Consider the following 288,358-nt stretch of genomic DNA (forward strand, 5'->3'; position numbering starts at 1 on the left):
GAGACAGAGGGAGACACAAACTGTGTACTGCAACCATACAAGAGACACAGGGAAACACAGACTGTGTATTGTGTCTGTACAGGAGACACAGCAAGACAAAAACTGCGTACTGTATCTGTATAGGAGACACAGGACGGCACAAACGGTGAACTCTGTCTGTGCGGGAGACACAGGGAGACACAAACTGTATACTGTATAGGAGACACAGGAGGACACAAACGGTGTACTCTGTACAGGGGAAACATGGAGACACAAACAGTGTACTGTATCTGTACAGGAGACACAGTGAGACACAAACTGTACTGTATCTGTACATGGGACAAGGGAAAGACAAACTGTGAACAGTATCTGTACAGGTCAGACAGGCAGACACAAATGGTGTACTGTGTCTGTGCAGGAGAAATAGGGAGACACAAACTGACAACTGTATCTGTACAGGAGACATAGGGAGACACAAACTGTGTACTGTGTCTGTACAGGAGAAACAGGGAGACACAAATTGTATATTGTAATCGCACGGGAGACACAGGGAGACACAAGCGGTGTACTGTGACTGTACTGGAGACACAGGGAGGCACAAACGGTACTGTATTTGTACAGGAGACACAGGGAGACACAAACTCTGTACTTTATCTGTACATGGGACAAGGGAAAGACAAACTGTGAACAGTATCTGTACAGGTCAGACAGGCAGATACAAATGGTGTACTGTGTCTGTGCAGGAGAAACAGGGAGACACAAATTGTACACTGTAAACGTACGGGAGACACAGGGAGACACAAGCGGTGTACTGTGACTGTACTGGAGACACAGGGAGGCACAAACGGTGTACTGTAGCTGTACAGGAGACACGGGGAGATACAAGCAATGTACTAAAACTGTACAGGAGACACAGGGAGAAACAAACTGTGTACTGTATTTGTACAGGAGATACAGGCGACACAAACTGTGTACTTTATCTGTACAGGAGACAGGGAGACACAAATGGTGTACTCTATCTGTACAGGTGACACAGGGAGACACATATAATGTACTGTGTCTGTACAGGAGACACAGGGAGACAAACTGTGTACTGGATCTGTGCAGGAGACAGAGGGAGACACAAACTGTGTACTGCAACCATACAAGAGACACAGGGAAACACAGACTGTGTATTGTGTCTGTACAGGAGACACAGCAAGACAAAAACTGCGTACTGTATCTGTATAGGAGACACAGGACGGCACAAACGGTGAACTCTGTCTGTGCGGGAGACACAGGGAGACACAAACTGTATACTGTATAGGAGACACAGGAGGACACAAACGGTGTACTCTGTACAGGGGAAACATGGAGACACAAACAGTGTACTGTATCTGTACAGGAGACACAGTGAGACACAAACTGTACTGTATCTGTACATGGGATAAGGGAGACACAAACTGTGAACAGTATCTGTACAGGTCAGATAGGCAGACACAAATGGTGTACTGTGTCTGTGCAGGAGAAATAGGGAGACCCAAACTGAGAACTGTATCTGTACAGGAGAAACCGGGAGACACAACCTGTATACTACAATCCTACGGGAGACACAGGGAGACACGAGCGGTGTACTGTCACTGTACTGGAGACACAGGGAGGCACAAATTGTGTACTGTATCTGTACAGGAGACACAAGGAGATACAAACGGTGTACTGCATCTGTACAGGTGACACGGGGAGACACAACCAATGTACTAGAACTGTACAGGAGACACAGGGAGAAACAAACTGTGTACTGTATCTGTACAGGAGACAGAGGGACACAAATGGTGTACTCTATCTGTATAGGAGACACAGGGAGACACATATAATGTACTGTGTCTGTACAGGAGACACAGGGAGACAAACTGTGTACTGGATCTGTGCAGGAGACAGAGGGAGACACAAACTGTGTACTCTGTCTGTACAGGAGACACAGAGAGACACAAACTGTATTCTGTATCTGCAGAAGAGATAGAGGGAGGCACAAATTGTGCACTGTATCTGTACAGGAGACACAAGGATACACAGACGTTGTACTGTGTACAGGAGAAACAGGGAGTCACAAACTCTGTATTGTACTGGAGACACAGGGAGACACAGTGAACTGGAACTGTACAGGAGACATAGGGAGATACAAACTGATTATTGTACCTGTGCAGGAGACGGAGAGAAACAAACGGTGTACTGTGTCTATACAGGAGAAACAGGGAGACACAAACTGTGAATTGCATTTGAATAGGAGAAACAGGGAGACACAAACTGTGATCTGTGACTGGAGGGGAGAAACAGGGAGACACAGACTGTGTTCTGTATCTGCCAAGGAGACAGAGGGAGACATAAACTGCATGCTGTATCTGTACAGGAGACACAGAGAGACACAAACGTAGTACTGTATCTGTACAGGAGACACAGGGAGACACAAACATTGTACTGTGTTTGTACTGGAAAAATAGAGAGACACAAATAGTGCACTGTATCTGTACAGGAGACGCAGGGAGACACAAATGGTGTACTGTATCTGTACAGCAGACAGGGGAGACAGAAACTCTGTACTGCATCTGTACAGGAGACACAGGGAAACACAAGAGGGGGTATTCTCCCCTACTCGGCGGGGCGGGCTGTACTGGCGCCGAGAAGTAGCATCGGGCCGCCCGGAAGGGGCAGAATCCTCCGCACCTTCAGGGGCTAGGCTGGCGCCGGCAGGGTTGGCGCCACGCCAGCCGGCGCTAAAGGTCTTGGCGCCGCCCCAACCGGCGCCAATGGGCGGCCGGCGCAAGTTGGCGCATGCGTGGGAGCGCCAGCGTGTGCTGGCATCATCCCAGCACATGCGCAGGGGAGTTTGCCTCTGCGCTGGCCATGGCAGAGGTTGACAGCAGCCGGCGTGGAGGGAAAGAGTGCCCCCATGGCACAGGCCCGCCCGCAGATCGATGGGCCCTAATTCGGGCCAGGCCACCAGGGGGGCACCCCCCGGGGCCTCTGCAGGCCACCCGTAAAGCCAGGTCCCGCCGGTACGGACCTGGTTTGATTTACGCCGACGGGACCAGCCGAAAACGGGAAACCGTTCCGCCCATCGCGGGCCGGAGAATCTCAAAACAGAGAGACACAAACAATGTACTGTATCTGTACTGGAGACACAGGGAGACACAAACTGTGCACTGTATCTGTACTGGAGACACAGGGAGACACAGACTGTGTACTGTATCTGTACTGGAGACACAGGGAGACACAAACTGTGCACTGTATCTGTACTGGAGACACAGGGAGACACAGACTGTGTACTGTATCTGTACTGGAGACACAGGGAGACACAAACTGTGTACTGGATCTGTACAGGAGACACAGGGAGACACAGACTGTGTACTGTATCTGTACAGGAGACACAGGCAGACACAAACTGTGTACTGTATCTGTACAGGAGACACAGGGAGACACAAACTGTGTACTGTATCTGTACAGGAGACACAGGGAGACACAGACTGTGTACTGTATCTGTACAGGAGACACAGGGAGACACAAACTGTGTACTGTATCTGTACAGGAGACACAGGGAGACACAAACTGTGTACTGTATCTGTACAGGAGACACAGGGCGACACAGACTGTGTACTGTATCTGTACAGGAGACACAGGGAGACACAAACTGTGTACTGTACCTGTATGGGAAACACAGGGAGACACAGTGTACTGTGTTTATACAGGAGACACGGGGAGACACAAATTGTGCACTGTATCTGCACAGGAGACACAGGGAGACAGAAAAGGCATCTCTGTACAGGAGATATAGGGAGACAAACTGTATCTATACAGGAGACACAACCTGTGTCCTGTATCTGTACGGGAAACACGTGGAGATGCAAACTGTGTATTGTATCTGCACAGGAGAGAATGGGAGGCAAACTGTGTACTGTGCCATACACATTTCCACTTTCAATCCATCACACTATTGTCAACATAATGGGTAATAACGAAAATATAAGATTCTGGAACATTCTGTAATAATTCCCAGAATATTCTGTCCCTCATATAACTACCCTGTTGCATTCCTGCTATTTATTTTGGGATTAGGTATTGCCTGCCAAGTAAAAGTAGCTCAACAACTTCCAACAGGAGTCAGGAAACCATCCCGTGGCGAGAGACTGGAGGTCATTGCATGTTTGAGGAGGGACTGAGCTGGAGAGCCCTTATATTACATTTTTTAAATATTTCTCCCCCGCTCCCCCAACCTCAATTACAAGCTGGGTGGAGGCTTTGCAAACGGCAGGCAGCTCGCCCTCTGCACATTCTCACCCGCTCATCTTTGATACCTACCAACGCGCACAGTGAGCACACAGAGATAGAGGGAGCTGAGGAGGTTTCGGGACATCATTTTAATACGATCCTACCCCTTGCAGGCTCACCACTGCTGGCGAGCAAGCGGATTGAGAAGGGGGGTTGAAGTGGCAAGAGCGGAGGAGGAATGTTGAAACGAAATGTATGTGTGTGTGTGATTGAATCTGTTTCAAACAAAGCTGAAGGAACCTTCCAATTTATAGCACTTTAAAGAGGGAAAACAAGAGAAAATGAACTGGTATACACGCAGGAGAACGCGAAAGGGGCAGAATTGATTTGAAATCGACACGAAATTCACGCGGTGAAATCGACACGATATTCACACACACACACGCACACAAACACACAAGAGAGGTGTTTCATTTGCCTTCGCCGAAATCCTGGAACTGAATTGTGGAAACGACAGAAAGGCGCCCAATGCAACAACACAGCAACCGCGAGCCTTGGATTTAATTCGTTTCTTGCCAGTGGGGAAGATCCAAGGGAGTGAAGGAGTAGAGAGTTGGGGGAAGGGGCGGGGGGAGGGGGGGGGGGGCTTAAAGAGCAAGTAAATTCTGTCATATGGATGTGATTTTCTTTATTGCTCTGTAACCCAGCATGCACAGAAACCCAAGTATCAGCATTGGCTGACCCACACCCTGATCCTTGGACAACTGAAGAAAGGAAAGTTAGCGAGAGTTTCAATTAGATTGATTTTCTTGTGTGGGCGGGGCTTTTGACTGGGGGTCAGTGGTGGGTGGGTGTGGGGGGCGGGGGGTTGGAATGGACTCGTGGATTCGATGCTGGTGAAAGTGAGGGAAGAGGGGAAAGAGTTTGAAACAACCAATTTGAAAAGTGGACCAAGAGGAAGAAGGAGGTGGGCTGACATCGCCCGGGATCGGGACATGGGAGCCGGCATCGTCTCCAGCAGCCTGGGAGTCCTGTTTTACTGCTCGGTGCTCAGCTGTGTCTACGCTCTGGTGAGTGTGGCTTTAGAGGAGAGGGTGTTTTCATGACATGTGCACAGTACAGATTAATTTTGCTGGGTTATCCCGGATCGGAGATGTTTCTAATTTTAGCTTCTGGCATTATAGATGATGTATATACTAGAGGATCAATTTTATGAATGTATACCTGCGGCGAGGGATAATCTTACAAGTTGGTCGCCCTTATTTCCAAAATCAGCCGATCTCTCTCTCTCTATATATATATATTATGTGTTTCACGTATTTATGAGTGTGATATGTATGTACCATAGGCTTTGCTGCCAACTGAATTTGTATTTGTTTAATATACACATACGTTCTTTCTCGTCTTATATCAATGCATGCATGTGTGAACATAAGCTATATGCAACATTTATGTAAGCATATACTCCGAGGCAAAACTGCAAAGCTTTGATGCACTGTATCGATATAACACAGAGACACAGATGCATTCCTTATACTGTTTACAAACATACATGTGTATAATCATTCACTCCGTACAATATTTACATGCCCGTGTACTATAAAATAAAAGCAAAATACTGTGGAACCTGGAAATATTAAATAAAAACAGGAACATGCTGGAAAACTCAACGGGTCTGAAGCATCCGTGGGGAGAAAAACAAAGTTAGCGTTCAGAGTCCAATATGACCCTTCCTCAGAATAACAGATGGACAATGCACGGTTTCACTAGCATTCACTTGCAGGACCTTAGTGCAGAGTTCCAGGTCAGGAACCCTAGTCCTGTAGTCACGCTCGCATCAAGTGAAACCTAATGTCAGGTTCCATCATCTCTGATCCACATATGCGTGTGTATATTTGGATCTGTGTCACCTCCTCCGACTCTACAATCCTCCGAGATCCTCAAGTTCTGGTCTCCTACACATCCCCAATATTAAAGGCTCTGCCATTGGCAGTCATGTCTTCAGCTGTCTCAGCACTGGGATTCTCTTCTGAAATCTCGCCGGGCTCTGAAATTCCCTCTGCCGCTTTGCCCAAGCGTTCAGTTACCTGTCCCGTCTCTTTATATGGTTTAGTATCACATTTTGCCGAATAAATTCGAGTGATTTAGACTATGTCTCAGGAGCTATGTAAATATTGTATGAGTGTTGTGTGTGTGTGTATGAGTGTGTGTTTTGTGCACGTGTGTGTGTTTCCGTGTAGCTGTGTGGCTCTGTAAGCATTCCAGATCTTGCTCTTTTGCCAATTACTTTTAATCTGTGTGTTCTGGTTACTGACCTCTTGCCAGTCAAAATAATTTTCCCAAGTACTCCATCAAATCCATCTTTTCGAGCGCTTGACTAAACGTCCCTTCTCTAATCGACCAACCGACAAGGAGAACACTTTCGTCTTGGAAACATGAATATTTTGATAAATAAAGGGCAACACAATGCATTAATGGTTCAACAATTAATCTTCTCTTTGAGCTCGTTCCTCCCTTTATACCCTTCTCTAGGTGCTGACTGTGAGTTCCCCGGGAGCTCGAACCCCACCCATTACTTCGCCTCCTTGGCCATTCTTCATTTGAGAGTCGAGACTGAGTGTTTGAGCAATGGTGTTGGGGGGGGGGGGGGTTCATGATTTTGGCTCCTGCACTTCCCAGCCCAGAGGCATTCCAGGCAATCACATCGGCTAAAGTGGGATCTTCCCATCCCTGTCTCTCATAAAGAGAAAATCAACAAATGCACATTTATATAAAGGCCTGTCAAGACCCCAAGCTACTTCGCAGTCAATAAAGTGCTTTTGAAGTCCTGTCACTATCTGAATGTGGGAAACGCAGCAACCAATTTGTGCACAGACAGATCCCACAAACAGCAATGAGATTTAAAACAAAACCCACAGATAATCTATTTTCGTGATGTTGTTTGGGGATTGAATATAAACCAGAGCACGAAGGAGCACTTCCCTGCTTTTCTTTGAATAGCGCAATAGAATTTTTTACTCTCAGTCAGGGGGGCCGATGCGAGTCTAGGTTCAATTTATAATCTGGAAGACAGCACTTGCTACAGTGCAGAATTCCCTCAGAACAGTGTGGAGTGCGATGCGCGTTGAGTCGGACGTGAGAGAGTTACTGATTGGCCCATGGCTGACCCAAAATAGGTAGCCATTGAACAGCAAACCTGGGGCAAACAAGCTATTGAGATTGTCGATGCTGTGGGAAATGATATGAAGTGCTTTAAGTGACAACAGAAGGTGAGTGTGCAGAGTGAGGAACATTATTCGAAATCTGGCCTTATGTCTAACTTAAAGGAAATTATTTAAATAATCAATATCTCAACCCTGAAATAAAAACAGAAACTTCCAGAAGCATCCAGCAGGCACATCAGAAAATGCTATAAACAAAGATGACCATATGTTTAAGTGTACCACACTTATTTAGCAACTCCAAATCTGGTTCAGTAAAAATTATAAACTTGTAACAAAGATGACTCCCCAAACAACTGACAAATCGGACGTTAGCACATGAATCATTGACTGTGAACATTCTCAACACAGTTTATTCTACATCAGAGTACCCTTCTTGTTCTTCTTTGGAGAAAAAGTCGCATCTTATGCACTGAAAAATACGGCAGTCAGAAAATCAATCGATGCCGGTTCCATATGGAGCAATCCAGTTAGTACCACTCCCGCGATTGATCCCCATAACCCTATAAATCTAATCCTGTAAATTAAAAAAAAATCATTGGAATCATCCTGGTAAATCTCCTTTGCACCCTTTCAAGGACCTTCATAAAGTGTGGTGACCAGAACTGGATTCAATACTTAATTGGGTCTACACAAAACTTTATAAAAGTTCAGCATAACTTCCTTACTTTGTACTCAGTGCCTCGATTTACAAAGCCCAAAATGTCATGTGATTTGTGAACCACCCATTAAAGATTGATGCACATGAACCCCTAAGTTCCTCTGTTCCTGTACAATCTTTAGAATTGTGCCATTAAGTTTCTCCCTGTGCGATTAAGCTGCCTCTCCCTATCTCTTCTGTCAAAATGCATCACTTCACACTTCTCTGCATTAAATACCATCTGCCACTTGTCTGCCTATTCTGCTAACCTATCCATGCCCTGTTGCAGGCAATTTGTATCATCCTCGCTGTTAGCCACAAGTTTGATATCATTGGCAAATTTTGAAAGTTTGCTCCGTATTCCTAGATCCAAGGCACTTATATATAGCAAAAACATCAGTGGTCCTGCCTTGGGGAACACCACTGTTTACCAACCTCTAGTTTGAAAAACAATAATTTGCCATGACTCATGATTAGTATTTGAAATAGGGACTCCTTCGTCACCACCAACTTACAAAAGAAATTTGCCACACCAAAATAAAATATTGGCTGACCTTTCGTCCGGCTCATACTGGGATTTGATTCCAGGGAGCTCCAAGCCCTGTGCTATATTTTGAATTAAGTACACATTATGAGCTGATACTTTGGTGCAATACTGAGAGAATGCTGCATTGTTGGTAATGCCACCTCTTTAATGAGGTGTGAAGTTAAGCTGCTGACTGACCACTTCGAAGTATGTAAGATCCCACAACACTGCTGAAAAAAGAGCAGTGAGATAAACACTAACTACTGCAAATGTTGGAAATACTCAGCAGGTCTGGCAGCATCTGTGGTGGGAACTAATCTTGCCGCTTGATGACCTTTTCTCGGTTCTGACAAAACGGTCGTTGACCTGAAATGTCAACCCTGTTTCTCCCTCCACAGCCAAACCTTCTGAATATTCCCAGCATTTTCTGTCTTTATTTTAAAGCAGTGAGATCCCTGCCAAAATTCCTCATCAACACACACCACACACAGGCAGCAACACTCACCCAGGAATTTATTTTCTGTCAGAATTCATTGAGTTAGAGCCTTTCTGAAGCTGTCTCGTCCACCTTTGTTACTTGATGATTCCAACACACTCCTGGCCAGGCACGACCCTCTTTAAGCTGAAGCTCATGCAAAACTCTCTACCTGTATCCTAACTCACACCAGCACACATTCATCCATCATCCGTGTCCACGCTGAGCTACAATACCTCCTTCGACTTAAAGATTCACATCTTTGTTTCTGAATCCCTCCATGGTCTTGCTCACCCTTATCTCTGTAACCTCCGCAAGCTCAACAAACTGCTGAGAAATGTGCCCTCCCTGATCCTCAACTCGTACACATTCCTGACTTTAATCACTTTGCCATTGGTGAACTTCTGCTGTCTCGGTTCAAAGCTCTGGAATTGACTTACAAAACTTTTCTGCGCCTCTACCTCTCTTTCCAAGATGTTACTTTAAACCTGTTCCTTCGCCAAAATATTTGGTCATCTGCGCCTATTTCCCAATATGTGACTTCATAGAATCCCTACAGTGCAGAAGGAGGCCATTTGGCCCATCGAGTCTGCACCGACCCTCCGAAAGAACACCCTACATAGGCCCACTTCCCTGCCCAATCCCGTAACCCCATAACCCCACCTAACCTGCACATCTTTGGACTGTGGGAGGAAATCCCAACACCTGGAGGAAACCCACGCAGACACAGGAGGAAAGTCCAAACTCCACACAGTCACCCAAGGCTGGATTCAAACCTGAGTCCTTAGCACCTTGAGGCAGTAGTGCTAGCCACTGTGCCACCCTTGATTTCAGTTTGATTTTGATAAATCGTCTGTGAAGTGGCTTGCGTCATTTTACTATGTTATATTTGTGATATAAACAAAACTCCATTGTCCATTTCAGTGTCCACTCTGAAACTGAGCCACACGAGTGGGTTGTTTGCAGTTTACAACTCTTAGTTCGTAGAGAGTTAGTCAATCTTACTTGAACCAACAATTGGTCTAATTGTCTAATGCATCCCCTGGTGGAACAATAATTGATCAGCGCTATGTGTGTGTGTGCGTGTGTCTGTCTGGTAGTTTGTCCAGCACAGTTTAAAATGGGACATCCACCATCTCCGGAAATCCCACCTTCCCACCTCTGAGAGCTGCTGGATAATATAATGGCTGGCAGCAGTGCTGCTGGGAGCAGTGCCCACTGCTAGCGCTGCATCAATCCCCAACCAGGGCAGCCAGAGCTGGATTCAAAGTGGGAGTGACGGTTTTGTCAGGGGCAGTCTAGGAGGCACTGGTAAGGGGGGCCTGTGGTAGACAGGCCGGTGGGGTGTGGTGGGAAGTGGGGTGAGTGGTTGTGGTGGTGGAGGGGAACTAGGTGGGAGAAGAATGGGGAGGGCGGGAGGGTGCAAGTCCTGCAATGGGCCCATGGGAACGCTACTCCAGTTACTCACCACTAGCCCAAGAAACAAAAGCTGATGGCGAGCTGAATGATTGGCACGGGTCTCTCCTGCAGCTGGTTAAATTGCAACGGTGGTGGGATGGCAATTACTTAGTCAGATTGGTGGGGCAGGGTTGACATGTAGGCACACAAGGTGCCCATGGCATTTTACGAGCTCCCCCATCCTCCCACAAAACAGCCGATGTCCAAATGCAGCACGACCTGGACAAAATCTAGGCTTGGGCTCCAGGACATCACTGCAGGAATTCCTCATGGTAGTGTCCTAGACCCAACTATCTTCAGCTGCTTCACCAATGACCTCGCTTCCATCATAAGGTCAGAAGTGGGATTGTTTGCAGGTGACAGCACAATGTTCAGCACCATTCACGACTACTTAGATAACAAAACAGTCCATGTACAAATGCAGCAAGACCTGGACAATATCCAGGCTCGGGCTGACAAGTAGCATGTTAGGATTGTGCCACAGAAATTCCAGGCAATAACCATCCCCTACAAGAGAGGATCTAACCATCGCCCCTTGACATTCAATGGCATCACCACCGCTGAATCCCCCACAATCAATATCCTGGGGGTGACCATTGATCAAAAACTGAACTGGACTAGCCATATTAATACTGCGGCTACTAAAGAAGGTCAAAGGCCAGGAATCCTACGGCGAGTAACTCACCTCCTGACTCCGCAAAGCCTGTCCATCAGGCACAAGTCAGGAGTGTGATGAAATACTCTCCACTTGCCTGGATGAGTGCAGCTCCAACAACACTCAAGAAGCTTGACATCATCCAGCACAAAGCAGCCCACTTGATTGACACCCCATCCAAACATTCACTCCCTCTCCCACCGACGCACAGTAGCAGCAGTGTGTACCATCTACAAGATACACTGCAGTAACTCACAAAGGCTTCTTCGACAGCACCTTCCAAACCTATGACCACTACCATCTAGAAACACAAGGACAGCAAGGTACCTTGGAACACTGCCACTTTGAAGTTCCCCTCCAAGTCACATACCTCCTTGACTTGGGGCGGCACGTTGGCACGTTGGTTTAATTTCAGCCTTGAGTTACTGTCTGTGTGGAGTTTGCACCTTCTCCTTGTGTCTGCGTGGGTTTCCTCCAGGTGCTCCGATTTCTTCCCACTGTCCAAAGATGTGCAGGATCGGTGGATTGGCCATGCTAAATTGCCCCTTAGTGTCCGAAAAGGTTAGGTGGGCTTACTGGCTTATGGGGATAGGGTGGGGGCGTGGACCTAGGTAGGGTTCAGGGTTGGTGCAGACTCGATGGGCGAATGGCCTCCTCCTGCACTGTAGTGATTCTATGATTCGACTTGGAAATATATCGCCCTTCCTTCACTGTCACTGGGTCAAAATCTTGGAACCCCGCTCTCTAACAGCACTTACACTTCAGTGACTGCAGCGATTCAAAAATGCAGCTCACCACCACCTTCTCAAGGACCACTCGGGATGGGCAATAAGTGCTGGCCCACCACGCATGATTGATGAAAAAAACATGTGAATAAAACATCCAGACCTGTGTGTACATGTATGGGAGAGAGCAAGATTGGCGGTGATGCTGTTGTTGTAGAATAAGTTCACTCATTGTGCAGATGTCGACCCGAGGCTGTGAGATGCTGAAGAATTGGTGGAAGCCACAGAGTTAAACACCTGGCAAAGAAAGGAGGAGAGTTGCATGAGGAATGGTCGCACTGAGGATGGTGAGGGACTGCAAGCTGCGTGGGGGAGCTGCGGTTATGTACTCTCGGTCCATGAGAGCCCCTTCAGGGGAGGGGGAAAACAAACAGCGACGATGCAAAGATGAAGCAAATCTGACAGAAATGAAAAGAATTGACACTATTTTTAAGGGCCATAGTATTTGTCTGATGATGATTGTGGTGTGTCAGCTGTTTTGGTCTCTGGTTCAGATTTCCCTTTGCTGGTTTAATTACTTAGAAAAACGGCCCATTGTAATTTCTTCTCGATTCAACCCTGTTATATTTTTAGAACCCAAAGTTAGCCGTCTTTGAAGCCTGGTGCCATGGGTTTTTAATTCTGTAACTCCAGATGTCCTGTGGAATTCACATGCCTTTTAACTCTCCACTGACTGTTCAAGTGGTTTGTCGGGAGCTGGGGGCTGCTTAATTCGCTGGGAATTTTCTTCTGAAGTTCTCGCGGCCCAATGCTTGAGAAATCCATACCCATGAAACCACCCTGAACACCCACTGCTTTTTTTTTGCCATCTCGGAGGCCCCTAGCATTGCTGGCTAACAACGTACTAAGTACCCTCGCCCTTCCTCTGCCATTGTTTTTTTTTTATTCCTTCATGAGTCATGGGTGTCACAGGCTGTGCCAGCATTTATTGCCCATCCCTAATTGCCCTCGAAGGGCAGTTCAGAGTCAACCACATTGTTGCGGTTCTGGAGTCACATGTAGCCCAGACCAGGTAAGGACGGTCGATTTCCTTCCCTAAAGGACAATAGTGAACCAGATGGGATTTTACAACAATTAACAATGGTTTCATGGTCATCATTAGGCTTTGAATTCCGGATTTCGTTTTAATTGAATTCAAATTTCACCATCTGCAGTGGCAGAATTTGAACCTGGAACCCCAGAGTACCCTGGGTCTCTGGATTACTAGTCCAGTGACAATAGCACTAAGTCACCCTGGTGGGTGTGTCCTCAGCCTTTGACTCCAAATCTCTGGAATTCCCTAAACTTCTCCACCTCATTTTTGGGGTGGCACATTGGTTGGCACTGCTGCCTCACAGCACCAGGGACCTGGGTTAAATTCCAGCACTGGGTGATTGTCTGTGTAGAATTTGCACTTTGTCCCCGTGTCTGCGTGGGTTTCCTCCTGGTGCACCGGTTTCCTCCCACAGCCCAAAGATGTGCAGGTTAGGTGGATTGGCCATGATATAATTGTGAAAGGTGTTATATAAATGCATGTTGTTGTTACATGAACTCAGACCAAGCAAGTTTACTTGTAATATGGATTGGATAAGTGTATATGCAAAGATTAACCTGTATCAGTAGTCTTAGGAAGTGAATGAGAGAAATAAAATACACTCTCAACTCAAATGAACAAATCATCGGATGGTTTAATATATGGTTCTGTTACAATTGGTTCTGGAATAGGGCTATTTCTCCTGCCCCGCCCACTGTCAGAACGCCACGGACGAGCCGCATACAATGGAGAACTCCACTGATCTCGGGCAGGATTCTCTGGTCATCAGGCAGACGCGGCCGGAGAATCCCGCCTTAAGTCTATAACCATTGGGAACACAATCAAACTGTCACACACCAGTGTAATGACAAAGGGGAGTTTTTTATTTGGAAATAATGGCATCAGCTTGTTAATGAACAATTAGCAGATTCTCCACTGTACATGTTTGCAATTTGTTGGTGTGAGTTGTTGGACTAGATTTTTGTAAATTGGTGCAATCCAGTTCTAAGTGGTTCAGAACAGGTGTTAATCCAGGTGTTAATATATATTAGCACAGAACGAGCTCATTCACACAAATTATTTTGAATCTGGGCTCCAGGGGTGGGATTCTCTGAACCTCTGGGTCGGAGAATCCCCAGGGTATGCTGCGAATCCCATCCCGCCGCCCTGACGCCAGCTGCCGTATTCTCCAGCGCCGGTTTTCGGGCGGATGTGGGGATCACGCCACGCCGGTCGGGAGCCATCGGCAGCGGATCCCCCGGCAATTCTCCGGGCCCCGACGGGCCGAGCGGCCACCCGTTTCTGGCCAGTCCCGCCAGCGTGGATGAGACATGGTCCCACATGGCGGGACCTGGCGGGTAAGTCAGCTGGAGCGGTCCTCGGAGGGGAGGGGGGGGGGGTGCGGGGGGGATCCGATCCCGGGGGGGTGGGCCCATGGTGGCCTGGCCCGCGATCAGGCCCACCGATCTGCGGGCGGGCCTGTGCTGTGGGGGCATTCCTTCCTTCTGCGCCGGCCCCTGTAGGGCTCCACCATGGCCGGCGAGGAGAAGACAACCCCCTGCGTATGCACCAGAATACGATGGCGGTTCTGTGCATGCGTGAGATCATGCCGGCCCTTCGGCGCATGCGCTAATTCGCGCAGTCCCTTCGGCGCCTGCTGGCGCGGCGCCAACCCTCCAGCTTCCACCTAGCCCCTGGAAGTGCGGAGAATTCCACACTTTCGGGGGCTGTTGATGCTGGAGTGGTTTGCGCCGGTTTTCCCGCCAGCATGGGGTCTTGGTCCCCGCACAGGAGAATCCCACCTCTGATCTGAGTTGATGGTAATATTGATGCACAAGAAGTTTCCAGTTCCCAACCATGAGTGAATGCGATCGGAAAATTTTACATGAGTGGATGAGAACAATTGACAGGGAGGGATCAGCAAATCTCTGAAACTCATTAGACCGGATCAAAGGGAATCTCAAGCCGTTAAAGTCCATTTCTAGGGTTGAAGGGGCAAAAATTTAAGGTTTTCACTTGGAACCATCTACAACTGGTGACGTCTCTACATCCTGTCACCCTTCTCTCTCTCTCCGCCACCTCCCTACCCTACACTGCATGGCAGCTGAAATCAAGGGCACACAGATTGCTAATTCTGGTGGACATATTCCTGGAGGATTGATAACATGTCATAGAGTCATAAAGTTTTACAGCACAGAAAGAGGCTCTTCGTATCTGTGCCAGCTCTCAAGCACCTATCTATTCTAATCCCACTTTCCAGCACTTGGTCTTTGGCCTTGTATGCTATGGCATTTCAAGTGCTCATCTAAATGCTTCTTAATAGTAATAATAATAATCACATATTGTCACAAGTAGGCTTCAATGAAGTTACTGTGAAAAGCCCCTAGTCGCCACATTCCGGCGCCTGTTGTGAGGGTTCCGGCCTCTGCCACCCTTTCAAGCAGTGAATTCCAGATTCCCACCAACCTCTGGGTGAAAAAGTGTTTCCTCAAATCCCTCGAAATCTCCTGCCCCTTCCCTTAAATCTATGCCCCCCCGTTTATTGACTCCTCTACAAAGGGGGGAAGTTCCTTCCTATCTATCCTGTCTGTGTCCCTCATAATTCTGCACACATTGATCATGTATCCCCTCAGCCTTCTCTGCTTCAAGGAAAACGATCCCAGCCTAGCCAATCTCCCTTCATAGCTGAAACATTCCAGCCCAGGCAACATCCTGCTAATCTCCACTGCACCCTCTCTGGTGGTATCTGATCTGGATGAGAAATAATGTGGAGATGCCAGCGTTGAACTGGAGTGGGCACAGTAAGAAGTCTTACAACACCAGGTTAAAGTCCAACAGGTTTGTTTCGACCTGATGAAGGAGCTGCACTCCGAAAGCTAGTGATTTGAAACAAACCTGTTGGACTTTAACCTGGTGTTGTAAGACTTCTTACTGTGGATAAGAAGTGGCATTGCATTTACAGTGTTAAGGCTGTTTTCTCTGAAGTTGCATATCTTTGCTTGTGGATTTGTACCAGCTTCAGTTTTGTGAGATGTTTTGAGAAGCCAGAGTCCACCCTCAAACAGGGGAAGAAGGGTGATAGTAGAAAGCAAAGGTGGGAGGAGAGGGCAAACGGTATTTGGGGAGTGATTCACAAAGGGGGAAGCTAGTGGTTGAGAGGAAATTTGATTCCACTGGTAACTAATAACTTTCTGAAATTGCACTGACAGCAATACTTATAACACTCAGATCCCTCTCATAACCAACAGTAATACAATAACTTATTGATGGTCTATATTTGGTTATAGGTGCAACACCCCAATATGCTATCTGTAACTAGTAATAATCCCATATGTAGCTATTTGATAGTCATGTTGAAATTACAGTCAGAATCCTATTTCCCTGATGCCTATTTCCTTGGACTCTGGTTTGGACACTGATTCTGCGTGAAAGTGACTAATCTGAACAGGGAACCTCAGTATGAACCAATCTGTACTTGGATTTCACACATCAAAACCAGTCGGTATCGACCCACCTGACCAAACTGAGAGGTCATGCGAACAGGTGTGTTTTGAACACGCCTAACAGGGTACATCATCCTAAATTTAGCTCAGTACCAGATTTTCTAAAGCACTCTCTGGGCTCAGACTTAATATGGAGAGTTGTAATAGGAAACACAGTACAGGAGGAGGGCTTTAAACCCTATGACCCAATTCCCCCAGAACCAATGTTGTTCCTCTTTTTCAAATACTTAACCCATTCCCTTTGAAATGGTTTGCAAAATCTAGTTTATGCCTTAATAGCCATTTATGTTTAAGCTTCCCATAGTCTAAAAGCCTCAATGCAAAAAGCTTAATCTCCCTTCCCCTCAGATAGCTGAAGGCGCAGCCACGAATGGCTGAGGGACAGAGAGTCATTGGAGGGTTGTTGGGGCTCAGGACTTTGCAGAGGTAGGGAAAGGTGAAGGTGTAGAGGGACTTGAACATGAAGATAAATATTATATAAGTGTGGCTTCTGGACATCTGGAGCCAATGTAGATTAATGAGCTAATGGGCAATGGATGAATGGAACTTGTTGCAAGTTAGGATTTGGGGAGTAGCGCTTCAATGAGCTTAGGTTTATGGAGGAGATGAGAGACCAATCAGGACAGCATTGGAATTGTTGAGTCTTTGGGTGACAAAAGTATTTCCTAAATTCTGGGGGCGGGATTCTCCACTCCCACGCCGAAGTGGCCGCGCCGTCGTGAACGCCGTCGAGGTTCACGACGGCGCGGAACGGCCCCGGTCCCGACCGATTCAGGCCCTGACAATGGGCCAGTATCGGGGCCGCGTCATCTACCCGCGCCAGGCCTTGTCACCCGCGTAAAAGCGGTGCCGCATAGATGATGCGGCCGGCGCCGCATAACGGACGTCATCCGCGCATGCGTGGTTGCCGTCCTCTCTAAGGCCGCCCCGCAAGAAGATGGCAGACAGATCTTGCGGGGCCGCGGAAGGAAGGATGTCCTCCTTCAGAGAGGACGGCCCGATGATCGGTGGGCACCGATCGCGGGCCACCCCACATTCCAGGTGAAGCCCGGTGCAGGATCCCCGCTCGCCCCCCCATAAGCAGCCCCCCTCCCAGTGATCACGCACCGCCCACGATTGCAGCGACCAGGTGTGGACGCCGCCGGGGAGAACCCGCCGTTTTGGCCTGGCCGCTCGGCCCATCCGGGCCTCAGAATAGCGGGGGTGCCGGAAAATCGCCATTTTGGGTGTCTCCGGCGATTCTCCGGCCTGCGGCCCGCAAAACTTGACCGGGCCGTTCCCGCTGCTTGGGAGAATCGCGGGAGGGCGTCGGACCGGCGTCCCCGGAAAATTTGGCGGCCCAGGCGATTCTCCCAACCGGCATGGGAGTGGAGAATCGCGCCCCCCCTACCTTCCATTGACAAGCCACAATTCCTTGACGGCCAGTTCCCTGTTTCATTCTCTTCTGCTCTCCCCAAGCCTTTCCTCTATGTCACTCCCAATCCCTCGAGTCTGACACAGGGAAGGTCATGACGTTTAGGGAAGGAAATCTGCGGTCCTTATCTGGTTTGGCCTACATGTGCCTCGAGCTCCACAGATATGTGGTTGACTGTCACATTCCCTCTGAAAAGGAGGGCAGATGGGGACGGGCAATAAATGCTGGTCCAGCCAGAAACACTCACTTTCCGTAAAGTGGGGATGGCGTCAGGTCTTTTCTCAGGCAGAGATTGGCTGGAACGAGACTGGGGGAAGATTTAAAAGTAAAGTCTGACATTTGAAGTGTAATGTGTCAGGGGCATGAAGTGCTGGTGTAGGTCAGGGGAGGGGGCTGATGGGCGACCGGGTCTTATTGGGCACAGTAGGTCCCTTGTGTGTATCTGCTACACTTTCTCCACAGGCTCTGTTTACCAGTGGCTGCAATTGAAATATTTATAGAGACTAAGCTGTACTTCTTGGAAGGCACCCAAAAAGTATTTCTGTACTGTGAGGAGTTACCTGTGTGAAACTGTTGGGCCTCTACACACACAGCGAAGGATCTATTATTTTGGTCTGAATGCGAGTCACTTATTTTTTTCATGTAGTGTTAAGGAAATCCATGATGTTTTTGACATAGCCCTCTGTCATAACCAGAACTGAACTTATGGGGTAGCAACGATCAGACTCCCCATTAACCTCACAGAATACGAGCACCCCGTCAAGGAGGCGGGAACTCCAACGATTGAACAATCATCTGTGATATAAAGTCGGCCGGTTTTGGCACCGACAAACAGAGATCCGGCAGGGAGCTGCTGTGCAGTGTACATAATAATTCTTCTCAATAAATCTTTATTTCTTTTTGATCTACTTGGTGTGCACTCTTTCGTAACCTTCGAAACCCTCTCTCCAGCATTGGTATGGATTCCGATTTTACACTGTTTAATTTTACTTTTGGAGGCTTAGGTTAGAATTAACCTGATGTTCCATCGGAGAGGGAATTTGCCTGCCGACCTTTGATTCTAATTTACGCAGGACAGATCCATTCTCAGCCCTTTATAATTGGCCCACCTCCAATTAAGTATTTTCACTCGAAATTGCTCCTTGTCTTTATCCATAAATAACTTAAACTTTAATAATAATAATCTTTATTAGTGTCAAAAGTAGGCTTACATTAACACTGCAATGAAGTTACTGTGAAAATCCCCTAGTCGCCACATTCCGGCGCCTGTTCGGGTACAAGGAGGGAGAACTGAGAATGCCAATCCACCTGACAAGCACATCTTTCGGGACTTGTGGGAGGAAACCGGAGCACCCGTAGGAAACCGACGCAGACACGGGGAGAACGTGCAAACTCCACAACGACAGTCACCCAAGGCTGGAATTGAATCTGGGTCCCTGGTGCTGTGAGGCAGCAGTGATAACCATTGTGCCACCATGCTGCCATTTGGCTCTTTGAGCATGCTTTGTCATTCAATATGATTATGGCTTATCATCAACTTCAACTCCACCCTCCCACACTATCCCACATCCTTTAGTCTGCATAGTATCCACAATTCAATTGACCTCTGTCTTCAATGCATAGGTTTAGTTAGGATATACGTAGGAAAGAAATAGGTCATTGAGCCAAACCAGTCTATGCTCCACTCAAACTTCTCATTTAAATCTATCAGTGTCACCATCTATTCCCTTCTCCTTTGTATGCTTGTCTAGGTTTGCCTTAAATGCACTTATATAATTTTCTCCTGTGGTAGCGAGTTCCACATTCTCACCACTCTTTGAAGAGAGAGATTTCTTTTGAATTCCCTCTTGAGTTTATTGTTAAATATCTTATATATGTTCTTCCGCACAAGAGGAAACATTCTTGCTGTATTGACTATCAAAACCTTTCTTAATTTTAAATACCTTTGTTAAGTTAATCCGACTCAAAGACTGAGCATCCACAGCACTCCGCGGTAGAGAATTATAAAGATTCACAAACGCTTTGAGTGAAGAAATTTCTCCTCATCTCAGTGCTAAATGGCCAACCCTTTTTCTGAGTCTGCGACCCTGTGTTCTCGATTCCCAAGATAGGAAACATGTTTTCAGCACCTCTCCTGTCAAGCCCTTAAGAACATAAATGTTTCAATTAGGTCATTTCTCATTCTTCTCAACTCCAGGGAATACAACCCGAGTATATTCAATCTCTCCTCATAGGAAATTCATTCATCACAGGAATAGAATTCCTACAGTGTATAAGGAGAATATTCAGCCCTTCGAGTCTGCACTAACCCTCTGAAAGATCACACGACTCATGCCCACTCTCCTGCCCTACCTTCGTAATCCCACCTAACCTGCTAAGGGGCAATTTAGAATGGCCATCTCCCATCTTACCTAACCTGCACATCTTTGGGCAGTGGGAAGAAACTGGAGCACCCGGAGGAAATCCACGCAGACACAGGGAGAACGTGCAAACTCCTCACAGACAGTCACCCCAGGCCAAAATGAACCCGGGTCCCTGGCACTGTGAGGCAGCAGTGCTAATCACTGTGCCACCAGTGAATTGAGTGAATCTTCACTGCACTCCCACTAGGGCAAGTTTGTTATTCCTTAGGTTACATCGAAACATAGAACATTTATGAGCAGGAGGAGACCAGTCAGCCCTTCAAGCCTACTCCACTATACAAAGTGATCATAGCTGATCATCCAACTCAATAGCCTGATCCCGCTTTCCCCCACATCCTTTGATCCACTTAGCCCCAAGTGCTATATCTAACTGCTTCTTGAAAAAAGTACAAAGATTAAAAGTACACACAGTGCTCCAAATTTGATTTGCCACGCTAAATTGCCCTTAGAGTCCAAAAAGGTTAGGTGGGGTTACTGGGTTACGGGGATAGGTTACAGGTGTGGGCTTAAATGGGGTGCTCTTTCCAAGAGCCGATGCTGACCCGATGGGCCGAATGGCCTCCTTCTGTACTGTAAATTCTATGATTCTATAAATGTGGGCCCACCAATGTCCTGTATAACTGTAGTAAGACTTCTTCACTCTAACACTTTGTAACAAAAGCTAACATGCAGTTTGGCTTCCTAATTGCTTGCAGTACCTACATGTGAACAATCTGTAAGGACACCCAGGTCCTTCTGAATTCAACCATTTCCAATTCCTCAATATTCCAAATATAATTAGTTTTTTTTTTCCTCCCTAATTGGGTAATTTCACACTTCACCAAATTGTATTTAATCTATTGTGTTCATTCACCCAACTTGCCTATATTCCCCTGCAGCCTCTTTTCATCCACCTCATTGCTTACTTTCCTAACTAAATTTGTATCGGCAGCAAACATGGATACATTACAATCAGTCCACTCATCTAAGTCATTAATATAAATTGTAAAAAGCTAATACTCAAGCACTCAGCCTTGCGGTTCCGCACGAGTTACAGCCTGCCAACCTGAAAATGTCCCCTTTGTTGCTCTTGTTTTCTGTCCTTTAGCCAATCCTTAATCCACTCTAATGTAGACCTTGAATTCCATGACTCCTAATTTTGTGTAATAACTTCTGGTATGGCACCTTATTGAATGCTTTTTAAAATTCTAAATACACTACATTCACTGGTTCTGCATTATCTATCTTGATTGTTCCACCCTTAACAAACTCGAACTGATTTGTCTAACGTGATTTCCCTTTCCTAAGTCTGTGTTTTGACTCGTCTAATCATATGGCGATTTTCTAAGTGCCATGTTGCCAAGCCCCGAATGATAGATTTTAGCATTTTACCTTCTCCTGATTTTAAGCTAAGTAGACCAAGGTTCCCTGTTTCCTGCTTTCCTCCTTTCTTAAATACTAGGTGAATTTGATGAATTAACACAGTTGTTATTTAAAAAAAAAAATCTCAGTATCAAAGAGACTAAAGCGTTGTCAGAGATTAAAGATATACAGCATCTCAACATATCTCTTAACCCTTCACAATCTGTGCATATTAATATCATGATGTGGAGATGCCGGCGTTGGACTGGGGTGAGCACAGTACGAAGTCTTACAACGCCAGGTTAAAGTCCAACAGGTTTGTTTCGATGTCACTAGCTTTCGGAGCGCTGCTCCTTCCTCGGGTGAATCTGAGGAAGGAGCAGTGCTCCGAAAGCTACTGACATCGAAACAAACCTGTTGGACTTTAACCTGGTGTTGTAAGACTTTGTACTGTATTAATATCATGTTTATGTTACTGCACTTGTAGTCCAGAGACGCATGTTCAAATCAATAATCATAGAATCATTGAAGCAGTGAATCATAGAATCCTGACAGTGCAGAAATAGGCCATTCGGCCCATCGAGTCTGCACCAACCCTCTGAAAGATCACTCTACCCAGGCCCACTCCCCTGCCCCATTCCTGTAACCTCGCCTAACTGTTTTGGATATTAAGGGACAATTTAGCATGGCTGATCCACCTATCCAGCACATCTTTGGACGATGGGAGGAAACTGGAGCACCTGGAGAAAACCCACACAGACAAAGGGAGAACGTGCAAGCTCCATGCAGACAGTCACAATAGGCCAGAATCAAACTTGGGTTCCTGGCGCTGTGAGGAAGCAGTGCTAACCGCTGTGCCAGCGTGCCACCCTTATGGAAATAAAAAGCAAGTGTCAGTAAAGGTGACCATGAAGCTGTCAATGAAATTCAACTGATTCATTAATGTCCTTTAGAGCATGATGGTGTGATGGTTTATTACAATAGTTATGATAATAGGTGATGTAAACCACGATGTATAAGTGACACCAGCAGTCATGTACTAGACACTTGAGAGAGAGGATGGAACAGTCTGTGCTCATGAGAGACATAACTGCTCGGTAATCTATTTTATATGTTGTGAGGGCTTGAGGCAATAGGGAGACCTCCAGGTACAACTGAACAGGGGTTTACTGGTAACAAGTAAAGGTGAACTATACACATGCACATAGTCACAAAATAGATCTTCACTCTCTGGCATCACGGTCCACTCTGTCCAGGATCCCACCCCCAGGGCCTTGAGCTTTTCCCCATTGGTTGGGGTTCACCTACTCCCGTAGGGTAGGCCCTGAGCTGGTCTTGTGGACCGTGAGATCTTGCACCTTAAAGGGGCCACACTACCAGAACCCTCCTCCCTTAAGTCCCTCAATAACATATTTACAGAACAAGTTACTATACTGTACAGTTACTATATACAATAAAAGGTTGAGAAACACATGGGGAGAGAGTCCATGGCAGTTCATCGTAATGTCAGTCTGTCGAGTGATTTTCTGAGTCTCGTAGACCTCGTTATTTCCCCAACTGACTCCTCCAGCTCTGAGGTACCAATGTTGTCATTCATGGAAGATTGTCTCTGAGATTTGCCCACTACAGCAGAGGCATTCCCTTCTCCAGCTCCCTTCTGAGTCATTGACGGGGCCTCACAGAACTCCTAGTTTCCCTCTGTTTTGGCCCCAGCACAGGAGCACTGGTACTGACTGCTGGCTCCTACTGTTCTGAGATTGAGGTTGTGGTCCCTTGACTTCTTATGTGCTCAACGTACTTCCGCATGATCCTGCCGTTCAAATCCATCACGTACGAGACTGGGCCTGATTTTGATACAATTCTGCCTGGTAGCCGAAGTGGGTCTGAGGCAAACTTCCTTACGAGGACCAGGCCACCCACTTTAAATGACCTGTCTTCTTTGTGTGAAATGTGATGTTTCTTCTGGAAGGCATGTCGTGCCTTCACCCTCCCTGCCAACTTCAGGAAAACTAAGTCTAATCGTGTCTGGAGGCAGTGGTTATGAGTTATTCTGCTGGTGTGACGCCCATGGTGCCATGTGGGGTTGTGTTATATCGTAGGAGAAAGTTGGCCAACCTAAGGCATAGTGGTCGGCTGGACTCCTTCTTCAAGGCAGCTTTGAACATCTGTGCAGCTCCCTCCACTAAACTGTTTGAGGCGAGGGCAAAGGGGCTATTCTATTCTGGTGAATGCCATTTGTTTGAATAAAGTGGTGAAATTCTTCTTCAATGAACACAGTGCCATTGTCAGACACTACTACTTCGGGGAGCCCATGGGTAGCAAAAGTCTGCCCCAGGGCCTCTGTTTTGGCCGCCGAGGGTATCGCCCCCACCTCTTGGACATCCAACTACTTTGAGTGGATGTCAACCAAGACGAAGGACATTCTGGCCAAGAAAGTGCCTGCAAAGTCCACATGTACTCTCATCCACAGACGTTGGCCAAGAGCTGCTGGGAAATGGGATTAGAATAGTTAGGTGGTTGTTTTTGACTGGCGTAGACTTGATGGACTGAAGGGCCTTTTCTGTGCTGTATGACTCTCTGACTCTATGACCAGGCCATTTCTATGTGTGAAGGTTAGCTGTGGGTGGCAATGTTTGCTGTCTCTGGCAGGGGTCACACTGGCGTACATGCTATCTATGCTGGGTCACAAAATGTAGCTCCTAGCTAGCATTTTCAATTTAATAATAACAATAATAATCTTTATTATTGTCACAAGTAGGCTTACATTAACACTGCAATGAAGTTACTGTGAAAATCCCCTAATCGCCACATTACGGCACCTGTTCCGGTACATTGAATGTCCAATGCACCTAACAAGCAATCTTTCGGGACTATTGGGAGGAAACCGGAGCACCCGGAGGAAACCCACTCAAGCACGGGGAAAATGTGCAGACTCTGCACAGACAGTGACCCAAGGCGGGAATCGAACCCGGGTCCGTGGCGCTGTGAAGCAACACTGCTAGGCACTGTGCTACCGTGCTGCCTTTCATTTCGCCTTGATGGGCACCATGCAATTTGTGCAACAGTGATTCTCTCGCTGGGGGCCGTATCACCACCTAGGAACCCCAGAGGATGACTCCATTCTCGCAACTAAGTTTGTCTTTGCGAGTGAGGTGAGACCTTAATTGGTCAGGTTTCTCAAGTGCCACCCGGATAAGATCAGGCGCTTCACTTTTGACAGGACTGGGTCGTGTTGCGTCCAGTTCTTTATATGACCTGATGCTACTGACAAAGTGTTCAGAAAGTTTAGTGCCAGGATGATTCCTTGAGGCACCGGTGGTGGCGTCAGGTTCTTTGGAAGTAGGAGCCCATTCAGCGCATCAGTGTTTGAAATTTGTGTGCCTGGCCTATGCTGTAATCGTATGTCACCAGCAACAAGGCTCACCGCTGTACCCTGGCAAAGGCCATCGGCGGTATCAGCTTGTCTTCACGGAAGAACCCCAACAGAGGCTGGTGGTCAGTTATTATTGTGAAGAGTCGCCCATCGTCATACTGGTGAAATATCTTGATGCTGTGAAGTACGGCAAAGCCTTCTCGACCTAGAGTCATAGATGTTTACAGCATGGAAACAGGCCCTTCGGCCCAGGTTGTCCATGTCGCCCAGTTTCTATCACTAAGCTAGTCCCACTTGCCCGCATACGGCTCATATCCCTCTATACCCACCCTGCCCATGTAACTGTCTAACTGTTTTTTAAAGGAAAAAATTGTACCCCCCTCTACCACTGCCTCTGGCAGCTCGTTCCAGATGTTCACCACCCTCTGTGTGAACAAATTTCCCCTCTGGCCTTTTCTACCTCTCCTCTATCACCTTAAACCCATGCCCTCTAGTTCCAGACTCCTCTACCTTTGGGAAAAGAGCACAGTAAGAAGTCTTACAACACCAAGTTAAAGTCCAACAGGTTTGTTTCAAACACTAGCTTTCCTCAGGAAGGAGCAGTGCTCCGAAAGCTAGTGTTAGAAACAAACCTGTTGGACTTTAACTGGTGTTGTAAGACTTCTTACTGTGCTCACCCCAGTCCAACGCCGGCATCTCCACATTTTGGGAAAAGATGTTAACTATCTACCTTATTTATGCTTCTCATTATTTTATAGACCTCTATAAGGTCACCCCTAAGCCTCCGACACTCCAGGAAAAAAGTCCCAGCCTATCCAGCCTCTCCTTAAAACTCAGACCATCAAGTCCTGGCAGCAACCTCGGAAATCTCTTCTGCACTCTTTCTAGTTTAATAATATCCTTCCTATAATAGGGTGACCAGAACTGAACACAGCATTCCATGTGTGGTCTTGCCAATGTCTTGTACAACTTCAACAAGACGTCCCAATTCCTGTATTCAATATTCTGACCAATAAAATCTAGCATGCTAAGTGCCTTCTTCACCACTCTCTCCACCTGCGGCTCCATCTTCAAGGAGCTATGAACCTGTATCTACCTGTGTGTATTTTCACTCTGCATCGGAAAGTGTTCTGGAAGCAAAGGCAATTGGCCTCTCTTAGCCATCTTCTATTTTATGGGGCAAGATTGCTCCTATTCCATGTGGCGATGCATCACACGTTAAGATGATTGGCTTACCTGGGTCAAGGTGAACCAATAGACTTGATGACTATAAGGACTGCTTGACGTGCTAGAAGGCCTGTTCCTGTGGTTCCTTCCAATGAAAATGCTGGTGTCTTCAGAGCAAGTGTAGTGGCACCTATGTCGCTGCTGGGTTGGGGATAAAATGACCATAGTAGTTTACCATCTCCAGAAAGGACTCTCACCTTGTCTTTGAGTAGGTGCAGGCCTTTTGAGTCCATTTTAAACCCTAAGTAAGTGCCCTCACTAGTTTGAAAAGTGCACTTCTCATGCTTCAGTTGGATTCCCGCATCTTTAAATCTTCTCAGCATCTCTTCTAGGTTTGCTAGATGCGCTTCGTGTGATATTCCTGTTACTTGAATGTTAACCAGGTAAAACACAACCTACGGGATGCCCTGGAGCAGATTCTCCATTGTGTGTCGGAATGTCGTACAGACTGAGTAGATGTCAAAGGGTAATCTGGTGCATTGAACCAGGCCTTTACATGTGTTAATTGACACAAACCTTTGGGAAACTTCATCCAGTTGTAACTACAAATAGAAATGGCTAAGGTTGAGTTTTGTGTACTTGAGGCCCTCTGCCAAATTCACATGAAGGTCTTCATTTCGTGGAATTGGGTATTTGTCCACTTGGGCTGCCTGCTTTATCATAAAATCATAGAATTTATAGTGCAGAAGGAGGCTATTCGTCCCATCGAGTCTGCACCAGCCCTTGGAAAGAGCACCCTACCTTAGCCCACACCCCCACCCTATCCCAGTAACCCAACCCCACCTAATCTTTTTGGACACCAAGGGCAATTTAGCATGGCCGATCCATGTAACATGCACATTTTTGGACTCATAAACTTATAATCCCTACGTATTGTAACTGAGCGGTCTGATCAGAGACAATGGGGGCTGCCAATTGAGAAAACTGCAAGGGTCTGATAATTTCCAATTCTTCCAGGCATTTAAGTTCAGCTTCCACTTTTTGGTGTGAGGCATAAGGGATGGATCGCATCCTGAAGAACTTCGGTGTGGAATCAGGGTTGATATCAATTATTCTGGAATACATCTTTATGTTTGCATAAGACTTCCTGGAAAACTATCTGAGACTTTGAAGATCTCCAACCAGTTCAACTTGATTTGGCATAGCCAATCTCGTCCCAAATAACTTGGCTGATCTCCCTCGACAATGATCATAGATAGCTGGGCATCCTGTTGCTGATATGACTCTGGTGTGGTTGTCACCATAATTTTCAGGGTTAACCCCCGTATATAAGAATAACCTTTATTAGTGTCATATGTAGGCTTACATTAACACTGCAATGAAGTTACTGTGAAAATCCCCTAGTCACCACACTCCGGCGCCTGTTCGGGTACATGGAGAGAGAATTCAGAATGTCCAATTCACCCAAGTCTTTCGGGACTTGTGGGAGGAAACCGGAGCGCCCGGACCACGCAGACACGGGGAGAACGCGCACAATCTTGTGCTACCTAGGTTCAAAGACTGAACTCTCTCTCAAAGATATTTGAGTGTTTGTTCACCCACAACCATGGCTGATGCCCAGTGAAAACTTCCTTCTTTAGTGGTCTTCCATTTATTGTGAGGACTATGTCAATTGGGGCTATTTTGCTCAGTTTCACCATGTTTAATCTGTACTTTTCAGATTCTTCATCTTTCCCACAAACCTTTCAGGGAATAACCTATTTAGCCTCCTCCGCATTTTGTTTGATGGAAAAAAGTTACGGTGTGCTCAATATACTCGCTCCAGCCTTCAGCCTCCTGGTCAAATGGATCAACCTTCCCAATTGTGGGCATTTTTCACTCACTATTTTATGGTGCCATTGAGACTTTCTGATTTCTCTGTTTGTTTTGGAGGCTTCTTCCATCCCCTCCTCGAATTCTGAACTAATGAGGACCTGTGATTGATCCAGTTTACACTCATCGCCACCGTGGTGACTTGAGGCAACACTAGGGATAACTGAACAAGGGAAACTATACACAGGCACCGAGTCACTAAATAGGTCTTCACTCGCTGGCTCCAGGGCCTATTCTATCCTGGACCCTGCTCCCAGGGCCCCGGATTTTTTCCCCATCGTTACGTACCAGAGTAACACCATTGGCTGGTGTAATGTCACATGTGACACAATTACATCATTGGAGCGTTTCACGGGCTTTTGCAGAGTTCACCATTGTGCCCTGTTTGAACTAACTATCGGACAACTGTGAGTTTCTGGGGGCTTACTTCAAACGGAGGATTGAGGTTTTCAGTACAGTTACCATTGTAGTGGGTAGAGCTGTGGAGACCGCTTATGAGGCACTGAAATGAAAACCTACGCAGCTGCAACTCTGCAACCTACTGCCTGGGAATCGATAGTGGGGAACTGAAACATAAGACCATAAGACATAGAAGCAGAATTAGGCCACTCAGCCATTCGAGTCTGCTCCGCCATTCAATCATGGCTGACATTTTTCTCATCCCCATTCTCCTGCCTTCTCCACATAACCCCTGATCCCCTTATTAATCAAGAACCTATCAATCTCTATCTTAAAGACACTCAGTGATTTGGCCTCCACATCCTTCTGCGGCAAAGAGTTCCACAGATTCACCACCCTCTGGCTGAAGAAATTCCTCCTCACCTCTGTTTTAAAGGATCGTCCCTTCAGCCTGAGATTGTGTCCTCTGCTTCTAGTTTTTCCTACTGGTGGAAACAGCTAGCCTGCTTGCGGCTGCGAGTTTGTCTGTTAAAACAGAGGAGATAAATGGCAGGGAAGACAGGCTGAAGACGGAGTAGAACAGATCAGGGAGCTGCAACCCAGGAATGGTGGGAAGAAAAGGCGCCGTGGACACGTTTAACAAGGAGGAGGAACTCTTATGAAGGTTCCAGTTGTTCCTTAAAGCTAATCAGACACCAGCAGACCTGCATACTGCGACCTTTCTCAGTTGAGTTGGGAGGAAAACATTCATGTTACTACAGAATTCAGTACACCTAGCTAAACCTGGAGACAAGTCATATGATGAGTTCATGACTGCCTTGTGAGGCTTGATCAATAACTCCAGAAGCGAGATTGGAAGACATAAGAACATAAGAACTAGGAGCAGGAGTAGGCCATCTGGCCCCTCGAGCCTGCTCCACCATTCAATGAGATCATGGCTGATCTTTTGTGGACTCAGCTCCACTTTCCGGCCCGAACACCATAACCCTTAATCCCTTTATTCTTCAAAAAACTATCTATCTTTATTTTAGAAACATTTAATGAAGGAGCCTCTACTGCTTCACTGGGCAAGGAATTCTATAGATTCACAACCCTTTGGGTGAAGAAGTTCCTCCTAAACTCAGTCCTAAATCTACTTCCCCTTATTTTGAGGCTATGCCCCCTCGTTCTGCTTTCACCCGCCAGTGGAAACAACCTGCCCGCATCTATCTTGTGTATTCCCTTCATAATTTTATATGTTTCTATAAGATCCCCCCTCATCCTTCTAAATTCCGACGAGTACAGTCCCAGTCTACTCAACCTCCCCTCATAATCCAACCCCTTCAGCTCTGGGATTAACCTAGTGAATCTCCTCTGCACACCCTCCAGCGCCAGTATGTCCTTTCTCAAGTGAGGAGACCAAAACTGAACACAATACTCCACTTGTGGCCTCACTAACACCTTATACAATTGCAGCATGTAGTAGTCTGTGTAGAGGTATTACGGTACCTGGTAATGTTGGAACACCATTGGTAGATATTGTATTTTTCCTATTGGTCAAGCTGTATGGTAGATCCACCTGCAAGGGATGCGGTAAAAAGGGACACTTTGTGGTGGTATGCCAGGCCCGTGCGGTCGCCGTGGTCTCCGCCATCGAATGCAGACCGCCACCACAAACCTCTCCACGGTCTCCGTGCGGCCAACGGGCGCCGCCATCTTCCTACTCCAGGGCCACGTGCGGCCCCCAGGCGCTGCCATCTTGTCCCACGGACGCCACGTTCAATGGATGGGCGCCACCATTTTGTGCACCCCCAGCCATGTGCGACCAATGGGAGACGCCATCTTGGATGGACTCCCAGGACCCCAGCTCGGCTGACCGCACACCGCCCGAAGAGAACACTCAACTGCTGAGATTAGCCTCGGTGACCCTGGATCAGTCCCAGTCTCAAACACTCAACTGCTACAACAACAGTACTAATCAACGGACATGAGACATCCTGCTTAATCGACTCTGGGAGCACGGAGAGCTTCATACACCCTGACATAGTAAGGCGCTGTTCTCTCCTCGTCCACACCGTTAATCAAAAACTCTCCCTGGCCTCCGGTTCCCACTCAGTAGAGTTAAAGGGGTTTTGTGTAGCAAACCTCACAGATCCGCCTTCCCTGTTTGCGAACCTCACCCCGAATTGCAAACCCGTTGCCACCAGGAGCAGACGGTACAGTGCCCAGGATTGGATCTTTATTAGGTCAGAGGTCCAAAGGCTACTGAGGGAAGGAGTCATTAAAGCTAGCAACAGTCCCTGGAGAGCTCAAGTAGTGGTGGTAAAGACCGGGGAGAAGCATAGGATGGTCATCGACTACAGTCAGACCATCAACAGGTTTACGCAGCTGGACGCGTACCCTCTCGCCCGCATATCCGACCTGGTAAACAGGATCGCGCATTACAAGGTCTTCTCCACGGTGGATCTTAAATCCACCTACCACTAGCTCCCCATCCGCACTCATGACCGCAAATACACTGCCTTCGAGACAGATGGGCAGCTCTATCACTTCTTAAAGGTTCCCTTCAGTGTCACCAACGGGGTCTCGGTCTTCCAGCGCGAGATGGACCAAATGGTTGACCGGTACGGTTTATGGGCAACATTCCCGTATCTCGATAATGTTACCAACTGCGGCCACGACCAGCAGGACCACGACACCAACCTCCGAAAATTCCTCCAGACCGCAAAGATCCTTAACCTTACATATAACAAGGATAAATGCGTGTTTAGCACCGACCGTCTAGCCAGTGCTACGTAGTGTGAAATGGAGTTATAGGCCCCGACCCTGAACGCATGTGCCCCCTTATGGAGTTCCCCCTTCCTCACTGCTCCAAGGCCCTGAAGCGCTGCCTAGGGTTTTTCTTTTACTATGCCCAGTGGGTCCCCAACTATGCGGACAAGGCCCGTCCCCTGATCCAATCCGCAGCGTTTCTCCTGTCGATAGAGGCCCGCCAGGCCTTCAGCCGCATCAAAGCAGACATTGCAAAGGCCATGATGCACACCATCGACAAGTCCTCCCCTTCCAGGTCGAGAGCGATGCGTCTTACGTAGTTCTGGCGGCCACCCTCAACCAAGCGGGCAGACCGGTGGCCTTCTTCTCACGTACCCTCCATGCTTCCGAAATCCGCCACTCCTCAGTCGAAAAGGAGGCCCAGGCCATAGTAGAAGCTGTGCGACATTGGAGGAATTACCTGGCCGGCAGGAGATTCACTCTCCTCACTGACCAACGGTCGATTGCTTTCATGTTCGATAATGCACAGCGGGGCAAGATAAAAAACGATAAGATCTTGCGGTGGAGGATCGAACTCTCCACCTACAACTATGAGATCTTGTATCGTCCCGGGAAGCTAAACGAGCCTCCTGATGCCCTGTCCCGCGGCACATGTGCCAACGCACAAGTGGACCACCTCCGAGCCCTCCACGAGGACCTCTGCCACCCGGGGGGGTCACACGCTTTTTTCACTTTATCAAGACCCGCAACCTGCCTTACTCCATCGAGGAGGTCAGGACAGCCACCAGGGACTGCCAAATCTGCGCGGAGTGAAAACCGCACTTCTACCGGCCAGAGAAAGCGCGCCTGATAAAGGATTCCCGTCCCTTTGTACGCCTCAGCATGGACTTCAAAGGCCCCCTCCCCTCCACCGACCGCAACACGTACTTCCTGAACGTGATTGATGAGTACTCCCGGTTCCCATTCGCCATCCCCTGCCCCGACATGACCGCAACTACCGTCATCAAGGCCCTCCATAGCATATTTGCACTGTTCGGGTTCCCCGCTTGCATACATAGTGATGGGGGTCCTCCTTTATGAGCGACAAACTGCGTCAATTCCTGCTCAGCAAGGGCATCACCTCGAGCAGGACAACCAGTTACAATCCCCGGGGTAACGGACAGGTAGAGAGGGAGAACGGAACGGTCTGGAAGACCGTCCTACTGGCCCTACGGTCCAGGAATCTCCCAGTCTCCCGCTGGCCGGAAGTCCTCCCGAATGCCCTCCACCCCATCCGGTCACTGCTTTGTACCACAACCAACCAAACACCTCATGAACGTCTCCTTGTCCTCCCCAGGAATTCCTCCTCTGGGACCTTGCTCCCGACTTGGCTGGCAGCTCCCGGACCGATCCTGCTCCGAAAACACGTGCGGGCGCACAAGTCGGACCCTTTGGTTGAGAGGGTCCATCTTCTCCACACTAACCCCCAATACGCCTACGTGGCGTACCCCGATGGCCGACAAGATACGGTCTCCCTATGAGACCTGGCGCCCGCCGGAGCCCCACGTACACCCCAGCCACCAGTCCCACCCTCCCTCCCACGAGTGCACCTTACAGGAGGATTGGTCATTCCGTGGCCCCCCCCCACGCACCGATGCACCCCGCAGGCGCTCCCTTCCCAGGTCAACCATTTTCCCCACCAGCGCCGTCTAGGGGTGTCGAAGCTGCCACAGCGATCGAGGCCACGCTCCCAGAGACACAGACGCCCGAGCCTCCAACGGAGTCACCACCAAAGCTTCGACGTTCACAGAGGATGACCAGGGCCCCCGATCGACTGATTGCTTCATTTTAAAGTGTATAATTAATTATGAATTATAAATTGTAAATAGTTAATAGAATTGTAAATAGTTACAAACGCTGTATGGAGGTATTACAGTACCTCCATAACTATAATTTCTACCACGTTACCATGTTGTAATATCAGGCCGCCACCCCCGCCAAAATCTTTTTTAACAGAGGGTGAATGTGGTAGTCTGTGTAGAGGTATTACGGTACCTGGTAATGCTGGAACACCATTGGTAGATATTGTATGTTTCCTATTGGTCAAGCTGTATGGTAGCTCCGCCCTGCAAGGTGGGGTATAAGAGCCCATGCCGCCCCAGCAGCCCTCATTATGTACCTGAGCTGCTGGGGGAAATATCTAGCTTATTAAAGCCTTCAGTTGGACAACAACCTCGCTTTAATGGTCATTGATCGTGCATCACAGCATAACCTCCCTATCTTAAACTCCATCCCTCTAGCAATGAAGGACAAAATTCCATTTGCCTTCTTAATCACCTGTTGCACCTGTAAACCAACTTTTTGCGACTCGTGCACTAGCACACCCAGTCTCTCTGCACAGCAGCATGTTTTAATATTTTATCATTTAAATAATAATCCCCTTTACTGTTTTTCCTACCAAAATGGATAACCTCACATTTGTCAACATTGTATTCCATCTGCCAGACCCTAGCCCATTCACTTAGCCTATCCAAATCCCTCTGCAGACTTCCAGTATCCTCTGCACTTTTTGCTTTACCACTTATCTTCGTGTCGTCTGCAAACTTAGACACATTGCCCTTGGTCCCCAACTCCAAATCATCCATGTAAATTGTGAACAATTGTGGGCCCAATACTGATCCCTGAGGAACACCATGAGCTACTGATTGCCAACCAGAGAGACACCCATTAATCCCCACTCTTTGCTTTCTATTAATTAACCAGTCCTCTATCCATGCTACTACTTTCCCCTTAATGCCAAGCATCTTTATCTTATGCAGCAACCTTTTGTGTGGCACCTTGTCAAAGGCTTTCTGGAAATTCAGATATACCACATCAATTGGCTCCCCGTTATCTACCGCACTGGTAATGTCCTCAAAAAATTCCACTAAATTAGTTAGACACGACCTGCCCTTTATGAACCCATGCTGCATCTGCCCAATGGGACAATTTCCATCCAGATGCCTCGCTATTTCTTCCTTGATGATAGATTCCAGCATCTTCCCTACTACTGAAGTTAAGCTCACTGGTCTATAATTACCCGCTTTCTGCATACCTCCTTTTTTAAACAGTGGTGTTACGTTTGCTAATTTCCAATCTGCTGGGACCACCCCAGAGTCTAGTGAATTTTGGTAAATTATCACTAGTGCATTTGCAATTTCCCTAGCCATCTCTTTTAGCACTCTGGGATGCATTCCATCAGGGCCAGGAGACTTGTCTACCTTTAGCCCCATTAGCTTGCCCATCACTACCTCCTTAGTGATAACAATCCTCTCAAGGTCCTCACCTGTCATAGCCTCATTTCTATCAGTCATTGGCATGTTATTTGTGTTTTCCACTGTGAAGACCGACCCAAAAAACCTGTTCAGTTCCTCAGCCATTTCTTCATCTCCCATTATTAAATCTCCCTTCTCATCCTCTAAAAGACCAATATTTACCTTAGCCACTCTTTTTTGTTTTATATATTTGTAGAAACTTTTACTATCTTTTTATATTCTGAGAAAGTTTACTCTCATAATCTATCTTACTCTTGAAGGCTTTATTGAACTAGATGTTTCCCCCAGCAGCGCAGATACAGAATGCAGCTGCTGGGGAGACACAGGCTGGGGAGACACATACTCCGCCTTACTGGGCGGAACCAGCAGGCAGGCTTAACCAATGATATAGCAGTCTCAGGTACCTCCCACACCAATGGTCTTACAGCATTATCCAGGGTACCGTATACCCCTAATACCGACTAGCACATCTTGCAAGAACATTTTGCTCTCTGCATCCACTATTAATAACTGAAAGATTCCACATTCACTTTTGTGCAAAGGAAGGGAAAAACATTTCACAGTTTGTTGCATCACTGTGAAAGCTATCAAAGTACTGTGAATTTGGCCAGATTTTGGATGATACACTTTGCGACCAATTAGTTTGTGGCCTCAGGAATGAAGCCATACAAAGGAAATTGTTGACTGAAGGTGCATTAACCCTAAAATCTGCTACAGAAATCACAACTTCTATGGAACTTGGTGTGAGGGAAGCTTCACTGATTGGAGCTCGAGCGAAAGTCCGTAAAATGGGGTCTGTGAGAAGCACGTCCACCAAGAGCCTATCATGTCACCACTGCAACCAAGTGGAACATATGGCTAGAGATTGTTGGGGAACGAACAAATGCAAAAATTGGGGTAAAATTGGCCACATTACCAAGGCATGTTGGTCATGTTAACCTTCATCAACACAAAAGAAATGTATGAAGGAGAATATTGCCAAGTATACAAGGAGGGTTTACCAGTTCGGTGATCCTGACTCACTGAGTACCAAAGTGTCAAGTCAGCTTAAGGAATTTAAGCTCAGCGATCTAGGAGTACAAGGAGACCAGCAACAATTTTGGGTCTATCCAAAATTTCATGGGAACACTATTAAGATGGAAGTGGATATGGGTGTTGCAAAATCACTTATATCTGAATTTATGTACCATCGTAAATTGAAAGATCTGCCATTGCAACCATCTGATGTGATCTTGAGAATGCATACAGAGGATATTGTGCCACTGAAGGGCTTCAACAAGGTGACTGTGGAAGTTAATGAGCAGAAAGTGAAGTTGCCTCTTAAAGAAACTTTCCAGCATTGTTTGGGAGATCTTAGTTAAGGAAGATTAAGCTAAACTGGGCCGTTGTGAACCAACTTGTGGATTCTACGAACAATTTTCAACCACTTCTGAGAAAGTATGCAAAAGTATTTGAGGAGTCACTTGGATCCATGGCTGGGGTTGAAATGAATCTCAAGGTAAAGGCAGACAGCCTGCCAAAGTGTTTGAAGTGCAGACTCTACCCCAGCCATTCGACCTAAAGTGGAAGAAGGACTCAAGAGGTTATTGAAGACAGGATTGATTGAGCCTGTTACCACCAGCGATTGGGCAACCCCAATCATCCTCATCTTAAAGAAGGGTGGTTCAGTGCGAATATGCAGGGATTTCAAAACGATTATGAACCCTGTTTTATATGCTGATCAATACCCTTTACCACTTATCGAAGATCTTTCTGCAGATCTCTCAGGAGGCCAAGTATTTAGCAAAATCTATCTCTCCCAAGCCTATGTGCAAATGAATGTAGCTATTGAGTCTTAACCATTCCTCACCACAGTAACACACAAGGACCTGTTTCGGTATTGGAAGCTTCCATTTGGGATAACATCAGCACTGGCTCTCTTTCACGATGTATGGATAGGATCTTGCGTAGGCTATCGGGTGTACAATGCCACCCGGGCTACACTTTGATCACAGATTTGAACGATGAAGAGCCTGTGAAGAACCTAGAAGCTACTCTTACAAGGCTGCAACTACATAACCTCAGGGTCAAGAAAGAGAAGTACCAATTTTTAAAATCTTCTATTCACTATCTTGGACACATCATTGACCAAGGCGGTCTTCACAAAGATCCGAAGAAGATGTCGGAGATCGTGGATGCTCCACAACCGCAGAACGTGACTCAGTTCAGGTTGTTTCTAGGATTATTAAATTCGTCTGGATGAAAGATTGTGAGTATGCTTAACAAAATGTCAAAACAAATTACAGGAATCAGGGTTATTGGTCCGTTAAAATCCAGAACCAAAGCTGCAGCTTGCTTGTGATGTGTGAACCAATGGAGTCGGAGCAGTTGTCTCGCATATAATTAATGCCTTCAGGCAAAGAGCGACTAGAAAGTTCCAGGCGAGCGACCACACGGAAGCGATGACTGTTAGAAAAACTCAACATTTATTTAACCTACTAGAATCCGCTCCTAATCCCCGAAGAGTCTCCCACGCCCGGTCCACACTTGGGCTGGGGTATTTATGTTCCATGGAACTCTTGCTTTAGGATGTGGCTCCACCCTCTCATCTGGGGAGATCATATTCGGGTAAGGCTATGGGGACTCTGAAGTCTGGTTGCCTTTACTCTGTCCCGGGAGCAGAACCCGGATCAGCTGAAAGAAAAAAATAATCATTTTATCATGAATTTAACTCATTCGTTGTGAAACTCTGAATATAGTTATCGTTAAATTTTTTAAATTCCCTCCTGAAATTGTTTTTCTCCTCATTGTTCTTCACGAATACCAGACTCGGTTTAAAATTCGCTCTCAGTTCAGTTAATTGTCTCTTCTATGTGAAACTGTCTGTGAAAACATCCCTCCCCGCCCACCAAGTCCCATATGTCGTCCATTTTGACGCCTGGTGAAATAATATCCTTTGCCCTCTTTGCTCGGGGCTGTTTCTCAAGAGCCTGCAGTGCTGGGCCCGGAGGGTTGTAATGGACCAGTGAGCGATGTTTCTGTGCCGCATGCTTGGGTAGATCCACTTTGCAGGGGTTGGCAGCCCCTCACTGGATCCATTGCGGCCACCCTTGTCTCCATGTTTGATTCGGGGTCCGATGAGTCGGCAGCCTGCATCTCAAGATTGAGGGGTTTGTTCACCTCGCCGGGTATCAATGGTGGCTGCACTGGAGGAAGGGCCATCACTGGACGTGGGGGCTTAGGTTTCCCTCGAGGACCTGTAGGGCATGGCTGCAGAGGTGGTCCACGTGCCTAATCGATTCCTTTCCCTGTACATTCACCAAATATAAGACCTGGCCCGATCACCGCATCACTATCCCTGGGATCCACAATGCCCCGTCAGCGGAATTTCTGACGTAGACCGTGTCGCCCACAGAAAATTCCCTCATGGGCCGATAAGCTTTGGAGTGTTCCTGCTGGTCACAGACCTTCTTTCCAATGTCTGGCAGGGCGAGGCTGAACCACGAGCGCAGCTGATGGCCAATTTGCATCTTCGAAGGTGCTACCCTCATAGTGGCGTAAGATGTGGTGTGGTAATAGAAGGGGAAAAGGGCCAGCTGGGTCTCTGGGGAACTGAAGGCCTGCTTCCGCATTCCTAATTTCTCTGTACCGCCCATTCGGCCAATCCATTGGAGGACTCCATTCACCTTCATGAAAGCCGTGCCGCTGTCTAAGACTAACACCTCAGGAAGCCCTTGGGTGCTGAAAGTTTGTCGGAGCTTCTCAATCGTAGCCCATTACATCATCATGGACATGCGGTTGACCTTCATCCACTTTGAATGGGTATCTGCAATGAGTAAGTACATGGCTCCCTAGAAAGGTTCCACGAAATCCACGTGGAGTCGGAACCACTGGCTACTCCCATGGGTGGAGTGGAGCTGTGGGGGCAAGTTTCTGGCGCTCCTGGCACTGTGAACATTGCTTTACCAATGTTTCAATGTCTGTATTTATCCCGGGCCACCATACATAACTCCGGTCCAACATCTTCATCTGCGAGACCCCCGGATGTCCACCATGGAAGTCCTGCAGGTTTGCCCCTTGCCCCTCTTGGGCACGACCACCCTGGAGCCCTACAGCAGAATGCCATTCACAACACTGAGCTCTGCCATCTTCGTGGTGAATGCACTCAGATCATCCGGGAGGGCGAGATGTTGAACCCCGTACAGCACTATGCTGAAGACTCTGGCCAACAGTGAGTCCGTCTGAATCTACGCCTTCACCTGGGCTGTCATGACCGGCAACGAGTCCATAAAGTGCAACGTCACAATCACCTCATCTGAGGTTGCGGGTGTCATCAGGCTGGTGGGTACGGAAGTCAGCTGAGGGTGTCCGCACGCAGGATCTTAGCTCCTGATGGTCCAACACATATTCATAAACCATGCAGAGCAGTGCCCAGCACAGAATAAGGGCAGATGCTACGAGTAATTTAATAATCCTCCTTAAACAAACCCAGGAGGGGCTTCTGGTCGCATAAACCATGAAGGTATGCCTGTACACATATTGGTGGATACGCTTTACCGCCAAAACCACTGCCGCACCTTCCTTTACAATTTGTTCATAGTTCCGCTCGGTTGCACTAAGGTGCGTGTCGCAAACGCAATAGGTCATTCCGTGCCAAGACAGCCTCGATGCAGTAAGGCGAAGCATCGCACATCGGGAGCAAAAGGCTTGGATGGGTTTTGAAATGAGTTTACAGATGCGAGGACGAGAGTCTCCGTTTCACCTTGTCAAACGCCATCTGGAGCGGCGGATCCCCAAACTGCCGCTTCCCCTTTTTCAGCAACAGATATAGTGGGGCTCGAATGATCACCAAATTGGGGATTAACTTCCCATAATAATTTATAAGGCCCAGGAAAGAGCGGAGTTCCATAGGGTTTTGGGACGGGGGCCTTCCGGAAGGCCCATACTTTATCATCTACTGGGTGTAAGCCATCTTGGTCCACTCTGTAAATCAAGTAGGTCACCTCATTAGCGTGAAAGACATATTTTTCACTTCGCAGCCGAACCCCAGCTGCCTTGAACCGACGTAGTATGTCCTCGAGGTTCTTCATGTGGGCTCGGTCGGTGGACCAAGTGATCAATGCGTCATTGAGATAAACCGTGACCTGGGGCAGGGCCGGAGAAAGTTCTTCATCATCGGCTGGAAAATGTCACAGGCACAGGAGACTCCAAAAGACAACTTTGTATATTTGTAAAGACCCCATTGGGTAGTGATAGTCACGTATTTCCACGAGGCCGGGTCAAAAACTAACTGTAAATGAACCTGGTGCATGACGAGCTTGGTGAAAGTACACCCGTAACTGAGTATAGTGTACAGGTCTTCAATTCGGGGCACCGGACAACGGTGCAAACTGGACACCCGGTTTATAGCCCCTGCACAGACATACGGAACCATCAGGCTTCATGACCGCCACAATCGGCAGAGCCCAATCCACAAATTGTACAGAGTGGATGATCCCCAATCATTCCAAGTGGTCCAACCCCCCGTCCACCTTAGGTTTTAACACATGGGTGATGTGGGGGTGGGCCCAAAAATATCGCTGCTGGGCCTCAGATCCACAAAAATCTTGGCGGAGGCCCCTCAGTTGGTTCCCAATCTGTCCTGAAAAATGCCCGGGAATTGCGCTAGCACCGCATCGGGGCCATAACAATGATAATAATAAACTTTATTATTGTCACAAGTAGGCTTACATTAACACTGCAGTGAGATACATGTAGCACACCTTCTGCCAATCCAGTCAGAGGCACTTCAGCCAATCCCGCTTCAGCAAGTTGGGGCCTGAACCTCGACTGCCATCAATGGTAAGTTGGCAGATGGCACCCTGTACTCCACAGGGACCTCTGAGGTACCTGCAAATTCCATTGGCTGCCCCGCATGTGTTGCCAACCTCGTGTCTGTGTCTCGCAATAACAAACTCCGGGTGCCCGAACAGACAAGGTCGTATGTGCGCCGGGTGACTACTGAGACCGCGGCACATGTATTGAGCTCCATCTGGATGGGAAAACCATTGATCCAGACTGTGACCTGAATAGTGTGTCGGCCAGGGTTTAGAGAACCCCAACGTGTATCATGGGGTTCACCTGACCCACAACCTTTAATAGATTGTGGTTATGGGGAGCACAAGGGTCTACTTTACAGGTGTGGTGCAACAGAGCATTCAAGTACTTTTAAATTAAAACACTGTTTATTTATGAAACCAGTTAACACTTTATAAACCCACAGTAAACATCTTAACACTATCAACACCAACCATCCCCACAGATACAATATTCTATAAGTAACCCTTAATCTATCCTTGTAACATCCATAAGACAAAAGACCCTTTTTAACACAGAGATCAGGTTTACATTCTCTACTGAGAGCAGTTATCACTTTGAAATCATCCAGATGATCTGGAGACAGTCTTTAGATTGCAGAGAGATCGTTATACAGCTGCTTGCTTTTCCTGCAGCTATCCAGCTCTCAAAACAAAACTAAAAACACCCTGTAGTTGCCTGCTCAAAAACGAAAGTGAAAGACAGACTGCTCAGCGCCACCCACACTCTGACATCACTGCAGCTATTCGATAAACACCCATTTCTTAAAGGTACTCTCACATGACAATAGGCACCACTCATGGTGCTGTGATACAGTAGAGGTGTTGGTTCCCTCCGCCTTGTCCTCTACATCTCCTGCAGCTCCACTTCACCCTTGTCGCTAGTGTAAAGTTTCAGACGACCAACCACATGGAAGCAATGACTGTGAGAGAAACTTAATATTTATTTAACCTACGAGATACAACTCCCACTCCCCGTAGGGCCAGGGTATTTATGTCTAATGGAACCCTTGCTTAAAAGTGTCACTCCACTCCCTCATCTGGTGTGATCATATTCAGGTGAGGCCATGTGAACTCTGATGTTCCACACCCCATAGTCTCCGGCCGGGTTATAATACCGACCAATATCATTTGCTTCCAGGACATTGACTAGTACCGAGTTCAACTATGCTCAACTTGAGAAAGAAGCTCTCAGCATTACCTTTGGTATTCAAATGTTCCACCACTATTTATTTGGCCATCAATTTACTCTATTGACTGACCATCGTCCCTTAACAACAATTTCTGGTCCGCATAAGGGGATCCCTTCGCTCGCTGCTATTCGAGTACAAAGTTGGGCGTTAACCTTGTCGGCACATGGTTACGTCATCAAATATCATAGGCTTGAACAGCATGCGAACACAAAAGCTTTGTCTAGACTGCCACTGTAAGGTCAACACAACCAAAAAGATAAGCACAAATCTGATGGACACTTCAATAACATATTCCATCTGTCTCATGTGGAAGCGTTTCCGGTAACAGATCCGGCGATGGGGAAGGAGTTGGACATGATTCAAAACGGCACTCAGGGCAGCACGGTGGCACAGTGGTTAGCACTGTTGCTTTAAAACACCAGGGACCCGGGTTCAATTCTGGCCTTGGGTGGCTGTCTGGAAAACAATCATCTAAATATCCTAACAGAATTCTTTCAATAACAACCAGAAGAAATCAGTGTCAATGACAAAGAGCTCCAAATGGGGCGGCACAGTGGCACAATGGTTAGCACTGCTGCCTCACAGCGCCAGGGACCCGGGTTTATTTTTGGCCTTGGGTGAATGTCCGTGTGGAGTTTGCACATTCTCCCCGCGTCTATGTGAGCTCCCTCTGGGTGCTCCAGTTTCCGCCTACAGCCCAAAGATGTGCAGGTTAGGTGGATTGACCATGCTAAATTGCCCTTTGTGTCCAAAAATGTGCAGGTTAGGTTGGGTTATGGGGAGTGGGCTGAGGTGAGATGCTCTTTGAGAGGGTCGGTGCAGGCTCGATGGGCCAAATGGCCTCCTTCTGCACTGTAAGGATTCAATGATCCTATGAATCTAGACCAATCCAGACCTTAAACCCTGTCTTACCTGGCATCTTGAATTGACAGTACAAAATGGAGTATTGTTTTGAGGTATTAGAGTAAACATTCTGCCTGTCCATGAGGTTGAACCCTGAAACAACTACATGAGGGCCATCCCCGTGTAGTTAGAATGAAGGTGCTGGCAAGTAGCTACTTCTGGTGGCCCGAGTTGGATGCCCAAATAGAGGAGAAGGTGCGATTTTGGCAATCCTGTGCTGCACTGAGAAATGTATCTACACTACAACCTTTGCATCTATGGGAATGGCATAGAAGGCCATGGCAAAGAATCCACATCAACTATGTGGGACCAGTCGAAGGACACATGTTTATGGTCATGGTTGACCCCCATTCGAAGTGGTCGGAGGTTGCCATAATCAAATAATAATAATAATAATCTTTATTAGTGTCACAAGTCGGCTTACATTAACACTACAATGAAGTTACTGTGAAAAACCCCATGTCCCCACACTACGGCGCCTGTTCGGGCACACTGAGGGAGAATTCAGAATGTCCAATTCACCTAACAAGCACGTCTTTCGGGACTTGTGGGAGGAAACCGGAGCACCCGGAGGAAACCCACGCAGACACGGGGAGAAAGTGCAGACTCCGCACAAACAGTGACACAATCCAGGAATTGAACCTATGACCCTGGTGCTGTGAAGCAACAGTGCTAACCAATGTGCTACCGTGCCACCCATAAATACGGCAATCGACAACTACGGAACAGGTCATAGAAAGGCTTGATGAGGTATTTGCAAGGTTCAGGTGACCTGAACAAATTGTGAGTGATAATGGTATTCAGTTCACATCAGCCAAATTTGAGGACTACTTGAAGGAATGTGGCATCCATCATATCAAATCTGTCCCCTACCATCCAGCTACCCAGTGGCTTAGCTGAACATTTTGTACAATTGCTCAAGCTTGCAGTGAAGGCTCTCTACCTAAATGTGTCAATAGCTTTCCAATGAGATATAGAAACACTGCGTATTCCACAGCACAGAGCTCACCGGCTATATTGATGTTCAAAAGGAAACTATGCACAAAGTTCAGCCTTTTGACTCCCCCTTCAACTTCGGAGATAGGTAACAACATCAGATGCAAGTGGCTTTAAGGGAACAACATTCCAAAGTGGGAATCTTTGACCTTGGGGAACATGTCCTTGTGACAAATTACACCTCATGCGAAAAATGGACTCCAGCAATTGTGCTAGCCAAAACTGTTCTGATTTCATATACTGTGCAAGTTGATGATGAATGAATTTGGCGTTGAAATGCTGACCAATTATTGTCTGCAATTAGTGAGAGTACAGAACCCGTACCAAGATGTTTATACCACAGAGAGTATGGACAGTGACATGCCCGGCTTGAGGACTACAATTGCAGACATTACGGAATCTGTTACGACAGAATCACCCACCCAACCAGAAACAGTTCCTGAGCTGATTTTGCCAGATGTAACAGTGTACAGGAAGTCACTCCTGGTACCCCTAAGAGCCAAGTTCCTCAAAGCCGTGTTCTGCCAAAATGAGCACGGTAAGAAGTCTTACAACACCAGGTTAAAGTCCAATAAGTTTGTTTCGAATCACTAGCTTTCGGCGCACAGCTCCTTCCTCAGGTGAATGCCAAAATGAGACAGATATCCATCCAACAGACTGTTTTACTAATATACATATGTATCGTAACATAACAATGTTACTTATGGCATAACATGTTGGATCTGTGTTAACGTGATTGATTAAGTAAAAATGCCGGAAACACTAAAGGAGTAAAGTGGGAGGAGTGTTATGTTACAGGCTAACACCTTTAACTGGTGTAATATCACGTGTTACGCAATTACATAATTGGAGCATTTTGCAGGCTTTTGTGGAGTTCACAATTACACCCTGTTTGAGCTGCATCTTGTAAATAAACGCCTTGCTATACCATGTTATACAAACTCAACGTTGCCACCTCTGATTCTTTCTCTTTGCGGTTACAACAAAGAACATATAGCTCATTGGTCAGGGTTTGTGCGCTCCCACACGACAGGCCCTGAGCTGGTCACGAGGGCTCACCCCTTAAATGGACCATGCTACCACATATGTAGTGTTAACAAACCAGTTTGAAGGACAGTTTTTAAGGGCAGCACGGTAGCATTGTGGATAGCACAATTGCTTCACAGCTCCAGTGTCCTAGGTTCGATTCCGGCTTGGGTCGCTGTCTGTGCGGAGTCTGCACGTTCTCCCCGTGTGTGCGTGGGTTTCCTCCGGGTGCTCCGGTTTCCTCCCACAGTCCAAAGATGTGCAGGCTAGGTGGATTGGCCGTGATAAATTGCCCTTAGAGTCCAAAATTGCCCTTAGTGTTGGGTGGGGTTACAGGGTTATGGGGATAGGGTGGAGGTGTTGACCTTGGGTAGGGTGCTCTTTCCAAGAGCCGGTGCAGACTCGATGGGCCGAATGGCCTCCTTCTGCACTGTAAATTCTATGATAAAAAAACTAGCTGAGTAAGACTCTTGCTTCTGCAGATGAGATAGGCCATGCATACTTGAAGCCTGTGTCAACCCTACAGAATCACACAGTTGTTTACGAGCAGGAACAGTTTCTCCCTATCGACTCTGTCCAGCCCCCTCATAATTTTGAACATCTCTATCAAATCACCTTTTAGCCTTCTTCTCTCCAAGGAGAACGGTCCCAACCTTTCCTATCTATCCACATAACTGAAGATTTTCATTCCTGGAACCAAAATGTAAACCTTAGGAAGGAAAACCCGCTGTCCTTACCCAGTCTGGTCTACACTGGATCCAGTCCCACATCAACGTGGTTTATTCCTTAATTGGCTTCTAATTTGTTTTTAAGAGTATCTTCGCACCCAGTCTTTATCCTTTTGGGAATAGTGGGGAAACTGTTGGATGGATTCCCGGGCTGATTATCAGCCTGTTCAATGCTCCTTCCTGGGCCAACAAGTCCAGGCTTTGAGATTTGAACCCTGAGCGTCTGGTCCAGTGGTGGGGATGCCACCACTGTGCCACAAGGCTTCCTTTTTGGTCTCTGAATGGACGGTTAGGACATGCACCTGTATCAAAGTGCTTCAAGAAGAACATCTAATACAATGTTCTCAAGGGCAATTAGAAAGACGAGAAATGCTGCCGGCCTTGTCAGTGCTGGCCACATCCCAGGTATTAAAAATAAAGTGTTTTAAAATTCAAGGATTTTCATTGTAAATTGAAACACTGTCATCATTTTGCGTACATGATTCCACAGCCAGTTACATTTCTGATCTGCTTTTCATTCATCACTAAACAGCCTTCGGGGGGGGGGGGGGGGGGGGGGTGCCACGTGAGGCGGATGAGCAGCTTTTCCACGGGTTCTGACGCCACTCGCTTTACAATTTGTCATTTCTCCTGATTGTCCAACACGATTTTGCCTAATCCATGATCCAATGTTTGATGTTATGTCCCGAGAAGACTTCAGGATTAGTATTGATGAGAATGTGCTGAAAAACATGAAGAAATTTGGTGATAAAAGGCCGCAGTCGGATTCAATGGGGGTGGAGCCGCCAGTTCAATGTGGCGAGTTGATCCTTGGGAGGTCTCTGAACATGACGCTTGCTGAGGTGCTCTTGGAGGTGCTGAAAAGGATGACTGCCAACATTGTCTGAGTTATTCATCAGGTACTCGGTGTGTTGACACAGGGTTTGAGTGGTCATGAGTCTGAGTTGCAGAACACCAGTAAAAGACTCGATGAATGACTCCTGAATTTCGAAACTGTTGCTTCTTTAGCTGATGCTTGTATTCAATCCTTGGGACATAATGGGGCTGCCAGTGAAATTAGGGGCATTTTCAGGGTATAAATTGAATCTGGGGAAGAGGGTGTTTTGTTGTGTCTCCTTCGGGTAGAGGGGTGGGAGTGGAAGGATTGCCATTTAGGGTGACGACAACTCACTTTAGCTCAGGACTGGGTGCGGCTCTGTAAGCTAAATTTCACCAGCCTGGTAGAGAAGGAGAAAGAGGATTTGGGGAGCTGGGGTATTCGCCTTTGTTGTTGGCTGGGGGCGGGGGGAGGGGGGGGGGGGGTGGTGGTACAGGCAGTTAAAATTAATATTTTGCCACGTTTTCTGTTTTTGTTCCAATTTCTACTGGTCTTTTTTCCAAAGGCATTTTTTCGAGGGGTGGTGAGGCTGGTCTCGTCGTTTGTGTGGGCAGAGAAGGTGGTGAGGACAAGGAAAGTGGTGCCCCAATTTTTCCAATGAAGGGGAAATCGGGGCAATTTAGCATGGCCAATTTACCTACCCTGCACATCTTTGGGTTGTGGGGGTGAGACCCACACAGACAAGAGGAGAATGTGCAAACTCCACACAGACAGTGACCCGGGGCCGGGATAGAACACGGGTCCTCAGCGCTCTGAGGCAGCAGTGTTAACCACTGCGCCACCATGCTGCCTACAACATGTAACATGGCTATTGAGTGGATGCATAGGACCTGCATCTGCATCCTCACGGGTGCCTGAAAGATGCCTCCCATCATGACTTCTAACAGGGTGAGTGATGATAGATTTCACCATGAAGCTTTTCGATGTCCTGTGTGATGTGACCTATTTTATGAGCATTGAAGTTCAATGCTTGGAACTCTGACTATTTTGATTAAACCAAATAAACTATAAGAAATAAATTGAAGGACAAAGTAAAAGGTGCAGCCTCTTAAAGGTATACTGCCTTCAACAAAAACTGAGTGTATATTAAACGTGAATCATCAAACAAAAATTTGATAAAAGGTATCAATAAGGCACCACAGTCCCTATGGGCAGCATACACAGAAGGCCTCAGTAATGCCCGTGGACACTGCATGCTCCCTCTCCGGAGACACCCGACCGCAAAAGTAGCCGCAGTAGAGGGGCAGACAATCAGGTCAGATGACCTTCTCGGTTGCCCACTGCCTAGAGCAGTAGAGACATATCATAACAATAATAATAATACTCGTCATTGTCACACGTAGGTTTACATTAACACTGCAATGAAGTTACTGTGAAAAGCCCCTAGTTGCCACATTCCGGCACTTGTTCTGGTACACAGAGAGAGAATTCAGAATGTCCAAATTACCTAATAGCACGTCTTTCGGGACTTGTGGGAGGAAACCAGAGCACCCGGAGGAAACCCTTGCAGACACAGGGAGAACATGCTGACTCCGCACAGATAATGACCCAAGCCAGGAATCGAACCTGGGTTCCTGGCGCTGTGAAGCAACAGTGCTAACCACCGTGTTACCATGCCGCCCATAGGTGCTGCAGCATGTGTCTAGGACTAGTGCTCTGCTGAGAAGAAGAAGCCTGGGCACAGGAGTAGATTCACGAGGAGGTCCTCCTCCCTCCCCACCCCACGCCAGACCTCAACAAAGCAGGGGGCACCCTGAAATGAATGGAAATTCAGGCCTGCTAGTGACCCCTCTCTCTCGATTGCATGACTGAAACACAGCCCTGGCCTTTGAACATAGAACATAGAAAATACAGCACAGAACAGGCCCTTCGGCCCATGATGTTGTGCCGAACCTTTGTCCTAGATTAATCATAGATTATCATTGAATTTACAGTGCAGAAGGAGGCCATTCGGCCCTTTGAGTCTGCACCAGCTCTTGGAAAGAGCACCCTACCCAAACTCAACACCTCCACCCAACACCAAGGGCAATTTGGACATTAAGGGCAATTTATCATTGGCCAATTCACCTAACCCGCACATCTTTGGACTGTGGGAGGAAACCGGAGCACCGGGAGGAAACCCACGCAGACACGGGGAGGACGTGCAGACTCCGCACAGACAATGACCCAAGCCGGAATCGAACCTGGGACCATGGATCTGTGAAGCAATTGTGCTATCCACAATGCTACCGTGCTGCCCTTGAGAACAAATAAATCTGCACTATATCATTTTCCCGTAATCCATGTACCTATCCAACAGCTGCTTGAAGGTCCCTAATGTTTCCGACTCAACTACTTCCACAGGCAGTGCATTCCATGCCCCCACTACTCTCTGGGTAAAGAACCTACCTCTGATATCCCTCCTATATCTTCCACCTTTCACCTTAAATTTATGTCCCCTTGTAATGGTGTGTTCCATCTGGGGAAAAAGTCTCTGGCTGTCTACTCTATCTATTCCCCTGATCATCTTATAAACCTCTATCAAGTCGCCCCTCATCCTTCTCCGCTCTAATGAGAAAAGGCCTAGCACCCTCAACCTTTCCTCGTAAGACCTACTCTCCATTCCAGGCAACATCCTGGTAAATCTTCTTTGCACCTTTTCCAGAGCTTCCACATCCTTCCTAAAATGAGGCGACCAGAACTGTACACAGTACTCCAAATGTGGCCTTACCAAAGTTTTGTACAGCTGCATCATCACCTCACGGCTCTTAAATTCAATCCCTCTGTTAATGAACGCGAGCACACCATAGGCCTTCTTCACAGCTTTATCCACTTGAGTGGCAACTTTCAAAGATGTATGAACATAGACCCCAAGGTCTCTCTGCTCCTCCACAATGCCAAGAACTCTACCGTTAACCCTGTATTCCGCATTCATATTTGTCCTTCCAAAATGGACAACCTCACACTTTTCAGGGTTAAACTCCATCTGCCACTTCTCAGCCCAGCTCTGCATCCTATCTATGTCTCTTTGCAGCCGACAACAGCCCTCCTTACTATCCACAACTCCACCAATCTTCGTATCGTCTGCAAATTTACTGACCCACCCTTCAACTCCCTCATCCAAGTCATTAATGAAAATCACAAACAGCAGAGGACCCAGAACTGATCCCTGCGGTACACCACTGGTAACTGGGATCCAGGCTGAATATTTGCCATCCACCACCACTCTCTGACTTCTATCGGTTAGCCAGTTCGTTATCCAACTGGCCAAATTTCCCACTATCCCATGCCTCCTTACTTTGTGCAGAAGCCTACCATGGGGAACTTTATCAAATGCCTTACTAAAATTCATGTACACTACATCCACTGCTTTACCTTCATCCACATGCTTGGTCACCTCCTCAAAGAATTCAATAAGATTTGTAAGGCAAGACCTACCCCTCACAAATCCGTGCTGACTATCCCTAATCAAGCAGTGTCTTTCCAGATGCTCAGAAATCCTATCCTTCAGTACCCTTTCCATTACTTTGCCTACCACCGAAGTAAGACTAACTGGCCTATAATTCCCAGGGTTATCCCTAGTTCCTTTTTTGAACAGGGGCACGACATTCGCCACTCTCCAATCCCCTGGTACCACCCCTGTTGACAGTGAGGACGAAAAGATAATTGCCAACGGCTCTGCAATTTCATCTCTTGCTTCCCATAGAATCCTTGGATATATCCCGTCAGGCCCGGGGGACTTGTCCATCCTCAAGTTTTTCAAAATGCCCAACACATCTTCCTTCCTAACAAGTATTTCCTCGAGCTTACCAATCTGTTTCACACTGTCCTCTCCAACAATATCGCCCCTCTCATTTGTAAATACAGAAGAAAAGTACTCATTCAAGACCTCTCCTATCTCTTCAGACTCAATACACAATCTCCCGCTACTGTCCTTGATCGGACCTACCCTCGCTCTAGTCATTCTCATATTTCTCACATATGTGTAAAAGGCCTTGGGGTTTTCCTTGATCCTACCCGCCACAGATTGTTCATGCCTTCTCTTAGCTCTCCTAATCCCTTTCTTCAGTTCCCTCCTGGCTATCTTGTATCCCTCCAATGCCCTGTCTGAACCTTGTTTCCTCAGCCTTACATAAGTCACCTTTTTTCTCTTAACAAGACATTCAACCTCTCTTGTCAACCATGGTTCCCTCACTCGACCATCTCTTCCCTGCCTGACAGGGACATACATATCAAGGACACGTAGCACCTGTTCCTTGAACAAGTTCCACATTTCACTTGTGTCCTTCCCTGCCAGCCTATGTTCCCAACTTATGCACTTCAATTCTTGTCTGACAACATCGTATTTACCCTTCCCCCAATTGTAAACCTTGCCCTGTTGCACGTACCTAACCCTCTCCATTACTAAAGTGAAAGTCACAGAATTGTGGTCACTATCTCCAAAATGCTCCCCCACTAACAAATCTATCACTTGCCCTGGTTCATTACCCAGTACTAAATCCAATATTGCCCCTCCTCTGGTCGGACAATCTACATACTGTGTTAGAAAAGCTTCCTGGACACACTGCACAAACACCACCCCATCCAAACTATTTGATCTAAAGAGTTTCCACTCAATAATTGGGAAGTTAAAGTCGCCCATGACTACTACCCTATGACTTCTGCACCTTTCCAAAATCTGTTTCCCAATCTGTTCCTCCACATCTCTGCTACTATTGGGGGGCCTATAGAAAACTCCTAACAAGGTGACTGCTCCTTTCCTATTTCTGACTTCAACCCATACTACCTCAATAGGGTGATACTCCTCGAACTGCCTTTCTGCAGCTGTTATACTATCTCTAATTAATAATGCCACCCCCCCACCTCTTTTACCACCCTCGCTAATCTTATTGAAACATCTATAACCAGGGACCTCCAACAACCATTTCTGCCCCTCTTCTATCCAAGTTTCCGTGATGGCCACCACATCGTAGTCCCAAGTACCGAACCATGCCTTAAGTTCACCCACCTTATTCCTGATGCTTCTTGCGTTGAAGTATACACACTTCAACCCATCTCCGTGCCTGCAAATACTCTCCTTTGTCAGTGTTCCCTTCCCCACTGCCTCATTACATGCTTTGGCGTCCTGAATATCGGCTACCTTAGTTGCTGGACTACAAATCCGGTTCCCATTCCCCTGCCAAATTAGTTTAAACCCTCCCGAAGAGTACTAGCAAACCTCCCTCCCAGGATATTGGTGCCCCTCTGGTTCAGATGCAACCCGTCCTGCTTGTACAGGTCCCACCTTCCCCAGAATGCGCTCCAATTATCCAAATACCTGAAGCCCTCCCTCCTACACCATTCCTGCAGCCACGTGTTCAACTGCACTCTCTCCCTATTCCTAGCCTCGCTATCACGTGGCACCGGCAACAAACCAGAGATGACAACTCTGTCTGTCCTGGCTTTCAACTTCCAGCCTAACTCCCTAAACTTGTTTATTACCTCCACACCCCTTTTCCTACCTATGTCGTTGGTACCAATGTGCACCACGACTTCTGGCTGCTCCCCCTCCCCCTTAAGGATCCTGAAGACACGATCCGAGACATCCCTGGCCCTGGCACCCGGGAGGCAACATACCTTCCGGGAGTCTCGCTCGCGACCACAGAATCTCCTATCTATTCCCCTAACCATTGAATCTCCTACAACTATTGCTTTTCTATTCTCCCCCCTTCCCTTCTGAGCCCCAGAGCCAGACTCAGTGCCAGAGACCTGACCGCTAGGGCCTTCCCCCGGTAGGTCATCCCCCCCAACAGCATCCAAAACGGTATACTTGTTTTGAAGGGGAACGGCCACGAGGGATCCCTGCACTGTCTGCCTGTTTGTTTTTTTCCCCCTGACTGTAACCCAGCTATTCTTGTCCTGTACCTTGGGTGTGGTTACCTCCCTGTAACTCTTCTCAATCACCCCCTCTGCCTCCCGGATGATCCGAAGTTCATCCAGCTTCAGCTCCAGTTCCCTAACACGGTCTTTGAGGAGCTGAAGTTGGGTGCACTTCCCGCAGGTATAGTCAGTGGGGACACCGGTGGTATCCCTCACCACCCACATCCTACAGGAGGAGCATGTAACTGGCCTAGCCTCCATCCCCTCTTACCTTACAGAATATAGCTGCTGTGTGGACTAACTAGATCTCCGCCCTCCGACTCTGCTCCCAGTCAGCTGCACTTCCTGTAAACTCCTGGCTCTCTTCGCACTCTTTGCGGAAATGTCGGAAACAAAATGAAAGGAGCACCTCCTCACCTAACTCCCTCGGTCACCAAACTCTCACTATCGCACTCAAAAAGCACCAAATTCAGCACTCTGTGTTGAACCTATCTGTGCCCTTCACGTCTTCTCCATGTACCCCAAGTAGTGAAGACCCTGGAGAATTATGGCTGCCTGAGCACTCACCTCTGATATCCCCCTCAAAGGTGAGACTGCCAGATTTATGCTTTTGTGTACCTGTTGTAAATGGCACCGGTGTGACACCATGCTGGTGTCCAGTGAATGTTCTGGGGGGTGAGGGGTGGCGGGGGGGGGCTGAAATTTGCAAATCTCAGTCACGCCAGAGAGAATTGCGTTTTTTGGTTTTCTCCGGATTTTGAACCTGCACCGATTTTCTCATGGACTGAGATAGCGAGTACAAAATTACCCCCTTGGAGTTTAATCCTTTGTGCCTAATTCCGGGTTTTGCAGATGGGAGGGTTACTGATACTACTGAAAAAAGGTTGTGCAACATCCTAACTTTTACATCTCGTAAAAATCTCCTTTGTTCATGGATTCGTGACAATTAACCTTCAATTCAAAACTGGCATAAAATAATTACGGAGTGTATTCCTCTAGAATTCCTGACATCTGTGATCTGTTGTAAATCTGATACATTCCTTAAAGTTTGGGACCATTAGCTTAAATTTATGAGCTCCACAGGCTTTCTGTGAGCCTTATTGTATGGTCTATGATATTGTCTATCTTGATCTCGCAATACATGAAAGTTTGTGCCCTGGACTGTCATCCTTTTGAAACTATATGGCCCTATCCTCATTTCTCCTTTGATTTGTTATCCGTTATTAACTTGTTACTGAATTGATCCGGTATTTAAACTGGAGTCATTGGTTCCTTAAATGTTTGGTTCTAAATTTAACCTGTCTTGTTTGGTCATATATTTGCATTATTTGTAAAAAATGGAAAAATAAAATAAAATAACTTTTAAAAAAAGCCTTTAGGAAACCATCTCAAATATCTCTCTTCATCGGATAGTGCCTCGAGCTCTTTAACATCCTTTGACAGTGGGCGAGGGGGGGGGGGGGGGGGTGCAGGAGGGGATGCAGTAGCATCTCCAAATTGCTCCTTGTCTCACTCAGGCCCTTGACTCTGAGAACTAATAATAAAATGAATTAAAAATGAATTAAAGGTGAATTTAAAATGAATTAAAAAGCGGCAGGTGCTTATGAAAACAACAACCTCCACTCAGAGAGGGGGATCTAAAGGCCATTTAGACAGTGGATAGTAAACTACCATTTTAAACTATATTCTCCATCTTGTCCTGAGATCCTTCTGGAATAACTTCCATTTATGACGTTTGCATTTCAAGTATTGCTACAGGCCCATCTTGGAGTTCGTAATTGATCTTCGCACACATGAGTCCCATTGGACCTACTGTGGGAAGGGCCTTTGGCAGAATTCTCAGAATCACAGAATCATAGAGTCATAGAATTTACAGTGCAGAATGTTGCTCTTTTATACTTATAAGAAGAACCACAAGACGCAAATACGTTCCGTGTATTGGACAAATGATCACTCAACCATTATATTAGTTCAATAATTGTTTATTATTAAACACAGACTTGGTTCTATGCATAATAATCTACACGCGGCTTCATATTAAACTATACCTAACAGCTAAAATTACCTTTACTTAACTTTCAAGTGACCGGCTCTGTGCAGGTTAGACAAGGCCTTTGTCTGAATCCCCACGTGTGGCGGCTGGAAGTCGTCAGATACGTCTAGGCTGCGGCCCGTCCTTCAGGTAGCGATTGCGGGTCCTTGAACTTGGCTGGACGATGTGCTGCAGTTGGTAAGGGCAGAGGCCGGTCCCAAAAGAGAAAGAATGTTGGTCCCGCAGTTCTTCTTATCCTCCAATCTTTCGCGCTCTTTTGGGCAGTCCCAACTTCGGATCCAATGGATCGATAGGATTTCGATCACCCTAAACGATTCTGGCCAATTCGGGGCAGGTACCTTGATAGCTGGGCGGGTCCTAGTTGTTATTGTCCAAGGCACGTAAGCACTCCCAAATAAGGTAAATAGGCGCACTCGAGTCTGTTACTCCTGCTATGTTTCAATCTGTGTCCCATTGTCCTGGGGAAATCGCTGATTGACCTTTAGCAGGTGCAAGTTTCTGTGGAGGTCTGGTTTCCTCTGCACAATACACAGGGGCTGTGTATCGTCTGTGTCCCAACATGACCACAATTCCCATTATCCTTTGCAGGCGGCCATTTTAGATGGCCACAAGAAGGAGACCATTCGGCCCATCGGGTCTGCATCAGCCCATGGAAAGAGCATCCTACTTGAGCTCACGCCTCCACCCTATCCCCGTAACCCAATAACCCCACCTAACCTTTTGGACACTTTTGGACACATTGCTACTGCAATTCACCACTGTATTGTACTGTACTATGTTGATGCCCCTGTGGGCTCCGCCTGTGGCTCCGACCCCTCGGGGGTGGTAAATACACCTGCAGCTTGTAGGCGGCACTCAGTACAGAGCAGTCGCAGGCAGGCACAGATCTAGCTTATTAAAACCACTGTTCACTTCTACTAATCGTCTTGTGTGAATTGATGGTCGCATCAATTTAAGAAGCTAAGATATCGCAATGGAAGCCGCCCTCAAACCTGATCGACTGGAACTCGACCCACAGGCAGCTGAAGCCAAAGGAATCTTCTCACATTGGCTCCGCTGCTTTGAGGCCTACCTCGCCTCCTCCTCCTCGCCCGCCATCACCGAGGCACACAAGCTGAGAACCCTCAACGCCCAGGTGAGCCACAGAATCTTTTTACTAATCGAGGATGCGACCACGTACGCAGATGTGGTCGCGATCCTGAAAAGACATTACGTGAGGCCGGTGATCGAAGTGTTCGCGTGGCATCTCCTCACCACATGTCGTTATCGCCCCGGGGAATTGCTGGAGGAATATCTACGCGACCTGAGGGTACTCGCTCGGAACTGTAACTACAAGGACGTCACGGCCTCGCAGCACATGGAACTCGCCATCCGGGACACCTATGTGGCTGGAGTTCGGTCCAGCTATGTCAGACAGCGCCTGCTCAAAAAGGGCGCCCTCGACCTAGAAGAGACAGTAAAACTATCCACCTCGTTAGAGGTAGCCTTCCAGAGCCTAAATGCTTCCCCCTCCGACCACGCGATTTCCTCGTGGGCGCCGGAGGCGCGACCATCAGCCGACCCGAGGGTGTCCCAGGCCTGTGCCACGTGGCTGCTGCCCAACCCGGGGGGCTGTCTTGCTATTTCTGTGGTCAGAACCAGCACCCCAGGCAGCGTTGCGTAGCTCAGAACGCGACCTACAGCGACTGTGGCAAGAAAGGACATTTTGCCAAAGTCTGCTTGGCCCGACCCAAAGTTCCAAAATCGCAGGCCCGACTCACAGACTCACAGGCCCGCAGACCCCGCAGTGTGGCCGTGTGCTTGCCGGTAACGCCCCCTTCTGACGCATCATCCGCCTCGTGCTATCCGTGGGGGCCGCCATCTTTTACTCCGCCCGACATGTGCGACCCATGGGAGCCGCCATCTTGAACCCAGTCCGCCACGTGCGACTCATGGGGGCTGCCGTCTTGGCCGCCATCTTCAACGCCGCCCGACACGTGCGACCGACGGGGGCCGCCATCTTGGCTGCCACCTTGGGACGCCCTCGCTACCACCGACCACGCCTGCTACCCGCAGCTCAGCACGGTCACTCTCGACCAGTCAGGGCCCAAGCACCTCAAGAACTCCATGATGACCGTCCGGGTCAATGGGTACTAAACGCCCTGTCTGTTTGACACCGGGAGCACTGAGAGCTTCATTCAGCTGGATACGGTAAGGCGCTGCTCCCTCCAGATTTCCCCCGTGTTCCAAACAATCTCCCTTGATTCCAGATCACATTCAGTGCCGATCCGGGGGTACTGTGTCGCGAACCTCGCGATACAGGGCGCCGAGTACGCCAATTTTAAACTCTATGTCCTTCCCCATTATGCGCTCCTCTCTTGTTAGGACTGGATTTCCAGTGCAACCTGAGAAGCCTGACCCTGAAGTTCGGCGGACCCCTCTCGGGGGTACCCCCTCTCACCGTATGTAGCCTCGCGACCTTTAAGGTCGCCCCTCCCTCGCTCTTCGCGAACCTCACCTCCGACTGTAAACCCGTCGCCACCAGGAGCAGGCGGTACAGTGCTCAGGACAGGACTTTTATCAAGTCGGAGGTCCAGCGGCTCTTGAGGGAGGGGATCATCGAGGCCAGTAATAGCCCCTGGAGAGCCCAAGTGGTGGTCGTCAGGACCGGGGAAAAGAACCGGATGGTTGTAGACTACAGCCAGACCATAAATCTGAACACGCAACTCGATGCATACCCCCTTCCCCGCATAGCGGATATGGTTAATCAGATTGGACACTACTAGGTTTTCTCCACGGTGCATTTGAAGTCCACATACCAACAGCTTCCGATCCGCACGGAAGGCTGCCACTACACTGCCTTTGAGGCAGACGGCTGCCTCTTCCACTTCCTCAGGGTCCCCTTCGGCATCACCAATGGGCTCTCGGTCTTCCAAAGAACGATGGACCGAATGTTGACCAGCACGGGCTGCGGGCCATGTTCCCGTACTTGGATAAACTCATCATCTGCGGCCATGGTCAGCAGGACCACGATGCTAACCTTCAGAAGTTCCTCCAAACCGCCCAATCCCTTAATCTCACCTACAACAAGGAGAAATGCGTTTTCCACACAACCCGACTAGCCATCCTCGGCTATGTCGTGGAAAACGGAGTCCTAGGGCCCGACCCCGACCGCATGCGCCCCCTCCTGCAACTCCCCCTTCCCCACTGCCTCAAGGCCCTGAAAAGATGCCTGGGGTTCTTCTCATATTATGCCCATTGGATCCCCAACTATGCGGACAAAGCCCGCCCACTTATCAAAGCCACCATCTTTCCCCTGACGACTGAGGCCCGCCTGGCCTTCAGCCGCATCAAGGCAGATATTACCGAGGCCGCGATGCACACGGTGGACGAGTCCATCCCCTTCCAGGTGAAGAGCGATGCGTCAGACGTCACCCTGGCCGCTACCCTTAACCAGGTAGGCAGGCCCGTGGCCTTCTTTTCCTGTACTCTCAACGCCTCTGAGATTCGACACTCCTCTGTCAAAAAGGAAGCTCAAGCCATTGTGGAAGCTGTGCGACATTGGAGGCACTACCTGGCCGGTAGGAGGTTCACCCTCGTCACCGCCCAACGGTCGGTAGCCTTTGTGTTCAACACCACACAGCGGGGGCAAGAACAAGAATGATAAGATCTTGAGGTGGAGAATCAAACTCTCCACCTATAATTACGATATCGTGTATTGTCCTGGGAAGCTCAATGAACCCCCAGATGCCCTGTCCCACGGCACATGCGCCAGCGCGCAAGATGACCGACTCTGGGCCATCCACAATGACCTCTGTCACCCGGCTTCTCCACTTCATCAAGGCCCGCAACCTGCCCTACTCCACCAAGGAGGTCAGGGCCATGAACACAGACTGCCAAGTCTGCGCGGAGTGCAAGCCGCACTTCTATCGGCCAGACAAGGCCCACCTGGTGAATGCCTCCATCTCCATTGAGTGCCTCAGCGTTGATTTCAAAGGGCCCCTTCCCTCCACTGACCGCAACGTGTATTTTCTTAACGTCGTTGACGAGTACTCCCGTTTCCCCTTCGCCGTCCCATGTCCCGACATGACCGCGGCCACTGTCATTAAGGCCCTGCACAGCATCTTCACCCTGTTCGGTTTCCTCACCTCCGTCCACAGTGACCGGGGCTCCTCTTTTATGAGTGATGAGCTGCGTCAGTACCTGCTCGGTAAGGGCATTGCCTCGAGCAGGACTACCAGCTACAACCCCCGGGGAAATGGACAGGTGGAGAGTACGAATGCAATGGTATGGAAGACCATCCTTCTGGCCCTACGGTCTAGAAGTCTCCTGGTTTCCCGCTGGCAGGAGGTCCTCCCCGACGCGCTCCACTCCATTCGGGCGCTCCTCTGCACAGCCACGAACGAGACCCCTCACGACCGTCTATTTGTCTTCCCCAGGAAGTCCATCTCCGGCGTCTCGCTTCCGTCCTGGCTGACAACACCGGGGCCTGTCCTCCTCCGGAAGCACATGAGAAGCTATAAGTCCAACCGCCTGGTCGAGAGGGTCCAGCTCCTATATGCCAACCCTCAGTATGACTACGTGGCGCACCGCAACGGACGACAGGATACAGTCTCCCTCCGGGATCTGGCACCCGCCGGTTCCCCTTCGACCATCACCAACGCGCCCCCCCCCCCCTACACTGCCTATCACCACCAACCAAATCCCTCACGGCAGGCTATCAGCTGCCCCCCTGGGGATCCTGAACACTGCCCCCGCCCCTACACCCCCCCTTCCCCCATCGCCGACACACCGTGATGAAGTTCCAGACGACACGCTCCCGGAGTCAACGAGTCCAACACCTGTGCCCGCAGCGAAGCCGGAGCTGAGGCGATCACAGAGAACGATTAAGGCTCCGGACAGACTCGATATGTGAGCCCACTTCACCCCTGTTGGACTTCAATTTTTAACAGGGGGTGAATGTGGTGAACGTATTGCTAGTGCAATTCACCACTGTGTTGTACTGTACTATGTTGTTGCCTCCGGGGGCTCCGCCTGTGGCTCCACGCTCTCGGGGGTGGTATATAAACCTGCAGCCTGTAGGCGGCACTCAGTACAGAGCAGTCGCAGGCAGGCACAGATCTAGCTTATTAAAATGACTGTTCACTTCTGCTAATCGTCTCGTGTGAATTGATGGTCGAATCAGGAAGGAAACCGGAGCACCCGGAGGAAACCCACACAGACACAGGGAGAACGTGCAGACTCCACACAGACAGTCACCTGAGGCCGGAATTGAACCCGGGACCTTGGAGCTGTGAGGCAGCAGTGCTAGCCACTGTGCCACTGTGGTGCCCAGAATAACCCAGGAATACTCACCAAACACATCACTAAAGCATTGCCAAGATATAAGGTAGTGTTGGGAATCACAATTTCTGGGCTTATGAATCATCAAGTGTGGTTATGACCCACAAGATTGTAATCAAGATGTGAGGCTCAGGTTGCCAACTCTGGTTGGACATATTCCTGGCGGTTACATCATTTGACCTCTGGCCTCCAACTGACGCACCTGCCAGTGGTCACCCAACATGTCCAACCTCGCAGTACATCATCTTCAGCTGTCAACTGAAAGGCCAACAGATTCTTAATTACCTGATTAGATCATTCTTGACTGTCAGTCAGCTATTTACTCCCACCACCAATATTATTTAGAGCTAATAAACAAAACGTGTTCAAAGATAATTTAGTACATTTTTAAAAAATCCCACATTGTTGGTTAATGAGGGAGCATTGTCGGAGGTTCTGCCTTTCGGATCAGATGTTAAATAAAGACACCATTTTCCCCTTGTGGTGGATGCAAATGATACCATGACACTTTTCAAAAAGGGCAGGAGAATTCTCCTCGTGACTCAGCCAATATTTGTCCCTCAACCAAGACCACTGAAACTGTCAGTTATCTCATTGTTGTTTATGGGTTTTTGCTGTGCACAAATTAGATGTATATTACAACAGGGATGCCACTTTAAAGTACATCATTTATTATAAAGCACTTTGGGATGGCCTGAGATCATGAATCATAGAATCATAGAATTTACAGTGCAGAAGGAGACCATTCAGCCCATCGAGTCTGCACTGGCCCTTGGAAAGAGCACCGTACTTAAGCCCCACGTCTCCACCCTATCCCTTTTATCCCCGTAACCCAGTAACATTACCTAACCTTTTTTGGACACTAAGGTCAATTTACCTAACCTGCACATCTTTGGACTGTGGGAGGAAACCGGAGCACCCGGAGGAAACCCACGCAGACACGGGGAGAACGTGCAGACTCCGCACAGACAGTGACCCAAGTCGGGAATCGAACCTGGGACCATGGAGCTATGAAGCAACTGTGCTAACCACACTGCTCCCATGCTGCCTTATGAAAGGTGCTATGCAAATGCAAATTCTTTCTTTTCCTTCTAGATTGCTCCCTGCACTATCCGAGAAATTAATTTTTAATTCCTGGAGACTTCAGGACAATTGGAGGGTATGCAACTTTAAGTAGTGCATTACCAATCGCCTCAACGTTAGAATCAGCGCGACATAAGTTTCAGGTTTAACCCTTATCTCAGTTACTCCTTTTGGCATTTCCCTGTCAAACAGTTTCACTCAACAAACATCCAGTCTTCAATAAAACTTGTGCTCGAGTCTTCAAACAGACGCTGTATTTATTTATCTGAAATCCTTGCTTTGGCTCACACCCCTTTCCTTTCAATTGATGAAGAGGCCTAGTTTGGCACTAAATCAACTGTACAAAGTATTTACTTTATATCACACAACACAGCCAATACTGTGGAATCCAGTTCTATACATTCATCTGAGAGTTGACCAAAGTACAATTTCATCTATCCAGAATTCCGTTACTCCAGCAGAGTTAGCGCGATCCGGTCTGAAGAGGAAGGCTATAAATATTCAATTAACACATCCCTCTGACAATTCCACCAGCATATTTCAGATTGATTGCTTTTCTAATCCCTTGGCAATAGGTAAATTATTTTCAGTGTGGCCTGGAACATATGGCTTCAGTCACATTTTTTTTAAACCTCCACTCACCAAATATTGCAAAAACATTCTAACGCCAACCCCTTAAAGTGTTTGCCTCAGCTCAATTGGCAGCATGCTTACCTCTGAGTCAGAAGTGTCCACATTTCACTCCAGAAACCTGAGCACTTAATCCATGCTGACAGTCTAGTACATTACTGAGGAAGTGCTGTATTGTCAATGGTGCTGTCTTTTAAATGAGGTGTTAACCTAAGGACCTGTCTATGCTCTGAGATGAACATGAAAGATTCCACAGCAGGACTTCCGGTTGCGGCGATGCATCGCTAAGCCGCACGTTTCGGCACCTCCCGTTTCAACGGACTTTTGGGCTCTTATCGGGAGCCCCAACGGGATCTTTCTTTTGGCCAAACCCACTGTGAGGTGACAAAGGAAGCAGTCCCCCCGGGGGTGGATGGAAAGGAGCAGCAGTAGCGGCCAGATTACGGAGGATCCTTTGGAGCAGCGGCAGAGAAGAGAAGGGAGAAGCAATATGGCGGCCGAGGGAGCCCAGATGGTATGGGGCCTGGAACTGCAGGAGTTCCTCCGACGATGTGTGGAGGAGCTCAAGAAAGAGGTGCTGGCGCCGATGTTACTGGCAATCGAGGGACTAAAGGAAACACAAAAGGTCCAGGCGATGGAGCTCCGTGGAGTGAAGGCAAAGGCAGCCGAGAACGAAGATGAGATACAGGGCCTGGTGGTAAAAACGGAGACGCACGAGGCACTACATAAGAGGTGCATAGAAAGGCTGGAAGCCCTGGAGAACAGCTCGAGGAGGAAGAACTTACGGATTTTAGGTCTCCCCGAAGGAACAGAGGGAGCTGATGCTGGGGCGTATGTGAATACGATGCTCCATACTCTAATGGGAGCTGAGGCCCCAACGGGCCCCCTGGAAGTGGAGGGAGCGTACCGGGTCCTCGTGAGAAGCCCAAAGGCAGGGGAAACACCAAGAGCAATGGTGGTGAAGTTCCATCGCTACAGGGACAGAGAGATGGTCCTGAGCTGGGCTAAGAAGACACGGAGTAGCAAATGGGTGAACGCGGTGATACGCGTGTATCAAGACTGGCGTGCGGAGGTGGCGAGAAGGAGGGCGAGTTTCAACCGGGCCAAGGCGGTGCTCCATAGGAAGAAAGTCAAATTTGGGATGCTGCAGCCGGCGAGACTGTGGGTCACGCATCAGGGCAAACACCACTACTTCGAGACGGCGGAGGAGGCATGGACATTTATTCAGGATGAGAAATTGGACTAGACTTGAGAAATTGATGTCCGGAGGGAGGTAGCGAGGTGGTGGCACAGAAATGTAAAGTGGGGAGAGGGGAGGGCTACTGTATAATAATGTTGGACGGGGAATATTTCTCCCCCCGATGGGGGGGACACGAAGAAATGTGGGCGCCGGTGGAAAAGGGGACAGGGAAGGGGAATGAGGGAACTGCGCCATTAGGGGCGGGGCCAAGAGGAAAGCGCGGGTATTTTCCAGCGCTATGGAAATTATAGCGGGAAAAGGGGCGCAGGAAGGAAGGGAGCGTCACACGCAGGGAGGTCAAAGAATGAACGGGGGAAGCCGAGGTCAGCCAGAGTTAGCTGACTTCTGGAAGCAATATGGGGGGAGTAATCAAGCTAGAGGGGGATCTAGCGGGGGGGGGGGGGGGGGGGGGGGGGGGAGGGGGGGGATTAACTGGGTTGCTGCTGCTGAGGGTAAGGGGGAACTGATACGAGATGAGGTGGTCGGGACGGGAGGGTGCCGTCTGGGGGACAGACGGGTGCGTGAGACCTGGGTGAGGAGATGGTTTAAACAAGGGGATGGCTAGTCGACGAGGGGGGGGGGGTAAATGGCCCTCCAATTCGGCTGATCACGTGGAATGTGAGAGGTGTAAATGGGTCGATTAAGAGGGCAAGGGTGTTTGCGCACTTAAAGAGATTGAAGGCGGACGTAGTTATGCTCCAGGAGACGCACCTGAAGTTGGCGGATCAGGTTAGACTAAGGAAAGGATGGGTGGGACAGGTATTCCACTCAGAGTTGGACGCGAAGAACAGAGGGGTGGCAATAATGGTGGGGAAACGTGTATCGTTCGAAGCTAAGACCATAGTGGTGGATAGTGGGGGCAGATATGTGATGGTGAGTGGCAGATTGCAGGGTGAGGCGGTTGTGCTGGTGAACGTATATGCCCCGAACTGGGATGATGCGGGATTCATGAAGCGAATGCTGGGACGTATCCCGGACCTGGAAATGGGAAACTTGTTAATGGGGGGGGACTTCAACACAGTGCTGGACCCAGGGCTGGACCGGTCCAGATCCAGGACCGGGAGAAGGCCGGCAGCGGCCAAGGTGCTTAAGGGATTTATGGAACAAATGGGGGGAGTAGATCCGTGGAGATTCGCCAGACCGATGGGTAAAGAGTTTTCCTTTTTCTCCCACGTCCATAAGGTATACTCCCGGATAGACTTTTTTGTTTTGGGAAGGGCACTGATCCCGAAGGTGGCAGGAACGGAGTACTCGGCTATAGCCGTGTCAGACCACGCCCCGCATTGGGTGGATCTGGAACTGGGAGAGGAAAGGGAGCAGCACCCACTCTGGCGATTGGACATGGGACTATTGGCGGACGAGGGGGTATGCGGAAGGGTGAGGGGATGTATCAAAAGATACCTGGAGGTCAATGACGATGGGGCGGTCCAGGTGGGGGTAGTACGGGAAGCGTTGAAGGCTGTGGTTAGAGGAGAGCTAATTTCCATCAGAGCCCACAAGGGGAAACAAGAGGGTAAAGAAAGAGAGAGATTAGTGGGGAAAATTTTGAGGGTGGATAAGAAGTATGCGGAGGCCCCAGACAAAGGGCTATACAGGGAGAGACGAAGATTACAGACGGAGTTTGACCTGCTGACCACGGGAGAGGCAGAGACACAGTGGAAGAAGGCACAGAGGATACAGTATGAATATGGGGAAAAGGCGAGCCGGCTGCTGGCCCAACAACTTCGGAAGAGGGGAGCGGCGAGAGAGATCGGAGGAGTTAGGGACGAAACGGGAAAGATGGAGCAGAGAATAGGGAAAGTGAACGAGATGTTCAAGACATTCTATGAGAGGCTGTACAAGTCCCAACCCCCGGAGGGGAAAGAAGGAATGATACACTTTTTGGATCAGCTAGAGTTCCAGAGGGTGGAGGGGCAGGAGGTGGCAGGTCTGGGGGCGCAGATTGAGGTGGATGAGGTGATCAAAGGAATAGGGAACATGCAAGCAGGGAAGGCCCCGGGGCCAGACAGGTTCCCGGTGGAATTTTATAGGAAGTATATGGACCTGCTGGCCCCGCTCTTGGAGAGAACCTTTAATGAGGCTAAGGAAAGGGGGACATTACCCCCGACAATGTCGGAGGCGACGATATCGCTAATTCTGAAACGAGACAAAGACCCGCTGCAGTGCGGGTCATACAGGCCCATCTCCCTCCTAAACGTAGACGCCAAACTGCTGGCCAAAGTGATGGGACAAGGATAGAGGATTGTGTCCCAGGGGTGGTACATGACGAGCAGACAGGGTTTGTAAAGGGGAGACACAAGGAATGCCTATGTACGAAGGCTGCTGGGGGTGATGATGATGCCCCCACCAGAGGGGGAGGCAGAGATAGTGGTGGCGATGGATGCAGAGAAGGCATTCGATAGAGTGGAGTGGGACTATCTGTGGGAGGTGCTGAAGAGATTTGGGTTCGGGGAGGGGTTCATTAGATGGGTTAGACTCTTGTACGGGGCCCCGGTGGCAAGCATCGTTATAAACAGGCAAAGATCGGGATACTTTTGATTACATAGGGGTACAAGACAAGGGTGCCCCCTGTCCCAGTTACTGTTCGCGTTGGCAATTGAACCATTGGCCATAGCGCTGAGGGACTCTAAGAGGTGGAGGGGGGTGCTTAGAGGGGGAGAGCAACATCGAGTGTCACTATATGCAGATGACCTACTGCTATATGTGGCGGACCCGGTAGAGGGGATGCCAGAGGTAATGCAGATACTCAGGGAGTTTGGAGAGTTCTCGGGATACAAATAAAATATGGGAAAGAGTGAGCTTTTTGTGATGCACCCCGGGGAACAGGGCAGGGGGATAGATGCTCTGCCGCTGAGGAGAGTGGCAAGGAACTTTCGATACCTGGGGATTCAGGTGGCCAGGAACTGGGGAACCCTACATAAACTTAACCTGACGCGATTGGTAGAGCAGATGGAGGAGGACTTTAAGAGGTGGGATATGGTGCCCCTGTCATTGGCGGGCAGAGTACAGGCGGTTAAAATGGTGGTCCTCCCGAGGTTTCTTTTCGTGTTTCAGTGCCTCCCCATCCTGATTACAAAGGCCTTTTTCAAAAAAATAGACAGGCGTATTATGGATTTTGTGTGGGCGGGAAAGACCCCAAGGGTAAAGAGGGGGTTCCTGCAGCGTAGTAGGAACAGAGGGGGATTGGCACTGCCGAGTCTGAGTGACTACTATTGGGCCGCTAATGTGTCGATGGTCTGTCAGTGGATGAGGGAAGAAGAAGGTGCGGCATGGAAAAAGTTGGAGATGGCTTCCTGTAAGGGAACGAGTCTAAAAGCGCTGGTGACGGCGCCGCTGCCGTTCTCCCCGAAAAGGTACACCACAAACCCAGTGGTGGTGGCGACCTTGAAGAACCAGGGTAAGTGGAGATGACATAGGGGAGTGACGAGTGCCTCGGTGTGGTCCCCGATAAGGAATAACCACAGGTTCGTCCCGGGGAGGATAGATGGGGGATTTCAATGTTGGCAGCGAGCAGGAATTAGGAAGCTGAAGGACCTGTTTATAGACGGGACGTTTGCGAGTCTGGGAGCATTGGAAGAAAAATATAAGCTGCCACCAGGGAATGCTTTCCGATACATGCAAGTGAGGGCATTTACGAGGCAACAGGTGAGGGAATTTCCGCAGCTCCCGACGCAAGGGATCCAGGATAGAGTGATTTCGGGGGCATGGGTTGGAGAAGGTAAAGTGTCCGAAATATACAGGGAGATGAGAGACGAGGGGGAGGCGATGGTAGAGAAGCTGAAGGGAAAATGGGAAGAGGAGCTGGGGGAAGAGATCGAGGAGGGGCTGTGGGCAGATGCCCTAAGTAGGGTAAATTCTTTGTCCTCGTGTGCCAGGCTTAGCCTGATTCAATTTAAGGTTCTACACAGAGCGCATATGACGGGAGCAAGACTGAGCAGGTTTTTCGGGGTGGAGGATAGATGTGGAAGGTGCTCAGGAAGCCCGGCGAACCACACTCACATGTTCTGGTTGTGTCCGACACTGCATGAGTTCTGGGGGGTATTATTCTGTGTTTTTGTTTTTTGCCAGTTGTTGATATTTGCTTTTTGGTTTATCTCTCTTTTCATTTGTTGTTAGTTTAGTATATTATTTAAATAACATTTAATGTATATTCCTTTATTAAGTTGTAAAAACGGAAAATTTCTGTTTGAAAAATTTCAATAAAATATATTTAAAAAAAAAGATTCCACAGCACGATTCGGAGAAGAACAGGGGTATTCCTCTTCTGCCCTGGCCTATATTCACCTCTTAACCAACATCTCTGGTGACCAGAGCATCTTGTCACTTATTCTCATTGCTGTATGTGGGACACTGACTGCTCGATACAAATTGATGATTATGGTTCCTACATCACAACACTAACTTTAAACCTCTTAAAAAGGAAATTAATTGTTTGGAAAGCACTTGGGACATCTTTGAAATATGCTATATCAATGAAACTTGAAAAAATACTCATCATTGGAATATAAAGGATAGGATTCTGAGCATCTGGAAAGACACTGCTTGATTAGGGATAGTCAGCACGGATTTGTGAGGGGTAGGTCTTGCCTTACAAATCTTATTGAATTCTTTGAGGAGGTGACCAAGCATGTGGATGAAGGTAAAGCAGTGGATGTAGTGTACATGGATTTTAGTAAGGCATTTGATAAAGTTCCCCATGGTAGGCTTATGCAGAAAGTAAGGAGGCATGGGATAGTGGGAAATTTGGCCAGTTGGATAACGAACTGGCTAACCGATAGAAGTCAGAGAGTGGTGGTGGATGGCAAATATTCAGCCTGGATCCCAGTTACCAGTGGCGTACCGCAGGGATCAGTTCTGGGTCCTCTGCTGTTTGTGATTTTCATTAATGACTTGGATGAGGGAGTTGAAGGGTGGGTCAGTAAATTTGCAGACGATACGAAGATTGGTGGAGTTGTGGATAGTAAGGAGGGCTGTTGTCGGCTGCAAAGAGACATAGATAGGATGCAGAGCTGGGCTGAGAAGTGGCAGATGGAGTTTAACCCTGAAAAGTGTGAGGTTGTCCATTTTGGAAGGACAAATATGAATGCGGAATATAGGGTTAACGGTAGAGTTCTTGGCAATGTGGAGGAGCAGAGAGACCTTGGGGTCTATGTTCATACATCTTTGAAAGTTGCCACTCAAGTGGATAGAGCTGTGAAGAAGGCCTATGGTGTGCTCGCGTTCATTAACAGAGGGATTGAATTTAAGAGCCGTGAGGTGATGATGCAGCTGTACAAAACTTTGGTAAGGCCACATTTGGAGTACTGTGTACAGTTCTGGTCGCCTCATTTTAGGAAGGATGTGGAAGCTTTGGAAAAGGTGCAAAGAAGATTTACCAGGATGTTGCCTGGAATGGAGAGTAGGTCTTACGAGGAAAGGTTGAGGGTGCTAGGCCTTTTCTCATTAGAACGGAGAAGGATGAGGGGCGACTTGATAGAGGTTTATAAGATGATCAGGGGAATAGATAGAGTAGACAGTCAGAGACTTTTTCCCCGGGTGGAACAAACCATTACAAGGGGACATAAATTTAAGGCGAAAGGTGGAAGATATAGGAGGGATATCAGAGGTAGGTTCTTTACCCAGAGAGTAGTGGGGGCATGGAATGCACTGCCTGTGGAAGTAGTTGAGTCGGAAACATTAGGGACCTTCAAGCAGCTATTGGATAGGTATATGGATTACAGTAAAATGATAGTGTAGATTTATTTGTTCTCAAGGGCAGCACGGTGGCATTGTGGGTGGCGCGGTTGCTTCGCAGCTCCGGCGTCCCAGGTTCGATTCCGGCTTGGGTCACTGCCTGTGTGGAGTCTGCGCGTCCTCCCCGTGTCTGCGTGGGTTTCCTCCGGGTGCTCCGGTTTCCTCCCACAGTCCAGAGATGTGCGGGTTAGGTGAATTGGCCAATGATAAATTGCCCTTAATGTCCAAATTGCCCTTGGTGTTGGGTGGAAGTGTTGAGTTTGGGTAGGGTGCTCTTTCCAAGAGCCGGTGCAGACTCAAAGGGCCGAATGGCCTCCTTCTGCACTGTAAATTCAATGATAATCTATGATTAATCTAGGACAAAGGTTCGGCACAACATCGTGGGCCGAAGGGCCTGTTCTGTGCTGTATTTTTCTATGATGTGGAGATGCCGGCGTTGGACTGGGGTGAGTTCAGTACGAAGTCTTACAACACCAGGTTAAAGTCCAACAGGTTTGTTTCGATGTCACTAGCTTTCGGAGCGCTGCTCCTTCCTCAGGTGAATGAAGAGGTCTGTTCCAGAAACACATATATAGACAAATTCAAAGATGCCAAACAATGCTTGGAATGCGAGCATTAGCAGGTGATTAAATCTTTACAGATCCAGAGATGGGGTAACCCCAGGTTAAAGAGGTGTGAATTGTACCAAGCCAGGACAGTTGGTAGGATTTTGCAGGCCAGATGGTGGGGGATGAATGTAATGCGACATGAATCCCAGGTCCCGGTTGAGGCCGCACTCATGTGTGCGGAACTTGGCTATAAGTTTCTGCTCGGCGATTCTGCGTTGTCGCGGGTCCTGAAGGCCGCCTTGGAGAATGCTTACCCGGAGATCAGAGGCTGAATGCCCTTGACTGCTGAAGTGTTCCCCGACTGGAAGGGAACATTCCTGCCTGGTGATTGTTGCGCGATGTCCGTTCATTCGTTGTCGCAGCGTCTGCATGGTCTCGCCAATGTACCATGCTTCGGGACATCCTTTCCTGCAGCGTATGAGGTAGACAACGTTGGCCGAGTCGCACGAGTATGTACCGCGTACCTGGTGGGTGGTGTTCTCACGTGTAATAGTGGTATCCATGTCGATGATCTGGCACGTCTTGCAGAGATTGCCATGACAGGGTTGTGTGGTGTCGAGGTCACTGTTCTGAAGACTGGGTAGTTTGCTGCAAACAATGGTTCGTTTGAGGTTGCGCGGTTGTTTGAAGGCAAGTAGTGGGGGTGTGGGGATGACCTTGGCAAGATGTTCATCGTCATCAATGACGTGTTGAAGGCTGTGAAGAAGATGACGTAGTTTCTCCGCTCCGGGGAAGTACTGGACGACGAAGGGTATTCTGTCGGATGTGTCCCATGTTTGTCTTCTGAGGAGGTCGGTCCGGTTTTTCGCTGTGGCGCGTTGGAACTGTCGATCGATGAGTCGAGTGCCATATCCCGTTCGTACGAGGGCATCTTTCAACGTCTGTAGATGTCTGTTACGCTCCTCCTCGTCTGAGCTGATCCTGTGTATACGGAGCGCTTGTCCATAGGGGATGGCTTCTTTAATGTGTTTAGGGTGGAAGCTGGAGAAGTGGAGCATCATGAGGTTATCCGTGGGTTTGCGGTAAAGCGAAGTGCTGAGGTGACCGTCCTTGATGGAGACAAGTGTGTCCAAGAATGCAACTGATTTTGGAGAGTAGTCCATGGTGAGTCTGATGGTTGGATGGAACTTATTAATGTCATCGTGTAGTCGTTTCAGTGATTCTTCGCCGTGGGTCCAAAGGAAAAAAATGTCATCGATGTATCTGGTGTATAACATCGGTTGAAGGTCCTGTGCGGTGAGGAGGTCCTGTTCAAACTTGTGCATGAAGATGTTGGCGTATTGGGGTGCGAATTTGGTCCCCATGGCTGTTAAGTTGGCGGATGTGTTCCTTGGTCGGATCTGCGGGTAACTGTCTGTAGTGTTCTTGGTTGTTCAGTTGTCGGTATACTTCTTTGCAGAAGACTACTGCAAAGTAGTAGTCTTCTGCAGTTACCCGCAGATCCGACCAAGGAACACATCCGCCAACTTAACAGATGGATCAAGACCTTGGATCCAGATCTTCAGAGCACCCTACGTGCTCTCATCCCACGTACTCCCCGCATTGGAGATCTCTACTGCCTCCCGAAAATACATAAGGCCAACACACCAGGCCGCCCTATCATTTCAGGCAATGGGACCCTGTGTGAGAACCTCTCTGGCTACATCGAGGGCATCTTGAAACCCATCGTACGAGGTACACCCAGCTTCTGTCGCGACACAACGGACTTCCTACAGAAACTCAGCACCCATGGACCAGTTGAACCAGGAACATTCCTCGTCACAATGGACGTCTCGGCACTCTACACCAGCATCCCCCATGACGACGGCATTGCTGCAACAGCCTCAGTACTCAACACCGACAACTGCCAATCTCCAGACGCAATTCTGCAACTCATCCGCTTCATTCTGGATCACAACGTCTTCACCTTCGACAACAAGTTCTTCATCCAGACGCACGGAACAGCCATGGGGACCAAATTCGCACCCCAATACGCCAACATCTTCAAGACGTGCCAGATCATCGACATGGATACCACTATTACACGCGAGAACACCACCCACCAGGTACGCGGTACATACTCGTGCGACTCGGCCAACGTTGTCTACCTCATACGCTGCAGGAAAGGATGTCCCGAAGCATGGTGCATTGGCGAGACCATGCAGACGCTGCGACAACGAATGAACGGACATCGCGCAACAATCACCAGGCAGGAATGTTCCCTTCCAGTCGGGGAACACTTCAGCAGTCAAGGGCATTCAGCCTCTGATCTCCAGGTAAGCGTTCTCCAAGGCGGCCTTCAGGACCCGCGACAACGCAGAATCGCCGAGCAGAAACTTATAGCCAAGTTCCGCACACATGAGTGCGGCCTCAACCGGGACCTGGGATTCATGTCGCATTACATTCATCCCCCACCATCTGGCCTGCAAAATCCTACCAACTGTCCTGGCTTGGTACAATTCACACCTCTTTAACCTGGGGTTACCCCATCTCTGGATCTGTAAAGATTTAATCACCTGCTAATGCTCGCATTCCAAGCATTGTTTCGCATCTTTGAATTTGTCTATATATGTGTTTCTGGAACAGACCTCTTCATTCACCTGAGGAAGGAGCAGCGCTCCGAAAGCTAGTGACATCGAAACAAACCTGTTGGACTTTAAGCTGGTGTTGTAAGACTTCGTACTGTATTTTTCTATGTTCTATGTTCTATATGCATTTTTATAGTGCTTTTCACGACCATTGCTCATCTGAACTGCTTGACAGCCAATTTTACTTTTTGATGTGTAGTTGCAAGGTATGAAATACATCAGTTAATTTGCGTTCAACAAACTCCCACAAAAAAGGAATCTGATTATGACCAGATAACCTTTTTTAGTGTGTGATGTTGATTGAGGGATAAATACTTGCTCGGACACTCTGCTCTTCTTCAAAAGAACACCTATGGAATCTTTCATATCTACCCAAGCAGAGGAGGGGGAGGCAAGCTCATGACATCACGGGAGTGAAGAAGAAACCTTGGTCAGGACCAGGTGGTGGTGGTTGGCATTTGGGGGGAGTGGGGGGGGGGGGGGGGGGGGGCTGCTGAGGGGGGTGAGTTGGAATCGCATGATTAAATTGAAATGTGGTGAAGGTATTTGGGGGATTTGTTAATGGAAATGGAATGAGGTTAATTCCCGAAACATTGGCAGAATTGTCTTGTGTGAATTTTTCCCTTCGATGAGGCTCACCACAGGGATAATTCTGACAAGGTTTTCAGTCAGGAACTGTGGCCGCAGAGGGACCAACTCCATTACATCCCAGGGTTACATGCGGCTAACAGGAAAAGGGCATCATCACTGAAAAACAGATCTCTGAGTCGGAAGGGGTAAGCATGCTGTTTCCAAGAAACATGCCTTGACATTTGCTTAGTTTGTTGGGAAGTTCTTTTTTTTGAAGCATCAGCTTCTTGGCGACATTCCGTTCCAAATAAAGTAGAGGTTACAGTGCTCGAGACCTGGACTAATAATTCAAAAAATTTCTTAGATAATGAAGCAGTCCGTGCCAGCATATAGAACGACTCTGAATACACCCATGCATGGGATGATGAGGGGCAAATAGCATTCATGCCAAACGAGTGCCAGTCAATGACTACCTCCAACAAGACTCACATTCAATGGCATTACCATCACCAAATCCACCACAATCAACACTCTGTTAGTATTGACAGAATCTTAACTGGACCAGGTATATAAATAATGTGGTTACAACACAGGCTGGGAATTCTGCAACAAATGATTTACCTCCTGACTTTCAGATCCTCTCCACTTGCCTTTACTTCCGTTTATTCACCGAGGCAGGGAATATAAGAGCAGGGATGTAATTATGGAACTGTATAAAATACACTTTAGGCCATAGTTAGAGTAATGTGTGCAGTTCTGGTCGCCGCACTATAGGAAGAATGTAATCGTGCTAGAAAGAGTGCAGCGGAGATTCACCAGGATGTAGCCTGGGCTGGAGCATTTCAGCTATGAAGAGAGGGTTTGTTTTCCTTAGAGCAGAGAAGGCTGATGGGGGAATCTCATTGAAGTGTACAAAATTAATAGGGATATAGATAGGGTAGAGAGGAAGAAACATTTCACTTTGTTGCGAGGTCAATAACCAGGGGACATAGATTTTAAATTAAGGAGCAGGAGATTTAACATAGAAACATGGAAAATAGAAGTAGGAGAAGGCCATTCGGCCCTTTGAGCCTGCTCCACTGATTGTCAAGTTCAGTCCCCTGATCCCGCCTTCCTCCCATATCCCTTGATCGCTTTAGCCCCAAGAGCTATATCTAATTCCTTCTTGAAATTACACAATGTTTTCCCTCAACTACATTCTGTGGCAGTGAATTCCACAGATACACCGCTCTCTGGGTGATGAAATTTCTCCTCACCTCAGTTCTAAAAGATTTACCCCTTACTCTCAAACTATGACCCCTAATTCTGGACTTCCCCACCCTCTGGAACATTCTTTCTGAATCTACCCTGTCTAATCCTATTTGAATTTTTTACATTCTATGAGATTCCCTTGCACTTTTCTAAACTCCAATGAATATAATACTAACCGATTCAGTCTCTCCTCTGATGACAGTCCCAGGAATCAGCCTGGTAAACCTTTGCTGCACTCCCTCCATAGCAAGAACATCCTTCCTCAGATAAGATCACCAAAACTGCACACAATACTCCAGGTGTGGCCTCACCTATGCCCTATACAATTGCAGTAAAACATCACTACGGCTATACTCGAAACCTCTCGCTATGAAGGCCAACATAACATTTGCCTTCTTTACTGCCTGCTGTACCTGCGTGCTTACTTTTAGCCACTGATGCCCAAGCACACTAAGGTCTCACTGAGTATCCACCTCTCTCAATTTACACCCATTCAAATAATAATCTGCCGTCCTATTTTTGTTACCAAGTGGATAATGTTACATTTATCCACATTATACTGCATCTGCCATGCGTGTGCCTACTCACTTAGCCTGTCCAAATCCCACTGAAGCATCTCTACAACCTTCTCACAGCTCACCCTCCCACCCAACTTTGTATCATCTACAAATTTGGGGACAATACATTTAGTTCCCTCGTCCAAGTCATTAATATATAATATATAATATGAACAGTTGGAGTCCGAACACAGATCCCTGCAGTACTCCACTAGTCACTGCCTGCCAATTAGAAAAAGACTCATTTATTCCAACTTTTTGCTTCCTGTTTGCTAACCAGCTACATCTCGAGACACTACCCACAATCCCATGTGCTTTAACTTTACATATTAATCTGCTATGCAAGACCTTGTCGAAAGTCTTCTAAAAGTCTAACTAAACCACATTGACTGGTTCTCCCTGCTCAACTCTACTAGTTACATCTTCAAAGAATTCGAGTAGATTTGCCAAGCATGATTATCCTTTCATAAATCCATGCTGACTTTGTCTGATTATATCAATGCTTTCCAAATGTTGTGCTATGAAATCCTTGATTATGGACTCTAGCAACTTCCCTACTACCAAAGCTAGGCTCACTCGTTTATAGTTCACTGTTTTCTCTCTACCTCACTTTTTGCATAGCGGTGTTATAGGGTTATGCTAGCTACCCTCCAATCTGCAGGAACTATTCCAGAGTCCAAAGCATTTTGGAAAATGACCACCAATGGTCTTTTTCTAGGGCCACTTCTGTAAGTACTCTGGAATGAACATTATCAGGCCCTGGAGATTTGTCCGCCTTCAATCCCATCAATTTCCCCAAAACCATTTCTTTATTAATACTAATTTCCTTCAGCTCCTCACCGAAACTTGTATTTCGCAGAACTTCTGGTACATTATTCATGTCTTCCTTTGTGAAGACAGTAACAAAGTACGAATTTAGTTCCTCAGCCATTCTCTCTTCCCCATTTTGAGTTTAATGTAGATAAGTGTGAGGTTATCCATTTTGGCTGAAAAAATAGAAAGACAAATTATAATCTAAATGGAAAGCAGATTGGAGATGCGTCCCGGCAGAGGGATCTGGGTGTCCTTGTTCATGAATAGCAGAAATTTAGTATGCAGGTATAGCATGTAATTAAAAAGGCAAATGGAATGTTAGTGTTCATTGCAAAAGAACTGGAGTATTAAAGTAGAGAAGTGTTGCAATTGTATAGGGTGTTGGTGAGACCACGGGCGAAATTCTCCCCCAACGGCGCGATGTCCGCCGACTGGCGCCAAAGACGGCGCCAATCAGACGGGCATCGCGCCGGCCCAAAGGTGCGGAATGCTCCGCATCTTTGGTGGCCTAGCCCCAACATTGAGGGGCTAGGCCGACGCCGGAGGGATTTCCGCCCCGCCAGCTGGCGGAAATAGCGTTTGTTTCCCCGCCAGCTGGCGCGGAAATGCGGCGCATGCACGGGAGCGTCAGCGGCCGCTGACAGTTTCCCGGCGCATGCGCGGGAGAGTCAGCGGCCGCTGAAAGTTTCCCGCGCATGCGCAGTGGGGAGAGTCTCTTCCGCCTCCGCCATGGTGGAGGCCGTAGCGGAGGCGGAAGGGAAAGAGTGCCCCCACGGCACAGGCCCGCCCGCGGATCGGTGGGCCCCGATCGCGGGCCAGGCCACCGTGGGGGCACCCTACAGGGTCAGATCGCCCCGCGCCCCCCCCAGGACCCCGGAGCCCGCCCACGCCGCCTGGTCCCGCCGGTAAATACCAGGTTTGATTTACGCCGGCGGGACAGGCAATTTCTGGGCGGGACTTCGGCCCATTCGGGCCGGAGAATTGAACGGGGGGGGGGTCCCGCCAACCGGCGTGGCCCGATTCCCGCCCCCGCCCAATCTCCGGTACCGGAGACTTCGGCGGGGTCGGGGGCGGGATTCACGGCGGCCAACGGCCATTCTCCGACCCGGCGGGGGGTCGGAGAATGACGCCCCACATCTGGAATATTCTCCCGGAATCGGCGGGGCTGCTCGTACCGGCGCCAAAGAGTGACGTGAACTACTCCGGAGTCGGGCCGCCCGGATGTTGCGGAATCCTCCGCACTTCCAGGGGCTAGGCCGGCGCTGGAGGGGTTGGCGCCATGCCAACTGGCGCCGAAGGGCCGCCGCTGGCCGGAGCGAGTTGGCGCATGCGCAGGACCGCCAGCGTGTTTCCTGCGCATACGCAGGGGGTTTCTTCTCTGCGCCGGCCATCGCAGAGCCTTACGGAGGCTGGTGCGGAGGGAAAGAGTGCCCCCATGGCCAGGCCCACCTGCAGATCGGTGGGGCCCGTGGGGCCCCCGCGGGGCCTGTTCCCCCCGCACCCCCCCCCCGCGGATCGCGCTAACCGCCCTCCAAGCCAGGTCTTACCGGTATGTACTATGTCTAATCTACGCCGGCGGGACTGGCCGAAAATGGGCGGCCGCTCGGCCCATCGGGGCCCGGAGAATTGCCAAGGGGGGCCGCTGCCAACAGCCCCCGACCGACGGGGTGCGATCCTCGACCGAAAACCGGCGCCAGAGAATTCGGCAGCTGGCGTCGGAGCGGCGGGGTGGGATTCATGCTGCCCCCCCCAGCAATTCTTTGACCCGGCGGGGGGGTCGGAGAATCCCCCCCCATTGTGTCCAGTTTCGGCCTCCTTATTTATAATCTTTATAATCTTTATTGTCACAAGTAGGTTTACATTAACACTGCAATGAAGTTACTGTGAAAATCCCCTAGTCGCCACATTGCAGGGCCTGTTCGGGTGCACAGAGGGAGAATCCAGAATGTCCAATTCATCTAACAGCACATCTTTCGGAACTTGTGGGAGGAAACCAGAACACCCGGAGGAAACCCACACAGACATAGGGAGAACGTGCAGACTCCACACAGACAGTGACCCAAGCTGGGAATTGAACCTGGGACCCTGGAGCTGTGAAGCAATGGTGCGAACCACTGTGCTACCATGCTGCCCATTTGAGGAACAATGTGGTGGCATTAGTGGCAGTTCAGAGGAGGTTCACCAGATTGATTTTGAGGATGAAGGGGTTGACATATGAGGAGAGATTAAACAGTAGGGCTTATATTCGCTGGGGATGAGAGGGGATCTTATCGAGGTGTATAACATACTAATTGGAATTGATAAAGTAAACGGACACCAAATGTTCCCCCTTGTGGGGAAATCCAGAACGAGAGGTCATGGATATAGTTGAGAGGCAGTAGATTTAGAACTGAGATGAGGAGGAACTACTTCTTGCAAAGGGTGGTGAGTCTGTGGAACCCGCTGCCCCATTGTGTGGTGGAATTTGATTCATGAAATGTTTTCAAGAAAGAAATTGATACATTTTTGATTTTAAAAATGGGTTAAAGGGATTTGGGCAACAGGTGTGGAGGTGGACCTGAGACCAGGAAGAGATCAGCCATGATCTGATTGAATAGTGCAGCAGGCGTGAAGGGTTGAATTGCCTACTTCTGCTCCTAATTGCTATGTTCCTATGTTTCTCTTTACATACCCATAGAAACTTTTAAAGACAGTTCCCCACCAGCTCACTTTCATATTGTATTTCCCCCATCTTAATCAACCCCTTGGTTCGCCTTTGCTGAATTTTAAACTGTTCTGAATCCTCAGGTCTATTGCTTTTTCTTGCTAATTTGTATGCCTCTTCTTTGAATCTAATACTATCTCTAATTTCCCTTGTAAGCCATGGTTTGGCCACAGTTCCCTTTCCACACTTGTGCCAAATAGGAAAAGACAACTTTTGGAGTTCATCTATTCGTTCTTTGAATGCCTGCCATTGCCTGTCCACTGTCCTTCCTTTTAGTAATGTTTCCCAGTCCATCATAGCCAACTCATACCTCATACCATCATAGTTACCTTTATTGATGTTCGAGACCCTTCTCTGAAGCAGTTTGAGGAAAAGCGTTTTCACCCAGAGGGTGGTGGGAATCTGGAACTCACTGCCTGGAAGGGTGGTAGAGGTGGGAACCCTCACAACATTTAAGAATCATTTAGATGTGCACTTGAAACACCACAGCATACAAGGCTACGGGCCAAGAGCCAGAAGATGGGATCAGAATAGATAGGTGCTTGATGACCAGTGCTTACACAATGGGCCGAAGGGCCTCTTTCTGTACTGTGTAAACTCTATGACCTATATTGCACAAGGGAAGAATGTGACAAAATAACATCCAATTGCCTAGATAAGTGCAGCTTCAACAATAGTCAAAAAGCTCAACACTATTCAGGACATAGCAGTCTGTTTGACCAACACCTCCTCCACTATGTTAAACAACCACTTCCTCCATCACTGGCACAGTGAGGCTGCAGTATTATTACGGGCAGCACGGTAGCACAAGTGGATAGCACTGTGGCTTCACAGCGCCACGGTCCCAGGTTCGATTCCCCGCCGGGTCACTGTCTGTGCGGAGTTTGCAGGTTCTCCCTGTGTCTGCGTGGGTTTCCTCCGGGTGCTCCGGTTTCCTCCCACAGTCCAAAGACATGCAGGTTAGGTGGATTGGCCATGATAAATTGCCCTTAGTAACCAAAAAAGGATAGGAGGGGCTATTGGGTTACGGGGATGGGGTGGAGGTGAGGGCTTGGGTGGGTCGGTGCGGACTCGATGGGCCGAATGTCCTCCTTCTGCATTGTATGTTCTATTATCTGAAGGATGCATGCAGTAACACTTCAGGGGTGTGACCACAATGGAACCAGAAGATCCCAACGATGGCAAGAGCCAGAAAATCTTTGCCCAAATTATATTGTCCATTGACTACTTGTGTAAGGAGGTTGAACATGGTTTCAAAACTTTAGAGACCTTTGTTTGAGATTCCAAGCAGCCAGATGGAGTCACAATCATGGGTGTTTTGATTGGCTCTCCAGTTTCCTGGTGTACCTGGGGATTCCAGCTTGCTCCTGACAAAGTAGTGGCAGAAATACACGGGAAGGCTGTGGATTATTCAGGTATTTCTTGCGGCCAGTATTCATACCCAGCCCAGCACAATAGGGTCTCTCTCTCTGGTGATTGTAGCATTCTATGTGGAGTGATTTAGATTATCTTCAACCCTGGTCTAAGTGGTCCTGAAACGGTCATGCTAGCCCAGTTTGAATACTGTACTGACTGATAATTAAGTGTCAATCTTACTTAGAGAGGCTTGCAGGATGGAAAATGGTGCATTTGGGGAATGCCATTTCTGAGGCACGATTGGAGTAATAATTTTGAGAGGTGTTCAGTGTTAATCTGATCACACTGTACCTCAGCCAGGAGTGTTTGATGTGGAAGGAGATTACCTCGGTGTCTAATCCATGCTGAAAGTGAATTGAAGAGGAAGGCAATTGCTCCCTCATCTCAACCTCCATTTTAAAAAAATCAGCAAAAAAAGATGATAAACTAAAGCAAAACAGTTCAATCAGCCTTAACTTTGGAACTGACGAGGGAAGAATGCCTGCTGAAGGCAAAGCAAAAATTGATTTATAGCTCAGGAGACAGAACCACTTTTCAAAGATGATGTGAGGCTGAGATATGTCAAGAAATCTGACTAAGTTAGACTTACAAAGTGTTGACACATTGTTGGTGACAGAGGAGCCCCAAGAGCTGGACTGTAGTTAAGTTAGTAGCATATCAGATAGGCATAGATGGGTTTTCTGTCAATGGAAATGGTCTTCCTTCTTTGCTTCTTATTAATATTAACTCTGAGCTCCGGAACCAGCAGAAGGGCCGTGGGGTCGGGATTTCTCCCCGGGACTGGGGTGGCCAGGCATGGACCGCCATTGTCGCAGCCTGCAAGACAGCCATCTGGCTGGGCACACCATTGATTGTCCACTGTGTCCCGTGAATGTGCAAAGCACCACCGGCTGTATGGGTGCCTCCTCCCCCCGACACCCCAGGCCACACCCCAAGAACCCCCAGAGCCTTGCCGCTATATCAATAGGACATGCGTGGTCCAGTGCAGGGGATGCATGGAGGTGCAGAGCACACCCCGAACAGTGGCCGCACGCACCTGGACCCTGTCCGCCCCCTGGCACACTGTCCCCCCAGGGTGGGTGCCCCACCAGTGGCACTACCAGCCAGCTGAACCCCCAGGAACACCGGCCGGCACCAGGCCCTGCCTGCTCACTGCGTCCCTGCTCCCATCCACCCTGCCCCGTACAGGTAAGCGTAAACCTTGTGTTGCATAGAGGACTCACAGCACACTACAGCTACGGTCCCAATGGGTGCCTACCCCTCTTGCCCAGCCCAGTCTGTGGTTCCTGCCTGCATGCATGCCACCACGCATGGTGTCAGTTGGTGACATGCGGTGCCCCACCCCGCAACCAGTTGGCACTCTGTTGGCGGGTTAGAAGGCGGCCCACCAAAGGAGGGCAGCCACAGTTGACTCCACGGGGTGGGGCGCAGGAAAAGGGCCGCAGAGCGTGACATTGGCCGGGACAGGCAGTGTGGCAGGAGGCCCTTGGTGGCAGGCACCAGCGGAGCCTTGGGCAAGTTGTGGAGGGAGGAGTGTCGTGGGGAACGGCCGGGGAGGGTGAGGCCAGGATTGGGAGGAGAGTGGGGAACATGTGGGCCCATGGTTTGCAGTGTAGCCCATTAGGCCTGGATGGGCACAGGGGTATTCACCATGCTAACATGCCTGTCATTTACCTCCTGCAGTCAATGGGTTTCGGTGTACAGCCAGGTGTGGTTGGCATCTGCTTGGCCGCCTCAGTCCCGGCGGATGCACTGAGGCTGCATGAGCAGGAGCTCCTTGGGGAGGACCATAAGACCATAAGACATAGGAGCGGAAGTAAGGCCATTCGGCCCATCGAGTCCACTCCACCATTCAATCATGGCTGATTTCAACTCCATTTACCCGCTCTCTCTCCATATCCCTTAATTCCTCGAGAAATCAAGAATTTATCAACTTCTGTCTCAAAGACACTCAACGTCCCGGCCTCCACCGCCCTCTGTGACAATGAATTCCACAGACCCACCACTCTCTGGCTGAAGAAACCTCTCCTCATCTCTGTTCTAAAGTGACTCCCTTTTATTCTAAGGCTGTGCCCCCGGGTCCTAGTCTCCCCTGCTAATGGAAACAACTTCCCTACGTCCACCCTATCTAAGCCATTCATTATCTTGTAAGTTTCTATTAGATCTCCCTCAACCTCCTAAACTCGAATGAATCTAATCCCAGGATCCTCAGACGTTCATCGTATGTTAGGCCTACCATTCCTGGGATCATCCGTGTGAATCTCCGCTGGACCCGCTCCAGTGCCAGTATGTCCTTCCTGAGGTGTGGGGCCCAAAATTGCTCACAGTATTCTAAATGGGGCCTAACTAGTGCTTTATAAAGCTTCAGAAGTACATCCCTGCTTTTATATTCCAAGCCTCTTGAGATAAATGACAACATTGCATTTGCTTTCTTAATTACGGACTCAACCTGCAAGTTTACCTTTAGAGAATCCTGGACTAGGACTCCCAAGTCCCTTTGCACTTCAGCATTATGAATTTTGTCACCGTTTAGAAAATAGTCCATGCCTCTATTCTTTTTTCCAAAGTGCAAGACCTCGCACTTGCCACATTGAATTTCACCAGCCATTCTTGGACCACTCTCCTAAACTGTCTAAATCTTTCTGCAGCCTCCCCACCTCCTCAATACTACCTGCCCCTCCACCTATCTTTGTATCATCGACAAATTTAGCTAGAATGCCCCCAGTCCCGTCATCTAGATCGTTAATATATAAAGAGAACAACTGTGGCCCCAACACTGAACCCTGCGGGACACCACTCGTCACCGGTTGCCATTCCGAAAAAGAACCTTTTATCCCAACTCTCTGCCTTCTGCCTGACAGCCAATCGTCAATCCATGTTAGTACCTTGCCTCGAATACCATGGGCCCTTATTTTACTCAGCAGTCTCCTGTGAGGCACCTTATCAAGGGCCTTTTGGAAGTCAAGATAGATAACATCCATTGGCTCTCCTTGGTCTAACCTATTTGTTATCTCTTCAAAGAACTCTAAGAGGTTTGTCAGGCACGACCTCCCCTCACTAAACCCATGCTGACTTGTCCTAATCCGACCCTGCACTTCCAAGAATTTAGAAATCTCATCCTTAACAATGGATTCTAGAATCTTGCCAACAACCGAGGTTAGGCTAATTGGCCTATAATTTTCCATCTTTTTCCTTGTTCCCTTCTTGAACAGGGGGGTTACAACAGCGATTTTCCAATCCTCTGGGACTTTCCCTGACTCCAGTGACTTTTGAAAGATCATAACTAACGCCTCCACTATTTCTTCAGCTATCTCCTTTAGAACTCTAGGATGTAGCCTATCTGGGCCTGGAGGTTTATCAATTTTTAGACCTCTTAGTTTCTCTAGCACTTTCTCCTTTGTGATGGCTACCATATTCAACTCTGCCCCCTGACTCTCCTGAATTGTTGGGATATTACTCATGTCTTCTACTGTGAAGACTGACGCAAAGTACTTATTTAGTTCCTCAGCTATTTCCTTGTCTCCCATCACTAGATTACCAGCGTCATTTTGGAGCGGCCCAATGTCTACTTTTGCCTCCCGTTTGTTTTTAATGTATTTAAAGAAACTTTTACTATCATTCCTAATGTTATTGGCTAGCCTACCTTCATATTTGATCCTCTCCTTATTTCTCTCTTTGTTATCCTCTGTTTGTTTTTGTAACCATCCCAATCTTCTGACTTCCCACTACTCTTTGCCACAGTATAGGGTTTCTCTTTTGCTTTGATGCATTCCCTAACTTCCTTTGTCAGCCATGGCTGCCTAATCCCCCCTCTGATAACCTTTCTTTTCTTTGGGATGAACCTCTGGACTGTGTCCTCAATTACTCCCAGAAACTCCTGTCATTGCTGTTCTACTGTCTTTCCCACTATGCTCTGCTCCCAGTCGATTTTCGTCAGTTCCTCCCTCATGCCCCTGTAGTTACCTTTATTTAACTGTAACACCTTTACTTCTGATTCTACCTTCTTTCTTCCAAATTGCAGATTGAATTCTACCATATTATGATGACTGCCTCCTAAGTGTTCCCTTACTTTAAGATCTTTTATCAAGTTTGGCTCAATACATAACACTAAGTCCAGAATGGCCTGTTCCCTCGTGGGCTCCATCACATGCCCTCCTGTAAACATTCAATGAATTCCCTTTCCTTGGGTCCACTGGCAGCATTATTTACCCAGTCCACCTGCATATTGAAGCCCCCGATGATCACTGTGACCTTGCCTTTCTGACATGCACTTTCTATTTCGTGGTGCATTTTGTGCCCCCGGCCCTGACCACTGTTAGGAGGCCTGTACATAACTCCCATTATGGTTTTTTTGCCTTTGTGGTTCCTCAACTCTACCCACACAGACACCACATCATCTGACCCTCTGTCGTTTAGTGCTATTGATTTAATTTCATTCCTAATTAACAAGGCAACCCCGCCCCCTCTGCCCACAAACCTGCAGAACAAAGGGCAACCCCAGGGGAGCAGGTGAGGATGGAGAACAGGCCATCCAGCAGGCTGAGGAGGAGGTAGCAAGTGTGGCACCAGGCCTTGTGTATACGTAGGAGGACCTGCCAGACCGAGCGTGTCGCCGACGACTGCAGGTGAGCAGGGAGACAAGGCGACATCTGAGCTGGTTCAGGGTGTACCTGGAGCCGTGGGGGTATGGGGAGGACACCCGCTCCCGGTGCCCATCAAGGTGACGGTTGCCCTGATCTTTTTCGCCACAGGGTCCTTCCAGTCGCTGAGCATGGTCTCTCCGGGATCTCCCAGACGTCCGTGCACAGGTGCATGTGCTCCATAACGGATGCCCTGTGTGCCCGGGCGGCACAATACATTACCTTTGGCGTGGACCTAACCCACCAGGTTGCCCAGGCAGCGGGATTCGCCGCAATCGATGGCATATCCCAGGAAAAAGGGGTGTTCGGTGTGACAAATTTCCCCCTGCAGGCACCAGCACATGAGGAAGTACACTTCATAATGCGTAAGGGATTCCACTCCCTCAATATGCAGTTGGTGTGTGACCATCATGCACACCTGCCCCTGATACCCGGACAGTGAACTCGGCGGTTCCCAACACCTTCAAGGTGAACCCACAGGTGCCGGGTTGGCTTTTGGATGACAGGGGTTATCCGCTGCAGTCGTGGCTGATGCGCCTATCCGGAGGCCGCAAGCCGACGTGGAAAACCGTTATAATGATGCCATGCAGCGAGCAGGGACGTTATCAAGGCCCTCAAAATGTGATCCAGGTGCCTGGACCGCTCTGGTGGGGCCCTCCACTACAGCTCTGGGAGTGTCTCCCACATTGTGGTGGCCCACTGTGTCCCCCACAACATCGCACTGCAGAGGGGCGACATGCTGGAGGAGGAGGTGGAAGAACACCATGCCTCTGATGAGGGGATGCAGAGGATGGCCAGAATGGGCAAGACATGCGGCCCAACCAGGCACAGGAGGTTGCATGACATGTGCACCAGTACCCATGTGCCCATGGGATGGAGGATGATGATGACCCGCTCTGTAATGAGCTCTGGTGTTCTCCAATGTTTGACAACATCTGACTTCCATCCCAGTGTCTCATGCGTGCCAGCCATCCCATCACACGGGCCCACAGTCCTTCTGGGGGAGGGGGCGGTGAACGGTGATGGGTCATGCATTGAGAAGGCCCACCATACGGCCCACCCCCACCTGCCCACAATCCCCTCCCCATTCACCCCCACCCCCCCCCCAACCAGAACACTTTCTGCACCCAGCCCAGCCGTCCCTGAGGATAGAGGGCTGATGCAGTCCAGAACATCAGTGAACAGATGTGTATTGATGACAGTGCTATGTACAATAACTGTGCCCTAGCCCCTAATGTTATCTTATGTGCATCATACGTGCCTACTTTACTGGTGACTAACTTTCTAACCTTACATTCCCTACTGCTCCATCGAGGTGGTTCCACAGGCGAACCATCTTGCTGCGATTCCGGCCCTGTGACCTGAGTCCCTTTTGGCGGCCATCCTCTGGAGCGACAGGCAGGGTGTCACGGGTGGCGGGGTTATGCCCGCTGCCTATTGGATGCGGCAGGGACAGGTGGGGGGATTCAGAGGTGCTCCCGTGTTCTGGCACCTCCCCTGCAGGGGTCACCGGCACAGGCCCCATCACCTCCTCCTCCCTCCGGGTGCCCAATGGTCCTGGTGCTACTCCTTGGGATGGGGTACAGCTGGAGCGAGCTCTAGGGGCTCTGCTGTGACCTGGCATTGCCAGTCCTGGAGTCCCGCTCTCATGTCGACCAGGGTCTCCATGCTCGCGACCTTGGAGCACAGGGACTCTGCCATGTCCCTCTGGGACTGTGCCATGTCACTCAGGGACGATGCCACTTCACTCAGTGACTGTGCCAGATCTCTCTGTGTCTGGTTCAGGTCAGCCAGCGCCAGACCAATGCTCTCGTGTCAGCAGCCATGGTCTGTTTGACTGGGCCACGCTCTGGAGCATCGCAGCAATGACCATGTGGCCCTGGCACATGGTTGATTGCCTGTGACATGGTTGCCCTGTTGTGGTAGTCGGTATTAGAGGTATTATGGTACACTGTAATGCTGTAAGGCCATTGGTGTAGAAGGTACTGTTTTCATTGGTTAAGCCTGCCTGCTGGTTCCGCCCAGTAAGGCAGAGTATAAGAGCCCGTGTCGCCCCAGCAGCTGCCTTCTGTACCTGCACTGCTGGGGGAAACATCTAGTGTAATAAAGCCTTCAATTTCGCTTCTGGAGTTATTGATCGAGCATCAATTTATTACACTAGATTTTAAAGAAGGGAGCTCCGAATCAAGCCGGATTGTCTGCAACTCAGCCCCCACGCGGTAAACTCAGCGGCCACCTTTAAGCACTGGCTGGCGTGCTTCAACGGATATTTCAGGACGGCTACAATTACACCCACGGAGGACCAGAAAATACAAATTCTGCACTCGAGGGTGAGCCCAGAGATCTACACTCATCGGGGACGCGGACGATTTCGAGGCCGCAATGAATCTGCTGAAAGGACACTATATTCGCCCTGTAAACCAGGTCTACGCCCGACATCTACTAGCAACGAGGCGAAAAATCCCTGGGGAATCGCTGGAGGAGTTCTACTGTACGCTCCTGGTGTTGGGGAGGAACTGTAACTGCCCGCAAATTTCGGCGAGCGACCACACAGAACTTTTGATCCGGGACTCATTTGTTGCAGGTATGCTGTCCTCCCAAATCCGCCAGCGATTGCTGGAGAAAGAGACACTAGGCTCAAGGAGGCACGGACCCTTGCTAGCTCCCTGGATGTAGCCTCCCGAAACACCTGCGCTTACGTCCCTGACCGCGCGGCAGCCCCATGGGCAGCGTGGAACCCCCCCGCGACCGACCCCGATGCATCCCCCATACCCCCACAAGCTTGTGCTGCGAGACTGCCAGGCAACCCCGGGGGGCCCCGCTGCTATTTCTGCGGGCAAGCCAAGCACCCCCGACAGCGCTGTCCGGCCCACTCATCCCTCTGCAAAGGATGCAGCAAAAAGGGCCACTTCGTGGCGGTATGCCTGGCCCGGGCGGTCGCTGCGGTCTCTGGAGGCAAATCGGGACCGCCACCACAACCCTCTCCATGGGTCACGTGCGGCCAGCGGGCGCCGCCATCTTGGCTGGACTCTCAGGACCCCGACTCGGATGACCACACACCGCCCGAGGAGAACATCCAACTTCGGCCACGACTAGCCTCGGTGACCCTGGACCAGTCTCTGCCCCGAACACTCTCGACTGCAACGACGACCGTGCTCATCAATGGGCATGAAACATCCTGTCTGATCGACTCAGGGAGCGGAGAGCTTCATACACCCGAACACGGTAAGGCGCTGTTCTCTCCCCGTTCACCCAGTTAACCAAAATACCTCCTTGGCCTCCGGGTCTCATTCAGTGGAGATCAAGGGGTTTTGCATAGCGAACCTCACGGTCCAGGGAAGGGAGTTTTAAAATTACCGGCTCTACGTCCTTCCCCACCTCTGCGTTGCCACACTCCTAGGGTTAGATTTTCAATGCAACCTCCAAAGCTGAACCTTCAAATTCGGCGGCCCTCTACCCCACCCCCCTCACTGTCTGCAGCCTCAATGGTGTCATTGAGGCTAGCAACAGTCCCTGGAGAGTACAAATAGTGGTTGTAAAGACCGGGGAGAAGCATAGGATGGCTATCGATTATAGCCAGACCATGAACAGGTATACGCAGCTTGACGCATACCCTCTCCCCTGCATATCCGATCTGGTCAACAGGATCGCACAATACAAGGTATTTTCCACGGTGGATCTAAAGTCCGCCTACCACCAGCTCCCCATCTGCCCTAGCGACCGCAAATACACTGCTTTCGAAGCAGATGGGCGGCTCTACCACTTCCTAAGGGTCCCCTTCGGTGTCACTAATGGAGTCTCAGTCTTCCAATGAGAGATGGACCGAATGGTTGACCGGTACGGTTTGCGGGCCACGTTTCCGTACCTCGATAATGTCACCATCTGCGGCCACGACCAGCAGGACCATGACACCAACCACCTAAAATTCCTCCATACCGCAAAAATCCTTAATCTCACATATAACAAGGATAAATACGTGTTCAGCACCGACTGTCTAGCCATCCTCGGCTACGTAGTGCATGATGGAGATATAGGCCCAGACCCTGAACGCATGCGCCCCCTCATGGAGTTCCCCCTCCCTCACTGCTCCAAGGCCCTGAAACGCTGCCTGGAATTTTTCTCTTATTATGCCCAGTGGGTCCCCAACTGTGTGGACAAGGCCCGCCCACTGATCCAATCCACAGTTTTCCCCTGTCGACAGAGGCCCTCCAGGCCTTCAGCCTCATCAAAGCGGACATCGCAAAGGCCACGATGCACGCCATCAACGAGTCCCTCCCCTTCCAAGTCGAGAGCGACGCGTCCGACGTAGCTCTGGCGGCCACCCTCAACCAAGCGGGCAGACCCGTGGCCTTCTTCTCACGCACCCTCTACGCTTGAGGAATCCTCCATTCCTCAGTTGAAAAGGAGGCCCACGCCATAGTAGAAGCTGTGCGGCATTGGAGGCATTACCTGGCCGGCAGGAGATTCGCTCTCCTCACTGACCAACATCCGGTTGTCTTCATGTTCGATAATGCACAGCGGGGCAAGATAAAGAACGACAAGCTCTTACGGTGGAGGATCGAACTCTCCGCCTACAACTATGGGATCTTGTATCGGCCTGGGAAGCTAAACGAGCATCCTGATGCCCTATCCCGCGGCACATGTGCCAATGTACAAGTGGACCGCCTCTGAGCCCTCCACGAGGACCTCTGCCACCCGGGGGTCACTCGACTCTCCCATTTCATTAAAACCCGCAACCTGCCCTACTCCATCGAGGAGGTCAGGACAGCCACCAGGAACTATCAAATCTGCGCGGAGTGCAAGCCAGAGAAAGTACACCTGATAAAGGCTTCCATCCCTTTGAACGCCTCAGTATGGACTACAAAGGGCCCCTCCCCTCCACCGACCGCAACATGTACTTCCTGAACGTGATTGACGAGTACTCCCGGTTTCTATTCGCCGTTCCCTGCCCCGACATGACCACAGGCACCATCATAAAAGCCCTCCACAGTATCTTTACGCTGTTCGGTTTCCCCGCCTACATACACAGCAATAAGGGGTCCTCCTTTATGAGCGACGAACTGCATCAATTCCTGCTCAGCAAGGGCATTGCCTCAAGCAGGACGACCAGTTACAACCCCCGGGGAAACAGACAGGTAGAGAGGGAGAACGGAACGGCCTGTAAGACCGTCCTACTGGCCCTACTGTCCAGGAATCTCCCAGTCTCCCGCTGGCAGGAGGTCCTCCCGGATGCCCTGCACTCCATCCGGTCACTGCTGTGTACCACGACCAACCAAACACCTCACAAACGTCTCCTTGTCTTCCCTAGGAAGTCCTCCTCTGGGACCTCGCTCCCAACCTGGCTGGCAGCTCCTGGACCCATCCTGTTCCGCAAACATGTGCGGGCGCACAATTTGGACCCATTGGTCGAGAGGGTCCATCTCCTCCACGCTAACCCTCAGTACGCCTGACGGCCTACAGGATACAGTCTCCCTACGGGACCTGGCGCCCGCTGGATCCCCACACACACCCCCACCGCCAATCCCACCCTCCCTCCCACCAGCGCACCCCACAACCGCCCCCTTCCCAGGTGGATCGATCCTCCCACCGGTCCCGTCTAGGGGTGGTGAAGCTGCCGAAGAAGCTGAAGCCACGCTCCCGGAGCCACAGATGCCCGAGCTACAACGATTGCAGAGGACGACCAGGGCCCCCGATCGACTAATTGCTTCATTCTGAACTGTAAATAAATTTTGTAAATAGTTGCGATGGAACGAGGCAAAACCACTGTACTGATGTATACCAGGTACCGCCATAACCTTAACCTCTATGCAGTGTATTGCGAGGACACCACCCCCGCCGGACTCTTTTTTTTAACAGGGGGTGAATGTGGTAGTCGGTACTAGAGGTATTATGGTACACTGTAATGCTGTAAGACCATTGGTGTAGAAGGTACTGTTTTCATTGGTGAAGCCTGCCTGCTGGTTCTGCCCAGTAAGACGGAGTACAAGAGCCCGTGTCTCCCTAGCAGCCGCATTCTGTACCTGCGCTGCTGGGGGAAACATCTAGTGTAATAAAGCCTTCAATTGTCTCCAATCTCGCTTCTGGAGTTATTGATCGAGCATCACCTGTCCTGTGCCTTAGCCACTGCCCACACACTGTACCCAAGGCTTTGAACATCCTACCCATGGCCAATACTGTTGCACCCAAGGTCTCCATCGTGGACACCACTTGTGTGGTGTTGGCCTGGGTGAATGCATGGTTGGCCTCTGCAGGCGGTTGGATTCCTCCACCTGCACCTATAGACTCTGGTTGGTTTCTGACACCCCCTCATATAGTCATAGAATCATATAATTTACAGTGCAGAAGAAGACCATTCGGCCCATCAAGTCTGCACCACCCCTTGGAAAGAGCACCCCACCTGAGCCCATACCGCCATCCCATCCTGCGACCCAGTAACCCCACCTAACCTTTTTAGATTCTAAGGGCAATTTAGCATGGCCAATACACCTAACGTGCACATCTTTGGACTGTGGGAGGAAACCCACACAGACACGGGGAGAACATGCAGACTCCGCACAGACGGTAACCCAAGCCGGGAATAGAACCTGGGACCCTGGCGCTGTGAAGCTCTGTGCCACCAATAGTCCCCGGCTCTGCGCCTGCATCTCCACCATTGATGGGGCTAACCTTTCCAGAAGAGTAAGACGCATCTGGACGGCAGCTAGTGCCTGGGGTCGGGCCGCCCTCCAACCTTCCACTCTCCCGGGAGTTCCTACTCCCATCTGCTGTACCGGAGCATATGTGTGGTGCACACCAGATAGTGTCCCAGGAGCCTCTGCACCAATGTGCCCAACCGAGGAGTGTGTGGGACAGTGGTGGTCCCAGGGGCATGGTGGTGGTGGTAATTCACTCTGGCCGCCCTGAGAAGGTCATGCAGCTTGGTCCTGGTGGTGAGGCCCATGGTGCTCACAGCCTCTGCCACCTGCACCCAGGCCCGTTTAATGTTGGCAAGCGGCAGCCTCCATCCCACCCCGGGGTACAGGGAGTCCCACTTCTCCGCCACAGCATCCAGCAATGTCTCCAGCTCTGCATCCACAAATCCTCGGGGCCGTTCTCCAGGATGGCATCTTCTTAGCTGGACTGAGAGTGTGTGGGGAGTGGGCTGTTTAAATGCAGCTTGTCGGGCTCTCCAGTGCCAAGCCTGACCGCAGCGAATCCGTTGCTGGCGTCTGTTGGAACTGCACTCGTTCCTCGTGGCGCATGGCCTGGACCATTTGCATATCCTGAATTGTTCCGGCATTCGCAGCCCCATCGTCATCATAGAAATCCCGCAATTCAGTCCTGGAGTCAGCACTTAGTCTCTGAAATGGAGAATCCAGGCCATGGGGCGTCATTCTCCGACCCCCCGCCGGGTTGGAGAATCGCCGGGGGCTGTCGTGAATCCCGCCCCCGCCGGTTGCTGAAGTCTCCGGCACCGGATATTTGGCGGGGGCAGGAATCGGGCCGTGCCGGTTGGCGGGCCCTCCCGCTCGATTCTCCGGCCCGGATGGGCCGAAGTCCCGCCGATAAATTGCCTGTCCCGCCGGCGTGGATTAAACCACCTTTTGAACGGCGGGACAAGGCGGCGTGGGTGGGCTCCGGGGTCCTGGGGGGGCGGTGTGGGGCGATCTGACCCCGGGGGGTGCCCCCACGGTGGCCTGGCCCGTGATCGGGGCCCACCGATCCGCGGGCGGGCCTGTGCCGTGGGGGCACTCTTTCCCTTCCGCCTCCGCCACGGACTCCACCATGGCGGAGGCGGAAGAGACTTCCTCCACTGCGCATGCGCTGGGAAACTGTCAGCGGCCGCTGACGCTCCCGCGCATGCGCCGCCCGGGGATGTCATTTCCGCGCCAGCTGGCGGGGCAACAAAGGCCGTTTCCGCCAGCTGGCGGGGCGGAAGTTCCTCCGGCGTCGGCCTAGCCCCTCAATGTTGGGGCTCAGCCCCCAATGATGCGGAGCATTCTGCACCTTTGGGGCAGCGCGATGCCCGTCTGATTGGCGTCGTTTTGGGCGCCAGTCGGCGGACATCGCGCCATTTCGGGAGAATTTCGCCCATGGTCTTTAAAGTACGATGGTGGGGTAAGGGGCAGCATGATAATCGAAGAGTGTGTCACAGTTAGAACATCGAGTCGAAGAGTGAGTCTCACCGTTACACCTCTTGCCTTTTGATTAAAGAGGATATTGATAAAAACCTTAAATTTTGCTGTACGCAAAATGGCTACCAGTCTCATCTAAATTCAGCAATCACTTTATTTCAGTGTAATTGAAAATATTGTGAGATATTCTGAGAGATATGACCGGGCACACATCACAAAGCCGACTTTTTGAACATAACATCATTGTTTTTGACAAAGGCTATTTGCACATGCCCATGTGCCTAATTTCATTTTGCTGTGACCTGATTTTCACCCCTTTCACTGTCCAATCTCCCAATTCAATGAAATTTAGTGATTTTAGCCAAGACAATACTTTGAAATGAAGGCCCCGCTTTTTCCTGGAAGACTCACAGATCGCCTGTGTACCATCACATGGTAACAAGTGCTCTCTTCAGAGAACCGTTGGCACCTTCAAAGTAACAAGAATGAACTTCCATTAACCTTCTCCTGTAAGTTAGTTAAAGGCATTCACTGTGTGATGTTTTGGGCTTCATGCAGTTGCCTGTCATGTGGACTTATGACCCTTCATCGAGATTTTTCAACTAGATACAACTTTCCAGAGCACTCAAAGTGGCGATTGTGGATTGATGCTAATGGGAGAGGAAGAAGCTGTATAACTGGACCACAATCAAAAATAGGTGCGGTAGCACAGTGATTATGCTACTGCGATAGTAATCGAGAGTGTCTCCAGACCCCCAGCAATGTGGTTGACTCTTAGCCTCCCTCTGAAATGGCCGAGCAAGCTGTTCACTTGTATCACACAAGTCAAATTTGAATAAAATTGAACCAGCCACTTGACATTGATCCGGGTGGGCAGCAAGTGCAAAGACACCAGACAATGGCACACTCTGCCCAGTTGGCCCTGCAAAATCCTCCTTGCTACCATCTTGGGTCGTGCCGAAATTGGGTGAGCTGAAAAATGCTGGAAGCGCTGAGTCGGTCTGGCAGCATCTGTTGAGAGAGAAATAGAGTTGACGTCTCAAGTCTGTGACCTATGACCTTTTATCAGAACTAGTCAAGTACAGTTTGATAGAGTAATATTCACTGAATCATACCTTACAACCTGTGTCCCAGACTCTTCATCATCTTGCCTGGGTGGCTTCTGTCCCACCAGCAGGACAGACTCACAAAAGATGTTGACAAAGTGGCATAAATTCGAGAAGGAGTTGCCCTGAGAATCTTCTGCATTGACTCCAGACTCCTGAAGTTTTACGGCACTGTGAAGCTTCCTGTTGGTTCTCACCAACTGCTCTCCCTCAGTTGACATGCTAGTGATCCTCTATGTTGAACATTACTTGAAAGAAGCATTGAATGTACTCTGGGTGGGGACTTCAACATCCACTCCCATGAGTGACTCAGTTGAACCACTACCAACTGAGTTGGCGAAACCCTGAAGGACAGAGCAGCCAGACTGGGCTTATGGTTGCGTAAGAGAGTCAATGTGAGGAGACAATCCTACGCTCATCCCTGGAGCATCTTGATAACGAGGACTCCTACATCAGACTCCTATTTATTGACTGCAGCTCCGCCTTCAACATCATAATCACAGCCAATCTCATATCAAAGCCCCAAAACCTAGGACTTGGCTCCTTCCTCTGCAACTGGATCAGTAAGAATAAACAACAACACCTCCTCCATAATAGTCCTCAATACCTGGGCCCCGCAAGGCTGCGTATTTATCCCCTTTCTATACTCTATACACACACACGACTGTGTGGGAAAATTTGGCTCCAACTCCATCTGTGCAGGGGTACAGGGAAAAGGCAGGGGAATGCCACTAAGTCATGATGCTCGTTTGGAGAGCCGGTACAGACTCAATGGGCCGAATGGCCTCCTTCTGCACCGTAACAATTCTGCGATTCTGGGAACTATTTAGATTCTGCGAACGATGACCTCATAGTCCTCATGGTTATGAAATTTGTCTTCATGCTGAGGAAATCCTCCCTCGTTTTGTGTGGCTCTACCACCATGTCAAATGGATTTGATTCTGAATAGATCTAACAGCTCAAAAATTACCATTCATAAGGTGCTGTGGGCTATCAGCAACAGAATTATATTCCACCTCATAGCCCAGCATATCTCTTACTCTACCATTTACATTAAGTCATAAGACGAACCCTAGTTTAATGAGGAATGTAGGAGACCATGCCAAGAGCAGTTCCAGACATACCTAATGAGTGGCGTACATGATGAAGTTACAACAGAGGACAATATGAACAGAGGAAGCCCAGACAGGGAGAACAAATTCCACAATCATAAGATTAGATCAAATCCCTACAGTCCTGTCTCATCCAGTCACAAATAGATACAAACAATTGAGCAACTAACAGGAGGGGGAGGCTCAATGAACATTTACATCTCAATGGTGATGGAGCCCTGCATGAGTGTAAAAGTCAAGACTGAAGTATTTTCCGTCAGAAGTGTCAAGTAGATGATCTGTCTCCAACCTTCTCCTGAGGTCCCCATCATCAGAGATGCCAGTCGTCAGCCAATTTGATTCACTCCATGTGATATCAAGGAATAGCTGAGCACACTGGATTCAGAAAAGGCTATGAGCCCTGATAACATCCCAGCTGTCATGCTGAAGACTTGCGTTCCAGATCCAGCTATTCCAGTACAGCTACAATACTGGCACCTGCTGAGGGTGTGGTGGAGGCAGATTCAACTGTTATCCCCACAAGTGACACACCATCCCGATTTGGAAATATATCCCTGTTACTTCATCGTCACTGGGTGATAATACTGGAACCCCCTCCCGAACATCACCATATCTGCACCTACACCACATAAACTGCAGAGATTCAAGAATGTGGTTCATTAGCCCCTTTTAGAGGGTAATTAGGGTTGTGCAATAAATCCTCGCCTTGGCAGTAATGCCCACATCCCAAAAATGAATTTAAAAAAGAGGCAGTCTACCCAACAAGGGGAGATTCCTTCTTAGGAGAAGCAGTCACTATCAAGAGAGAGAGTTTCTTAATTGGGAGTGACTGTTAATCTCAGAACAGATTCTTGTCATCAGGCCAGAGGATCATCATCAGGAGAGGATCTCACCATCAGCATAGCATTTCACCATCAGGAGAGGGGCCCACTATCACAAGATGAGGAAAGCCGTGGCCCAAATCAATTCATTGATTGAGAAGAACCTGCCTTCACGCAAAGAGGAATAGCTTGACATCAGTCTAGCTTCTACAAATGACCTCCATCACTGAAAGTGGGCAGAAGTAATGTTTTCACACCATTTGTTAGTCTTTTTGACTGTAAACAAATATCTTAAAAACTATGCACAGATGCAAAGATATCTAGGCACAGATAGGATACAGCCCAAGGAAGAACTGATTAATTTTTGGCAATGCTATGGATCTGGAATTATTTTAAAGCAGCTGTTAATATTGGGAGATAGGGTGAATGTTTAAGATAGCTTGGGTTGTTTGATTTGGAATATTGTTGTTTGTTTTTGAATGTTGTGGATTGCCTCAGCTGCTGTAGTGGAATTTGTGACCGCTTTAAAATGCGAGCAGGGTTTTCAGAGCAGGTTATTGGACGTGAATTGGCCTGAATCCTCCTCAGTGAGATAGAAGCTCTTAATAAAAATAATTTTAAAATAAACGTTTTGTTTTAGAGTATCAACCAGGCAGAGTAAAGCCTCAAGAAAGAACTGTATAATTGCATTAATGTTGAGTTAACACAACATGACAGGGGTGCGCTTCACGGAGTGCCCTCTTCACGTGTTTGAACTTGGGTTTGCTTATTCTAATATCACAAATCAATTTAACGTGATAATCCATATTTACCTTTTCTATTCCATTTACTATCTTGTAAATAGCAATAGGGGGCGCGATTCTCCGCTCCCGCGACTAATTGCCCACGGCGTCGTGAACGCCGTCGAGTTTCACGATGGCGCGAAACGGCCCCGATCGCGATCGATTCAGGGCCCACAAATGGTCTGGGAGCGAGGCTGCGAGGAACTCGGGGGGCGTGGCGCGAAAGCAGCGTCGTCAGCGCGCAACGCCCGAATGACGCGGCGCTGCGCCATAAATGGCGCGATCCGCGCACGGAAGGACCCAGGAGGAGGAGAACGAGGAGAGGTGGCTGAGCCCCGACGAGCCGCACCGAGGTTCCGGGACACGGACCTGGACACCCTCCTCGATGAGGTTGAAAGCCGAAGGGCCACCTACTGCCCAAGACGTGGGCATCGCCAGCCGTCCAGCGGCGTGAGGTGTGGTTGGCGTGAAGTTGGCACCGCTGTGAGTGCTGTGGGGCAAACCCCCCAGTCCGGGGAGCAGTGTCGGAAGAAGCTGCACAACCTCACTCGGGCTGCCAGGGTAAGTGCAATGAGGGTGCCCCCGGGTCACAACCAGCCCCCCCCTCCATGCACGAGGGGGGGAAGTGGGGTGGGGGGGTGGGGGGTGGGTGGGGGGGTTGGGGGGGGTCAGGGTGCACAATGTTGTACTCGACCCACATGAGCACCGGGACCCCCCCCCCCCGGATAGATGCCATGGCGTGGCTCCAACTGTCTCCTCACCCAGCATTAATATAGCCTATAACTGCACGCCCTGATGATACCCGCCTAATTGTGATGCTTTTTCCAAACCCCCCACCCTCCCAGGGCAAGACAGCTCACAACCAGCGTGAACGTATGAGAACCGAAGGGAGTTCTCCTGTGCTGCACCCGCTAAATGTTCACGAGCAGAGGGCCCTGGATCTCGCTGGGGGATCCGCCACCCGAGAGGTCGCGACATGCCAGGTCGGAGGTGCAGAAGAACATAATAAGAACTAGGAGCAGGAGTAGGCCATCTGGCCCCTCGAGCCTGCTCCACCATTCAATGAGATCATGGCTGATCTTTTGTGGACTCAGCTCCACTTTCCGGCCCGAACACCATAACCCTTCATCCCTTTATTCTTCAAAAAACTATCTATCTTGCAAGTGAGACAACCCTGCATGTCCTCACCCCCCCCCCCAACCCGTCATCGCCCCCTCACACTCTGGCAACTGCACCCTCGATCCCCTCCCCCCTCACACTGGCCACTGCACCCTCGATTCCCTCTCCCCTCACACTCATGCCACTGCACCCTCAACTCCCTCCCCCTCACACTCATGCCACTGCACCCCCCGATCCCCCCCCCCTCACACACTGCCCCCACCACCACTATACGTGTCTAACGAACCCCGTATCGTTGTGTTCCCCAGGGCCAGCCACCGAACGGCCAGGGTCATCTCGGCCAAGACAAAGCCGACCATCTCCAACCTCAAGCGGACCCAGGGACGCACGCCAGAGGGTGGCAGTCGGTCGGACAGGAGGGCCATCCTCTCAGTCTGGGACGCTGGACGGGAACGCGCATACGATGGACAGAGACAATACTGAGGGGCACAGGATGGACAGTGATGATGGCGCACAGAGAACGGCCACACAGTCCATGGATTCACCTGGAGGGCAACATGACATGGGCAGTATGCACCTTGCGCCGGGCCATGAGGGTTAGGGTCTGGCAGATGGAATACAATGTTGACAAATGTGAGGTTATCCATTTTGGTAGGAATAACAGCAAAAGGGATTATTATTTAAATGATAAAATATTAAAACATGCTGCTGTGCAGAGAGACCTGGGTGTGCTAGTGCATGAGTCGCAGAAAGTTGGTTTTCAGGTGCAACAGGTGATTAAGAAGGCAAATGGAATTTTGTCCTTCATTGCTAGAGGGATGGAGTTTAAGACTAGAGAGATTATGCTGCAATTATATAAGGTGTTAGTGAGGCCACACCTGGAGTATTGTGTTCAGTTTTGGTCTCCTTACCTGAGAAAGGACGTACTGGCACTGGAGGGTGTGCAGAGGAGATTCACTAGGTCAATCCCAGTGCTGAAGGGGTTGGATTACAAGGAGAGGTTGAGTAGACTGGGACTGTACTCGTTGGAATTTAGAAGGATGAGGGGGGATCTTATAGAAACATATAAGATTATGAAGGGAATAGATAGGATAGATGCGGGCAGGTTGTTTCCACTGGCGGGTAAAAGCAGAACTAGGGGGCATAGCCTCAAAATAAGGGGAAGTAGATTTAGGACTGAGTTTCGGAGGAACTTCTTCACCCAAAGGGTTGTGAATCTATGGAATTCCTTGCCCAGTGAAGCAGTAGAGGCTCCTTCATTAAATGTTTTTAAGATAAAGATAGATAGTTTTTTGAAGAATAAAGGGATTAAGGGTTATGGTGTTCGGGCCGGAAAGTGGAGCTGAGTCCACAAAAGATCAGCCATGATCTCATTGAATGGTGGAGCAGGCTCGAGGGGCCAGATGGCCTACTCCTGCTCCTAGTTCTTATGTTCTTATGTTCTTATGAGGGGGACCAGTACACACCAGACTTCCTAACGGACGATGACCTCGAGCTAGCGGCGCTGCTGTCTCCCACACCATCCACCATCGCAGAGACACTCACCTCGGTTGGGCAGATAAGTGATGAGGCTCCCGGGTCACGGTCTGGTGTGCACCCCACAGCCGAGCAGGTACAGCAGGTGGAGTTTAGAGCAGCAGAGGGGCTGGATGGTCGGAGGGCAGCCCAGCCCCAGCAAACAGCTGCCACCCAGGCAGCTCCCGGGTTCCTGGATGTACTTGACCCCCCCGGACACCGAGGGACTGAATAACGGGATGAGGGCCATCTTCCAGGACCTGCACACGCAGTTGGAGGAGTCTATCCGCGTCCAGGAGAAGGGAGTGGTGCCGCTCATCGCACCCACCCAGGCCGATACCGCATGGGTGGCGTCCGTGGTGGAGGCAATGGGTGAAACGGTTTCGGCCATTGGTTAGGTTCTGCAAGGCGTTGGGCTTCACGTGCACGCGTCATCCATGGCCCAGGAGAGGGCTGCCCTCTCACAGGCAGCCATCTCACAGAGCCAACAGGACATTGCTGCCGCTCTCCGGGCCCTGGCCGAGTCTCACCATGCCATGGCCCGGTCCCAGCAGTCAGTCGCATAGACCGCCTGGCGCACGTGATGGATGGCGTAGCACACTCACAGATTGAGGTAGCACTCCCTGGCAGGAATGTCGCACTCGCTGGGCTCCGTCTCTGCGAACATTTGGACCGTGGTCGATACCGCTGCAGGCCTCCAGGACTGGCAGCGCCAGGTGTCGGTGGTGCGACGGGGCATGTCTCCGATCGCACATCCGTCCCACAGTGAGGCCCGGGGGCCTCCGGGCTCCCCGAGGGAGGAGGAGGTTCTGGGGCCCGTCCCAGTACCTCCAGCAAGGGACGTCCCTGAATACTCGGCCTCCCCCCTTTCTGTCCCTGGCGCATCTGGTGGGCAGCGGGCAGGACAGCGTGGCACCACGCCATTCAGCACGCCCGCCGAGCAGCCTGGCCCATTGAAGCCGGGCTGCCACAGGAAACGCGTGCCTAAGGGGAGCCATGTCGAAGGGCGTGATTCTCAGCAGTCCGCCTCCACTCCCTCTGTACCATCTGGGAACACACCTAGACGTAGTGGTAGGGCCGTAAGGCAAAGAAGTTAGGCACATAATAAGTTGGCACGGGTGTAGGGCACAGTTTAGTTGTAGGGGGTAGGGCATCTGCATGTGAATGTCACAAATAAACTCATTGTTGCACTTAACTTGTAAGATTCTGTGCTATGTCCGGTGCCAGGGGGCTCGTGAGGGTGACCGAGTGGCGCTGGGGTTTACGAGCGGTTCAACGTCCGTGCCGGATGTGCTGTCCCTTTCCCCCTGCCTCCCAAAATCGAACACCGTAGTCCTCGACACTCTGACGCCAGCTACCCCACACGGGCACGTGATGAAATGCCCGTCACGAAGGCTGTGACCACCGGAGTGGATGGTTCAGCTATAGCCATGAGTCAGACCTCGGCTGGCGAATCTCAGCACACAGCTCATCGCAGAGCGGGCTGTCATCATTCAACATGGCACTGATCACACCCGCTTACCCAATCATCAATGTTGCGCAGTCCCGCAGTGCCGCAGTGGTAAGGTGATGTGGAATTGGCGTCGTGTATGCGGTGCGGGGGGGGGGGTGGAGGGTGGTGGGTGCAGTGTGGTGCCCGTGTACAGGACGGGCGGTGCAAGTGGCAGTGTTCAGGGGGGGGGTGCTGTGTGGTGCCCGTGTGCAGGAGTGATGGTGCAAGTGGCAGTGTTCAGCGAATCCCACCCCCACAGTGCGTGAACCGTGCGGCCACCAACGCGTCGCGTGCCCGCTGTCCGCGGCAGTGCCGTCGCGCAGCCTCCTGGACGTAACGAGCAGCCGAGCCGTGTCTGCGTCCTGCGCCCCTCCCCCCACCCTGATGCGCGCCATCATCCTCATCCTCCGCATCCTCCGCATCCTCCTCCTCTTCGTTTGCGTTAGCTCCGGTGCCGTTGGGTCCTCCCTCCGACTCCTCCACCAGGTCATCTCCCCTCTGCATGGCTATGTTGTGCAGCGCACAGCAGACCACAACCATGCGACCGACCCTGTCGGGCCGGTACTGCAGGGCCCCTCCAGGGCGGTCCAGGCATCTGAATCGCATCTTCAGCAGGCCGAAGCACCGCTCCACCACACCCCTGGTTGCTGCATGTGCCTCGTTGTATAGGCTCTCCACGTTGGTCTGAGGCCTCCGTATTGGCGTCATCAGCCATGACCTCAACGGATAGCCCTTGTCGCCCAGCAACCAGCCCCTCAGCCGGGGGTGGCGTCCCTCGAACATTGCGGGGATGAACGACTGTGCCAGAATGTAGGCGTCATGCACACTCCCGGGGTACTTTGCACACACGTGCATGATCTTCATGTGGGGGTCGCACACCACCTGAATGTTCATGGAGTATGCGCCCTTCCTGTTCATGAACACTTCCCTGTTGTCTGCAGGTGGGCACATGGGGACGTGCACACCATCGATGACACCCTGGACCATCGGTATCCCGGCCACCTTGGCGAATCCACGTGTCCGTGCTTCCTGCTGTGCTCGGTCCTCGGGGAATTGAATGTACCTGTCCGCGATGGCGTGCAAGGCGTCGGTGATGGCCCTGATGCACCTGTGGACCGATGCCTGTGAGATCCCCGATAGGTCCCCGCTCGGCGCCTTGTAGGAATCGGTAGCGTAAAAGTTTAGGGCCACCGTCACCTTGACGGAGACTGGTATCGCGTGTCCTCCTCCCATTCCACGTGGTGCGAGGTGTGCCATGAGCTGGCATATATGTGCGACCGTCTCCCTGCTGAACCGTAGTCTCCTCCTGCATGTGATGTCCGGTAGGGCCTCGAACAATGTCACGGTACACCCTCGGCCTTGCTGGATGCCTGTGGCGCCCTGGCACCACCATCAGTGGCTCCTCCTCCTCCTCCTCCTCCTCCTCCCCCCCAAGCACTTCGATATCAGTGCCCGCTTCTTGTGCATTCCTCGCCCTCTGGGGGTCAACATTCCCCTCGGCATCTCCCTGCACATTCGGGTCCTGAGCGCCTGCGGCCTGCGCGGCGACGACGGGCCACTCCGCGGCCATCCCCTCTGCTGCACCGGCAACTGCTGCATCTGCAGCCACTGTGAGCTGTCAGAGTCTACGCTGCCGGATGGCAAACTCCAGAGCTGCAGCTCCAACCACGGCAGTGAACGTCGCTGTCTGGGTGGCATGCATGGTGACCTGCAGGAGGGTGGTGGGGGGCAGAGAAACGACATGTTAGACGGAGGTTCTTCCACACCTCGCCAGCCGGGTTGCATGGGATACCCGTGTGTCCCGGTGGCCTGGTCGCGCTGCAGACACGCAGCCAGCCTAACACCTGGTCACTGTCTGCACCCAACGGTCAGTTCACACCGTACTGCTCACCAGTGTGCCACTCGCCTGTGCCCATCAGCCACACGCACCCTGCGGCCGGGTCCTCGTCACCATCCTGCCATATCAGGGCGGCTGACATGTGGCATCCGCGGATGGACGATACCATCCACACTCACCCTCACCCCCCTCCCACCTCCACTCCTGCCCTCCCCCTCCCACCTCCACTCCCTCCCTCACCCCCTCCCACTTCCACTCCCTTCCTCACCCCCTCCCACCTCCACTCCCTCCCTCACCCCCTCCCACCTCCACTCCCTTCCTCACCCCCTCCCACCTCCACTCCCTCCCTCACCCCCTCCTACCTCCACTCCCTCTCTCACCCCCCTCCCACCTCCACACTCTCCCTCCCCCCTCCCACCTCCATACTCTCCCTCCCCCTCCCAACTCCCCACTCTCCCTCAACCCCTCCCACCTCCACTCCCTCCCTCACCCCCTCCCACCTCCACTCCCTCTCTCACCCCCCTCCCACCTCCACACTCTCCCTCCCCCCTCCCACCCCCATACTCTCCCTCCCCCTCCCACCTCCACACGGTGAGCCCCGATCGCGGGCCGGGCCACCGTGGGGGCACCCCCCGGAGCCAGATCACCCCGTGCCCCCCCCGGAGCCTGCCCGCGCCGCCTTGTCCCGCCGTTCAAAAGGTGGTTTAATCCACGCTGGCGGGACAGGCATTCCAGCAGCGGGACTTCGGCCCATCGCGGGCCATTGAATCGGCGGGGGTGGGCCCGCCGACCGGCGCGGCACGATTCCCGCCCCCGCCGAATCTCTGGTGGCGGAGACTTCGGGACACGGCGGGGGAGGGATTCACGCCAGCCCCCGGCGATTCTCCGACCCGGCAGGGGGTCGGAGAATCCCACCCCAGAAATGGACACATGGGGCGAAATTCTCCCCCAACGGCGCGATGTCCGCCGACTGGCGCCAAAGACGGCGCCAATCAGACGGGCATCGCGCCGGCCCAAAGGTGCGGAATGCTCCGCATCTTTGGCGGCCTAGCCCCAACATTGAGGGGCTAGGCTGACGCCGGAGGGATTTCCGCCCCGCCAGCTGGCGGAAATGGCGTTTGTTGCCCCGCCAGCTGGCGCGGAAATGCAGCGCATGCGCGGGAGCATCTGCGGCCTCTGACAGTTTCCCGGCGCATGCGCGGGAGTGTCAGCGGCCGCTGAACGTTTCCCACGCATGCACAGTGGGGAGAGTCTCTTCCGCCTCCGCCATGGTGGAGGCCGTAGCGGAGGCGGAAGGGAAAGAGTGCCCCCACGGCACAGGCCCGCCCGCGGATCGGTGGGCCCCGATCGCGGGCCAGGCCACCCTGGGGGCATCCCCCCAGGGTCAGATCGCCCCGCGCCCCCCCCAGGACCCCGGAGCCCGCGCACGCCGCCTGGTCCCGCCGGTAAATACCAGGTTTGATTTACGCCGGCGGGACAGGCAATTTCTGGGCGGGACTTCGGCCCATCCGGGCTGGAGAATTGAACGGGGGGTCCCGCCAACCGGCGCGGCCCGATTCCCGCCCCCGCCCAATCTCCGGTACCGGAGACTTCGGCGGGGCGGGGGCGGGATTCACGGCGGCCAACGGCCATTCTCCGACCCGGCGGGGGGTCGGAGAATGACGCCCATAATTTAAGTTTGGGCCTGACCAAGTTGATCATGACCTCTGCTGATTTTGAAAAGCAATTTAACATAACCAAAAACCTGAAGGGATCAGGTGTAATGCTCATTTTACTCTCCATTGAAACCAGTACAGAGTCTAAAAGCAGTGCTCCATCCATTCCCATTGTTTTTTCACTCTACTAGTTAGGTTCCAGTTTTTGCCGTGGTATCAGCCTTGTTTCCATAGCAGCACTCTCGCCTCTGAGTCAGAAGGTTGTCGTTCTAATCATTGTCAGAGAGTGTGGTCAAGGCAGATTCAATTGCAGCTTTCAAAAGAGAATCGGATGATTATCCAAATATAAAAATTTGCAAGGCCACGTCCTCTCTCTGTGCTGTAACCATTCTATGATCCTGTAAACACTGCTCCAGAGATGTAAGCACATCATCTCTTCTGGCAATTTAGTTCAGTAGATTACTGCACTGTCAAAGATGACTAAAGGATAAATTGAGGCCTCCGGTTTGTCATAAGGTGGCATTGGCTAAGACCTTGCGTACCATACGATAAAAGTAATTCCAGCCTTAGCTAGATCCAAATAGACAGGAGAAAGGTCAATATGTCAAACACTGCATCTCCAATCCTTTTAAGATTAATTTAACTCAGGAGGCTCTGAAAATTGGTACTCAACAAGTTTGGTGGTGAACATTTGCCTTCCTCCGAGCACTGTTTTAAACAAAATCTAAATAGGTTTAGTGAGAAACCTTCCTCCATAACTCTGTTCCTGTGTGACTTCTTTCATTAAAACAAGACTAACAGCTTTAACATGGCTCCCAGGATTGTCCAAATAAGAATGTGATCAACCTTATGAGGCCTATGGGGATACACTGATAGATCTCCCTGTGGGACTCATAGAATATGTACGCGCTTTCCCGCTAGTGGGCAAAGGTTCACACAGCTGGGCCTTGTTCCTGAGCCCTTTAAATACTGGCCCAAACAGGGACCGTCAGGCTCGTTAGTACTCAACTGTGTCCCTATTGTTGCAAGCCACAGTAACAGCTTTAACCTTTAGGTTTATAATAAACTTAAGCAAACCTTCTTTCTTGGGTTTCCTGGATCATTATAGGAGGTTGAAAGAATTTCACTAAAAGTTATATTTAAAAAAAAAGGATAAATGGCAAAGGAATGGGAATGATTGGATTGTTCTGTCAAGGAGCCAACATAGACACGATGAACCAAATGGTATCATTCTGTTCTGGATAATTCTATGAAAGCATTTATGTTTTGCTTTATATGTTGTTTCTATGTTTGTTAAAAAATATAGATATTTATTAAAGTATTTTAACACAATTTTTCTCCCTTACAAACAATAACCCCCCCCCCCCCCCCCGTAACTAAAAAAAAAAAAACCAGAAATCGCGCAGAGCAAGATATATACATGGCAAAATGATATATTTACACAGCTTTGTACACTGGCCTTCACCCATACGTGCCAGTTTCCCCAACCCTTCATGTTATCTCTTGCTCATCCACCCTCCCAGGCAGTCCCCCCTCCCCCCCCTCCCAGGACGTCCCCCCCCCCATCCCCACCCCCTCTCGTCCCCCCCCCAAGGTTGCTGCTGCTGCTGACCGACCTTCCTCTAACGCTCCGCGAGATAGTCTAGGAACGGTTGCCACCGCCTGTAAAACCCCTGCGCAGACCCTCTCAAGGCGAACTTAATCTTCTCCAACTTTATGAACCCAGCCATATCATTTATCCAGGCCTCCAGGCTGGGGGGCTTCGCCTCCTTCCACATTAGCAAGATCCTTCGCCGGGCTACTAGGGACGCAAAGGCCAGAATGCCGGCCCCTTTCGCCTCCTGCACTCCCGGCTCGTCCACTACTCCAAATATTGCTAGCCCCCAGCTTGGCTTGACCCGGACTTTCACCACCTGAGATATTGCTCCCGCCACTCCTCTCCAGAACCCCTCCAGTGCCGGGCATGACCAAAACATATGGACGTGGTTCGCCGGGCTCCCTGAGCACCTTCCACATCTGTCCTCTACCCCAAAGAACCTACTCAACCTCGCCCCCGTCAAGTGCGCTCTGTGGACCACCTTAAATTGTATCAGGCTGAGCCTGGCACACGAGGAGGAGGAATTAACCCTACCTAGGGCATCAGCCCACAGACCTTCCTCGATCTCCTCCCCCAGCTCCTCCTCCCATTTACCCTTCAACTCTTCTACCAGCGCTTCCCCCTCTTCTTTCAACTCCTGGTGTATTTCCGACACCTTTCCCTCCCCGACCCATACACCCGAGATCACCCTATCTTGAACTTCTTGTGCCGGGAGCAACGGGAATTCCCTCACCTGTCGCCACACAAAAGCCCTCACCTGCATATATCTAACGGCATTTCCCGGGGGTAACTCGAACTTCTCCTCCAGTGCCCGTAGGCTCGCAAACGTCCCGTCGATGAACAGGTCCCCCATTCTTCCAATCCCCGCCCGATGCCAGGTCTAGAACCCCCCGTCCATCTTCCCCAGGACAAACCGGTGGTTACCCCTGATCGGGGACCACACCGATGCTCCCATTGCACCCCGGTGCCGTCTCCACTGGCCCCAGATCCTTAGCGTTGCGGCCACCACCGGGCTCGTGGTATACTTTGTCGGCGGGAGCGGCAGCGGTGCCGTCACCAACACCCCCAGGCTCGTTCCTTTACAGGACGCCATCTCCATCCTCTTCCATGTCGCCCCCTCTCCCTCCATAACTCACTTGCGGATCATCGCCACATTTGCTGCCCAGTAGTAGCTCCCCAGGTTTGGCAGCGCCAACCCTCCTCGGTCCCTACTGCATTCCAGGAACCCTCTCCTTACTCTCGGGGTCATTGTTTCTATGTTTTTAACCATCATCACTTTAATGCTGCTTGTGGGAGCTTGCTGTCCACCAGTTGGCTGCTGTGATTCCCATAAAACAGTGACAACATTTCTAGAGTCATAGAGGTCTACAGCACAGAAGTAGTCCTTCGGCCCATCGCATCTGGCCGGACAAAATCAGCCACCTAAGTATTCTAACCTCATTTCCCAGTCATAGAGGAACGTCGCTCCTTCAAACGTGCCGGTAAACTGCTTTGTGACATCTGGAGGCTGTGAAAGGCTCGATATAAACACAACTTTTTCTTTTGATTAAGAACTCAGCAACGATGACCAATTCCTTGGTTAGCCAATCTGATTAATTGTTCCGACTGATTAGTTATCAGTTTCTTTTAGTTGGAGTTAACCGGACTGGCAATTGTGCAGTTGTTTGGAAAGAAAACACAGAGGGAAAATATCCTGCTCGCTCCATGAACAGCAAAAGAGACAATTGATGACAGGGTGCCAGTTCTGATCTTTGCTCAAAGACAGAAGGTCATGGGTTCAAATCTCAATCCTGGATTTCAGTAATGTAATCTTGGCTGACACTTTGGTACGGCACTGTGGGAGTGCTGCACTGCCTGGGGTGCCCTCATTCAAAATGAAATGAGAGGCTGAAGCCTCATTTGCTCATTCAGGCAGACGTTAATTCATAGAATTTACAGTGCAGAAGGAGGCCATTCGGCCCATTGAGTCTGCACCGGCTCTTGGAAAGAGCACCCTACCCAATGTCAATACCTCCACCCTATCCCCATAACCCAGTAGCCCCACACAACAGTAAGGGCAATGTTGGACACTAAGGGCAATTTATCATGGCCAATCCACCTAACCTGCACATCTTTGGACTGTGGGAGGAAACCGGAGCACCCGGAGGAAACCCACGCACACACGGGGAGGATGCGCAGACTCCGCATAGACAGTGACCCAAGCCGGAATCGAACCTGGGACCCTGGAGCTGTGAAGCAATTGTGCTACCCACAATCCTACCGTGCTGCCCTCAAAAATCCCACATAGTCAAAGAATAACCATTGTTCTTCTGGTGTCCTGGAATCCCTCAATCCACAGCACTGAAAGATCATAAAGTTGCTGTTTGTGGCAGCTTGATGCATACAAAATGGCTACTATACTTGTCACCACAACAGTAATACCAGCATTTCAAAATAATTGATGAGTGAAATACTAAGGGATCCTCTTCTTCGCTCGAAGGTAGATCTGACCCATTGCGCCATGACCACCACCACGGGTAGAGCAAGGAGGCTGGTCTTAGAGATATAAAGGTTCTAAATAGATGTACATGAATGAAAGACGTGACATGATATGCCATAGAGCAGCCAGAATAAGACTTTAGCCTAATGTGTTGTGGTAGTGTGGCCTCTCCAAGGAGCTACATATGGTGGCTGGGTATTGACCAAGATCAGTGAGACTTCTGTCAGTGCTCGCAAATCTAGCTGCTTGTCGCTCATCTGTATCCATGGAGTGGCCTGGCTATCTGTGGACAAGGTTACACATTGATTTCACTGGTCCCTTCCTGGGAAGAATGTTTCTGATACTGGTAGATGCCCACTCCAAGTGGTTGGCCGTACCGGAGATGGGGTCCACCACCTCAGCAGCCACCATTGAAATCCTGAAGCACATTTTCACCCTTCACGGTATTCCAGAGGTATTGGTTTCCGATGATGGCACAGCTTTCATGGCGGAGGAGTTCCAAAAGGTTCATGGAGGCTAATGGCATCCACCACATCTGAACCGCCCTTAGCACCTGGCCTCAAATGGCCCGGTAGAAAGAGCAGCCCAAACTTTTAAATCTGCCATGAGAAAAAAAACAGATAGGCCATTGCTCCTCAAATTGGCTACCTTCCTCCTCTCGTACAAGATCACCCCTCACATCACTACTGGGGTCACACCTGCAGAGCTATTAATGGGTCATAGAATCATAGAATTTACAGTGCAGAAGGAGGCCATTCAGCCCATCGGGTCTGCACCAGCTCTTGGAAAGAGCACCCTACCCAAGGTCAACACCTCCACCCTATCCCCATAACCCAGTAACCCCACCCAACACTAAAGGCAATTGTGGACACTAAGGGCAATTTATCATGGCCAATCCACCTAACCTGCACATCTTTGGACTGTGGGAGGAAACCGGAGCACCCGGAGGAAACCCACACACACACAGGGAGGATGTGCAGACTCCGCACAGACAGTGACCCAAGCCGGAATCGAACCTGGGACCCTGGAGCTGTGAAGCAATTGTGCTATGCACAATGCTACAGCGCTGCCCTTCGCATTTGGCAGGGAGGGTGCCATTCTATGTACAGTTTTGTCTTGATACTCTGCACGTGGGGATTCCCTGTTTGTGATGTTAAAACAGGTCGTGTCCGTGTCCTTGTCCCCAGACCTACTGTCCACCAGGTGTCGTGTTCGTGCTTTTATCTGGTTCCTGTCTTTGTGTGTGATTGGTTGTGGTGTTGTGTGTTCTGATTTGTCTGTTGGTGTGTCCATCATGATGTGTGTGTTTGAATATCATGACAGTAAGCTTCCCAAAAGAAGTATCATAATTCGATGAAAGGCAATAGTTTATTTAAAACTGGTGACCGAGTTTTTGTATGGAACGGTGCATCCGGATCATGGATATCAGGGAAAATTGTGGCTAAATATGGTCCTGTCTCATACCTGGTGGGCTTCCAGTGAAGATGAGTGGGGATGCACGTAGACCATAAAAGGAGCTGAGGGGCTGAGGCAGCCCCAACGACTGAACAGGTGGTTCCAGTGGGCAATACCAGCATCACTTGGATTGGATTTGTTTATTGTCACATGTACCGAGATACAGTGAAAAGTATTTTTCTGTGAGCAGAACAACAGATCATTAAATACATGAAAGAAAAGAAAAGAAAAGAAAATACATAATAGAGCAACACAAGGTACACAATGTAACTACGTAAACATCGGCATCAGATGAAGCATACAGGGTGTAGTGTTAATGAGGTCAGTCCATAAGAGGGTCGTTTAGGAGTCTGGTAACAGCGGGAAAGAAGCTGTTTTTGAGTCTGTTCGTGCGTGTTCTCAGACTTTTGTATCTCCTGCCCAATGGAAGAAGTTGGAAGAGTGCGTAAGCCGGGTGGGAGGGGTCTTTGATTATGCTGCCTGCTTTCCCCAGGCAGCGTGAGGTGTAGATGGAGTCAATGGATGGGAGGCAGGTTCGTGCGATGGACTGGGCTGTGTTCAAGACTCTCTGAAGTTTCTTGCGGTCTTGGGCCGAACAGTTGCCATACCAGGCTGTGATGCAGCCAGATAGGATGCTTTCTATGGTGCATCTGTAAAAGTTGGTAAGAGTTAATGTGGACATGCCGAATTTCCTTAATTTCCTGAGGAAGTATAGGCGCTGTTGTGCTTTCTTGGTGGTAGCTTCGATGTGGGTGGACCAGGACAGACTTTTGGTGATGTGTACCCCGAGGAATTTGAAGCTGCTAACCATCTCCACCTCGGCCCCGTTGATGCTGACAGGGGTGTGTACAGTACTTTGCTTCTTGAAGTCAATTACCAGCTCTTTAGTTTTGCTGGCATTGAGGGAGAGATTGTTGTCGCTGCACCACTCCACTCGGTTCTCTATCTCCCTCCTGTATTCTGACTCATCAGGCTTCGGTGGAGCCTGAAGCAAAGGAACCAGAGGGATCAGAGGAGGTCCCTCCCACTGCTTCTGAGGGGATCGGAGAAGGATGCACCCCCAATGAACCTGTCGAGACTTTGACGCAACGTCCTGCTGTTGACGAAGCCACTACCTCACTAGTGGAGGAACCAGTCATGAAACCAGGCCTAAGAAGTCCCCTGCCAGATTGACTTTGTGAAGGACTACTATATTACCCACTGTGGTGGTCTGTATTAGAGGTAATACAGTACACCATGAATGCCAAGGAGCTATTGGAGGACAGATGCTGGGTCCCAATTGGATCTGCCGCCTACTGGGCTCCACCCAGATAGGCGGGGTATAAGAACCTGGGTTAATCCCCGCAGCTGCATTCTGTGACTGAGCTGCTGGGGAACAAGTCTGAACAAATCTGCTCAATAAAGCCTCGATTGAAGTTCTTTACGTCTCGCCTTGTGTGTGATCGATGGTGCTACAATTTATTGAGCAGACATAAAAAGGAATATGGAGCTCCGGATCGCCCCGGAGTGCCTGCGAATCAGCCCCCAAGCAGCTAACGCAACATCGGCGTTTAAGCACTGGCTGACGTGCTTTGAGGGATACCTCCGAACGGCCCCTGGCAGACCAACAGAAGACCAGAAGATGCAGGTCCTGCATTCCAGGGTGAGTCCCGAAATCTACTCACTCATCGAGGGCGCGGAAGAACCACGTGCGATCCATGGACGCTGCCATCTTGGCTGACATAGAACATAGAACATAGAAAATACAGCACAGAACAGGCCCTTCGGCCCACGATGTTGTGCCGAACCTTTGTCCTAAATTAATCATAGATTATCATTGAATTTACAGTGCAGAAGGAGGCCATTCGGCCTGACAGGCAAGGACCCCAGCGTGGACGTCTCCACACTGCCTGAAGACAACGGTCTGATGCACCAACCACGTTTGGCATCGGTGACCCTCGACCAGTCGCGTCCCCGGACGCTCCAGACGACAACGACAAAGGTGCTGGTGAAGGGGCACGAGACGCCGTGTTTGATCGACTCGGGGAGCACGGAGAGTTTTATTCACCCGGACACGGTAAGACGCTGTTCCCTTGTAATTCGGCCAAGCACCCAAAAAGTTTTCCTGGCGGCTGGGTCCCACTCCGTTGCAATCAAAGGGTTCTGCATCGCAAACCTAACGGTGCAGGGGAGCGAGTTCAAAAATTACCGGCTGTATGTCCTTCCCCACCTCTGCGCTCCCACCCGCCTGGAGTTGGACTTCCAATGCAACCTCCAGAGCTTAACATTCAAATTTGGCGGCCCTATACCCCCACTGACTATCTGCGGCCTCACGACTCTCAAGGTCAAACCGCCCTCCTTGTTTGCGAACCTCACCCCGGATTGCAAACCCGTCGCCACTAGGAGCAGACGGTACAGCACCCAGGACCGGACGTTTATCAGGTCCGAAGTCCAGCGGCTGCTGAAGGAAGGCATAATACAAGCCAGCAATAGTCCCTGGAGAGCCCAGGTGGTAGTAGTGAAGACAGGGGAGAAGCAAAGGATGGGCGTAGACTACAGTCAGACCATCAACAGGTACACGCAGCTAGATGCGTACCCTCTTCCCCGCATATCCGACATGGTCAATCGGATTGCACAGTACAAGGTCTTCTCCACCGTGGACCTTAGGTCCGCCTACCACGAGCTCCCCATTCGCCCTGGTGACCGCAAGTACACTGCCTTCGAAGCAGACGGGCGGCTATACCACTTCTTAAGTGTTCCATTCGGTGTCACGAACGGAGTCTCGGTCTTCCAATGGGAGATGGACCGAATGGTCGACCAGCACGGTTTACGGGCCACGTTCCCGTACCTCGACAACGTCACCATCTTCGGCCACGACCAGCAGGACCATGACGTCAACCTCCACAAATTCCTCCAGACCGCTAACGCCCTCAACCTCACCTACAACAAGGAAAAATGCGTGTTTAGCACCGACCGTCTAGCCATCCTTGGCTACGTAGTGCGTAATGGAGTGATAGGCCCCGACTCCGAACGCATGCGCCCCCTCATGGAGTTCCCTCTCCCCCACTGTGCCAAAGCCCTGAAACGCTGCCTGGGCTTCTTTTCTTATTATGCCCAGTGGGTTCCTCAATACGCAGACAAGGCCCGCCCACTAATCCAGTCCACTACTTTTCCCCTGTCGACAGAGGCCCGCCAGGCCTTCAGCCGCATCAAAGTGGATATCACAAAGGCCACGATGCGTGCCATCGACGAGTCCCTCCCCTTCCAAGTCGAGAGCGACGCATCCGACGTAGCTCTGGCGGCCACTTTCAACCAAGCAGGCAGACCCGTGGCCTTTTTCTCCCGGACCCTCCACGCTTCAGAAATTCGCCACTCCTCAGTAGAAAAGGAGGCCCAAGCCATAGTGGAAGCTGTGCGACATTGGAGGCATTACCTGGCCTGTAGGAGATTCACTCTCCTCACTGACCAACGGTCGGTAGCCTTCATGTTTGATAATGCACAGCGGGGCAAGATAAAAAACGACAAGATCCTGCGGTGGAGGATCGAACTCTCCACCTACAACTATGAGATCTTGTATCGTCCCGGAAAGCTGAACGAGCCATCCGATGCCCTATCTCGCGGCACATGTGCCAACGCACAAGTGGACCGTCTCCAAGCCCTCCACGAGGACCTCTGCCACCCGGGGGTCACTCGTTTCTACCACTTCATAAAGGCCCGCAACCTCCCGTACTCCGTCGAGGAGGCCCGTACAGTCACCAGGAACTGCCAAATCTGCGCAAAATGCAAACCGCATTTTTTCAGGCCAGATAGAGCGCACCTGATAAAGGCTTCCCGTCCCTTTGAACACCTCAGTTTGGACTTCAAAGGCCCCCTCCCCTCCACCGATCGCAACACGTACTTTCTTAACGTCGTTGACGAATACTCCCGTTTCCCCTTCGCCATCCCCTGCCGGGCCCGATGTGACCGCGGCCACGGTCATTAAAGCCCTATGCACCATCTTTACCCTGTTCGGTTTCCCCGCCTACATCCATAGCGATAGGGGGTCCTCCTTCATGAGTGACGAGCTGCGTAAATCCCTGCTCAGTAAGGGCATAGCCTCGAGCAGGACGACCAGCTACAACCACCGGGGGAACGGGCAGGTAGAGAGGTAGAATGCAACGGTCTGGAAGACCGTCCTACTGGTCCTACGGTCTAGGAGTCTCCCAACTTCCCGCTGGCAGGAAGTACTCCCGGATGCCCTTCATTCTATCCAGTCCCTGCTGTGCACCACCACGAACCAAACGCCGCACGAGCGCCTCCTTGTCTTCCCTAGGAGGTCCGCTTCTGGAACGTCACTTCTGACCTGGCTGGCAGCCCCGGGACCCATTCTGCTCCGGAAACATGTGCGGGCGCACAAATCAGACCCACTGGTGGAGAAGGTACATCTACTCCACGCAAACCCGCAGTACGCCTACGTGGCGTACCCAGACGGCCGACAGGACAGGGTCTCTCTGCGGGACCTGGAGCTCCCCACACCCCCCCAACACCAATCACCTCCCCCTCACTACCGCCGGTGCACCCCACAGCCACCCCCTTCCCGGGGGGATCGGTTCTCCTCCCAGACCCGTCCACGAGTAAGGAAACAGAAGGGGACATCGCGATGCTCCCAGAGTCGACCGGACCCGAGCCAGCACCACCACCACCACCCAGGCTGAGACGAACGGAAAGGGCGACCAGAGCACCATCTCGACTCAACGAATCGACTTAAGATGTATATAATTCAGTGGCCCAGTAAAGCGGCATTGTTGTCAATAGTTAATGCTGCTAATCGGGTAAAATGTGAATAATTCAGTGGCCCAGTAAAAGCGGCATGATTGTATATAGTTCAATGGTTAAGGCACCGAGCCTGTAAACCCCTACCACCATACCACCCACCACCCAGCCGGGTTCTTTTTTAACAAGGGGAGAATGTGGTGGTATGTATTAGGGGTAATGCAGTACACCATGAATGCCGAGGAGCTATTGGAGGACAGATGCTGAGTCCCGATTGGATCTGCTGCCTACTGGGCTCCACCCAGATAGACGGGGTATAAGAACCTGGGTTAATCCCCGCAGTTGCATTCTGTTACTGAGCTGCTGGGGAACAAGTCTGAACAAGTCTGCTCAATAAAGCCTCGATTGAAGTTCTTTACGTCTCGCCTTGTGTGTGATTGATGGTGCTACACCCACCATGGTGTTTCTGCCCTCATTCTACATAGTTAACTGTAAATAATCTGTATTGTAAGGTAAGTAAGACCGCTAGAGTCCCTGATGACCATAGGTTGCTTTCGCCTTTGAGGGGGAGAGCGACTGATGGTTATTTAACATGAGTATCACCACACCTTGGGCGATGACAAGGTGTGAAGGCGGGACCTTCATGACTAACCGTATATATATGTGTCGAGGGACTTTAGTGGAGGAGGGATGTGGGAAGGGATGATCGTTCATGGGCCAAGTGACCAACTCGGGGCCTACCGCATGGGAGCGTGCGAACCCCGACCTATGAGAAAAAGCACGGGACCCTGCGAACAGGGCCCAGGCAGTGAGGACCCTGGAGTCACAGAGTAAAGATCTGTATAAGATATCTCTGTGCCTGTATATAGTAAGGCTTCATTGTTTCTTTATCACATTTTAAAAATTAGGTTTTACAAATTTTTCACAATAAATGCATCAAAGTAACAGAAACTAATCAGTGCAAAACAGGTATAGAACAAGAGTTATAGAAAACATATAAACAAGCAAGACAGGTTAAATTCGGAACAGTAACTTAAGGAAACGGCACCTCTTGTTTAAATAAGGGATCAATTCAACGATTCTGATAAATAACACTGACAATGTCGACAGTCATCATTTTCACTGCCTCCGAGTTCGGCTGGTCGATAGGCCTCTCGGGGATCAGGCAGCCATATTGAAAGGGCAGCTCCACACCACTGAATCCACCTGCGCTCTTTTATCGTCAGATTTCTTGACAGTTTTTGGCATAGTCTTACAAATACTCATTCAAAAGTCTTCTAAGGACACAATATCAATTGCTAGTTCAAGGATTAGGCAGATGAGTCTCAGCTAATCAGGAAACATGACAGATTACAAGAGAGTAGTGCCCGAGCCCACGGAAAAGCAATTATTCCTGTGCCTGCATCACGTGGTCCACCCAGACCTCATTGTTGCTTCCAATAAATCTCTTTTTTATCCAAGAAGCCTCCTCAGGCTATTACCCATGTCTTCCAAAAAACAATATACTTAACAATGCAACAGTGCCTCAGCATTACATTAGTGTCTCATCCTACTAATCCTTTCAACATTTTGCATTCAATTTTCAGCAGTCTGTCTCTGGATTTAAGGTTATGTTGCTTATTTTTTCCCCCTGATGTTTCTGGCATGATTTATATAGGTGATGTAAAGCAGCAGTTTTCAAATGCAATGGTGATATCATTGTGGATCGTCCAATCACTAATCTTACATATGAATGCACAAAAAAACACACCGGTCTACCCAATCAGCCCCATTGAGCTATGTTTCAATTCAGGCAACACATTCCTCAATGCACTCCCACCCATCAGCAGCCAGGAAATCACCTGGGAGAAGCAAGCAAAACAGATCAATGAAAAACCTTCGACCATTTCAAGGAAAAAAAAAACATGCTGGGAAATCCATCTCTAAACTCAGACCCCCAAAGCCTATAAGATTATAAATGAGTACCTGGAGGCGACAGTGAGGTACATCACCAAACATCCCACTGATCTGTGAAACATAACAAGGTGAGCTTTCTCTGGGAATTTATCCGGCTCTCTTTTGTATCTGCAGTCACTTCACAAGCCACCAAATAATTCCAGAGGTCAACGATCCTTGGAGAAAGGAAAAGCTCCCCTCTATCTACCGAGTTCAATGCTGATGTAACTTGAACATACATCCCCTTGTTCCTTCAACTTACCAGATTCAGATGGTCTGTTCTCATGTACACAGTGTGGTCCCTTCACTTTTTTAAATACTTCAATCTAATCTGCCTGCCAGCTATGCTTTTCTTGAATAAAAAGACCCAGCTCACTCAGTATTTTAGGATTTTAAACTAAATCCTTCTGTGAACCTTTTTCAGGACCTCTAAATTTCCCATCATGTGAAGTGATCTGAAATGCCTCATATTAGTTTTGTAAAGGATTCATGTAAGAGCTTGCCATCTGATTAAACAATCCTTCCCTTCTTCGCCATGCTTTTGAATTTATCTGAGCAGGCAGGCAAACCCTCAGTTCAACTTTCCATTTGAAAGATGATAACCCACAGTGCAGCACCCTCTCAGCTCTCCACTGGCACATCAGCCAAGTTTCAACTTTCCAGAATGGGGACTTGAACCCGCAACCTTCTGTCTCAGAATCATGAGTGTCACTATTGAACCATGGCTGACGTCATCCTGGAAGCGGCTTCTCTGTCACTGGCCTGTGATGAGGTGACAAAAGTTGTCTAATTCACCTGCGAGGCTGTGAGGTACCAACTTTGCTCAGTTGGCCATATCCTTATTCGATATCAAAATGAGTTGACCTGCATTGAGACAAAAAAGGGAGGTTAAAGGTCACGTGGCACTACTGGAGGAAGAACAAACATTCTCCTGGTGGCCTGGCTGACATTTCAACCTCAATCAAAAGCACTGGAAAAGCAGGTTAATTGGTCTTCTATATCGCCATAGAACCAAAGAATTTCTACATTGCAGAAGGAGGCCATTCGGCCCATCAGGCCTCACCGACCCTCTGAAAGAATACTGATAGGCCTATCCATGTGACCCTGTTACCACACCCAACCTGCAAACCTTTGGATACTCAGGAGCAATTTAGCATGACCAATTCACTTAACCTGCATGCCTTTGAACTATCGGAGGAAACCAGAGCACCCGGAGGAAACCCACGCAAACATGGGGGAAAAGTGCAAACTCCGCACAGTCACCCAAAGCTGGAATTGGACCCAGGTTCCTGGTACTGTGAGGCAACGGTGCTAACCACTGTGCCACCTCCCTTTCACTAATCTTGGCACACATGATTACCAATATTTCAGAGATTGGGTGTGTAGTAATCTATGATGCTCTAAGAACATAATGAAGCTCTATGCCAACTCTCTATCAGAATACAAAGGGAAATTAGTTGCTGTTCAGTGACCCCTGCTGGAGAAATGCACACATATCAATTTTTGATTTCCCTGTGGTTTATTTGCCCGTCAACTCTCATAAATCACGACAGCACGGTGGCGCAGTGGTTAGTTTTAAAGTGCTGGTGGACAAGGATAAGAGTGGTCATAAGGGTGAATGTGCTAAATTGGGGGAAGGCTAATTATAACAATATTAGGCGGGAACTGAAGAACCTAGATTGGGGGCGGATGTTTGAGGGTAAATCAACATCTGACATGTGGGAGGCGTTCAAGTGTCAGTTGAAAGGAATTCAGGACCGCCATGTTTCTGTGAAGAAGAAGGATAAATACGGCAATTTTCGGGAACCTTAGATAACGAGAGATATTGTAGGCCTCTTCAAAAAGAAAAAGGAGGCATTTGGCAGGGCTAGAAGGCTGGGAACAGACGAAGCCTGTGTGGAATATAAGGAAAGTAGGAACAAACTTAAGCAAGGAGTCAGGAGGGCTAGTAGGGGTCACGAAAAGTCACTGGCAAATAGGGTTAAAAAAAATCCCAAGGCTTTTTACACGTACATAAAAAACAAGAGGGTAGCCAGGGAAAGGGTTGGCCCACTGAAGGATAGGCAAGGGAATCTATGTGTGGAGCCAGAGGAAATGGGCGAGGTACTAAATGAATATTTTGCATCAGTATTCACCAAAGAGAAGGAATTGGTGGATGTCGAGTCGGGAGAAGGGTATGTAGATAGCCTGGGTCACATTGAGTTCCAAAAAGACGAGGTGTTGGGCATCTTGAAAAATATTAAGGTAGATAAGTCCCCAGGGCCTGATGGGATCTACCCCAGAATACTGAAGGAGGCTAGAGAGGAAATTGCTGAGGCCTTGACAGAAATCTTTGGATCTTGGAGAATAACCAATGTTGTTCCTTTGTTTAAGAAGGGTAGCAAGGATAATCCAGGGAACTACAGGCTGGTGAGCCTTACACCAGTGGTAGGGAAATTACTGGAGAAAATTCTTCGAGACAGGATCTACTCCCATTTGGAAGTAAATGGACGTATTAGTGAGAGGCAGCATGGTTTTGTGAAGGGGAGGTTGTGTCTCGCTAACTTGATAGAGTTTTTCGAGGAGGTCACAAAGATAATTGATGCAGGTAGGGCAGTGGATGTTGTCTATATGGACTTCAGTAAGGCCTGTGACAAGGTCCCTCATGGTAGACTAGTACAAAAGGTGAAGTCACACGGGATCAGGGGTGAGCTGGCAAGGTGGATACAGAACTGGCTAGGTCATAGAAGGCAGAGAGTAGCAATGGAAGGATGCTTTTCTAATTGGAGGGCTGTGACCAGTGGTGTTCCGCAGGGATCAGTGTTGGGACCTTTGCTGTTCGTTGTATATATAAATGATTTGGAAGAAAACGTAACTGGTCTGATTAGTAAGTTTGCAGACGACACAAAGGTTGGTGGAATTGCGGATAGCGATGAGGACTGTCAGAGGATACAGCAGGATTTAGATCGTTTGGAGACTTGGGCGGAGAGATGGCAGATGGAGTTTAATCCGGACAAATGTGAGGTAATGCATTTTGGAAGGTCTAATGCAGGTAGGGAATATACAGTGAATGGTAGAACCCTCAAGAGTATTGAAAGTCAGAGAGATCGAGGTGTAAAGGTCCACAGGTCACTGAAAGGGGCAGCACAGGTGGAGAAGGTAGTCAAGAAGGCATACGGCATGCTTGCCTTCATTGGCCAGGGCATTGAGTATAAAAATTGGCAAGCCATGTTGCAGTTGTATAGAACCTTAATTAGGCCACACTTGGAGTATAGTGTTCAATTCTGGTCGCCACACTACCAGAAGGATGTGGAGGCTTTAGAGAGGGTGCAGAAGAGATTTACCAGGATGTTGCATGGTATGGAGGGCATTAGTTATGAGGAGCGGTAGAATAAACTTGGTTTGTTCTCACTGGAACGACGGAGGTTGAGGGGTGACCTGATAGAGGTCTACAAAATTATGAGGGGCATAGACAGAGTGGATAGTCAGAGGCTTTTCCCCAGGGTAGAGGGGTCAATTACTAGGGGGCATAGGTTTAAGGTGCGAGGGGCAAAGTTTAGAGGATGTGTACGAGGCAAGTCTTTTACACAGAGGGTAGTGGGTGCCTGGAACTCGCTTCCGGAGGAGGCGGTGGAAGCAGGGAAGATAGTGACATTTAAGGGGCATCTTGACAAATACATGAATAGGATGGGAATAGAGGGATACGGAACCAGGAAGTGTAGAAAATTGTAGTTTAGTCGGGCAGCATGGTCGGCACGGGCTTGGAGGGCCGAAGGGCCTGTTCCTGTGCTGTACTTTTCTTTGTTCTTTGTTCTAGCACTGCTTTCTCACGGCGCCGAGGTCCCAGGTTCGATATCAGCTCTGGGTCACTGTCTGTGTGGAGTTTGTACATTTTCCCTGTGTCTGCGTGGGTTTCGCCCCCACAACGCAAAGATGTGCAGGGTAGGTGGCTTGGCCACACTAAATTGCCCCTTAATTGAAAAAATGAATTGGGTACTCTAAATTTATAAAAGAAAACTCACATAAATCAACAATGGGTACATAGGAGAAAACACAGCACCTGCAGACCCGGCCCCTGACCACCAACTTCAGGCCTTCAGACCTCACCAGACTCAACCTACACCTCCAATGTCTTCAGGAAGGCAGAGAAAATTAGGATGACCAATCCAGTCTGTCTATTTTATAATGGCTGTGTTGCATTCCATAGACAGAAAGATGGGAGCTATTTGGTCTATCACGTTTGTACCGACGCTTAGCTAGAGAATTCCTATTTTCCTACTCTCTATCTGCTCGATTTAACGGAAACGTTTCTAAGTGTCATTTTGGGCGGGTTTAGCCGGGTGTTTCCCTTCGGCATTTTCGGTGAGATTCACGCCAGTATTTACCCACAATTAGGCCTTGGGGGTTTCTTCTCCGCGCCGGCCATGGCAGAGCTTTACAGAGGCCGGCGCGGAGGGAAAGCGTGCCCCCACGGCACAGGCCCGCCCGCAGATGGGTGGGCCCCGATCACGGGCCAGGCCACCGTGGCCCCCCCCCCCCCCGGACCAGATCCCCCCGCATCCCTCCAAGGACTCCGCAGCCTGCCGCCAAAGCCAGGTCCCGCCGGTATGGACCTGGTCTAATCCACGCCGGCGGGACTGGCTGCAAATGGCCTATCGGGGCCCGGAGAATTGCCGGGGGGGGGGCCGCTGCCAACGGCCCCCGACCGGCGTGGCGTGATCCCCGCCTCCGCCCAAAAACCGCCGGTCGAAAATTCGGCAGCCAGCGTCGGGGCGGGATTCCACGCTACCCCCCCCCCCCCCCCCCCCGCCACCCCCAGCGATTCTCTGACCCAGTAGGGGGTCGGAGAATCCCGCCCAAGGTCTCCACGGCGAAGGGGATAGATCCCAAGGCCTTGGTTGCCTCTGGGAACTGCATATCAGAGTGAAACTGGCTGTCTCACTCTAATATACAGTTTTGCCAAAACGTGATCCTGCCCACAATTGGTCGGCTTCACATCTTGGCGTCTTGCAAGATCGTGTTATATCTCGCGAGGCGTGGCGAGCCGGGTAGATCCCGGGAGCAGGATCTCCCCTGCTTTTCAGGTGCAGGGTGGTTGGTAGATCGCGCCCTTAGAATTCTTTCCATCACTGGGGAGCTGAACTTGTGGTCAGACTGGCTCCTCAGAGATCGGGCCGCCATTCTGAAAGGGTGCCTCTAAGTGAGCTTGTGTACCTCCCAAACCACCACCCATGGGCAATGTCACTGCCCACACATATGGGCATTACCCCCAAAACCCTTGCAAGTTAGCACATCCCGCAATGGGGTCCCTGGGGTCTCCCCCCCCTTCAGGTCCCCCACACCACCTTACAGGCCTCCCTACCAGGACCTCTACCCTTCACCCCCAACCCTCAAGAGGCCCCTTCATAACTGCCCTGCACCCCTCCACCTGCATTTCATGGGCATGGCCCAATCAGACCTTGGCAGTACCATCTTGGCAGTGCTCCTACCAGTTTGGCAGTGCCATCTGGGCATCTTGGCAGTGCCAGGTTGGCAGTGCCAAGGTATCCAAGTACCAGCATGAGGGCCAAGGAGCCACCCGGCCTTATCCCAGACCACCGAGGGACCTCCGATGGCCGGGGACGCCCCCGGGGACCGTTCTGCCAGGCCCATGTTTGTATGGGCCAGTACTGAGTGGCACCTGGCTGGGGGCACTTTGGAGAGACCATTGGGTGCCGGTAGGCCGGTAGATCCCAAAAATCCTAATCAGGCGTGGATGGCTGGGTCAAGCCCATTGTGTACGGGATCCTGATCGTGCCGCCTCACGAGGTCCGGGAGGATCACGCAAGGCATACTTGCTGCTGGGTGGCCCACAGGAGGCTTCTCCCGGCATCTCCCGACTGCATCGCATTCCAGTTTGGCTGCGACGTGGCCGGTAGGTTGCACGCTTAGTCAGTTGTTTTGGCCCTGGGGTGTTACCCTCCGGTGGTCAAGCTCACACGTAGGATTATTTTCATCACTAGGGAGCTGAACCCGCTGGTCAGATCAGCTCCTCAGAGATCAGGCCAGCATTATGAAAGGGTGCCCCAAACTCTAAGTGAGCTTGAGGGTCCCCCATACCCCCCACCCACAGGCAGAGTTACCTCCCATACACATGGGTATTACCCCACACCACCGCAAGTGATGACATCCCGCTATGGGGTCGCTGAGGGCCCTCCCTTTTCAGGCTTTCTCACACCCCCTTTTGCCCCCCCCCATTCAGGGCCCCCACCCTTCACCGCCCCCCCCCCCCACCCCAACCTCTGGAAGCACCTTCATACCTGCCCTTCATCCCCCACCTTTATACCCCCCCCCCCCCAATCCTTCCTCTCATGAGCATGGCCCACACCGTCACTGCCATCCTGCATCCTGGCAGTGCTCTTGCCAGCCTGGCAGTGCCAGGTGGCCAGGGGGAGAGGCAGGGTGCCGACCCTGTCCTGTCTGACTACCCAAGGGTCTCCAATGGCCTGGAAGACCCCCCTAGGTGCCGTTCCACCTGGTCCATGTTTGTGTGTACCAGCACTAATTGGTGCCCGCCTGGGGTCTCCTTAGGGAGGCCGATAGATGCCGGGAGCTGGTTATATCCGACGTCAGCACGGTTAAGTGGGTTCTTAAAACCACTTAACCATGCGAGTCTGGGCGTGAGCCAGGTCGTGACAACTCGCGAGTGACGTGTTGGGTAGGCTGGGTCGAGGTGAACTGCACTTGATGCAGTGCAGCGAGAGACAAAGCTCCAATACTTGATAAAATGCAATATGATTTTATTCAACATCCAAACTATTATAAATGTTCAACTGTGGGGCGACACTATGCTGACTTGACTGGAGACCTGACACTAGCTTGACCAGACTAACCTAGCTACCACATGGTGTAGGCACTGGCTAGCTCACGAGCTCTGACTGTCTCAGAGGCTGGGTCCCGAGAGAGAGCGGGAAAACTGGTGCCCTTTGGCTTTATAGTGGTGGTGTCCTGTCTGGTGATTGGCTGCTCTCTTCTGTGTGCTTACTGGTCATCCTATGTGTCAATCACTGCCGGTCTGCACTGCATTGTATACATAAATGTATATTATGACAGCGAGATCTGGTTAGATCTCCTGAGACGTAATGGCTGTCAGGAATCCTGGGCAAAGCCTCTCCCGGTATTTACCGACTGCGTCCCACTCCAAATCTTGTGGGACGCTGCCAGTAGCTCGTGCCCAGAAATATTTTCAGCAGTGGGGAGCTTAACTCGCTGGTGGAACCAGCTCCTCAGTGATCGGGCCGCCATTTTCAAAGTGTGCCCTGACCTCTAAGTGTACTTGAGAGTCTTCCACACCCCTCACCCATGGGCAATGTCGATCCCCCATTCAAATGGACATTACCTCACACCACACCCCAACAAGTGCGGCACCTCCTATGGAATCGCTGAGGGCCCCCTGTTTGGGCCTCCCGGCCCACCTTCCGCCCCCCTCTTTCAGGACCCCTACCCTTCAGCCCCCAATCTTTAGGAGTCCTCTTCATACACGCCCTTCACACCCCACCCATCAACCCCCTTTTATGGGCAGGGCACCCCTCAGACCTGGCCCTTGGCAGTGCCACCCTGGCACTTTGACAATGGCAGGGTGGTAATGCCAAGGTGCCCAGGTGTCAGAGGAAGAGTCGGGGGTCTCCACTGGCCTGGGAGACCCATGCTGGTGCCATTACGCCTAGTCCACATTTATGTGGGCCAGTGCTAAAAGATGCCCACGTGATCTCTCACTGGGGAGCCGGTTAGTCCCCGGGAGACCGTTAGGTTGGATATACATCTCGTTAATCATATGGAGATTGGTCTACAGCTCGACCTTCAACACCATTATCCCAACAAAACTAAAAACCAAACTCTGTACCTTGGACTTGACCCCTCCCTGTGCAGCTGGGTCCTTGACTTTCTCACCAATAGATCGCAATCTGTCAGGATAGGCAACAGCACCTCCCCCACAATAGTCCTCAACACCGGGGTCCAGCAATGATGTGTGCTCAGTCCTCTACTGTACTCCCTATACACACACGACTGTGTGGCAAGATTCAACTGCAATTCAATCTATAATTTTACAGATGATACGACTGTGGTGGGATGTACCTCAAACAACGACGAATCAGACTGCAAAAGGGAGGTAGATCTCTTGGTTGCATGGTGTGGTGATGGGAGACTTCAACTTCCCCAATATTGACTGGGACTCACTTAGTGCCAGGGGCTTAGACGGGGCAGAGTTTGTAAGGAGCATCCAGGAGGGCTTCTTAAAACAATATGTAAACAGTCCAACTAGGGAAGGGACGGTACTGGACCTGGTATTAGGGAATGAGCCCGGCCAGGTGGTAGATGTTTCAGTAGGGGAGCATTTCAGTAACAGTGACCACAATTCAGTAAGTTTTAAAGTACTGGTGGACAAGGATAAGAGTGGTCCGAGGATGAATGTGCTAAATTGGGGGAAGGCTAATTATAACAATATTAGGCGGGAACTGAAGAACATAGATTGGGGGCGGATGTTTGAGGGCAAATCAACATCTGACATGTGGGAGGCTTTCAAGTGTCAGTTGAAAGGAATACAGGACAGGCATGTTCCTGTGAGGAAGAAAGATAAATACGGCAATTTTCGGGAACCTTGGATGACGAGTGATATTGTAGGCCTCGTCAAAAAGAAAAAGGAGGCATTTGTCAGGGCTAAAAGGCTGGGAACAGACGAAGCCTGTGTGGCATATAAGGAAAGTAGGAAGGAACTTAAGCAAGGAGTCAGGAGGGCTAGAAGGGGTCATGAAAAGGCATTGGCAAATAGGGTTAAGGAAAATCCCAAGGCTTTTTACACTTACATAAAAAGTAAGAGGGTAGCCAGGGAAAGGGTTGGCCCACTGAAGGATAGGCAAGGGAATCTATGTGTGGAGCCAGAGGAAATGGGCGAGGTACTAAATGAATACTTTGCATCAGTATTCACCAAAGAGAAGGAATTGGTAGATGTTGAGTCTGGAGAAGGGGGTGTAGATAGCCTGGGTCACATTGTGATCCAAAAAGACGAGGTGTTGGGTGTCTTAAAAAATATTAAGGTAGATAAGTCCCCAGGGCCGGATGGGATCTACCCCAGAATACTGAAGGAGGCTGGAGAGGAAATTGCTGAGGCCTTGACAGAAATCTTTGGATCCTCGCTGTCTTCAGGGGATGTCCCGGAGGACTGGAGAATAGCCAATGTTGTTCCTCTGTTTAAGAAGGGTGGCAGGGATAATCCCGGGAACTACAGGCCGGTGAGCCTTACTTCAGTGGTAGGGAAATTACTGGAGAGAATTCTTCGAGACAGGATCTACTCCCATTTGGAAGCAAATGGACGTATTAGTGAGAGGCAGCACGGTTTTGTGAAGGGGAGGTCGTGTCTCACTAACTTGATAGAGTTTTTCGAGGAGGTCACTAAGATGATTGATGCAGGTAGGGCAGTAGATGTTGTCTATATGGACTTCAGTAAGGCCTTTGACAAGGTCCCTCATGGTAGACTAGTACAAAAGGTGAAGTCACACGGGATCAGGGGTGAACTGGCAAGGTGGATACAGAACTGGCTAGGCCATAGAAGGCAGAGGGTAGCAATGGAGGGATGCTTTTCTAATTGGAGGGCTGTGACCAGTGGTGTTCCACAGGGATCAGTGCTGGGACCTTTGCTCTTTGTAGTATATATAAATGATTTGGAGGAAAATGTAACTGGTCTGATTAGTAAGTTTGCAGACGACACAAAGGTTGGTGGAATTGCGGATAGCGATGAGGACTGTCTGAGGATACAGCAGGATTTAGATTGTCTGGAGACTTGGGCGGAGAGATGGCAGATGGAGTTTAACCTGGACAAATGTGAGGTAATGCATTTTGGAAGGGCTAATGCAGGTAGGGAATATACAGTGAATGGTAGAACCCTCAAGAGTATTGAAAGTCAAAGAGATCTAGGAGTACAGGTCCACAGATCACTGAAAGGGGCTACACAGGTGGAGAAGGTAGTCAAGAAGGCATACGGCATGCTTGCCTTCATTGGCCGGGGCATTGAGTATAAGAATTGGCAAGTCATGTTGCAGCTGTATAGAACCTTAGTTAGGCCACACTTGGAGTATAGTGTTCAATTCTGGTCGCCACACTACCAGAAGGATGTGGAGGCTTTAGAGAGGGTGCAGAAGAGATTTACCAGAATGTTGCCTGGTATGGAGGGCATAAGCTATGAGGAGCGATTGAATAAACTCGGTTTGTTCTCACTGGAACGAAGGAGGTTGAGGGGCGACCTGATAGAGGTATACAAAATTATGAGGGGCATAGACAGAGTGGATAGTCAGAGGCTTTTCCCCAGGGTAGAGGGGTCAATTACTAGGGGGCATAGGTTTAAGGTGAGAGGGGCAAAGTTTAGAGTAGATGTACGAGGCAAGTTTTTTACGCAGAGGGTAGTGGGTGCCTGGAACTCACTACCGGAGGAGGTAGTGGAGGCAGGGACAATAGGGACATTTAAGGGGCATCTTGACAAATATATGAATAGGATGGGAATAGAAGGATACGGACCCAGGAAGTGTAGAAGATTGTAGTTTAGTCGGGCAGTATGGTCGGCACGGGCTTGGAGGGCCGAAGGGCCTGTTCCTGTGCTGTACATTTCTTTGTTCTTTGTTCTTTGTTCTTTGGTGTGCCGAAAACAATCTCTCTCTAAATGTTGGAAAGACCAAGGAACTGATCAACTTCAGGAAGCGTAGCACGACACACCCACCCATCTACATCAATGGCTCTGAAGTGGAGATGGTCGATAGCTTTAAGTTCCTGGGGGGTCACCATCACCAACAGTCTGTCCTGGTCCACTCACATTGGCCCAACAGTCAAGAAAGCCCAACAACATCTCTACTTCCTACAGAAGCTAAAGTAATTCGGCATGTCTACAGCGACTCTCATAAACATCTACAGATGTGCCATAGACACCATCCTATCCGGTTGCATCACAGCCTGGTATGGCAACTGCTCGGCTCAAGATCACAAGAAACTGCAGAGTGTGGTGAACTCGGCCCAACGCATCACACAAGCTTGCCATCCTCACATTGATTCTGTCTACACCTCCCACTGCCTCAGGAAGGTAGACAGCATTATCAGAGACCCTTCCCACCCAGGCTTTGCCTTCTTCCAGACCCTTCCATCAGGCAGAAGATACAGAAGTCTGAAGACCCGCACATCCAGACATAGGAACAACTTCTTCCCCACAGCTACTAGACTCCTCAACGACTCTCCCTTGGACAGATCTGTTCCCTATAAGAACACTATTCACGACGCCCTATGCTGCTCTTGTTTGGCCCTTGTTCCACACTGTAACCAATCACTATTTGTTGATGTATCATTTGTCAATGTACTCTGTCGATTATTCTTTTGTCTACTACGTACGTACTGTGTACGTTCCCTTGGCTGCAGAAAAATACGTTTCACTGTACTTTGGTACATGTGACAATAAATATCAATCAATGAATCGATGAATCAACCTTAATTGGTGTCAATTGGTGTCTCACCATGTTTGGGCAGGATCTGGAAACCGCCACCTGGAGCAGGCTGGTTAGATCGCAAACCAATTTGCGTCGGGTGCGGATCCCGATTTTGGCCACTCCCACTATTTAACCGATGCTCCCAGATCCACGTGGCCTTTAAATGGCACCCCATAGCTCTCTATCCTTCTCTGCTTATTATTTATCCAATTTCCCTGGAAAAGATGCATCGGTCTCTGCAGCAAAGCTTTCCATTTTTCAACAGTCTTTGAGCAAGCAGATGTTTCAACTTTCTGCCTATAGTTTCTTAGATTTTAAATTGATGACCCTGGTCTCTGAATCATTAGTGCTCCTCCTCTGACCCATTCTTCCAACTAATTTGATGTTTTCCATTTTCCCTCATCAGATTGATGCAGATGATGTCATTACCAGGGATGAACAGATTTACTTGCTACTTCATGCTAAACGCAAGTGCGAACAGAAAGTCAAGTCCAAGATGGGTAAAGTTGCTGGTGAGTCCTTTCTTTAATTTTGTCAATGACGACTTGATTTATAAAACACCTTCAACGTGGTCAAATGTTCGAACGTGTTTCGCAGGTGCCCGCCATGCGGATGTCACGGTGGCACAGTGGTTGGCACTGCTGCCTCACAGCACCAGGAATCCAGGTTCAACTTCGGCCTTGGGTGACTGTGTAGAGTTTGCACTTTCTCCCCGTGTCTGTGTGGGTTTCCTCCATGTGCTCCGGTTGCTACCCACAGTCCAAAGATGTGCAGGTTAGGTGGATTAGCTATGCTAAATTGCCATTTGTGTCCAAACGTTATGTGGGGCTGTGGGGATAGCGCTGGGGAGTGGGACTTGGGCGGGTGCAGACTCTTTGGGCCAAATGGCACCCTTCTGCACTGTAGCGATTCTATGGAAAAAAATCAGGGGGAAAAAGGGCTCATGGCAGTTTTAAATGCATCTGCTAAAAATCGAAGGATGAAAGATGTATTTATATAGGCTACGTTTATTACCAATTCCATGCATGTGCAGTTGTATGCAGGTAGTCATCTTTCGAGGGAGCAATGTGCAGCAGGACACCTGTGTGTCCACGATCATTAGGAAGCAATGCGCACCACAGCTTATTTACTTCGAAGAACCTATTGTCATGTATCAAAATAAACTGGCTGTCACAAACTATTAAAGTGAGTTGAAGCATCAACAGTCAGTAATGATTTGAGACCCTGTCACTCTTCGCAAATTACCTCAACACGCTCACAAAGTGTCAATAAAATGCTTGTGAGCTAGATATCCCAAGCAACCTGCCAATTAAGAGCTTATTGCAACCTCCAAGTTAGAAAGGAAAATGAACTGGTGATCTGCTGAGTAAACTGATGTGTGGGCATGTCATTGGATTTCTGCGCATGTCCGTACTGTACGTGAGCTGAAGTCGCAGGTATATTATCCACGAGTGAGAAATACAGGATGCTGACAAAATGTTCTTCAGGTTCTTGTTTGACTTGTAACTACAATCTTGACAAAGCATCAACATTTGCATGTTGCTCTGACTTACGATAATGGATGTTGTATGTGTGTGCCAACAATATTAAAGTCCATTTTTGTAACTTACTGGCTGCTAAAGAACGAATACCTCGAGATAGCCCAAAGTTTGTCATCAAGGGTTGATGATCTGTTAAAAGAGTAAAACAATAATAATAATAATAATCTTTATTGTCACAAGTAGGCTTACATTAACACTGCAATGATGTTGATGTGAAAAGCCCCTAGTCGCCACATTCCGGCATCTGTTCGGGTACACAGAGGGAGAATTCAGAATGTCCAAATTACCTAACAGTACGTCTTTCGGGATTTGTGGGAGGAAACCGGAGTGCCCGGAGGAAACCCATTCAGACACAGGGATAACGTGCATATTCCACATAGACAGTGACTCAAACCGGGAATTGAACCTGGGACTCTGGAGCTGTGAAGCAACAGTTCTAACCACTGTGCTACCGTGCCGCCAATCATGTCCATAAAGGTAATGGTGGAGCCTTCTTACCCCAAAGATGATACTCAAATCCACTTTTTCTAGCTGACCGTAACTTGTTTCAGCGCCAGTAAGAGTTTGTGAACAAAATGCTATTGGTCATTCCTCTTGTGGAAGCATTGTGTGCGTGACAACTGCACCAGCCCTGTAGGGTGATGTATCGTAAGCAAGTTGTAACTTCAGCTTGGGATTGTAGTGAACCAATAGCCCTGACTTCTGTAAGGCATCTTTTACCTCATTGTCTGCATTTTCGCATTATTCTGACCAGTGCTATACTTGCTTAGCACACAATAAAGTGTGTAAAGGCTTCAATCATGTTGCTAAATTCGGCACTTATTTATCATAATAATTTATCAATCCTAAAAATGATCTTAGTTGTGTCACATTCTTAAACTGTGGGGCTTCTGCGATTACTGTCATCTTCTTCAGCTCCTTTGTGTAAGCCACCTGTATTGATGATCTGACACAGATAAATTATGGATTTCTTGAAAAAGTCACACTTTCCTTTTTAACTCAGAGATTATGGTTTTGTAGACATTTCACAGTGGCTTCCAAATTCTTCAAAGGTTCCTGTTCACTCAAATTGGTGATGAGAATGACATCTTAATAACATTGCACCAAATTTAGCACACTCAGAACTTGATCCATGGACCTCTGAAAAGGTGCCGGAGCAGATATTATTCCACAAGGATGTCTTCTGTAATGAAACAGGGGCGTCATTCTCCGACCCCCCGCCGGGTCGGAGAATGGCCGTTGGCCGCCGTGAATCCCGCCCCCGCCCCAGCCGAAGTCTCCGAAGGGAGAAAAGTCGGCGGGGCGTTAATGGCGCCGCTGCCGCGGAGAATGTCACGGGTCTGCGCAAGGCAGCCGATTTTCGGCCTGCCGATATTCTCCCTTCCGGATGGGCCGAAGTCCCGTCGACGTGATGACCGTTCACGTCGACGTCAATCAAACCTCCTTTTCATCGGCGTGACCCGGTGCTCCAGGCTCACGCCGACCAGCGAGGAGGTGAGTGACGGCCTGGGGGGGTTGGCTCTGGGCAGGAAATGGCGTGGCCGCAGACTGATTGTGTGAGGAGAGGTGTGTCTCGGCTTGTGTGTGTGTGCGGCGGGGGGGGGGGGGTGGGGTGGAGGGTGGTTAGAGTAGGCTGGGCTCCGGGGGAGTGCCGGGAGGGGGTCCGTGCCGGGGTGGAGGTTGGGGGTTGGGGGGGGTCTGTGCTGGGGTGGAGGTTGGGGGTTGGGGGGGGTCCGTGCTGGGGTGGAGGTTGGGGAGGGGGTCCGTGCTGGGGTGGAGGTTGGGGAGGGGGTCCGTGCCGGGGTGGAGGTTGGGGGTTGGGGGGGGTCCGTGCTGGGGTGGAGGTTGGGGGTTGGGGGGGGTCCGTGCTGGGGTGGAGGTTGGGGAGGGGGTCCGTGTTGGGGTGGAGGTTGGGGAGGGGGTCCGTGCCGGGGTGGAGGTTGGGGGTTGGGGGGGTCCGTGCTGGGGTGGAGGTTGGGGAGGGGGTCCGTGCCGGGGTGGAGGTTGGGGGTTGGGGGGGGTCCGTGCTGGGGTGGAGGTTGGGGGTTGGGGAGGGGGTCCGTGCCGGGGTGGAGGTTGGGGGGGGTCCGTGCTGGGGTGGAGGTTGGGGGTTGGGGAGGGGGTCCGTGCCGGAGTGGAGGTTGGGGGGGGGTCCGTGCTGGGGTGGAGGTTGGGGAGGGGGTCCGTGCCGGGGTGGAGGTTGGGGGTTGGGGGGGGTCCGTGCTGGGGTGGAGGTTGGGGGTTGGGGAGGGGGTCCGTGCCGGGGTGGAGGTTGGGGGGGGTCCGTGCTGGGGTGGAGGTTGGGGGTTGGGGAGGGGGTCCGTGCCGGAGTGGAGGTTAGGGGGGGGGTCCGTGCTGGGGTGGAGGTTGGGGAGGGGGTCCGTGCCGGGGTGGAGGTTGGGGAGGGGGTCCGTGCCGGGGTGGAGGTTGGGGGGGGGTCCGTGCTGGGGTAGAGGTTGGGGGTTGGGGAGGGGGTCCGTGCCGGGGTGGAGGTTGGGGGGGGTCCGTGCTGGGGTGGAGGTTGGGGGTTGGGGAGGGGGTCCGTGCCGGTGTGGAGGTTGGGGGGGTGTCCGTGCTGGGGTGGAGGTTGGGGGTTGGGGAGGGGGTCCGTGCCGGGGTGGAGGTTGGGGGGGGTCCGTGCTGGGGTGGAGGTTGGGGGTTGGGGAGGGGGTCCGTGCCGGGGTGGAGGTTGGGGGGGGGTCCGTGCTGGGGTGGAGGTTGGGGAGGGGGTCCGTGCCGGGGTGGAGGTTGGGGAGGGGGTCCGTGCCGGGGTGGAGGTTGGGGGGGGGGTCCGTGCTGGGGTGGAGGTTGGGGGTTGGGGAGGGGGTCCGTGCCGGGGTGGAGGTTGGGTGGGGGTCCGTGCTGGGGTGGAATTTGGGGGTTGGGGAGGGGGTCCGTGCCGGGGTGGAGGTTGTGGGGGGGGTCCGTGCTGGGGTGGAGGTTGGGGGTTGGGGAGGGGGTCCGTGCCGGGGTGGAGGTTGGGGGGGGTCCCTGCTGGGGTGGAGGTTGGGGAGGGGGTCCGTGCTGGGGTGGAGGTTGGGGGTTGGGGAGGGGGTCCGTGCCGGGGTGGAGGTTGGGGAGGGGGTCCGTGCCGGGGTGGAGGTTGGGGGGGGGGTCCGTGCTGGGGTGGAGGTTGGGGAGGAGGTCCGTGCCGGGGTGGAGGTTGGGGGGGGGGGTCCGTGCTGGGGTGGAGGTTGGGGTGGGGGTCCGTGCCGGGGTGGGTGATGGGAGGGCAAATAGTTGGTCCACCTGGCCAGGTGCCAGCCTCCAACAGTTGGACCCATGCGGTCCATGCCACCTGGCTGGGGCGAGGAGGGGATATGGGCAATGATGACATGTCGTCGTTCCCCTCCCCCCCACCAGGCCGTCAAGTTTTCAGACCATCCAGCGATGTTGGCCGCCGTGGTGGCAGCCGCTCATGTCTATGTTGCCCTGGATGAGGAGGAGGAGGAGGAGCGTGCCAGAGAGGCGGCGCAGGCTGCCGCAGAGGGGCAGGCGGCAGCCGCCCAGGCTGGAGGGACACCTGACCGACAGGACGAGGAGGGGGAGGAGGACGTCGTGGCCCCACGGCAACGGAGGCACCCGAGGGCGCCCCGTGTGTACCGGCCCCGGCAGTCATACCAGGACCTCACGGACCGGGAATGCAGGAGGAGACTCCGGATGAGCCGGGAAACCGTGGCACACATCTGCCACCTGCTGGCACACCTGTCACCGCGTGGCACTGGCGGGGGACACCCTCTCCCCGTGTCCGTCAAGGTTACGGTGGCCCTGAACTTTTATGCTTCGGGGTCATTCCAGGCACCGAGTGGGGACCTGTCCGGCATATCGCAGACATCGGTGCATCGGTGCATCCGGGCAGTGACAGATGCCCTTTATGCCATGGCGCACCGCTACATCCGCTTCCCCGTGGACCGGGCCAGCCAAGATGCCCGGGCCGTGGGCTTCTCTGCCGTTGCCGGGTTCCCCATGGTCCAGGGCGCGATCGATGGGATGCACGTCGCCGTGCGGCCACCTGCAGAGAACAGGGCCGTGTTCACTAATAGGAAGGGGACCTATTCAATGAACGTACAGGTGGTCTGCGACCACCGCATGATGATCCTGCACGTCTGCGCCCTTCACCCAGGCAGTGTACACGACTCATTCGTGTTGTCGCGGTCATCCATCCCCGGCATGTACGAGGGACGCCATCCCCGGCTGAGGGGCTGGTTGCTGGGCGACAGGGGCTACCCATTGCGATCGTGGCTGATGACGCCTATACGGAGGCCACGCAATGAGGCGGAGAACCGCTACAATGATGCCCATGTAGCGACAAGGGGAGTGATCGAGAGGTGCTTTGGCGTGCTGAAGATGCGTTTCAGGTGCCTGGACCTCTCTGGGGGCGCCCTCCAGTATCGGTCAGATAGGGTCGGCCGCATCATTGTGGTGTGCTGCGTCCTGCACAACATAGCCCAACAGAGGGGCGATGTGCCGCAGGCAGAGGAGGGCGGAGTGGAGGAGCAGCAGGAAGAGGCCCAGTCCTCCCCAGATGAGGGGGATGGGGGCAATGGTCAGGGCAGACGGGGTAGACACAGGCGGGTGGCTGTCCACCGTTACCGGCTGGCCCAGCGGGCACGGGACAGACTGATAGACGCCCGCTTCACTGACTAGATGGGCGTGGGAATCGGGTAGTATGGCCACAGACCGCACACCATGACAACAGCCGACCACCCACACCCCCCACCCATCCACCCACCCAGCACCCTCACCCCCCTCCCCAACCCCACACACCCCACCCGCATGCACACCACCCCCCCACCCCCAATTGCCGATCCACCGGCGGCACAACGGGCCGGGCTCACCCAGTTGCGGGTGGACGCGTGTCTATCGCAGGCCATGGAGGATGATGACAACCCGCCTCCGATGAGCTCCTGGCTCTACATCGTTGGACTATGTCTGACCCATGGCCACAGTACCACCATCCACCCGGACCATCCCTGCATGCGGCTGTGACACTGCAGCGCACGGTCCCGTCCTCTGCCCGGGGGATGTTGATGGCGGCCCAGGGGGAAGGGGGCAGACTCACCTGGGGCTGAGGTAAGACCACCCGTCACACACACACTTGCGCTCAACGTACATGACACGCTCGCACACTTTGGACAGAGCACAAAGGCAGCTTCGGTAGGTGTAACATTGACTTTAATAACCAAAGGAGTTCATGCACGTGCCCTAGCCCCTAAAACTCATCTGTGCCCTGCACCCGTGCCAACTTACTCAGTGTCTAATTGTTTGGCCTTACGGGCCCTTTGACTACGTCTACGTGGTTCCCCAGACGGTACAGCAGAACTGGAGGTGGACTCCTGTGATTCCTGCCCTCTGACACCGGATCCCTTTGGCGGCCGTTTCCTGAGGCGTCCTGGCCTAGATGGGCCAGGCTGCGGCCCGGGCGACTGGGATGGCGAGCTGCCAGCCTGTCCTGCCCGTTGCCCACCCGATGCACCTGGGACGGAAGGGGGGGAGTCCGAGGTGTCGCGGTGTACCGGGACCTCCCCTACAGAGGGAGCCGGGACGGACCACACCACCTCCTCCTCCCTCGGGGTGCCCGATTGCCCCCAGGCCTCGACATGGGTGGAGGATGCGAACGGACTGGCCATCCGACGCGCCCCCGACATGTGGCGCTGCCAGTCCTGGAGGCCCGTGCTGGTATCGACAGGGGTCTGCAGGTTTGCAGCCATGGAGCCCAGGGGGTTGTCGAACCCTGTCTGCGACAGTGCGACGCCAGCTCGCACATGGCCACTGGCGCCGATGCCCTCAGCGATGGCCTGCTGAGACTGGGCCATGGCCTGCAGAGACTGGGCCATGGCCTGCAGAGACTGGGCTATGGCCTGCTGAGACTGGGCCATGGCCTGCTGAGACTGGGCCATGGCCTGCTGCGACTGGGCTATGGCGTTGAGCGCCTCTGCCATCTGGCGCTGGCACTGGCTCATGGCCTCCTGTGAGAGGGCAGCCATTTCCTGGGCCACAGACGCCGCCTGCACGGAAGGCCCCAGGCCTCGCAAACCGTTCCCCATGTCTGACACCGTCGCACCCATTGCCTCCACCGCGGACGCCACCCGTGCGGTGTCAGCCTGGGTGGCACGCATGACCGGGACCACTCCCAGCTCCTGGACGCGGGTGGACTCCTCCACCTGCGACCGCAGCCGCCGCAAGCCACCCGTCACCCTATTCGCTCGTCTCCGTGTCGGTGGTTGCATCGGATCTATGTGTGGGTGTGGTAACTGCAGGAACCCGGGATCCATCTGGGCGGCAGATGTTCGCTTGGCCTGGGCTGCCCTCCGACCGCCCGGTCCCTCTGCTGCTCCTACCTCCACCTGCTGTACCGGGACGGCTGTGTTGTGCGCACCAGTGAGTGTACCAGACGCCTCATCACTAAAGTGCCCAACCGTGGTGAGTGTTTCTACGATGGTGGAGGGTGTTGGTGACAGCAGTGGCGTTGTGTCGTGCTCTTCGTCCCACTCTGAGTCCATGGCACTTTGGGGTGGGGGTTCGTCTCCACCCATCCACTCTGAGTCACTGTCCGGTATTTCGTCTTCCCGGGTAGGGGTGTCCTGGGTAGTGCTGTCCCGGGTAGTGCTGTCCCGGGTAGTGCTGTCCCGGGTAGGGGTGTCCTGGGTAGTGGTGTCCCGGGTAGGGGTGTCCTGGATAGTGGTGTCCTGGGTAGTGGTGTCCTGGCTCGGATGTGACGGGGACCTGTGGCTGCCCCCCTCATCGCTGGGTGGTCGCTCCCGCACGTGACGGGGGTGTCGTCTCCCTGTTGCTCCAGGTCTCTCCGTCTCCCGTGGTGTGCGAGGGGCATCCTGCGGGCGTCGCATGCTGGAGGGTGCGGGTCTCTCCGTCTCCCGTGGTCTCCGAGGGGCATCCTGCGGGCGTCGCATGCTGGAGGATGCGGGTCTCTCCGTCTCCTGTGGTCTCCGAGGGGCATCCTGCGGGCGTCGCATGCTGGAGGGTGCGGGTCTCTCCGTCTCCCGTGGTCTCCGAGGGGCATCCTGCGGGCGTCGCATGCTGGAGGTTGCGGGTCTCTCCGTCTCCTGTGGTCTCCGAGGGGCATCCTGCGGGCGTCGCATGCTGGAGGGTGCGGGTCTCTCCGTCTCCTGTGGTCTCCGAGGGGCATCCTGCGGGCGGTCTGCATCTGCGGGGATGGGTGCCTGGACGTTTGGCACTGCGATACACAATGAAGCATGCATGGTTAGACATCAGGCAGTGATCAGGTGATACGGGGGAGGGGGATATAGGGGAGGGGGGATATGGGGACGGGCTGTTGGTGGCTCACTTGCTCGTGGGGCCCCGACCTCTGCATCAGCAACCTCCCGGTCCTCAGGTCCGCCAGCCAGTTCCAGGGCCCTTTCCTCGTGTACAGTCAGTGGCCTCTCATCAGCGGGCCCTCCTCCAGTCCTCACATGCTCCCTCTTGTTGTGTGCGCGCTTCTCCTGTGGAGGGGGGGGGGGGTGGTGGCAGGGGTAAAAGGCAACAGTGTTAGGCAGGTATATGAATGCACGCCATCGGTTGCGCGTGCATTGCAGAGGTTAAGGTTAGGGCTGGATTCACTTGGGGATATGGGGGATATGGGGGAGGGGGGATATGGGGGAGGGGGGGATATGGGGGAGGGGGGATATGGGGGAGGGGGGATATGGGGGAGGGGGGATATGGGGGAGGGGGGATATGGGGGATATGGGGGAGGGGGATATGGGGAGGGGGGATATGGGGGAGGGGGGATATGGAGGAGGGGGGATATGGGGGAGGGGGGATATGGGGGAGGGGGGATATGGGGAGGGGGGATATGGGGGAGGGGGGATATGGGGGATATGGGGGAGGGGGGATATGGGGGATATGGGGGAGGGGGGATATGGGGAGGGGGGGATATGGGGGAGGGGGGATATTGGGGAGGGGCGATATGGGGAGGGGGGATATGGGGGATATGGGGGAGGGGGGGATATGGGGGAGGGGGGATATGGGGGAGGGGGGATATGGGGGATATGGGGGAGGGGGGATATGGGGGATATGGGGAGGGGGGATATGGGGGATATGGGGAGGCTCACCCTGCCTGCTCTGACGAGGTCGTTCACCTTCTTGTGGCACTGGGTGCCTGTCCATGGTGTTAGGGCCACAGCGGTGATGGCCTCTGCCACCTCCCTCCACAGACGCCGGCTGTGGCGTGGGGCAACTCTGCGGCCGTGCCCGGGATACAGGGCGTCCCTCCTCTGCTCCACCGCGTCCAGGAGCGCCTCCACATCGCGTGTCTCGAACCTCGGGGCTGAGCGACGGCCAGCCATCAAGTCGGGTGTTGCGGTCGGGTGTTCCGGTCGGGTGGGGGGGAGCTGCGCGGCCTTATGAGCCGTCACGCCGTGCAGCGCGTATGACGCTGCACGGCGTGAACCACTGCGCAAGCGCGGATCCCGTTACGTCGCTGCTAGCCCATTTCGGGCCGCAGACTATCGGCTCATTTTTATGACGTGACGCAAGTGGGATTTGCGCCGTTTTTTGCGCCGATCGGCGGAGTTTCCGCCGATAACGGAGAATTTCGCCCCAGATCTTTTAGCGTCACGATAGTGAGTAGCGGATGTGATTTTGCATCCACATTCATTTGTAAGTACGCCTGTGACAAATCAATTTTACTGAATTTCTGTCCTCCACATGGTCCAGCAAACAAGCCTTCAATCAATGGCAGTGGATAATGATCTGCGCACAATACTGGGTTAATAGTTGTTTAAAAATCTCCACATAAGGGCAGCATGGTGGCACAGTGGTTAGCACTGCTGTCTCATGGCACCAAGGTCCCAGGTTCAATCCCGGTTCTGGGTCACTGTCCACGTGGAGTTTGCACATTCTCCCCATGTTTACATGGGTTTCACCCCCACAACCCAAAGATGTGCAGGGTAGGGGGATTGGCCACGCTAAATTGCCCCTTAATTGGAAAAAATTAATTGGATACACTAAATTGAAAAAATAAATAAAATAAAATAAATCTCCACATATCCGCACTGAGCCTTTGCATTTCAGTACAGGAAGTATTGATGGTGCCCAATAACTCGTAACAACTGGTTCAATGACTCGTGTTTCGACTGGCCTTCCTAGTCCTGAACTCATTTCTTCCTATCTTGACTCCATGCTCTCTCCTCTTGTCCAATCCCTTTCCACCCATATCCATGATTCCCCTGATGCCCTACAGCATATCAACAATTTCCAGTATGCTAACTGCCTTTTCTTTACCATGGATATCCAATCCCTCTGTACCTCTATTCCCCACCAGCATGGTCTGAGGGCTCTCCGTTTCTCCCTCAAACAGAGGCCGGAACAATCCCCATCCACCACCACTCTCCTCCACCTGGCTGAACCCGTTCTCTCCCTGAACAATTTCTTCTTTAACTTGTCCCACATCCTCCAAACCAAAGCATGGCTTTGGGTACACGGATGTGTCCCAGTTATGCCTGTCTCATTGTGAGGTATGTGGAACATTCCTTGTTCCAGTCCTACTCCAGACCCTCCCATAACTCTTTTATCAGTACATTGTGACTGTTTCGGTGCCGCTTCATCTGGACCTGGAAAGATTAATTAATTTTGCTTTCAATTTCCACCCCTCTATCACCTACACATGGTTCATCTCCAACATTTCCCTGCCTTTCCTAGACCTTTCTATCTCAATTTCTGAGGATAGACTGTCCACATGACTCTTAATTGTGTGTGGCCCATCACCCGCACCTCTGCTCTCACCCCTTCCCTCCCTCCAAGAACCAGGAGAGTGTCCCCCTTGTCCTCACCTTTCACCCCATCAGCCTCCGCATTTAAAGAATCATCCTCTGCCAATTCTGCCAACTCCAGCATGTTACCAGCACCAAACACATCTTCCCCTCACTCCCCCTGCCAGCATTCTGCAGGGGCCATTCTCTCTGGTATACCCTGGTCCACTCCTCCATCACCTCCAATACCTCACCCTCTTCTCACGGCGCCTTCCCATAAAATCACAGAAGGTGCAATACCTGCCCCTTTACCTCCAATCTGCTCCCCATCCAAAGATCGAAACACTTTTTTCAGGTGATACAGCACTTCACGTGCACCTCCTTCAATCTTGTCTATTGCATTCACTGCTCCCAAGTGGTCTACTCTCCATTGGAGAGACTAAACACAGACTGAGTGATTGCTTTGCAGAACACCTTCAGTCCATCTCAAGCAGGACTCAGGCCTTACCGCCACTTGCCATTTTAACTAATCATCCTGTTCTCATATCCACATGTCCATCCTTGGCCTGCTGTAATGTTCCAGTGAAGCCCAATGCAAACTGAAGGAACAGCACCCCATCTTCCGGTTAGACACGCGACCTTCCGGTCTTAACACTGAGTCCAACAATTTCAGACTGTGGACTCTCTCCTCCACCTTCACCCCATTTTTATTTTTATCATTTATTTTTGTTTCCTCCGGGTGCTCCGGTTTCCTCCCACAGTCTAAAACCTGGGTGCAGATTAAATGGCTTGGCCATGATAAATTGCCCTTAGTGACCAAAAAAAAAGAGTTAGGAGGGGTTATTGGGTTATGGGGATAGGATGGAAGTGAGGGCTTAAGTGGCTCGGTGCAGACTCAATGGGTTGAATGGCCTCCTTCTGCACTGTATGTATCCACAGGGATGGAGTTTAAGACTAGGGAGGTTATGCTGCAATTGTATAAGGTGTTAGTGAGGCCACACCTGGAGTATTGTGTTCAGTTTTGGTCTCCTTACTTGAGAAAGGACGTACTGGCACTGGAGGGTGTGCAGAGGAGATTCACTAGGTTAATCCCAGAGCTGAAGGGGTTGGATTACGAGGAGAGGTTGAGTAGACTGGGACTGTACTCGTTGGAATTTAGAAGGATGAGAGGGGATCTTATAGAAACATATAAGATTATGAAGGGAATAGATAGGATAGATGCGGGTAGGTTGTTTCCACTGGCGGGTGAAAGCAGAACTAGGGGGCATAGCCTCAAAATAAGGGGAAGTAGATTTAGGACTGAGTTTAGGAGGAACTTCTTCACCCAAAGGGTTGTGAATCTATGGAATTCCTTGCCCAGTGAAGCAGTAGAGGCTCCTTCATTAAATGTTTTTAAGATAAAGATAGATAGTTTTTTGAAGAATAAAGGGATTAAGGGTTATGGTGTTCGGGCCGGAAAGTGGAGCTGAGTCCACAAAAGATCAGCCATGATCTCATTGAATGGTGGAGGAGGCTCGAGGGGCCAGATGGCCTACTCCTGCTCCTAGTTCTTATGTTCTTATGTTCTTATGTTCTATGTATGTTCTATTTAGATATGAGACTTACCTTCCGGTTTTGCTCGATGAACCAGGTTTTGCAGCAGCATAAACGTTTCACACCCTACTGAACTGAGAAATGTTGCAACCTTAATGTCCGCTGGTGTTTGATTCTTTATGAGATATAATTGGAATCTTTCCTCATACAAGTTCCGACACTCACAGTCTTTAGCAAATATATCCATGGCACCCATTTTTTCCAGCATTCAGGATCCTGGCTCTTAGGGTCTATATTTGAACCAAACTTTTCCCCTCTAATTCTTTTGGAAGCATGCAACAAGAGATCCCCTTATCCACAATGCAGCTTAGAATTTTTTTATTCTTTGTTTGACAGTGGTTTGATTTTTTTTTCCCTGAGTAGGGCCCTGTACAGTCAGAACACTTCTGAATCCCCGTTCCCGTAGCCTGTTTAGCCTTGCCACATGCGCGGTCTCTGCAAGCTAGACTCTACCCCTCCAATGGTAAGCAAGCTTTTGAACTGTAGTTCTTCTTTACTAACAGTTGTAGTCAATTTTCTTTTGTGAAACCTTCAGCATTGGTGGCTTGCTTCGCCTGATGTGTGTGTATGAGTCCAGTCCTAAGAACCCTCCTCCACTCTCGATGTCGTCTCCACCGGAATGTCAATTTTTTTTTTGTTCAGCAATTCGGTTTCTTGCCTCGATCCTTATCGGCAGTTTCCTGTTTTGTTATATCTTTGAGTTTGCCGCAAAGAGAAAAATCATGGAGGTGCCCATATGAAGGGGCAGCACAATAGCATTGTGGATAGCACAATTGCTTCACAGCTCCAGGGTCCCAGGTTCGATTCCGACTTGGGTCACTGTCTGTGCGGAGTCTGCACATCCTCCCCGTGTGTGCGTGGGTTTCCTCCGGGTGCTCCGGTTTCCTCCCACAGTCCAAAGATGTGCAGGTTAGGTGTATTGGCCATGATAAATTGCCCTTAGTGTCCAAAATTGCCCAGAGTGTTGGGTGGGGTTACTGGGTTATGGGGATAGGGTGGAGGTGTTGACCTTGGGTAGGGTGCTCTTTCCAAGATCCGGTGCAGACTCAATGGGCCGAATGGCCTCCTTCTGCACCATAAATTCTATGTAAATATTCTGGATTCTTACAAGCATGATGAGAGGTTTTATTAGGGATATTGCTCATACAATCTAAGATGGGAACTGAAGCCTGCGTAAACACATACTGCTGCTATCACTACAAACCCATGCTGACAATTTTCAGCAAGGCTGTACAATTCATTAAATTTCAGCCTCGCAATGACAATAATTTACAAAGACTGAAGTATATGTCAAAGGCTTCAATGACATTCTCATAGAAGGCAGTCTCATTGTTTACCCCTGACTGGCCTGCACTTCATCTGTTATTCTCCCAAAATTGATAACTTGACCATTGCTCTTTTTACTCGCAAGACCTGAGGTATTGCGATACTGGATGAAACGTCTTTGCCAATTATGCTCTGCCTGCTTGGAGCAGGTTGTGGTAAAGGTGACAAAATGTGGTAAATGTGGCAAATAGAACATAGAACATTACAGCGCAGTACAGGCCCTTCGGCCCTCGATGTTGCGCCGACCTGTGAAACCAATCTCAAGCCCATCTACACTATTCCATTATCATCCATATGTTTATCCAATGACCATTTAAATGCCCTTAATGTTGGCGAGTCCACTACTGTTGCAGGCAGGGCATTCCACGCCCTTACTACTCTCTGAGCAAAGAACCTACCTCTGACATCTGTCCTATATCTATCTCCCCTCAATTTAAAGCTATGTCCCCTCGTGCTAGCCATCACCATCCGAGGAAAAAGGCTTTCACTGTCCACCCTATCTAATCCTCTTAACCTTCTTCTCTCTAACAAAAACAGCCTCAAGTCCCTCAGCCTTCCCACATAAGATCTTCCCTCCATACCAGGCAACATCCTGGTAAATCTCCTCTGCACCCTTTCCAATGCTTCCACATCCTGCCTATAAAGCGGCGACCAGAACTGCACGCAATACTCCAAATGCGGCCGCACCAGAATTTTGTACAGCTGCAACATGACCTCATGGCTCCGAAAATCAATCCCTCTACCAATAAAAATGAACACACCGTACGCCTTCTTAACAACCCTTTCAACCTGGGTGGCAACTTTCAGGGATCTATGTACATGGACACTGAGATCTCTCTGTTCATCCACACTACCAAGAATCTTATCATTAGCCCAGTACTCTGTATTCCTGTTACTCCTTCCAAAATGAATCACCTCACATGTTTCTGCATTAAACTCCATTTGCCACTTCTCAGCCCAGCTCTGCAGCTTATTTATGTCCCTCTGTAACCTGCAACATCCTTCCGCACTGTCGACAACTCCACCGACTTTAGTGTCATCCGCAAATTTACTAACCCATCCTTCTGCGCCCTCCTCCAGGTCATTTATAAAAATGACAAACAGCAGTGGCCCCAAAACAGATCCTTGTGGTACACCACTAGTAACTGAACTCCAGGCTGAACATTTCCCATCAACCACCACCCTCTGTCTTCTTACAGCTAACCAATTTCTGATCCAAACCGCTAAATCACCCTCAATCCCATGCCTCCGTATTTTCTGCAATAGCCTACCGTGGGGAACCTTATCAAACGCTTTACTGAAATCCATATACACCACATCAGCTGCTTTACCCTCATACACCTGTTTGGTCATCTTCTCAAAGAACTCAATAAGGTTTGTGAGGCACGGCCTACCCTTCACAAAACTGTGTTGACTATCCCTAATCAAATTATTCCTTTCTGGATGATTATAAATCCTATCTCTTATAATCCTTTCCAAGACTTTGCCCACAATAGAAGTAAGGCTCACTGGTCTATAGTTACCGGGGTTGTCTCTACTCCCCTTCTTGAACAAGGGGACAACATTTGCTATCCTCCAGTCTTCTGGCACTATTCCTGTAGACAATGACGACATAAAGATCAAAGCCAAAGGCTCTGAAATCTCTTCCCTAGCTTCCCAGAGAATCCTAGGATAAATCCCATCCGGCCCAGGGGACTTATCTATTTTCACACTTTCCAGAATTGCTAACACCTCCTCCTTATGGATCTCAATCCCGTCTAGTCTAGTAGCCTGTATCTCAGTATTCTCCTTGACAACATTGTCTTTTTTCTGTGTGAATACGGACAAAAAATATTCATTTAGCACCTCTCCTATTTCCTCAGACTCCACGCACAACTTCCCACTACTGTCCTTGTCTGGCCCTACTCTTACCCTAGTCATTCTTTTATTCCTGACATATCTATAGAAAGCTTTATGGTTATCCTTGATCCTGCCTGCCAAAGACTTCTCATGTCCCCTCCTGGCTCTTCTTAGCTCTCTCTTTAGGTCCTTCCTGGCTAACTTGTAATTCTCAAGCACACTAACTGAACCTTCATGTCTCATCTTTACATAAGCCTCCTTCTTCGTCTTGACAAGTGATTCAACTACTTCAGTAAAACACGTTTCCCTCGCTCGACCACTTCCTCCCTGCCTGACAAGTACATACTTATCAAGGACACTCAGTAGCTGTTCCCTGAACAAGCTCCACATTTCAATTGTGCCCATCCCCTGCAGTTTCCTTCCACATCCTATGCATCCTAAGTCTTGCCTAATCGCATCATAATTGCCTTTCCCCCAGCTATAACTCTTGCCCTGCGGTAACATCGCTAAAGTAAACGTAACCGAATTGTGTTCACTATCACCAAAGTGCTCACGTACCTCCAAATCTAACACCTGGCCTGGTTCATTACCCAGTACCATATCCAATGTGGCTTTGTCTCTTGTTGGCCTATCTACATACTGTGTCAGGAAACCCTCCTGGACACATTGGACAAAAACTGACCCATCTAAAGTACTCAAACTATGGCGTTTCCAGTCAATATTTGGAAAGTTAAAGTCCCCCATAACAACTACCCTGTTGCTTTCGCTCCTATCCAGAATCATCTTTGCAATCCTTTCCTCTACAGCTCTGGAACTGTTCGGAGCCCTATAGAAAACTCCCAACAGGGTGACCTCTCCTTTCCTGTTTCTAACCTCAGCCCATACTACCTCAGTAGATGAGTCCTCATCAAATGTCCTTTCTGCCACCGTAATACTGTCCTTGACTAACAATGCCACGCCTCCCCCTCTTTTACCACCTTCCCTGAGCTTACTGAAACATCTAAACCCCGGAATCTGCAACAACCATTTCTGTCCCTGCTCTATCCATGTCTCCGAAATGGCCACAACATCAAAGTCCCAGGTACCAACCCAAGCTGCAAGTTCGCCCACCTTATTCCGGATGCTCCTGGCGTTGAAGAAGACACACTTCAAACCACCTTCCTGCCTGCCGGTAATTGATTGTGGTCGGGGAAGAGCACTAGCCATTTCTCACACAGATTCGGCATTGTCTTTTCTTGTCCTGTCTTCATTGGACTGTCTTCATTATTTTGTCATCTCTGGTGTGGTTACTAGGTTGGCCTTGAAGTCCTTCACCTGCTGCTCTGCATTGTCGCTGGACTTCACTTGAGACTTTTCTACCGTCTCTCTGGGTGCAGTCACTGCTGCCACCATCTATTATCGTGGTTTTATTCGATTAGCTTCTGACTCTGGGAAAGATATTGCTGGAAACACATTTATTTACATGTATAAATGTTAAGTAGGACCACGCTAGCTGGAGCTACACTCTCAAGCATCTTATCTCAGTGAGTGGCTTCAGTGCAGCATTTTGTTTTACTCATTCACCAGATGTAGACCAGCTTTCATTTTCCCATCCCTGATTGCTGTTGAGAAGGTGGGGGTGTCTTCTTGTACCACTGCCGTTCCTGTGGTGTAGGTGCACCCACAGTCCTGTGAGGGAGAGAGTTCCTGGATTTTGACCCAGTGACAGTGAAGGAACGGCAATATATTTCCAAGTTAGGATGATGAATGACTTGGAGGGGAATCTCCAGGTGGTGGTGGTGTTCCCAGGTATCTGCTGCTCTTGTCCTTCTAGATGGTAGTCGTCATGAGTTTGGCAAGTGCTGCCTAAGGAACCTTGGTGAGTTCCTGCAGTGCATCTTGTAGATGGCACAGACAGCTGCTACCATGTGTCGGTGGTGGAAGGTGTGAATGTTTGTGGAAGGGATGCCATCGTTCCCTATGCACATGCTCAGTAGGTATTATTAGAGTTAGCCCGTTACTCCATAGTACACTTTGCTAACTACTCTATCAATATGTTCTGCCACATTCAAAGATTGATGCACATGCACTTCAATGTCCCTCGGATCCTGTGCACAGTTTTGAACCGTGCCATTAAGTTGGCATTGCCGGTCCCTGTCCCTGCTGCCAAAATGCAAAACTCACTCACACTTATTTGTATTAATTTGATCTGAACCTTCTGACTCAGAGGCAAGAATGCTTCTCACTGAGCTATGGCTGTCACGGTAAATGATGAAACTAAAGATCCGGCTGTAATACCATATGAACTTAGTGCACTGTGACAGGATGTTTAAATGTTGGCAGAAAGTGTAGAATTTGTGCTCAGTTGCAGGCGCAATGCAACATGTGCACCCACATAAATAACAGGGTGCTATAACAAGGGCAGCACGGTAGCATAGTGGATAGCACAATTGCTTCACAGCTCCAGGGTCCCAGGTTCGATTCCGGCTTGGGTCACTGCCTGTGTGGAGTCTGCACATCCTCCCCGTGTGTGCGTGGGTTTCCTCCGGGTGCTCCGGTTTCCTCCCACAGTCCAAAGATGTGCAGGTTAGGTGGATTGGCCATGATAAATTGCCCTTAGTGTCCAAAATTGCCCTTAGTGTTGGGTGGGGCTACTGGGTTAAGGGGATAGGGTGGAGGTGTTGACCTTGGGTAGGGTGCTCTTTCCAAGAGCCAGTGCAGACTCGATGGGCCGAATGGCCTCCTTCTGCACTGTAAATTCTATTCTATTCTATTCTATGATAACCTGTCCTTTCCACCGCTCAGTTGCTAATTGAGCAATAGCCTGGGCATTGCCAACACCCACTGGACGTTCGCCTGCCCAGATGTCAGCTGGGTTTTTCTTCATCTGATGAAACTCAACATCCAGCATCCAACTTGAAAAGCAGTGAGTTGAGGGCCAGAGCTACCTTAGAACCAGACCTGAATATGTGTTGGGAATGCAGGGGCAAGAATTTGGAGCAATCAGTTTTATTTGAGAACGAGCACTTTTTGACATCATTGGAGGAGTGTGAAAGAAGCCACGAAGCTGAGGCAGCGAGACAAGGGCAGCCTATTGAACTCAAGTCATTAAATAATAAAATTGGCTCCGAGCTGTTTGCTTGCTGAAGGAGCTCAACCTTTCAGTGATGTGTAAAGCCTTGCTGTGAAACATTCCAGAGTTTATTATTATTTATTTTTCTAAGAGGCACTGAGTGATCTTTCCTTTTTGCCAGATTCGAGCTTGTGCTAAAGGAGAGTGGGAGGGAGGGGGATGGGCAGGTGGTAAAAACCATGGCTGCCTAATTGGGAGGATGCCTTCTTCCTCCTGCCTGCCAACCTGAGTTATGGCATTGAGTGCAAAAAGGTTTATTTGGTAGAATGCGCAACTTCAGTGGCTTCTGATGGGCACTGATAGCAATAGCAAGTTAACCAGTGCCGGGGACTTTACCAGGTATAAACATGCTTTGGACTCATTATAGTGTAACATTGATTTTAAAATGAACAATATTTAAAGATTAGAATGACTTTAGAAGCTCTGCTATTTGGTTAAGACATCTTGGCTTGAATACCTAATTGCAACATTGTCCCTGATTGCTTTTCAAAGGAGTGTCTCCAAATCATGTGCCCAAACTGATGTGAAGTATTGACGTATTGACGCTTGACATGAAGGAATGTTCATATTGGATCAGTATTCCAGACCAATTAACTGCAATTCCAGCCAGACGTGGGATGGAGCGGCCTAGTAGGAGACATAGAGAACCGTTCTAATCCAGCTCACACATGAGAGGGCACATAATTTTACCAAACTTAGGGAAACAAATCTTTTAGAATTGCTACATACTTCATAGATTTAAAAGACTTGTCTGTGATAGCTGGAACCTATGGGCGATAGCCCAAAGGAATTGTGTGACAGTTGTTTTTAGCAGTGTGGTCAGAGGTTGTGTACTGAATTTTATTGCAAACATACCCAGCCTTGTTTCAAGTTTCTCTGCTGCACAGAAGTACGCTCTGTGTACCAGGCCACCACAGCCTGCTCTCATCCACACATCTAAAATTAGCCTGAAAGAATATGTTAATCCCACATACCACAATATCCTTTTATTTCCTTTTCTGGGTGACAGTGTGTCACTAGTTTAACGTAGCACTGTTTTCAAAAAGCAAATAAACCTCCACAAAACGCACATGGACCGGTCTGACTGAGAGAGCAGGATCACAGAGACCTGGACCTCTGAAGCAGGGCAGCCAAAAATAACTTTCTTGTTTACCAAAATCTTTGTAATTCAAGATTGTTTTTCTTCAAGTTGGGAGAATCCGAAAAATAACATTTGCAGTAAATTTTAAATGGGCAGGACGCTGCTGGGTGAACTGCGGTTGGAGCTTAGTCCCTGTAACATCTGTATCTTCTTTAAATTGTGTCACAATGGTGATTTTCTTTGGCCCTCCCTTCCAGTCTGCTGCATCGTACTAGGATAAGGTTGCACCTGTTTAACTCATAAGCTTCATTCACTTGTTCATGCTTCAATTCTTTTGACATATTATGGCTGAAATTTTCCATCCTCATTCGTGACTGGGATTTTCTGGTGCCGCCAGTGAAGGTGAATGGAATTTTGTTTGCAGGGATCAAATTTTCCGTTCTCGCTCACAACGGGTCATGTCATGGGTGAGGCAGGAGAATCCCACCCTATATGTACACGAATGTCACACCGAGTAACACACAATGAGGTGTGCCCAGTTCACTCAAGTACGTGAATCTTGCATTCTGAAGGTATGGATAGTGATGGTAGAGGTTTCAATATTCTTTCTACCTCATGCTGACCAGGAATCTCCCCCATTTTCTCCACCTGCCATTGTTGTGTATTGGAAGGATTTGCTGGCTGATAGTCAATCTATTTGGCCACGTTATGAATGTACCTTCCTTTGCCATTAAGTCCTGCTACAATCCCAGTTGGTGTTATAACTGGACGGGAAGATCACAGAATGAAACCCTGGCTCAATTTCGACTTTTATTTTAGAAAATGTGGAGGACCAGGGTCACAGGACCACTAATTAGTTTTAACAACAAGAAAAAAAATATTAACCATGCAAACTTTCATTACGATTCAATACTCCTTCACTCGCCCCACTTGGCTTCACAAATATACACCAATTTTAAGGTTAACACAGGATACAAAGTACGTCTTAGGCTATAGTGGTTTCAGTAACATACAGTCCCTTTAAACACAGAGTGACTGTGGTCAGATACACTCTGCTCTGAACCTGACTAAATTTGTGTGAATTTCTCCTCAAAATCCCCCCCAGATAATTTATATGCCGTGAGCTTCCTTGGCTTACGGAGCTCCAGCTTCCACATGAGTGATTTCAAATTTTGCTTTCAAAAAGACATGCTTTCAAATTTTATTTTATCCAATGCTTTTCCACGGCTGCGTCCATCAAGGACTCATTTCCAGGTTTTTACACCTCTCCTTTCAGGATTCCTTAATCCTAAAGAATTTTACACAAACTCTGAAGTCCAGCCACCGATTTTGACAATTATTTAAAATTATGTCTCACAAACTAACCATTTCTCAAAAACCTTAGCACTACTGCAGCTATCCTTCTGGTCTTTACAATCCAATACCTTTTCAACTGTCTGTGCCTTTACTGAACAGTATTCTCTTCTGGTTCCCAGTTCCCTTAGTTCCATTTACTCCAGATTTCTTGGAAACTTTTCTACATTTCTCTAGTTAAATTAACTAGAGGCTCTTTAGATCTCAGCACTTGTTTTCTTCACATATAACTTCATGGTATGGATTTTTTTCTAGCAAAGCTGAGAGAGATATTCCATCTCTAGACTTCTAAACCAACAGATTCTAGTAGAGCTGTGAGATCTGCCTCCTCTCTCACTGCCTTTCTCCAACTGCTAATGAATTCAGCTAAAAGTACACTCATTAAGCCATCGTATCTCAAAGGTGCCCCGGGTTGCTAAGCAACAGCTCTTTCCTTCTGCCAGATGTTATGTACTTTTCACACCATCACCTGGCTAAGCACAATAGAAGCAGAGTTGGAACTTAGCTAACCCCACACATACAAATACCTTTTTCCAGCATGAACTTATGTCTAGGTTTACCCTTCATTACACCGAAACACTAAATTAAACCCACTTAAAACTATGCCTTATATCTAATATCTACCTATACAAGCATAAATCTCTTAAAACTACTTTGTTTTCCTGACAGTCCTGTGGTGAGACTTGAACCTGAAGTTTTTGGCTCAGAGGCAGGGGCATTAGCTATTGACAAAAGACCTCTACATACAGGGTGACAAGAGAAAGAGAAACAAGGATAATAATAAATGAATGAACTGTAAAATGCAAAAACAGTAGACAAGATAATCAAGGGTGAGAGGCAAATAGGGTCACAGTACAGAAAAAAGTTAGTATAATTAAAAGTGCAAAAAGGCAAGCCTAAAGGCTTTTATGTTAATGTCCAAAGCATTTGGAATAAAATTGATGAACCAACGTGTAAATCAACGGAAATGGATATGATCTCATAGCCATTATGGAGACATGGTTACAGGGAGATCAAAACTGGGAACTTAACATTCAGGAATTTAAAAAAATAAAACATTTTAGAGTACCCAATTATTTTTTTTCCCAATTAAGGGGCAATTTAACGTGGCCAATCCACCTAACCTGCACATCTTTGGGTTGTGGGGGTGAAACCCACACAAACACGGAGAGAATGTGCAAACTCCACACGGACAGTGACCCAGGACCAGGATTCGAACCCGGGTCCTCAGCGCCACAGTCCCAGTGCTATTCACTGTTCCACATGCCACCCTACATTCAGGGATATTTGATGTTTTCGAAGGTCAGGAGGAAAGAAAAAGGTGATGGGACAACACTGTTAATCAGAGATGAGTTAAGGACAGCTGCGAGAGGCGCTCTAGATTCGGATAATGTTGAGTCCAATTGGGTGGAGGTAAAAAAACTGCAAGGGAAAGAAGAAATTGGCAGGAGAAGTGTGCAGACCCCCAAACTGTAGCCATACTTAGGAAAGTGTATAAATCAACAAATATTAGGAGGATGTAAAAAGAATAGAGTGATAATTATGGTGACTTTAATCTTCATGTTGATTGGGTTCATGAAGTTGGTAAGAGTAGCTAAGACAACAAATTCATAGAGTGCATTAGGGATAGTTTCCTGGAACAATATGGCATGAATCCAACCAGGCAGCAGTCTATCTTGGATCTGGCAATGGATAATAATGCAGCTTTAATAAATGATCTCAGAGCAAAAGATCCCCTAGGAAGTGGTGATCATAACATGATAGAATTTAATATTCAGTTTGAGGGTGAGAAATGTGGGTTGGAAACAACTGTGTTTAACTTAAATAAAGGGAATTATAATGAAAAATTATATTCTTCCTCCTCCCCTTTTCTGCAACATACCCGCCCATGGTGCCTCGGCAATGTCCACCTGCATCGTGGACATGTCCCTCAGCGACTGAGACATGATGTTAAGGTCCTCAGCCATGGTCATCACAGACTAAGCCATGCCTTGGACACCACCACTCAAGACACTGACCTCATGCAGCACGCTTTCCCCTGCAGTTGCCATTCTAGCAGTGTTGGCCTCGGTGCCACGCATTGTCGATATCATCTCCTGTAGGCTTTGGGACTTTGCCAATAGACTAAGCACGCAATGGAATGTCACTGACATCCCATCCTTAACCTCACGACTGTGTCCTAGCATCTGTATCAGCTCTGGGAAAACCTTGTCCCAGAGGCTCAGCATCTGACTGGCTGACTGGGACTCAGCATGAGGGAACCATTCTCTGTTCTTTCACTTGGTGAAATTCTTCGGTACCGCTGCAGGGAATGGAGATTTCGCTGAGTGCCAGATTTTTTCGTTCTTGCTGACAGCGGTAGTGAAGTGGACTCGCAGCAGAGAATCCTGGCCTTGATCTCCCAAATGGAAAATTCAGCCAGTATGTTTTACACTGTTCATCTTGAGTATCGATGAAGAAAGACGTATGTCAACGCTTTTTATCTTGCAATCATCAGGACATGTGCAAGAATACCAAATGTAAAGGGAACAACAATTTATACTTCATGAGAAGAGAGTGCTGATTAGTTAGCAAGTCGACTCTGATTGGCTGAGGCATTGCCTCAGAGAATACACCAGTTAACTGATGACTGACAGTTAACTGCCAGGTTTTGTTTAAATTCAAGCCAGGCAAGTTGACTCTGATTGTTCAAGGCATTGCCCTGGTGAATGAACCAGAAAATGGCTGTCTCTTATTTTGTTCAATTGAAGTAGGTGTAATGAGTGTACATATTCTTTTTGCCTGCAAAGGACAAGGGGCGCGATTCTCCGATCCCACACCGGGTCAGAGAATCGCCGGGGGCTGGTGTGAATCCGGCCCCCGCCGTGTCCCGAATTCTCAACCACCAGAGATTCGGTGGGGGCGGGAAACGTGCCGCGCCAGTCGGTGGGGGCGGGAATCGCACCGCGCCGGTCGGCGGGCCCACCCCCGGCGATTCTCCGGCCCGCGATGGGCCGAAGTCCCGTCGCTGTCGACCCTCTCCCGCCGGCGTGGAATAAACCACCTTTTGAACGGCGGGACAAGGCGGCGCGGGCAGGCTCCGGGGTCTTGGGGGGGCACGGGGCGACCTGGCCCCAGGGGGTGCCCCCACGGTGGCCTGGCCCGCGATTGGGGCCCACCGATCCGCGGGCGGGCCTGTGCCTTGGTGGCACTCTTTCCCTTCTGCTTTCACCATGGTCTTCACCTGCACATGCGCGGGGAACAGTCGCTGACGCTCCCGCACATGCGTCGCTTGGCGAAGACCTTTCGGCGCCGGCTGGCATGGTGCCAAATGCCTTTACAGCCAGCCGGCGCAGCAGAAACCACTCCGGCGCAGGCCTAGCCCCTCTAGGTGAGGGCTTGGCCCCCAAAGGTGCGGAGGTCTCCGCACCTTTGGGGCGGCCCGACGCCGGAGTGGTTCCCGCCACTCCATTACGCCGGATCCCCCCGCCCCGCCGGGTAGGGGAGAATCGCGCCTAAGGTCTTGTGTATTAATATATGCAGCTTCTAGCATGCAAAATGTGCCACACTGCGAGCCCGACTGATAATCTAAAATTGGTCGTCAGAATAATTCTTACCACATGCGAGATTGTTTAGCAATGTTGTCCAATCTAATGTTGCACATTACATTTTGAGTTTTGCAAGCTAAATTTTACAAACGCTTATGAACAAGAATGAGATTCGCTTTCAGGCACAATTTCCTCTGGGAACCCATAAGGAGCAAACAAACGATACAAAATAATTTTAAAATTATTTTTAAAAATAGTTTTGCTATTTGTTGTTCAATTCATTGGCAACCCCTCACAATGAATAGCTTTGTCCTTCAAATACTGCAAAATCAATTTTCAGCCTCTGCACAATCTAGCCGGCCATTTCCACGGTTACAAAGGAACTGACGCTGGCTTCTTTTCTGTAGCTTGACATATTCTACACTGTCTCACTGTGTCTGCTAAGTCCCTGTCTAAACCTGGCCATCAAAGATGGGCAGGATACTCCATTGGCCGATGGCTGAATCGGGAAAGGCGATTAGGTGGAGAATCAGTTCAGATGCCAAAATTGTGGCTGGCGCCGATTTCACACTAAATCGCAATTGCCTGTCGCCTCGACAGCGGGTAAATGCATTCCAGAATGCACGTACAATAAACACCATTGGTACTTCACCTGTATGTAGTGAGGATTGAAGAATGATCCTTAGAGCATCCACTTTCCCCCCCCCTGGCTTCCTTCAACAGCCTGGGATACAATCCAACTGGCCCTGATGAGTTATCCACCTTCAAGGTTGCAAATCCCCCCAGTACTTCTTCTCTCCCAATGCTATTGTATCTAATATTTCACCCTCTTTCCCTTTAACTAGAATACCTGAATCATCCCTCTCCTGAGGGAAGACGTCCAAAATCACAAAATGTCCATGATGCTGACTTCATCATCATCATTGACTAGTTTGCCAATTACTTCATTATTTCACAATTGCACAATGCATCAAGAGCATCTGTTGTACACACTCTTAAGTACTATTTTCAGTTTATTTGACAACTAGGAACAACATTCAATTATAACAATCCCACAGACTCTGTGAACAATTAAAGAAACCTCCAGACAGAGATGCCATTACAATATCCGTAGTGGGTCGGATCGTGAACAATGATGAGTCAGACTACATGAAGGAGATAGAGAGCTTAGTGGCAGGGTGTAACGACAACAATCTCTCCCTCAACGTCAGCAAAAATACAGAGCTGGTCATTGACTTCAGGAAGCAAAGTATCATACACACCCCTGTCTACATCAAGGTGACGAGGTGGAGATGGTTGACAGCTTCAAATTCCTAGGTGTGCACATCACCTGCAATCTGTCCTGGTCCACCCACATTATGACCAAGAAAGCACAACAGCGCCTATACTTCCTCAGGAAACTAAGGAAATTCGGCATGTCCACATTGACTCTTACCAACTTTTACAGATGCACCATGGAAAGCATCCTATCTCAGCCTGGTATGGCAATTGCCTGGCCCAAGGCCGTAAGAAACTACAGAGTCGTGAACACAGCCCAGTTCATCACGTGAAACTGCCTCTCATCCATAGACTCTGTCTACACCGCCCACTGCTGTGGGAAAGCGGGCAGCATAATCAAAGATGTTTCCCACCGGGTTACTCTTTCTTCCAACTTCTTCCATTGGGCAGGGGATACAAAAACCTGAGAACACACACTAACAGGTTCAAAAACTAGCTTCCCCGTTGTTACCAGACTCCTGAATGATCCACTTATAGGCTGAACTGATCTCTTCACACATCTTCCCTACTGAGTAGTACTACACTCCATATGCTTCACCCGCTGCCTGTGCCTATGTATTTATATTGTGTAATAACGTATGTCCTATGTTTTTCCACGAATGGAACAGGCTTACCCGAACAGGCGCCGGAATGTGCCGACTAGGGGCTTTTCACAGTAACTTCATACTTGTGACAATAAAAGATTCTTATTATTATCTGTCTGGACTGTACGCAGAACAATACTTTTCACTGTACCTCGGTGCATGTGACAATAAATCAAATCCAAATGCAAATCCAAATCTGAATGTACAGCATATCGGGCGTCATTCTCCGACCCCCCGCCGGGTTGGAGAATCGCCGGGGGCTGCCGTGAATCCCGCCCCCGCCGGTTGCCGAAGTCTCCGGTACCGGATATTCGGCGGGGGCGGGGGCGGGAATCGGGCCGCGCCGGTTGGCGGGCCCCCCCGCTGGATTCTCCGGCCCGGATGGGCCGAAGTCCCGCCGATAAATTGCCTTTCCCGCCAGCGTGGATTAAACCACCTTTTGAACGGCGGGACAAGGCGGCGTGGGCGGGCTCTGGGGTCCTGGGGGGTGCCCCCACGGTGGCCTGGCCCGCGATCGGGGCTCACCGATCCGCGGGCGGGCCTGTGCCGTGGGGGCACTCTTTCCCTTCCGCCTTTGCCACGGTCTCCACCAAGGCGGAGGCGGAAGAGACTCCCTCCACTGCGCATGCGCGGGAAACTGTCAGCGGCCGCTGACGCTCCCGCGCATGCGCCGCCCCGATATGTCATTTCCGCGCCAGCTGGCGGGGCAACAAAGGCCGTTTCCGCCAGCTTGCGGGGCAGAAATCCCTCCGGCGTCGGCCTAGCCCCTCGATGTTGGGGCTCGGCCCCCAAAGATGCGGAGCATTCCGCACCCTTGGGGCGGCGCAATGCCCGTCTGATTGGCGCCGTTTTGGCCAGTCGGCGGACATCGGTCCGTTTGGGGAGAATTTCGCCCATTATCTTTATGATTTAGACTTATAAGTTCACCAGTTCTATGCAGTTATGTAATGGTAACTTAAAATGGACATGTATTGTAAAGAGGTATACTCCTTTGGAAGGGGGAGAAGCACCTTTAAAAATAAAGGGGAATATTGTAATATGCCTTCAAGGGAGAGCAGCATTCGATCACTCGAAGGGAAATCTGTGATGTGATCCAGTCTTAATTTCACTTTCGTTTTGAGCAGAGCACATACACATAGCTCTGTTGTCTTCAAGCTTTATACCTATGCATAGCTGTTCTTAAGTGCCGAGTCTTAGTCAATGAACCCACAACGTGTTTACCCAATTCCTTACAGGTGGCATGGTGGCACAGAGGTTAGCACTGCCAGGGAACTGGGTTCAATTAGGGCCTTGGGTGTATGTCTGTGTGGAATTTGCACTTTCTCCCCGTTTCTGCATGGGTTTCCATTGGGTGCTCCGGTTTCCTCCCACAGCCCAAAGATGAACAGCTCAGGTGGATTGGCCATGCTAAATTGTACCTTAGTGTCCAAAGGTGTACACGTAAGGTGGGGTTACAGGGATAAGGCGGGGGAATGGGCCTTGTTAGAGTGCTCTTTCAGAGGGTCGGTTCAGACTCAATGGGCTGAATGGCCTCCTTCTGCACTGTAGGAATTATATAATTCTATGATTGATGCCTTGTATCTTGTACAATAAATAAGCCCAATATCAGAGTAACCACATCTTATACTTTCTTCTACAGAAGGGTACTGTGCGACCCAATGGGATGGCATTCTTTGCTGGCCAGAAGAAGCACCAGGGAAGTTGGTGCCAATGCAGTGCCCAGATTATGTATACGATTTTAACCATCAAGGTGAGAGTATAGTCAATCGTTACCATTTCACACTGATTAAAGGCACAGCATTTTAGAACACAAAATTTCAAGCTAGAGCCCTGAGGTTGTGTCACAGTTCAGGAGTTTTTGCCCATTTTTCCACTGAAAGGATATGAACAAGGTAAATAATTATTTTAATTATTGAGTTTGAAAAGTGTAGTGTATTCTTGCAAGTTAAAAAAAGAGATGGTAGATTGTTAAGTTGCCAATGAGCAAAATGGTGGAAGCCATTTCCTCTTTGATTGTAAATAATTCACATTCTGGTAGCTTCTTTCCATGTCTGATTAGCTGCTGTGTTGGAAGGATTTTGATCTCTTCCTGACAGCTCTCTTCAAGAGCAGCTCACTTAGTACTGCTCTCCTGCCTGTTCCATGAAGTTGTGCAATTTTCTCTGTTGAGTTAATTGTTCATTTCCCTTTTGAAAGCCATGACTGAATCTACTTTGATCACAAACTCAGTCAGTGCACTCCACATCTTAAATGCTGGCTGTGTAAACCAAAATGCTCAATTCAACAGTAAAATTTATAAGTGTAATTTTGGGCGCGTTTGATGGGGTGTTTCCCAATGGCCATGTTGGTAAGATTGTGGCCCATATTCAACGGCACTTAGTGCCGAAAATGAGCTCCCACAAGCTTCTTGCCATCATTGGCTGTCTTGACATCCGATTCGCCAAACTCATGCCATAGCTTCTTACTGCTAGAATCCACCTTTTTTCTTGATTGGAACATGTTGGCCCTGTACTGTCCCTGGGCGGGATTCTCTGTCGGCTGACGTCAGAATCGGGAAACGTGATTGGGCAGAGAATCAGTTCCGACGTCGAAATCACAGCGAGTGGCAATTTCATGGCAAATCATAATTCTCCGTCGCCTCAACAGTGGCGTTGATACATTTCAGATCGCACGTACAGTAAACGCCTTTGGCATATCATTAGCGGGCCCAACCCGGTACATTCCGCTGAAATGTCCACTGTGAACTTAGGGCTGAACGGGTTGCATGGGTGTCCTCCCAGACCACCACTAGATGTCCTCTGGCCCCAGCCGACTCATCGGCTGAATGGGCAAGTTCCATTGCCACCAGAGCCATCGTGCTGGCTGGGATGGTGCGTATGGGGAGTGAAGTGTGTCTTTGCGGCTGCAGCTTGTCGGCCTCCTGAGTGTCAATTGGAAATCTGGCAAATCCGACACCATTTCTCATTGGAATTGATTGCATTCGGCGTGGCACCGGTGCCAGCCCCTTAACAGTCGCTGAATTGGTCCAGTTTTGTTGTCGTGGAAGTCCACGAATTCTGCCCAGCGTCAACAGTTAGTGTCAGGAATGGAGAATCCCGCCGCCTATTTCCTTCTTGATTACATCCCACAGTTCAGTCGCAGATTTACAGTTCTGTCGCAGATTTACAGTTCTGACGTAGATTTACAGTTCTGTCGCAGATTTACAGTTCTGTCGCAGATTTACAGTTCTGACGTAGATTTACAGTTCTGTCGCAGATTTACAGTTCTGACGCAGATTTACAGTTCTGTCGCAGATTTACAGTTCAGTCGCAGATTTACAGTTCTGTCGCAGATTTACAGTTCTGACGTAGATTTACAGTTCTGTCGCAGATTTACAGTTCTGACGTAGATTTACAGTTCTGTCGCAGATTTACAGTTCTGACGCAGATTTACAGTTCTGTCGCAGATTTACAGTTCTGACGCAGATTTACAGTTCTGACGTAGATTTACAGTTCAGTCGCAGATTTACAGTTCTGTCGCAGATTTACAGTTCTGTCGCAGATTTACAATTCTGACGTAGATTTACAGTTCAGTCGCAGATTTACAGTTCTGTCGCAGATTTACAGTTCTGTCGTAGATTTACAGTTCTGTCGCAGATTTACAGTTCTGACGTAGATTTACAGTTCTGTCGCAGATTTACAGTTCTGTCGCAGATTTACAGTTCCGACGTAGATTTACAGTTCAGTCGCAGATTTACAGTTCTGTCGCAGATTTACAGTTCTGTCGCAGATTTACAGTTCTGACGTAGATTTACAGTTCAGTCGCAGATTTACAGTTCTGACGCAGATTTACAGTTCTGACGTAGATTTACAGTTCTGACGTAGATTTACAGTTCAGTCGCAGATTTACAGTTCTGACGTAGATTTACAGTTCAGTCGCAGATTTACAGTTCAGTCGCAGATTTACAGTTCTGACGTAGATTTACAATTCTGACGTAGATTTACAGTTCTGACGTAGATTTACAATTCTGTCGCAGATTTACAGTTCTGACGTAGATTTACAATTCTGACGTAGATTTACAGTTCTGACGTAGATTTACAGTTCTGAGGCAGATTTACAGTTCTGACGCAGATTTACAGTTCTGTCGCAGATTTACAGTTCTGACGTAGATTTACAGTTCTGACGTAGATTTACAGTTCTGTCGCAGATTTACAGTTCTGTCGCAGATTTACAGTTCTGACGTAGATTTACAGTTCAGTCGCAGATTTACAGTTCTGACGCAGATTTACAATTCTGACGCAGATTTACAGTTCTGTCGCAGATTTACAGTTCTGACGTAGATTTACAGTTCTGTCGCAGATTTACAGTTCTGTCGCAGATTTACAGTTCAGTCGCAGATTTACAGTTCTGTCGCAGATTTACAGTTCTGACGTAGATTTACAGTTCAGTCGCAGATTTACAGTTCTGTCGCAGATTTACAGTTCAGTCGCAGATTTACAGTTCTGTCGCAGATTTACAGTTCTGACGCAGATTTACAGTTCTGACGTAGATTTACAGTTCTGACGTAGATTTACAGTTCAGTCGCAGATTTACAGTTCTGTCGCAGATTTACAGTTCTGACGCAGATTTACAGTTCAGTCGCAGATTTACAGTTCAGTCGCAGATTTACAGTTCTGTCGCAGATTTACAGTTCTGTCGCAGATTTACAGTTCAGTCGCAGATTTACAGTTCTGTCGCAGATTTACAGTTCTGACGTAGATTTACAGTTCAGTCGCAGATTTACAGTTCTGTCGCAGATTTACAGTTCTGACGCAGATTTACAGTTCTGACGTAGATTTACAGTTCTGACGCAGATTTACAGTTCTGTCGCAGATTTACAGTTCTGACGCAGATTTACAGTTCTGACGCAGATTTACAGTTCAGTCGCAGAGATACAGTTCTGTCGCAGATTTACAGTTCTGTCGCAGATTTACAGTTCAGTCGCAGATTTACAGTTCTGATGTAGATTTACAGTTCAGTCGCAGATTTACAGTTCAGTCGCAGATTTACAGTTCTGACGCAGATTTACAGTTCTGACGTAGATTTACAGTTCAGTCGCAGATTTACAGTTCAGTCGCAGATTTACAGTTCTGATGTAGATTTACAGTTCAGTCGCAGATTTACAGTTCAGTCGCAGATTTACAGTTCTGACGTAGATTTACAGTTCTGACGTAGATTTACAGTTCAGTCGCAGATTTACAGTTCTGTCGCAGATTTACAGTTCTGACGTAGATTTACAGTTCAGTCGCAGATTTACAGTTCTGTCGCAGATTTACAGTTCTGTCGCAGATTTACAGTTCTGTCGCAGATTTACAGTTCTGACGCAGATTTACAGTTCTGACGTAGATTTACAGTTCAGTCGCAGATTTACAGTTCTGTCGCAGATTTACAGTTCTGACGCAGATTTACAGTTCTGACGTAGATTTACAGTTCTGACGCAGATTTACAGTTCAGTCGCAGATTTACAGTTCTGTCGCAGATTTACAGTTCTGACGCAGATTTACAGTTCTGACGTAGATTTACAGTTCTGACGCAGATTTACAGTTCTGTCGCAGATTTACAGTTCTGACGCAGATTTACAGTTCTGACGTAGATTTACAGTTCTGACGCAGATTTACAGTTCAGTCGCAGATTTACAGTTCTGATGTACATTTACAGTTCAGTCGCAGATTTACAGTTCAGTCGCAGATTTACAGTTCTGTCGCAGATTTACAGTTCTGACGTAGATTTACAGTTCTGTCGCAGATTTACAGTTCTGTCGCAGATTTACAGTTCTGTCGCAGATTTACAGTTCTGACGCAGATTTACAGTTCTGACGTAGATTTACAGTTCAGTCGCAGATTTACAGTTCTGTCGCAGATTTACAGTTCTGACGCAGATTTACAGTTCTGACGTAGATTTACAGTTCTGACGCAGATTTACAGTTCAGTCGCAGATTTACAGTTCTGTCGCAGATTTACAGTTCTGACGTAGATTTACAGTTCAGTCGCAGATTTACAGTTCTGTCGCAGATTTACAGTTCTGTCGCAGATTTACAGTTCTGACGTAGATTTACAGTTCTGTCGCAGATTTACAGTTCAGTCGCAGATTTACAGTTCTGTCGCAGATTTACAGTTCTGTCGCAGATTTACAATTCTGACGCAGATTTACAGTTCTGTCGCAGATTTACAGTTCTGTCGCAGATTTACAGTTCTGACGCAGATTTACAGTTCTGACGTAGATTTACAGTTCTGACGCAGATTTACAGTTCAGTCGCAGATTTACAGTTCAGTCGCAGATTTACAGTTCTGTCGCAGATTTACAGTTCTGACGTAGATTTACAGTTCTGACGCAGATTTACAGTTCAGTCGCAGATTTACAGTTCTGTCGCAGATTTACAGTTCTGACGTAGATTTACAGTTCTGTCGCAGATTTACAGTTCTGACGTAGATTTACAGTTCTGTCGCAGATTTACAGTTCAGTCGCAGATTTACAGTTCTGTCGCAGATTTACAGTTCTGTCGCAGATTTACAATTCTGACGCAGATTTACAGTTCTGTCGCAGATTTACAGTTCTGTCGCAGATTTACAGTTCTGACGCAGATTTACAGTTCTGACGTAGATTTACAGTTCTGACGCAGATTTACAGTTCAGTCGCAGATTTACAGTTCAGTTGCAGATTTACAGTTCTGTCGCAGATTTACAGTTCTGACGTAGATTTACAGTTCTGACGCAGATTTACAGTTCAGTCGCAGATTTACAGTTCTGTCGCAGATTTACAGTTCTGACGTAGATTTACAGTTCTGACGCAGATTTACAGTTCTGACGCAGATTTACAGTTCTGACGCAGATTTACAATTCTGACGCAGATTTACAGTTCTGTCGCAGATTTACAGTTCAGTCGCAGATTTACAGTTCTGTCGCAGATTTACAGTTCTGTCACAGATTTACAGTTCAGTCGCAGATTTACAGTTCTGTCGTAGATTTACAGTTCAGTCGCAGATTTACAGTTCTGTCGCAGATTTACAGTTCTGTCACAGATTTACAGTTCTGTCGCAGATTTACAGTTCTGTCGCAGATTTACAGTTCAGTCGCAGATTTACAGTTCTGACGTAGATTTACAATTCTGTCGCAGATTTACAGTTCAGTCGCAGATTTACAGTTCTGACGTAGATTTACAATTCTGTCGCAGATTTACAGTTCTGTCGCAGATTTACAGTTCTGTCGCAGATTTACAGTTCTGTTGCAGATTTACAGTTCTGACGTAGATTTACAGTTCAGTCGCAGATTTACAGTTCAGTCGCAGATTTACAGTTCTGTCGCAGATTTACAGTTCTGACGCAGATTTACAGTTCTGTCGCAGATTTACAGTTCAGTCGCAGATTTACAGTTCTGTCGCAGATTTACAGTTCTGTCGCAGATTTACAGTTCAGTCGCAGATTTACAGTTCTGACGCAGATTTACAGTTCTGACGCAGATTTACAGTTCTGTCGCAGATTTACAGTTCAGTCGCAGATTTACAGTTCTGTCGCAGATTTACAGTTCTGTCGCAGATTTACAGTTCAGTCGCAGATTTACAGTTCTGTCGCAGATTTACAGTTCTGACGTAGATTTACAGTTCTGTCGCAGATTTACAGTTCAGTCGCAGATTTACAGTTCTGACGTAGATTTACAGTTCTGTCGCAGATTTACAGTTCTGTCGCAGATTTACAATTCTGACGTAGATTTACAGTTCTGTCGCAGATTTACAGTTCTGTCGCAGATTTACAGTTCTGTCGTAGATTTACAATTCTGACGTAGATTTACAGTTCTGTCGCAGATTTACAGTTCTGTCGCAGATTTACAGTTCTGTCGCAGATTTACAGTTCTGTCGTAGATTTACAGTTCTGTCGCAGATTTACAGTTCTGACGTAGATTTACAGTTCTGTCGCAGATTTACAGTTCTGACGTAGATTTACAGTTCTGTCGCAGATTTACAGTTCTGACGTAGATTTACAGTTCTGACGTAGATTTACAGTTCTGTCGCAGATTTACAGTTCTGACGCAGATTTACAGTTCTGACGTAGATTTACAGTTCTGTCGCAGATTTACAGTTCTGACGCAGATTTACAGTTCTGTCGCAGATTTACAGTTCTGACGTAGATTTACAGTTCTGACGTAGATTTACAGTTCAGTCGCAGATTTACAGTTCTGACGCAGATTTACAGTTCTGTCGCAGATTTACAGTTCTGTCGCAGATTTACAGTTCTGACGCAGATTTACAGTTCAAACGCAGATTTACAGTTCAGTCGCAGATTTACAGTTCAGTCGCAGATTTACAGTTCTGTCGCAGATTTACAGTTCTGACGCAGATTTACAGTTCTGACGCAGATTTACAGTTCTGACGTAGATTTACAGTTCAGTCGCAGATTTACAGTTCAGTCGCAGATTTACAGTTCTGTCGCAGATTTACAGTTCAGTCGTAGATTTATAGTTCTGTCGCAGATTTACAGTTCTGACGTAGATTTACAGTTCAGTCGCAGATTTACAGTTCTGTCGCAGATTTACAGTTCTGACGTAGATTTACAGTTCAGTCGCAGATTTACAGTTCTGTCGCAGATTTACAGTTCTGTCGCAGATTTACAGTTCTGTCGCAGATTTACAGTTCTGTCGCAGATTTACAGTTCAGTCGCAGATTTACAGTTCTGTCGCAGATTTACAGTTCAGTCGCAGATTTACAGTTCTGACGTAGATTTACAGTTCAGTCGCAGATTTACAGTTCTGACGCAGATTTACAGTTCTGACGTAGATTTACAGTTCTGTCGCAGATTTACAGTTCAGTCGCAGATTTACAGTTCTGACGCAGATTTACAGTTCTGTCGCAGATTTACAGTTCTGTCGCAGATTTACAGTTCTGTCGCAGATTTACAGTTCTGACGTAGATTTACAGTTCTGACGTAGATTTACAATTCTGACGTAGATTTACAGTTCTGTCGCAGATTTACAGTTCTGTCGCAGATTTACAGTTCTGACGTAGATTTACAGTTCTGACGTAGATTTACAATTCTGACGTAGATTTACAGTTCTGTCGCAGATTTACAGTTCTGTCGCAGATTTACAGTTCTGACGTAGATTTACAGTTCTGACGTAGATTTACAGTTCTGTCGCAGATTTACAGTTCTGTCGCAGATTTACAGTTCTGACGTAGATTTACAGTTCTGACGTAGATTTACAGTTCAGTCGCAGATTTACAGTTCTGACGCAGATTTACAGTTCTGTCGCAGATTTACAGTTCTGACGCAGATTTACAGTTCTGACGTAGATTTACAGTTCAGTCGCAGATTTACAGTTCTGTCGCAGATTTACAGTTCAGTCGCAGATTTACAGTTCTGTCGCAGATTTACAGTTCTGTCGCAGATTTACAGTTCTGACGCAGATTTACAGTTCTGTCGCAGATTTACAGTTCAGTCGCAGATTTACAGTTCAGTCGCAGATTTACAGTTCTGTCGCAGATTTACAGTTCAGTCGCAGATTTACAGTTCTGTCGCAGATTTACAGTTCTGTCGCAGATTTACAGTTCTGACGCAGATTTACAGTTCTGTCGCAGATTTACAGTTCAGTCGCAGATTTACAGTTCTGTCGCAGATTTACAGTTCTGTCGCAGATTTACAGTTCTGACGCAGATTTACAGTTCTGTCGCAGATTTACAGTTCAGTCGCAGATTTACAGTTCAGTCGCAGATTTACAGTTCTGTCGCAGATTTACAGTTCTGACGTAGATTTACAGTTCAGTCGCAGATTTACAGTTCTGACGTAGATTTACAGTTCAGTCGCAGATTTACAGTTCTGTCGCAGATTTACAGTTCAGTCGCAGATTTACAGTTCTGACGCAGATTTACAGTTCTGTCGCAGATTTACAGTTCTGACGCAGATTTACAGTTCTGTCGCAGATTTACAGTTCTGACGCAGATTTACAGTTCTGACGTAGATTTACAGTTCTGACGCAGATTTACAGTTCAGTCGCAGATTTACAGTTCTGACGCAGATTTACAGTTCTGTCGCAGATTTACAATTCTGACGTAGATTTACAGTTCAGTCGCAGATTTACAGTTCTGTCGCAGATTTACAGTTCTGTCGCAGATTTACAGTTCTGACGTAGATTTACAGTTCTGTCGCAGATTTACAGTTCAGTCGCAGATTTACAGTTCTGTCGCAGATTTACAGTTCTGACGTAGATTTACAGTTCAGTCGCAGATTTACAGTTCTGTCGCAGATTTACAGTTCAGTCGCAGATTTACAGTTCTGTCGCAGATTTACAGTTCTGACGCAGATTTACAGTTCTGTCGCAGATTTACAGTTCTGACGTAGATTTACAATTCTGTCGCAGATTTACAGTTCTGACGTAGATTTACAGTTCTGACGCAGATTTACAGTTCTGACGTAGATTTACAGTTCAGTCGCAGATTTACAGTTCTGTCGCAGATTTACAGTTCTGACGCAGATTTACAGTTCTGACGTAGATTTACAGTTCTGACGCAGATTTACAGTTCAGTCGCAGATTTACAGTTCTGACGTAGATTTACAGTTCAGTCGCAGATTTACAGTTCAGTCACAGATTTACAGTTCAGTCACAGATTTACAGTTCTGTCGCAGATTTACAGTTCTGACGTAGATTTACAGTTCAGTCGCAGATTTACAGTTCTGACGTAGATTTACAGTTCAGTCGCAGATTTACAGTTCTGTCGCAGATTTACAGTTCTGACGCAGATTTACAGTTCTGACGTAGATTTACAGTTCAGTCGCAGATTTACAGTTCTGACGCAGATTTACAGTTCTGACGTAGATTTACAGTTCTGACGTAGATTTACAGTTCTGACGCAGATTTACAGTTCAGTCGCAGATTTACAGTTCTGATGTAGATTTACAGTTCAGTCGCAGATTTACAGTTCTGTCGCAGATTTACAGTTCAGTCGCAGATTTACAGTTCTGTCGCAGATTTACAGTTCAGTCACAGATTTACAGTTCTGACGCAGATTTACAGTTCTGTCGCAGATTTACAGTTCTGTCGCAGATTTACAGTTCTGACGTAGATTTACAGTTCAGTCGCAGATTTACAGTTCTGTCGCAGATTTACAGTTCTGACGTAGATTTACAGTTCTGACGCAGATTTACAGTTCAGTCGCAGATTTACAGTTCTGTCGCAGATTTACAGTTCTGACGTAGATTTACAGTTCAGTCGCAGATTTACAGTTCTGTCGCAGATTTACAGTTCTGACGCAGATTTACAGTTCTGACGTAGATTTACAGTTCTGACGCAGATTTACAGTTCAGTCGCAGATTTACAGTTCTGTCGCAGATTTACAGTTCAGTCACAGATTTACAGTTCTGACGCAGATTTACAGTTCTGTCGCAGATTTACAGTTCTGTCGCAGATTTACAGTTCTGACGTAGATTTACAGTTCAGTCGCAGATTTACAGTTCTGTCGCAGATTTACAGTTCTGACGTAGATTTACAGTTCTGACGCAGATTTACAGTTCAGTCGCAGATTTACAGTTCTGTCGCAGATTTACAGTTCTGACGTAGATTTACAGTTCAGTCGCAGATTTACAGTTCTGTCGCAGATTTACAGTTCTGACGCAGATTTACAGTTCTGACGTAGATTTACAGTTCTGACGCAGATTTACAGTTCAGTCGCAGATTTACAGTTCTGTCGCAGATTTACAGTTCTGACGCAGATTTACAGTTCTGACGTAGATTTACAGTTCTGACGCAGATTTACAGTTCAGTCGCAGATTTACAGTTCAGTCGCAGATTTACAGTTCTGTCGCAGATTTACAGTTCTGACGTAGATTTACAGTTCTGACGCAGATTTACAGTTCAGTCGCAGATTTACAGTTCAGTCGCAGATTTACAGTTCTGTCGCAGATTTACAGTTCAGTCGCAGATTTACAGTTCTGTCGCAGATTTACAGTTCTGACGCAGATTTACAGTTCAGTCGCAGATTTACAGTTCAGTCGCAGATTTACAGTTCTGTCGCAGATTTACAGTTCTGACGTAGATTTACAGTTCTGACGCAGATTTACAGTTCTGACGCAGATTTACAGTTCAGTCGCAGATTTACAGTTCTGTCGCAGATTTACAGTTCTGACGTAGATTTACAGTTCTGACGCAGATTTACAGTTCAGTCGCAGATTTACAGTTCTGTCGCAGATTTACAGTTCTGACGTAGATTTACAGTTCTGACGCAGATTTACAGTTCTGACGCAGATTTACAATTCTGACGCAGATTTACAGGGCGGGATTCTCCACTCCCACACCGAAGTGGCCGAACGCCGTCGAGTTTCTCGACGGCGCGGAACGGCCCCGGTCCCGACCGATTCAGGCCCTGACAATGGGCCAGTATCGGGGCCGCGTCATCTACACGCGCCAGGCCTTGTCACCCACGTAAAAGCGGCACCGCATAGATGACGTGGCCGGCGCCGCATAACAGACGTCATCCGCGCATGCGTGGTTGCCGTCCGCTCTAAGTCCGCCCCGCAAGAAGATGGGGGACGGATCTTGCGGGGCCGTGGAAGGAAGGCGGTCCTCCTTCAGAGAGGACGGCCCGACGATCGGTGGGCACCGATCGCGGGCCATCCCACATTCCAGGTGAAGCCCGGTGCAGGATCCCCCCTCGCTCCCCCACAGGCCGCCCCCCCAGCGTTCACGCACCGCCCACGACTGCAGCGACCAGGTGTGGATGGCGCCGGGGGGAACCCGCCGTTTTGGCCTGGCCGCTCGGCCCATCCGGGCCTCAGAATAGCGGGGTTGCCGGAGAATCGCCATTTTGGGTGTCTACGGCGATTCTCTGGCCTGCAGCCCACGAAACACGACCGGTCCGTTCCCGCCGCTTGGGAGAATCGCTGGAGGGCGTCGGACCGGCGTCCCTGGAAATTTTGGCGGCCCAGGCGATTCTGCACCCCACCACAACGCCTCTCACTGACGACCCTGTTCCTCCATCCAACGGGCTGCTTAACATCACTCCATGGTGATGGACCTGTGTTGGCACGGTCAGCGGGTTACTCTACAATGCAGGAGGTTAATGATTACTTGCTGTGAGGAAAGCTGTCAGACTCCTGTCTTTCTGATGACAGCGTGCTCACGCCCATCACCTGAACGTGGTCTGCATCGTGGGCTTTTGATCTTGGACCACTGTGCCCAGGGGGTAGGGATTGGGGTGAGCGGAAGGCAACAGAGGTTGCGGGTGCAGGCAGGCCCATTGTGAAGATTAACATAGAAGGCATCGAGGAAGGTATAGACTGCCGAGACCACTCAAGTCACAAGGGAGTTTGACAAGATTGGATGGTGTTTATTTTAACGCAAGGAGTCTGACGAACAAGGCAGATGAGTTCAGGGCACAAGTTCAAACATGGGGGTGTGATGTCATTGCTGTTAATGAGACATGGTTGAGAGAGGGGCAGGAGTGGCAGCTCAATATTCCAGGATACTGGATCTTCAGGCAAGATAGGGAAAGAGATAAAAGAGAAGGTGGGGGAGGTGGGTGTCACAACTTTGAACAGGAAATCAATTACAGCAGTAAGGAAGGATAACGACTTAGAAGGCTCTTCAACTGAAGCCATATGGGTACAGCATAAAAACCATAAAGGAGCAATCACATTGCTGGGAGTGTTCTGTAGGCCCCCAAGCAGTCCGAGAAAAAAATATATGTAGGCAAATTTCTGAGAAGGGTAGTAATTGTGAGGGATTTCAACTTCCCCAACATTAACTAGGGTAGCCATGGTGTAAAAGGTTTAGAGGGAGCACGGGTGTCATTCTCCGACCCCCTGCCGGGTTGGAGAATGGCCGTTGGCCGCCGTGAATCCCGCCCCCAGCGAAGTCTCCGGAACCGGAGATTGGGCGGGTCGGGAATCGGGCCGCGCCGGTTGGCGGGACCCCCCCACTCAATTCTCCGGCCCGGATGGGCCGAAGTCCCGCCCAGAAATTGCCTGTCCCACCAGCGTAAATTAAAGCTGATATTTACCGGCGGGACCAGGCGGCGTGGGCGGGCTCCGGGGTCCTGGGGGGGGGGCGCGGGGCGATCTGACCCCAGGGGATGCCCCCACGGTGTCCTGGCCCGCGATCGGGGCCCACCGATCCGCGGGCGGGCCTGTGCTGTGGGGGCACTCTTTCCCTTCCGCCTCCGCCACGGCCTCCACCATGGCGGAGGCGGAAGAGACCCTCCCCATTGCGCATGCGCGGGAAACTGTCGGCGGCCGCTGACGCTCCCGCGCATGCGCCGCATTTCCGCGCCAGCTGGCGGGGCAACAAAGGCCGTTTCCGCCAGCTGGCGGGGCAACAAACGCCATTTCCGCCAGCTGGCAGGGCGGAAATCCCTCCGGCGCCGGCCTAGTCCCTCAATGTTGGGGCTCGGCCCCCAAAGATGCGGAGCATTCCGCACCTTTGGGCCGGCGCGATGCCCTCTCTGATTGGCGCCGTTTTGGGCGCCAGTCGGCGGACATCGCGCCGTTGGGGGAGAAATTCGCCCCAGATCAGAGTAAACCACAGAAGAATGAAATTGTAGTTAGAAACAATACCTAGGGCTGGATTCTCCGATTCTGGGGCTATGTCCCCACGCTGGCGTGGGAACGGCGGTGGCGTTTTACGCCAGAGAAACTGGCGCAAAATGGCCACTGATTCCCCGTTTTGCTGGGTGCTTGCAGGATGGCAGTGTAGAGCACCCGGCTCTAGCTGCCGATAAGCCCTTGACAATTGCCAGGCCGTGCATGCGCCCGGTGCTGGCCTTCAGCGGTTGCACTGTGTACATGGCGGAGGCCGCTCACGAACGTGGCCCGCGAAATAGTCCCCCCCTTTGGCTGGTTCGCGCGCCCTTGACCACCCGTCCCCAGTGCCCCCAGCTCCGAATCATGTCCCGCCCTGGGACTGGCCCTTCCCCGACTCTGGACTAAGTCCGCAGCCGCCACGTCGAGTTCCCGACGGGTGAAACTACACGTGTCCCGTGCCATCGAGAACTCGGACGATCGGGGCGGAGCATCGGGGCACGGGCCACAGACAATGTCCTTAGGCCGTCGATACGTCTCGGAGAGTACGCCACTTTGGAGAGGGCGGAGCATCGTGATAGCAGCGCTGCCCCCGATTTGGCCGTAATCGGGTATTCTCTGGCCGATCGCCGAATGGGAGTTCGGCATCAGCAACCGGAGAATCCTGCCCCGTTCTTTCTAGGAAGCAATTCAGAACATGAAACAGCTTCTAGGAAAAAACTGCAGTTGGCATCAACACCTGCTCAAAAGGGGAAGCACTTAAGAGGTAATGGACCTTGAAAAGCTATAAAAACAAATAAAGCTAACTCCTCTTTTGAAGTAGCCTGGACGTGTCAATCAAGAGGCTTGTAAAAGGTAATGGCTGGGAAACTGAATGTAAACAATGCGGTCCACAGTTTTTAGGATTCTAATCAAGCCCAGAGGCTTGGATAAGTCAAAGGGGAATGTAATTGAATGTGAAGAGAGCACTTCAAAGGGCTCTAACTCATCAAAAGGAAGACTATTACCTTCATCTCATAGGTCCCTGAAATTGACAAGCTGCGAGACACATCAAAGTATGGAAGGCTACAGAGAGATGGGGCGAAATTCTCCTACCCGCCCCGCCACATTTCTGCCCTGACCGGCCGGCGGGAGTCTCCGTAACACCGGCCGGTCAATGGGGTTTCCCATTGTGGGGCAGCCCCACGCCGTCGGGAAACCCCCGGGCGCCGGCAAAACAGAGACTCCCGCCGGCGGAGAATGACGCCCAAGGCTTGTTTCATCTGACAGATCATCAATAATCTAAAATTATTATTATAAAATTATTATTATACTGATATGCTGGGCGAGACGTCAAAGGTGTGAAGGCTACAGAGGGAAGACTTTTGCCTTCATCGGACAGATCATTTATATTGACATGCCACACAACCCCCATTCTGGAAAATGCCACTGACCTGAGTCCCTCCAGCAAAGTCCAAGCTCCCCTGACTCCCACCTCCCCTGAAATGTAGAGAGGGTACTGACCTCCTTGCTTCCCCTCGGTGTTCCTGGCACCTGGTCCCTGCTTTTAGGGACAAGTGGTGATTTGCGCCCGGGTGATTTCCCGCTGGGAGGTATGTGTGAATACTGTGAAGCCGCTGCATTCAAATTTAATCTTGCTAATGAGATTAAAATGAATGCAAATAGGTTGTAATCAGGTTCTTGTCTTTGGCAATTTAATTGCTAAGCCCTGTTGGGCCCATTGTCGCCAGCGCCACTGGGAGTGGTGGCTGCTGCACTGAGGGCCCATGCTCAATCCCTGGACACAGGTGTGCGAAGGTGGATGGGGTGGGGGGGGTGGGGTTCACAGGGATGGGGTAACTAGAGAGGGATCAGAGAAGTGGCTTTCAGTGGAACCGCACCTCTCTCCCCACCCCATTGTGTGATACTGGGTCAGTCAATCAAGCACTGAGAGCCTAACCGAGGGACCCCCCCCCCCCCCACCCCAAACAAGCCAGAGGCACCCAATAGGGTTTGCTGGGAGGCCTTCAGGAGACATAGGAGAGCCATGCAGGTACTAGCAAATTTGTGAATCGCCACTAAACTCCGGTAGACTCAGGGATAATTACTCTCATGTAGCTTATTAATGAACCCAATTTACATTCTGCTACCGACAGGTGGGGTTCCCATGTGAGTCCCATCCTGCCCCCAACTTAATTGGGAAGAGTTTTCCTCACACTAGAAATCTGGGGCGAAATTCTCCCCCAACGGCGCGATGTCCGCCGACTGGCGCCAAAAATGGCGACAAACAGACGGGCATTGCGCCGGCCCAAAGGTGCGGAATGCTCCGCATCTTTGGGGGCTGAGCCCCAACATTGAGGGGCTAGGCCGGCGGCGGAGGGATTTCCGCCCCACCAGCTGGCGGAAGTGGTGTTTGTTGCCCTGCCAGCTGGCGGAAATGGCGTTTGTTGCCCTGCCAGCTGGCGCGGAAATGCGGCGCATGCGTGGGAGCGTCAGCGGCCGCCGACAGTTTCCCGCGCATGCGCAGTGGGGAGGGTCTCTTCCGCCTCCGCCATGGTGGAGGTCGTGGCGGAGGCGGAAGGGAAAGAGTGCCCCCACGGCACAGGCCCGCCCGCGGATCGGTGGGCCCCGATCGCAGGCCAGGCCACCGTGGGGGCACCCCCGGGGTCAGATCGCCACGCACCCCCCCCAGGACCCCGGAGCCTGCCCACGCCGCCTGGTCCCGCCGGTAAATACCAGCTTTGATTTACGCCGGCGGGACAGGCACCGCCCAATCTCTGGTACCGGAGACTTCGGCGGGGGCGGGATTCACGGCGGCCAACGGCCATTCTCCGACCCGGCGGGGAGTCGGAGAATGACGCCCCTGATGTGGCAACTCCTGCCCCTCCGCCATCATGCCCACTAAGTGAACCTCATTAAAGTCCGTCCAGGGCAGCATGGTGGCGCAGTGGGTTAGCCTTGCTGCCACACGGCGCCGAGATCCCAGGTTCGAACCTGGCTGTGGGTCACTGTCCATGTGGAGTTTGCACATTCTCCCAGTGTTAGCGTGGGTTTCGCCCCCACAACCCAAAGATATGCAGGCTAAGTAGATTGGCCACGCTAAATTGTCCCTTAATTGGAAAAAATTAATTGGGCACTCTAAGTTGATAAAAAAAAAGAAAAAAGAAAAAAATTAAAGTCCATCCAAACTCCAGTTGCGGCCAAACCAAATTCTTTGTGCCTTTTATGTATAAAACCCTGGGTCTCATATGCTTTATTAACTGTGCTGTCAACCTGTCCCGAACAGTGATGTAACACACTTATTCACTGTGCATACATATTTACATATTCCTTGACAGGAAAACAGCACCAGGGCTATTTTAACTTTAGTTGGGCAACATGAACAAGGTGAACTATCACTCACCTGTTCTGGATGTGAACCTGGAGCCTCATTTACAGGCAGGAAATTTAAAGCATTCGTGTTGTTCAGAATTCTTTGCCCATTGTGGATTTTCGGACATGTCGCAGATGCATGCTGGGATTTGAAATTGGAGATGGGCCATTTAACTCTGAGAAGTCTAAATCCAGCGGTATTAAAACATTTTCCAAAAGCCCGTTCAAATCCTTCCTTTTGATTAGGGTGTCATTTATTTCCTCTTCTCCCCAGTTGTCCACCTTCGTTATATGAAAAATATTACATATTAGGCTGAGAATCAAATATATCTCTAGGTGAATAAACATCAATTGTTCACTCAGAAAATGTTTCATCTATCACTTTTAAATCATTTGTAAGAATTCAATTGGCCTTCAAAATAAATTGTCACAATTACATTTCTGGGGCGAGATTCTCCGACCCCCCCAGCGGGTCGGAGAATGGCCGTTGGCCGCCGTGAATTCTGCCCCCGCCGCCCGCCGAAGTCTCCGAAGGGAGAAAAGTCGGCGGGGCGTCAATGGCGCCGCACACCTCGGAGAATGGCACGGGTGGGCGCAAGGCAATGGATTTTGGGGCTGCCGATATTCTCCCGTCCGGATGGGCCGAAGTCCCGCCGACGTGATGACGGGTCACGTCGGCGTAAATCAAACCACCTTTCAATCGGCGTCAACCTGTGCTCAAGGTTTACGCCGACCAGCGTGGAGGTGGGTGACGGCCTGGGGGGTTGGCCGCTGGAGAGGCGATGGGGTGGCCGCAGTCTGAATGTGTGGGGGAGAGGTGTGTGTAGGGATTTGTGTGTGTGTGTGCGGCGGGGGTGGGGGGGGGGGTGGGTGGTTAGAGTGGGCTGGGCTCCGGGGGAGTGCCGGGAGGGGGGATGAGTGCCGGGGAGGAGGATGGGGTCCGTGCCGGGGAGGAGGATGGTGTCCGTGCCGGGGAGGGGGATGGGGTCCGTGCCGGGGAGGAGGATGGTGTCCGTGCCGGGGAGGGGGATGGGGTCCGTGCCGGGGAGGGGGATGGGGTCCGTGCCGGGGAGGAGGATGGGGTCCATGCCGGAGAGAGGGATGGGGTCCGTGCCGGGGAGGGGGATGGGGTCCGTGCTGGGGAGGAGGGTGGGGTCTGTGCCGGGGAGGAGGATGTGGTCCGTGCCGGGAAGAGGTTGGGGTCCGTGCCGGGGAGGGGGATGGGGGGGGGTCCGTGCCGGGGAGGGGGATGGGGTCCGTGCCGGGGAGGGGGATTGGGTCTGTGCCGGGGAGGAGGATGGGGGGGGTCCGTGCCGGGGAGGGGGATGGGGGGAATGGGTCCGTGCCGGGGAGGGACGTGGGGTGGGGGGGGGGGCAAGTGAGTTGGTCCACCTGGCCAGGTGCCAGCCTCCAACAGTCGGACCCATGCGGTCCATGCCACCTGGCTGGGGGGAGGAGGGGGTATGGGCAATGCTGACATGCCGTCGTTCCCCCCCCCCACCCCAGGCCGTCATATTTTCCGATCAGCCAGCGATGTTGGCCGCCGTGGCGGCAGCCGCTAATGTCCATGTTGCCCTGGATGAGGAGGAGGAGGAGGAGCAGCGTGCCAGAGAGGCGGCACAGGCTGCCGCAGATGTGCATAAGACTAAAAGACCATAAGACATCGGAGTGGAAGTAAGGCCATTCGGCCCATCGAGTCCACTCCACCATTCAATCATGGCCGATTTCAACTCCATTTACCCGCTCTCTCTCCATAGCCCTTAATTCCTCGAGAAATCAAGAATTTATCAACTTCTGTCTTAAAGACACTCAACGTCCCGGCCTCCACCGCCCTCCGTGGCAATGAATTCCACAGACCCACCACACTCTGGCTGAAGAAATTTCTCCTCATCTCTGTTCTAAAGTGACTACCTTTTATTCTAAGGCTGTGCCCCCGGGTCCTAGTCTCCCCTGTTAATGGAAACAACTTCCCTACATCCACCCTATCTAAGCCATTCATTATCTTATAAGTTTCTATTAGATCTCCCCTCAACCTCCTAAACTCCAATGAATATAATCCCAGGATCCTCAGACGTTCATCGTATGTTAGGCCTACCATTCCTGGGATCATCCGTGTGAATCTCCGCTGGACCCGCTCCAGTGCCAGTATGTCCTTCCTGAGGTGTGGGGCCCAAATTTGCTCACAGTATTCTAAATGAGGCCTAACTAATGCTTTGTAAAGCTTCAGAAGTACATCCCTGCTTTTATATTCCAAGCCTCTTGAGATGAATGACAACATTGCATTTGCTTTCTTAATTACGGACTCAACCTGCAAGTTTACCTTTAGAGAATCCTGGACTAGGACTCCCAAGTCCCTTTGCACTTCAGCATTATGAATTTTGTCACCGTTTAGAAAATAGTCCACGCCTCTATTCTTTTTTCCAAAGTGCAAGACCTCGCACTTGCCCACGTTGAATTTCATCAGCCATTTCTTGGACCACTCTCCTAAACTGTCTAAATCTTTCTGAAGCCTCCCCACCTCCTCCATACTACCTGCCCCTCCACCTATCTTTTATCATCGGCAAACTTAGCCAGAATGTCCCCAGTCCCGTCATCTAGATCGTTAATATATAAAGAGAACAGCTGTGGCCCCAACACTGACCATGCGAGACACCACTCGTCACCAGTTGCCATTCCGAAAAAGAACCTTTTATCCCAACTCTCTGCCTTCTGCCTGACAGCCAATCATCAATCCATGTTAGTACCTTGCTTCGAATACCATGGGCCCTTATTTTACTCAGCAGTCTCCCGTGAGGCACGTTATCAAAGGCCTTTTGGAAGTCAAGATAGATAACATCCATTGGCTCTCCTTGGTCTAACCTATTTGTTATCTCTTCAAAGAACTCTAACAGGTTTGTCAGGCACGACCTCCCCTTACTAAATCCATGCTGACTTGTCCTAATCCGACACTGCACTTCCAAGAATTTAGAAATCTGGGGCGAAATTCTCCGTTATCGGCGGAAAGTCCGCCGATCGGCGCAAAAAACAGCGCAAATCCGACTTGCGCCACGTCGGAAAAATGGGTCGATCGTCTCCGGCCCGAAATGGGCTAGCAGCGACGTAACGGGATCCGCGCTTGCGCAGTGGTTCACGCCGTGCAGCGTCATACGCGCCGCACGGCGTAACGGCTCATAAGGCCGCGCTGCTCTCCCCCACCCGACCGGAACACCCGACCGCAACACCCGACTGGATGGCTGGCCGCCGCTCAGCCCCGAGGTTCGAGTCACGCGATGTGGAGGCGCTCCTGGACGCGGTGGAGCAGAGGAGGGACGCCCTGTATCCCGGGCACGGCCGCAGAGTTGCCCCACGCCACAGCCGGCGTCTGTGGAGGGAAGGCGGCAGAGGCCGTCACCACTGTGGCCCTGACACCACGGACAGGCACCCAGTGCCACAAGAAGGTGAACGACCTCGTCAGAGCAGGCAGGGTGAGCCTCCCCCATATCCCCCCCCTCCCCCATATCCCCCCCTCCCCCATATCCCCCCCTCCCCCATATCCCCCCTCCCCCATATCCCCCCTCCCCCATATCCCCCCTCCCCCATATCCCACATATCCCCCCTCCCCCATATCCCCCCTCCCCCATATCCCCCCTTCCCCCTATCGACCCTCCCCCATATGCCCCTCGGAGGCCACGGGAGACGGAGAGACCCGGACCCTCCAGCATGCGACGCCCCGCAGGATGCCCCTCGGAGGCCACGGGAGACGGAGAGACCCGGACCCTCCAGCATGCGACGCCCGCAGAATGCCCCTCGGAGACCACGGGAGACGGAGAGACCCGCACCCTCCAGCATGCGACGCCCGCAGGATGCCCCTCGGAGGCCACGGGAGACGGAGAGACCTGGAGCAACAGGGAGACGACACCCCCGTCACGTGCTGGAGCGACCACCCAGCGATGATGGGAGCAGCCACAGGCCCCCGTCACATCCGAGCCAGGACACCACTACCCAGGACACCACTACCCAGGACACCACTACCCAGGACACCACTACCCCAGGACACCACTACCCGGGACAGCAGTACCCGGGACAGCACTACCCAGGAAGACGAAATACCGGACAGTGACTCAGAGTGGATGGGTGGAGACGAACCCCCAGCCCAAAGTGCCATGGACTCAGAGTGGGACAAAGAGCACGACACAACGCCACTGCTGTCACCAACACCCTCCACCATCGCAGAAACACTCACCTCGGTTGGGCACTTTAGTGATGAGGCGTCTGGTACACTCACTGGTGCGCACAACACAGCAGGTGGAGGTAGGAGCAGCAGAGGGGCCGGGCGGTCGAGGGCAGCCCAGCCCAAGCGAACATCTGCCGCCCAGATGGATCAAGGGTTCCTGGAGTTACCACAACCCACACATAGATCCGATGCAACCACCGACCCGGAGACAAGCGAAGAGGGTGACGGGCGGATTGCGGCGGCTGTGGTCGCAGGTGGGGGAGTCCACCCCGCGTCCAGGAGCTGGGAGTGGTGCCGGTCATGCGTGCCACCCAGGCCGACACCGCACGGGTGGCGTCCGCGGTGGAGGCAATGGGTGCAAACGTGTCAGACATGGGGAACAGTTTGCGAGGCCTGGGGCTTTCCGTGCAGGCGGCGTCTGTGGCCCAGGAAATGGCTGCCCGCTCACAGGAGGCCATGAGCCAGTGCCAGCGCCAGATGGCAGAGGCGCTCAACGCCATAGCCCAGTCTCAGCAAGCCATGGCCCAGTCTCTGCAGGCCATGGCCCAGTCTCAGCAGGCCATGGCCCAGTCTCTGCAGGGCCATCGCTGAGGGCATCGGTGCAAGTTGCCATGTGCGAGCCGGCGTCGCACTGTCACAGACAGGGTTTGCCAACCCCCTGGGCTCCATGGCTGCAAACCTGCAGACCCCTGTTGATACCAGCACGGGCCTCCAGGACTGGCAGCGCAAGATGTCGGGGGGGGCGTCGGATGGCCAGTCCGTTCGCATCCCCCACCCATGTAGAGGCCTAGGGGCCATCAGGCACCATGAGGGAGGAGGAGGTGGTGTGGTCCGTCCCGGCTCCATCTGTAGGGGAGGTCCCGGTACACCGCGACATCTCGGACTCCCCCCCTTCCGTCCCAGGTGCATCAGGTGGGCAACGGGCAGGACAGGCTGGCAGCTCGCCATCCCAGTCGCCCGGGCCGCAGCCTGGCCCATCTAGGCCAGGACGCCCCAGGAAACGGCCGCCAAAGGGATCCAGTGTCAGAGGGCAGGAATCACAGGAGTCCACCTCCAGTTCTGCTGTACCGTCTGGGGAACCACGTAGACGTAGTCAAAGGGCCCGTAAGGCCAAACAATTAGACACTGAGTAAGTTGGCACGGTTGCAGGGCACAGATGAGTTTTAGGGGCTAGGGCACGTGCATGAACTCCTTTGGTTATTAAAGTCAATGTTACACCTACAGAAGCTGCCTTTGTGCTCTGTCCAAAGTGTGCGGGGGTGTCATGTACGTTGAGCGCAAGTGTGTGTGTGAGGGGTGGTCTTACCTCAGCCCCAGGTGAGTCTGCCCCCCTTCCCCCTGGGCCGCCATCAACATCCCCCGGGCAGAGGACGGGGACCGTGCGCTGCAGTGTCACAGCCGCATGCAGGGATGGTGGTACTGTGGCCATGGGTCAGACATAGTCCAACGATGTAGAGCCAGGAGCTCACCGCAGGGCGGGTTGTCATCATCCTCCATGGCCTGCGATAGACACGCGTCCACCCGCAACTGTGTGAGCCCGGCCCGTTGTGCCGCAGGTGGATCGGCAATGGGGGGGGGGGGGCTGGTGTGCATGCGGGTGGGGTGGGTGGGGTTGGGGAGGGGGGTGAGGGTGCTGGGGTGGGTGGATGGGTGGGGGGTGGGGGTGGTCGGCTGTTGCCATGGTGTGCGGTCTGTGGCCATACTACCCCGATTCCCACGCCCATCTAGTCAGTGAAGCGGGCGTCTATCAGTCTGTCCCGTGCCCGCTGGGCCAGCCGGTAACGGTGGACAGCCACCCCGCCTGTGTCTACCCCGTCTGGCCCTGACTATTACCCCCATCCCCCTCATCTGGGGAGGACTGGGCCTCTTCCTGCTGCTCCTCCACTCCGCCCTCCTCTGCCTGCGGCACATCGCCCCTCTGTTGGGATATGTTGTGCAGGACGCAGCACACCACAATGATGCGGCCGACTCTATCTGACCGATACTGGAGGGCGCCAGAGAGGTCCAGGCACCTGAAACGCATCTTCAGCACGCCAAAGCACCTCTCTATCACTCCCCTTGTCGCTACATGGGCATCATTGTAGCAGTTCTCCGCCTCATTGCGTGGCCTCCGTATAGGCGTCATCAGCCACGATCGCAATGGGTAGCCCCTGTCGCCCAGCAACCAGCCCCTCAGCCGGGGATGGCGTCCCTCGTACATGCCGGGGATGGATGACCGCGACAACACGAATGAGTCGTGTACACTGCCTGGGTGACGGGCCCAGACGTGCAGGATCACCATGCGGTGGTCGCAGACCACCTGTACGTTCATCGAATAGGTCCCCTTCCTATTAGTGAACACGGCCCTGTTATCTGCAGGTGGCCGCACGGCGACGTGCATCCCATCGATCGCGCCCTGGACGATGGGGAACCCGGCCACGGCAGAGAAGCCCACGGCCCGGGCATCTTGGCTGGCCCGGTCCACAGGGAAGCGGATGTAGCGGTGCGCCATGGCATATAGGGCATCTGTCACTGCCCGGATGCACCGGTGCACCGATGTCTGCGATATGCCGGACAGGTCCCCACTCGGTGTCTGGAATGACCCCGTTGCATGAAAGTTCAGGGCCACCGTAACCTTGACGGACACGGGGTGAGGGTGTCCCCCGCCAGTGCCACGCGGGTGACAGGTGACAGGCAGCTGTGTGCCACGGTTTCCCGGCTCATCCGGAGTCTCCTCCTGCATTCCCGGTCCGTGAGGTCCTGGTATGACTGCCTGGGCCGGTACACACGGGGCGCCCTCGGGTGCCTCCGTTGCCGTGGGGCCGCGACGTCCTCCTCCCCCTCCTCGTCCTGTCGGTCGGGTGTCCCTCCAGCCTGGGCGGCTGCCGCCTGCCCCTCTGCAGCATCCTGCGCCGCCTCTCTGGCACGCTCCTCCTCCTCCTCATCCAGGGCAACATAGACATGAGCGGCTGCCGCCACGGCGGCCAACATCGCTGGATGATCTGAAAACATGACGGCCTGGTGGGGGAAGGGGAATGACGACATGTCATCATTGCCCATGTCCCCCTCCTCCCCCCAGCCAGGTGGCATGGACTGCATGGGTCCAACTGTTGGAGGCTGGCACCTGGCCAGATGGACCAACTATCTTGCCTTCCCATCCCCCTCCCCAGCAGGGACCCCCAAATCCCCCTCCCCAGCAGGGACCCCCCCAACATCCAACCCGGCACGGTCCCCCCCATCCCCCCTCCCCGGCACGGACCCCCCCCTAATCTCCACCCCAGCACGGACCCCCCCATCCCCCTCCCCAGCAGGGACACCCCCCCCAACCTCCACCCCGGCACGGACCCCCCCATCCCCCTCCCCAGCAGGGACCCCCCCCCAACCTCCACCCCGGCACGGACCCCCCCCCAACCTCCACCCCGGCACGGACCCCCCCATCCCCCTCCCCAGCAGGGACCCCCCCCCCCAACCTCCACCCCGGCACGGACCCCCCCCCAACCTCCACCCTGGCACGGACCCCCCCATCCCCCTCCCCAGCAGGGACCCCCACCCCAACCTCCACCCCGGCACGGACCCCCCCCAACCTCCACCCCGGCACAGACCCTCCCATCCCCCTCCCCGGCACGACCCCCCCCCCAACCTCCACCCCGGCACGGACCCACCCCCAACCTCCACCCCAGCACGGACCCCCCCATCCCCCACCCCAGCAGGGACCCCCCCCAACCTCCACCCCGGCACGGACCCCCCCATCCCCCTACCCAGCACGGACCCCCCCCCCGGCAAGGACCCCACCCCAACCTCCACCCCGCACGGACCCTCCCACCCCCCTCCCCGGCACGGACCCCCCCCAACCTCCACACCGGCACGGACACCACCCCCCAACCTCCACCCCAGCACGGACCCCCCCATCCCCCTCCTCAGCAGGGACCCCCCCCCCAACCTCCACCCCGGCACGGACCCCCCCATCCCCCTCCCCAGCAGGGACCCCCCCCCAACCTCCACCCCGGCATGGACCCCCCCCCCCAACCTCCACCGCGGCACGGACGCCCCCATCCCCCTCCCCAGCACGGACGCCCCCCCCCTGGCACGGACCCCCCCCCCAACCTCTACCCCGGCACGGAACCCCCATCCCCCTCCCCAGCACGGAACCCCCCCGGCACGGACCCCCCCCCAACCTCCACCCCGGCACGGACCCCTCATCCCCCTCCCCGGCCACGGTCATCACGTCGACGGGACTTCGGCCCATCCGGAAGGGAGAATATCGGCAGGCCAAAAATCGGCTGCCTTGCGCAGACCCGTGACATTCTCCGCGGCAGCGGCGACATTAAGCCCCGCCGACTTGTCTCCCTTCGGAGACTTCGGCAACCGGCGGGGGCGGGATTCATGGCGGCCAACGGCCATTCTCCGACCTGCTGGGGGGTCGGAGAATGACGCCCCTCATCCTTAACAATGGATTCTAGGATCTTGCCAACAACCGAGGTTAGGCTAATTGGCCTATAATTTTCCATCTTTTTCCTTGTTCCCTTCTTGAACAGGGGGGTTACAACAGCGATTTTCCAATCCTCTGGTACTTTCCCTGACTCCAGTGACTTTTGAAACATCATCACCAACGCCTCCACTATTTCTTCAGCTGTCTCCTTTAGAACTCTAGGATGTAGCCCATCTGGGCCCGGAGATTTATCAATTTTTAGACCTCTTAGTTTCTCTAGCACTTTCTCCTTTGTGATGGCTACCATATTCAACTCTGTCCCCTGACTCTCCGAAATTGTTGGGATATTACTCATGTCTTCTACTGTGAAGACTGACGCAAAGTACTTATTTAGTTCCTCAGCTATTTCCTTGTCTCCCATCACAAAATTACCAGCGTCATTTTGGAGCGGCCCAATGTCAACTTTTGCCTCCCGTTTGTTTTTAATGTATTTAAATAAACTTTTACTATCATTCCTAATGTTACTGGCTAGCCTACCTTCAAATTTGATCCTCTCTTTCCTTATCTCTCTCTTTGTTATCCTCTGTTTGTTTTTGTAGCCTTCTCAATCTTCTGACTTCCCACTACTCTTTGCCACATTATAGTCTTTCTCTTTTGCTTTGATGCATTCCCTAACCTCCTTTGTCAGCCATGGCTGCCTAATCCCCCCTCTGATAACCTTTCTTTTCTTTGGGATGAACCTCTGTACTGTGTCCTCAATTACTGACAGGCGGCAGCCGACCAGGCTGGAGGGACACCTGACCGACAGGACGAGGAGGGGGAGGAGGACATCGCGGCCCCACGGGAACGGAGGCACCCGAGGGCGCCCTGTGTGTACCGGCCCCGGCAGTCATACCAGGACTTCACGGACCGAGAATGCAGGAGGAGACTCCGGATGAGCCGGGAAACCGTGGCACACCTCTGCCACCTGCTGGCGCACCTGTCACCGTCTGGCACTGGCGGGGGACGCCCTCTCCCCGTGTCCGTCAACTTTTATGCAACGGGGATCCTCGCTGTCTTCAGGGGATGTCCCGGAGGACTGGAGAATAGCCAATGTTGTTCCTCTGTTTAAGAAGGGTAGCAAGGATAATCCCGGGAACTACAGGCCGGTGAGCCTTACTTCAGTGGTAGGGAAATTACTGGAGAGAATTCTTCGAGACAGGATCTACTCCCATTTGGCAGCAAATGGACGTATTAGTGAGAGGCAGCACGGTTTTGTGAAGGGGAGGTCGTGTCTCACTAACTTGATAGAGTTTTTCGAGGAGGTCACTAAGATGATTGATGCAGGTAGGGCAGTAGATGTTGTCTATATGGACTTCAGTAAGGCCTTTGACAAGGTCCCTCATGGTAGACTAGTACAAAAGGTGAAGTCACACGGGATCAGGGGTGAACTGGCAAGGTGGATACAGAACTGGCTAGGCCATAGAAGGCAGAGGGTAGCAATGGAGGGATGCTTTTCTAATTGGAGGGCTGTGACCAGTGGTGTTCCACAGGGATCAGTGCTGGGACCTTTGCTCTTTGTAGTATATATAAATGATTTGGAGGAAAATGTAACTGGTCTGATTAGTAAGTTTGCAGACGACACAAAGGTTGGTGGAATTGCGGATAGCGATGAGGACTGTCTGAGGATACAGCAGGATTTAGATTGTCTGGAGACTTGGGCGGAGAGATGGCAGATGGAGTTTAATCCGGACAAATGTGAGGTAATGCATTTTGGAAGGGCTAATGCAGGTAGGGAATATACAGTGAATGGTAGAACCCTCAAGAGTATTGAAAGTCAAAGAGATCTAGGAGTACAGGTCCACAGGTCATTGAAAGGGGCAACACAGGTGGAGAAGGTAGTCAAGAAGGCATACGGCATGCTTGCCTTCATTGGCCGGGGCATTGAGTATAAGAATTGGCAAGTCATGTTGCAGCTGTATAGAACCATAGTTAGGCCACACTTGGAGTATAGTGTTCAATTCTGGTCGCCACACTACCAGAAGGATGTGGAGGCTTTAGAGAGGGTGCAGAAGAGATTTACCAGAATGTTGCCTGGTATGGAGGGCATAAGCTATGAGGAGCGATTGAATAAACTCGGTTTGTTCTCACTGGAACGAAGGAGGTTGAGGGGCGACCTGATAGAGGTATACAAAATTATGAGGGGCATAGACAGAGTGGGTAGTCAGAGGCTTTTCCCCAGGGTAGAGGGGTCAATTACTAGGGGGCATAGGTTTAAGGTGAGAGGGGCAAGGTTTAGAGTAGATGTACGAGGCAAGTTTTTTACGCAGAGGGTAGTGGGTGCCTGGAATTCACTACCGGAGGAGGTAGTGGAAGCAGGGACGATAGGGACATTTAAGGGGCATCTTGACAAATATATGAATAGGATGGGAATAGAAGGATACGGACCCAGGAAGTGTAGAAGATTGTAGTTTAGTCGGGCAGTATGGTCGGCACGGGCTTGGAGGGCCGAAGGGCCTGTTCCTGTGCTGTACATTTCTTTGTTATTTGTTCTTTGTTTTGGGGACATTCCAGGCACCGAGTGGGGACCTGTCCGGCATATCGCAGACATCGGTGCACCGGTGCATCCGGGCAGTGACAGACGCCCTATATGATATGGCGCACCGCTACATCCGCTTCCCTGTGGACCGGGCCAGCTAAGATGCCCGGGCCGTGGGCTTCTCTGCCGTGGCCGGGTTCCCCATGGTCCAGGGCCGATCGATCGGATGCACGTCGCCGTGCGGCCACCTGCAGATAACAGGGCCGTGTTCACCAATAGGAAGGGGACCTATTCGATGAACATACAGGTGGTCTGCGACCACCGCATGATGATCCTGCACGTCTGCGCCCGTTACCTGGGCAGTGTACATGACTCATACGTGTTGTCGCGGTCATACATCACCGGCATGTACAAGGGACGCCATCCCCGGCTGAGGGGCTGGTTGCTGGGTGACAGGGGCTACTCATTGCGATCGTGGCTGATGACGCCTATACGGAGGCCACGCAATGAGGCGGAGAACCGCTACAATGATGCCCATGTAGCGACAAGGGGAGTGATAGAGAGGTGCTTTGGCATGCTGAAGATGCGTTTCAGGTGCCTGGACCTCTCTGGGGGCGCCCTCCAGTATCGGTCAGATAGGGTCGGCCGCATCATTGTGGTGAGCTGCGTCCTGCACAATATAGCCCAGCAGAGGGGCGATGTGCCGCAGGCAGAGGAGGGCAGAGTGGAGGAGCAGCAGGAAGAGGCGCAGTCCTCCCCAGATGAGGGGGATGGGGGCAATGGTCAGGGCAGATGGGCTAGACACGAGCGGGTGGTTGTCCACCATTACCGACTGGGCCAGCGGGCACGGGACAGGCTGATAGCCGCCCGCTTCACTGACTAGATGGGCGTGGGAATCGGGTAGTATGGCCACAGACCGCACACCATGGCAACAGCCGACCACCCACACCCCCCACCCATCCACCCACCCAGCACCCTCACCCCCCTCCTCCGCATGCACACCACCCCCCCCATTGCCGATCCACCTGCGGCACAACGGCCGGGCTCACACAGTTGCCGGTGGACGCGTGTCTATTGCAGGCCATGGAGGATGATGACAACCCGCCCTGCAATGAGCTCCTGGCTCCACATCGTTGGACTATGTCTGACCCATGGCCACAGTACCACCATCCACCCGGACCATCCCTGCATGCGGCTGTGACACTGCAGCGCACGGTTCCGTCCTCTGCCCGGGGGGATGTTGATGGCGGCCCAGGGGGAAGGGGGCAGATTGGCCTGGGGCTGAGGCAAGACCACCCCTCACACACACACTTGCGCTCAACGTACATGACACCCCCGCACGCTTTGGACAGAGCACAAAGGCAGCTTCTGTCGGTGTAACATTGACTTTAATAACCAAAGGAGTTCATGCATGTGCCCTAGCCCCTAAAACTCATCTGTGCCCTGCACCCGTGCCAACTTACTCAGTGTCTAATTGTTTGGCCTTACGGGCCCTTTGACTACGTCTATGTGGTTCCCCAGACGGTACAGCAGAACTGGAGGTAGACTCCTGTGATTCCTGCCCTCTGACACTGGATCCCTTTGGCGGCCGTTTCCTGGGGCGTCCTGGCCTAGATGGGCCAGGCTGCGGCCCGGGCGACTGGGATGGCGAGCTGCCAGCCTGTCCTGCCCATTGCCCACCCGATGCACCTGGGACGGAAGGGGGGGAGTCCGAGGTGTCGCGGTGTACCGGGACCTCCCCTACAGGGGGACCCGGGACGGACCACAGCACCTCCTCCTCCCTCGGGGTGCCCGATGGCCCCCAGGCCTCTACATGGGTGGGGGATGCGAACGGACTGGCCATCCAACGCCCCCCCGACATCTGGCGCTGCCAGTCCTGGAGGCCCGTGCTGGTATCGACAGGGGTCTGCAGGTTTGCAGCGATGCAGCTCAGGGGATTGGCAAACCCTGTCTGTGACTGTGCAACGCCGGCTCGCACATGGGCAATGGCGCCGATGCCCTCAGCGATGGCCTGCTGAGACTGGGCCATGGCCTGCAGAGACTGGGCTATGGACTGTTGAGACTGGGCCATGGCCTGCAGAGACTGGGCTATGGACTGTTGAGACTGGGCCATGGCCTGCTGAGACTGGGCCATGGCGTTGAGCGCCTCTGCCATCTGCCGCTGGCGCTGGCTCATGGCCTCCTGTGAGAGGGCAGCCATGTCCTGGGCCACAGACGCCGCCTGCACGGAAAGCCCCAGGCCTCGCAAACCGTTCCCCATGCCTGACACCGTCGCACACATTGCCTCCACCGCGGACGCCACCCGTGCGGTGTCGGCCTGGGTGGCACGCATGACCGGCACCACTCCCAGCTCCTGGACGCGGGTGGACTCCTCCACCTGCGACTGCAGCCGCCGCAAGCCACCCGTCACCCTCTTCGCTCGTCTCCGGTTCGGTGGTTGCATCGGATCTATGGGTGGGTGTGGTAACTCCAGGAACCCGGGATCCATCTGGGCAGCAGATGTTCGCTTGGGCTGGGCTGCCCTCCGACCACCTGGCCCCTCTGCTGCTCCTACCTCCACCTGCTGTACCGGGACGGCTGTGTTGTGCGCACCAGTGAGTGTACCAGACGCCTCATCACTAAAGTGCCCAACCGAGGTGAGCGTCTCTGCGATGGTGGAGGGTGTTGGTGACAGCAGTGGCGTTGTGTCGTGCGCATCGTCCCACTCTGAGTCCATGGCACTTTGGGGTGGCAGTTCGTCTCCGCCCATCCAATCTGTGTCACTGTCCTGTATTTCAGTTTCCTGAGTAGTGGTGTCCTGGGTAGGTGTGTCCTGGGTAGTGGTGTCCTGGGTAGTTGTTTCGTGGCTCGGCTGTGATGGGGGCCTGTGGCTGCCCCTCTCGTCGCTGGGTGGCACACGCCTGCGCCGTCGCACCCGCACGAGACGGGGGCGTCGTCTCCCTGTTGCTCCAGGTCTCTCCATCTCCAATGGTCTCCGAGGTACATCGTGCGGGTGTCGCAAGCCAGAGGGTCCGGGTCTCTCCATCTCCAGTGGTCTCCAAGGGGCATCCTGCGGGCGGTCTGCATCTGCGGGGATGGATTCCTCGACGTTTGTTCCTGCGATACACAATGAAGCATGCATGGTTAGACACGCAGGCAGTGATCAGGTGATATTGGGGAGGGAGATATAGGGGAGGGGGGATATGGGTGAGGGGGATATGGGGGAGGGGGGATATGGGGACGGGCTGTCGGTGGCTCACTTGCTAGAACGCCCCCGACCTCTGCATCAGCAACCTCCCGGTCCTCAGGTCCACCAGCCAGTTCCAGGGCCCTTCCCTCATGTTCGGTCAGTGGCCTCTCATCAGCGGGGCCTCCTCCAGTCCTCACATGCTCCCTGGTGTTGTGTGTGCGTTTCTCCTGTGGGGGGGGGGCGGTGGTGGCAGGGGTAAAAGGCAACACTGTTAGGCAGGTATATGAATGCACGCCATCGGTTGCGCGTGTATTGCAGAGGTTAAAGTTAGGGCTGGATTCACTTGGGGATATGGGGAAGGCGGATATGGGGGAGGGCGGGATATGGGGGAGGGGGGATGTAGGGGAGGGGGGATATGGGGGATATGGGGAGGGGGTTATGGGGGATATGGGGGAGGGGGGATATGGGGGAGGGGGGATATGGGGGAGGGGGGATATGGGGGAGGGGGATATGGGGAGGGGGATATGGGGGATATGGGGTAGGGGGATATGGGGGAGGGGGGATATGGGGGAGGGGGGATATGGGAGATATGGATATCGGGCAGGGGGGGAGGCTCACCCTGGCTGCTCTGACGAGGTCGTTCACCTTCTTGTGGCACTGGGTGCCTGTCCGTGGTGTCAGAGCCACAGCGGTGACGGCCTCTGCCACCTCCCTCCACAGACGCCGGCTGTGGCGTGGGGCAACTCTGCGGCCGTGCCCGGGATACAGGGCTTCCCTCCTCTGCTCCACTGCGCCCAGGAGCGCCTCAATGTCACGAGACTGGAACCTCGGGGCTGAGCGGCGGGCGGCCATCCGGTCGGGTGTTCTGGTCGGGTGGGGGGAGCAGCGCGTCCTTAATGAGCCGTCACGCCGTGCGGCGTGTATGACACCGCACAGCGTGAACCACGTGAGCCAGCGTGGATAGCGTCACGTCGCTGCTAGCCCATTCCGGGCCGGAGACTTTGTGACGTTTGGGGCGGCGTGGTGCAGGTGGGATTTGCGCCGTTTTTGCCGCTGGCCGGCGGACTTTGCGCCAATAACGGAGAATTTCGCCCATGGTTAGATGAATGAGCAAGCAGACGGTGGGCTGGATGAAGGGAATAACAGCACTTGGTATTAACTTGCTTTGTGTTCTGTTGCCAGGCCACGCATATCGACAGTGTAACGTGAATGGGAGCTGGGAGCTTGTGCCAAGCAGCAACCAAACGTGGGCAAATTACACAGAATGTGCCAGGTACCTTGCGCACATAAACCAGAGCACAGAAAAGGTGACGTAACCCCAGAAATCATTTTTACTATAATATCATTCACTTTCTATAGCTTCTCGGATCATTTATGATGACTATTTGGTTCTCGGAACATTTGTGGTGGCTGTAGTTATACCAGCGAAAGAAGTGAGGTAAACAATTGGTTTATCTGCTTTTTTTTGTATACCAGGGGAACATTCTGCGCTTCTTTGAATAATACAATGGGACTTTTACCATCTCCTCAGCCTTAGTTTAATGTCTCATCGCATAGCATATCCAACAGTGCTTCGTGCCTCTAATGCAATGAAGCATTTCAGGCTCTGACTCCACATTTGCAATGCAGCCCTACCCTTCAGTCATTCATCTCATCTTCAGCTGGATGAACTTTATGCACTGGGAGAAAAGCAGCTATAAATAAGCTGAAATGAATAGCTGTTGAGACCAAGTCAGAACCAGTTAGTTGCCATCGTGGGGAGATGACAGAGTTGGCAGTTGGGAATGAAAGTTGCATCAAGCCTCTTACCTTGATCATGTAAATAGCCTGTCCACCTCTGTTCATCCGACACAACCAGCATTTTAAAGATATTGTACAGCCACCCTTTTTCCAATTCAATTCTCCAAACAATGGGTACTTTTTATTTAGACACGCACACATGCAAGTGATGCAGAACCATAGTTACTTGCAGCACAGAAGGAGGCCATTTGGCCTTTCATGCCTCTGCTGGCACTTTGCTAGACTCATTCAAAGCTCATTTCTCCACCCTGATGGAAATAGTCACACAATCTTCTCCCAAAATGAGCAACATTGCACTTAAGCTACAATAAATTACACCTGCCATCTTTTCACTGTGTTGTCTGTCATCCTGAGGTATTTTACAGTCCTCCTCCCTTACCCCAATTCAATGTTGTCTGCGCATCAACTAAGTTTCTAACCGCGTTACATTTTCTCTGATATTGTAAGCCTCTTGTGAGACCTTTCGAAAGCTTTGTGAATATCCACATACCCTACATCTACTTCAAGCACTTTACTTGTTCACTTCTTAAAAAGAAAACCTGTGACATTCGTAATATGCAACTTGATGCTTTAAGGTGCTAGCTGTCCTTGATTAACCTGTCCGTGGGCAGCACGGTAGCACAGTGGCTAGCACAGTTGCTTCGCAGCGCCAGGGTGTCAGGTTCGATTCCCGGCCTGGGTCACCCTCTATGCGGAGTCTGCACGTCCTCCCCGTGTGCGCGTGGGTTTCCTCCGGGTACTCCGGTTTCCTCCCACAGTCCAAAGATGTGCAGATTAGGTGGATTGGCCATGATAAATTGCCCTTAGTGTCCAAAAAGGTGGAGTGGGGATACTGGGTTATGGGGATAGGGTGGAGGTGTGGGCTTGGGTAGGGTACTCTTTTCAAGGGCCAGTGCAGACTTGATGGGCTGAATGGTCTTCTGCACTGTAAATTCTATGAACCCACTGATTTCAAAATTCTCACTAATTCCATGGATTCTAATAGTTTACCCACAACTGAATTTGGCTTATCACCACCCAATTTATCCTTCTCTCCCTCCTGAACAAATGTTATGGTCAGCAATACCCCCCCCCCCCCCCCCCCCACCCCCCCCCCCCCCCCACCCCACCCATTAAATAAATTATGTGTTTAAGGCTAATTGAAGAAATATGATAAGAGCCTCTGTTATCTCCTTGTTGCTTGCCCTTAGCAGCCTGGGGTCCAGGTAAGCAGGGCAGAGTGACATCTACCCTGAACTCTGCGTTTCTTTCACAACCAGCTCCTTTCTAAAGTCCTCTTCAGAAACTTTTCATGCCCCCCTCCGGTACTCCTACTTTTTCACTTCCCTTGTCATTTTTTACAAACCAATGTCAAATATTTACTTAATAAATATTTATGCTTCATGCCTTCATCTCACAAAAATTAGTCTCTCCCCTTCATCCTCTCTCCTACTCCCTCGAAGTGAACTTTTACATTTGGATTGGATTGCATTGGATTTGTTTATTGTCACGTGTACCGAGGTACAGTGAAAAGTATTTTTCTGCGAGCAGTTCAAATAGATCATTTAGTACATGAAAATAAAATAAAATAAAAATACATAATAGGGCAACACAAGGTCCACATTTTATGGATATCCAGAAATTCTTATTTTTAATTTGTTATTATTTATTCATCCTTTATCACACTCCCATGTAGCCCTCCTATTCTCCATTTTTACATTTATTCTTGGGGTATGGACATTGCTGGCAAGGTTTTGATATTCACTATCCTTACCTAGCTGCCCTCAAAAAGGTGACAGTGGAATTTGTCCTGGAGGTGCTGCAGCCCAAGTAATGAAGGCACTTTGATAATATAATTCGGTAATGAGTGTTTGAATGTTTACTGAGCCATGATGAAAGATTGATGATAAATGCCCAAGTCAGGCTGCAATTGCAACTCAGCCAAGCATTCATAATGGGCTCAGCCATAATAGCAGCCCTTGGGAAATGTCACTAATGATATCAATTGAAACTGCAGAAGCAGGTAGCCATTCAATTCAAGGTCAATTAGCAAAAAACACTGGGCTGGATTCTCCATCGGCGGGAACCTGCGCTTCGCCGGCAGTGCACTCATGCCTGCAGATCTCCCGACGGCGTAGGGGTGCCCACAATGGGAAACCCCATTTGCCAGCTGCTGGGATGGAGGATCCCGCTACCGGCAGGGGCGCCCCACACCAGAAAACGGGTGCGGCGGGACAGAGAATCCCGCCCACTGGCTTTTCCACTGATGCACACGTCTCATGAAAAAATAAATTAGTGGCCGTACTCTGAAATCTATATGGTGAAATCTGGGATTGTAAATCAGGGAGGCATTTTTATACAGAGAAAGAGATATCTACCAACTTTGAAATTGAATATACTAATAATCTTTATTAGTGTCACAAGTAAGCTTACATTTACACTGCAATGAAATTACTGGAAAATCCCCTAGTCGCCACACTCCTAACATGCACATTAATTCTCTGTGTTGCAAAAATACCAACAGCCCCATTTCTTACACTGTGTTCCTGATAGTCAGGGAAACTTCCAGGAATTTGAAATACTTCACACTCATTCCACTCGAAGTGTGAAATGTCACTTGTTCAATTACTGTGCCATGATATGGTGTTAATGGCAGCTCTGTACATGCTTGTGTCTTGTGGCTACTGTTAACCACAACCTGTGACATCTCATTACTTTCTTGCAGGACATCTTTGATCGCCTGTACCTCATCTACACGGTGGGATACTCCATTTCATTGGGCTCATTGACTGTGGCTGTTGTTATACTGAATTACTTCAGGTAAAAAGTGTCATCTGATTCATGTTAATTAATAGGAGAATTTGGATCTCAATCTAGGTTTGAGTAACTGCGGGGGAGAATGGAGGACTTATCATCGTTGTGTTTTCATTCTGAAGTTTTCTTATGGAAAGGTTTTCAAAATTATGAGCTGCTCGAATAAAGAGATGACTTAGAGGAAACCTTGTCGAGTTAGAAATTATGAAAATGAAATGAAATGAAATGAAAATCGCTTATTTTCATAAGGAGGCTTCAATGAAGTTACTGTGAAAAGCCCCTAGTCGCCACATTCCGGCACCTGTTCGGGGAGGCTGGTACGGGAATTGAAAGTGCTGCTGACCTGTCTTGGTCTGCTTTAAAAACAAACAGAGGATAACAAAGAGAGAAATAAGGAAAGAGAGGATCAAATTTGAAGGTAGGCTAGCCAGTAACATTAGGAATGATAGTAAAAGTTTATTTAAATACATTAAAAACAAACGGGAGGCAAAAGTTGACATTGGGCCGCTCCAAAATGACGCTGGTAATTTTGTGATGGGAAACAAGGAAATAGCTGAGGAACTGAATAAGTACTTTGCGTCAGTCTTCACAGTAGAAGACATGAGTAATATCCCTACAATTCTGGAGAGTCAGGGGGCAGAGTTGAATATGGTAACCATCACAAAGGAGAAAGTGCTAAGGAAACTATGAGATCTAAAAATTGATAAATCTCCGGGCCCAGATGGGCTACATCCTAGAGTTCTAAAAGAGATAGCTGAAGAAATACTGGAGGCGTTAATTATGATCTTTCAAAAGTCACTGGAGTCAGGGAAAGTTTCTAAATTCTTGGAAGTGCAGGGTCGGATTAGGACAAGTCAGCATGGATTTAGTAAGGGGAGGTCGTGCCTGACAAACCTGTTAGAGTTCTTTGAAGAGATAACAAATAGGTTAGACCAAGGAGAGCCAATGGATGTTATCTATCTTGACTTCCAAAAGGCCTTTGATAAGGTGCCTCACGGGAGACTGCTGAGTAAAATAAGGGCCCATGGTATTCGAGGCAAGGTACTAACATGGATTGACGATTGGCTGTCAGGCAGAAGGCAGAGAGTTGGGATAAAAGGTTCTTTTTCGGAATGGCAACCGGTGACGAGTGGTGTCCCGCAGGGTTCAGTGTTGGGGCCACAGCTGTTCTCTTTATATATTAACGATCTAGATGACGGGACTGGGGGCATTCTGGCTAAGTTTGCCGATGATACAAAGATAGGTGGAGGGGCAGGTCGTACGGAGGAGGTGGGGAGGCTGCAGAAAGATTTAGACAGTTTAGGAGAGTGGTCCAAGAAATGGCTGATGAAATTCAACGTGGGCAAGTGCGAGGTCTTGCACTTTGGAAAAAAGAATAGAGGCATGGACTATTTTCTAAACGGTGACAAAATTCATAATGCTGAAGTGCAAAGGGACTTGGGAGTCCTAGTCCAGGAATCTCTAAACGTAAACTTGCAGGTTGAGTCCATAATTAAGAAAGTAAATGCAATGTTGTCATTCATCTCAAGAGGCTTAGAATATAAAAGCAGGGATGTACTTCTGAAGCTTTATAAAGCATTCGTTAGGCCCCATTTAGAATACTGTGAGCAAATTTGGGCCCCACACCTCAGGAAGGACATACTGGCACTGGAGCGGGTCCAGCGGAGATTCACACGGATGATTCAAGGAATGGTAGGCCTAACATACGATGAACGTCTGAGGATCCTGGGATTATATTCATTGGAGTTAGGAGGTTGAGGGGAGATCTAATAGAAACTTACAAGATAATGAATGGCTTAGATAGGGTGGATGTAGCGAAGTTGTTTCCATTAGCAGGGGGGACTAGGACCCGGGGGCACAGCCTTAGAATAAAAGGGAGTCACTTTAGAACAGAGATGAGGAGAAATTTCTTCAGCCAGAGAGTGGTGGGTCTATGGAATTCATTGCCACAGAGGGCGGTTGACGCCGGGACGTTGAGTGTCTTTAAGACAGAAGTTGATAAATTCTTGATTTCTCGAGGAATTAAGGGCTATGGAGAGAGAGCGGGTAAATGGAGTTGAAATCAGCCATGATTGAATGGTGGAGTGGACTCGATGGGCCGAATGGCCTTACTTCCGCTCCTATGTCTTATGGTCTAAAAGCCAGCTATTTAGCCCTGTGTTAAACCAAATTATACTTAATAATGTAATAACTTCATGCCTTTCATAGAATGCTGGGCTGAATCTTGGATGGACTGGAGCAGATATTACATCACAAAAGAAATGAATGGATTGATAGATAATATACAGATGGGCAATGTGATCTCCTGGCCTACTTTTCATCACCTGAGAGCTCAAAGAGGAATTTTCAGAGATTTTCACTTTTACAATTCTGGGCCTTTTTTGTTTTTTTGCCTCTCCCCATTGCTTACAAGGCTAATGAGAGTGGGTGGGATGTGGATTTTGACAGGTAGTTGGGTGAGTGGGTACAGTAGATAATATGATGGTGTAGGGTAGGGAATAGAAACAGAAAATCCTGAAAAAACTCAGCAGGTCTGGCAACATCTGTGGAGAGAGAAACAGAGTTATTGTTTTATAGAAAATAGAAAAATAGAAAAATACAGCACAGAACAGGCCCTTTGGCCCACGATGTTGTGCCGAACCTTTGTCCTAGATTAATCATAGATTAACATTGAATTTACAGTGCAGAAGGAGGACATTCGTTTTGTATCAATATGGCTCTTCTTCAGAGCTAAGATGCACCATCGTCATGCGTATGGGAAAGGTTGGTAAAGGGATGGGGGTGAGGGTATTATTTCTATTTTGAAAGGAAGAACTTGCATTTGGATAAAGGGAAATCGCATGGTGATCATATTCCAGAGCATTTTACAGCCATTGCTTACTTTTAAATGACTGCCATTTAGTTCCAGAGGCAAACTTGGCAGTCGTATTGCACGTGACAATTAAAGCCCCAGAAACAGTAAATGAGATAGAATCATATAATCCCTACAGTGCAGAAGGTGGCCATTTGGCCCATCGAGTCTGCACTAACTCTCTGAATATGCACCCCATCTAGGCTAATCCCCGTAACCTAACTTGTACATCCCTAAGGGGCAATTGTAGCCCAGCCAATCCACCTAACCTGCACATCTTTGGACTGTGGGAGGAAACTGGAGCACCCGCGGAGAACATTCAAACTCAACACAGACAGTCACCCAAGCCTGGAATTGAACCCGGGTCCCTGGCATTGTGAGGCAGCAGTGCTAAACACTGTGCCAGGCAAAAATAAAATGCTTTTGTGGCAAGGCATAGATGAAACATAGAGTGGGAAGTGTTGTGCCATACAGCCCTGCATTCCAAAAGACTTCCTGCAATTGTTTATTGACATTTAATGGGATATTGTTTTTTTGTATTAAACCAATGTTCAGTTATGTTGAATGACTACTTCATCTGGATTTGATTTGTTTCATGATGCTCTTTGGGAAACTAGTGTTAGCCATCACAATTCCTTGCTCCTCTTTGAACTGTGCCATGGAATCTTGTACATTCAACTGACGGGACAAGTTTAATGGAGATGGCATGAGTAACAGTTCCGTACTCCTTCAATACTTCATAAAGCATCAGTCTATATCAGGTGCTCGTGTCCTGGAATAATAATAATCACTTATTGTCACAAGTAGGCTTCAATGAAGTTACTGTGAAAAGCCTCTAGTCGCCACATTCCGGCGCCTGTTCGGGGAGGATGGTACGGGAATTGAAAGTGCTGCTGGCCTGCCTTGGTCTGCTTTCAAAGCCAGCTATTTAGCCCTGTGTTAAACCAAATTATACTTAATAATGTAATAACTTCATGCCTTTCATAGAATGCTGAGCTGAATCTTGGATGGACTGGAGCAGATATTACATCACAAAAGAAATGAATGGATTGATAGATAATATACAGATGGGCAATGTGATCTCCTGGCCTACTTTTCATCACCTGAGAGCTCAAAGAGGAATTTTCAGAGATTTTGACTTTTACAATTCTGGGCCTTTTTTGTATTTTTTGCCTCTCCCCAGTGCTTACAAGGCTAATGAGAGTGGGTGGGATGTGGATTTTGTCAGGGAGTTGGGTGAGTGGGTGTAGTAGATAATATGAAGGTGTAGGGTAGGGAGTCGAGGAAGCGTATAGCCATAATAGAAACAGAAAATCCTGAAAAAACTCAGCAGGTCTGGCAACATCTGTGGAGAGAGAAACAGAGTTATTGTTTTGTATCAATATGGCTCTTCTTCAGAGCTATGATGCACCATCGTCATGCGTATGGGAAAGGTTGGTAAAGGGATGGGGGTGAGGGTATAATTTCTATTTTGAAAGGAAGAACTTGCATTTGGATAAAGGGAAATCGCATGGTGATCATATTCCAGAGCATTTTACAGCCATTGCTTACTTTTAAATGACTGCCATTTAGTTCCAGAGGCAAACTTGGCAGTCGTATTGCACGTGACAATTAAAGCCTCAGAAACAGTAAATGGGATAGAATCATATAATCCCTACAGTGCAGAAGGTGGCCATTTGGCCCATCGAGTCTGCACTAACTCTCTGAATATGCACCCCATCTAGGCTAATCCCCGTAACCTAATTTGTACATCCCTAAGGGGCAATTGTAGCCCAGCCAATCCACCTAACCTGCACATCTTTGGACTGTGTGAGGAAACTGGAGCACCCGCGGAGAACATTCAAACTCAACACAGACAGTCACCCAAGCCTGGAATTGAACCCGGGTCCCTGGCATTGTGAAGCAGCAGTGCTAAACACTGTGCCAGGCAAAAATAAAATGCTTTTGTGGCAAGGCATAGATGAAACATAGAGTGGGAAGTGTTGTGCCACACAGCCCTGCATTCCAAAAGACTTCCTGCAATTGTTTATTGACATTTAATGGGATATTGTTTTTTAGTATTAAACCAAATGTTCAGTTATATTGAATGACTACTTCATTTTGGATTTGATTTTTTTCATGATGTTCTTTGGGAAACTAGTGTTAGCCATCACAATTCCTTGCTCCTCTTTGAACAGTGCCATGGAATCTTGTACATTCAACTGACGGGACAAGTTTAGTGGAGATGGCATGACTAACAGTTCCGTACTCATAGAACATAGAACATAGAAAATACAGCACAGAACAGGCCCTTCGGCCCACGATGTTGTGCCGAACCTTTGTCCTAGATTAATCATAGATTATCATTGAATTTACAGTGCAGAAGGAGGCCATTCGGCCCCCTGAGTCTGCACCGGCTCTTGGAAAGAGCACCCTACCCAAACTCAACACCTCCACCCAACACCAAGGGCAATTTTGGACACTAAGGGCAATTTATCATGGCCAACCCACCTACCCTGCACATCTTTGGACTGTGGGAGGAAACCGGAGCAACCGGAGGAAACCCACGCAGACACGGGGAGGACGTGCAGACTCCGCACAGACAGTGACCCAAGCCGGAATCAAACCTGGGACCCTGGAGCTGTGAAGCAATTGTGCTATCCACAATGCTACCGTGCTGCCCTTAAGAACAAATAAATCTACACTATATCATTTTACCGTAATCCATGTACCTATCCAATAGCTGCTTGAAGGTCCCTAATGTTTCCGACTCAACTACTTCCACAGGCAGTACGTTCCATGCACCCACTAGTCTCTGGGTAAAGAACCTACCTCTGATATCCCTCCTATATCTTCCACCTTTCACCTTAAATTGATGTCCCCTTGTAATGGTTTGTTCCACCCGGGGAAAAAGTCTCTGACTGTCTACTCTATCTATTCCCCTGATCATCTTATAAACCTCTATCAAGTCGCCCCTCATCCTTCTCCGTTCTAATGAGAAAAGGCCTCGCACCCTCAACCTTTCCTCGTAAGACCTACTCTCCATTCCAGGTAACATCCTGGTAAATCTTCTTTGCACCTTTTCCAAAGCTTCCACATCCTTCCTAAAATGAGGTGACCAGAACTGTACACAGTACTCCAAATGTGGCCTTACCAAAGTTTTGTACAACTGCATCATCACCTCATGGCTCTTAAATTCAATCCCTCTGTTAATGAACGCGAGCATACCATAGACCTTCTTCACAGCTCTATCCACTTGAGTGGCAACTTTCAAAGATGTATGAACATAGACCCCAAGCTCTCTCTGCTCCTCCACATTGCCAAGAACTCTACCGTTAACCCTGTATTCCGCATTCATATTTGTCCTTCCAAAATGGACAACTTCACACTTTTCAGGGTTAAACTCCATCTGCCACTTCTCAGCCCAGCTCTGCATCCTATCTATGTCTCTTTGCAGCCGACAACAGCCCTCCTTACTATCCACAACTCCACCAATCTTCATATTGTCTGCAAATTTACTGACCCACCCTTCAACTCCCTCATCCAAGTCATTAATGAAAATCACAAACAGCAGAGGACCCAGAACTGATCCCTGCGGTACGCCACTGGTAACTGGGATCCAGGCTGAATATTTGCCATCCACCACCACTCTCTGACTTCTATCGGTTAGCCAGTTCGTTATCCAACTGGCCAAATTTCCCACTATCCCATGCCTCCTTACTTCTGCAGAAGCCTACCATGGAGAACCTTATCAAATGCCTTACTAAAATCCATGTACACTACATCCACTGCTTTACCTTCATCCACATGCTTGGTCACCTCCTCAAAGAATTCAATAAGATTTGTAAGGCAAGACCTACCCCTCACAAATCCGTGCTGACTATCCCTAATCAAGCAGTGTCTTTCCAGATGCTCAGAAATCCTATCCTTCAGTACCCTTTCCATTACTTTGCCTACCACCGAAGTAAGACTAACTGGCCTGTAATTCCCAGGGTTATCCCTAGTCACTTTTTTGAACAGGGGCACGACATTCGCCACTCTCCAATCCCCTGGTACCACCCCTGTTGACAGTGAGGACGAAAAGATCATTGCCAACGGCTCTGCAATTTCATCTCTTGCTTCCCATAGAATCCTTGGATATATCCCGTCAGGCCCGGGGGACTTGTCTATCCTCAAGTTTTTCAAAATGCCCAACACATCTTCCTTCCTAACAAATATTTCCTCGAGCTTACCAGTCTGTTTCACACTGTCCTCTCCAACAATATGGCCCCTCTCATTTGTAAATACAGAAGAAAAGTACTCGTTCAAGACCTCTCCTATCTCTTCAGACTCAATACACAATCTCCCGCTACTGTCCTTGATCTGACCTACCCTCGCTCTAGTCATTCTCATATTTCTCACATATGTGTAAAAGGCCTTGGGGTTTTCCTTGATCCTACCCGCCAAAGATTGTTCATGCCCTCTCTTAGCTCTCCTAATCCCTTTCTTCAGTTACCTCCTGGCTATCTTGTATCCCTCCAATGCCCTGTCTGAACCTTGTTTCCTCAGCCTTACTTAAGTCTCCTTTTTCCTCTTAACAAGACATTCAACCTCTCTTGTCAACCATGGTTCCCTCACTCGACCATCGGTTCCCTGCCTGACAGGGACATACATATCAAGGACACGTAGTACCTGTTCCTTGAACAAGTTCCACATTTCACTTGTGTCCTTCCCTGACAGCCTATGTTCCCAACTTATGCACTTCAATTCTTGTCTGACAACATTGTATTTACCCTTCCCCCAATTGTAAACCTTGCCCTGTTGCACGCACCTATCCCTCTCCATTACTAAAGTGAAAGTCACAGAATTGTGGTCACTATCTCCAAAATGCTCCCCCACTAACAAATCTATCACTTGCCCTGGTTCATTACCAAGTACTAAATCCAATATTGCCCCTCCTCTGGTCGGACAATCTACTCCTTCAATACTTCATAAAGCATCAGTCTATATCAGGTGCTCGTGTCCTGGAATAATAATAATATAATAATAATCGCTTATTGCCACAAGTAGGCTTCAATGAAGTTACTGTGAAAAGCCCCTGGTCGCCACATTCCGGCGCCTGTTCGGGGAGGCTGGTACGGGAATTGAACCTGCGATGCTGGCATTGTTCTGCATACAAGCCAACTGTTTAGCCCATTGTGCTAAACCCGCCTCTATACACAGGATAGGATAATGAACGCACAACTTCCTAATTTTGAGACAAGAGGATAATACAATAAATACTTGTGTAGGGGAGGCAATGGTGTAGTGGTATTGTCTTTGGACTAATAATCAAGTGACCAGGTTAATGCTCTGGGGACCCGGTTTTGAATACCACCACAGCAGACGTTGAAATTTGAATTCAATTAAAATCTAGAATTAAAAAACAATGTTGATTGTTGTAAAAACCCTTTTGGTTCACTCATGTTCTTTAGGAATCTACTGGTCTCATCTACATATGACTCCAGGCCCACAGCAATGTAGTTGACTCTTAAATGCCCTCTGAAATGGCCTAGCAGGGCAATTAGGGATAGGCAACACATGCTAGCCCAGCCAGCAATGTCCACATCGCATGAACGAGCAAAAAGTAAAAATATGTCTTTCTATGATCTCCAGACTTGGCAACATACTTTGCAGTTGGTTAATTTGTTCTGTTGTAATGTAGAAAACTCAATAGCCAATTTGCACAAAGCAAATTCTCACAAATAACACGAGGAATAAATATCGGACTGCACACCTAATTGCCAGTTCTTCTGCAAAACCACATCATGGGATCTTTTATGTTCATTGGAGAGGGCTGACAGGTTCAATACCTCATACCAAAGATAGAATCAGTTCTTCACTGGACCCTTCTATTTAGATTTTGTGCTACAGGGTCATGTTATTGTGCATAAGAAACTTTATTTATTGGGATTGGACTGTGTGGGATTGGACTGTGTTGATTGGATTCTGCAGGGTGTTGAGGAATGAGTAATGACAGGGTTTTAGCAATGGGTTACGATAGGCAAATGACGGCCTTTGAGTGGATTTACCCATACTAACTCTCATTCATGTGTTGCCATCCCTTCACAGGCGCCTACATTGTACCAGGAACTACATCCACATCCATCTCTTTGTGTCTTTCATGCTCCGAGCCATCAGTATTTTTGTGAAGGATGCAGTGCTATACTCAGAGACAGCATTCTTAGACCTGGAAGGTATTGCCTTGGAGGATCTGAAATTCATAACTGACACTCCTCTGTCTCAAGACAAATCTCAGTATGTAAGTGACCACTCATTTGGTAAGGCACTTGTTAAATTCAAAACACTCAGATGCTACTCATCTTCAGTTTTTGCAGGTTTGTGTTATTTCTTACAAATTCTCACTCCCTACTTTTCCCTCCTGTGAGATGAGAGAGTTGAGGGGCAATAGTTCCATAATCATCATTCATCTCTGTTTCTACAACCACCATTAGATTCCATTTCCACAGCCAGTATTACCCCCCCCCCCCACCCCACCCCAGTTCCACAGCCATTATTGCCCCCTGGTTCCACAACTATCATTACCCTCCAGTAGCTATCACTATTCTCCAGTACCTTATCCAAGGTTTATTAATTACATGGGGTTAGATATTGTGGGCAAAAATTTGGTCCACGGCATTTTTGGAGTGGTTGTAATGATTTTCAACCTGCCCCTTTCCATTGTCATGGAGGTGTACAGCAAACAAATTTGGTGCAGTTATACACGGCACAGATTGAGTACTGGTGAAGATAGAAGGTTTCCAATAATGAGGTTTAGAGGCCTGTGTGGTGGGGTTGGAAGGCTGAAAGAGGCCATGTTTTTGTAGAGGACCAGGAGAGCCTCAAGGACTATTCTGCAAAGGGAATGGAGCAGGCATCTGGCATTGAGGACATGGCAGCAGTGTCAAAAGAGGTTTAATAATTTCACGCGACAAGGCAGTCAATGTTATTGAACGTCATGTGACTTCTCTTATTCACCACTCTACCAACCTTTCACTTGTCCAGTGAACCACACCCCTATCACTCATCCAGCAGCAATCCCTAGCACTCAGGGTCCGTATCTGACATTCAGATACTCCAGTTTACTCCTACACACATTGCAATATCAGTCTCAGACCCAACTCCCAAAGCTTCCACCCATTGTGTGGACAATGGAATACAGCAATACTGTTGTCACATGTCTTAAATTGACAGAAGATAGCCAATACCTTATCAATCCAAAAAGACAACCCAGTGAGTCAGTCTAAGACATGAAAATCAGAGGGACACCAGCTCTCATGCAGCACAAAATTGGACCCTCTCTTGAAAAGACATCTCGGGCAGAAAAGTTGGCTAATTTGTTATTCCGCAAGATTATATTTATTTACTACAGGAGTTCAGCAACAATTTTGACTGAAAAAGCTAGATACTTCCAAACACCACTGTCTTCAAGGAACCAAGAGAGAACCCGTCATGCTTGCAACATTCCAATCACCATCTTAAAGACTGTTTAAGGAAGTGACCTGTTTCTTTTATTCTTTAAATAATTTAAGTGCATGTTCCATATTTAGAAATCACCGTCTCTTGTGTAAGTGTATCTACTGTATGTGAGGCATGATTATTTGTTGCAATTGCATTTCAGGTGCTGTGAGAAATAATTTTTATCTTTCCTTTTGATTTAAAGTTACAAGAAAGCCTGTTCCACTTCCGTTCTTTAAAGACAATGCACTCAAGGAGTTAAGACACTCCTTCTTAAAACAGATCTTGCTGCAGTTTGTCGAGAAAATAGGGTGTGGGTAAATAATCCTACATACCACCCCATCTAGAACACCTGGCAGCAATACACCTTGCCAAATGCAGAAATTCACTACAACACCTCCAAAAACACTCCATAGTATTTACCGAGAAATAATAGCAATTGTTTATCTATGTTACTTTACTTGAAGGTTAGGTGTCTGGGCCTTTAAATAACTGTAGTGCTGAGTTCCTCTTGAAGATGAATGCATGTTCTTTGGTGACTGACAAGTTGCCATGATGTGGCAGAGCAGGCTTGATGGGCTGTGTGGTCTACTCCTGCCCCTACCCCTAATGTTCTTAAATACGTTGAATGGCCCAAGTTTATAAATAGTCCATCAGATTAGCTGGTTTGACATTATGACAGTACCAGTTGGCAGACTTCTGATGAATGCAGGGTGCTTGTGTGATTGCGGCTCCCAGCATGGGGACTGCAAGGGCCATGCTGGTAGCTGGGGGAGCGGATGTAAAGGGAATGGAGCAGGTGACCATGGAGGTGACTTCTGACTTCCATAATGCCATTGTCTGGACTTTGTGCCCTGAGTGTCTGCAGGCTATTTCTGAAAGACAGTCATTGGGTCCCAGTTGGATTAATGTGTCCAATATTGGGCATCCTGTTACAGAAAACGACATTAAAATTATAGCGAGCTACATTGTGTAGGCTCACCAGAATGATATCAGGGATGGAAAACAATAGCTGAGAGTGACTTGAGATATTGGCCCGAATCTTACAATTCCAATAGAGGCAAATGTGGAGCTCAATAGCTGTAAATATTTAGAAGTTCACCGCTATTGAGGGCAGCAGTGGCACCAACATTTCCAGGAAGCCTTGTCAGCCATGTTCACAAACTAAGAATCTCATTTGCATCGTGACAATTCTGTGATTCTATGAGTGAGATTTTCCAGTATAATTAGCGGGAGTTTTGAACTCTGAAGAGAGGCAGAGCGGTCAGACAGTCCAATCTCATTCCAACAGATAGAGGAGACTCTCAACTCAGGAGACTGGACTCATTTTAAACCCATGTTACAGGGTTGAACCAATATCACCAGCCTTAGGACTGCCTAACACCCTCACTAACAGCACTGTGGGTGCACCTACATCAAAGAGAGTGCAGCAGTTCAAGATGGTAGTTCAGCATCGCCACCTCAAGCGTGACAAAGGATGGGTAACAAATGCTGGGTGTTGGTGAACGCAAAGACAAAAAGACTGGGATTGGGGACAAATTCCTTTCAGTACTGGCTCTCACATCTTGGAGTGTTTTGAAATGTTTACATGGGGAAAGCATGAGTGAACTAAAGAGGACGTCACAGTGTTGAAGTTTTGGGTCGGATTCTCCAGTTCGTCAGCTGCGTTTTCCTGGGTGCCATGCCCTCGCTAGTAGCGGGATTCTCCGTTCCTGCCACCTGCCAATGGGACTTCCCATTGTGGCCACCCCACATCGCTGGGAAAACCACGGGCGTGGGTATGCTGCTGGTGCGATGGAAAATCCCGCCGACGGAGAATCCAATTTTCACCAAGCTTTGACCCTATCAGATCATTGTAACTACCTGCCAAGGTTTTCGAGCCTTCATCGATGTGCTGATATTGTTCTCATTTTGTTTCAGATTGGCTGCAAGGTGGCTGTCACCATTTTCCTTTACTTCCTGGCTACTAATTACTACTGGATTCTGGTGGAAGGCCTCTATCTCCATAGCCTCATCTTCATGACCTTTTTCTCTGATAAAAAGTATCTCTGGGGCTTCACCTTAATAGGCTGGGGTAAGATTAAGATTTTTCACAAACTAATTTTTCCTCAATCTGCTCTGTGTGTGTCTCTCTCCAGATCTCTTGCTCTCTGTCTATCCATCTCTTTCCATCTATCTTAAACATGTATATTTTCTCTCTCGCTGTTTGCCCTTCTATTTCCATGTTTATTTGTTGGTCCCCCTCTGTCCCTTTCCCTCTTCCCTCTATGCTAAGCTGTTTCTGCATTTCCTTCCTTATTTCCATTGTTATGAGTGCAGCTCTAACAACTCTCAAGAAGCTTGCCACCATCCAGGACAAGCCAGCCCACTTGATTGCACTCATCCAACACCTCAAACATTCAGTTCATCCACCACTGATGCATAGTGACAGCCTTGTGTACTTTCTTTAGGATACCCTGCAGCAACTCAACAAGGTTCCTTTGACAGTAGCTTCCAAACCCACGACCTCTTCAACCTAGAAGAACAAGGGCAGAAGCATGGAAAGAACACAACCTGCAAATTCCCCTCCTAGCCACAAACTATTCTGACTTGGAAGTACATCATTGCTCCTTCACTGTCACTGGATCAAAATCCTTAAATTCCCTTCCTAACAGCACTCTGGGTGTCCCTACACCACTTGGACTGCAATGGCTCAAGAAGGCAGTTCTTCTTAAAGGCAATTAGGGATAGGCAATAAATGCTGGCCAAGCGAGCGATGCCCACATCCCATTAAATAATTTTTAAAAATCACTGGCTACCTGTATGTGTCAATGCTCTCTCCCCCTCTTCCCCTCTCTATCTTCTCCCTCCCTCTCTCTCCCTCTCTCTTTCTCTCTCTATCTCTTGCTGTTGTGGCTAGCTGAATGGTTTTGGCTGATCATAGCCAGGCAGGAAGGAGGTAGATAAATTCTTGTAAGGCAAGGGAATCAAAGAACATTGGGGTAGATGGAACATACTCGAAGAGCCGAATGGCCTACTTAGACCATAAGACATAAGAGCAGAATTAGGCCACTTGGCCCATCGTGTCTGCTCCGCCATTCAATCATGGCTGATTGGCTTCCATTTTATATGTTGCTATATTTGTATGTACTATCCTAATGATTTAATATATTATTTAATCCATTCCCAGTGAAGCTGTCATTAGTAGTGGCTGTAAGATGGGAATGGACTTGTGATCTAACCAACTGCTAAGTTCTCTCAGGAAGTAGGTGTGACCCACAGTGAAACAATAGGCAAATTGAAACTCTCACTGTGTTGGTTTCTCCAGAATTTGGTTTGGAAACGCTGGCCTGCCTAAAAGTAAAATCTGCAATATATCTTTTGCCAGATGTAAGACTGTAGCGCACAAAGACTCCGAGAGACGAATAGAGTGAAGTCGATGAGGCTTTATTAAGCGTGTCTGTTCCCCCGCAGCTCGATAGTAGAATGGCCTGCGGGGGAGGACTCCGGCTTCTTATACTCCGCCTTCAGGGCGGAGCTAGAGGTCAACGGCCAACCAGGACCCGGGATCTGTCAGCCAATGACATTAGGGCTTCCAGTCCCACATGACCCCTAATACATACTACCACATTCACCCCTTGTCAAAAATGAACCCGGCGGGGTGATGCTTCGCATGGTGGTAAGGGTTTACAGGGCTGGTCCTGGGAGGAAAACATTCATATGGCAATACAGTATGTACAATTTTGTCCTGTTTCAACTATTTACAGAAGGTATCGGGAGAAAAGCAAAATGTTCTTGTGAAAAGTCCATATATTGATTTAGATCGACGCCACGAGTCGTTCGGGCGGTCTGGTTGTCCGTGTCGATCGCCTCGGCCCCGGTGGTGGTGATGGTGCTTGTTCTGGTGTTGTCGTCTCCGGGAGCCTTACGGTTTCAGCTTGGGCTTTATTCTTGGTCGGGCCTGAGGGGAGGGGAACCGATCCTCCTGGGAAGGGGGCGGTCGCGGGGTGCGGCGGTGGCAGGAAGGGGGGGGTTGGGTGAATGGTGTCGGGGGGGGTGTGTGTTGCCGGCGGGCGCCAGATCCTGCAGGGAGACCATGTCCTGTCGGCCATCGGGGTACTCCACGTAAGTGTACTGCGGGTTCGCGTGGAGGAGGTGAACCCTTTCGACCAACGGGTCCGCCTTGTGTGCCCGCACATGCTTTCGGAGCAAGATGGGTCCTGGGGCCGCCAGCCAGGTCGGCAGCGACGTTCCAGAGGAGGACTTCCTAGGGAAGACAAGGAGACGCTCATGAGACGTTTGATTAGTGCTCGTACATAACAGCTACCGGATGGAGTGGAGAGCGTCCGGGAGGACCTCCTGCCACCGTGAAACTGGGAGGTCCCTGGACCGTAGGGCCAGTAGGACGGTCTTCCAGACCGTGCCGTTCTCCCTCTCTACTTGCCCGTTCCCCCAGGGGTTGTAGCTGGTCGTCCTGCTTAAGGCTATGCCCTTGCTGAGCAGGAACTGGCGCAGCTCGTCACTCATGAAAGCGGACCCCCTGTCGCTGTGGACGTATGAGGGGCAACCGAACCGATGGTGTTCAGGGCTTTAATGACTGTGGCCGTGGTCATGTCAGAGCAGGGGATGGCGAATGGGAAGCGGGAGTACTCGTCCACCACATTAAGGAAGTATGTGTTGCGGTCGGTGGAGGGGAGGGGCCCTTTGAAATCCAGACTAAGGCGTTCAAAGGGGCGGGAAGCCTTAATCAGGTGCGCACCATCCGGCCTGAAAAAATGCGGTTTGCATTCTGCGCAGATGTGGCAGTCCCGTGTGACTGTACGGACCTCCTCTAAAGAGTATGGGAGGTTGCGGGACTTGATAAAGTGGAAAAACCGAGTGACCCCCGTGTGGCAGAGGTCCTCGTGGAGGGTTTGGAGGCGGTTAATTTGTGCGTTGGCACATGTGCCGTGGGATAGGGCATCGGACGGCTCGTGGGTTCGCGTGGAGGAGGTGGATAAAGCTCTCCGTGCTCCCGGAGTCGACTAGGCATGGTGTCTCGTGCCCGTTTATTAGCACCGCTGTTGTCGTCGTCCGGAGTGTCCGGGGTCGAGCTTGATCGAGCGTTACTGAAGCGAGACGTGGTTGTAGTAGTGGAGCGTCTTCCTCGAACCCCGTGGAGCCGTCGACACTGGGGTCCGTTGTTGCCGTCCAAGATGGCGTCGGGGATGAACAAAATGGCTGCCCCATACATCGCACATGGCTGGGGGGTCACAAGATGGCGGCGGGGGTGGACAAAATGGCTGCCCCCATGCGTCGTACAGGTCTGGGGTGGTCCAAGATGGCGGCGCCCTTCCTCCCCTCGTGGTGGCCGGGACCCAAAATGGCGGCGTCTGCGGGTCGCACATGGGGCGCTGGGGGGGTTGGGGAGCGTTAGGACCGTGCGGGGCTCCCTCATCTCTGGGGACAGCGGTGGTCGGGACCCAAATTGGTAGCGCCGGTGTGTCATACGTGGGGACGGGGGGGGGGGGGGGGTTGGGGAGCGTAAGCGGCGTGCAGGGCTCCCTGTTCTCCCGGGACCGCGGTGGTCGGGACCCAGAGTGGCTGCGCCTGCGGGTCGTACATGGGGCGCTGGGGGGGGTTGGGGAGCGTAAGCGGCGTGCAGGGCTCCCTGTTCTCCCGGGACAGCAGCGACCTCGCGGGACCGGCACACAACCGCGAAATGGCCCTTTTTCCCGCAGCTCTTGCAGATTGCTGCGCGGGCCGGGCAGCGCTGCCGGGGGTGTTTCGCCTGGCCGCAGAAATAGCAGCGCGCGCCCCCGGTGCGACTTGGCGTTTGGACCGCGCAAGCCTGTGGGGTGTCCGGGGGGGGGTGGTGGGTTTGTCGCGACGGGTACGTACGGAGCCCAATGGGCTGCTGCGCGGTCGGGTCCGTAGGCGCGGGTATTCCGCGCGTCCACGTCTAGGGAGGCTGCTAGGGCCCGTGCCTCTGAGAGTCCTAGCGACTCTTTTTCTAGAAGTCTTTGGCGGATTTGGGAGGAATTCATACCTGCCACAAAAGCATCGCGCATTAACATGTCCGTGTGTTCATTTGCGTTCACCGAAGGGCAGCTGCAGGCTCGTCCCAAAATCAGCAGCGCGGCGTAGAATTCCAGTCCCACATGACCCCTAATACATACTACCACAAAGACATAGATTTGTGACAAGAAAAATAACACCACAAACATTCAGTTCGCCCATCACTTGACACATAGTACTGTGTACCATCTACAAGATTCCCTGCAGCAAAGGTGTATCGAGCAAAGGTGGATAAAAAATGTCTTTAATGTTATCAATGTAGAGCTGGAATTTCTGCAGCACACTGCTTGCTTGGGGTCTCACGCGATACATTCACTGATCAGCGACAGGATGTAACAACACAGGTTAGTTCCCATCCGAAGGCCACAATGAAATAAGTAACATATTATATCATAGGAATCGATTTTAAGCCGCAGCAGATCTTAGGTGGGTGAGGAGGGTGATGGAAGAAGGAGTGGAAGATGATGAGTAACTAGCGCAAATCTTACTATCAGGTCCAGGTTTGAGGCCTGGGATATCCTGGGTCTCACCTGATTTTGCCATTCAGCAGCTCATCTGAAACAGGCAGGAAGTAGTTGCTATAAAAACAGAAAATGTTGGAAACACTCAGCAGTTCTGGCAGCATCTATGGAGAGAGAAACAGAGTTAATCTTTTGAGTATGAATATGACTTCTTTGGAACTGGGCCATCATTGGGGTAGGCAGCAGTTGCTGTCTGGAGTGTAAGAGTTCACTGAAAATGAGATAAGTTGTAGATTCAAGTGCATCGGGAGAATCTTGCAGGTTCTGGGGCACAGGAGACCACTGCATTATTAGCCGAAGCATAGAATATAAGAAAAGGGAGGTTAGGATGTACAAAATGCTCATTAGGCCACAGCTTGAGTACTGTGTGCAGTTCTGGTCGCCACACTATGGGAAGGATGTGATTGCACTAGAGAGGGTGCAGAGGAGATTTACCAGGGTTTTGCCTGGGCTGGAGCATTACAGCTATGAAGAGAGGCTGGTTAGGCTGGGGCTGTTTCCCTTGGAGCAGCGAAGGCTGAATGGGATCTGATTGAGTTGTAAAACATTATGAAGGACATAGATAGGGTCGATAGGAACAAACCTTCCCCCTTTGGGTCAACAACCAGGGAGCACAGATTGAAGGTAATGGGCAGGAGAGTTAGGGGGGATTTCAGGAAAAACATTTTCACCCAAAGGGTGATGGGAATCTGGAACTCACTGCCTGAAAGGGTGGTAGAGGTGGGAACCCTCACAACATTCGAGAAGCATTTAAATGAGCATTTAAAATGCCTAAACATAAAAGGCTAGGACCAAGAGTTGGAAAGTCGGATTAGAAGAGATAGGTGCATGTTGGCCGGCAGAGACACCATGGGCCGAAGGGCCTCTATCTGTGCTGTAAAATCTCTCTGACTCTATAAATCTATGCATTCTTCGACAGGAGCAGGAAGAACACTTTTTTGGCGCTTTAGACACTTTGGGGTCCTTCTAACATAATAGGATCTCAATTTGCGTGGATTAATGTGCCAACCATCGTACCCTCTCCATAATCCCACTCCCACTTCCTTCAGGTGGGCATATCTTTCAGCCATAGGTTAAAATTGGCAATGGTGTGATAAAGACCAAGTCAGAAATGGTTGGGGTTAAAACTGTTACTTGTCCACAATTCTCTCACAATATCTGATAATGGTGGCTAATTTGGGGGTATTGAGGGTTTAAGGAGATAATGCAGCCCGTTGGCAGGAATTAAAATTAGGGACAGTCATCAAAGGACATGGTACAATACTGAACCATGAACCATGAACCCAAAGTGAACATTGAAATGAAAATCGCTTATTGTCACAAGTAGGCTTCAATGAAGTTGCTGTGAAAAGCCCCTAGTCGCCACATTCCGGCACCTGTTTGGGGAGGCTGGTACGGGAATTGAACCGTGCTGCTGGCCTGCCTTGGTCTGCTTTAAAAGCCAGCTATTTAGCCCAGTGTGCTAAACCAGGCCCTGGTCTTTGGGACAGGAATATTGATAATAGGATGTGTGGGAGAGGGCTGAGTGTTGGAGTTACCTGTCAAAGGAGAAAGTACAGTTCTATAACAAACAAGCTAAGTCCAATAGCCAAAAAGCCCCTTACAATTCATCAGAAAACTGAAGAAATTTCCAACCAGATTCTTATTCTGTCGTATTTTGTTATGCCACTTTTCCAGGATTCTTCAGATCTTCCATGACCTATGACCTGGAGGAACCCCGCCCCCACCCCATAGAAAGTCAACAGCTACTTGGTTATCTGGAGACAGTAAGGGGCTCGATTGACAGTTCATCTAATTTATGAGAAGCTGTGAGGAGGAGCAGAACTCCAGATGGATTTTCCTCTTGAGAATAATGTGCTGATCTGTGCTATCCTCCCTGTCATCTATCAGAGATGATTGACAGAGAGATTGCTTCTCCCTGTATCGGGATTATAGTTAACTTCATCATTGAAAGGGGAGGGGGAATTGTAAAAGACCAAAGTATTTTCAATGAGCAGGATTTTTAGAGGACAATTGGAACCCCACCCCGCATGACTCATTGCCTCCAACAGAGTGACTGGGAATCTTCATACCCCTCCCTATGCCAATATGCCAGCAACATTGTCAATCATTTCCTCTTAGTAATGTTTGAGTTGAAAAGGGGATCCCATTTCATAAAAGTCCCCTCCTAAGCCAGGCCAGCCCACCAATTGAGCCCACACTCACCCTTAGATGCAGTCTCACGGGGGCATGTATGAGTTTGAGGCACTGTTTTGGAAGTCAGGCTTTCTCGTTAACACAGTGTTTAAAGATGTATTTTATTGTGTGCATACAGTGCAATAATTGCATGGTTTGCCACAGAAGCATATAGCACAGAAGGAGGCCACTTAAACTATTGCACTTATGCCAGCTCTATGAAATTAGTCCCACTCTGTAAATTTTCCACATTCCACAGTATTTATCCAATTCACGTTTGAAAGGCTCCCTTCAGGCAGCGCACATCAATTGGTCGCATTAAGGAAATTCTCCTTAACTCCCCTCTTATTCTTTTGCTAATTATCTTAAATCTGTGACCTGTAGTTACTGACTGCCCTGCCGGCCACTGGAAACAGATCCTCCTTAACTGTTCTATCAAAGCCTTTAATCATTTTGAACATGTCTGTTGAATCTCCTCAACCCTTCTCTTCTCTAAGGAGAACAACCCCAGTATCTCCAGACTCTTCACATAATTGAAACCTCTCTTCTGCACCCTAGCTATGGCCTTGATATTCTTTCTCATGTGCAGTGTCCAGAATTGAACATAATGGCCCTGATATAAATGAGGATTCTGGGGAGAGGTCAGCACCTCACGCTGCCTGGGGAAAGTGGGCAGCATAATGAAAGACCCCTCCCACCCGGCGTACTCACTCTTCCAACTTCCATCGGGCAGGAGATACAAAAGTCTGAGAACACGCATAAACAGATTCAAAAACAGCTTCTGCCCCGCTGTTACCTGCCTCCTAAATGACCCCCTTATGGACTGACCTCATTAACACTACACCTCTGTATGCTTCACCCGATGCAGGTGTCTATGTATTTACATTGTGTAGCTTGTGTTGCCCTATTATGTGTTTTCTTTTTATTTTATTTTCTCTTCATGTGCTTAATGGTCTGTTTGAGCTGCTCCCAGAAAAATACTTTTCACTGTACCGCGGTACACGTGACAATAAACACATCCAATACATCCAGCAAACCTCTAAATGTGGGTAACGTGAAGGTCATGATGAATTTAATGACAGGATCTCGCTTGAATGTTTTTTCTCTGTCTCTGGTTGTTACTCGTTTTCATTTCGTTACTCAGCCAGATTGAGATGCTTGAAGGTTGTCAGGCAGGAAGACCTGCAATTGAAGGCGACAGCCAAGGTGCATAGAAAAAGGAGGGAGAGACTTCAGTCAACAGAGAGATCAGAGTTTGAGTCGAGGGGAAAGATCAGGGGATGGGCCGAGGGGAGAGATCAGAGTGTGGGTCGAGGGGTAGATAGGGGGATGGGCTGAGAAGAGAGATTAGAGTGTAGGATGGGGAGATCTGATGTGGGTCGGGGGGAGAGATTAGAGTATGGGGCGGTGGAGATCAGATGTGGGTTGGGGGGGGAAAGTTCTGAATGTGGGTTGCGGAGGTTGGAGAATTGGTTGAAGGGGGGCCCTGAGATTGCACAGGCCCTTCAACTGTGAATTCCAGCTTTAAGGTGGGTAAGATCTCTTTGTGACTTTGTGGCCCTCCCATTGAAAATGTCTTTGCCCCCTTATGTAGCCAGACCACATCCCCCTCTCAAACTCATGCTAGTGGTCCCCCTCCCCCCTCCCCAGGACTACCTCCCAACCCCACCTAGGAACATAGCCATCGCCCCTGCGCTGCCCTCGTGCCTGTGCCGTGCCCCTGCTTCCAACAACCTGCAGATTGGGATTCCTTTTCAGGCTTTCACACAATCCACCCAACAAAAGAGCCCCGCTGTGGAGCTGACCTTTCTGGCCTCCACTCATCCTCACGTGGACCTGCGATCAACCCGCCCCGGACTCACACTCATTATTAGGATCATCCAGACCTCATAAAGGCAGATGATTGCTAAGTTTCAACACACCTATTCACGCTCCCCTCCTGCTGTTTGCCATTGCTGCATGTTGCTTCCTTTTTAGCTGCAGGCTTCCAAAGCTGCAGAATTAAATAACTATGTTCCTCCTCTTGCCACAGACACCAGAGGCAATGGTATTCCCACCAAAAGAGTCTTGGAGATTTTGGTATCGGATGTTGACAGGGTATTTAAGTTCATCACAGCTGAGTGTAATCTCGTTCTCAACCGGTATCAGTCGATGCTTGTCTCTGAGCCAGGAGCTTGTTGATCAAAGCTCAACTCCAGACACTTGAGGGCACAACCCAGACTGACACTCCAGAGTAATACTGAGCGAGTGCTTCACTCTCGGAGGTGCTGTCTTTGGGATGAGACGTTAAATAAAAGTCCTGTCCTCTCTCTCTTAGTGGATGTAAAATATCTCGTGACTCTATCTGAAGAATTACAAGGGAACTCTCTGCCCAGGCCAATATATTTTCCCCCCCAGCCACCAGCACTAAAACTTTTGTGAGACTTTGCTGTGCACATATTGATTGCTGTGTTTCCTACATTCCAACATGAAGGATAGTTGAAAATACATAATTGACTATGAAATGGTTTGGAATATCGTAAGGCCTGAAAAGTTGTATATAGCATCACATCTGAAAGACGGCACCTCCAACAGTGCAGCATTCCTTCAATGTTGCACTAAACTACCATGTTGGGTGCCTCTGGAGTGGGACTTCGTTGAAGCAATAAACTTCTGAGTTGAGAATTCCACCAGCAAGTCAAGGCTTGTTGTTGTTGCTGGCATATATTGACACCCACATACTATTTAGTTTACTGTTTGAGGAATAGTGAGGGAAATTGTGGAAGGATTTCCAAGCTGATTATCAACCCGTTGAACGCTCCTTCCATGGCCAACATATCCTGGCCCTGGACTCGAACCTAGAGCTTCTGGTCCAGTGGTAGAAGCCCCACCACTGCACCACAAGGCCTCCTCATATGCAGACACTGAAAGAACAAAAATTAAGGAAAAGGTTCTCCTAAGAGAAATGTAAATTTCTATTGTAAATTAATTTTTTGGGGATTCTTTTTCATAGGTGTTCCAGCTGTGTTCGTGGCAGCATGGGCAAGCGTGAGAGCAACTCTGGCAGATACACAGTACGTACAAGTTAATATCTTAGGTCAAGACCCTCTCTGGGAAATCTGGGAGCCTTTTAATGAGAGCAGAAGCAAATTTGAAAATGTAAAGCAAAACATTCAGCCCACTCCACCTCGTTTCCAGATCTCATTATTCGATATAAACTGTCCACTTTCTTCATTTCTTGCTCCCCTGCGGGGCACCCTATTAGCATAGGATCAGGATTAGACTATTCGACCTGTGGAGCCTGTTTCTCTTCTAGATCATGGACAATCTGAATGCCGACTCCAGTTATCTGCCTTACCTAACAAAAAATCTATGTCACGGTCTTGAAAAACCTGGCATCCTCAGCCTTTTGAGGGAGAATGTTCCAGATCTCTATTATCCTTTGTATGAAAAACAGCTTTGATATTAAGGTTGTGTTTACTTGTTCTGGATTCCCGCACCAAACAAAATGCTTCCTCCATATCTAACCTATTGAATCTTTTTATTATTTAATACATCTTGATTAGAACACTACTCCGCCTTTCAAACTCAAGAGAATACAAATGAAGTTTTTGCCTATCCCTTTAACCCTTTATGGCCTGCTATCATTCTGGCGAATCTGTGTTGCACACCCTCAAAAGCCAGTATAAACATGCTGAGGTGCGGTGCACAGAAATTGATATTCCAGATTATTCTAGAGTATTCCGTTTGAGGTTAATCCAATCGCTGTATGACAGAAGCGTAACTTCCCCCACTTCGCATTTCAGCACCCTTGAGATAGAAGTGAACATTCTATTCCTTATTATCATTTTGATTTACTTCTTGTACGTATGCAATAGTTTTACTGATTTATAGCTCTGCACCCCCAAACCCTTTGCTTGTTTAGATTGACACGAGAAATGCCATAGCAGTAATTTAACAAGAATCGTAGATTCATAGAATATCACAGGTCTCAATGAAGCATTCAGTGCAGGCATCCTGAAATTTTGAAAGGTGCCGTATAAATGAATGTCCTTTCCTATCTCTATGGCCTGTTGTCTATTTATTGCATAACAGAAATATGTTCAGGAATTAACTGTTAAATATGTAGCTTAAGACTTCCACTATTGCTCTTTCTCTTTCTTCAGGTGCTGGGATCTAAGTGCTGGGAATTTAAAGCTGATTTATCAACTCCCCATTCTAGCAGCAATATTGGTGAGATAGCAAAAAAGACAAAAATCCTTTTTCCTCCTTCTGAAGTGGATTCCATCATGCCAGGTACCATCACATCCATTAACCTTCTCAATTCATTTAACAGGATCTCTCTTTTTCTTCCAGGTTAACTTCATGCTTTTCATCAACATTATCAGAGTTTTGGCAACAAAGCTGAGAGAGACCAATGCCGGAAGGTGTGATACCCGTCAGCAGTACCGGTAAGATGTGGACCACGTGATTGGCTCAGATGAAGCAGGCCCTACTATCAGCAGAGATCAAGAAGGTGTTCAGCATAGAAATGGTTGGGGGTGTGTCGTCCTGAAATTGAGATGAAGACACTTTGTTAGATCACCGCTCTTGGACTTTATCTTGCTTCTGCTACCTACCGCAACTGGCTTTCCAATGTTTGAAAAAAGAATCTATAAGAAGACTGAGGGTGGAGTTTAATGAAGAACCTATGGCGTGTTTGGTGGCGAGGGACATTTAAATGGCGAGAGCATGGCGGGTGGAGCTCCAGAGGCCCCTGCCTCTGCCCCAATTCAGTCAGTTGTAGGAAGGCTTGAGGACTGCCTTCCTGCCCCTTCAACCTCACCCCGCTGCTGTGGGTATTCAGCCAGCAATGGGTGGGGATCTCGCCATGCTGGACACCTGAAAAGCAAAATCTGTCAGGTTTGCTTGTCGGTTTCCGGAAGGTTCCCTTGTTCGGAGGTACTCAGTGCCTTATTGAGGGACCTGGCATCAAGAGGTGGAAAGGAGGAGGAGGACTGAGATCTACCCCCTGCCCCAATGCCTCCCCCCTCCCCTCCCCCATTACCCTCCAGCCTGCAATTCGTTGTCTGCCATCTCTTACTTGTGGCCTGGGTCCTTCGGTCAGCCTGGGCCTTGTCTGGTAGTACCGGCAGCAGCCACCGCCTCCCCAGTGGCACTGCCGAGCAATTCACAGCTGCTGACCTCTGATTGGCCAGCTTCTGCCCCGGGAAATTTGATCCTGGGGATGGCCCACCAGTGCTCAGTTAAGCACTTTATTGGCATTAATTGCAGCAAACTTTCCCCAAAAGAGGCAATGTAAGGCTCTTGCTGGCTCTTCACTCAACAGGCAAGATTTAGGGCAGCACGGTCACATAGTGGTTAGCACAATGGCTTCACAGCACCAGGGTCCCAGGTTCGATTCCCGGCTTGGGTCACTGTCTGTGCGGAGTCTACACGTTCTCCCCGTGTCTGCGTGGGTTTCCTCGGTTTCCTCCCATAGTCCAAAGACGTGCAGGTTAGGTGGATTGGACATGCTAAATTGCCCTTAGTGTTAGGAGGGGTTATTGGGTTATGGGGATAGGGTGGAAGCGAGGCCTTAAGTGGGTCAGTGCAGATTCGATGGGCCGAATGGCCTCCTTCTACACTGTATGTTCTATGTTCTATTCCTCTCACCTTCATTAAATACTGCCCTTAGTCTGTATCTAACTTGTGCCCTACCTGGCCTCAAAGTATTTTATGGGGCATTGAGGAGGCAGTTTTATCATGACACCCAACTACACATATTCCTCCCTCATCACTTCTTTTGTAATCCGTCCACCCACCCTTTCACCTCAAAGTCACCGATTACATTGTCTGTAACTGCAATCTTGTATGCTTCCCTATTCTCTTTTACCATTCTGAGACCTTTCAAGAAGTAGCAAATAATGCACTTCCACCTGAACTGTCAGAGAGAATCTCCATCTCAAAGTCTCTTCTTTTTAAAAAAATTTTGAGTACCCAATTCATTTTTTCCAATTAAGGGACAATTTAGCTTGTTCAATCCACCTATCTTGCACATCTTTGGGTTGTGGGGGCGAAACCCACACAAACACGGGGAGAATGTGCAAATTCCACACGGACAGTGACCCAGAGCCGGGATCGAACCTGGGACCTCGGCGCCATGAGACTGCAGTGCTACCACTGCGCCACCGTGCTGCCTGTCGTGTTGGGTGTTCTGATGCACAAATGATCCAACATGGCTGTAGATGGTACAACCCTGTTTTATTGTCTAATCAACGGTAACAACTAACGACTGGCTTGGGTACGTGCTTCACCAGCTAACCTGTGGACCCAGCCCTATCACTATCTTAGTGAGGCACTCAGCACATGGACTATGTCTGAGTGGCGTGCTGTGAGCTCTGTGCTCTGAGCTATCTCCTGGTAGAATGAGCGGGAACTGTGGTGTTCCCTGTTTTATAGTGCGTGTGCTCTCACTGGTGATTGGCTGCGATGTTATGTGTGTGCTGGTTGGTCCAACTGCCTGTCCATCAGTGTGTGTGTGATTGCACCATGATATTGCTGTTGTGGATATCATGACACTGCCCTCAAAGTCTCTTCTGACAGTGGTTGGCCCTCTTGCCTTTGAGTCAGAAAGTTAGGCCCAACTCCTGAGATTATATAATCTAGCTGGAAGAGGTGCTTCATTGTCTTTGATGCTGACCCCCCCCTCCCATTGAGATACCAAGAGGAAATTAGGTGACTTACTGATCGAAGAATTTGGGAATGTTTAGGTGGTGAGGCCACTTGGTTAGAATTTCCCTTATCTTGTCCCTGCATCCTCTGCCTACTCTTTTTCCACTAATCACATGGAAATGACAGTGGGGCTGAGGGGTTAAGGATCCCAGGCCTGCTCTCTGCTATACCGACCACTACTTCTAGCTTCTTCAGTCGGCCCAGGGTACATTGATAAATACCTAAATAGGTGGTTGACTCTTAACTGTTCTAGCAAACTACTCAGTTGTATTGAACCACTAACAGTGCATTAAAGACATAGTACCTTGTCAAAAGCAGCTAGTGATGGGACAGTAATTGCCAGTGATACATTCAGAGATTGAATAAAAAATAAGAACATATCTAAATACCTTTTGAACCCATTACATTGTCCTCATCAGTGATCTGTTTTGGTAACTTAAACTGCGACTGTATTAACTATTATAATCACAGGTAAGATAAATGTGAATTAAAGATCTCCCTCTCATGGAATCATATAAAGATACGGCACAGAAGGAGTCATTCAACCCATTACACTTGTACGTACACTTTGAAAGTGCTATCCAATTAGCCCCACTCCCCTGCACTTTTCCCACTCTCTGCAAATAGTCCCCCTTTAAGTATTTATCCAATCAATCCAAAATCAATGTCCCTTTTGAAATTATTGTTGAATTCACTTTCCCTTCAGTCAATGTATCTTAGGTCACAACAACTTGCTAAATTAAAAATATCCTCCTCCTCTGATTATTATTTATTTATTATCCTAAATCTTTATGATTACTAACCCTTCTGCCACTGGAAAGCTTTACTCTATCAATATATCTGTCAAATCTCCTAATAATATATCTAAAGACTCTTGACATAACTGAAGTCCCTCATCCTTGATACCTCCCCAGTAAATCTCTTCTGCAGAGTACTAAATGTGATGCTCAGAAAGGAATACAGTGGCCTTGGTGTTTGCGGAGAGGTGGGGATAGATTTTAACCAACTAGACCCTCCCCTATTCTGGGGGTTTTAAAACTACCACCACAGCTAGAATCTAATGAATGCTTCATAAAGGTTTAGTCTAACACCTTGCTTTTGCATTCCATGCCTCTGTTTGTAAAACCAGAGGCCCCATACACATTTAAAGCAGTTCTCAACTTGCCCTTCCACCTGCTAAGATTTGTGTGCATACACCTCGGGTTTCTGTTCTTGCATCCCTTTTGAAATTTTACATTTAGTACAATTCTCTGAACTCCTCTCTTTATCTTTTTCTAACTTATTAATCCAACCCTCTGAAAGAGCAACCTACCTAGGCCCACTCCCCCGCCATATCCCCATTGCCCTATCTAACCTGCGCATTTTTGGACACCAAGGGGCAATTCAGCATGGCCAATAATTCTAACCTGCACATCTTTGGATTGTGAAAGGAAACTGGAGCACCCAAAGGAAACCCACACAGACATGGGGAGAACATATAAACTCCATAGACACAGTCACCCAAGGCCGGAATTGAACCTGTGTCCTACCATTGTGCCACCATGCGACCTTCTTGCCTCTTCTCCCTCAATTTTCATTTGAACATTTTCCTCTCTACCTCTCTTTTTTTGCTATCTTTCGTTAAGATGTATTAAGGGATAAGATTGATCTCCTGTCTAATTATGTGCCCATTTTGTTTGGTTGTCAGAAAGCTACTGAAGTCAACTCTGGTCTTGACTCCTCTGTTTGGAGTTCACTATATAGTCTTCATGGCTATTCCTTACACCGAGGTGTCCGGGACTCTCTGGCAGATCCAGATGCATTGTGAAATGCTCTTTAATTCCTCACAGGTAATTCTTTTTTCCCTCTGCAGAAGAACGGCAACACCAGGAGTTGTGGTGTGGTGGATAATTATCTGGAATCAGTAAAGCTGACCAGGCAGCTGTTGGATTATTGCAAAAACCATTAGCAAAGGAAATCAGCCGTCCTTACCCAGTCTGGCCTTATGTGACTCCAGCCCCACACCAATGTGATTGGTTCTTAGCTGCCCTCTGAATTGATCCAACAAGCCATTCAGCTTATGAAGGCCAATCACTAGCTTTGAAGAACAATGTGGGATGGACAATATATGCCAACCTTGTCCAATAACATCCACATTCTGTGAATGAATAAAAGAAATAATTTAAGTCCAGTAAAGATTCTTGACTCTTTATTTCCTTTGACCAACTGCACATCTGTGAGGGAAAAATGTAGTTTTCAGCAATATTTGTAAACGTTAAAAAAATGTATAATTTCAAGTGGGTTTAATTTAATGTTTCTGTTCCTGGAAGGGTAAAGCCAAAAGTTAGATTCATGCTGGAGAAAGGTGTTTGTATGTGTGGGGTTGGTTTAAATTCCAACGGTGATTCTAGTGTGCATAGAAAGGGTTACACCGTGAAGAGTAAATAGAAGTAAGTCGGTGCTCAGCTACAGGCTACCCCTTTCCAGAGAGAAGGGCTTTCCTTTGTTCTCAGTTTTATCAGAAATTCAGAGCAGTTGGAGGCAGGACACTGGGGAGAGAACAACTCTCAACTCTGCCAGGAGATGTTGGACAGGACAAGAGGGTTGCAAAGCTTCAAGTTTCCGAAGGAACAAGATAGAATCCTGATATCCAGGGAATTGGGCCAGAAAGAATGTTTAAGGTAACTGGAGTTAAGAGAACATAGACCAAAGTATTGTTTAGAAGAAGTCAAGGAAGAGTAAACAAAGTGTTCTGAGTTAAAGATACAATTGAAGTAACTAGATTTAAAGTGGGACAGCAGATGTCAGAGGTAAAAGGAACATTTGGCACCATTTTAATACAGTCTGAAAATTGAGAGTTAAAGCAATTGTGAACAATTTGTACAGCTATCAAGACAAATAAATCCTAAAGGGGTTGCTGTAAAATCCTGGACTGGATTCACTGTTAAAAATGGAGCAGAAGCTTTGGTTAAAAGTGTCATTTTGAAAGCCTTGTCTGGATTTTAGAATGCACACAGCTAAGGGAAAGGGGTGGGGTGATTCTGAGGAGAAATCCACAGACATGACCTTGGGTTTAGAGTGGAGTGTGGATATCTGACCATAGCCAATCTGTGTGCTTAAAGGGACTTTGTGTTAATGAGGTTATTGCAACCTAAGGCATACTGTGTAATCTGTGTGTATTTATTAAGCTAGGGGGGGGGAGTAAAGGAGTATTTTTCCATGTCGACGAAATGTTTTCTCCTGTTGTTAAAACTATTTAGCGGTCCTCTGACTTTGTTCCTCCATGAGTTATAAAAGAAAAGTAAAACTTAACCGAGGTCTTTTGAGCCAGGGTTCCATTTTGGGATCTTCCCGTCCAGTTATAACATCACATCTGACATACATTGCAATCAAGCCCCATGTTTAAGAGTCTCCAACCAAGCTACACAGTTGGAGCTTCTATTTGGTTCAACTCTTCTTCCATCTGGTACTGTCTAGCCCTTGTTATTTTAGTGTCAGCACTTATACATGAATGGCATACTTTGAGTAAAAGGGAAGAATTTATTCCTATCGATTACTGTAAGATTTGTTTAAGTGTCTCAGTATCAGCCCCAGTGTGTAGAGAATGTAGTGAGGGTTTGAAATAGCAGGAAGCCAGGAAATTGCCATTAATTGATCAGCAGAGCTCTAACTATTGTCTGTTTGAATCTTCAGGGTTGCTTTGTGGCTGTTATCTACTGTTTCTGTAATGGAGAGGTAAGTGTGTGTGTGCTGTGATTTCCCTTGTCTGCTCTGTCGTTGAAGATCTGCATGTCAGTGAGGTTTCTGTCATAAACCTGGTGATGTTAACGCCGGTGGCGCACTGGAAAATATTCCCCCTCCTCCCCCAGCCCTGGCAGGCCCCCCCTCTCCCCCCCATCCTAGCCAGCACGGCCAGTGTCCAGGCCAGCAGTCCACAGTCGCTCCTCTCCATGTCCTACCTCGTCTCACACTCTCTCAGCAGCCACCATGCCAGGTTCACAATTTTTAAAACCACAAGTGAACTGTGCCATCGGGAACTCGGCCCATCAGAGGCAGAGAATCGTGAAGGCCCCAGAGAATACCGGGTTAGGCCCTCTAATGATATGCAAATGGCATTTAAACGCCACGCGGTGCACGGTGCATTTACCCCATTTTCGGGGTGCCGGAGAATCACGATTTGGCATCAAACCGGCTCCTACCGCGATTTTGCCGTCAGAGGCTATGCTCAGCCCAATCGCATTTGCCGATTTCGGCATAGGCCGACGGAGAATCCCGCCCAGGAGCTTTATTGGAGCATGTCTTACTCCTCTGACTCACATTTTCCACAAGGCGATACGAGGGATCTAATCATTCAATGTTGTGTCACTTCCTGTGATGACGTGCACTGTCTGATTAGACTATTATATGATTAGAATTAATCCATTAGCAACCCAATATTCAATATGACACATTACACTACACAATTAGGTCCTTTTTTTAAATACTTTTTGCTCCAGTGAATACAATCTTCTTAAGTCTCCTTGTCGTAACAATATGAGGGAAATTTTACAATGGGATGGTCGTCCAAAATGAGTGTTAATAGATTAGCCATACATTGTCATTAAACAAAATCATAGAATGGTTACAATACAAAAAGAGACCACTTGACCTGTCATGTCCTTGATGAATCTATCCAAGAGCAACTCAACACCCCACCATTTCCCCATATCTCTGCAACCTTTCTCTCTTCTAGCACTTATCTAATTCATGTTTAAAGGCTATGATTGAATCTGCCTCCATCACACACTCAGGCAGTGTATTCTATCCACCCTTAGTGTAAAAAACATTTTCCTTGTGTTGCCACTGCTTCTTTTGCCATTCACCTTGGAAATCTGTGTCCTCTAGTTCTTGACATTTCCACCAATGGAAACAGTTTCTCACTATCTGCTCTGCCTAGCCCTTTCATGAACACCTTGATCAAATCTCCTCTCAACCTCCTCTTCTCAAAGAGAACAACTCCAACTTCTCCAATCTATTCACATAACTGAAGTCCCTCATCCTGAAACCATTCATGTCAATCTTTTATGCAACCTCTATGAAGGTTCTCTACAGTGTGGTGCCCAGGACAGAACCATCCTTCAGTTTAGGCCAGACCAGTGGTTATTAAAGTTTCATCATAATGGCTAGGATTTCTTGCGCAGATGAAGAGGCTCTCCCCTTTAGTAAAAATGGCAGTGGAGGCCCGGATCTGGAAATCATGCCTCCGTACCTGGCCTCTGCCATTTTCGAATGGAGGAAATTGGGGTAGGTTCTAATATTCACATCCATGATTCATGGAGGCAATTGTACATGTTAAACTGCAGTTTCCTCAATCACATCTGGTTTTCGCTAGTAGGATACCCAACATACACCGTTCGCACTTTAGACTAGGTAGAAGAAGGGCTAAAGCTGCCAGAGCTCTTTGGAGAAGGTAGTACACTCTTTTGCAGAGGTGATGCACCCTTTGGATGTTGTCCTAGGACACAGTTGAGAAGGGGCAGGAGCCCTTTTAGAGAGGTAAACTGCCCTTTTGGAAAGGCAAGATGCCCTTTTGCATTGTTAAAAGTAGACATAAATGTGCATAGAAAATATGCATACTCATTGGAATTGTCATCTTCATTGGATCTGCCAAGAGAACTATCAAGCTGTCAGGCATTCAAAAGTCCTGTCCTTTAAAAATTATAAAAACAACTGTCTGTAGTGTTAAAAGGAATCAATGCTTGTTATCTCCCTCTGTCTGTTGACATAAGCTGAGGGTTATCATAGGATTAGTGCTGCATGACTGATTTCATAACTTCTCATTATCACAGTGGGGTTCCTGTCAATTCACAGTTTGATTGGCAGCTCCAGGCAGTTAAAAGCTCTTCGAAGTGGAACTATGAATACAAATCCTTGTTTTCCTAAAGGTTTAAAAGGAATTTAAATATAGTGAATGGTTGTTTTTTTTAATACTAAAGTCATCAGGAGACACAAGGGGCGGGATTTACCGCACCATTCGCCATGAAATAGGCAGCCCACCATTATAAGTTCATAAGTTCATAAGATATATGAGCAGAATTAGGCCTTTTGGCCCATCAAGTCTGCTCCGCCATTCGATCATGGCTGATCTCATCCTGGGGTTAACTCCATCGTTCTGCCTGTTCTCCATAACCCATCAACCCATTCCCAATTAAAAATCTGTCTAAGTCCTCTTTAAATTTACTTATTGTACCAGCATCCACCGCAGTCTGGGGTGGCTAGAAACTTCTGGCCAAGAATTTTATTTAATCTCAGAATGGGTGCTGATATCTGCACACGGTGGATACTGGGTGAGCTGACATAGTAGGTGTAGGGGAAAGGATGGTGGGTGGGGTGCATAGGTTGGCATGAGTTGGCACTAACCTGGCATAGGGAGATAGAGGGGCATATGTTGGAAAAGAGGCTATAATTGGATTGGATTAGATTTGTTTAATGTCACGTGTACCGAGGTACAGTGAAAAGTATTTTTCTGCGAGCAGCTCAACAGATCATTAAGTACATGAAAATAAAATAAAAGAAAAAGAAAATACATAATAAGAAGAAAATATATAATAGGGCAACACAAGGAACAGAATTAAATACATAGACACCGGCATCGGGTGAAGCATACAGGAGTGTGGTATTAATCAGGTCAGTCCATAAGAGGGTCGTTTAGGAGTCTGGTAACAGCGGGGAAGAAGCTGTTTTTGAATCTGTTCGTGTGTGTTCTCAGACTTTTGTATCTCCTGCCACATGGAAGAAGTTGGAAGAGTGAGTAAGCCGGGTGGGAGGGGTCTATGATTATGCTGCCCGCTTTCCCCAGGCAATGGGAGGTGTAGATAGAGTCAATGGATGGGAGGCAGGTTCATGTGATGGACTGGGCTGTGTTCACGACTCTCTGAAGAATGTACCATAAGGGTGGGTAGAGGGGCATAGGTTGGCACGGAGAGGGAGGGGCATGGGGCATACCAAGGATAGGCCAAGCCAAGAAATTACTCAACACCTGCTTTGAGGACTGATAAATGAATTAAGCTGGTAGGCCAATTTGCAGGGATTCTGCTACCAGCATTATTCATATTCTAATCAAGCAGTCAGCATGGCTTCATGAAAGAGAAATCGTGTATGAAGAACATAGAACATAGAACATAGAACATTACAGCGCAGTACAGGCCCTTCGGCCCTCGATGTTGCGCCGACCTGTGAAACCACTCTAAAGCCCATCTACACTATTCCCTTATTGTCCATATGTCTATCCAATGACCATTTGAAGGTCCTTAGTGTTGGCGAGTCCACTACTGTTGCAGGCAGGGCATTCCACACCCTTACTACTCTCTGAGTAAAGAACCTACCTCTGACGTCTGTCTTATATCTATCTCCCCTCAATTTAAAGCTATGTCCCCTCGTGCTAGACATCACCATCCGAGGAAAAAGGTTCTCACTGTCCACCCTATCCAATCCTCTGATCATCCTGTATGCCTCAATTAAGTCACCTCTTAACCTTCTTCTCTCTAATGAAAACAGCCTCAAGTCCCTCAGCCTTTCCTCATAAGATCTTCCCTCCAAACCAGGCAACATTCTGGTAAATCTCCTCTGCACCCTTTCCAATGCTTCCACATCCTTCCTATAATGCGGCGACCAGAATTGCACGCAATACTCCAAATGCGGCCAGAGTGTTGTATAGCTGCAACATGACCTCATGGCTCCTAAACTCAATCCCTCTACCAATAAAAGCTAACACACCGTACGCCTTCTTAACAAGCCTCTCAACCTGGGTGGCAACTTTCAGGGATCTATGTACATGGAAACCAAGATCTCTCTGCTCATCCACACTGCCAAGAATCTTACCATTAGCCCAGTACTCAGTCTTCCTGTTATTCCTTCCAAAATGAATCACCTCACACTTTTCTGCATTAAACTCCATTTGCCACCTCTCAGCCCAGCGCTGCAGCTTATCTATGTCCCTCTGTAACTTGTAACATCCTTCCGCACTGTCCACAACTCCACCGACTTTAGTGTCATCTGCAAATTTACTCACCCATCCTTCTACGCCCTCCTCCAGGTCATTTATAAAAATGACAAACAGCAGTGGCTCCAAAACAGATCCTTGTGGTACACCACTAGTAGCTGGACTCTAGTCTGAACATTTCCCATCAACCACCACCCTTTGTCTTCTTCCAGCTAGCCAATTTCTGATCCAAACTGCTAAATCACCCTGAACCCCATGCCTCCGTATTTTCTGCAGTAGCCTACCATGGGGAGCCTTATCAAACGCTTTACTGAAATCCATATACACTACATCAACTGCTTTACCCTCATCCACCTGTTTGGTCACCTTCTCAAAGAACTCAATAAGGTTTGTGAGGCACAACCTACCCTTCACAAAACCGTGTTGACTATCTCTAATTAAATTATTCCTTTCCAGATGATTATACATCATATCTCTTATAAACCTTTCCAAGATTTTTCCCACAACAGAAGTAAGGCTCACTGGTCTATAGTTACCGAGGTTATCTCTACTCCCCTTCTTGAACAAGGGGACAACATTTGCTATCCTCCAGTCTCCTGGCACTATTCCTGTTGACAAAGATGACTTAAAGATCAAGGCCAAAGGCTCAGCAATCTCCTCCCTAGCTTCCCAGAGAATCCTAGGATAAATCCCATCTGGCCCAGGTGACTTATCTATTTTCACACTTTCCAGAATTGCTAACACCTCCTCCTTATGAACCTCAAGCCCTTCTAGTCTAGTAGCCTGAATCTCAGTATTCTCCTCGACAACATTATCTTTTTCCTGTGTGAATACTGACGAAATATATTCATTTAGCACCTCTCCTATCTCCTCGGACTCCAAGTACAACTTCCCACTACTGTCCTTGACTGGCCCTACTCTTACCCTAGTCATTCTTTTATTCCTGACATATCTATAGAAAGCTTTAGGGTTATCCTTGATCCTACCTGCCAAAGACTTCTCATGTCCCCTCCTGGCTCTTCTTAGCTCTCTCTTTAGGTCCTTCCTAGCTAACTTGTAACTCTCGAGCGCCCTAACTGAACCTTCATGTCTCATCTTTACATAAGTCTCCTTCTTCCTCTTGACAAGTGTTTCGACTGCTTTCGTAAACCACGGTTCCCTCACTCGACCATTTCCTCCCTGCCTGACAGGTACATACTTATCAAGGACACGCAGTAGCTGTTCCTTGAACAAGCTCCACATTTCCATTGTGCCCATCCCCTGCAGTTTTCCTCTCCATCCAATGTATCCTAAGTCTTGCCTCATCGCATCATAATTGCCTTTCCCCCAGATATAACTCTTTGCCCTGTGGTAGATACCTATCCCTTTCCATCACTAAAGTAAACGTAATCGAATTGTGGTCACTAACACCAAAGTGCTCACCTACCTCCAAATCTAACACCTATCCTGGTTCATTACCCAGTACCAAATCCAATATGGCCTCGCCTCTCGTTGGCCTATCTACATACTGTGTCAGGAAACCCTCCTGCACACATTGGACAAAAACGGACCCATCTAATGCACTCGAACTATAGCGTTTCCAGTCAATATTTGGAAAGTTAAAGTCCCCCATAACAACTACCCTGTTACTCCTTGAGTTTTTTGAGAAAGTCTCAAAAATAGTGGATAGAGGGGAACCCGTAGATGGTTTTTATTTGGACTTCCAGAGGGTGTTCGACAAGGTACCTCATAAAAGATTAAGTCATAAGATAAGAACCCATGGTGTTTGAGATAGTATATTGGCAGTATATTGGCTAATGGGCAAGAAACAGTGAGTGGGGATAACGGGTTCTTTTATCAGGTTGGTGACCTGTAATCAGTAGGTTCTACAGGGATCAGTACAGGGATTGCAACTGTTTATATTGGAGGAAGGAAGTGAATGTAGTGTAGAACAATTTGCAGACGACACAAAAATAGGTGGAAAGGCAAGTTGTGAGAGGGATACATACAGTTTGCAAAGAGGTATTGATCAGTTAAGTGGGCAAAACGTTGGCAAATGGAGTGTAATGTGGAAAAATGTGAAGTTGTTCATTTAGCAAGAGAGAACAAAAGAACAGTATTATTGAAATGGAGAAAAACTGCAGAAAGCTGTAACACAAAGGTTTTGGGGGATCTTGTGCACAAAACACAGAAATCTAGCACAGAGGTGCAGCAGATAATCAGGAAGGCTAATAGAATGTTGGCCCTTATTTCAAGGGGGTTGGAGTATAAGAGTAGGGAAGTCTTGCTGCAACTGTACAAGGTGCTAGTGAGACATCTGGAGTACTTTGAGCAGTTTGGGTCCCCTTATTTAAGGAAAGATATTATTTCATTGGAGGAGGTACAGAGAAGGTTCACTTGGATTACCCCTGGCATTGGAAGGATTGTCTTATGAGCAAAGGTTAAACAGGTTGGGACTCTATTCATTGGAATTTAGAAGAATGAGAGATGATCTCATTGAAACATATTGGATTCTTAAAGGGATTGATAGGGTAAATGCTGAGAGGATGTTTCCCTTGATGGGAGCGTCTAGGGCCAGAGTGCAATGGGCGGCACAGTAGCACAGTAGTTAGCACTGTTGCTTCACAGCACTAGTATCCCAGGTTCGATTCCTGGCTTGGGTCACTGTCTGTATGGAGTCTGCACGTTCTCCCCGTGTCTGCATGGGTTTCCTCCGGGTGCTCCGGTTTCCTCCCACAATTCCCGAAAGACGTGCTGTTAGGTAATTTGGACATTCTGAATTCTCCCTCTGTGTACCTGAATAGGCGCCGGAACGTGGTGACTAGGGGCTTTTCACAGTAACTTCATTGCAGTGCGAATGTAAGCCTACTTGTGACACTAATAAAGATTATAGTCTCAGAATAAAGAGGTGCCAATTTAAGGCTGAGATGAGGAGGAATTTCTTCTTTCAAAGGTTTGTGAGTCTTTGGAATCCTTGCCACAGAGATCTGTGGGGCAGAGTCCTTGTTTATATTTAAGGCTGAGATAGGTAGATTCTTGATCAGTAAGGGAATCAAGGGTTGTGGGGAAAAGTGGACATGAGGAATGTTGTCGGATCAGCCACGATCCTATTGAATGGTGGAGCAAGTTCGAGGGGCAGAACAGTCTAATCCTATTCCTATTTCTTGTGCTCTTATGATCTTATTATTGTGCACTCCCCCTTTCAAGCACTATCCAAGATATAGACTGTGTATACCTTCACCTTTTGATTGTGTATCACTGCCCTTTTCTTCAGGTACAGAGCGAGATCAAAAAGGCATGGGCACGATGGACCTTGGCACTTGACTTCAAACGCAAAGCCCGGAGCGGGAGCACCAACTACAGCTATGGGCCAATGGTGTCACACACCAACAACAGTATCAGCACCAATCTGACCACTCGAGCCCCACAAGCCCTCCACCTCAATAGCCGACTAGGCAGTGGACTGCTGAATGGGCATCGGAACCTTCCAGGCTATGTGAAGAATGGCTCAGTCTCTGAGAACTCGCACCCCTCCTCCCTTCCTGAGCAGAATGGCAAGGACGATGAACATGGCAGGAGTTTGGGGTCTGCCGGGTCCCACAAACCCTCGTTGGTCGTTGAGGAAGAGAGGGAGACTGTAATGTGACTGGTGGGCACTTGCACAAGAAGCATCTGATCTACATACAACTGAACTCCTCAATCATAAGACAATAACTATGGACTATTCTCCACTTGTTTCACTACACTGGCAAGAGCAGGCCACTTCAACTGAAAAAGATCTAAAATATGGACAAAGAATCAGGAGGGCATGATACTGCATCATGTTAATCCATTTTGCCCCTAAGGGTTGAATAATTACTTAAATTTTAGTCAAGCACTGTTCCTCAATGTCATCACAATTGCCAATACTCAATGGATAGACTCAAAACAGCATTGGTGACACTCATTGCTTCTGCATGGCCTGAATTGATCAAAGTAAATTCACTCTGTCATCTACATCTCACCTTCTGAGGGCCCACTCACCCTCATCAGTTGACCATATTAGAGGACCATCAACTGCTTGAGTTTATGGGGAAGAATGGGCAATCAATTGCCCTCCTTTCATCTTTGTTGGCAATAGTACTCAGCTTGAATTTGATGATGTCAAACTTTATCCGGGCAATGTCTGTTTTGTTTTTGCTGAGGAGATAGCTTCAGCTGGAGGGAACCACCAGATCTCTGAAAAGTGGGTTTGGAAGATAGGTTCAACAGAATCATGAAAAGTGACATATTGAAGCATAACCTTTTTTTAAAAAATAGATTGTTCTTGTTGCTGTACCAGTACATAAAGAACTGCAAGGTCCGATCTGGGGAATGTCAATGACCCAGATATCTTGCATTGATAGCTGTAAAGTTAATAATTTGGACCTTTTTCATTTTGGGGGAGGGGTCGAAAAAAGATTCAGAAATATAGGGGGAGATGGTGGCATAGTCACTGGGCTGGTAATCCAGAGGCCCAGGCTAATGCTCTGGGGTCACAGGTTCAAATCCCACCATGGCTGCTGGTGGAATTTAAATTCAATTAATAAAAGTGGAATATAAAGCTGATCTCAGTAATAATGACCATCGATTGTTGTAAAAACCTATCTGGTTCACTGGGAGATCGGCTGGCCTACATGTGACTGCAGAATCACATAGTAAAGTGGTTGACTCTTAACTCAAGGGCAATTCGGATGGGCAACAAATGTTGGTCACTTGCTTGTTACACTCACATACCATGAAATAATAAATTTAAAACAATCCAACAATCATTTAGCGCAGGTCCATAAAGCAGAAATCCGGAGAGAAGCCATACAGGTACTATTTTTAAAAAATAAGGTTAATGCGACTGCAACATTCTCGGTTATCCCAATGCACGTTGAACCCCCTGAGCACAATGAGATAACACCGAAAGCCACAACTTTTTCCACTGGCTAGGCGTTTATCTCCAACTGTTAGGTATCAAAGTTCAACTGACTTCATGTCCACTCATTATCCATGGAGCTAATTGGAGTGCGTTCAAAACCTCTTGATGTTAATTGTTTCCAGTTGAGTTTGTGATATTCATGTTGTTTTGTTAAAAATTGTGAGAAAAAAAAGGATAAATTATTATTTATTAATGTTTTTTAACAAATACAGATTATTGTTTGCATCTTTAGTGATTGTGGGAAGAAATAAGCTCGTTGATTGTTTATCTGGTGACTGAATAAGAAGTGATAATTTGCGTTCTATTTTGGTTGCTATCCTTTTTATTATAAAATGAAGACCAAGGGATGGAAATCTGGAGTGTGACATCAGCTAGTCCCCCTGGAAAGATTATTCACTGCATTTACATCAGTATCCACAACTACAGTTCACATGTGGTTTTAAAGGGGTTATGTTGTGTTATATTGACACAAAAGTCATGTATTCAAATCACAACATAGCAAGACATGAAACCATACTCAATAAACCAGATACTTTGTGGCTGACACTGTCTTGGTTTGATACGATCCATCAGGGAAGAAGCTATTACTCGTAATTGCTTCCCGCCTTCATTTTCGATGCGAATGGCAAATAATGCCTTCTGAAGTAATCCAGCAAATTGTGGATGCTGAAACAAATCCCACCATCTTCTCAGGACAACTAAGGATGGGTAGTAAATGCTGGCCTAGCGATATTTGCCCCAATCCTGAGAAGCAGTGTAAATTTCCAAGTATGCCTGTGGAAGTCATGGCCATGCTGTCTTCAGAGCAGGAAAAGGTTCATACCCAGCTGCTCAGTCTAGAACTAAATAACATAGATTAGGATTTAGCTTCTTATTTCCCTCTGTCTTGTGGTTGGAGGAATCTAAATATCTCCTTTTTAAATGTTTAAGTGATAGTTATATTCCTTGTTTTAACCAACATTCAATGCACTGGTTGTCTCTCTACAGCAAAATCAATCCCCATTCACTTCGCGGAGAGCCGACAACTCAGTAATTCTCAAACAATCCACGGACCCTTGGGGGGTCTTTTGAGAATTTTCGGAAGGTTCACACACTGAATCTCCTCTGTCACAGAATACGGTTTCTGATCAGGGCTCCTTCAACCATGAGAAATTAAATACTATTAACGTGGACAGCACGGTAGCACAGTGATTAGCACAGTTGCTTCACAGCTCCAGGGTCCCACGTTCGATTCCCAGCTTGAGTCATTGTCTGTGCGGAGTCTGCATGTTCTCCCCTTGTGTGCGTGGGTTTCCTCCGGGTGCTCCGGTTTCCTCCCACAGTCCATATATGTGCAGGTTAGGTGGATTGGCTATGCTTAATTGCCCTTAGTGTGCAAAAAAGGTTAGATGGGGTTATGGGGATAGGGTGGAGGTGTGGGGATAGGGTGAAGGTGTGGGCTTTGGTACGGTGCTCTTTCCAAGGGCTGGTGCAGACACGATGGGCCGAATGGCCTCCTTCTGCACTGTAAATTCTATGAATTTATGAATCTATGGCTAATAACCTTCCTTCTGACTGCCCTCCAACCTTGATAAGCACCACCTTGCTGCAGATCAAATGTTCTTTTTTATGTACGTTAAGCTGCTTTGCTGACTTGATTGAATTAATAATTGACCTAGTTACTTACACCTGTTAGGGATTAATTCCATTATTCTGACAATTTTTTAAAAATGTGAATAAGGAACATAAATACAAACTGGATCCCTGGGAATGATGAATGATGCCTCTTTGTAACTGGGCAGAAGAGTAAATTTAATTTTAACTTGGTGCTTGAGGCTGTTGTGAGGCTAGGGCGATCGCTCAGCATGCATGCCCAGGATGGATTACTCTTGCAGCTCCTGAGTATCATTTCCACCTCCTGAGGGGTTTCCGGCAGGGGTCAAAAGCTGGCCAGTTGGGGGAGTAGAGTTTTGAATAGCAAAAGCCACCATTCAAGGCCCAAGGGAGCGGACCCCTGGCAATCAACTAAGTGCTTATAGAGGAGTGAAGGTGGGGGAGGTGAGGGATCTAGTGGCAGTTGTGATTGGTGATGGAAACAGTCCACAGCTGAGGAGATCTTAGGTCTTCATGTAAGGCCCAAGTTGCACTCCTCTTCCCAACTCACAAAGAAACATTTAATATTATCTATAAGCTTAACTTCTTGGTCTTGTTTAATACCTCTATGCTCCTTGGTATCAGGTTTCCCTGCTGAAACCCACACTTGATCCCAGGCCTCAATCTCAAAAAGTATTTCTCATGCTCTACTGGTGTCCAGGTTCAAAGAATGAAAAGAGGAGATTAGGAACATTTTTTCTGCACAGAGAATTAGGAAAATATTGAGCATCTGACCAGAACCAGAATCAGACTAGCAGTGTTTAAAAGGGAATTGGGTAAGTATTTGGAAGATGAACAAAATGTGGGGAAATGGCAGGAAAATGGGATTAAACAGAGTTATTTCAAAGAGTTGGTACAACCATGGATGGCAAATTGTTAAAGGGCAATGGAATGGATCTAAAGGGACAGCTTAGAAGTCCAGCAATGGCGCAATGGGTCAATAGTAAATGGACAAGAAAATGGAATGAAGGGGAGAGTTCTTCTAAGAATTTGAGAAAATGGTTTAAAGGGAGAAAGGGTATAGAAATAGAAATAAGGAGAGCTCTCTTGCAAAGAACCAGCGCAGGAACATAAGAACAGGTTTAGGCCATTTTTCCCCATAAGCTGCTTCACCATTCAATTAGACCATGTTTGATCTGTAACTTAACCCCATTTGCTCACCTTAGCTCTATATCCCCAGACACCATCAGCCAACAAAACATCTAGCAGTTTTCATTTTAAATGCTTCAATTGTCCCTGATACCACTTGGAGCAAACCATTTGGGATTCCACATAAATGGTTCCCCTGCCTGGACTATTTGCATGTAGCCCTCCAATACTAATGTTACAGACAGGAGGAGATTAATTTAAACAGCACTGATCTCTCCTTACCACCTGCCCATAAACAGAAAGGTGTTTTTAAAAAAATTTAGAGTGCCCAATTCATTTTTCCCAATTAAGGGCAATTTAGCATGGCCAATACACCTAGCTTGCACATTTTTGGGTTGTGGAGGCAAAACCCACGCAAACACGGGGAGAATGTGCAAACTCCACACGGACAGTGACCCAGAGCCGGGATTGAACCTGGGACCTCGGCGCCGTGAGGCCGCAGTGTTAACCCACTGCGCCACCATGCTGCCCTAACAGGAAGGCGTTTTAATAAACTAAAAACATTCCCCGGGTGGCTCGGTGGTTAACTCTGTTGCCTCACAGCTCCAGGGTCCCAGTTCAATTCCGACTCGGGTGACTGTCTGTGTGGACTTTGCACTTTTTCCCCGTGTCTGCATGGGTTTCTTCTGGGTGCTCCGGTTTCCTCCCACAGTCCAAAGATGTGCAGGTTAGGTGGATTGGCAGGCTAAATTGCCCCTTAGTGTCCGAAAGGTTAGATCGGGTGACGGGGATAGGGTGGAAGCCTGGGCTTAAGTAGGGTGCTCTTTCCAAGGCCCGGTGCAGACTTGATAGGCTGAATGGCCTACTCTGCTGTGTAAATTCTATGATTCTATGATTCTAATTTACTTCCATCTTTATAAGCATATATCCCAATCCCTCAGTTTTAGTGTAATCCAATTTTCTATAAATAACCACAGCAAATTTAACATAGGATGAACTCAAAAGGATTGTTTATTTGCACACACTCAAAACATGGAAGGAGAGTTTTGTGAGGGCCACAAAGAATTCAGCACGAGTTTGTAGAATCGAAAAGAAATAACTTTATTTACAATTACATATATACAGCAGCTGTACTCCACCACTGCTTCTCCTCTAGCTGGTTCCACACTGGCGAGCTCTATTTATGCAGGTGACTCTGTGAATGATTTCTCCGCCCTCCTCATTGGGGGAGCTCATACTCACTAAGGATTGTGGGATTGCCATTATTCCCCAGCCAATAATAATCTGGCAGGTTATAACATCACTTCCAAACTCAAACAGTGAAGAGAGGTATAGAGAAAATAAGATTTTACAGTACAGAAACAAAGAAAATAAATATTAGTTCACATGGGGGCGAGAGTGCAGAATGAAAGTCCAGTGAAATATTCCTTCACGGAGGGCACTGGACTGAAAACCGATGTGTAGAATTCACTTTTCACAGCAGCGTTGACTTCAAGCAATGAGATAGGCATGGAGAGATGAATCAGTCTTGAAGGTAACGGTACAGAATTTCCAACAAAACAGAGCAGGTGGGGCCAGGCGCCCAGCCTGGGCCAAAGCTCCTTGCCTGTGAGGCTGCTAGTCAGATCATAAAAATGCAGCCTGAGACTTTGCAGTTCAGCGAGGCAATATTACTAGTCCTACAAGCCAGAGGCCATGTCACATGGCTCCCATCTCTTCACACTGTCTTTGACAAAGAACGTTTCTTCTCATCTGGGTCCCGAGAAGGTTAAATGTCAGAACCGTTAAGAATTGAAAGGAAGGTTGCAAGGCCCTTTGATTTAGCAGACTCTTGTTAGCCATCTGGGAAATTAAATGCAAGTGGGTTTTTTAGAATGTGGTCTGTGCAGCTGACAAGGGGTCATTCGTGGCTCTTCAAGGATAACAATGTACGTGTTTCCCGACCCTGCAAGGGGTTACTGGCAGGCATACGTTCAGCCAGTTCAGGTCTTTGTCCAGTTTAAATTATTTAGAGATAGCAATAAGCATATCTCCATCTACTTTCTAAACAAAACAAAACAGTGTGAGGTCTTATTCCCTCATATTAGCCAGACTGTTTCTACAAATGCATTGTGGTGTGTTGCATGGTTGACAACTTGGATATAATGAGGGTACAGTCCTTTCCAAAAGGCCTTCAGTGAGCAACTTGGAGGCTGGAGGAGGAGGAAGAGGAAAAGGAGGAATGGAAAGCGGTATCCAGAACTGCATCACTCGAGATGGGCTGATGCTGAGTGGATAATCATATTCTGGTTACCCTAAAAACATTCCCCGATCACCGTTCCTCCATAATTCCTGTTATTTTCATATGGACCCTCACCGCATCCTCTTGGTAAAAACCCTGAATTAAACCATTCAATAAAAAAATTTACTCAACAACACTTCAAATAATGCACACAAAACTGAACAGTACACCCATGTGCATTTCCTTAGTGCCTGTCGTGCAGGTATATTTCCCAATGTTTCAATGCTGTGCTATCCCAATGGTTGCAGCATGGCTGGGCAAGATTGCTGACTTTCAGTGTGGGAGACTGCAGATGACAGCACACTCTGAGCAGCTTTGAACATTGTGGACCATGCTTTGGCATGGGTGGTAACAGTTGGGCTAGCTGGGTGAGTGGCATCAGTAGGGGTACTGACCGAGTGGCAGTGGTGGGAGCACAAATGCTGCCCTTTTCAGAGTGGACAGAAGTATGTGCACCATGAAGTCTCTATCACTCCTCCCAGCATGGCACTTCAGCAATCTCAATATTCTGTTGGAGGACAAATTTCTGGACTGCCGTAAGACCTGCATGCTCCTTTGAGTACTGGCATTGACACCTGATTGCAACAATCTGAGCTCTCATGGCACCAATCTGGCTTGAATGTCAAGCAGGTTCAATGAATTACTTCAGTGATGCACGATCAATTACACAAAGACAAGAGTTGGATGCAATCGAGGCTTTATTACACGAAGATGTGTGGCCTCCTACAGCAGCTGGCGAAATGGTTGCTGTACGAGGAGCACACATATTTATACTCCGCCTACTGGGCAGAGCCAGCAGGCAGGGAACTGCCCCCGTACCTGTAGTACAGGGCTTTACCACAAAGCACCTAATAAATACATCAGTGGTGATTACTGTTGCTAACTTTTGGTTGCCTCTTAAATGTTGCCCATTGTATCTTTACTTAATTTGCTCTGTTTCTAAAACCTTTGCTCTAGAGTCGCCAGGTATCTTTATGATACCGCCACGAGGTTCAAGTTCAAGTACTGATCAATAACTCAACACACCAATTAGTAAGATTCAAATCAAAACACATTTATCATACACAGTAAATCACTAATCATGCAAGAACTCTACTTTCTAGACTATTCCTATCACTACAAGGCCTATACTTAGCTTCGGAATTGGCCCACCAGGTCAGGAGAACAAATGGCCTTTCGTTCGATCTGAGTCTGCAGGAATTAAAAGCTGGTATGGACTGGTAGCTAGGAGCGCCTATCTCGTAGCGAGCGTTGACTGGAGACTTAGTTGGTTGATGCGGCAGCTTAGACAGTTCACTCTCAAGGGTTGATTTGAGTTGCTGAGTGACCCTGCCAAGAAAGACGATTTGAACCTGGGGACTCTATTTTATAGTCCCCAGGGGCTTTCCGCCCCCTTGGGTGGACCCCGTATCTGGTTCCAAGTGATTGGACTGCGTTCCGATCACTTGGATCGATTTCTACAATACTGGAGTTCTTCCCTGATCGCTGGGCGGACCATAAGTGTCCGTTGGCCTTCCTTTGTCTTGGCTCCTGCTGGCGCCGAGGAGTCTGGCTTTTCCTTATTCACCTTAAGTGTTTCAATTGTGCCCGGGGATCGCTCATTAATATGCAGATGGCTGCTGGTTTCAGTGCTGTCTGGGCTTTTGCAAGTTCTAATACACAGGATTTCTGCACTTGCTGGTTTTTGCCTGCGTTGGCTGAATTTCCCTCCATTTTAAGTTGGGAAGTGGCCAACCCAGGTGGCTACACACCCTCCTTGTGATCTCTAACGTGAAACGTGAAGGATCACATAACTGCGTTGTCTTCTCTTCCTGACCCAGCGAGCACTCTTCCGTGGCCTCTACACTGACCGTAACTATGCAATGAAAATTTTTAACTAACATTCTAAGTGGTGCTATGTCAAAACAGGGACATAAAAAAAAACGGTACCTCTAACTATCTCTCATAAACGACATTCACCCAAACATTCAATCATACTAATCTTCCTAACAATACAAAAATAAAAGCAGCAAATAAAAAAAAAAAAATTTTCATTGCATAGTTATGTGCGTGGTTGGACTGTGGGTCATATGCTTTAAGCTGGTTAATATGGAACCACGCAGTCTTTCCGTTGGGGTACTTAATTTTATAGATGGAGGGGCTTACTTTGTCCGCAATGGAGTACGGACCCGAATATTTAGGTGACAGGAATGTGCTGGGGTTATAGATGGAGAGCATGACCTGCTGTCCTACTTCAAACTCAGTTGCATGCACTGTCTTGTCGAAACGGGCCTTGCTCTGTTTCTTTCTTGTGCCTAACCTTACTGCGGCTGCTAGCTGAGCCGTTTACACATTTTCAACTAACTGTTTGACTGCATTCTCGTGTGTGAAGGCCGTCACTTCGGGGCTGGTCAAGTCCAATCCTAATAAAAATTCTGTGCCTTTAATGGGGCATCCGGTCATGAGAGTGTGTGGGGTGTAACCTGTGGATGTTGAAATAGTATTTCTCAAAAACATCAGCGCAAAAGGGAGGGCTGAGTCCCAAGTGGTGGTGTTCTGTTGGACCATTTTTCTGAGGGTGGCTTTTAGGGTCCGATTCATGCGCTCCACGATACCACTTGACTGGGGGTGGTATGCGATGTGGAATTTTGGGTAATGCCAAATATCGTGAGGACGTTCTTCATGACACGTCCCGTTAAATAGGAACCTTGGTCGGATTCAATGCTGCGGGGGAGTCCCCATCTCGTAAAGGTGTGGTGGGTTAAGATCTTTGCGGTGGTCTTTGCCGTGTTCATTCTGGATGGGAATGCCTCTACCCATTTCGTAAAAGTGTCTATGACGACTAATACGTACTTGTAACCATTCCTGCAAGGGGGCAATGGTCCTATAAAATCATCTGGAGGTTAGTTCAGGGGCCATTAACGGGGCGGGTGTGAGTAAGCTGAGCTTTCTTTGCGTATCTGTCTGGATTATTTTGGGCACAGATAAGGCAATTCTCAACGTAGTGCATTGCATCTTTTAAACTGGCCCACCAACAGAGCTGCCTGAGGTGGGCTGTAGTGGGATCAATTCCCTGATGCCCATGACTGTCATGGAACAAACAAATAAGTTGATTCCTGTCCTGTTCAGGAACCACATAAAGGGTGTCTTTTAACACCACACCGTCATGTGTGGTCGGTGCATTTTTAAACCTATCATAGGGTGTTGTAAATTGTCCTTTTAAAATCTCCCTGAGATTGCTATCCTGCTTCTGGGCTTGCACTAAATCCTCGATATTAGTCTGCGAGACCTGAACTGCATTCACTGGGGCACTTTCGGGGGGTGTCCAAAAATATCCATGCCTGGAACCTGCTTTTGTCAGTGCGTTGGCTTTTACATTTCCAGCGGGGGAGGAGCGGTGGTGACTGCGAACTTTAACAATTCTGAATGTCCTGTGCTGTGCTTTCTCTAAAATGTGGCGGAGCAATGGGGCTGAAGGGAGGGGTTTTCCGTCTGCGGAAACAAATCCTCTTGCTTTCCACAGGGGTAGGAATTCTGTCAGGCTATTTCAGACATAGAGGTTGTCCGAGTATATGTCTGCTGGGCTGGGGAAGGAATCTGGGTGATCTATAATATATGCAACGGCTGCTAGTTCTGCCCCCTGTGCGCCTAAGTGGCCTGGTAGTTTTAGTGAGATTTCTCCTAGGGCGCGTCCCTGCGTGTCCTCGGCATCCTGTAATGCGCTTCCCTTCTAATACTGTGGAAGAACCATCCACATATATCCTTAAGGGTTCGCACGTGTCTGTGTGCTGGGGGCTCTGGGGTGAACTACCTATCTTTCTGGGGGGTGTTTTCGCAATAAAGGGGCCTGTGTTGTGTGGAGAGATAAGCAAATGGAAGGCAAATGGAATTTTGTCCTTCATTGCTAGAGGGATGGAATTTAAGACTAGGGAGGTTATTCTGCAATTGTATAAGGTGTTAGTGAGGCCACACCTGGAGTAGTGTGTTCAGTTTTGGTCTCCTTACTTGAGAAAGGACGTACTGGCACTGGAGGGTGTGCAGAGGAGATTCACTAGGTTAATCCCAGAGCTGAAGGGGTTGGATTACGAGAGGTTGAGTAGACTGGGACTGTACTCGTTGGAATTTAGAAGGATGAGGGGGGATCTTATAGAAACATATAAGATTATGAAGGGAATAGATAGGATAGATGCGGGCAGGTTGTTTCCACTAGCGGGTGAAAGCAGAACTAGGGGGCATAGCCTCAAAATAAGGGGAAGTAGATTTAGGACTGAGTTTCGGAGGAACTTCTTCACCCAAAGGGTTGTGAATCTATGGAATTCCTTGCCCAGTGAAGCAGTAGTGGCTCCTTCATTAAATGTTTTTAAGATAAAGATAGATAGTTTTTTGAAGAATAAAGGGATTAAGGGTTATGGTGTTCGGGCCAGAAAGTGGAGCTGAGTCCACAAAAGATCAGCCATGATCTCATTGAATGGTGGAGCAGGCTCGAGGGGCCAGATGGCCTACTCCTGCTCCTAGTTCTTATGTTCTTATGATTTCACATTCGTGGGGGGTGCCTGGGTAGTGAAGGTTATCGGCTAAGAAAGTGTGGGTCTTGGTCCTTTTAACAGTGATGTCCCGTCCCTGCAAAAGAAGGGTCCATCTAGCTGCTCTAATTTGGCTAACTGTACCGTACTTGAGTCGTCCGTCCAGTAAAAGTTGGGTGGGGGTGTGTTCGGTGAGGATTGTGATGGGGTTTAGTCTGGTTATGTAGGAAAAATACTGAACCACCCAGAAAACTGTGAGCAGGTGCCTTTCACAGGCCGAAAATCCCTGCTCCACAGGATCTAAAAGTTTGGAGGCATGTGCCACAGGTCTTAATTGTTCGTGCCGTTCCTGGAGGAGCACGGCCGAAAGGGTGCGGTCTGTGGTTGCTTTCTCTATAGCGTAGGGGGAAAGCGGGTCTGGAACCTGTAGTGCGGGGGCTGCAATGAGGGCTCTTTTCAAAGCATCCACAGCATCCGTATGCTGCGGAAGCCATTCCCAAGGGACTCCTTTCTTTAGGAGTTCCGAGAGGGGTGCTGCCTTGGTGGCGAAACCGTCAATGTGGTTTCAGCAGTAGCCAACCAGTCCTAAAAACGACCTGAGGGCTGAAACATTCTGGGGAAGGGGCAATTTGACAATCGAGTCAATTCTTTTATGCTCGATCTCGCGTTTACCATGCGTGATGATCGTACCCAAATGCATCACTTTGTTTTCCAAAATTTGGACCTTTTGGGGGTTTACTTTGCAGCCAGTCTGTTGTAGGAGTTTGGCCAGAAGCTCGATATGCTCTGCCTTCGTGTCTGTCTGCTGTAATAGGTTGTCCACATACTGGACCAGACATTCGGGGCGAGAAAATTTCGATAATCCATTTGCCAATTTTTAAAAGTGAAGTCAAATTTGTGTTGGCACGCTTTTTCCAATGGAATGGACTAGAGTCCGTTACTGACATCCAAAACCGTGAAGTATTGTGAGTTGAGTCCCTGTTTGAGCATGGCCTGGGGACTTGTGGCTCCCATGGGGGCTGCTGCGGGGGTAACATTGTTGAGTTCCCGGTAATCGATGGTTAGTCTCCATGATCCATCAGGCTTTCTCACTGGCCAAATCGGGGCATTATTAGTGGAGGCTACTGATCTGAGTACGCCCTGCTCTAATAAGCTGTCAATCACTTTTGAGATTTCTCCCTCTGCCTCTTGGGGAAATCCGTATTGCTTTTGGGGTCTAGGGTCAGGTCCTGTGATTTGAACGGAACCAGTCATCCAGCCACAGTCGTGTTTGTGGGTCGCGAATGCTGTCCTGTGCTTCTGCAGAACTGCCCTAACCTGCTTGTCTGTGCTAATCGTGGTCGGGTCAAACCAGAAATCGCCGACTGCGCTAATCTTGTTTGCGTATTCACCTATTGTGAGCGTTGCTGCGGCTCTTGCGGATTTTGCCATTCTCCAAACACATTGGTTTACCGGATCAAATGAAAGGTGATGGGAGTTCATATAGTCAATTCCCAAAATGTGTTCTGCTGTGTGGGGTAGATCGACTAAAACAATGGGGTGCTTTGTCATTATATTGCCAATCTGAATGGGTACAGGAGTTGTGATGTGTCCCTGCTGTGAGTGGCCTGTGAAGCCGCGGAGGGTGATTGTGGCTGTAGTGGGCCACGTGTCTTTCTGAAACATGGGGGAGAAATTAATTTCCTGTGTCCCAGAGAAATTCGATGGGCTGTCTCCGTATCTTTTCTGCAACTACTGGTCGGCCCGACTTATCCCAAAGGGCGTTGCAGACCCAGGTGGTGAAGCCCGAACACTGTCAGTCCGTTCCGTTCAGGTCCATCTGGTCTGAACGGGTGCTCACACTATGTACGGGCTCTGTCCTATTCTTATTCTGAGTGCCTCCCTGCTGGGCTCTCTGTGGTTTTCGTGGGGCATTGCACTCTCGTGCAAAGTGACCTAATTGTCCACAGTTGTAACACTCCTGTGGTTTCTGTGGGGGGCTGTTCCTGCCCTTGTTCATCGGGTTTCTTAATTACGGGTTTGTTTTGGACAGATTGCTCCCAGGTGCGGGACAATCTCTTTAAAACCCATTTCTCATTGTGGGCTTCCTCTGAGGGGTAATAGTTGGTACAGGCTTTTTGTCCTGCCTCTGTGGAATGGGAGATAAGGGTGCGGGTCCATTTGGCCATACCTTCTTGGGACAAATGGGCGGGGTCTAAGTTACCGGAAACTGCTGTGCAATGGATCCACAGGCGTCCAGCAAACACAGCGGGGTGTTCTGTCTTTTTCTGCCTGCACTAATTCAGGCCTTCTACGGGGTCACGTCTGTTGTAGCCGATCGCGTCTTTTGTGCATTTCTGCAAGGGTGCCTCCTCCTACATTCTGTGCGTTGGGAAGGGCTGCTACGACCGAAGGGTCTAAACTCAAAACTGTGAGCTTCACTTGCTCACGCTCATCCAGGTCGTACATGGTCACCTGCTGCTTTACTCTAGCAAAGAAGTGGTGGGGGTCTGAGGTGGGGAGGAACGGTGTGATTTTCTCGCACGCGTCCCGTAATTGGGTCACGGTTAAGGGGGTGGTATAAAGAAATTCTGTATCTCTGTCCGATGTGACTGTGCGGTGGCTGGTTACTGGATTCATTGGTGCCTAAACTATCTGCGATGTGGGGGGTTGGGGCGCTTTCCTCTTCTGGGGCTTTCCTTGCGCACATGTTCCCTGAACATATCTATGCACGGTCTCATTTAATTCTTCCCAATCCGGGCCATCTTCTGCATCTAACTGGGATCCAAAGGTGCTCTGGAATCCATTCTGAACTGAAAGCAAAGACTGCAGTTCTGCAATCTGCTTCCTGAACTTCGCATGATCTAGTGAGCTTTGTCTCTGCTCCATGGTGGCAGCATGGAGTGCTCGTAATGCTGCTTTCAGGTCGCTACACTGCCTTTGCAATGCCTCTACCTGTTCATCTGTTTCCTCTCTTACCAGGATTGCACGTTGTGTGTCCTGATAGGCCTTTTCGTACTGTGTCTGGAAGCTGCTTAAATGCGCCAGACAAGACTGGTGTGCCCACTTGGCATCATCCACCTCTCCGTCCTTTGCTGCTAACTTCCTTCTCAACCCTGTTCTCTTTCTCAACCTCACTTACATCGACCTTGCTCATTCGATGTACTCCTTCTATCTCTTTACGGAGCATCCGAACAACCTCCTCTGTGCCTAGCAATTGTGCCAAACAGGACACGATTGCCATCGGCTTGTGAGCTTCTCCCAAGCTTTTCTTATGGATCTCGGACAGGTTCTCCTATCAAGTATGTCCTATACTCCCGGGTCCTGTTTCCTCATTGTCACAGAATTCACTCCAAAGGGGCCATCCTTTCCCTTTGAGATATTTCCTGATCTCCTCTTCCCAAATGGGACACTGACCTACTCTACTGCTGGTCGCTGCGACCACGAATTCTTCAGGGTTCATGAGGCGTTGCATTGCCTGCATTGCCATCATTCCTCTCTAAATACTCTCGTGAAATTCGGAACGAGGGGTACCAAGGCGGTGCTGTAATTACGGGTACGGCTTTCACTATTTTCCGGAATACAAACTCCCGACAGTTTTTCGCAACAAAAATCTATCAGTTTTACCTTATAGCCCTGTTAGTTACGCATGCATTAACACACTTCTGAATGACGAGGATTGAACACTTGTGGGTTTTCTGTTCCCAATTGGATTCTAATTCAAATTTTTCGGTTCTCCCGGAGTGGTTAAGCCATTTCTAAGTCAAGTCCCGTCAGGATGTCGCCAGTAATATGTTGCTAACTTTTGGTTGGCTCTTAAATGTTGCCCATTGTATCTTTACTTAATTTGCCCTGTTTCTATAACCTTTGCTCTAGAGTCGCCAGGTATCTTTATATCGCCACGAGGTTCAATTTCAAGTACTGATCAATAACTCAACACACCAATTAGTAAGATTCAAATCAAAACACATTTATTATACACAGTAAATCACTACTCATGCATAAACTCTACTTTCTAGGCTATTCTCTATCACTAAAAGGCCTATACTTAGCTTCGGAATTGGCCCACCAGGTCAGGGAACAAATGGCTTTTCGCGTTTGATCTGAGTCTGTAGGATTCAAAAGCTGGTATGGACTGGTAGCTAGGAGCGCTTATCGCGTAGCGTGCGTTGACTGGAGACTTACTTGGTTGATGCGGCAGCTTAGACAGTTCACTCTCAAGGGTCGATTCGAGTTGCTGAGTGACCCTGCCAAGAAGGACGTTTTGAACTTGGGGACTCTATTTTATAGTAGTCCCCAGGGGCTTCCCGCCCCTTTGGGCGGACACCGTACCTGGTTCCAAGTGATTGGACTGCGTTTCGATCACTTGGATCGATTTCTACAATACTGGAGTTGTTCCCTGATCGCTGGGTGGTCCATAAGTGTCCGTTGGCCTTCCTTTGTCTTGACTCCTGCTGGCGCCGAGCCTTAAGTGTTTCAATTGTGCCCGGGAATCGCTCATTAATATGCAGATGGCTGCTGGTTTCAGTGCTGTCTGGGCTTTTGCAAGTTCTATTACACAGGATTTCTGCACTTGCTGGTTTTTGCCTGTGTTGGCTGAATTTCCCTGCAGCCTTTGTGGATCTACATTTTAATTCAGGAAGTGGCCAACCCAGGTGGCTACACTACCACATTCACCTCCTGTTAAAATTGAGTCCGGCGGGGATGGTGGAGAACTATATAACAAGTAGATGTTTCAAAGTACAGAAAACAAATTGAGTCCAGCGGGGGTGGAGGAGAGTTATACAGAAGGATGATGTTTTTTTATTTTGAGTCCCGATCAAGTTACAGGTTCAGTCGGTCCGGAGACATGATCTGCCATTGGGAGCGCCGCAGTGATGGCAGCGATTCCGGTGTCGGTCTGGTATTCGGTGACCCCGGGAGCATGCCGAAATCCTCTTCAACCTCGGGGGAGGACGGATTGTCCTGGGGCGGGGGTTGCGGCTGGGTGCGACGGGGGAGGGAAGGGTGGCGCCGTGCCGGAGGGGTGTGTGTGTGTGCGGAACCAGCTGGTGCCAGGTCCCTGAGGGAGACAGTATCTTGGCGGCCGTCGGGGTACGCTACGTAGGCGTACTGTGGGTTGGCATGGAGTAGATCATAGATCATAGAATTTACAGTGCAGAAGGAGGTCATTCGGCCCATCGAGTCTGCACCGGCTCTTGGAAAGAGCACTCTACCCAAGGTCCATACCTCCACCCTATCCCCATAACCCAGTGACCCCACCCAACATTAAGGACAATTTGGACACTATGGGCAATTTAGCATGGCCAATCCACCTAACCCGCACATCTTTGGACTGTGGGAGGAAACCAGAGCACCTGGAGGAAACCCACGCACGCACGGGGAGAATGTGCAGACTCCACACAGACAGTGACCCAAGCCGGAATCGAACCTGGGACCCTGGAGCTGTGAAGCAATTGTGCTATCCACAATGCTACCGTGCTGCCCTGAGTAGCTGTACCCTCTCAATCAATGGGTTCGCCTTGTGGAGTGTACGTGCTTACGGAGGAGTACGGGTCCTGGAGCTGTGAGCCAAGTCGGGAGCGACACCCCGGAGGTGGACTTCCTGTGGAAGGCAAAGAGGCGTTCATGGGGTGTGTCATTAGTCACAGTGCATAGGAGCGACCGAATGGAGTGCAGTGCGTCGGGGAGGACCTCCTGCCAGCAGGAGGCTGGGAGGTTTCTGGACCGTAGGGCCAGCTGGACGGCCCTCCAGACCGTTCAATTCTACCTCTCCACCTGCACATTTCCACCGGGGGTTATAGCTGGTCGTCCTACTAGAGGCGATACCCTTGTTGAGCAGGAACCGACGCAGCTCATCGCTCATGAATGAGGATCCCCTGTCGCTGTGGGCATAGGCGTGGAAGCCGAACAGAGCGAAGGTGGTGTTGAGGGCTTTCATGACGGTGGCAGACATCATGTCGGGGCATGGGATGGCGAAGGGGAATCTGGAGTATTCATCGACCACACTGAGGAAGTACGTGTTACGGTTTGTGGAAGGAGGGGCCATTTGAAGGCCACGCTGAGGCGTTCAAAGGGGCGGGAGGCCTTCAGCAGGCGCACAGTCTGGCTGGTAGAAGTGCGGTTTGCACTCCGCGCAGACCTGGCAGTCTCTGGTGATTGCCCTGACTTCCTCGACGGAGTAGGGCAGATTGCGGGCCTTGATGAAGTGGTACAAACGTGTGACTCCCAGGTGACAAAGGTTGTCGTGCAGAGTCCGGAGTCGGTCCACCTGTGCGCTGGCACATGTACCTCGGGATAGGGCATTGGGGGGCTCATTGAGCTTACCGGGGTGACACAAAATCTCGTAGTTGTAGGTGGAGAGCTCGAACTTCCACCTCAAGATTTTATCGTTCTTGATCTTGCCCCGCTGTGTGTTGTTAAACAGGAAGGCTACCGACCATTGGTCAGTGAGGAGAGTGAATCTCCTGCCGGCCAGGTAATGTCTCCAATGCCGCACAGCTTCAACAATGGCTTGGGCCTCTTTTTCAACAGTGGAATGCCGAATTTCGGAGGCATGAAGGGTTCGTGAAAAGAATGCCACTGGCCTGCCTGCCTGGTTGAGGGTGGCGGCCAGAGCTTTGTCTGATGCATCGCTCTCGACTTGTAATGGTAACGTCTTGTCGACTGCGTGCATCGCGGCCTTGGCGATGTCAGCCTTAATACGGTTGAAAGCCTGGTGAGACTCGGCCATTAGGGGAAAAAAAGTGGATTGAATGAGTTGGCGGGCCTTGTCCGCATAATTTGGGACTCACTGGACGTAGTAAGAAAAGAACCCCAGGCAACGGTTGAGGGCCTTGGGGAAGTGGGGGAGGGGGAATTCCATGAGGGGGCGCATGCGGTCGGGATCGGGTCCCAGAACTCCGTTCTGGACCACATAGCCGAGGATGGATAAGCGGTTCGTGCTGAACACGCACTTCTCCTTGTTATAAGTTAGGTTGAGGAAAGTGGCGGTGTGGAGAAATTTGGCAAGGTTGTCGTCATGGTCCTGCTGATTGTGGCCGCAGATGGTGACATTGTCTAGGTACGGGAAAGTGGCCCACGGCCCGTACCGGTCAACCATTCGGTCCATTTTCCATTGGAAAACCGAGACCCCGTTGGTGACGCCAAAGGGAACCCTAAGAAAGTGGTAAAGGCGGCCATCTGCCTCGAAGGCAGTGTATGGGTGGTCTGCCTTACGGATGGGGAGCTGGTGGTAGGCGGATTTTAGGTCGACAGTTGAGAAGACCCGGTACTCTGCAATCTGATTGACCATATCAGATATGCGCGGGAGGGGGTACACGTCGAGCTGCGTGTACCTATTGATGGTCTGACTGTAGTCCACGACCATTCTGTGTTTCTACCCAGTTTTCACAACTACCACTTGGGCTCTCCAGGGGCTGTTGCTGGCCTCGATGATGCCTTCCCGAAGCAGCCGCTGGACCTCGGACCTGATGAAGGTCCTGTCCTGGGCGCTGTACCGTCTGCTCCTGGTGGCGACGGGTTTGCAATCTGGGGTTAAGTTTGCAAATAGGGAAGGTGGGTTGACCTTTAGGGTCGCGAGGCCGCACACAGTAAGGGGTGGTAGGGGCCCGCTGAATTTCAATGTTAGGCTCTGGAGGTTGCACTGGAAGTCCAGGCCGAGGAGCAAGGCAGCGCAAAGGTTGGGGAGGACGTAGAGATGGAAGCCGGTAAACTCCACGCCCTGGACAGTGAGACTGGCTATGCAGTACCCCCGGATTGCCACGGAGTTGGACCCGGAGTCCAGGGAGATTCTCTGGTGGGTGGGGTGTACTGCGAGGGAGCAGCGCCTTACCGTATCGGGATGGATGAAGCTCTCGGTGCTCCCGGAGTCCAGCAGGCAGGAGATCTCATGCCCATCGATTTTCACATTGGTAGAGACCATTGCTAGGTTGCGTGGGCGGGACTGGTCAATCATGACCGAGGCGAGACGTGGCTGGTCGTCGATGGTAGCAGACGATGGGGTGCCCGGGGGGCATGGGTCCTGGTACGATGGCGGGCCCACGGGCCGCACGTGTCGTGGGGAAACAAGATGGCGGCGCCTGATGATCCTGGGGAGGACAAAATGACAGCGCCCACGGGCCGCACGTGGTGAGGGTCGAACAAGATGGCGGCGCCCACGGGCCGCACGTGGTCCAGGGATGGGAAGATGGTGGCGCCCACTGGCCGTACGTGGGGGGGAGGTAGGAACAATAGTGGCGGCTGCACGGGCCTGGCACACCACAGCGAAGTGTCCCTTCTTGTCGCAGGCCTTGCAAAGGGCGCTCTGGGCCGGGCAGCGTTGTCGGGGGTATTTTGGCTGCCCACAGGAGTAACATTTGGGGCCCCTGGCATTGGTTGGCTGCCGTGTGGCACTGCCGTGGGGTTGGTTGCGTGGGGTCCCCGATGGGGTGGCCATCTGCGGAGTACACGATGCGTAGGAGGGGTGGGCCACGCGGCCGGGGGTGTAGGCCTGGATGTTGCACGAAGCGACCGTCAGCGAGAGCGCTAGCTTTTTCGTTGCTGCAAGGTCGAGGCCTTCTAAGAGGCGCTGGCGGATGTAATCCGACCCTATCCCCGTAACAAAAGTGTCTCTCATGAGCAAGTTCGAGTGTTGGTGGCCATGACAGCCTGACAGTCACAGTCTCTGACTAGGGGAACTAGAGCACGCCAGAAATCTTCCACCGACTCACCAGGAAGTTGACGCCGCGTGGTGAGGAGGTGTCTGGTGTAGAGCGTGTTTTCGTAGGTCGGCGCGTCCTGGATAAGTGGAAAGACGTTGGAGCTCAGCCGCGGATCTGAATCTTCTGAGCTTCCGGAATTGGGTCTGGTGCAGACCTGATGTAAGCTTCGAAACAGGCTAGCCAATGTTCAAAGTCCTTTTTGGCGGTTGCCTGATTGCGGATCCAGCTGCAGGCGATCCGGCTTGATACAGAGGTTCATCTTCTGAAAACTTTAGTGTAATAAATTGATGCACGATCAATTACACAAAGATGAGACTTGGATGCATTCGAGGCTTTATTACACTAAGATGTGTGGCCTCCTACAGCAGCTGGCGAAATGGCTGCTGTACGAGGAGCACACATATTTATACTCCACCGACTGGGCGGAACCAGCAGGCAGGAACTACCCCCGTACCTGTAGTACAGGGCCTTACCACAAAGCATCTGATATATACATCAGTGGTGATTACCACATTCAGTCTCAGAGCCCATTGTAGCATTGCATTGTTGGTTAGCTTCCACCTTTTAAAAAATTATTTTGCAGTATGTGGGAGCCACTGTGTGATGAATGGTTACTGTACCCTTAACATCATGTAGGTGATGCCCCTTTAAGACCGGGATTGGAACCCTGGGGGACTCCCCCTCCGGCTCCGCCCATCAGGGAGCCGTATATAAGGTGACGCCCTGTAGGCGGCACCCAGTAAGTACACGTCTCGGCAGCAGGCTAATTCTCTGCTTATTAAAGCCTTCATTTACCATTCCACACTCTCGTGTCATTATTAAGGGTACTACATATTGGTTAGGCCAGCATTTATTGTCCATTCCAAATTGGCCTTGAGAAGGTGGTGACGAGCCACCTTCGTAAACTGCTGCAACCCATGTGGTGCAGATACACTCACAGTGCTGAATCAAGGATGTTTAAGGAAGGGAGTTCCAGCACTTTGACCCAAAGACAGCAAAAGGATGATGATATAGTTTCAGGTCAGGATGGGTGTGACTTGGAGGGGAACGTGTAGGTGCCGGTGTTCACACGCATCTGCTGCCTTTGGTCTTCCAGATGGTAGAGGTTGAGAGTTTAGGAGATGCTGTTGAAGGAGCCTCAGTGAATTGTTACATAGTCATTTTGTAGATGGTACACATTTTAGTCACAAATGCTGGATAGGATGCTGATCAAGCAGGCTGCTTTGTCCTGGATGGCGTGGAGCTTCTTGAGTGCTGTCAGAGCTTCATTCATCCAGGCAGGTGGGCCTTGTGGATGGCAAACAAACTTTGAGGAGACAGAACATGAGTTACTCATTGCAGAAGTCTCTGACCTATTTATGACAGTATTTATGCGTTGATCCAATTAAGATTCTGGTCAATGGTAACAAAGAATATTGATTGAAAGGCATTCTGTGATGGCAATACCACTGAATGTCAAGGTGAGATGCTTGGATTCTCTCTTGTTGGAGATGACATTGCGTGGCAATTGTGTGGCATGAATGTTACTTGCTGCTTATCAACCCAAGCCTGAATGTTGTCCAAGTTTAGCTGCCTATGGACACACATGGCTTCATTTTCTGAGGAGTTGTGAATGGAACTGAACACTCAGCAATCAACAGCAAACACTACCATTTTTTACCTTATGACGGAAAGAAGCTCATTGATGAAGCAGCTCAAGATTGGCGTAGGACATTACCCTGAGGAACCCTTTTAGCAATGCCCTGCGGCTGAGATGATTGACCTCCAACAATCACAACCATCTTTCTTTGTTCCAGGTTTCTGCTTGGTGCTAATGTAACATGGGTCAGATGGGCAGAACAGTGGCAAATGGTATTTAACCCTGATATGTGCGAGATGTTGCACTTTGGAAGAAGATACAGGACACGGGAGTATGTAATGAATGGCAGGACACTAGGATTCTCAGAGGAACAGATGGATCTTGGGGTACTTGTTCACAGATCCCTGAAGGCAACAGAGCAGATGAATAGGATAGTTAAGAAGGCATAATCTTTATCATTCGTGGTATAGAATATAACAGCAAGGAGGTTATGGAGCTGTACAGAATGTCGGTTCGACTACAGCTGGAGTACTGTGTGCAGTTCTGGTCACCTCACTATAAGAAGGAGGGAGTACAGAGGAGATTCACCAGGACGTTGCCTGGGATGGAGCATCTGAGCTATAAGGAGAGGCTGGGTAGACTGGGGTTGTTTTCTTTAGAGCAGAGAAGGCTGACGGAGGATATGATTGAGGTATATATGATTATGAGGGGTTTGGACAGGGTAAATAAGAAGCAGCTGTTCACCTGGGTTGAGGAGTCAATCGCAAGGTGACATCATTTTAGGGTGCTTGGCAAGAGGTTTGAGAAAAATAATTTTCACTCAGGGGGTGGTGGGAATCTGGGGCGTCATTCTCCGACCCCCCGCCAGGTCGGAGAATGGCCGTTGGCCGCCGTGAATCCCGCCCCCGCCCCCGCCGAACTCTCCGGTACCGGAGATTGGGCGGGGGCGGGAATCGGGCCGCGCCGGTTGGCAGGAACCCCGCTCAATTCTCCGGCCCGAATGGGCCGAAGTCCCGCCCAGAAATTGCCTGTCCCGCCGGCGTAAATCAAAGCTGGTATTTACCGGCGGGACCAGGCGGCGTGGGCGGGTTCCGGGGTCCTGGGGGGGGCGCGGGGCGATCTGACCCCGGGGGGTGCCCCCACGGTGGCCTGGCCCGCGATCGGGGCCCACCGATCCGCGGGCGGGCCTGTGCTGTGGGGGCACTCTTACCCTTCCGCCTCCGCCACGGCCTCCACCATGGCGGAGGCGGAAGAGACTCTCCCCACTGCGCATGCGCGGGAAACTGTCGGCGGCCGCTGACGGACCCGCGCATGCGCTGCATTTCTGCGCCAGCTGGCGGGGCAACAAACGCCATTTCCGCCAGCTGGCGGGGCGGAAATCCCTCCGGCTTCGGCCTAGCCCCTCAATGTTGGGGCTCGGCCCCCAAAGATGCGGAGCATTCCGCACCTTTGGGCGGGCGCGATGCCCGTCTGATTGGCGCCGTTTTTGGCGCCAGTCGGCGGACATCGCGCCGTTGGGGGAGAATTTTGCCCCAGGAATTCATTGCCTGGGAAGGTAGTGGAGAATCTGGAATGCACTGCCTGGGAAGGTATTGGAGAATCTGGGGCGAAATTCTCCGTTATCGGCGCAAAGTCCGCCGATCGGTGCAAAAAACGGCGCAAATCCGACCTGCATCACGCCGCCAAAAACGTCGCGAAGTCTCCGGCCCGAAATGGGCTAGCAGCGACGTGACGGGATCCGCGCTTCCTCGCATGCTTCACGCCGTGCAGCGTCATACACTCCGTACGGCGTGACGGCTCATAAGGACGCGCTGCTCCCCCCCACCCGACCGGAACACCCGACCGGAACACCCGACCAGATGGCCGGCCGCCGCTCAGCCCCGAGGTTCCAGTCACGGGATGTGGAGGCGCTCCTGGACGCAGTGGAGTAGAGGAGGGAGGCCCTGTACCTGGGCACGGCCGCAGAGTTACCCCACGCCACAGCTGGCGCCTGAGGAGGGAGGTGGCAGAGGCCGTCACCGCTGCGGCCCTGACACCACGGACAGGCACCCAGTGCCACAAGAAGGTGAACGACCTCGTCAGAGCAGCCAGGGTGAGCCTCCCCTACCCGATATCCATATCCTCCCTCCCCCATATCCCCCCTCCCCCATATCCCCCCTCCCCCATATCCCCATATCCCCCTCCCCATATCCCCCTCCCCCATATCCCCCCTCCCCCATATCCCCCCTCCCCCATATCCCCCTCCCCCATATCCCCCATATCCCCCCTCCCCATATTCCCCCATATCCTCCCTCCCCCATATCCCCCTCCCCATATCCCCCATATCCCCCCTCCCCATATTCCCCCATATCCTCCCTCCCCCATATCCCCCTCCCCATATCCCCCCTCCCCCATATCCCCCCTCCCCCATATCCCCAAGTGAATCCAGCCCTAACCTTAACCTCTGCAATACACGCGCAACCGATGGCGTGCATTCATACCTGTCTAACACTGTTGCCTTTTACCCCTGCCACCACCCCCCACAGGAGAAGCGCGCACACAACAATAGGGAGCATGTGAGGACTGGAGGAGGCCCCGCTGATGAGAGGCCACTGAACGAACACGAGGAAAGGGCCCTGGAACTGGCTGGCGGACCTGAGGACAGGGAGGTTGCTGATGCAGAGGTCGGGGGCCCACCAGCAAGTGAGCCACCGACAGCCCGTCCCCATATCCCCCCTCCCCTATATCCCCCTCCCCCATATCACCTGATCACTGCCTGATGTCTAACCATGCATGCTTCATTGTGTATCGCAGGACCAAACGTCCAGGCACCCATCCCCGCAGATGCAGACCGCCCGCATGATGCCCCTCGGAGGCCACGGGAGACGGAGAGACCCGGACCCTCCTGCATGCGACGCACGCAGGATGCCCCTCGCACACCACCGGAGACGGAGAGACCCGGACCCTCCGGCATGCGATGCCCGCAGGATGTCCCTCGCACACCACGGGAGACGGAGAGACCTGGAGCAACAGGGAGACGACACCCCCGTCACGTGCGGGAGCGACCACCCAGCGACGAGAGGGGCAGCCACAGGCCCCCGTCACAACCGAGCCAGGACACCACTCCCCAGGACACCACTATCCAGGACACCCCTACCCGGGACACCACTACCCAGGACACCCGTACCCGGGACAGCACTACCCAGGAAGACGAAATACCGGACAGTGACACAGAGTGCATGGGTGGAAACGAACCCCCACCCCAAAGTGCCATGGACTCAGAGTGGGACAAAGAGCACGACACAACGCCACTGCTGTCACCAACACCCTCCATCATCGCAGAAACACTCACCTCGGTTGGGCACTTTAGTGATGAGGCATCTGGTACACTCACTGGTGCGCACAACACAGCCGTCCCGGTACAGCAGGTGGAGGTAGGAGCAGCAGAGGGGCCGGGCGGTCGGAGGGCAGCCCAGACCAAGCGAACATCTGCCGCCCAGATGGATCCCGGGTTCCTGGAGTTACCACACCCACACATAGATCCGATGCAACCACCGACCCGGAGACGAGCGAAGAGGGTGACGGCCGGCTTGCGGCGGCTGCAGTCGCAGGTGGAAGAGTCCACCCGCGTCCAGGAGCTGGGAGTGGTGCCGGTCATGCGTGCCACCCAGGCCGACACCACATGGGTGGCGTCCGCGGTGGAGGCAATGGGTGCGACGCGGTCAGACATGGGGAACGGTTTGCGAGGCCTGGGGCTTTCCGTGCGGGCGGCGTCTGTGGCCCGGGACATGGCTGCCCTCTCACAGGAGGCCATGAGCCAGTGCCAGCGCCAGATGGCAGAGGCGCTCAACGCCATGGCCCAGTCTCAGCAGTCCATAGCCCAGTCTCTGCAGGCCATGGCCCAGTCTCAGCAGGCCATAGCCCAGTCTCTGCAGGCCATCGCTGAGGGCATCGGCGCCATTGGCCATGTGCGAGCCGGCGTCGCACAGTCACAGACAGGGTATGCCAATCCCCTGAGCTCCATGGCTGCAAACCTGCAGACCCCTGTCGATACCAGCACGGACCTCCAGGACTGGCAGCGCCAGATGTCGGGGGGGCGTCGGATGGCCAGTCCGTTCGCATCCCCCACCCATGTAGAGGCCTGGGGGCCATCGGGCACCCCGAGGGAGGAGGAGGTGGTGTGGTCCGTCCCGGCTCCCCCTGTAGGGGAGGTCCCGGTACACCGCGACACCTCGGACTCCCCCCCTTCTGTCCCAGGTGCATCGGGTGTGCAACGGGCAGGACAGGCTGGCAGCTCGCCATCCCAGTCACCCGGGCCGCAGCCTGGCCCATCTAGGCCAGGACGCCCCAGGAAACGGCCGCCAAAGGGATCCAGTGTCAGAGGGCAGGAATCACAGGAGTCCACCTCCAGTTCTGCTGTACCGTCTGGGGAACCACATAGACGTAGTCAAAGGGCCCGTAAGGCCAAACAATTAGACACTGAGTAAGTTGGCACGGGTGCAGGGCACAGATGAGTTTTAGGGGCTAGGGCACATGCATGAACTCGTTTGGTTATTAAAGTCAATGTTACACCGACAGAAGTTGCCTCTGTGCTCTGTCCAAAGCGTGCGGGGGTGTCATGTACGTTGAGCGCAAGTGTGTGTGTGAGGGGTGGTCTTACCTCAGCCCCAGGTGAGTCTGCCCCCTTCCCCCTGGGCCGCCATCAACATCCCCCGGGCAGAGGACGGGACCGTGCGCTGCAGTGTCACAGCCGCATGCAGGGATGGTCCGGGTGGATGGTGGTACTGTGGCCATGGGTCAGACATAGTCCAACGATGTGGAGTCAGGAGCTCACTGCAGGGCGGGTTGGCATCATTCTCCATGGCCTGCAATAGACACGCGTCCACCCGCAACTGTGTGAGCCCGGCCCGTTGTGCCGCAGGTGGATCGGCAATGGGGGGGGGGGCTGGTGTGCATGCGGGTGTGGTGGGTGGGGTTGGGGAGGGGGGTGAGGGTGCTGGGTGGGTGGATGAGTGGGGGGTGTGGGTGGTCGGCTGCTGCCATGATGTGCGGTCTGTGGCCATACTACCCGATTCCCACGCCCATCTAGTCAATGAAGCGGGCGGCTATCAGTCTGTCCCGTGCCCGCTGGGCCAGCCGGTAACGGTGGATAGCCACCCGCCCGTGTCTAGCCTGTCTGCCCTGACCATTGCCCCCATCCCCCTCATCTGGGGAGGACTGCGCCTCTTCCTGCTGCTCCTCCACTCCGCCCTCCTCTGCCTGCGGCACATCGCCCCTCTGCTGGGCTATGTTGTGCAGGACGCAGCACACCACAATGATGCGGCCGACCCTATCTGACCGACACTGGAGGGCGCCCCCAGAGAGGTCCAGGCACCTGAAACGCATCTTCAGCACGCCAAAGCACCTCTCTATCACTCCCCTTGTCGCTACATGGGCATCATTGAGCGGTTCTCCGCCTCATTGCGTGGCCTCCGTGCAGGCGTCATCAGCCACGGACGCAATGGGTAGCCCCTGTTGCCCAGCAACCAGCCCCTCAGCCGGGGATGGCGTCCCTCGTACATGCCGGGGATGGATGACCGCGACAACACGTATGAGTCGTGTACACTGCCTGGGTAACGGGCGCAGACGTGCAGGATCATCATGCGGTGGTCGCAGACCACCTGTATGTTCATCGAATAGGTCCCCTTCCTATTGGTGAACACGGCCCTGTTATCTGCAGGTGGCCGCACGGCGACGTGTATCCCATCAATCGCGCCCTGGACCATGGGGAACCCGGCCATGGCAGAGAAGCCCACGGCCCGGGCATCTTGGCTGGCCCGGTCCACAGGGAAGCGGATGCAGCGGTGCACCATGGCATATAGGGCGTCTGTCACTGCCCGGATGCACCGGTGCACCAATGTCTGCGATATGCCGGACAGGTCCCTATTCGGTGCCTGGAATGACCCCGTTGCACAAACGTTCAGGGCCACCGTAACCTTGACGGACACGGGGAGAGGGTGTCCCCCGCCAATGCCACGCGGTGATAGGTGTGCCAGCAGGTGGCAGATGTGTGCCACAGTTTCCCGCCTCATCCGGAGTCTTCTCCTGCATTCCCGGTCCGTGAGGTCCTGGTATGACTGCCGGGGCCGGTACACACGGGGCGCCCTCGGGTGCCTCCGTTGCCGTAGGGCCGCGGCGTCCTCCTCCCCCTCCTCGTCCTGTCGGTCAGGTGTCCCTCCAGCCTGGGCGGCTGTCGCCTGTCCCTCTGCGGCAGCCTGTGCCGCCTCTCTGGCACGCTCCTCCTCCTCCTCCTCATACAGGGCAACATAGACATTAGCGGCTGCCGCCACGGCGGCCAACATCGCTGGATGATCGGAAAACATGACAGCCTGGTGGGGGGGGGGACGACGACGACATGTCATCGTTGCCCATATCCCCTCCTCCCCCCAGCCAGGTGGCATGGACCGCATGGGTCCAATTGTTGGAGGCTGGCACCTGGCCAGGTGGACCAACTCACTAGCCCTCGCACCCCCCCTCCCCGGCACGGACCCCCCCCCCCCCCCCAACCTCCACCCCGGCACGGACCCCCCCCATCCCCCTCCCCGGCACGGACCCCCCTCCAACCTCCTCCCCGGCACGGACCCCCCATCCCCCTCCCCGGCACGGACCCCCCCCCCAACCTCCTCCCCGGTACTGACCCCCCAACCTCCTCCCCGGCACGGACCCCAACCTCCTCCCCGGCACGGAACCCGGCCTCCTCCCCGGCACGGACCCCCCATCCCCCTCCCCGGCACGGACCCCCCCCCAACCTCCTCCCCGGCACGGACCCCCCCAACCTCCTCCCCGGCACGGACCCCTACCTCCTCCCCGGCACGGACCCCGGCCTCCTCCCCGGCACGGACCCCCCATCCCCCTCCCCGGCACGGACCCCCCTTCCGGCACTCCCCCGGAGCCCAGCCCACTCTAACCACCCCCCCCCCCCACCCCCCCCCCCCCCCCCCCGCCGCACACACAACCCGAGACACACCTCTCCTCACACATTCAGACTGAGGCCACGCCATCGCCTGCCCAGAGCCAACCCACCAGGCCGTCACTCACCTCCACGCTGGTCGGCGTGAACCTGGAGCACAGGGTCACGCCGATGAAAAGGAGGTTTAATTAACGTCGACGTGAACGGTCATCACGTCGACGGGACTTCGGCCCATCCGGAAGGGAGAATATCGGCAGGCCGAAAATCGGCTGCCTTGCGCAGACCCGTGACATTCTCCGACGGCAGCGGCGCCATTAACGCCCCGCCGACTTTTCTCCCTTCGGAGACTTCGGCAACCGGCGGCGGCGGGATTCACGGCGGCCAACGGCCATTCTCCGACCCTCTGGTGGGTCGGAGAATGACGCCCCAGATTTCCAATCTGCCGTGTAGCAGAGGTCACTTGGTGGATCTTCAACTGTTTATTTCCCATGAACACGTGACTCAGATTACCTTGACTCCCAGATACAAAGTGGAGCTTCCCCACCTCGTGGCTTTAACACTGGGCTGCTGTCCAGGTGGTCTGCCTAGATCTCCAGCGGCTGTTCACCCATTCCACTTCAGCTTCCCGGTTCTCTTGATACCACCAGAGGATCTGGTTTTCCCAATTCGTGGCCTTGGTTCCTCAACACTGTGAATCACCTGTGTCAAACTCTTACTCCTGCTTCTTGCAGTTGCCCTACTCTCTCGCTCTCTCTCTCTCTCTCCACCAGGCTCCACCCATTATTCAGCCTACACTCTGGGCTCAATTGAAGCCCATTAAACATCACTTAGTAAGTGCCGATGACAACTTCTATTACTTTACAGATGATGCAGAGTAAACTGATGAGATGGCAATTGGCCAGCTTGAATTTGTCCATTATGTGCACCTAAAGAAAAACTATGAAAAGAAATGATATAAAGATACTTAGCATAGAGGGAGCACAGCAAAGGTTCACCAGACTGATTACGGGAATAGTATAATTGCCATAAAAGGAGAGATTGGATCAACTGGGACTGTATTCACTGGAATTTAAAAAATGAAAGGGGATTGCATTGAAACATATACAATTCTGACAGGGCTGGACAGATTGGATGCAGGGATTTTGTTTCCTCTGGCTGGGGGGTCTAATCGTTGTTATGTTATGCTGTTTGATTAACATAAGTTGCTACTGACCAGAGACGACGTTGAAAGACACTCCAGTCCTTGAAGTAAGTTGAAAGGATTTATTCAGTAACAACAACTAGATAAATGAGTTCGACACTCTGCTGATCTAACTCTAGTAACTCAGTGATAATGACTAACTGATCAACTGGGATCTAGGCCACATGGGGTGACCCAGCCTGAGATCTAAACTATTCTGGTGCTAATCCTACAGTCCCTGCTTGGAGTGAGAGGGAGGGTCTAGTGTGTGTCTGGTTTTATAATGACTGTTTTCTGATTAACCCCTTAGTTTCATGTCAGTAAACATATCATTACATCTCTCCCTTTTTTTTTTACATTACAGGTGTGGTACTAGGGAAATTGTGTGACAAAGCTAGATATAATGATACGATATGCACAACTTTGTTATATACAGAGCAAACAGGGAAGAGAAAATGCTCACAGGTTAAGTCTTTGAGGCTTCCGCCTCGTCCTTGATGACCTCCTGAGAGGTGGCGGCAGAGACATCAGTGACTTGATCGTTGTGTGTGTCTCACGACCAGTGGAAACATCGGTCATGATGTCTTGAGGGATTGCCTCAACAAACGGCAGTGAAGGGGCGATCAGTGTCGGCCGTATTTTCTGAAGTGCCCTTCGATTTCTGCGGACGATGGTACCATCAGCCATTTGTATCACGTAGGATCTGGGTGCAGCTTATCATAGATTCATAGAAGTTTACAGCATGGAAACAGGCCCTTCGGCCCAACCAGCCCATGCCGCCCAGTTTTTACCATTAAGCTAGTCCCAGTTGCCCAAACTTGGCCCATAACCCTCTATACCCATCTTACCCATGTAACTATCTAAATGCTTTTTAAAAGACACAATTGTACCCGCCTCTACTACTACCTCTGGCAGCCCATTCCAGACACTCACTACCCTCTGAGTGAAGAAATTGCCCCTCTGGGCCCTTCTGAAACTCTCCCCTCTCACCTTAAACCTATGCCCTCTAGTTTTAGACTCCACTACCTTTGGGAAAAGATGTTGACTATCTACCTTATCTATGCCCCTCATTATTTTATAGACCTCTATAAGATCACCCCTAAGCCTCCTACGCTCCAGGGAAAAAAGTCCCAGTCTATCCAGCCTCTCCTTATAACTCAAACCATCAAGTCCCGGCAACATCCTAGTAAATCTTTTCTGCACTCTTTCTAGTTTAATAATATCCTTTCCATAATAGGGTGACCAGAACTGCACACAGTATTCCAAGTGTGGCCGTACCAATGTCTTGTACAACTTCAACAAGACGTCCCAACTCCTGTATTCAATGTTCTGACCAATGAAACCAAGCATGCCGAATGCCTTCTTCACCACCCTGTCCACCTGCGACTTCACCTTCAAGGAGCTATGAACCTGTACTCCTAGATCTTTTTGTTCTATAACTCTCCCCAATGCCATACCATTAACTGAGTAGGTCCTGGCCTGATTCGATCTGCCAAAATGCATCACCTCACATTTATCTAAATTAAACTCCATCTGCCATTCGTCGGCCCACTGGCCTAATTGATCAAGATCCCGTTGCAAACCTAGATAACTATCCACTGTGCCACCAATCTTGGTGTCATCTGCAAACTTACTAACCATGCCTCCTAAATTCTCATCCAAATCATTAATATAAATCACAAATAACAGTGGACCCAGCACCGATCCCTGAGGCACACCACTGGTCACAGGCCTCCAGTTTGAAAAACAATCCTCTACAACCACCCTCTGTCTTCTGTCGTCCAGCCAATTTTGAATCCAATTGGCAACCTCACCCTGGATCCCGTGAGCTTTAACCTTCTGCAACAACCTACCATGCGGTACCTTGTCAAAGGCTTTGCTAAAGTCCATGTAGACAACGTCTACTGCACTGCCCTCATCTACCTTCTTGGTCACCCCCTCAAAAAACTCAATCAAATTTGTGAGACATGATTTTCCACGCACAAAGCCATGCTGACTGCCCCGAATCAGTCCTTGTCTCTCTAAATGCTTGTAGATCCTGTCTCTCAGAATACCTTCTAGCAACTTACCTACTACAGACGTTAGGCTCACTGGTCTGTAGTTCCCAGGCTTTTCCCTGCTGCCCTTCTTAAACAAGGGCACAACATTCGCCACTCTCCAATCTTCAGGCACCTCACCTGTGGCTGCCGATGATTCAAATATCTCTGTTAGGGGACCCGCAATTTCCTCCCTAGCCTCCCACAACATCCTGGGATACATTTCATCAGGTCCCGGGGATTTATCTACCTTGATGCGCTTTAAGACTTCTAGCACCTCCTCCTCTGTAATATGCACACTTCTCAAGACATCACTATTTATTTCCCTTAGTTTCCTAACATCCACGCCTTTCTCCACCGTGAATACCGATGAGAAATATTCATTCAGGATCTCACCCAACTCTTGTGGCTCTGCACATAGATGTCCTTGTTGATCCTTAAGAGGCCCTACTCTGTCCCTAGTTACTCTTTTCCCCTTTATGTATCTGTAGAATCTCTTTGGATTCTCCTTTGCATTATTTGCCAAAGCAATTTCATGTCCCCTTTTTGCCCTCCTGATTTCCCTCTTAACTCTATTTCGACAATCTCTATACTCTTCAAGGGATCCACTTGATCCCAGTTGTTTATGTACGTCATATGCCTCCTTCTTCTTTTTGACCAGAGTCTCAATATCTCGAGTCATCCAGGGTTCCCTACTTCTACCAGCCTTGCCCTTCACTCTAAAGGGAATGTGCTTACCCTGCACCCTGGTTAACACATTTTTAAAAGCCTCCCATTTACCAACCGTCCCTTTGCCTGCCAACAGTCTCCCCCAATCTACCTCTGAAAGTTCCTGTCTGATACCATCAAAATTTGCCTTGCCCCAATTAAGAATTTTAACTCTTGGGCCAGACCTATCATTCTCCATAGCTATCTTAAAACTAATGGAGTTATGGTCGCTTGTCCCAAAGTGATCCCTCACTAACACTTCTGTCACTTGACCTTCCTTATTTCCCAAGACGAGGTCAAGTTTTGCCCCCTCTCTAGTCGGTCCATCCACATACTGAATGAGAAATTCCTCCTGAATACACTCAACAAATTTCCCTCCATCCAAGCCCCTAATGCTATGGCTGTCCCAGTCAATGCTGGGAAAGTTAAAGTCCCCTACTATTACCACCCTATTTTTCTTGCAGCTATCTGTAATCTCCTTACATATTTGCTCCTCAATTTCCCGCTGACTATTTGGGGGCCTGTAGTACAGTCCTATCAAGGTGATCTCTCCCTTATTATTTTTCAGTTCCACCCATATAGACTCAGTGGGTGAACCATCCATCCCCTGAGTTCATCCGCTTTGCCCGTCAGGCCCCTTGCATTGAAATAAATGCAGTTTAATGTAGACTTTCCTTGCTCTCTGCCCTGCTTTCTCTGGTCATGCTTTACACACTCTCCCTTCCTGGCTTTTGTTTCCGTCCCCACTGACTTCCTACATCGGTTCCCATCCCCCTGCCACATTAGTTTAAACCCTCCCCAACTGCACTAGCAAACACACCCCCGAGAACATTGGTTCCGGTCCCACCCAGATGCAGCCTGTCCGATTTGTACAGGTCCCACCTCCCCCAGAACCGGTCCCAATGTCCCAGGAATTTGAAACCCTCCCTCTTACACCATCTCTCAAGCCACGTATTCATCCTAGCTATCCTGTCATTCCTACTCTGACTATCACGTGGCACTGGTAGCAATCCTGAGATTGCTACCTTTGAGGTCCTACTTTTTAGTTTAACTCCTAACTCCCTAAATTCAGCTTGTAGGATCTCATCCCGTTTTTTTACCTATATCGTTGATGCCTATATGCACCACGACAGCTGGCTGTTCACCCTCCCCCCCCAGCTTGTCGAATAACAACAGCTGGAGCAGACCAGCCACCATCAGACATTCTGATGATATCTGCTGGAGATAGCGCGTCCAGATCAGTTGCATGTTTGTCATAGTGATGCTTCTGATCATCACGAAGCCATCGCATCTTGTGTATCACCAGTAGGAGATCTGGATTAGGCAGTTGTAGGGCTGGGAGCGTTGTTCGCAGGTCCCTGTTCATCAGCAGTTGAGCTGGTGACATGCCAGATGCTAAGGGAGCAGCACGATACGAGAGTAGTGCTAGATGAATGTTGGATGCAGAATCCAAGGCTTTGTCGATGAGCAGTTTGAATATGTGCACCCCCTTTTCCACCTTGCCGTTGGACTGCGGGTAGTGTGGACTGGAGGTGACGTGCTTGAAATTGTAGCACTTTGCAAACACGGTCCATTCTCGACTGTGAAAGCATGGTCCATTGTCAGTCATGACCGTGTTTGGAATGCCATGACAAGAGAAGGTCTCTTTGCACGCTTTGATCACAGTTTGTGAGGTGAGGTCAGGCAGCTTCAGTACTTCAGGGAAGTTCGAGTAGTAGTCTATGAGTAGTATGTAGTCACGACCATTGGAGTGGAAGAGGTCAATGGACCACGGAGAGGTTTCCACGTTGTGTGGTTGCAGAGTCTCCTTACACAGCGCTGGTTGGGACTTCTGGGAAGTCTCACAGCTCAAGACCATGTCCGTGATGTCCTGATTGATACCAGGCCAGTAGACGGCTTGTCGAGCCCTTCATCTTCATTTTTCCATGCCCAGGTGGCCCTCGTGGATCTGACGAAGTGCCATGGGCCTGAGACGCAGCGGAATCACTATTCGGTCCATTCTCAGCAGTATACCATTGATCACTGTCAGGTCGTCTTTGATGTTGTAGAATTGTGGGCATTACCCTTTCGGCGCACCCATGGTTTAGGTTGTGAATTACTTGTTGCAGCAAGGGATCTGCGCCCGTCACTGCTCTGATGAGAATTATCTTTTTGTCCGTTGCAGGGAGGTTGTCTGCGTACGTTTGTACCTGGGCTTCAATTTATCGGATCATCACTAGTGGTTCACTTGGTGAAGTGACTGAGCGAGACAACACGTCGGCAATGATGAGATCCTTGCCAGGCGTGTATGTAAGATTGAAATCATACCTTAAGTTTAAGTAGAATTCTCTGTAGCCGAGGAGTCATGTCATTGAGATTCTTCTGTATGATGTGTACCATGAAATGAAAATGAAAATGAAAAAATGAAAATCGCTTATTGTCACAAGTAGGCTTCAAATGAAGTTACTGTGAAAAGCCCCTAGTCACCACATTCCGGCGACTGTTCGGGGAGACTGGTACGGGAATTGAACCGTGCTGCTGGCCTGCCTTGGTCTGCTTTAAAAGCCAGCGATTTAGCCCAGTGTGCTAAACCAGCCCCTGGTTTGTGGTCCAGAGGTCTGTGGTCTGTTTCAACAGTGAACGTTGATAGGCCGTAGATGTAATCATGAAATTTCAAAATGCCTGTGAGAAGGCCTCGACACTCCTTTTCAATTTGAGCGAACCGAGTCTCTGTCGGTATCATTGCACATGATGGATATGCTATTGGGACCCATTACGAGGTGTCATCTTTCTGCAGCAACACTGCTCCAATGCCATCCTGACTGGCGTCAGTCGAAATCTTGGTTTCACACTCAGGGTCATAGAACGCTAAAATGGGTGCAGTGGTGAGCTTTGCCTTCAACTCCAACCACTCGTTCTGATGTTCTGTCTTCCATTCAAAGGAGATGGACTTCTTAATCAGTTGTCGTAGATACGTGGTGTGTGTGGCCAAATTTGGGATAAATTTGGCTAAAAAATCCACCATTCCAAAGAAGCGAAGTACTGCTTTCTTGTCCTGGGGGACCTTCATCGCTTCAACGGCCTTTACCTTGTCCGTGTTGGGGTGTACACCGTGTTCTGATATCTGAGGCGAAATTCTCCCCCAACGGCGCGATGTCCGCCGACTGGCGCCAATCAGACGGGCACCACACCGGCCCAAAGGTGCGGAATGCTCCGCATCTTTGGCGGCCCAGCCCCAACATTGAGGGGCTAGGCCGACGCCGGAGGAATTTCCGCCCCGCCAGCTGGCGGAAATGGCGTTTGTTGCCCCGCCAGCTGGCGCGGAAATGCGGCGCATGCGCGGGAGTGTCAGCGGCCGCCAAAAGTTTCCCGCACATGCGCAGTGGGGAGAGTCTCTTCCGCCTCCGCCATGGTGGAGGCCATGGCGGAGGCGGAAGGGAAAGAGTGCCCCCACGGCACAGGCCCGCCCGCGGATCGGTGGGCCCCGATCGCGGGCCAGGCCACCGTGGGGGCACCCCCCGGGGTCAGATCGCCCCGCGCCCCCCCCCAGGACCCCAGAGCCCGCCCACGCCGCCTGGTCCCGCTGGTAAATACCAGGTTTGATTTACGCCGGCGGGACAGGCAATTTCTGGGCGGGACTTCGGCCCATCCGGGCCGGAGAATCCAGCGGGGGGTACCGCCAACCGGCGTGGCCCGATTCTCGTCCCCGCCCAATCTCCGGTACCGGAGACTTCGGCGGTGGCGGGATTCACGGCGGCCAACGGCCATTCTCCGACCCGGCGGGGGGTCGGAGAATGATGCCCCTGGTTGCCCAGGAATTTGAGCGTGGACATTCGAAAGCTGCATTTGGATCTGTTTAACTTGAGGCCATGCTCGTGTATGCGTCTGAATACCCTCTTCAGTCGCGACACATGTTACTCTGGAGTCGAGGACCAGATGATAACATCATCCACATCGATACAAACTCCGTCTATCCCTTCCATCATTTGTTCCATGATGCGGTGGAAGATTTCAGATGCCGAGATGATCCCAAATGGTATTCGATTGCAGCAGAATCTGCCAAAAGGCGTGTTGAAGGTGCAGAGCTTCCTGCTGGATTCTTCTAGTTGGATTTGCCAGAATCCTTGGGCTGCATCTAGCTTGGTAAAGAAACGCGCGTGTGCCATTTAGCTTGTGATCTATTCTCTTTTGGGGATCGGGTAGTGTACCCTCATGATGTTTTTGTTGAGATCCTCGGGATCGATGCAGATTCTTAAGTCCCCGGAGGGCTTTTTGACGCAGACCATCGAACTGACCCAGTCAGTTGGTTCAGTGACTTTGGAGATGATGCCTTTCTTCTGAAGACTCGCAAGTTTTGATTTTAACCAGTCCCTCAGGGGAGCGGGCACTCTCCTGGGTGGTTGAACCACTGGTTTCGCATCAGCAGTGGTATGGAAGTGTATGGAAGTGTATGGATATTGGTATGGAAGTGTGCCCATGCCGCTGAAGACATCTGGGTATTGTTCCAGTATTCCGTCAATGTTGGTCTGGAGAGTGTGATGAGAAGGCGTCATGGTGTGGACTCTTCGAATGAGGTTGGTTGCTTGCAGGTTTGCGCACCTAACAGCAATGACTTGTCAAGTTGAACAATCTCAAACCTCAGGCTCGCCTCCCTGTCTTTGTTGGATACAGCTAAATGACATGACCCCAGAGAGGAGAGGGTGTTGCCATTGTAGTATTGGAGTTGGCAGGCAGCTGGAAGGATTTTGGGAGCGTTCTTGATCTTCGTAAAGTCGAGCTTCGAGATCAGGTTAGCAGAGGCACCTGTGACCAGTTTGAACTTAATGGGGCAGTTGTTTACAGTTAACACTGTGTTCCATTCAGCTTCAGCGTCAATGGCATGGATTGACTGCACTTTCGAAGTGATCTGTGCGGAGGTTTCAAACTTTGTGATGATTCCCACTTGGAATGGTTTATCCAGGTATTCCTCGTCTGGAGCTGTTGCACTACCTTGATCAGCCTCATCCGTTTGAAATTGCACACTTCTGATGGGACTCTGCTTTAAGAGCGGTCTGTGATTTCTGAATTGAGGTGCAGATCTGCACTGGGCAGCATAATGATTAAGTTTCCTGCAGTTGAGACAGTGTTTGCCAGTTGCAGGGTATTTTTTTCGAAAGTGGGTGGTTCCACAATTTGTGCACGTCATCACGTCACCATCATGACCTTCTGTGCGTCTTCGCGCATGCACGATGCGGTTTTAGGACGTTTCGTACCTTCGCTCTTGGTGCGGAGCAGTTCGCGGGTATTTCATACTTTTTCTTGTACTGCGCATGTGCAGGGCCCGAATTTGCGCGCGCAGGATGGCTGCCGTCAGAACCATGGGGGCGCTGCAATCGGGAGATGGCCTGGACACACTCGACCTTGAGGGAGGCTTTTTCACCATGTCCTGGCTCTTATACTGTAGGTGGCAATTTTTTGAGTGTTCACGCACCGTGCACATTTCTATGGCGATTTCTCAAGTCATGTGTTTGAGCTTTAGTAGTTGCTCTCTGAGAGGATCAGAGTGGATTCCAAACACTATCTGGTCTCTGATCATCGAGTCAGCCAGTGCACCAAAGTTACAAGATTGGGCTAGCAGTCTGAGGTTAGTGAAAAAACTGTTGAAGGATTCATCTGTTCCTTGCATCCTTTTCTTAAAAATATAGCGCTCAATGATTTCATTTTCCTGGACTTAGTTTTGTCCTGCCCATCTGTATAGTTAAACGAGTTGTAGATCTCTAACGCATGATCACCAGCAGGAGTCAATAAGAGAGCTATTTTCCGAGCATCGGTCGCGTTTGTTAAATCAGATGCCTCTACATATAGTCGGAATTTTTGTATAAACAAGCGCCAGTTAACACTAAGGTTGGTCCTGAGGTGATGAATGAAACAAAATGAATGAAAATCGTTTATTGTCACAAGTAGGCTTCAAATGAAGTTACTGTGAAATGCCCCTAGTCGCCACATTCCGGCGCCTTTTTGGGGAGGCTGTTACGGGAATTGAACCGTGCTGCTGGCCTGCCTTGGTCTGCTTTGCAAAGCCAGCGATTTAGCCCTGTGCTAAACAGCCCCCAGATGAGGAGCTTGTGGTTTGTCCATCATGCCCGGATGCTTCTGTTGTCGAATAGCTGTCTTGGTTGCTTCCCTAAACTTACTGAGTTTACCTTGGTAGATGCAGCAGGCACTACCGGTACCATGTTATGTTATGCTGTTTGATTAACATAAGTTTCTACTGACCAGAGATGACGTTGAAAAACACTCCAGTCCTTGAAGTAAGTTGAAAGGATTTATTCAGCAACAACAACTAGATAAATGAGTTTGACACTTTGCTGATCTAACTCTAGTAACTCAGTGATAATGACTAACTGTACAACTGGGATCTAGGCCACATGGGGAGACACAGCCTAAGATCTAAACTATTCTGGTGCTAATCCTACAGTCCCTGCCAGGAGTGAGAGGGAGGGTCTGGTGTGTGTCTGGTTTTATAATAAGTTGTGTAGTGCCCTCTAGTGGTCATGCCATAGCCAGGTGTTCTTTTTTTAGAACATGCAGTGCAGAAGGAGGCCATTCAGCCCATCGGGTCTGCACCGACCCACTTAAGCCCTCACTTCCACCCTATCCCCATACCCCAATAACCCCGCCTAACCGTTTTGGTCACTAAGGGCAATTTATCATGCCAATCCACCTAACCTGCACGTCTTTGGACTGTGGAGGAAACAGCACCCGGAGGAAACCCCGCAGACACGGGGAGAACGTGCAGACTCTGCACAGACAGTTCTGATTAACCCCTTAGTTTCATGTCAGTCCACATATCATTACAATCGTAATAATCTTTATTAGTGTCACAAGTAGGCTTACATTAAGACTGCAAAGAAGTTCCCTAGTCTCCACACTCCAGCGCCATTTCGGATACACTGAGGGAGAATTCAGAATGTCCAACTCACCGAACAAGCACGTCTTTCAGGACTTGTAGGAGGAAACCGGAGCACCCTGAGAAAGCCCACGCAGACACAGGGAGAAAGTGCAAACTCCACACAGTCAACCCAGGCCAGAATTGAACCTGGGACTCTGGAGCTGTGCGGCAGTAGTGCTAACCACCGTGCCACCACGGCGCCAAAATGTTTGTTTGTGTTTCAAAATCTCCCGATTTTCATGCCCAGTAGGGTGAATAAGATGATACTGGGGTTTGTCAAAAAGAGGGTCTTTTGAAAAAGGATGTGGGGTGGGGGAGAGGTGGGTGGTATTGCGCTGTGAACATAGTTTTGGTTTGGAAGTGGGCGCGGGAAGAGGCTTCATGTAAAGGGAGCAGTTTGAGGGTAGGCCATCTAGGACTGAGATGAGGAGACATTTATTCACCCAGAGTATGCTGAACCCATAGAATTCTCTACCACAGAAGTTTGTGGAGGCCAAGTTACTGAAAATATTACAAAAGTAAATAGAAATGTGTGACCTGGGTAACCAACCAGGGACCAGGATGGGGAACCACCCTAACAAGCGAAGGTTTCTGTATCAGTTCGCTCCTGGAAGTTGACTTGCAACCACAAGTTGTAGATATATGTAAATAGTTGCATGAAGGGGTAAGGAGAGAGAGCAGATGTATAGTGTTAAGATAGGGGATCAGCCATGGTGCAGGCTTGATGGACCGAATGGCCTCCTCCTGCTCCTATTTTGATGTTTCTATGTTTCTGGAACATACCTGAGAACAGCCTGGCAAAAGGTTCAGTTAAGATACTATTTTTATGAGATAAAGTCAGGAAACAAATATGCTAACAGATTCAAAAACAGCTTCTTCCCCACTGTTATCAGACTCCTAAATGATTCTCTTGTGGACTGAACTGATCTCCCTACTCTGTAGCACTATACTCCACATGCTTCGTCAGATGTCCGTGTCTATGTATTTAAGTATGTCCACTGTTTTTCATGTATGGAGCGATCTGTCTGGACTGTACGCAGAACAATATTTTTCACTGTACCTCTGTACATGTGACAATAAATCAAAATCAAACAAATCAAATCTAATTATTACATTTTCAGGTAAACCATGGCAATAAACCCAAGCTGTAATTTGCAGTCTATGTCAGACAATAAACTTCCAGCATTATGATGGCAAGGGAGTGTACAATGACCTCTCTCCTAGCAGCTTTTGAACTTTGCATTCTTATTCTGTTTCTCTCTTTCATCTCCCTCTCCCCTGTCCCATTTGTTCTTGTTCTGTTTTCTAGATTTCTCCACTGCGTGAATCTGAGGCCCTCTTTTATCCTGATTCTTATCCAATTAATCACTCCCTCTCCTGAATAATCATCAACCCCATGGTGTTTGTGCTTTTCTTGATCAACCAGGAATAGTTTCTGTAGCTGTTACTAATCTTACATAATCCTGTAATGGCCTTTTTATTTAGCAGTGTACCTCAAGGCGTTTATATCTTTCTTATCTCATGAAGAAAGACATTGGCATTCTTACACAGTTTCTCACAGACAGCCTTCAAGGTCTCACCTTTTTTGCCAAGTAAGCAACAAAACATCTCATAAATTCCCCAAAACTATCGACCTTGTGTGATGAATGTAGAAATTGTTATACATTATATTTTATATTTGAGGCAACAATGCATCAGATGAAAGGACGGATTAAAAGACAAGGAGACCGCAGCATGCAAAACGCAACTGCTCCCATGCTCACATCACGTGATGATCAACACCTTTTCCCAAAGGAGTCTAGAACGAGAGGGCATAGGTTTAAGGTGAGAGGGGAGAGATACGAGACCAGAGGGCAAATTTATTCACACACAAGGTGGTGAGCATCTGGAACGAGCTGCTAGAGGCAGTGGTAGAGACGGGTACAATTTTTTCCTTCGAAAAACAGTTAGACAGTTACATGGGCAGGGCGGGTATAGAGGGATATGGGCCAAATGCGGGCAAGTGGGACTAGCTTAGTGATAGAAACTGAACGGCATGGACAAGCTGGGCCAAAAGTGTTCCATGCTGTAAACATCTATGACTCTATGACTATGACCCCCACCATGAACATGGCTTAATCCCTCAATCAACAGTTTAAACTGTTTAACCAACTATCGTCAATCATCTAGGAGGTCTGGTGGTGCAGTGGTAGTGTCCCAATCTCTGGGCCAGACGCTTCAGGTTTAAATCTCATGCTGGGACTTGCTGTCCATGGAAGGAAAATTCATGTTGTTGTTCAGCAGGTTAATAATCGGATCAGGATGGACAACAAAAACTGGCCTAGCCAGGGACTGTCACATCTCACAAAAGAATAAAAATAATCTCCAGGAGGGATACCATTCATTTTTCATAACAAAATGATCACTTATTAATATAAGAACCTAAATAAGTACTCAAGACCTATCAAATGCCAAACACGTCCTGTGGGATTCTCCCTTCTGGGGACTAAGTCCCCACGCCGGCGGGAGATCCAGCGCCAACCACTCCAGCGTCAACAGCCCCCGAAAGTGGGAATTCTAGGTGGACGCCGGAGGGGTTGGCGCCACTCCAGCCGGCGGCGAAGGGACTGCGAGAATTTGCGCATGCGCCAAAGGGCCGGCGTGATCTCACACATGCGTGGAACCGCCGGCGTGTTTTGGTGCATTCGTGGGGGGGTCTCTTCTCCTTGCCAGCCATGGCGGAACCCTACAGGGGCCGGAAGGAGGAAGGAAGGAGTAGAGGTAGGAAGGAGTGCCCCCACGGCACAGGCCCGCCTGCAGATCGATGGGCCCCGATTGCGGGCCAGGCCACCGCCGGGGGCAACCCCCCCGGGGTCAGATCCCTTCCGTGCCCCCCCCTCCCCCCCCTCCGACTGTCCCGCCGACTTACCTGCTAGGTCCCGCCATGTTGGACCATGCGCAACCCACGCCGGCAGGACTGGCCAGAAATGGACGGCCGCTTGGCCCATCAGGACCCGGAGAATTACCGGGGGAGGGGGGGGGTTGGTCGCTGCCAACTGCCCCCGACCAGTGTGGCGTGAACCCCGCTCCCGCCCGAAAAACGGGGTTGGAGAATACGGCAGCCAGCGTCGGGGCGAAGGGGTGGGATTCCGCCACCCCCCAGGGTGGGGGGGTTGGAGAATCCCACCCATTGTGTTATCATGGGAATGAAAATTAGGTTTGAGCATTAGAGTGGGAACCAATTCTTTTTAATAATAAGGCAGTTCATGAAGTCATCCCTGTTGGTATTTTCTTCTTCTTGAGTTCTCTGTCCAAAAGTAGGTCTAACTCATAGTGCTACCACTTCCAGCATTGGTAGGACAAGTAGGCTGGTCCTAAATCCACCCGAATTGGAACAAGAATCAAACCGTGCTGTCGGCACACCACACCAGCCTTTGTGGCCCATCTTGGGCAAGGGTCACAACTGACACATCACACAAACTACTTACACAGCTATTCTTGAATCAAGTTTACTTTATTCGGATCAAATATGTCACACAAGCTCTTATGCAGTTAATCATTGCCACACAGACCAATACTTAATCCTGAATAAATCTGTCACACAGACTTTATCTCGATAAGTGTCACACAGACCTTAATTCAGTAAGTGATAACTATTACTCAACTCACGAATCAAACTCAAATGTCATCCTAAGCAGAACAGCTGGCCACGCTCTTCTCCAAGGATGCTTTATTAGTCACCGAGCCCTTGACGCGGGGTAATATTCCGCAATGGTTGTTCCTGGAATTTTCGCTGATGAAATTTCTTTATACGATTTCTTCCAGCTTTTTGAAGGTTCAATGATGCCAGTTTTAAGACCCTTTGGTTGCTGAGGTTGTGTTTCACAGATCCAGTAAACAGGATCCATTTGTTCAGACAGATCACAGCAAATGCTAATGTTTGGTCAAACCATGGAAGCTGCTAATGTTTTATGACCTGCTATTCTTCGCACTTGTTTATCCCTCATCCTGCCTCTGCCTTTTCTCCAGACCTTGGGCGTCATTCTCCGACCCCCCAGAGGGTCAGAGAATGGCCGTTGGCCGCCGTGAATCCCGCCCCCGCCCCCGCCGAAGTCTCCGAAGGGAGAAAAGTCGGCGGGGTGTTAATGGCGCCGCTGCCGCGGAGAATGTCACGGGTCTGCGCAAGGCAGCCGATTTTCGGCCTGCCGATATTCTCCCTTCCGGATGGGCCGAAGTCCCGTCGACGTGATGACCGTTCACGTCGACGTGAATCAAACCTCCTTTTCATCGGCGTGACCCGGTGCTCCAGGCTCACGCCAACCAGCGAGGAGGTGAGTGACGGCCTGGGGGGTTGGCTCTGGGCAGGAAATGGCGTGGCCGCAGACTGATTGCGTGAGGAGAGGTGTGTCTCGGCTTGTGTGTGTGTGTGTGCGGCGGGGGGGGTTAGAGTAGGCTGGGCTCCGGGGGAGTGCCGGGAGAGGATCCGTGCTGGGGTGGAGGTTGGGGGTTGGGGGGGTCCGTGCCGGGGTGGAGGTTGGGGGTTGGAGGGGGTCCGTGCTGGGGTGGAGGTTGGGGAGGGGGTCCGTGCCGGGGTGGAGGTTGGGGGTTGGGGGGTGTCCGTGCTGGGGTGGAGGTTGGGGAGGGGGTCCGTGCTGGGGTGGAGGTTGGGGGTTGGTGGGGGTCCGTGCCGGGGTGGAGGTTGGGGGTTGCAGGGGGTCTGTGCTGGGGTGGAGGTTGGGGAGGGGTTCCGTGCCGGGGTGGAGGTTGGGGGATGGAGGGGGTCCGTGCTGGGGTGGAGGTTGGGGAGGGGGTCCGTGCTGGGGTGGAGGTTGGGGGTTGGGGGGGTCCGTGCCGGGGTGGAGGTTGGGGGTTGGAGGGGGTCCGTGCCGGGGTGGAGGTTGGGGGCGTCCGTGCTGGGGTGGAGGTTGGGGAGGGGGTCCGTGCTGGGGTGGAGGTTGGGGGTTGGGGGGGGTCCGTGCCGGGGTGGAGGTTGGGGGTTGGAGGGGGTCCGTGCCGGGGTGGAGGTTGGGGGTTGGGGGGGGGTCCGTGCTGGGGTGGAGGTTGGGGAGGGGGTCCGTGCTGGGGTGGAGGTTGGGGGTTGGAGGGGGTCCGTGCCGGGGTGGAGGTTGGGGGGGGGTCCGTGCTGGGGTGGAGGTTGGGGGTTGGAGGGGGTCCGTGCCGGGGTGGAGGTTGGGGGATGGAGGGGGTCCGTGCCGGGGTGGAGGTTGGGGGGGGTTCCGTGCCGAGGAGGGTGATGGGAGGGCAAGTGAGTTGGTCCACCTGGCCAGGTGCCAGCCTCCAACAGTTGGACCCATGCGGTCCATGCCACCTGGCTGGGGGGAGGAGGGGATATGGGCAATGATGACATGTCATCGTTCCCCTCCCCCCCACCAGGCCGCCATGTTTTCAGATCATCCAGCGATGTTGGCCGCCGTGGTGGCAGCCGCTCATGTCTATGTTGCCCTGGATGAGGAGGAGGAGGAGGAGCGTGCCAGAGAGGCGGCGCAGGCTGCCGCAGAGGGGCAGGCGGCAGCCGCCCAGGCTGGAGGGACACCTGACCGACAGGACGAGGAGGGGGAGGAGGATGTCGCGGCCCCACAGCAACGGAGGCACCCGAGGGCGCCCCGTGTGTACCGGCCCCGGCAGTCATACCAGGACCTCAGGACCGGGAATGCAGGAGGAGACTCCGGATGAGCCGGGAAACCGTGGCACACATCTGCCACCTGCTGGCACACCTGTCACCGCGTGGCACTGGCGGGGGACACCCTCTCCCCGTGTCCGTCAAGGTTACGGTGGCCCTGAACTTTTATGCAACGGGGTCATTCCAGGCACCGAGTGGGGACCTGTCCGGCATATCGCAGACATCGGTGCACCGGTGCATCCGGGCAGTGACAGATGCCCTTTATGCCATGGCGCACCGCTACATCCGCTTCCCCGTGGACCGGGCCAGCCAAGATGCCCGGGCCGTGGGTTTCTCTGCCGTGGCCGGGTTCCCCATGGTCCAGGGCGCGATCGATGGGATGCACGTCGCCGTGCGGCCACCTGCAGATAACAGGGCCGTGTTCACTAATAGGAAGGGGACCTATTCGATGAACGTACAGGTGGTCTGCGACCATCGCATGATGATCCTGCACGTCTGCGCCCGTCACCCAGGCAGTGTACATGACTCATTTGTGTTGTCGCGGTCATCCATCCCCGGCATGTACGAAGGACGCCATCCCCGGCTGAGGGGCTGGTTGCTGGGCGACAGGGGCTACCCATTGCGATCGTGGCTGATGACGCCTATACGGAGGCCACGCAATGAGGCGGAGAACCGCTACAATGATGCCCATGTAGCGACAAGGGGAGTGATCGAGAGGTGCTTTGGCGTGCTGAAGATGCGTTTCAGGTGCCTGGACCTCTCTGGGGGCGCCCTCCAGTATCGGTGAGATAGGGTCGGCCGCATCATTGTGGTGTGCTGCGTCCTGCACAACATAGCCCAGCAGAGGGGCGATGTGCCGCAGGCAGGGGAGGGCGGAGTGGAGGAGCAGCAGGAAGAGGCACAGTCCTCCCCAGATGAGGGGGATGGGGGCAATGGTCAGGGCAGACGGGGTAGACACAGGCGGGTAGCTGTCCACCGTTACCGGCTGGCCCAGCGAGCACGGGACAGACTGATAGACGCCCGCTTCACTGAGTAGATGGGCGTGGGAACCGTGTAGTATGGCCACAGACCGCACACCATGGCAACAGCCGACCACCCACACCCCCCACCCATCCACCCACCCAGCACCCTCACCCCCCTCCCCAACCCCACACACCCCACCCGCATGCACACCAGCCTCCCCCCCCATTGCCGATCCACCGGCGGCACAACGGGCCGGGCTCACACAGTTGCGGGTGGACGCGTGTCTATCGCAGGCCATGGAGGATGATGACAACCCGCCCTGCGATGAGCTCCTGGCTCTACATCGTTGGACTATGACTGACCCATGGCCACAGTACCACCATCCACCCGGACCATCCCTGCATGCGGCTGTGACACTGCAGCGCACGGTCCCGTCCTCTGCCCGGGGGATGTTGATGGCGGCCCAGGGGGAAGGGGGCAGACTCACCTGGGGCTGAGGTAAGACCACCCCTCACACACACACTTGCGCTCAACGTACATGACACGCCCGCACACTTTGGACAGAGCACAAAGGCAGCTTCGGTAGGTGTAACATTGACTTTAATAACCAAAGGAGTTCATGCACGTGCCCTAGCCCCTAACACTCATCTGTGCCCTGCACCCGTTCCAACTTACTCAGTGTCTAATTGTTTGGCCTTACGGGCCCTTTGACTACGTCTACATGGTTCCCCAGACGGTACAGCAGAACTGGAGGTGGACTCCTGTGATTCCTGCCCTCTGACACTGGATGCCTTTGGCGGCCGTTTCCTGGGGCGTCCTGGCCTAGATGGGCCAGGCTGCGGCCCGGGCGACTGGGATGGCGAGCTGTCAGCCTGTCCTGCCCGTTGCCCACCCGATGCACCTGGGACAGAAGGGGGGGAGTCCGAGGTGTCGCGGTGTACCGGGACCTCCCTACAGAGGGAGCCGGGATGGACCACACCACCTCCTCCTCCCTCGGGGTGCCCGATGGCCCCCAGGCCTCTACATGGGTGGGGGATGCGAACGGACTGGCCATCCGACGCCCCCCCGACATCTGGCGCTGCCAGTCCTGGAGGCCCGTGCTGGTATCGACAGGGGTCTGCAGGTTTGCAGCCATGGAGCCCAGGGTGTTGGCAAACCCTGTTTGTGACAGTGCGACGCCGGCTCACACATGGCCACTGGCGCCGATGCCCTCAGCGATGGCCTGCTGAGACTGGGCCATGGCCTGCAGAGACTGGGCCATGGCCTGCAGAGACTGGGCTATGGCCTGCTGAAACTGGGCCGTGGCCTGCTGAGACTGGGCTATGGCGTTGAGCGCCTCTGCCATCTGGCGCTGGCACTGGCCCATGGCCTCCTGTGAGAGGGCAGCCATTTCCTGGGCCACAGACGCCGCCTGCACGGAAGGCCCCAGGCCTCGCAAACCGTTCCCCATGTCTGACACCGTCGCAACCATTGCCTCCACCGCGGACGCCACCCGTGCGGTGTCAGCCTGGGTGGCACGCATGACCGGGACCACTCCCAGCTCCTGGACGCGGGTGGACTCGTCCACCTGCGACCGCAGCCGCCACAAGCCGCCCGTCACCCTCTTCGCTCGTCTCCGGGTCGGTGGTTGCATCGGATCTATGTGTGGGTGTGGTAACTGCAGGAACCCGGGATCCATCTGGGCGGCAGATGTTCGCTTGGCCTGGGCTGCCCTCCGACCGCCCGGTCCCTCTGCTGCTCCTATCTCCACCTGCTGTACCGGGACGGCTGTGTTGTGCGCACCAGTGAGTGTACCAGACGCCTCATCACTAAAGTGCCCAACCGTGGTGAGTGTTTCTGCGATGGTGGAGGGTGTTGGTGACAGCAGTGGCGTTGTGTCGTGCTCTTCATCCCACTCTGACTCCATGGAACTTTGGGGTGGGGGTTCGTCTCCACCCATCCACTCTGAGTCACTGTCCGGTATTTCGTCTTCCCGGGTAGGGTTGTCCTGGGTAGTTCTGTCCCCGGTAGGGGTGTCCTGGGTAGTGGTGTCCTGGGTAGTGGTGTCCTGGGTAGTGGTGTCCTGGGTAGTGGTGTCCTGGCTCGGATGTGACGGGGGCCTGTGGCTGCCCCCCTCATCGCTGGGTGGTCGCTCCCGCACGTGACGGGGGTGTCGCCTCCCTGTTGCTCCAGGTCTCTCCGTCTCCCGTGGTGTGCGAGGGGCATCCTGCGGGCGTCGCATGCTGGAGGGTCCGGGTCTCTCCGTCTCCCGTGGTCTCCGAGGGGCATCCTGCGGGCGTCGCATGCTGGAGGGTCCGGGACTCTCCGTCTCCCGTGGTGTGCGAGGAGCATCCTGCGGGCGTCGCATGCTGGAGGGTCCAGGTCTCTCCGTCTCCCGTGGTCTCCGAGGGGCATCCTGCGGGCGTCGCATGCTGGAGTGTCTGGGTCTCTCCGTCTCCCATGGTCTCCGAGGGGCACCCTGCGGGCGTCGCATGCTGGAGGGTCCGGGTCTCTCCGTCTCCCGTGGTCTCCGAGGGGCATCCTGCGGGCGGTGTGCATCTGCGGGGATGGGTGCCTGGACGTTTGGTCCTGCGATACACAATGAAGCATGCATGGTTAGACATCAGGCAGTGATCAGGTGATACGGGGGAGGGGGATATAGGGGAGGGTGGATATGGGGACGGGCTGTCAGTGGCTCACTTGCTGGTGGGCCCCCGACCTCTGCATCAGCAACCTCCCGGTCCTCAGGTCCGCCAGCCAGTTCCAGGACCCTTTCCTCGTGTACGGTCAGTGCCCTCTCATCAGCGGGCCCTCCTCCAGTCCTCACATGCTCCCTATTGTTGTGTGCGCGCTTCTCCTGTGGGGGTGGGGGGGTGGGTGGGGTGGTGGCAGGGGTAAAAGGCAACACTGTTAGGCAGGTATATGAATGCACGCCATTGGTTGCGCGTGCATTGCAGAGGTTAAGGTTAGGGCTGGATTCACTTGGGGATATGGGGGATATGGGGGAGGGGGGGATATGGGGGAGGGGGGATATGGGGGAGGGGGGATATGGGGGATATGGGGGAGGGGGGGATATGGGGGAGGGGGGATATGGGGATATGGGGGAGGGGGGATATGGGGGAGGGGGGATATGGGGGAGGGGGGATATGGGGGATATGGGGAGGGGGGATATGGGGGAGGGGGGATGTAGCGCACAAAGACCAGGACCCGGGATCTGTCAGCCAATGACATTAGGGCTTCCAGTCCCACATGACCCCCAATACATACTACCACAGGGGATATGGGGGAGGGGGGATATGGGGGAGGGGGGGATACGGGGGAGGGGGGATATGGGGGAGGGGGGATATGGGGGATATGGGGGAGGGGGGATATGGGGGAGGGGGGGATATGGGGGAGGGGGGATATGGGGGAGAAGGGACATGGGGATATGGGGGAGGGGGGATATGGGGGAGGGGGGATATGGGTGATATGGGGGAGAGGGGATATGGGGGAGGGGGGATATGGGGCAGGGGGATATGGGGGAGGGGGGATATGGGGGATATGGGGAGGGGGATATGGGGAGGGGGATTTGGGGGAGGGTGATAAGGGGGAGGGGGGATATGGGGAGGGGGGATATGGGGAGGGGGAATATGGGGGATATGGGTGAGGGGGGATATGGGGGAGGGGGGATATGGGGGATATCGGGGAGGGGGGATATGGGGAGGCGGGATATGGGGGAGGGGGGATATGGGGGATATGGGGGAGGGGAGGATATGGGGGAGGGGGGATATGGGGGAGGGGGGATATGGGGGATATGGGGAGGGGGGATATGGGGAGGGGGGATATGGGGGATATGGGGAGGGGGATACGGGGATATGGGGGATATGGGGGAGGGGGGATATGGGGAGGGGGAATATGGGGAGGGGGGATATGGGGGAGGGGGGATATGGGGGATATGGGGGAGGGGGGATATGGGGGAGGGGGAAAAGGGGGAGGGGGGATATGGGGAGGGGGGATATGGGGGAGGGGGGAATATGGGGGATATGGGGGAGGGGGGATATGGGGGATATGGGGGAGGGGGGATATGGGGGAGGGGGGATATGGGGGAGGCGGTGTATGGGGGAGGGGGATATGGGGATATGGGGGAGGGGGGATATGGGGAAGGGGGGATATGGGGGAGGGGGGATATGGGGGAAGGGGGATATGGGGGATATGGGGGAGGGGGGCTATGGGGGAGGAGGGATATGGGGGCGGGGGATATGGGGGAGGGGGATATGGGGATATGGGGGAGGGGGGATATGGGGGAGGGGGGATATGGGGAGGGGGGATATGGGGGATATGGGGGAGGGGGGATATGGGGGATATGGGGGAGGGGGGATATGGGGGAGGGGGATATGGGGAGGGGGGATATGGAGGATATGGGGAGGGGTGATATGGGGAGGGGGATATGGGGGAGGGGGGATATGGGTGAGGGGGGATATGGGGGAGTGGGATATGGGGGATATGGGGGAGGGGGGGTTATGGGGGATATGGGCGAGGGGGATATGGGGGATATGGGGGAGGGGGGATATGGGGGAGGGGGATATGGGGGAGGGGGGATATGGGGGAGGGAGGATATGGGGGAGGGGGGATATGGGGGAGGGGGGATATGGGGGAGGGGGATATGGGGGATATGGGGGAGGGGGGGTTATGGGGGATATGGGCGAGGGGGATATGGGGGATATGGGGGAGGGGGGATATGGGGGAGGGGGATATGGGGGAGGGGGGATATGGGGGAGGGAGGATATGGGGGAGGGGGGATATGGGGGAGGGGGATATGGGGGAGGGGGGATATGGGGGATATGGGGGAGGAGGGATATGGGGGAGGGGGGATATGGGGGAGGGGGGATATGGGGAGGGGGGATAGGGGGGATATGGGGGAGGGGGAGATGTGGGGAGGGGGGATATGGGGATATGGGGGAGGGGGGATATGGGGGAGGGGGGATATGGGGGAGGGGTATATGGGGGAGGGGGATATGGGGGATATGGGGGAGGGGGATATGGGGAGGGGGATATGGGGGATATGGGGGAGGGGGGATATGGTGAGGGGGGGATATGGGGAGGGGGGATATGGGGGAGGGGGGATATGGAGGAGGGGGAGATATGGGGGATATGTGGGAGGGGGGATATGGGGGAGGCTCACCCTGCCTGCTCTGACGAGGTTGTTCACCTTCTTGTGGCACTGGGTGCCTGTCCGTGGTGTCAGGGCCACAGCGGTGACGGCCTCTGCCACTTCCCTCCACAGACGCCGGCTGTGGCGTGGGGCAACTCTGCGGCCGTGCCCGGGATACAGGGCGTCACTCCTCTGCTCCACCGCGTCCAGGAGCGCCTCCACATCGCGTGACTCGAATCTCGGGCTGAACGACGGCCAGCCATCCAGTCGGGTGTTGCGGTCGCGTGTTCCGGTCGGTTGGGGGGGAGCTGCGCGGCCTTATGAGCCGTCACGCCGTGCAGCGCGTATGACGCTGCACCGCGTGAACCACTGCGCAAGCACGGATCCCGTTACGTCGCTGCTAGCCCATTTCGGGCCAGAGACTATTGTCCCATTTTTATGACGTGACGCAAGTGGGATTTGCGCCGTTTTTTGCGCCGATCGGCGGACTTTCCGCCGATAACGGAGAATTTCGCCCCTTGTTCTTCTGGTTCTTTGAGCTGATAGCAATCTCCTTTGAGGCCAGGGGCCTCGTACTTTCGTGCATCCTGATGGAGAAACTACATTCCCAGAAAGTTTCCAGAAATCCTCTGTGATTTCTTTAGTACCTTTGCTACTTGGTCACATTTCCCATTAGGCTACACTGTCCCTTATAACTTGGCCATATTTCTCAGTAAGCATATGGCCAGGGCAATATCTTCCAGTCAAGCCCGCAAAGGGTCCACGTTGCCATGCCAACATACATTTTTACATGCAGGCTTGTAGCTATGGATTAGTGCTGGTAGACGTTTCAATTTCTTTCAATCTCATAACTGTGGGCGCCAGTTGGCGGACATCGCGCCATTTCGGGAGAATTTCGCCCCTGATCAGGAATCTTCCCACACTGGCATTTTTGGAAGGATTTATAAATTGATACTTAAACTGTTTGGCTGCCTTATGAATGCACATCCCCTGGCCATCAATTCCTGGAGGGGGATTGAAAGCCAGAGCTTCTTGCTCAGAGGCAGGTACGCTACCCACAGCACCACAAGACCTCCATGCTGGCATTTTGTTTACTGAAAAGTTCTGTTAAAAATTAAATAATTGGTGCAGTAAAGTTTTATTGTGAAATCACAGAATAGCTATGGATGAGGAAATCCATTCACTGAAAAAGATCCCAATTCTCCGCTCCCCAACGCCGAAATCGTGTTCGCGACGGGGGGAGAATCCATTTTGGTGCCAAAATCAGGAGCGGCATCGGTTTTAAAATTCTCAGCCCCCCGAAAATCGGCGTACTCATGGCGTACGCTGCACCGAGTATCCATCACCTAAGGCCATTGCCTGAGGCCCGCCCTGCGATGCTCCATCCCCAACCGGGCTGAGTTCGCCATGGAGCCGCAGCCGTGCGCAAGCATGGCCTCTGATCCAGAGCTGCTGGGCTTCATAGAGCATGCTAGCCCCAGCAAAACGGTGAATCTGTGGCCTTTGACGCCAGTTTTCCTGATGGCATGGGGACTTAGTCCCAAAAGCAGAGAATCCAGCCCCACATTGTCACATCCAATAGTCAATCGAGCGATGTTTTGGTCATTGATTAAGCAAAGAATTTCCCGATTATCTCTCTTGTATGAATCTTGGTCCACTTGTTCAACTCCCCAGGTTAAACTTAGAATCATTTTCAAGGACTGTACCTTTGTCTCTGTAACTTTAACAAGTTCATAACCCTCGATAAGGAAATATGTAGATGCTCCTTACCCAGGCTGAATGTCGCTCGAGTCTTTCCTCATATCTTAGAAACTCGATTAGTCTCAGATTCCTCACTGCACTGCCTCGAATGGTTGAATAATTCTCTATTTTTTATGACTTGAGAAGTACTCAAGGTTCAGTCTGACCACAGCCCCACAGAGCCTGGCCGTTACCTTATTTGCCTTATATTCTACTCTTTGTATTATATATTTAACCCCCAATGATTTACTTCAGTTGCTATGTGTTGGCTGGACATGTGGAATGTTTAATCTACAAGGTCTCTTTCCGTTTCTTCCTTAGTTACTTCACCACCATGTAGACATGTTGGGTGGGATTCGCCATTGTCCGACGGCGATATCGTAATCGCCTTTTTACGACCGAATTGGGGGCGGTGCTTGTTTCCGGATGCTCCGCCCCCTCCAAAACGGCATCATCGGGGAGTACGCCGCACGTCATTGGGACAGCCTCAGGACGTCATCCGAAGTCCCTCCCCCGATGCTCCGCCCCAATGGGCTGACGACACGGATCACTTGTGCTCTCAGTTTTCGTCAACCTAGTGTGGTGGCTGTGGCCTGTGTCCAGCGTCGCCACAGTCGCCTGGGGAGGGGGGGGGGGGGGGGGGGGAGGGGTTGGGATGTGCAGCTGGCTGGGGGGGGGGGGCTTCAGCAAGGGCTGGGGGGACTGGTGGTGGGTGTTCCAGGGGTGGCGAGGTGGTGTCCAGGAGGGCACTATCTGGCAGGTCGGATCCGCGCGCAGCTGGCGCCATGTTGTACGTCACAACCGCTGCAGGTCATCGCTGTGCGCATGCGCGGCCACGGACCCGACCATTCTCCAGCCGTTTTTGGCGTGGGAGCCGGGTGTTTTACCCGGCACCGCTGCTAGCCCCTCACCGGTCCCCGAATCAGTGAGTGTTCGGCGCTGAGATTGGCGTCATAGAACGCCACAGTTCCCAAGCCGGCATTGGCACTTAGCCACAAAATAGGAGAATCTTACCTGTTGTCTTTCCCTCTTTCATACATGCAGCACTTCTCATATTCTTTACATCTCTCTGGGTGAGGGGGTGGAAGCAGGGACGATAGTGACATTTAAGGGGAATCTTGACAAATACATGAATAGGATGGAAATAGAGGAATACGGACCCCGGAAGTGTAGAAGATTTTAGTTTAGACGGGCAGCATGGTCGGCGCAGGCTTGGAGGGCCGAAGGGCCTTTTCCGGTGCTGTGCTTTTCTTTGTTCTTTGTCCTTCTCATCTTTGTTGTTATGGAGGATGTCAAACAGGTCAAACGGATTGTCAAGCATTTAGTCATGTGATCGGCAATGGCGCAGCAGTGTCAGTCAGAATAACTATTCCTTGACCTCCAAACGCAGGTTTCCTCCCTCCTGCCCTTGTTGTTCCTGCAATCATAGATGTCTCTGAAGGAATAACAAGAGAGAGAGAATCTGTGCTGGTAAACCTGGAGCAGTGAGCATGGGAGAGACAAAATCTGTGATTGGGGGAGCAGCTCCTCACATATTCTGTTTCTCTCATGTTAGGATCCGTAACAGACCCCAACATTTGTTATGATACTGGACGAGACCCCAAACAATTAATTTTAATTTGTAGAACTGTGAGGAAAGGGTTTGTCACCCAGGAGTAATAATTTTGACCAATAGGTAACTTTTATGTTAAAACAAATTTTAATTTAAATACAGAATTAACCACATTCACATCAAAGAAACAATTTTACAGTTATCAGTTAAACAGTTCTTAAACAAAAAAAAACACTTACATTTACTATCTACACCTACACCTGCTACTAACTCCAATTAAAGAACACGGGCGAGATTCTCCGACCCCCCGCCGGGTCGGAGAATCGCCGGGGGCTGGCGCGAATCCCGCCCCCGCCGATTGCCGAAGTCTCCGGCACCAGAGATTCGGCGGGGGCGGGAATCGCGCCGCGCCAGTTGGCGGGCCCCTCCGCTCGATGTTCCGGCCGGGTGGGCCAAAGTCCCGCCGCTAAAATGCCTGTCCCACCGGTGTAAATTAAACCACCTACCTTACCGGCGGGATAAGGCGGCGCGGGCGGGCTCCGGGGTCCTGGGGGTGGCGCGGGGCGATCTGGCCCCGGGGGGTGCCCCCACGGTGGCCTGGCCCGCAATCGGGGCCCACCGATCCGCGGGCGGGCCTGTGCCGTGGGGGCACTCTTTCCCTTCCGCCTCTGCCACGGTCTCTACCATGGCGGAGGCAGAAGAGACTCCCTCCACTGCGCATGCGTGGGAAGCTGTCAGCGGCCGCTGACGCTCCCGCGCATGCGCCGCCCGGAGATGTCATTTCCGCGTCAGCTGGCGGGGCACCAAAGGCCTTTTCCGCAAGCTGGCGGGGCGGAAATTCGTCCGACGCCGACCTAGCCCCTCAAGGTTGGGGCTCGGCCCCCACAGAGCATTCCGCACCTTTGGGGCGGCGCGATGCCTATCTGATTTGCGCCGTTTTGGGCGCCAGTAGGCGGACATCGCGCCGTTTCCGGAGAATTTCGCCCCACAATACGGTTCAATACCACTTAATAAAGTAACAAACAGATTACTTGGTAAGTTGTGTAGAGACCTTTGGAGAAAGACCCTGGCCCGGATTCTCTGAAACCCCAGCCAAGTGTTGATGACAGCTTAAAAACCGGCGCGTGCGTCGCCGGCGTCAATGGGCCTCCAGGCCCAGGCATTCACCCCTTCTTCAGGGGCTAGTACGGCACCGGAGTGCTGTGTGCTCAAAAGCCGGTGCGCCACGACCGGCGCGGGTGCCCGCATGCCACAATGGCCAGCGCAGGTCCGAGCATGCGTGCCACAGCCGGCGCAAGTCCGCGCATGCGCGTGTGTTGCCGTCTCCGCGCTGGTCCCCGAGCAATATGCCGGAACCCTACAGGGCCCCGACGCGGAGGAACATAGGCCCCGCCCGTAATTAGCCCACCCGCCAATTGGTAGGCCCCGATAGTGGGACTGGCCACCGTGAAGGCCCCCCCCGGAGTCGGAACCCCCCACCCCTCCCACCAGGACGGCCCCCGCAGCCAGAACTCCGAGGTCCCGCCGGGTGGGACCATAGGTAACTCACGCCGGCAGCACTCGGCAGGCACTCGGCCCATCGAGCGTGGAGAATCGCCGTAGGGGCCGCTTTCAACGGCCCCCGACCGGCGGCACGGCGGCGACTGCGCGGGCGCGATTGGCTCCGATTCTCTGGTCACTGGAGAATCGACGGCCCGGCATCGGAGCGGCGTGGCGCAATTCTTGGCCCCCCACGGCCGATTCTCCGACCCGGTGCGGGATCAGAGAATCCCAGCCCCTATCTGGAGAAGAACCAGTACACTTCTGCTCAATCTATCACCATTTGGCAAAACTGCTGTTCAATTGAAAATCCTTAAAATCTTATGGCAAACTGCAAAACTGCAGACAGACTTGGCTCTTCCAATTAATTACATCATGTGTAACCCACTAAGATGTCACATGACTAAATGAAACCTCTCTTAAATTATCTACTCTCCGGAGACTCTCTCGCAACCATAATCATGTACCATTCACGTTCCATATGTAAACAAGTAAATGGTTAGAATTAATCATGACCTCATCCTTTTACAGCTTCTTAATTATAGCTTTAGCGGACAAACAGTCTGAATATTCTAACCTAGGTTCTTTAATAAAATTACTGAAACAAATATATACCTTAATGCAGGCTTTTAATAACTTTACAGCCACAAATATAAAATATATAATCAATTTCTTACACTCATCATACTCATGTTTGCTGCTGCTTCAGTAACAACTCTGTATTATTTTCTTAATCTCACTGATGTTTGCACTTTCTTAAATGTCTTATCCCTATTCAAAGGCAGCAGCTGAGGTGCGGCAGTCCACAGCAAGTGCCTATCGTGCATCACATTACTGAAGATTGAATGCCACCAATATCCCCAATGTCCTCAACATAACAACATCCATATTGAAACCACAGGCACTGCAACATGTAGGAGCACCAGATTTGGGAAAATATGCAGAACCTTCATTCTCAAATAGTATATTTAAGTGCTTAATTTTTAAAAATTAATTCTCAGGGTGTGGGCATTTTTGCAAACTGTCATTTATTGTAATATTAGTTTTCACAATAAAGTGGTGCTGGATTTCTGGTTGAATCATTTCAGTGCATATGATTTTGCTATTTTTTGTTGCAGTTTGATACAATTGAATGTCTAGCTAGGCTACTTCAGAGGGGCGTTCAAGGTCAACCAAGTTGGTGTAAAACTGGATTCACATCAAGGCTGATCAAAGCTTCCTTCCATTTGTGAGCTCCTTTACACTGCCCTATCAAAAGTTCCCAGGACAGGTAATTATATACAGAAAAAAGCTGCCACGAACACACAAGCAGACCATTTTGGAGCAGAAGCAGGCCATTCGGCCCCTCGAGCCATTCAATAAGATCATGCCTGTTCTGATTGCGTTGATTTCACATTTTCCATCTACACCCGATAACCGTTGATTGCCTTGCCCAACAAGAATCTATCTACCTCCACCTTAAAAATATTCAATGATCCTGCTTCCATTATCTTTTACACTGTGCCATGAAACATTTCCAGAGCAAATACACTGCAGATTAGATAGAATATAGCTTCTTTGAATCTTCCCCCACACACAGGGCCTACCCATATATCCTAATTCTCCCCCTTAGGTGCATTTAATGTTTTTAAGTTTGCAGGGAAAGTAATTTGACATTAAACTAAAGTTGTCAAATCCACTGCAGGGTGGGATCTGTCACTACAAACTGGTCTGGGCTTAGATGTCACTCCAGTTCCTCAATATTTGGCTGACTCTTAAGAATATCACAGGATCACAGAAAAATACAGTGCATAAAAGGCCCTTCAGTCCATTGATTCTGCACTGCTGTATGAAAGGCACCAGATCTCCCAATCCTAAGCCCATTTTCCAGCACTTGCCCCGTAGCTTTGAATGTTAAGACGTGCCAAGTACTCGTCCAAGTACCGTCACCACCCTCTGGGTAAAAAAGTTTTTCCTTAAATCCCCCCTGAATCTCCCACCCCTCATCTTGAACTTGTGTCCCCTCGTAACTGACGCTTCATGATCTTGGACTCTTCGATCAGGTCAACCCTCAGACTCCTCTGCTCCAGCGAAAACAACCCAAGCCTATCCAACCCAAATGCTATGGCATTTCAAGTGCTCATTTCAATGCTTCTTAAATGTTCTGAAGGTTCCTACATCTACCACCCTTTCAGGCAGTGAGTACCAGATTCCCACCATCCTCTGGGTGAAAAGGATTTCCTCAAGTCCCATCTAAATCTCTTGCCCATTATCTTAAATCTATGCCCACTAGTTATTTAATCCTTTACTACGAGGAACAATTTCTTGCTATCTATGTCCTTCATAATTTTGTACACCTCAGAGATCCTGCAACTACCTTAAATCTTATTGAGTTATGGTCATCATCACCAAAATGCTCCCCTACGGTCACTTGCCCGGCTTCATTCCTTAAAACTAGATCATGTACTACCTAATGTGTTGGGTATGCCGGGTCTGTGAGGACTGCGTTTACTGCAGCAGTGAGAGAGACATATTTCCAACATTTGAAGAAATGCAACTCGATTTTATTGAACTCTTAACTATCATACATACTTTAACTGTGGGTTGACACTATGCTGACTTGACTGGAGACCTGAGGCTAACCTGACCAGACTATCTTACTACCACATGGCGTATGTTCTAGTTGCTGCTCACGGGCTCTGACTGTCTCATTACGCCTATTACGCCGAAGAAACGAGCCATCATGCATGCGAGCGAGGAACGATCTCAGGGCCACTTGCTTAACAACTACAGCCGTGGCAGATCAGCCACCGTCAGGTAGCTGAACACGAACTCAGTCAGCAGGAGCCAGAGCAGGGAAATCTGTGGCGTGGCCGTCGTACGCCGACTTTCATTGAGCCCGAGACTGTTGCATCCTCTGCAGGACCGGAAAATTGTCAAGGTCCGGGATGTGGATAGCCGGCACCGTCGTCCGCAGTGTGCGGTTCATTCGCAGCTGTGCTGGGGACAGGCCAGCGGACAAAGGAGTCGCCCTGTAGGCTAACAGCGCCAGGTTAAAATCCGAGCCCGAGTCAGCAGCTTTGCACAACAGTCTTTTAACAATGTTGACCCCCTTTTCAGCCTTCCCATTCGACTGGGGGTAGTGGGGGCTTGAAGTGACGTGCGTAAAATTGTACAGCCATGCAAAATCCGTCCACTCTTGGCTGAAGAAACAAGGGCCTTTATCAGTCATAACTGTAAGTGGAATGCCATGATGGGCAAAAGTCTCTTTGCATGCCTTGATGACCGTTGCTGATGTGAGGTCAGTCAGTCTGACCACCTCGGGGTAGTTGGAAAAGTAGTCCACGAGGAGGACATGGTCTCGGCCCTTTGCATGAAAGAGGTCAATACCACCTTTGGACCATGGGGAGGACACCAGTTCATGCGGCTGTAGAGTCTCTGTGGGCTGAGCCGGCTGGAACCTTTGACACGTTGGGCAATTGAGGACCGTGTTGGTGATATCCTGACTGATGCCTGGCCAATATACTGCCTCTCGGGCTCGATGGCGACACTTTTCGCCCCCCCAGGTGACCCTTGTGGATTTGGCCGAGGACCATCGCTCGCATGCTCTGTGGGATTACTATTCTGTCCAGCTTCATTAATATGCCGTCCACGACCGCTGGATCGTCCTTTATATTATAAAACTGGGGGCACTGCCTCTTTTGCCAAGCATCCATGAGATGTCGCATCACCAGCTGGAGTAAAGGATCCTGATGAATTTGCACGACCCTTTCGTCAGTGGCCTGAATGTTGGATGCACAAAACTTCACCTGAGCGTCTATCTGACAGACAAAGTCCGACTGCTCACACGGCGCGGTGATGGATCTAGAGAGTGCGTCGGCCACAATGAGCTCTTTGCCCGGCGTGTAGACCAGGTCGAAATCGTAGCGGCGGAGTTTGAGGAGGATTCGTTGTAGCCGTGGCGTCATATCATTGAGGTAATTTTGGATGATGTGAACCAATGGCCTGTGGCCTGTCTCGACCATGAAATTGGGGAGTCCATACACGTAATTATGGAATTTGTCAATCCCTGTGAGGAGGCCCAGGCATTCTTTTTCAATCTGAGCGTATCGTTGCTCAGTCGGTGTCATGGCTTTAGAGGCATATGCAACTGAGGCCCAGGAGGAGGATTTGTCCCACTGGAGGAGTACTGCCCCAATGCCAGCCTGGCTCACGTCGGTGGAGATCTTCGTCTCCTTGGCGGAATCGAAAAACGCCAGTACCGGGGTCTTGGTGAGTTTCGTCCTGAGCTGACGCCAGTCTTGCTCATGGGCGGGGAGCCACTGGAAGTCCGTAGTTTTTTTGACAAGATTGCGGAGAGCTGTGGTGTGTGATGCAAGGTTGGGGATAAACCTCCCAAGGAAATTGACCATCCCTAGGAAGCGGAGGACCGCCTTCTTGTCCTCCGGAGTCTTTGTGGCGTTGATCGGCGACACATTGTCTGCATCTGGCTGCACACCGAACTGTGAAATATGGTCACCAAGGAACTTTATTTCTGTTTGACCGAACGAGCATTTGGCTGTATTGAGTTGGAGGCCATGCTCATGGATAATATCATCGACGTACACTCACACCCCCTCGATGCCCTCCATCATTTGCTCCATTATGCCGTGGAACACCTCCGAGGCGGAGATGATGCCAAAGGGCATCCGGTTGTTACAGTAGCGACCGAACGGGGTGTTAAATATACACAACTTTCGACTGGACGCGTCCAGCTGTATTTACCAAAACCCCTTGGAGGCATCCAGCTTTGTGAAAAACTTGGTGTGAGCCATTTCGCTGGTGAGCTCTTCTCGTTTAGGTATAGGGTAGTGTTCCCTCATGATGTTCTGGTTCAAATCTTTGGGGTCGATACAAATGCGAAGTTCCCCTGATAGTTTTTTCACACAGACCATGGAGCTAACCCAGTCCGTGGGTTCATGACCTTAGAAATGTCGCCCTGGTCCTGGAGGTCTTGCAGCTGCTGCTTGAGGCGGTCCTTGAGGGGTGCCGGCACCCGACGCGGTGCATGAACCACAGGTGTGGCATTCGGCTTCAGCAGTATCTTGTGTCGGTAAGGTAGTGTACCAATACCTTCGAAGACGCTGTGGTATTGTGCTATGAAGTCATCTAATTGGGCTTGGAAGTTGACATCTGGCGAGGCCGTTGTCTCTGCGGACGACATGGTGTGAACCCGCTGCACAAGATTCAGGATTTTGCAGGCCCGAGCACCGAGCAGGGAAGCTCTGTTGGTTCCTACAATTTCAAAACGCAGAGTTGCTTTTTAAAAAAAATAAGTTTTATTAAGGTTTTCATAAAATATCAATAACAAAATGAAAAAGGAACGCAACAGGGTTAAGTACAAAACAAGGTCTAGAAAAGCAACCCTCCCTACCCCCTGTACATAATTAATAAATTAACATTAACACCCGACTTAACACAACTGGTATATACACCCCCCTGGACCCTCCAGTGTAAATAACAGAAACAGAAATAAAGTAAACCCCCCCTCCCGAGTTGCTGCTGCCATTGACCAATGTCTACCGTTCTGCCAGGAAGTCTAAGAACAGTTGCCACCGGCTAAAGAACCCTTGTACCGACCCTCTCAAGGCGAATTTCACCCTCTCCAATTTAATGAACCCTGCCA

The 288,358-nt window shown here is 50.2% G+C and overlaps 1 protein-coding gene across 2 annotated transcripts; it reads left to right on the forward strand.

The window, feature by feature from the left end:
* Window positions 1-5,118: 5,118 nt before the first annotated feature.
* Window positions 5,119-229,208, forward strand: LOC140385719 (parathyroid hormone/parathyroid hormone-related peptide receptor-like). Of its 2 annotated transcripts, XM_072468171.1 has the most exons (13): window positions 5,119-5,291; window positions 126,748-126,853; window positions 154,925-155,035; window positions 186,639-186,763; window positions 189,961-190,055; window positions 198,970-199,159; window positions 202,276-202,429; window positions 212,080-212,140; window positions 213,233-213,299; window positions 213,423-213,517; window positions 217,468-217,609; window positions 219,453-219,494; window positions 226,994-229,208. In XM_072468171.1, exons 1-13 carry the CDS (start codon window positions 5,217-5,219, stop codon window positions 227,363-227,365), a joined length of 1,635 nt encoding a protein of 544 aa, XP_072324272.1. In that variant the 5' UTR covers window positions 5,119-5,216; the 3' UTR covers window positions 227,366-229,208. The 2 variants fall into 2 exon arrangements, with proteins under 2 accessions (XP_072324272.1, XP_072324273.1); XM_072468172.1 differs by lacking the exons at window positions 217,468-217,609; window positions 219,453-219,494; window positions 226,994-229,208 and adding an exon at window positions 217,633-217,942.
* Window positions 229,209-288,358: the final 59,150 nt, after the last annotated feature.

This window comes from Scyliorhinus torazame, chromosome 11, assembly GCF_047496885.1.
Source record: "Scyliorhinus torazame isolate Kashiwa2021f chromosome 11, sScyTor2.1, whole genome shotgun sequence".
NCBI lineage: Eukaryota > Metazoa > Chordata > Chondrichthyes > Carcharhiniformes > Scyliorhinidae > Scyliorhinus > Scyliorhinus torazame.

Coding starts and splice junctions, on each gene's coding strand:
- LOC140385719 (XM_072468171.1), top strand. CDS start 5,217: ATGGGAGCCGGCATCGTCTCCAGCAGCCTGGGAGTCCTGTTTTACTGC. Junction 190,056..198,969: donor GTTATACTGAATTACTTCAG/GTAAAAAGTGTC, acceptor ATCCCTTCACAG/GCGCCTACATTGTACCAGGA. Junction 213,518..217,467: donor GATACCCGTCAGCAGTACCG/GTAAGATGTGGA, acceptor TTTGGTTGTCAG/AAAGCTACTGAAGTCAACTC.